General features: G+C 41.4%; 1 protein-coding gene across 3 annotated transcripts; it reads right to left on the bottom strand.

Moving 5' to 3' along the window:
• Positions 1-62,270: 62,270 nt before the first annotated feature.
• On the bottom strand, positions 62,271-269,426 carry CDH20 (cadherin 20). 3 transcript variants are annotated; one of them, XM_027069091.2, is made up of 12 exons: positions 269,043-269,410; positions 112,896-113,295; positions 104,699-104,993; positions 104,063-104,182; positions 101,240-101,407; positions 96,405-96,592; positions 86,925-87,178; positions 80,434-80,570; positions 77,614-77,735; positions 72,955-73,072; positions 68,039-68,290; positions 62,271-63,785 (listed from the first exon to the last, which is right to left on the bottom strand). In XM_027069091.2, the coding sequence occupies exons 2-12, from the start codon at positions 113,139-113,141 to the stop codon at positions 63,280-63,282; spliced, it is 2,406 nt and encodes an 801-aa protein (XP_026924892.1). In that variant the 5' UTR covers positions 113,142-113,295; positions 269,043-269,410; the 3' UTR covers positions 62,271-63,279. The 3 variants fall into 3 exon arrangements, with proteins under 3 accessions (XP_026924892.1, XP_026924893.1, XP_026924896.1); XM_027069092.2 differs by lacking the exon at positions 269,043-269,410 and adding an exon at positions 130,279-132,211; XM_027069095.2 differs by lacking the exons at positions 62,271-63,785; positions 68,039-68,290 and adding an exon at positions 68,297-71,609 and having other exon boundaries at positions 269,043-269,426.
• Positions 269,427-288,358: the final 18,932 nt, after the last annotated feature.

Here is a 288,358-nt window from a genome sequence, read left to right as displayed (position 1 = left end):
TAACCATATGATCTAAAATGTCTGGGATAACCCCAAGCTGCAGTCGATTTTACTGCTTTCAATACATGGAAGTCATAACACCAAGTTAATTTTTTAAAAATAATTTTTATATGTCATCTGCCACAAATTGACAGATTGAAGACAATCCTTTGCCCTTCACATTTTCCATTTTTGGTTTGGAAAGCCATCGCTGCATTGAGGAGTCTTCAAACAGAGCATAGTTGTTGGGTTGGAAAGTGGCCACCTTGGTGATGAGCTTTCCAGTGAACAGAATGCGTTCCAGATTTGAAACAGCCACATTGGAGGTTCCTTCCGGGCAAGATCTGTTTGGAATACACCATAGTCCTGTACGCAGAACCTTCTGTGAAAATGGTGTTCAGTAAAGTTCAAATGTGGTAGGGAGCGGGGTAGGCTTTTCCAGCAATGTCTCCCCCAAATCTGAAGCCACTGAAATAAAAACAGGACAACCACTACTAGCCTTAGACATTTAGCCCTTTATGCCTGCCCCGTGTTAATCCCTCCTCTCCTTTGAACAGTGTTGCCTTAATACCATCAAATGTTTGCCCATCGGGTGGGAGTGTTAGCTCCTGAAATGCGACCGAGTCCATTGGTCCTCCTCTCTTCCTTCCGTTCCTGGCACCCCCTCCCTGCCTACATTCCCTGTACGGCAAATGGTCACAACCATCCCCCCTGGGTGTCCAAGTCGGACATTGTCAGGGTCATCCTGCTGCAAGGAAGAATTTTGCTTCCGTGGAAAAGTGTGCATTGTCCAGAGGACACAGCTCTGAGTATTCTGATGGTGCGGTGGCCGGCTAGACAGCTCTGTAAATGGTATATAGCTGATACATTGCAGAGTAATTCTTCGCTGTAGATGCACAGATCCTGTTCTGTCTTGTAGAGGGCGGCTGAATTCTCCTCACTGTGCAAGAAGCTAGTTTTGCCTCCATTTGTACATTCATTTCAATATTCCTCATCTATAAATGTGTCTATTTTTCAATTTCTCCCTGGAACCACTTATAACATCTGCCTGGTTCCTTCTTTATGAGTAAAATAAAATCTTTAACATGTGTTCATTTTATATCCTTATGAGTCATGATTTTACCTCCCCCCCCCCCCCCCGCCCCACAATTGTCTTTTAACACTGTCATTTTCTCAGTCACAGCTTCTCCTTCATTTTATTCACTCGGCGCTCTTTTCAAGTGTCTCTAATTTGTCTCTTTCCCTGCAACCAGCTGCTGGCCTCCCAGGTCGTTGGCTCACTGACATTTTTCACACGGATCTGCCATAGCCTCCTAACTGCTACCCTGTCTCCAGCCTGGTGCCACTATCCCCCCCCCACCCCCCCATTCTATTCCACACACTATCGTTCCCAAAACAGAGGTCCTAGCCTGTCCATTCCCGCTTAAAACTCCCTCAAAGATCTTGCACCACCTTAGACTCTCGGCCATGCTGTGTGGTCTAAATCCTGGGCCTTTAAGGTACATGGTGAACTGACCCCTGCCCACATCTCTCTGTCCCCCACACTGTGTCCTCCTCAGCTAATAGGCTGACCACAATTTCCTTCTTTCTTCCTTTCTTTTTAATGTTTATCTCTGTTTTTGAGAGAGAGAGAGAGACAGACAGACAGGCAGAGACAGAGTGAGTAGGGAAGGGGCAGAGAGAGAGGGAGACACAGAATTCGAAGCAGGGTCCAGGCTCTGAGCTGTCAGCACAGAGCCAGACATGGGGCTCGAACTCATGGACTGTGAAATCACGACCTGAGCGGAAGTCGGACGCTTAACCGATTACTTAACCGCACCAACAACTATAGAAGGGGGCGCCCACTTTATTGGTATTGTAGGAAAGATGAAAACAGTTAATATACACAAAGAGCTTTGAATAATGGCATTGGTTGGACCTGGACAAACGTTGGCTTTTGATAATACGACACCACACCGAAGGGTAAGGCAAGTCACTGTGATGTCAGACACCCAAATGAAGGGTCAGCCCGCCAGGTGGTGCATGCTTGGGAAGCCAAAGCTTACAAATCCAGTTTGGAGATTAATGTCAAGGGGTTTATTTTATTAATGTCCGCCCCTCCCCCTCAGGAGAGATTGGTCTATTTGCGGTCGTCTTTAAAGCGGGCTTTATGACTAGAGCGGGAGCACTTCCACGGCAAGACCAGGTCCCCCAGCCTTTCTGAGTCTTGCTCTACATGCAAATGTACAAGCTCCTGTGTTTCTTCCAGGTTGCTTTCAGTAAATTCCTCGTGCTCTCATGTCACCCGCTTCGTCTCTCTTGGTATCCACCCTCTCTGTTGCCCCCTCTTTGGCCCCCATCAACCTTACCACTTGGTCTTTCAGTTCTGGGCCCTTCCTTGTGAACTGAGTCTTCAGGCCAGTGGGGGGGCGGGGGTGGGGGGAGTGCGCCTGAGTGGTTCAGTCAGCTAAGCCTCCGATTTCGGATCAGGGCACGATCTCATGGTTCGTGGGTTTGAGCCTGGCGTCTGAATCTACGCTGACAGCTCGGAGCCTGGAGCCTGCTTCGAATTCTGTGTCCCTCCCTCTCTCTCTGCCCCTCGCCTGCTCTCTCTCTCTCTTAAAAATGAATAAACATTAAAAAAATTTTAAAAAGTCTTCAGGGACAGGCTGGTGGCCATTGCTGCAGCGGTGGTGAGGAGAAGCCGGACCAGACTTGGGTGGGAGTTTTTGCCCCTTACACTTTTGCCTTCCCTATTTTGCAGCTTGGTTCTGACAGTGAACTCAAGTTGAAGTTGCATCACGATAAAGCCATGTTAACCTCTGCAGCTGTGTGGAGTAGGGAAGTGTAAAGCCCCATTGTCTGCAGCAAAGCATTCGTCGAACACATGATGCCAGCCGCTGAGCTGGATCTGGGGAATACAGAGCTGGTGTCCCAGATCATGGCTCTGAAGGGCTTGCTCCGTTACCTGTGGGTTATGTTATGATCTGAGAGGCCTACAACAGGTTATTTTATGGAAAGTTTTATATCATAAAATGAGACGAAAAAACCTGATAATTCTACCACTTAATATCTTGGTCTGTCTCATTCCATTCTGCTGAATTCACACGTGATTATTCTATCACCCATTTGTCCATTTGCCTATCTCCATAATTTTTTTATGTAAATGGAATCCTTATGTATGTATCTCTTATTCTGCGATCTGATTCTTCCATGTAATAATATATCACAGGCATCCCGCAGGTCAGTACTTAGAATGACGCTTCATTCTTCTTGTATAGAATGTATGGTATAACGTACCGTAATTTATTTGATTATTTCCCTTGTATGAAAGTTTATGAGGCACTACAAAATTGGCTTCCAAAAAAATACTAATTTATATGTCTACTGACCGTATATAAAAGTTCCAGTGTGGGGGCACCTGGGGCTCTGTTACACCTTTGAACTCTTGATTTTGGCTCAGGTCATGATCTCATGGTTCCTGGGATCAAGCCCTGCTTGGTATCCTATCTCTCCCTCTCTCTTTGCCCATCTCCTGCGCGCATGCTCTCTCTCTTTCTCAAAATAAATAAACACTAAAAAAAAAAAAAGTTCCAGTGTGCCCTAAACCCTTAAAATTTTTTCTCTTACTATGAGGAGGAAAGTATTGTACTTTAGATTTTTATTTCTTTAGTAAGTTGCCCATCTTTTCATATATTCTTTTGCCATTTGTATTTCCTCTATCAATTCCCTGTCCCTCACTCTCACCTTCCCCCCACCCCTTTTTGGGGGGCCTTTTTTCAGGTTTGAAGAAGGTCTTTCAATAGTATGGCCATTGACCTGATGTCTCCTACATGATTCACTATCTCCTCTGGGTCTTTCTCTTGTCTCTTAATTTGCATCTGTTTGACTCATTTTTGTTGTTGCCAGGCAGAATCTTTAAAAAAAAAATTGTTATTGTACATTCACATCTGCACGTTTTCCTTTATGGCTTCTAAATTGTATGTCTCGTGGTGGAGTCCCCATCCCAAGATCATACAACCTAATACAGAACCTTAAATTTCATATAAATAGGGTGAGTTTGTTTGGTTCATCAGTAATATTTTATTAAAAAAGGCCAAGGCCACTGAGTGCCTTGAATTACAGGCAATACTCGTTTGTTAAACGGTCGCATGCCATCCTTTACAGGGAGGGCTCTTTACCAAAACACATCTACTAGATTGAGTTCTCCAGTCTTGCAAGAGCTCTCAGTATTCCCAGCTATGTCATGGGTTCTTTTTCAAGAGAGAACAGGCTAAAGAAAAAAGGAAGAAAAAAAAATTTTACATCTTAACGTACAAAGGCTATATAGATGGCATCTTGCCTTTTTCAGTGCAAAGTAAATGTTGAGCTTCTTGCATGTAAGACTTCGTTTCTGGTCATCTCCCCACGCCATATCCACAGGTGGTTTGTCTAGGGAGTGTTCTCAAACACAGGAAATCCAGGTGCTGTGTGTTTGGGGATTCGTGGAGGGCAAGAGACCTCTCAGGGAAGGTACCGTGAGAAAGCAAGGAGACAGCACAGTTTAGGGAAGTAAAAATTAATGATGGATGAAACTGGCCCATTTTAGAACCACATCTTGGGCAGAATCTAATTCTGCAGCGCCTGCTTCTGTAGCCCTGGTCCTAGCCACAGCTGCCACCTTCTTCCAAATGGCTTCGGCCTTTCTGCTCGACATCATATAGCTTTGGGAACAAAAGTGCCTTTTTGAAAAGCAAACAGCTTTTGTATATTTCATGGCCTTCCTCCTCGGATAGGAGGGTTCAAAATGAACCAGTACAGAAGAGGGAGTGCAGAAGACCTGACATGGCTTGCTGCAGAAATTGTCCCATGGGGCTCAGTACTGCTAGACCCCTGTGCATGGGCATTAGGCAAACTGCCAGCCTCATTGGAGGTGGGCACTGGGCGGCCTAAAGGACCTTTGAGTCTAGGCCCCAAGTGGCTTGGGGACGCAGCTGACACTCACTCACTGGTCTTAGCCATAGGTGGGCAGGAGAGGTTTGGAAGTAAAGAGTTCAAGGCAATGAGGGGATCACACAGGATTCTCACTGTCTCCAGGCTGATCTTCCTCCAGCCCAGGACTGCCTTCCCACGTCCGTTTTGAGGCATCATCACAAAGCCTCCTGTACATACAGACTCGCTGTACAATTTTTTAAAATTACAACTTGTGTGTCTATAATTGTTTCAAAATTAAATTGAAAGTTCTTATATATCACATAGTGATCTATCTATCCATATATTCAGGTACATCACAAACTAATACCATCTTGCAAGAACACATACAAATAAAAAGATACGCTTATCAATGGAAGTAAATAGAGTTTGGAGATAAAGAGAATAAATAAACAGGGGCAGCTGGGTGGCTCAGTCAGTTGAGCATCCAGCTCTTGATTTCAGCTCAAGTCATGATCTCACGGTTCATGAGATCGAGCCCCGCATCTGGCTTGATACTGAGAGCAGGGAGCCTGTTTGGGATTCTCTCTCTGTCCCTTCCCCCACTTGTGCACGTGCATGCTCTCTCTCCCTCTCTCTCTCAAATATTTAAAAAAAGAATAAATAAACAAAGCAACAAAGAGCCATTGAGAGGACAAAGATGATAATGTGCCATGAACTGATGTGCATAATTAACCCTAACCTTTGCACTTTGAAGTCAAAAAGAAAAATAAAAAGGGAAGGCAGAGAAAACCCATTTTAAAGCCCACAGTCGTTTCTGGTTGTGCCTGCCCTCTTCTCCCCTCCAGTGCTGGATGCTTTCTGGAAGAATGATTAGTCTTCCTTAACCATCAGGCCCCTTTCCCACTGTCCCTTCCTACCCCCCAGCAAAGAAATCCAAGCTGGGGAATTGGGGCCAGTGAGTCTCGGGGGTCTGGAAAAGAGTTGGCAAGAAGCAACCACTTTGCTCCCCTTCCCCCAGGCAGCGAGCTCTGTGGCCTTTGGGCCTCAGCTTCCTCTTCTGGAAAGTGCAGGGATTCATCTTCTCCAGGGTTCCTTCCAGCTGTCACACTCTGACATTGAAATTCACTGTGCAACCCTAACTTCATCAGCTCTCCCCAGGCCAGCAGAACACCCAGGCCCCAGAGCATTGCTGCCACCATTAGTAACTCGAGCAGCAGGGAGGAGCCACCCCCCCCCCCGCCCCGTTTGCGGGTGGTAAGAGTGGACAGGTTGTTCTTTAAAAGGTGACCTCGATCCGTCTAAAACCTGGGGAGGAAACCAAGGGAGGTTAATTTTTCTCAGCAAGCGGCCACCTAGACAGCGTCAACCTTCTCCTTGGCATTTCGGCATTTCTAGGGCCAGTTGAGACCAGTTGGTACAGAAAGAGGGAATTTATTAAAGGGTGTTGTCAAGCTTTTGAAAATCCAAACAGAACCCAGAGGAGGTTGAGCCAAAGGTTGTAGGTTGGGGCTCACAGAGTGAAAGACCTGTTTGTTTTCACTCCATTGAAATACTTGGCTTCTTTTAAATATACCACTAACAGCGCTTGCCCGAAATCAACTTTAATAGCACATATGTGTGAGTCTCAGCCCAAAGTGCTGGAAAGGCTGACAACAGTTTGAAGAGCAGTTTCCCTCACCAGGATGCGCCAGAGAAGGCTGATCTCCGTTATTTACATTACAGCAGGGGACGCTTACTGTTCTGCGTCACTTAGGAAATAAGGAGCTGGTGATGTTTGAATGAAACAACTTGGATTGTTTGGGGGGTTACTCTTGCCCCATGGAGGCTGCTCTGAGGCGAGGGGATGTCAGAGGGGGTCTCTGCGGGGCGGAATCCCGGCCAGGGGGCTCAGCCCTAGGCCTTGCCGACTTTACCTCTCTGAACCTGCAAAAATGGCCTTGGCTCCAAAGTCACCCCAAGGAAAGTCGATTTGCTCTGGAGGAAACCAATTCAGAGATTAGAGGCACAAGTTCCCATGGAAATTTACAGGTGATAAATGCCCCGCAGGAGGGCACCCTTTTTCTTTCTTAGCATCAACACTCAGATTCAGAATAACAAACAAGTGACATTAGCTGGAGGGGAAAATAAATAAATTAAGGAATTCAAACTGCGTTTCTTTCCCAACTTACTTTTAGAGAGCCTGCTTTCAGTATATAAATCAGCACTTGTTGGTGTTTTTGCCATTTAAAAAATTGCAAAAGCAAAACGTGGAAGAAAATGAAAAGAAGTATCACTGAGAAAAAAAAGGAACCTGTCATATATGTGTGGCTTTGAACTGATCTCAAGTCAACAGTCTTTAACGCTTGCTAGGAAACATAAAATGGGCGTGTGTGATAGAACGTTTAAGCAAGAATGTAACAAAATTACCATTTGTTTACAATTACCTGAGGAAAATCCTACATCTGCTGGCACACCAGGGGGTGACCCCAGAACTATATTGGCTGGAATTTGCACAAACGGGACCCCACAAATTTTTTTTTAAATTTTTTTTAACGATTATTTATTTTTGAGACAGAGACAGAGCATGAACAGGGGAGGGGCAGAGAGAGAGGGAGACACAGAATCTGAAACAGGCTCCAGGCTCTGAGCTGTCAGCCCAGAGCCCGACGCGGGGCTCGAACTCACTGACCGTGAGATCATGACCTGAGCCGAAGTCGGACGCTTAACCGACCAAGCCACCCAGGCGCCCCTCAAATTTTTTAAAAACTGTAAGAAGTCAGGCAGACACAGAGGCCCTTAGATTTTATATGGCCTTCCCCACGACAGTAGAGATGCCACACGCAACTGGGTTCAGCTGCAAAGAACTGAGTAGGGCAGACTGTCCATAAGCACACCCATACGCACACGCACACACACATCCACACACACGCACACACACCTCTGCCCCCTGCCTGGCGTGGCTGAGCTGGCACTGGGTCCACCTCAGTGAAATTCCTCTAGCATGCCATGTGATTTCCCCACGAAAAATAGTGCTTGGGTATCATTAGGAGAGAGCCCCAAACTCTTCAGGTGGAATCAAAGACTCCAGGGTGCTCTGCTCTTCAGAACACAGGTTCTGGAAGCTGTTCTCGTAACTGGCAGAAGAAAAGGGAGGAGAGTCTGTGGTTTCATGGCTTGGGAGGGGCTGCATCCTTTGCGTTCCGCTGGGAAGTGCATGGTGTTTGTTAGCGTATCGCCTCGCTGGAAGTCCTGCTGCAAATAATCCTGTTTAACTTCGAGCTGGCTTATAAGATAGACTTTCAGGAAATAGCAGTTTGCAAAATGCTGTTGGGCGGTCAGGGGGGTGGGAGGGTTTCCCGGGTTTTCGAACATAACCCCTCCCTAAAAAATGGCCAGGTGAGAGCTTGGAAAGAGCCCCGCCCTACTCCTCCCTCCCATCTAGGCGAGGAAGCAGGACAGAACAGGAGGGGTCCTGGGAGATGGTATCACATCCGGAGTGATTCCTTCGTAATCGTCTTGAGTAATATAAACTGCCCACTTGAGACAGCAGGTGCCCAGAGAGGCCCGAACACCCGCCTTGTGTTCAGCCCTTGACTCAAGGTTGAGTCTGGAATCTTTGTCAGAAGGGTGGGAGGGGCAGGGCTGAGGCTCCTGGAGGGTGCCAGCTCTTCCCTCTTTGCGCTGGACTCTTCCAGTCTTAGCGGGGAGGGTTTCCCATCTCGGGATTCCCCTCTAACCTGGACACTTGGTCACCTTAGCTCTCTCTGGAAAAAGCAAAGCATTCAATCTAGTTTTGAAAAGAAAACAATAACTAGAGGTTCTACTCCAGGGGCTATAAAAGATTGCCTTTATCTTGATAATTCCTTCTCTGCTTATTTTTGTTACCTCTTATCTGTTTCCTGGTAGTAATCTCTTAGAAAGAAAATGGACTGTGGGCTTGCTGGGGCTGGGTAGGGTGTGGTAGCTGGGACTCTGGGCTCACTCTGCAGTTGGTTCAGAGGAGAGGAAACCTCTAAGTCTGGAGTGGCTGATGGCAGCTCCCTGGCTATGTCCTGGGGCTGGTGGGAAGGAAGAACCAGGTGCCGAAGGGGCTGCTGGCGGGTGGGGGAGCCTTCCCGAGGAGCTCCGGGTGGGGCTCCAGTGTCACTGGCCTTTTACTTCTTCCTCGACATCAGACCATCTTCCCCTTTGTATGCTTGGGTGAATTAATTCCAGGCTTTGCCTCAAGTCTAGAAGGGAGCAATGACCTGGGCCAAAACACAATATGTCTTTAACTCTTCTTACACTGAGCCTCTATTCCTTCCTTCCTTTCTGTCCTTCCTTCCTTTCTTCCTCTTCTTCTCCTCTCCCTTCCTTCCTTGCCTTCCACCATTTCTATTTTCCTTTCTTTTTAGGGCTCTATTTTAAGAGCCACACCACCTTAAAGCCCGAGTGCCACTACTGCCCCCTTGTGTTTTGTTGATGAAAGAACTCAGTCCACATACCTGGGGAGAACCAAAGACCTTGGGATGCACAGAGCTGTGAACGGAGCTGCAGAGCTGTTGACCACATCGTACTGGCAAAGAACATACATGCCAGCTGGGGAGACATTTCAGCTGGGGTGGCCCGAATGGCCTCGGGAAGCCATACAACTGTAGCTAACTGAGGAATTCCTTGGGAGAACACACCTTGATCTTGTCTAGCAACAATGAGCTTGTGTGGGTCCTTGTGGTGAGCTCTGGTACACACACGAGGGCAGGGCTAGATCTGTCTTGTTCAACATTGAATTTTAATGCTTCGCACAGCACCTGACCCATATTTGTTGGGCTATATGGGAGTCAGATTCATATCACAGTTACATGCATATCATAATTACATATGCACCTATGACAATATTTATTACATTTTTACTACATGCTAGGAACTGTTCTAAGTCCTTTATATGTATTATTTTCTGTATTTGTCACAAACACCTTCTAAATTATTACCCCCATTTTATAAACGAGGAAACGAAAGCAAAGGGTGGTACCTTGCCCCGGGTAGGCAGCAGCATCATGATTTGTATCCAGGCTATCTGGTTCCAGGGCACTCTTGTGGACCCTTACGTAACACGCCTTCCTTTTATATGCATCTACGTTTCATCATGGTGCAAGAGTATCTGCCGTTAGCACAATAAAATGCACTTGTTAATCTAGAAAAACGATACATTACGGTATCCTTTTTCAGTACTGCAAACTATTCCAGGATTCCTTAATATTCTTAACTACTGAACACCCCCATCAAACGGCGTGTACATATATGGCAAAGGGGAAGGTTCTGAAAGGTATTAATGTGCATTTCTCTGTTGCCTTTCTGAGCGCCAGGCTTTGGCCTAGTTGGGTCCAAGCATCTACTCACCTTGGCTCAAGGAAGGGGGGCCGTGTATGGGACAAGGAGATTCAGCATATTCTAGTGTGATGCAGGAAAGATGAGATAACATTCAGCTCCTGACATGCAAATGAGAATGAAGAGAAGACTTTTTTCAATTCATTCCACTTCCACCCTCCCCCCCCGCCCCCCTCCTTAACATAGCCCAATCCTGGATAACCCCACTCAGAGAGTTCTGCTAGGGCGTAGACATATGATAGTGAGAAGTGGGATTTATTGCCAGGTAATGGAAGAGGAAAAAAGCCTGATTCTTCCAGCCCCAGCAGATGGTGGAGAAGAGGTCTGTAGAACGAGGTAGGAGACCAAAAATGGGTTGTGTGTGCCCAGATTTTTGCCTCATCTGGCTTTGGCTCAAGGAAGGAGAGAAAAAAGCCAAAGGCAGAGAAGGGCTCTGTCGAACCAAGATGCTCATGAGGACCCTGAAAATCTCTCCGGATCAATTCTCAGACCTGCCCAGCTCACCCTGGAAAGCAGTCCTGCCGGTAGCACCAGAGAGGGAGGCTCTGGATCGAACTACCTCAGGCTACCAGGATCCCTGTTGTGGGATGCTGAGCTGAGAGTGTGCGCACTCCCGGAGGCCACAGTGGTATGGTGAAAGAACATCAGCGCTGAGGCTGGGATTGCGGAGGTCTGTGGGAGCAGGGGACCACCGGGAGAGCACACTGATTGCAGGAAAGGCCAGAGGTCTATAGCAGAGAGGGTTGAGTGAACTGGGGGGAGGGAGGTGGTGGGGTGGGATTAAGCCTGAGCATACCGCCCAGAGCAGTGCTCACACCAGGAAAGACCAGATCACAATTTACACGAGCTGCAATCACACTGCCCCTAAACGTCCAGGTGTCTACAGGGGACAAACTGGGGGAAGCTGAAGCCATCTGAGAGCTAAACACCTTTATCTAAAAGATACTGGACCCTTCCTAAAGCATTGTTTGCATTATCAGGTTGGATTTAGTTTTAAACCAATTTGGACATTTACTTAAGATTGTTTAAATCATAGAAGTTGTGGGAGGCCAGATTACTTGTGAACAAAATGAGAATGTACATTTTCTGGGGTGCCTGGGTGGTCAGTTGAGTCTTCAACTCTTGGCTTCTGTTCAGGTCATGATCCCAGGGTGGTGGGATTGAGCCCCGCATCAGGCTCTGCATGGAGCATGGAGCCTGTTTAAAATTCTCTCTCTCTCCCTCTGCCCCTTCCCCCAGTTGCGCGCTCTCTCTCTCAAAAAAAAAAAAAAAAAAAAAAAGTTTATAAAAAGAAAATGTATATTTCCCTCTGTTCAGGTTAAAGTTTACAACCCCAATACAATACGTACACCCAGGCAAGAATATAAAGGACCAAGCCTCTATCGATTCTTCCGTTTTCACTGTGAGTCGTGTCTTTATTGTCTCAGTTATTGGCTTTGCTAGTATCTGTTGCTGAAGATACTCCACTTCCTGAAGGCAGTAGCTCCTATACTAAAGTAGGAAGCTGTAGTAAGGGGCCATTGGATTGACCGAATAGGCCAAGTCATGGCAATGCCCTTTGGCACAAAGATTATTTTGTGCTAAAGACAGTTGAAAACCAGCAAAAAAAGTTCTTTACTGCCCACTCCTAACTGCCTCAAAATATAAATTTCCCCTTTTGTGAAGGTGTTTCCAGAATAGGAAGAGAGCCGCTCTCAGAGACAACTCTTTTTTTCCCCTAAGTTTATTTATTTATTTTGAGAGAGAGAAAGAGAGAGCACCAGCAGGGGAGGGGCAGAGAGAGGGAGAGAGAGAGAATCGCAAGCAGTCTCCGCTCGTACATGCGGACAGTGAGATCATGACCTGACCCTAAATCAAGAGTTGGATGCTTAACCAACTGAGCCACCCAGGTGCCCCAGAGACAACCTTTATCATCTGAGAGACTCTAATGTGCAGAACAGGACAACCCTTATTTACCATTTATTTCCTCCCCTTCTTATAAGTTGTTCTCCCCCTACCTTTCCGGAAGCCTAAACCCCTTTTCCTTTGTGTAGCCTAAGATGGTACATAAGCCTCAGTTGTCTGGCTGCCTCTGTGTGTCTCGTTTCTTGATGAAGCTCTTGTGCCTACATACGTAATTGTTTTCCCTTTGGTTAATCCATCTTTCGTTGATATGATTTGTGGACCCAGCCAATGAAAAGGGTTTTTCCTCCATGGCACCCCCATCTCCCAGCCCCCGGCAACCACTATTCTGCTTTCTGCCTCTACAGATTTACCTATTCTAGTCTTTCCGTCTCCATGGAATCATATGATGTGTGGCCTTTTGTGACTAGCTTCTTTCACTGAGCACATTTTCAAGATTCATCCAAGTTGTAGTTGCTGCTTTATTCCTTTCTTTGGCTGAATAATATTCTGTTGTATGGACATACCATAATTTATTTATCCATCCATCCATCCATGAATGGACAGTTGTGTGGCTCTTACTTTTCGGTTATTATGAATAATGCTGCTGTGAACATTCATGTACACGTTTTTGTGTGGACATATGTGTTCAATCTTGAGTATATATCTGGCAGTGGAAACACTAGGTCATTTGAATACTTCTTGTTTAACTTTTTAGGACCCACCAAACTCTTTTCCAAGTGGCTGCACCAATCTTAACATTCTCATGGGCGGGGGTGAGGTTTTCTAACTTCTCTGTATCCTTGTCACCATTTGTTATTGTCCTTCCTTTTCATGACAAATGCCCTAGTGGATGTGAGCAATGTCTCATCGTGTCAAATGTCTTTTCCAAGGTTTCTAATAACTGACCTTTTGTGTAGTTTGCAGACATTTCTAGAAGGTTCTTATATTCTTGGCATTGCTTCATGATCCTTTTTTCTCCTAGTTGAGGGGTTTGCTGCTATATCTTTCATGACTCTAAAATAAACACCTCTATTTAGACTTTTTTTGGAAAGTGACTACTCACGTGACCCTCTATATGGAGTAATTTTAATTGCTTTATGGTAATTAAATAGAGAGCTATTTATCTTGAAAGCCCCAAATTAAAGTTACCACAGTTCCTAGTGATTCCCTCTCTAGTAACATGGGGTAATTTTTGTGTCCTGTCACACTCTGACAGATGTGTGACCAAACCTTACTCTGTTAATAACTTTACTTTTTAATTGAACTTTTACCCGTCACGGGCTGAGGGGCAGGGTATATAGCTGGTTCTGAGTTAATTACAACTGTCATTATTTTTTATTTGCAGTGCCTGAGCAAGCAGTAAAACAGCAAGTTAAGTCACATTTGCAATGGGACCATGACTCAATTAGTGTTTTTGAATAATAGGCAATAGTAATTAAGGCCACGGCAATTGCAGGGACAGCATTATGTGGTCACCTGGCTCTGGCAAAGTCTAGTTTGTAACATGTATCGAGGGAGGGGGTTTGAAGGGAGACAGAATAAACCAGGTGGAGGTTCTCTCCTTCATGATTGTTGCAAACTGGGAATGCAGACTCTTGAGAAGATCTTCAGTAAGTTTTCAACATCCAGTTTATCAACTTCCATTTCAGAAGCTCAAAATTCAACATTAAACTCATAGGTCCTGCAAGGTAACATTTTCAGTCCAGTTAACAGTGGCTATGAAAAGCCAGGTTCCTGAGACTGAAAGCCATACGCAAGCATTAACATGTACTTGGATAACAGGGTGTGCAGGAGGAAGTTAATAGCCCTTTCAAATTGGCTTTGCAAAGCCAAGACTATATTCTTTCTAGCCTAAGAGTGAATGTGCCCTTCGTAAGGGTAAGAAGATTGAGGCACGGCATGGTCATGTGACTTGGGTGTGACCCCCCCCCTCCCCCCACTTCATGAAGGGTCCTGGGTAAGGCATCTCATTCTCATTTTAGATTTTAGCTGTTTAATTCACCATCTTCCAAGCTGCAGCTACTCAGACTACATGGACCCTTGCCTCTAGCCTGATATTTTATACTAGTGGCAGAACATCTCTTTATGGAATAAGGAAAAATTTAATCCAAAGGGTGAGACATTATGAATGTTCTGATCAAGAAGAGCTATAGGAAATTGGCCCAGATTAATGCTCTGAGTGCTATTAAAATGGACATCAAACCATCCTTGAAAATGAGGTCACTAGAGGAGAGAGACTAGGTTTGGAGACAGACTACTGTGTCTGAGGGTCACCTTCTTTCTCCCACACGCCTACTTCCTTGCAGTTCTGGTCATCCAGAAGCCCAGACCTTGTCCAAACTGAGGGCAATACAGTTGTTTCGCTAAGTATGCTTCTCTGGGCCATTTGGGGATACTTCCTCCCCAGTTTGCAATGATTCTATCTGGAATCACTAGGCCAATGAAAACATTTTGCGCCTCCTCAAAATCCATATGTTGAAACCAAAACCCCAAAGATGACAGTACTAAAAGGTGGGGCTTTTGATGGTGCTTAGGTCATAAGCATGGAGCCTCACGAATGAGATTAGTGCCCTTATAAAAGAGGCTCCTGAGAGGTCACTCACCCCTTTCACTGTGGCAGAATACAGCAGGATTGTGGCTGTGAACCAGGAAGAGGGTTCTTAGACTTCTGGTTCTTAGACTTCTTAGGCTTAGAACCAGGAAGAGGAGGCCTTAGACTTCCGGCCTCCCGAACCGTGAGAGGTAAATTTTTGTCATTTGTAAGCTACCTAGTATGTGGTATTTGGTTATAGAAACCCAGATGGACTAAGCCAGCCCAATGCTTAATACAGATGCGTTATAGGAAGTAAGAGGAAGGTCAGGCAAGGCTCAGTGAAGTGAGCTTTGTGTACAGATGGTGAGCCAAAGTAGCCGGGGATGGTATCAGATGCCACTGTATGTAAAGATTTTGAGGCGTTAAAAAATTCCAGGCAAGAAAGGAACATGCAGAGAGTGACTGGGAATAGAGAAGCCATGCAGGTGACAAAGAAGTTCTGAGTAGCTGCAGGCAAGGCACAGGTAGACCCAAATGACAGATAGAAGTTGAAAAATGGTGTAGGTTTGGTCAGCTTAGTTATTATTAAAAACAACCAAAAAAAGATTTTATTTTTAAGTAATCTCTGCACCCAACACGAGGCTTGAACTCACAACCCCGAGATCAAGAACTGCACGCTCCACTGACTGAGCCAGCCAGATATCCCTCAGCTTAGATACTTTTTAAGAAATGTGAACTTGCACTTACCCTTCCTTGATATCCTCCTAGAGTTCAAAAGATGATTGCTTTTTTGACTTTCTGGACTCCTACTTTCTTTTTTCTTTTTCCTTCTTTCTTTTTTTAATGTTTAATGTTTATTTATTTTTGAGAGAGAGAGACACACACACACAGAGTGTGAGTGGGGGAGAGGCAGAGAGAGAGGGAGACACAGGATTAGAATCAGGCTCCAGGCTCCAAGCTGTCAGCACAGAGCCCAACGCGGGGCTCAAACTGATGCACCGTGAGATCATGACCTGAGCCGAAGTCAGGTTGGACGCTCAACTGACTGAGCCACCCAGGTGCCCCTGGACTCCTACCTTCTAATTTGATGTTAGAAATCATTCAGGATGGAGTGGCTTTATAATTACTAAAAGAAAGGTCACAAGTGTTTCGCACTGTGGGTTGGAAGGTGGGAGGACGAAGTGATTTTCATACATTTTTTTTGGAGATGGAAAGATCTCCCTGCGGAGGGTAGCAGAATAAGCAACCACAAAATATGCCACCTTGACATGAGGGTTGTTTTGAGCAGAAGGCAATTGAGAAGAAGGAGATATAAGAAAAGTTCTCCACCTTCCCCCTTTTTGCCTAAAAGTAGGACATAAGTTTGTAAAGGTGTCCTCCCTCCTCTCTGCCAGAAAGGACAAAAGATAATCACCGGAGACAACTTTAGACCTTTATCTGCCGGGAGAGGGCACCAGAGGAATCCGCATAGCAAACCTCGCTAACCAGCCCTATCTTCCATTTATTTCCCCATATATTTGCCTTTCCACAGTTTGCCACACTAGAAACTCAAAGCCCTTCTCCTTTGTCTTGTCACTTCTTTAAAAACTCACTATTGTTTTATTAACATGCTATATAAGCCCAAGCTCTAGCCACCCCTTGGAGTTACTCACCTCTGGGTACTTCCATGTGTAAGTGTGATGACATGTTAATAAAACCTCTGCTCAGTTTTTCTCTTGTCAATCTGTCTTTTGTGAGTCTGATTTGCAGGGTCTCTGGTCAACAAATCCAAGATGGACAGAAGGAAGGTCGGAAGGAAAAGATGGTCTTTCCCCTTTCCTCTGCGTGACTTCTCACAGGGGATTTATTTCTCTCTTATGGGAAACCATTCCTCAATATTCTCTTAGAGACCCTACCATCTTCCACTCTAACAGTTATTTTTTGACAATAGAGTTTAAATGGACAAGTAGATTAGTCTGCTCAGGCTGCCATAGCAAGATACCATAGACAGGGAGGCTTAAACAACAGCAATGTATTGTCTCACAGTTCTGGAGGCTTGAAGTTTAAGATCAAGGTGCCTTCAGGGTTGTTTTCTGGTGAAGGCGCTCCTCCTGACTTGTGGATGGCCACCTGCTGTGGCCTCACGTGGCCTTTCCCCTGTGTTTGTGTATTGTAGGGGAAAAGGGGAGAGATAGCTGATATCTCTTCTTATAGGGACACCAGTCCTATAGGATTAGAGCCCCACCCTTAAGACCTCATTTAACCTTAATTACTTCTCTAAAGTCCTTATCTCCAAATACAAGCACAGTGGAGATTAGGGAGTTGATGTACGGATTTTAGGGGAAACGATTTAGTCCATAACTCAATTCTAAGGGTCAACCCGCTCTGACCATCTCAGAACCTACCTTTGCTTGTTCCAATTTTTAGAATTCTTTCTAGTTGGTCCTAACCATTATTTTAGAGCCGTTAAATCACAGAATAAGGGCAGAGGTGGCTCTTACCTTAGTGGTTCTTTGTGTTTTCTGGGAACGCAAAATGGCTGGAGAATTCCTCTATCACCCCTGCTTTCAGGGAATGCAGGGCTTAGTTAACATTCAACAGTATCACTAAAGAAAAGGCCCCCAAGTTGTTTTGGCTGGTCATCCTTATCATACATTTTTGAGCATACGCCCGGACATATCTATTCATTCATTTGATTATAAATTATATACATATACTACATTATACATTATAGTATATATTATATTGCAAAATATACACAAAATACTTAAAAATAAACACAATAAAATGGTTTTAAGTTAAAAATGAAGAAAAGTAACAGTTTGAATTATTGCTTCCTCCACGTCACTCTGGAGACCACTACCCTCGGTTTAGGGTATAGTAGGGAAACCAACAATGAATTTGGAATGACTCATTTTAGATCCCGGTTTTTTTTTTTTTTTTTTTTTTTTTTTTTTTTTTTGGTCCACTGTGTTGTCTCTTCTGAGTGGCTGAGTTTCAGCAAAAGACCCAGGAGCCTCCAGTTACCTCCAGCAGGCTGAGAATCTTGATGAGCATTGGTCTGCTTTGGTACCAAATACATTTTAGTGAAGATATAAAGAATACTTTCCCTTCCAGTAGAAAGAGGGCAGGAGAGTGGTGGGGGAGAGGTTTGGAGGGGGTGGAAAGAAGGGCTGGGAAGTTATATACTATAGGAAGAGGGCCAGTGCCTTTATTTTTATTTTTAAAGAACTTACTTCGCATTTAAAGCCAAAGCTTACACTTCAGTTATGAAAATTTTGCCATAGCTCCTTGTTGTCACTGACATTAAGGACTGTTAGAAAAGGAAAGTTAAATTTTATTTACTTGCAAATGAATCCAGGCTCCAGTGGATTGAGGATGCAGACTCAGCTGGAGTCCAGTCGCTTGGATGTGAATTAAAACACCCTCCCTGGGGCAATAGATTTCCACCTCTAAGGAACCCAGAGGGAAGAGAGGGAAAAAGCCTGAGCCTCCAGGGTGAAGCATCTATTGTTATGCTAATGTACCATGAGCAGGTGTACAACTTCTACCAAGTTTTAGATGCTTGTGGCTGAATCACAGGGAAGGACCTGGGTAGGTTCTTACTAGAGGCTCTTAAAGAATACATATATTTTTAAGTTTATTTATTTATTTTGAGAGAGAGTCGGTGGAGTGGGAGGAGGGTAACAGGCACAGAGAGAGGGAGACAGAGAATCCCAAGCAGGATCCTGATTTGGGGCTCAGTCTCATGAACCATGAAATCATGACCCGAACTGAAATCAAGAGTCAGACGCTTAACCTACTGACCCATCTGGGCGCCCCAAGAATATTTTTTTAAAAGGATAAAAATCACATCTCTCATGCATATATGAAAAAAACACATGCTGAAGATTTTATTTAACTCAAACTGGTGAGGTGTTACAACCAGTCCAATGGAAAAGTTAAAAAAAAAAACACAAAAAACAACCTCTGGAGTACAAGAATATTAAAATGAACATGTACTCCAACCTAGCTTTTACATTAGAAGGGAAGTCAATGAAACCTCTAGGGATAGGACTTATTTTGCATGTCTATGGCCAAGAATTATTTTGCATTTCTATCAGTCATATACGATTCACAGTTGTAAAATAGCTTCCACAGAATCCTATAACCCAGAAGAGTCGTCTAGAATCTAGATGATGCATAGTTTCCCATGAAAGCACAAATTTGTCCCCATTGCTTTAACTCCAGGGGCCATTGTGAATGGTGTCTACTGGGATTGTGCAGCACAGGGGCTGCTGGGACCACTTTGTGCCTGTTCTCCCCTCCTGTCCCGTTCTTTGGTGTCAGCTGCATCCCCCAAGCAGGGCATCCACACAAGAAGACACCCCCACCCCCCCATTCCTGATTTGGATAATATTTTTACTTCTTTTAGTTCCTACTACTTCTGTGATACTTGGAGAGAGATGGGAGAAGGAAGATGATGTCTGTTATTTCTTTTCTGCTTCTGTTAATGACCTCTTCCTCTTTCAGAGCTCTATGAGGGGGCTAGGGCAAAGAAAAGGAGGAGAATATGGTGCAAGTTTCTCTGTGATATTAGCAGTACTGTACTCATTGTAAACAGGCTGTAGCATATATGTTAGGAAAGTGGTTTCATTTTAGTAAATTAATTTTTATTGCAGTTTCTACCACATATTGGAAACGTGAGTGAGGGCAATTTGAATCTCTCTGAGCTTCGGTATTTAAAACTGATAAAATGAGATGGCTGCAATAAAAATTTCAAGGTCACTTCCAGTTCTGAATATTTATGAATGTATTCCTATTGATTAAGTACCATGGATCATACATGCAAATATAGCAACTGATGTTCTTACTTTCATGGCTCTTTTCTTTACTGTTCTCATTGTTGAAAAATATTTAAATTAATTTATTTTATGAAATAGTGCATATGGTTGAGCTGCACTTTGGGAGAAGCTGAGCAGAAAGCAGAAAAGGGTTCATGTGTACCATTTTTACACTGAAAAAAGTTTTCAAATAAAATAGCCTAGTATAAAATTGGAAGGATGCTAGCCCTGTTAGCAGAAGTTTGATCCTTTGAACATTGCTGTCTTCTCTGCCCTTTCTCATCTCCACCCCATGTTTTAATGCATTAATATGGGTGTATTGTTTTGGATAACGTTACCACCATTTTGTGGCCAACCAGGACGACATCTTAATAGGGTGCCTGAGGGGGAGTGTGGAACTGGGGCAGCCGTCCTTGTGCATAGGCCTTGTATGATATACCATATGAAACTGTTTCAGTTACTTTGACTTCCTTAATAAAAGTTATTAGGAATTAATTAAAAACTTTTTTAATTCTGAAAACACAATAGAAGTTACCCTTTGGCAAGGAAAATTTACATGTATAAAGGGTGTCTCCCTCTCTGTATCAGGAACAGAAGAATGGCTCTAAATTACAAGAGAATTTTTTTTTTGTCAATAGAGAAAGCATCGATTTAAATTTGAACAACAAACCTTATCCTTGTTTGCCATGCTTTTCCAAATAACCTCCCCATAACTGACCTCCTCCTCGACTATACTTTTCTTCTTTTGTCTTTAGCTGACCATGGTATTTAGCCTGGAGTTCTAAGCCACTTCTTAGAGTTACTCATTTTTCTCTGGGTATCTCCTATGTATACACGAATTATACGTGTTATAAAACTTCTGCTTTTTTCTTATATAATCTGTCTTTTGTTATAGGTACCCCAGCCAAGAACTAAGAAAGATAGAATTATATGTGTCATGAAACTTCTGCTTTTTTCTTATTAATCTGTCTTTTGTTATAGGGGCCCCAGCCAAGAACTAAGAAAGATAGAAGGGAGATTGTTTCCCTATCCTACACATCAACAACCCTGCTAGATTTATGTAGCCTTTAAGCAAGTCCAAACTCAGACTAGAGCATTTTCTCATGACAGTGCATTAAACTGATCCATTGGCTGGGCCAGGCAAAGGACTTCAGGATTTCAGAGAAAAGGTTGCTGCTTGTTCAAACCCCAGCCCTCCTGACATGGGCAGCATATTTCACATTTCTGATTCAAAATTAAACACTAGATCTCCTTAGGGCTCATTAGAATTGGTTGTCTCTGGGCATTACCTATTCAGCATTTTGTCTGTGTTCAAAATTTCAGCTTAAGGAGAATTCTCCAAATTTCACAAGACATGATGGGGTTCATTCTTTCAGCAGCCATTTCTCACTGGTTTAGTGTTTTCCTGAGAAGGAAGCTAGCTTCCCTTTCTGTCATGTAATAAAGCATAAGATTTTCCCTATGGGTCTTAAAGCAAACCAGAAGCAAAATTACAATGAGAAAAAATATTTGAGAACTCATCTAAGAATTTTTTAGGGAACAAAGGGCTCTGAGAAAAGAGATTCTAAACAACATAAATTGATTAAATGGAAAAAAATTGTTAATATTGTCCTCCTCCTTTATTTTGACATTAGATTCAACTCATGCCACAAGGGGCAGGACATGCTTTGATTTGGCCTAATTCAAGTCATGTTGGGAACAGAAAATAAGATTGGGCACTGAAAAAGTGTCAATATCTTAATGGGTGAGAAATAAATAAGTTCTTATGTAGGTACCATGTCTTATCCATCTTTATGCCTGCTGAAATGACAAGCCCAGTCACTTGTACATGGTAAATGATTGATAAAGTTTTGCTGACATGAATTATTAAAGATTGGAGAGTTTTGGGATTAGATGAGTGCTCTTAATGTTTTGAGACAATTGTCAAGGACATCCATGAGGCATTTGGGGGAAAGTGTATTGATTCTTATTTTTAACTCTATTCCGGAAGGTTTGCACATGGTTATTTACTCATCATGGCATAACATCCAAGGACACAGTTCATTTATCTTCTGCTTTATTTAAATTAGACTTAAGGAAAGCTTATTCAGCTTACTCCATTATTAATAGATAAGTAATATATATTCAGGAAAGAGACTTAGGTACTTGGGCAGAGGAGAGCTAGTTCAAACAGGTAGACCTCTAACATTTTAATGAGTATCGAGTACTGCAAATAGTTTGCATTAGCAAGTTATAGAGTAAGTTTTTGAAACAGCCCTGTCTTAAAGTAGTTGAATGGCCAGATCAGTGATTGCTTGTTTCTATGTCTCCTATCCAGAATCATTTTTCCCCTCATTAAAGTTATGGCCAGTAAATAGCCATGCTTCCTACAAAACTGGAAACAGCAGCGTGGGAGTCATGTTTGAGTGAAGTACATAGCGATATAAGGTGGGTGGCACATACTGAAATATAGTGGTCACTCCTCCATTCAGAATTTATTTTAATTGTTTTTAGGTGAGAAAACAGATGTGAAGATTTCTCAGACAAATACAGTTTCTTGGAAATACAAATAATTGCTCCCTCTGTTGTGCTCTGGATGTGCAGCGATACTTGCTGTGATAGATCCTGAGCTGACATTACGTTTCCGGGCTGGAGTGCTGGCCTTTTTCACAGCCTCAGAGGAAAAGGAGGCTGAGATTGAATGACTCTTTGAAAGAGCTGACCTTTGAGAATACCACCTTTGGATATAAATTTCAGGTTCTTTAATAACATGGAATGGTCTGTGTACATTAAAATTTGACATTATACATTTGCTGGGTATTAGATACCCAAGCAAGGAAGAATGAAGGGATGAATGAAGGGAATAATTTACTTCCATATAGTTTGTAAGTTGCTTTGAGCCATACGAGATGCTCCAATTTACTTTGAAGATCATTCTTTGTGACTCTATTCCCTGCCTTGATTTAATATGTACAAAAGTATGCGCAGTTTCAAAAAATGAATCCCAAGTTTGTAGCACGATTTACTTTTCCTTTTTCCAAGACTCTTCATTCTGAAGAAAATGGGTAAGGCACAGAGAAGCCTACTGTGGAGTTGGAGGTGGGGAAGGCAGGGAAGTGGAAGGGAGTGTGTAGAGAGAGGAAAGAGCCTGAAATAAAGAGGGCAAGGAAAATGTGGGGATGCACTGTCCAGAGATGAGAAAGCATGTTCAGGCATGAGGTCAAATTCAAAGTGTGGGGCCAGGGCACTTGGATTTTCACATATCCCAGTGATTCTTGATCTTGGATGCAGCCAAGAGCAGAGCATTGTTCCTTAAGCTTTCCCTCTAGGATTGTTTGGCAAATCCAGATTTCCATCATATTCATCTCTGCACTTGGAATCAGTCCTATAGATTTTCCTGGGGGCAAGGCAGATCACTTGGAAGTCTGGAGTGGAGTGACCCATGGCTGAGATCAATTTAAGTATTTTTGACAGGACAACAGATTTGTTCTCACATAGACAAGAGAAGGAAAGAAAATACCATTTTAATGCAAGATGCATATGTAAAAAGTTGTTCTTGAAGCAGGAGGCAATTCTCAAGAGAAGCAAGTCCCAGTTGGATCTTTGTATAGGTCCTTATAATAATATAGGACCTTATGATGATGATGAGGATGATAATAATAATAATAATAATAATAATAATAATAATAATAATATCATCTACATTGAATCAGTGCTAATGTGGGCCAGGGACTGATCTAAGATGTTAACTCCTGACTCCTCTCCACAAATCTATAAAATCAAAAGGTATAAATAGAGAAGAAAAGTCAGGTAGTTGGGAAGCTCTGTTTTCTTCTTTAATTTGTTTTGCCTGGAAATTTGGAAGAATCCTTTTCCAAAAATCTGAGAACTCACAGCTTTCTCAGAAGAGGTCCTGGCAAGGTCTAAATGGCACTCCTCTTTATGAACATTATAAAACATGGTATTTAATATATTAACTGACGTAGTGAACCTGCCAAAGATTTACTAATGTGCCAGAACATTTACCAGCAAGCCCTTAATTACTACTAACACCCCCTCTGGGTTCATGGTATCCTGAAGGCAACCCATTCTGTCTCTTTCCTGTCCCTATTTGCTATCTCCATTCTCAACTAAGTGGGACACAGATTTTCTTTCCTTTTGCATTGGAAGGGATGGAGGGCTAGAAGATTTTCCAGGGGAGAATCCGTTCCTTGCCTCTTCTACCTTCTAGAGGCTGCAAGCATTTCTTGGCTTGTGGCTACATCACTCCAGGCTCTGTTGCTAACCTCACCTCCCCTTCTTCCTTTTATGTAGTCAAATATCCCTCTGTCTTCCTCTTATAAGGAAACTTACTATATTCAGGGCCCATGTAAAATTGTAGATAATGCAGGACAATCTCCTTAAGATGCTCAATTTAATCGCATCTGCAGAAATGTGGTAATGTCCATATATGGTAACATATATGTAACATTTTGCCATATATGGTAACATTTATAGGCTCCAGGGAATAAGATCTGGATATCATTGAGGGTCATTATTCAGGCTACCATTTTTTGGTCAACCAAGACAGTTGAATCATCATGTACAGATAGCTACTTTACGACTGGGAGGGTCTAGAGGTCTTGGAGAAGAGTGGTAGTAATATGTCCTTTCTTTTTAGAGGAAATCTGGCCAACCCTGAGGATCAGCTCCTGAGCTTTTCCCTAAGTGGACTGGATTCTATCTTTGGAGTCACCTGAGCCAAAAGCAACCCTCTTTTATTATGGTCTTGAATGTGAATAGGTTTCCATTACTATCTGGGGAAGATAAACTTTTCTTCTACTCTCTTAAGTTCAGTGCTTGAGGGACTGCAAATTAATCTGACAAAGAGATTAGCAAGAGGAATAAACATATTTAATTACATATGCATGTATGGGAGTTCACAGAGAAATGTGACTCAAGGAGTCAGGCAGAATTTGGGGATTATATACCATCTTTTTCTTAAATGTTTATTTATTTATTTTGAAAGAGAGAGAGAGAAAAAGTGGGGGAGAGATGGAGAGAGGGAGACAGAAAATCCCAAGCAGGCTCTGCACCGTCAGCTCAGAGCCCCACTCGGGGCTTGATCTCGCAAACTGTGAGATCTTGACCTGAGCTGAAATCAAGAGTTGGCTGCTTAACCAACTGAGCCACCCAGGCATCCCAAAGGCTTATATACCATCTTAACAGGGAATGGGGAGAGACAGAGGCACATGTCTTAGTGGGGAATGGAAACAGGGTACTTACAGAAAAACAAAGGAAGTTTTTAAAAGATAAATAGGCACTAAGGAAAATATTTGGAAGATATGATAGTTTCGTGGCAATGCCTCTTTCGGTGTGATGCCAACTTCTATTCTCTAAGGAGAGAAAATTAGAGTCGCTCTGTGGAGGGGATTTATGACAATTCTTGGGGAGGCTCTGCTTTTAAGCAGATAAGGGATTTCAGGAACCCAGATGCCTTTGGCTCAAAATAATTTTTCTGCCATGGTGGCTTATTCTGGACCCCTTCAGAGCCTATAATCATGCAAGATTTGATCCAACTCAACGTTCTGCACTTTTGAGTCTTCTGCATGTACCAGATGTGTGTTCCTCATTAGCACACATTTACGTTATGTGGAGAGAATGAGCACAGTTTTGGGGCTAGTGTATCAGTAGGGCTATTTTTTTTTTTTTTTTTTTAGAATAAGGAAGATGTATAACAAATCAGATCCCAGAGGAGGAAAACCAGGGCAGAGCACAGATTATCCTGGGACTGAATCTGTAATCCATCCTCCAATGTTAGAGAGAGGCCCTTTGTGGGGAGAATCTGTACCAACCTGGTGGGCATTGGTCTTCGTTTGGAGCCTGGTTCCTGTTGCTATGTCCTTAGGCTGTGGTGAACCCTCCGTCATGTCCTACTTTACATCCCTGGTCTGGGTCCTGAGTTGCTTCCCAAACTTCTCTGCTTGGGCTTGCACATCTGATCAGCTCTCCTTGTACACTCTAGCAATTTGGGGGTTGGATTATTCTCATCTAAAAGTGGACAGCCTTAGTTACATAGTTCTCCCTTTTAAACCTTGAAAACATAATTTAGTCATCTTAGGAAAATCATCCATCTTCCTCTGGGAATACCCAACCAGTGAGTCACCAAAAAGCCTTCCAGGAAAGGGGTGGTGGCTGGGTCCCAGGGCTCATCATCCACTGGCACATCAGTTATCCATGCTCTACAAATGAACCAGGGTGGTCTTCAGACAGGAAATAGGATGTCTGCGGGTGGCCCTCAGGAGGGCACAAACTTTGAAGCAGGAAATGACAGAGCAGTGTGGAAGGGATCCAGGTGAGAGTGTTTCTGTGGTTGGGGCCACTGAACAGTCAAGTCTGGCTTCTTCAAGCTGCCAGCCCTCCCCCACTGCTCCCCCCCACCGCGGTCTAAATTGCAGGCTGTGCCTGTTGCCTCTTTTACTTCATTTTCGGCTCTTGGTAGCTGGCTTCCATTACCACCACTTTATTGTAATGTTCACTCGTCAGCTCTCAAAATGACCCTCTCTCAGTCCCAGCTTCCTTAAAAGCATAGAATGCCAATCATTTTCTCCTTCTTTGAGGTTGCTAATTGTTACAGGTTGAATCGTGTCCCCCCCACAAAAGATATGTGAAATCCTAACCCCTACTACCTGTGAATGGGACCATATTTTGAAACAGGGTGTTTGCAGAGGTAATCAAGTTAAAATGAGATTATGTTGGCCCCTAATCCAATATGGCCGGTGTGGTGTCCTTATGAGAAAAGAGACAGAGACTCACAGGGAGAAAGCCACATGGTTTTATTCCCTGATGATGGAGGCAGAGATGGGAGGGCTGCAGATGTGAGCCCGGGAGCAGCACAGCTCACTGGCCACCACCAGAAGCAAGACGAGGAACAGGGCCTCATTCGGATGGCTCAGTTGGTTGATCATCCAAGTCCAGCTCAAGTCATGATCTTGAGGTTCATGAGTTTATGGGCTCGCTGCTGTCAGTGCATAGCCGCTTCAGATCTTCTGTCCCCTTCTCTCTGCCCCTCCCTGGCTTGCACTCTCTCAAAAATAAATTTAAAAAAATAAAAAATAAATTAAAAAAGAGGCAAGGAAGGATTCTCTCCTATAGGCTTCAGAGAGGGCATGGCCCTGCTGAGCCCTTGGGTTTGGACTTCTAGACCTTGGAACTGTGAAATGATAAACTTCTGTTGTTTGAAGCCATTCAGTTCATGACATTTTGTTACTGGGAAATAAACACACTCAGATTTACAATATTATAATCCCACGGGGTCCTGGTTCTCTGTCCTCTCTTTCTGGCAAATTCTAACTCTTCCTCTTCCTCTTCCAGGTCCCTAAAGCTAAGTGTTGACCAGGATTTCATATTTGAGTTTCAATTCTCTATTTCGCATATCTGGCCCTCTCACTCATTTCTAACCTTCAGCCTTTATTTCAACACAAGTGAAATGAATTTCAAAATTTACCTTCTGGTCACGTCTGACATTTTTACTTTCTATAGAACATATTCATTCAGCCTAGATGTCCTACTGCCTTCTTGAATCCATTACATCTAAAATTACGCTAATTTTCAGTGACCTCCTCCCCAGTCCCAGCCCCTTCTTATCCACCTGACTTCCTCATCTGCCCATAGCGCAATGACCCCCCCCCCCCCGCCCCGTCTAGTCATCCATATCTGAAATCGTGTATAGGATTGCTTTGAGTCTTTTCCTCATCCTTTTTTTTTTTTTTAAGTTTAGTTATTTATTTTGAGAGAGAGAGAGAGAGAGAGAGAGAGAGACAGTGCAAGTTGGGGGAGGGGCAGAGAGAAAGGGAGAGAGAATCCTAAGCAGGCTCCGTGCTGCTGGCGCAGAGCCCAGCGTGGGGCTCGAACCCATGAAATTGCGAGATCATGACTTAAGGTCAGACACTTAACCGACTGAGGCCACCGGGGCCTCCCCCCACCTCCCTTCTTCTTCTCATCCTTAACCAATGGCCAGGCGGAGGAGAACTTCCAACAACTTTCATCAGTGGAGGAAGCACCCACTAAATTCTGCATGACAGACCATACCAAACAACCCTTGTTTACCATACTTTTACTTGTCCCTCTGCATAACTTGCCTCCCCGATCCAGAAGCCCCAAACCCCTTTTCCTTTGTTTAGCCTAAGATGGTATATAAACCTCCGTGATGGAGGCTGTCTCCTTACATCTCGTTTCTTTGTGAAATCCCAGTGCATCCAAGTGTAATTAAACATGGGTTCCCACCCCCCTCTTGTTAATCTGTCTTTTATCAGTATGATTCAGGGGCTTCAGCCAACCTAAGATGGGTAGAGGGAAAAATAATTTTTCCCTCCCCCCTGCAAAGCCTCTGAAAGTGGATTGCTTTTTCATCCTCATCTCTGTCTTGCACCTCAAGCTGTCAGCAGGTGAATGGGGAGTGGGAGAGCGGCCTTGATTGGCTGTGAGTAGGTGCTCAGCATGAGGAGGGGTAAGAAGAGGCAGGCCTAGAGCCCATCGGGAGGTGAGAGCTCTCGCACTCAGACTTCCTGAGGTTTGAAGGAGAAATCACAGGCGGCTCATCTCCGCAGCCAGCCAGCCTGGGTGACATCTTGAAGAGCAGCACTCATAAATTCCTGCTGGGGCTGGAGCCGGTTTGACAAACTGGAGGTTTGGGGTGGCCTGTCTGTTCTTTGGGGGCAAGCTTGGGGAGCCGAAGAAATCAAATCAAGGCCTCAGGCCCTTTGCACAGTTTTTTCTCCACAACTCCGGAAATAGGTACTCAGCTGCTGATTTAAAAATCTGATGATGTCACATTAAAAATATCGTAATTCTCTTCCTTTGATAGTGGCTTCAGTTAGCCTGTGACAGCATTGATCAAAAGGTTCTTTGTCCCAATTTTGAAATAAAAATGAGTATAATCTAAATGTATCACCTACTTATTTCTTAGGGGATTCTAATGGATTATTATTTTTAATGTAAACTGGATGTGTTTGTAGTAAGAACCACCCATGTACCTCTGTTCTCCGCTAAGGCAAATAAATGCAATGTTGCCATTGCTTTCTTTTTGTCCGTACCTTTCAGGTTGAGCTTTCTCACCCCAGGGGATGAGGGGTGTGGGCAGAGGTACATTTGGCAAAATTGTTTTGTAAATGTAGATGGGCGCGCTTTGGGACACGGGGATGTTTCCCAAGTTTTCTTTTTGTTACGGATTGGGAAGACTATGTTTCTGAGCCTGGGCATCATTCCCACTTGCCAAATGAAAACACAAACAGGCAAACGGATAAACACAATTTTTTTTTTAAAGTTTAAAGGGAAACAATTGGAAAGTCAGAAGCAATCAAATTTCGGTAATATTTTCAATAAATTAACGGGCTGTGTTTGAGGCAGCAGACACTTGGAAAAGATTGAGCTGACAGATGGGCACAAATAAAGCCACAGGAAAACTGGGAAAGATGATAAATATCATCTGCAGGCCAGTTTTAAGCCCCTTGTTAATTAGCCATGCTGCTCCCCTTACAATAGGTAAGCTTATTTTTCTTTTTGCTTTGAAGTTCTTTCATTTCATATTGTTTTCTTTGAAATTTTCTCACGTTTCCCTCCTGTGTTTTTTTTCCTACTCCAAATCTGCTTCAAATTTCAATCCTGTGTTCTGTCCCACATTTCCTTCAGTGAGGTTTTTGCAGGGGAGAAAGCAAGGACATTTCCTTTACCTCCTGTCCTCTCCCTAACAATTTTCTTGCTATTAATGTCTAACAACTTCCCAGCCCCGGGGAATACAAATTCCTTTCCTTTTCTATAAATTGTCGTGTGCTGTTCTCACTGCCCATCACTAAAAATACAACACAGCATTATTGATCTTACTCTCCCTCCCTTTTGCCCCCTTAGAAGAATTTTACAAATGAATTGCTTCTGCCCTGTATCTTTTAATGGTTTATATTTTCTGATGTCCAGCCTGGCAGCCTGGCAGGGTCATTTAGCTGAAAGAGCATGGTCTTTGGAAACAGCCAGCCCTTGGTTCATAGTCTCGTTGCTCATATTCTGGGTTTGTCTCTTATTATCTGGATGACCTTGGGTAAGTTCTTTAGGTCCTCTGAACCAGTGTCTTCATTCCAGTGATTCCTACTATCTCACTTGCTGATGAGTCTCAAGGAAATGTGGTGCATATATAACCCAGCACCTCCCTTCACCTCTCCGATAGCAGGATGGCCAGTCACGTGATATCCCTGCTGTCCCTTTTACTTACAGCTCCCAGGTGGCTGTGGAGAGGACCATGGGATGATGCTGGACTCCTCATTCTGTGCAGCAGCTCAAGGGTGGTGGAAGGTCAAAGAGCTGAAATGAAACTCACTGAGGATTTGTCTAATTGGAATAATTTAGATCTCAGCCAATTGCCATCTTTTCAGAGAAGCCTTCCCTGACCATGTGGTCAAAAGTACTTCCCCTGGTCAACTCTCTAATCATCATTCTGCTTTATCATCATTACAACACTCTCCACTATCTGCAATTGCTTGCTAATTTGTATGTTTCCTCATTTATATTTTGTCTGTTTCCTCCACTGAAATGTAAACCCTATGACAGCTGGAAACCTACTTATCTTATCTTCTGTTATAGCCTCATTGCTTCGAGCAGTGTTTGACCAAACAAGGTCCCCAATAAATGCTTGTTACATGAAAATCTCTTGAATGTTGGAAATTGCCCACCCCCCCTCCTGGATCTATCAATACATGAATATAGCAAAAGATTTAGTTTTGGCTGGGCTAAAGTAATCTTAGCTGGTTCATTTATGTGTCTGCATATATGGTGAGCATGGTGAGACAGGTTTCTTTATTAAATTCTAACTGGATCCTAGATTAGCACAGTGATATACCCAGTGGTTTCATGGCTCCTCAAGAAGAAATAGGTAGCAGTTAAAAAGTTCTGTTTAATTCATGGAGCAATCATTGCTCCACAACTGATCATTCCTCTCTTAAAACACTTTTGGGGCACCTGGTTGGCTCAGTCAGTTAAGCGTCTGACTCTTGATATCAGCTCAGGTCATGATCACACGGTTCATGGGATTGAGCCCTGCACTGGGCTCAGTGCTGACAGTGCAGAGCCTGCTTGGGATTCTCTCTCTTCCTCTCCCTCTGCCCCTCTTCTGCTCATACATGCTCTCTCTCTCAAAATAAATAAATACACTTAAAAAAAAATAAAATCTTAGAAAAAAACCCAAAACCTAAAAAACAAGACAAAACAAAACGCTTTCTTAGCTTGTCTTCTAGAATACTCTTGTCTCTTGACTATTCACCTTCCTTACGAGCTCCTCATTTCAGGACTCGCTGTCCTGAATTGGGGGAATTTCATCTCCCAACCTTGAACTCTTCATATCTATCAACATCACCCTTTTGGTGATTCATCTAGTCACATGACATCAAATACCTTCCTATTTTGACAACCCTCACACTTATTTCTTCAGCACAGACCTTCAAATTCCACACACCATTTCCAACTGCCCTGTGATATCTCTAGTTGTATGTTGAAGTTGATTGCATTAATATCCACAGCCTTTGCCCGTGAGACTTTACCTTTTCTCTCACTAAAGAGGTAAGGTTTACCTTTCCTGCCACCCCTGCTCAATCTGGGCTGAGCCATGTCGCTTGCTTTGCCAAAAAGATGAGGTAGAATTCCTGGTATGTAAGTTCCATGCTGACTCCTCAAGAGGATGTGTGTTTCTACTTACTGTCTCTTGTGCTTCTGCTATTGCTATGAGAAGTACAAGACCAGGCGAGCCAATGTGGTCGCAGAGGATGTAGGGGAGGAAAAATTTTTTTCTCTACCTTTCTGTGTTCTTTTCGCTGGTCTATTGAGCATACTGACATAAAATAGATTAAAAGGAGGGGCACCTGGGTGACTCAGTTGAGCATTGGACTTTGGCTCAGGTCATGACCTTGTGGCTCATGAGTTCAAGCCCCACATCCGGCTTGCTATTGTCAGCACAGAACCTGCTTCAGATCCTCTGTCCCCTTCTCTCTGCCCTTCCCCACTTAACACTCTCTCAAAAATAAATAAACATTAAGAAATAGATTAAAAGGAGAAAAGCAAACGTAAATACTTATGTGTGGAAGCCTCACGTGAAATATGAAACCGAAGGACAAGTTAGGCAATTGAAGTTTCTACGCCACCCTGAGCTAAGGAACAGGATAGGAGTTTGGGGCTTCAAAGGGGAGAAGGATGATTCATGGGACAAGAAGAAAAGCAGAGTTTTGGTAATTAGATATTTGCCCTGCCGTACAGATTGGTCTTACAGATGAAAACACTATCTCTGGTAATAGCTCTTTTTCTGGGCCAGGCCCCTATCTAAATTCTTTCAGTAGCTAATGGAGAGGTAAAAGTTTTTCTTGGATCTGCTGGATCTTGATTGCCTTCAGTTCAAATTAACCCACATGCTAAAGTGGCATATATTGGAGTCACGTATTTTGCTCCCCCTCAAGGAGGGACTTAGAGAAGAGATTCTCAGCTAAGGAGTCTACACTAAGCAAGACTAGAGCAGATCCCAGCTTACTGGTTATTTGTTTATCTGTTTTTGTGAGTGTCTATTTGAATTTTTTGCCCTTTATAAAATTGTGTGATTTGGTCTCATATTTTTGATTTATAAGAGTTCTTTATATATTCTAGATACAAGTTCTTTGTTAGACATATGTGTTGTGAACATTTTCTCCTACCCTGCAGCTTGCCATTGTGATTTCTGAGCAGCAAAAAGTTTTAATTTGGATGAAGTCCAATTTTAGCAATTGTTTTCTTTTCTGGATTTGTGTCCTGTGAGCTATTGAGCTATGAGGTGGTTTGGGATTCACACTATCTAGCTGAGGCAGAACCCTAACAGGTATCTCAAAATGAATGTGTCCAAAACTGGAGTCCTGATTCTCACCCTGTCAACCCTCTGTCAGTCCTGTTCCTTGGACAATTGTCCTCATCTCAGAAAATGCAATCCAGTCTTCAGTTGTCAGGTGAAGAAAGCCTTTATTCTTCTCTTCCTGTTCCACTCCATGTGCCACCATTAGCAAATCCTATCAGAATCCCTTTCAAAATATACCCAGAATCTGACCATATTTCACCATCTCTAACCACTGTCTTCCTGGTCCAAGTGGCCATGATTTGTGCTGTAGGTTTTTGCAATAGTCTCCTAACTGGCATCCCTTCTCTGCCCTTGTCTTGTCATAATTTATTCTCAACACAGTAACCAGAGTGATATTTAAAAAAATTTTAAGACTGATCATGTCTATCAACTGCCCCAAATCTTTACAAGGCTTCATTGTCATTCAGAGTAAAACTCAAAATCCTACAACTCAAAAGACCCTACGCAATCTTTCCCACTTCTGCTCTCTCTATGATAACATCCATGACCACTCTCTCCAGCTGTCATACTGTTGCTGCTGTTCCTGGCCTTCTTGTGGTTCCCTTAACACTCTAAGCAAACACCTGCCTCTGGGCCTTTGCATCTGCTCTCCTCTATGCCTGTGGCAATTTCTTCTCACATATTTGTGCCTACAAATTCCTTCATTTTCCTCAGCTCTGTATTCAAATGTCTTTTGGGCACCTGGCATTGTATACCTACTCCCCCCCCCCCCATAATTCTTCCCACTACCTGATTTTTATACATTTGTTTGATATTTGTTTTTCTGTACCTCTTTTCCCTTTACCTTGGCAAACCTTTAGAATATAAATTTCATAAAGGCAGGGATGTTATTTTGTTACTATTGGATCATCAGGGCCTGAAAATCATAGGCAATTCAAGAACTTAGTATAGCATATTTTTTTAATGTTTACTTATTTATTTTGAGAGACAGCGCAAGTGGGGGAGGGGCAGAGAGAGAGGGAAAGAGAGAATCCCAAGCTGGGTTTGATCTCATGACTGTGAGATCATGACCTGAGCTGAAATCAAGAGTTGGATGCTTAACCAACTGAGCCACCCAGGTGTCCCTTACTGATAGAGTATTAATCAGTATATAGCAAACTCTTTAATTTAAGAATTCAAAAATCATATTGTAAAATTTGAAAAATAAAAAAATTCTGAATGTTCTCTACACTTGGAGAATAATATGTTTACAATGTTGGTTTTCTGGAACAGTCTAAATGCTCAGCAATAGAAGTCGCGAGGCCAATGTTGGGTTAGAAATCAGGCATTCCAACTGCATTTTAGAAGGATTTGGTATAATGACATGAAAAATGGTTCAAAATAAGATTTTTTTAAAGTAGAATTAAAAAATGGTATATGTCATAGTAATAAGGGAAGAAATAAGGCATAAAAAAAGGAGGGGAAAAAGTACACTATGGTTTTAGAATGTGTATTTCTTAGTAGTGGAATAATAGATTATTTGTCTTCATGCTTTTTAGAATTTTTCACATTTCCTAGAAGTTTATTTTAAAATAAGCAAGTCTAGGGGTGCCTGGGTGGCTCAGTCGGTTAAGCATCTGACTTTGGCTCAGGTCATGATCTCACGGTTTGTGAGTTCGAGCCCCGCGTGGGGTTCTGTGCTGACAGCTCAGAGCCTGGAGCCTGCTTCAGATTCTGTGTCTCCCTCTCTCTCTGCCCCTCCCCTGTGCGTGCTCTCTCTCTCTCTCAAAATAAATATTAAAAAAATTAAAATAAGTTAGTCTATTTCCAGTTCTAGTGGCAACTCTATCTTTGCTTTTCCACTTAAGAAAGAATAATGTATTTTTTTCCAAACCACAGAAGCCCCGTGATACCTAGGTTGGTGGTTCTGCTGCCCTCCATTGAGAATGACTATGATTTGTTCACCTGCTGTTCACAGCCACCTGAGCGGAGGAGGAGCGGGGTGGAGGTGACGGGTGTTCCCTGCAAACACAGACGCCCACAGAGGGGGCACAGAGGGAGGGACTTCACCCTCTCGGTGGGACAACAGTGACCGAAACAGACACAGATCTCTTTTTCCACCCCAAATCCACAGGCCCTCTCAGATCTGTAGGAGGAGGAAGGTGCTGGGGTAGACATGGGTTCTGAGTGATCTTTATTCTCTGGGGAGTGTGGGTCCTGCAATTTCTGCTTTGTAGACATGATACGAGATGAAATCTTCCTTCCATCTTCTGACTCTGCTCATTGGCCACCCTGGTCTTCAATGCAATATACCTTTCCCATTTTCCTTTGCTACCCCCAGGGGAAGCAGCCCCGGGGAGTATATAAACTTGAAAACATGAATATAAAAGTACCAATGAAATCTTGGTGGCTCAGTCGGTTAAGCATCTGACTTTTGATTTCGGCTCAGGTCATGATCTCACAGTTGGGGAGTTCAGGCCCCATATCGGGCTTTGTGCTGACAGCCAGAGCCTGCTTGGAATTCTCTCTCTCTCTGCCTCCCCCCACCCCTGCCAATAAATAAATAAACTTAAAAATTTTAAAAATACAAATGCCAATAAAATCTTAATTCATGTACTAAGATAAAAATGTGTCAATCCCATCAAATTAAAAAAAATTGTCAATAATCATGTAATTTCAAAGCAAATGGGCAGAATGATTATTGCAAACCTTGTTTACGCTTTTATAACACGGCTTGCCGCTTTGGGTTGCAAACAGAAATTCTAGCCTGGCTTTGCAGTGTCCTCTAAAGCATGCTGTTTTTTATGTGCAATGGAACTTCTACAAGTGAGTTTTCTGTGTGTGTGTGTGTGTGTGTGTGTGTTTTAACTATGATGCTATTATTTTAGCATTCACTGTTATTATCATGTAAAATATTTTTATGACCCATAACAATGTCACTTAAGTATTCATAAAATAGCAATGCAAGTGCTCACGCTGAAAAATGTGCCCCCAAATCAATAGCTTTGGAAGGGAAGTTATATGTGATAAGATGCCAAGAAGAAGGACAAGCAACCACAATGAAACATAGTGCCGTTAACACCGGAGACGACATTCTGAAATATTAGATACAATGTCAATATTAGATACAATGTCAGGAGCAGGAAAAGCGGGTTTAAAGCAAAAATATGTTACAAGTTGTAAATGTGCTCTGAGAATACATCTGTCTTATTTTATATTTATTCCTTTGAGAAAATTGTTCTTGAATTATGCAGGTTCAAATTACACAAGGCCTTCTGAGATGCACCCTTTGTATGAAATAAGACCTCCCTGCATTTTTATAACCAGAAATAATCCAACTTAAAAAAAAAAACAACTCAGCAAGGTTTGCCACTTAAATAAACAATTTCCAAGTTGTCTTTTTAATAGGAAAACTACATTTTTAGATTATATAATCTATCAGTTTGAATTGCTTAGAAAATCCCCATGTGCAAATAGGTGTAAAGGAAATGTGTTTTCGGTGGCAAGAATCAGGTAGTTAATATTTCCAAAGCATTTCGTTCAGACATATGAAGAGCTAAATTAATTTCCTTGAAACGTTGAGGAGAATGCACAGTTATTAATCTAATTCAGCCTCTTGTTAGTGCAAAACTCACTGGAATATTGCAGCGTAATGGTCAGCTGTCGAGATGATTTATGCCATTTATTATTTTTTAAAGGAGGGATGTTTTGCATTTTTTTTTTATTTCCATGTGATAACCTCAGCAGAATGAAATCCCATTTCTAGTTTCCACAGTGCAATAAAAACAGGTTTGGCTTTTCAAGTTCAGCCCTGTGATTTGTGTGTGTAGTTTCAATTTGCGATGTGTCAGCCAATGAGCAGCTGATTTAATAACAGTTAAGAACCTCTACTACACAGGAATGACTGAAGGGATGTTTCTTGAGATCAATAGTCTTGCCTGCTTTTACCATGGAAATAAATCATTTTGCCACATGGTTGCCAAAAGGTGAGGGTTTTTTGGATCAATGACACAAACCTACGCTGTCTTTGGAGAGGCTGTGGGGTCTTGGCGCATCAATCAAATCAACTTTAATTAAATCTCATTTAATGGACTATTGCCTAATGAAAAGAACATTTCAAAGGAAGTCAGAGTTGAAGCACACAGGGCCTTTCCCTTCCCACAAACAGATAACCCTCTAAAAACAAGGCAGCATCTCGCTAGAGCTGGTCTGCAGAGGAATTTCTGAGGCTCCTTTTCTGTTCCTGCTCAATCCTCCCCCTTTTAATTTAGAAAAAAGAAGCTGCAGGCTGTAACCAGGAACCAAATTGATCTTTAATTAAATTTTCAATGTTTAAAAATAGAGATCATCAAGAAACTTCTTCCCTTTCCCTATGCTCTTTCATGCAAACATATCTTTTTTTTTAATGTGGTAAAATATATAACTAGTACAAACTTGCCATTTTATTTTATTTAAAAAAATTTTTTTTTAATTTTTTTTTAACGTTTATTTATTTTTGAGACAGAGACAGAGCATGAATGGGAGAGGGTCAGAGAGAGAGGGAGACACAGAATCCGAAACAAGCTCCAGGCTCTGAGCCATCAGCACAGAGCCTGACGCGGGGCTAGAACTCACGAACCGCGAGATCATGACCTGAGCCGAAGTCGGCCGCTTAACCGACTGAGCCACCCAGACGCACCCCCCAAAATTTTTTTTAACGTTTATTTACTTTTGAGACAGCATGAATGGGGGGAGGGTCAGAGAGAGAGGGAGACACAGAATCGGAAGCAGGCTCCAGGCTCCGAGCTGTCAGCACAGAGCCCGGCGCGGGGCTTGAACTCGTGAACCACGAGATCATGACCTGAGCCAAAGTTGGACACTTAACCGACTGAGCCACCCAGGCGCCCCAAAACTTGCCACTTTAAAGTATCTAAGTTAGCAGCATTAATTACATTCACAGTGTTGTGCAACCATGGCCACTCCCTATTTTCATCATCCCCGACAGAACCTCTGTGCCCATTAAACAACAAATCCCCATTCTCTCTTTCCTAGACCCTAGTAACCTCGAATCCACTTTCTGTCTCTGAGCTTGCCTATTCTAGATCTTCTACGTAAGTGAAATCATACAATACTCGTCCTCTTGTGACTGGCTTATTTTACTGGGCACAATATCTCCGAGGTTCATCCATGTTACAGCGTGTGTCTAGATTTCCTTCCCTTTTAGGCTGAGTAATGTCCCTTCATATGTCTATACCACATTTTGTTTATTCATTCATCTGTTGATGGACACCTGGATTCTTTGTAGCTTTTTTTTTAAAGTTTATTTATTGAGAAAGAGAGAGACAGAGACAGAGAGAGAGGGGAGAGAGAGAGAATCCCTAGCAGGCTCTGCATCGTCAGCGGAGAGCCCCAGGTGGGGCTCAAACTCAGGAACTGCGAGGTCATGATCTGAGCTGAAAACCAAGAGCTGGTTGCTTCACGGACTGAGCCACCCAGGTGTCCCAATTCTTTGCAGCTTTTTGATTCTTCACACAATTGTATCTTGACGGACATTTCACCCTCGATCTGGAATGCGCATCCTTCCCCTTTTATCTGTTCGACTTGAGCTTGAACGTTGCCTCCTAGGAGAATCCTTGTGCTACTCTGGGCAAAGGCAGACTCTGCTTCACCCATATGCCTGCAGGCCCTTATAAGCCTCCGTTGTGGTGGGTTTCGTGCTGCCTTGTGGTTATATTGTAAAGTCCATCTCCCCCAGTGGATGGAGAGCTCATCAAAGCACTGGCACAAAAGCACTGCTGTGCTTTGGTTTCACCACTTAGCCCTTTGGGGGGTAGATGTTAATCAGGGTGTGTTCCTCCTGCAGAAAGCACCCTCCTCAGAAATGGCAAATATAGACCAGTGGCCCACTGAGCTCCTGTCCAAACTGGGCCTGGGCAGGGCTGGGCAGGTGCACTGGTGACTGGGTGGGAAAGAAGAGGCCAGGTTGCTGGTGACAGTCTGGGCGGGCACAAAGGGAACATGGCAGAGGCAGTCAGCCCAGCTGTCCTGCTCCCTCCCCTCGGCCAGTGGGAGGTGGGAGGTGGCTGCCCAGCGGGGGTCTGCATTACCCAGCTCTCCCCGCTTCCAAGTGGGACCCCGGGACTAGTTGTTACCGGTGGGATAGGAGTGGAAGCGACGTGTGTCACTCCCATACTGACATGGGTGTCTTTAGCACCCTCTCTCTCTCTCTCTGTTATACTTGCTCCAAACAAAAATCTTGATGTCTAGAGGATGACAGATGGGTGCCACAGAGAGAGCCCGAGTCTCATTGTATGCAGATGGCTGCCTTCCAGATCCCCAGGCCAACTTCAGAGCAGCGAGAAGTAAACCTTTATTGCCTTAAGCCGAGGTTTCAGGGTTTACATGTTACAGGAGCTAGTATTACCATAACTACAGAGAAACTGTGAAAAACAAGTCCAAGCAAGCTGCTGGCAGCAGGTGGTCCGAAAAGTACAGTATTCCCCCAGAGAGGTAGCACACGATGAGTCACACTGGGATGAGTTTCGGATCCCCCTGCAGTAGGGGACTTGGTGCCCAGCCTTCAGCTGTCAGCCGCTTTGGACACTCGTGGCTGCAGAGAGCCATCCAGACCCTCACAGGAGGCAGAGCTCCGAAGGGGACCTCACGGATGCCCACTTCCCTGGCATGGGCAGGCCTGTGAATGGATAGGATCGTCTTTCTGTTGATTAGGTCATGTTATACCGCAGTGTGACAGGATATCTTGCTATAGCTGACTGGAGGGGAACTGGAAGTCATATACATGTGTCTTGGCTGGTCTGGAAAAAAACAAAGGTCCACAATGTGAGCTGCACGTGGGGCCACACGGCAAGAAAACCGGTCTAGACCGCATTGTCTAGTAAAGCCATGAGACCCTTCAGAGGTGTATCGGGGGGCTATATGCTTGGAGGATGATTGCTAATGTATATCTGGGGGGGTGGGAAGAGATAAAGGAAGCTTCCAAAGGGATTTTCATATGTTAAAGAAGACTTACAGGATCCTGGAGGTAGGGCTCATGGCAAACTAAGGTTGCCTTTTGCCTTTAGCAAAGTATTCGCACGAAGGCGGTTGAGATCCTCGAGGAAGGTCACCCTGCTGGTCCCAAGTACTAGGCATGGGCTGCAAGTTGTAAGGAGTTTGAATTTTTTTCTCCATTTCTTTTGCCTTTGTTCTCCACATCTATTAGTATCAATGTATTTAAGTTTACCCAAAGATAGTAGTTGCTAGGGCTGATGCAACGCCGTCGCTAGGCTGATGTGTGGTTTGAACAACTGAACTCGTTATCTCACAGTTCTGGGTCCATAATTCTAAGATCAACGTGTTGACAGGGTTGACGTCTTCTGAGGCCTCTCCCAGTGGCTTGTGGTGATCTTCTCCCTGAGACTTCTTGGTCTTCTCTCTGTGTTTGAGTCCTAATTTTTCTTCCCTTCAGGGCACCAGTCATAGCGGATTAGGTTCCATCCTGCTGACCTTATTTTTACCTAATTACCACTTTAAAGACTTCATCTCCAGTCAACAGCTGAGGTGCCAGGGGTTAGGACTTCGACATACGAATTTTGGAAGGACACAATTCAGCCCAACCTAGAAGTTTACCAGGAGTGTAAACTTTTAGATTGTTGAAATCATGAAAATGCAAACCATGTGGGGTTTGGGGGATGGATTTGATATATATATATATATATATATATATATATAGAGATAGATATAGATATAGATACATAGATATATATATATATATATTTATTTCAGAATTATTTCTGTCCTCAACGCACATCTTTCATCAACTCCTGCAAAGGCACAGCATGGGCTGAGCAGAGCATCACACTCATAGGGCGCTGTCGGGAGGCAGGCATCAGGGGACAGTGTAATGAGTGAGCGTTGATGGGAAAAGTCTTGAGTCAATCAACTTTGGTATAAGCTCCAGACCCAGGTGAGCAGTGGAGATGTTCTCCACACGCCTTCCTTTCCTGTAAACTTTCGTTATAGTCTCTTCCGGTCTTGGACTGTAGAAATGTCCATCACAGCCCCGAGACATTAATGGGACATTTGGAACATTAACAGAATAGAACATTAGAACATTTACATTTTGGAAAATGTAAACTTTGGAAAGCATCCATAATGTATAATTTTGTAAAGTTCAAGTTTTGTAGGTTCAAAGAGAATGCAGCCAAAAAACCTCAACCATTTTATTATAATAATAAGTCAAAAGTTATGTGCAGTAAATGGTCAGGCCTCAGTTTTTGCTCTGTGACCCTGGAAACAATGCTATAAAGCAGATTATTGCAGAAGGAAGGGTAAGTCTTAAATGATTTGGAGGTTACATCCTTATTCCAAAGAAATTATGGACCAGACTAATACATGTAAAGCCACAACATCCATAAACCTTTAGTATAATCATATAAGTAGTAAAATTATACTTGATGTCATAAAATAGACATAACTGTACTCTGTATATTGATTATAAAATAGGCACAAATGTGTTATAGAATATATGTATGTTTTATTAAAAATATAACTTTAGAGGCACCTGGGTGGCTCAGTCAGTGGGTGACTGACTTTGGCTCTGATCATGATCTCACAATTCATGAGTTCGAGCCCTGTATCAGGCTTTGTGCTGACAGCTCACAGCCCTCTTCGGGTCCTCTGTCCTCTTCTCTCTCTGCCTCTCTCCTGCTCGTGTGCTCTCTCTCAAAAAAAAAAAAAATTAAAAAAAAATATATAACTTTACCATATCATAAATTTGACTCATTTCTGATGTGCTAACTGTACTAAACATAAGTAACATTAAATTTTTATCTTATAATTCTGGGGTGACTTTGATTTGTGCTTTGGATAACTCATTTCTCAATATCTCTCAGTAACACTGTTCAAGGCAGGTGGGACTGTCATTTCCCCTCCCCCCCAAGAGATATCTCTTTGCAGTAATATGGACGTCTTATTCCCAGCATTGCTCTCAAACTCGACTCTTTTCACTTGGAGCATCTTTCTGCATGTAGAGATAGACTCTGTGAATTTTGATTTTGAGACCAGCTGTCTGTGGAGTCCGTTCCTGTTGTCCCTCTGTTGCCTCTCAGTCTGACTTCCAACATCAATTCAGTGACACTTCTATTTATGAGGTTGTTTCAGAGTTGGGTCTTTGGCTCTATCACACTTGCAAAATTCATCAGAGTTGGAATTATACAGAACAAGATACATTTATTAATTTACAACATGCCTTTAGTACAGCTGTCTGGGAATGGCATTCCCTTCTCGGGCTTTTCCCGGGTAGCTAAATTCAGATCAGAGCACCGCTGGCTGAATATATAATTAGACTCCAAAGGGAGCTGTGGGTCCCTGAGGGATATTTGTAATGAGCTACGGTAGCTTAACAGAAATACCTTTATTCTCTCTGGGGAGAGAGAATATTTCTGCAGTGTGAGAGAAGATAGTGCACAGCTGAAGCTTGATTTGGGGGCTTACAGTTTTTGTGTTTTAAGTGTTTAATTTTGATGATGTCCTGCCCTCCCTGATTTCAGAAAGCCTATACTGCTCTATCAGATAATGGTTATTTTTACCCTGGCATGAATTCAAATCTACACATTATCTTTCTATGGGATGTCACATTTTGAAGCTCACCTAAAAATATGGACCCCGAAGTGTTGCTTTCTGTGGAAGGAAACCCAAGGGTCGATGACTATGGGGGGGGGGGCAGTGTTTCTTGGTCAGAGGGCAATTCATAAGTGTCACCGACACCATTTCATGTGAGCACATTCCTACCCTGTGTCTAAATGAGATTCTGTTTCTGCTTTAAAGATCCAGGACTGTCTGTGTGGAGTTATGTAACTGTTGGGTGCGGTTTCCAGAAGAAACACTGACATTTTTCCCAGCTATGTTTTTCTAAACTCAATGAGGACAGTCACTCATATTTGTCTCTTGATTCTTCAACTTCCTAAATATGTCTCCACACTAGGGGTCTTTCCTCTCCCTGGAAAACTCTTCCCCCAGGTACCCTTATGGGTCTCTCACTTCCTTCAAATCTGTGCTCAGTGTCCCCTCAGAGAGACTTTCTCTTGGCATCAATTTAAAATGGCAGCCTATCATTCTACTTACCCTGTTTTCCTTTATTTATAACACTTATTATGACCTGCCAGTACATTATACATTTAGCCATTTATTATCTATCTCTCTTGTGTATTAGCTTCTCAAGGGCAGGGGCTTTTGGTTTACCTCTGACTCTTAGCCTGGCACCTAGTAAGCTCTTCCTAAACATTTGTTAAACAAGTGGATGAATTAATGAATGTATTAACCCCAGGTTTGGAGGTTACTTCTCCAGCATTATTTTGGCAGCTGGGCCCATTCTTTTCTTTGTTTTTCACTTCCTCCTTCCTTCTTCCTTCTTAATTTTTTTTCCCCTAATATAAGCTTTTCCTGGGTCATGGCAACCATTGGGTGGAAAAGGTTCTTTCTAGAATGATTTTCTATGGAACAATGGTATTCTTCATGAATTCTCAATGTCTTCCTTCCCAGATTGTGATCATTTCTTCTAGTGGGTTCTCTGTGTTTTTAGGGTCTGCAGCTCTCTTGGAGAGCTCTCTCTCTCCAGAGAGCAGCTCTCTCTATGGAGAGTTACACCATCACTCTTCCTATCTGCCTTGAAGGATGACAATAGTGAAGGGACTGAATTCGTGGAGATGGCAGTTACCGGCCCTTATTCTTTTGTAGCCCCGGTGTCTGGCACAATGAAGGCATTTAGTTAAGTATCTCTCGGACTAGTGGATGTGAGTGACTGAAAGGACCCTGGATTAGAAGACATCTAGACCCGGCACTTTAGGGGTAGAATGCATGGAAAAGCCAAATGCCTAGCAAACTAGTTTTTAAAATGTTATAGATAAGAGTCATTTTCTTTCCTTAATTCAAGATCCTTTTTCTACTGCCCTTATTTAGACAGAAAGGGAAATGAGAACAAATGTACCAAATCATTGTTTTATATCTGATCATTAATTATCATTTATCCAACATATAAGCGTGGTAGTTTACTTTCAGAATTACTGTCATTATAGCAAATCAGGAAATGTATATATAATAATTTCACTTTCTCCCCAAGTTTATTAATTTTAGAATAACTGATGTACATTTATATGTTAAGTTTTTTTTTTTTCAAGATTCCAGTGGAACATTAACTCTCTCTCACCCTGTGTTCTAGTTCCTGGGTTATAATCCCTAGATAGAGCCACAATTTCCAGTTTCTTAGGTAGGCTCCTACTTGATCTCTACACAAACATATATTTAGCTTTTAATAAAAGAAAACATAAGGGGCACTTGGGTGGCTCAGTCAGTTGAGCATCTGATTCTTGATTTCAGCTCAAGTCATGATCCCAGAGTCGTGGGATCAAGCCCCATGTCCAGCTCGGAGCTGAGTGTGGAGCCTGCTTGGGGTTTTCTCTCTCCCTCTACCCCTCTCCCTCCCCCCCACCCCATCTCTAAAATAAAAGAAGAAAATATAAATGGTAGCATACAATACTCATTGTCATTCATCTTTATATTTTTACTTAACATACAATTTAGAGATTATTCCATTTTACGGCAGAGAGCTACCTCCTTTCTTTATCCTATTGTCTACATCTATGATGATTTAATCCTTGCTCCACTGATACGACTTTGCTTCCAATTATCGCAATTACAAATAACATCATTTTATACATGAGCAAATATAACTGTTGGATAAAGTTCTGGATGGGAATGGCTGGGGTGTAGAGTGAATGTATCTGTAGTTTCTTAAATGTTTTTTTTTAACTTATTTATAACATTTTATGTTTATTTGTTTGGTTTTGAGAGAGAGAGAGAGAGAGCACAAGCAGGGGAGGGGCAGAGAGAGGCACACAGAATGTGAAACAGGCTCCAGGCTCTGAGCTGTCAGTGTGGAGCCAACGCAGGGCTTATCAGGAACCATAAGATCCTGAGCTGAAATCGGATGCCCAACAGACTGAGCCACCCAGGTGCCCCAATATTTATTTATTTTTGAGAGAGAGAGAGAGAGAGAGAGAGCGCGCCTGTGAGTGGGGGAGGGGCAAAGAGAGAAAGAATCCCAAGTAGAGCCCAACACAGGGCTCAACCCCATGGACCGTGAGATCATGACCTGAGCTAAAAATTAAGAGCCAGATGCTTAACTGACTGAGCCACACAGGAGCCTGTCTTTAAAATTTGTTGTTTAATGTTTATTTATTTTTGAGAGAGAGATAGATGGTGAGTGGGGGAGGGGCAGAGAGAGAGGGAGACACAGAATCCGAAGCAGGCTCCAGGCTCTGAGCTGACAGCACAGAGCCCAAGGCAGGACTCAAACTCACAAACTGCGAGATCATCACCTGAGCCGAAGTCGGAGGCTTAACCGACTGAGCCACCCAGGTGCCCCCAGGAGCCCCTCTTTAAAAAAATGTTTATTGGGGTGCCTGGGTGCTGTGTGTAAGATCATGTAAAATAGCATTACTAAAGGTCTTCACTGTTTTAATTTAGATAGCAGAAAAATGAAAATAGATTCACTTGAAATCTGTATCAACCAGGATTCTTCAGAGAAACAGTACCAATGGTATATACCAACATACACCCCCCCCCACACACACAATTACTTTAAAAACTGGCTCCGTTGTGGGACCTAGCAAGTTTGAAATCTGTAGGGCAGCCCAACATGCTGGAGACACAGTTTAAGTCTGGAGAGCTAACTGGCTTTACTAAACAATTCAAGGACTGGGCAGCATCCCAGGTAGCAAGAAGAGAGGCGCTCCCGAGATGGTGGAGTCTCGAGGCAGAATTCCTTCTACAGCAAACCTCGTGTTTGTTCGTAAGGCCTTCCACTGACTGGAGGACGCATGCTCCCTTCATCAGGAGTCATCCGCTTTACTCAAAGTCAACTGGTTGTACATCGTAATTACACCTACAAAATACCTTCACAGCAGCATCTAGACTAGTGTTGGCCCCAACAACTGGGTACCATAACGTAGCCAAGTTGACACATGAAGTTAACCGTCACATAATCTTTATTCTCTAGACTTACTTTCCTTAATGTTTCCAGTTTCAAATCTCCTTGAAGTGGGTGGTGATGGTGTGATTTCAGAAGCATAAACCTATGGCGAGAGTGCGGCCACTATAGAAAGCACATGAATCATTGTTTTTCCTGCCAGCCTATAACATCCATAGACATGTCTCCAGAAATAGATGCGCTCAGCCCAATTTTGCTCTGTTCCTCTTATGCTGTAATTCACATGTACTCCATAGTGCTCTGCTCTGGGGAAGGAACTGGAGAGAGGCTTTCTTTAGTGTCCACAGTAACATGGAGGCAATCCATGACCCAGCAAGCGTGCCAACATAGGGACTCAGGCTCAGCAAATAAAGGGGGAAAAGTTAGGGTTTAATGATGGCTTCTACCTGAGCCAGCCTCTGGCTGATAAACCACTTATTCAATGATGATGACCCCCTCGTCTGACAGCACCTTTCTGTATATACAGTATGTTTTAGGCATGTGTCTTGACAAATATTCTGGAGCGAGTAACGGGGTTTTAGCTCAAGCATTCCTCAGATTATTTAAGATCTATTTTGGGTGTTAGTGTGCAGTTATTAGATTGTTTTAGAACTTTTTTATAAGCTGAGATTTTTTTTTTTCTTTTATGAGAAGGGGTAATTTTAGTGTGCTGGACATTTTTGTTTTTACCCGCTGTGATGGTTTTGTTCATCTCAAAGTTTAGGAACATTTAGGCTGTTTCTTTCTAATCCAGCGGTGACCCCCAAATCATGGAATTACTTACTCTTAGGCAAAACCAAACAAACAAAACAGTCCTCCATTAATTCTGAGGGGGAGTTTTGCGTGAAAGGCTCCTAATTGGCTGTCAGTGTTTCATCCGGCCTTATCTTAAAACCTTCTTTCTAATTCTTTGAGGACAAATAACACAGGGTGGTGGTAAGGGGTGTGTTTACATGAGGGTGTGGAGAGAACAAAGGAACTTTGGGAACAGCCGCGTTAGTGCAATTTAGGAATTCTTGCTTGGTACAGAGCCAGCCCAAAGAGCCTCTTTTCTTCAGATATCTTAACGATTAATTGCCCAAACACAAATAAATGAAAGGTGGCTGCTTTCCCTTTCTGATCATGTCAGCCCCCTTCACATCGCACTGGATGTCCCTGGGAAGGGACAGCGTCCTGCTACGTCAATTGGTTACCGCCTTATTTTAAGCCTAGAACAGGGGAGACCTCTCTGCCAGGGCTGCAGAAACTATTTCCACCTCCTGATGAATCAGTTTCTTTCTTTCCTACAGACAGCGTTCCAACAGTGCTTCCTGAGAATTTTCTAGGGATTATTGTCTACATAATGTACATTGTTGATGGGAGAGTAATTGTTTTTTGAACATCTATCTCGGCTCGTTTAAAACAGATAACACGTTGGAAGTTGGGCATGCCTGTGACCCCGTCTTCCAGGCTCCCCAGCTGTTGGTGCACTGCTTCTAGGCTGCAGGTGTTGGAGACACAACCCCTGCCAGCCAGATGTAGCTGGGAAGCTGGGTGGCGCCGGCTGCAGAGAAGAAACCAGTAGAGGAGGAGAAGCGCCCTCCTGTGGCTGAAAGTAAGACTGTCCACAGAGAGGCCAGCCAAGGTGCACAGAGGAAATGTTCTCTCTGTAAATATCCTTGCCCACAGGTATAAACCAAGCGAATCCAACCTTCCACTCTTCTGCTTTACCACCTTGACTTCACCTTTCTCAGAGGGAAGAATGACAGATGGTGGGGAAGAAAAAGAAGGGCCAAGGATATATATTTTTTCCTGTTTTAGCTTTGGTATGCTGGCCTCCTCCCCACTTCACCGTCTTCCAGCTCACTGGCTCATCCAAAGCATCACTGCCTCTCCTCCCCACCTCCGCCTTTTGACCTTCTTGTCCATTATAATTCTTACTCCATGTTTTGCCTCCCAGTGAAATAAGTGGTTCATTTGTCTGCCTTCTCCACCAGACTTTTATTTCCTAAAGAAAAGTGGGTCATATCCTGGCTATGCCTGCATCCCACCTCCCATATTCCATACAGTACGTGCTGAAAACAGGTTCTTAGCGCACTGAATGGCAAAAGGAAATTTCTTGGTCAAGCGGGAAGAGTTTTGTATGATCTGTCTGATTGCAATTTAGGATTGTCATTGTGAGCCAAAAGCAGCAGGCTGATTTTAAATGTTGGTTCTATCAACTCCTTCAGTTGACTTAGATTTAGGCTAAATGTCCTCGCCCACATGGTTTCATTTGAAACACGCATTTTGTCTTTAAGACAGCTGAGTGAATTAGATGGGGTAGATGTTACTCTCCTCATTGTTTAAATAAGGAAAGTGTTCAGAAAGTGCGGGTGACATGCCCAAGGTTGCCCGGACAGTAATTCACAGCTCGCACTTTGTTCTTCTTCCTGCCTTTTGGCCCAGAGCTCTGACCTTCTCAAGTCATATTTCAGGACTCATGCTATCTGGGTAAGTCAATGACCTCCAGGGTCTTCAGTGAGTTGGGGTAGTTGGGGACCCATCGATTTTGGTCCTGTCCCCAGCCGGCTGGTGACTCACTGAGCACATGACATCAGGCAAGTCATTAACCTATGCCTACATTTCAGTTCCTTCATCCTGAAAATAAAGATGACAATAGATGCCGGTGGCCTTGAATAGTGTGAAGATTAATGAGATGATGCAGGGAAGTGCCCTGAGCTCCTGGGATGAAAGGCTGAGCAGAAGCACAAAGTCTAATTATAACTTCTTACCAGTTTCAAAGGAGCCCCTGGGAGGCTAGTTCTTGCTAGTTCTTGCTTCTAAATCTGGACAGGATGCCTGTCTGGGATGCATGCTTCTCTCTCCATGGCAGTCCGGGCAGCCTTCTGCTTCCGCTTGTTTTGACAACTCTCTGCCAAGAGTAGTGCTCAGTCTACCCTCAGATCTCATCAACAATAGAAGTTAGAACCTCTAAAGCCATTGCCCCCGTCTTCCATGCTCACAGGAAGGAGCAGGGGCAAGCGATTTTGGACAGGCTTCGGATAGGGAACTTTTAATTTTCAGGAATGTGGGCGCAGTCCCTAATCTAAGGGCAAGCATGTCATATTGAGCAACAAGAATATAAGGAATCTGCTGGGACCTTCCAGGAAAGATTTTTCCTACCTGGTAAGAGGAAGATACAGAAGAGAACCCGACCTAGCCCTGTCCTAGGCTTCCTGCCTTCGAACGCAGTGTGCAGTGTGAGATTTGCTCTCTGTTGCTGTCTTGCGGCCTTCGGATTGCGGCAATGTTTGCCCTGACACCACTGAGTCACCGAAGCAACATGGAGTTCTTGTTTGTGAGAAAAATAAATCTTGGCTTAGGCCACCGTTAATATGCTTTTCCGTTACTTGGAGACGCTCTTAACTGATCCGTGGCCACGTCCACCATAGCATGGGTAAGGTCCAAGGTAGAGTTGTGGATGTTAGTGTAGAGATTTTCAAACAATGGATTTTACACAGAAAAGCTTTGGATTTACTCATTTCTGCGTTACTTTGACTTTTTTCTGGTCACTCCCTGCCCCCCCCCCCCCGCTCCGCCACTACTTGTCAATCTATCCTAAATGCAAGAAAAAAATCAGGGCTAGTGCTGGCTTCCGAGCAATAAAAAAGCAAGCTTTGTCTTTGCTCTCCCCATTTCCCAGCTTTCTCAGCCAGATATTCAGAGCCCTCAAGGTCCCTGACTCTCTATTCTCCTTCTTACCCCCACCACCATGTCTCCTGGGCCCGGCACCCCTTCCCTCACATAAACACCCCTCTCTCATGTCCTACCTCTTCAGAGCCATAATTGGTGTTGACTTAATGTGTCGCCTTCACAGGTGACACTAGCATTTGCACGTAGTGTAGGAAATTCTGGGCACAGTTATGAAGGAGCCAGCTAGGATTTGGCACCTTCCCACTGCCCTTTTTCATTCTCTTCTAGGGTCTTCCTGTTCGACAGGGTGCCATTCTTAATTCTAAAGGACTCAGTTGCCTTATTTCTAAATTTCTAAATTTCTTATTTCTAAATTTCAGATCACAGATATTATCATCTACTCTTTGGATCCCCTGTCTAGCTCTGTGCCTACCCAGGCACTGTCAGACCCCTTTTCTCTCTAGCTCTACAAAAATCATCATCACCTCAGTGCCCTGATCAATGCTGCCATGGGAAAAAGATGTCTTCATAAAGAGGGTTTATCTCCCTCAGGTTTCTTGCATTGTTAGAGAGGATCTGGGGGTGGAGGGGAATGCTAAGAAGTTTGAGACCCTTTTGGGAACTCAAAGAGGATAGTTAGCTATTCTACCTTTGTGACCAGTCTGGTCCTAATATGGGTACAGGAACATCCACGATATAGCTTTCAGTTCATTTTCCCTTGTTTCAGATTTACTGTGGATTAGGGCACGAAGAATTAGCTAAGGTCTTGAACATTTTTTTAAAAAGCTCATTTATTTATTTTGGGAGAGAGAGAGAACACGAGCAGGGGAGAGGGAGAGAGAGGGAGGGAGGGAGGGAAGGAGGGAGAGAGAAAGAGAGGGAATCCCAAGCAGGCTCTGCACTGTCAGCACAGAGCCCAATACAGGGCTCGAATTCACGAACCGCAAGATCATGACCTGAGTCAAAACCAGGAGTCGGACGGGCACTTAACTGACTAAGCCACCCAGGTGCCCCAGGTTTGGAATATTTAGTAACTAGCAGTGGAAAGGAAATAAGAAGATGAGCTGCTTGTCATAGAACTTTGAAAGCAAATATAGATTTCCTAACCACCTCTAGGGAGGAGGGCCATTTTCCTGAGACCCGTAGGAAGCCAGCAGTTACCTGGAGAGACTTAAGGGAATGATAAAGCAGCTGAGCTAATTAAATGCCACAAATTGGAAAGATTAATGGTGAAAGGGGTGCTTCAAGGATCATTTGTTTGCCTGTAAGGGATATGGTTTTGAATGATAAAGTTGACTGGAGATTCTCCCAGGCATTAAATGGTTTGGGGGGAGACCTTCGATTCGTTTTCTCTGTGTGTGAGACAGAACTCTGTGTGTTGGTGGCATTTTCACACAGTGAAACTCAGTCCTCTCAAGATTGAAATGTGCTGGTTCTTAAGGTAATTAGGACTCCTTGCCAGCCAGAATGAGAAAACTGGCTTTACCTTATGCCTGGAAAGCAAGTCAAGTATATACGGAAGCCAGAATATATCTTACCTGTGAGCCAGCTCGTTAAGACGAATAACAAATGAATAAACAGAAATTCTGTTGAGAGATGAGGTATGTGTACGCAGTCTTTGATGACTGGCTTTATGCGCATGGAATCCCATTTTTTTTTTTTTCAGATTAACTTTTCCTTTTGCTTCTTAAATCTTAGGTTTCTTGTTCTGCCCTCAGTGATTAATGATGTTCTGTTACTTCAAACACCCCAAGCCTGGCTCTGGTGATTGGCTGCTCCTTTGCTTGACTTGATATAATCATTGATGAAAATGGCATTAACGGACCATGGAATAGTTGGCACTGTATATACATGGACAGATTTAGATTGGCTACCAAAGTGACCCAGTTTATTGTTTGGTCATTGGCCATGAAGTGAGCCAACACTAACAGACAGGAATTCAGTCATATTAAATCACTGTTTCGTATGGGATGAGGGGTGCCGTAAGGGGTAATGCCCAATACTTGTTCTGTGATTTTCTAAACAAATACTTTGGAGGGCCAGGTGTTATGCTAGGTTCTGAGAAGGTCTTGGAAGAAGGAGTAAAGGATGAGCAAGACATTGCTTGATGGGGTTTATTTGGTGAAAGAAGGGTTTAGGCCTCATGCTCTATTTTACTCCACTCGGGAAGAGGCCTGGAAAGCATCAGGGTTTAAAATACAGGTTTGTGCAGGACTACTGTGTAAAGACTCATCATAAAAATGGCAAACAGGGGTGTCTGGGTGACGCGGACTTCAGCTCCAACTTCAGCTCAGGTCATGATCTCACGGTTTGTGGGTTCGAGACCCGTGTTGGGCTCCGTGCTGACAGCTCAGAGCCTGGAGCCAGCTTCAGGTTCTGTGTCTCCCTCTCTCTCTGCCTCTCCTCCTGCTTGTGCTCTCTCTCTAAAAAACAAACAAACATTAAAAAAAATTTTCTTTAAATGCCAAACAGACTGAGGAATGGTAGGAAGTACAGTCAAGGTCACTGTATTATTTTCTTGTGCTGCTGTGACCAATTGCCTATTACTGGATGACAGAAGACATCAGGAATTTATTCTTTGATAGCTCTTGATGCCAAGAAGTCCAAAAATCAAGGTATCGGCAGGATTGGTAACTTATTGGGGGTTCAGAGGGAGTATCTGTCCATGCTTCTCTCCCAGTATCCGGTGGTTGCCTGCAAACTTTGGCTTATATCTGCGTGACTCTAATCTGTGTCCACTGTCACATGGCCACACTGCCTCTGTGCCTGTCCATCTCAGGATGCAGTGCTACTCTATGTCTTTAAACATTTATTTATTTATTTTGAGAGAGAGAGAACACACACACACACACACACACACACACACACACACGTGCGCATGCAAGCAGGGGAGGGGCAGAGAGAGAGAGAGGGAGAGAGAGAATCCCAAGCAGGCTCCATGCTGTCAGCACAAAGCCCAATGTGGGGCTTGAAGTCATGAACTTTGAGATCATGACCTGAGCTGAAATCAGGAGTTGGACACTCAGCTGACCGAGCCACCCAGGCACACCTAGTTTCTCTCTCTCTCTTTTTTAATGTTTATTTTTTGAGAGAGAGAGAGAGAATATGAGTGGGAGACGGGCAGAGGAAGAGGGAGACGCAGTATCTGAAGCAGGCTTCAGGCTCTGAGCTGTCCGCACAGAGCCCGAGGTGGGGCTCAAACTCAGGAATTGTGAGATCACGACCTGAGCCAAAGTCAGAGGCTTAACCGAGTGAGCCACCCAGGCATCCTGCCCTTGTTTCTCTTCTTAGAGAAGTTAACAATTTTTGTCGTTGTATTAGTCAGGATAGGCTAAGTTATACTGCGCTGATAAGTAACTCCCAAATCTCAGTTGCTTAATACTACAAAAGTTGATGTCTCTGTCATAGGACAGCTCTCGTTTCTATCTCAGGCTACAAGCCAGCAGGGGGACCCTACTTAACACAGCCACTCAGAGACCTAAGCAGACAGAGTCTCCACCTTAGAGTAGACTTTAAACATCACTGTAGCTGGGTCAGGGAATGTGGCAATTCCTACATTGACTGGTAAGGCTCTTGCCCATGTTTCATTAACTCAGTGCAGTCACATGGCCAGGTCTAACCATAGAAGGTAGGGAAGCGCAGACCTACTGTGTGCTTGTGAGGAGGAGAAGTGGAATATTTGTGAACAGCCCTAACGTCCACCACATTGAGATGCAGCTTTCTTTCAGCAGTGACTACACATTGACGTCACCATGCTTATTACTTTGGAGAGGCAGAATATACTCCCCTGTGGTGTGGCACTTGGATGAAACCACTAATATGATGCTGAGCAAACTCTTAGAACACGGCCATGGGTAATAATGCCATTTGTAAGCAAAGACTTAAAAACAGAAGGACAAAGGATATAGGGTCATCCCATGAATAGTCTTATGATTAGTATTCAATAATTTAGGCTCCCAAGTGTGCTAGTTAATATAGGAGATATAAAAATAACCTACTGACGTAAGCTTGCTATTTATCTCATCCATCCATTTGGGCCTTATTAGAAAACTTGGCCAAGGACAGTCAAGTAATACAATTAATGTGACCCTCATTTAGATGGTCACATTTCTCCTGTGTTGGTGTTTTTGAGCCTAGTCTATGTTTGGTGAGCGGGAGCCCATTGAGACTTCTCCTGTGCTGTGAGTTCCTATTTCTGCAAACTGAAATTTCTTTTTGTATGTGTTTTTTTCTCTTTGAGATAAAATGGGAGAGTCTCATCATTTTCTTTTCCTTCACAAGAAAGTGTTTAGACAGGAGGGCAACAGACCAATTAAAGGGACGCTAAAGGGTGATCCCTTATTTAAAAATGTTTTTATTTAGTTTTTGAGAGAGAGAGAAAGAGAGTACGTGGGGGGGGGGCGGGGGGGGGGACAGAGGATCCAAAGTGGGCTCTGCACTGATAGGCTGACTGACAGCAGTGAGCCTAACATGGGGCTTGAGCTCATGAACCACAAGATCATGACCTGAGCCGAAGTCGGACGCTCAACCGACTGAGCCACCCAGGCACGGCGGAAGGGTGCTCCCTAATCAAGGTCTGTTTTAATTGAGCCTCAAGTTTACCAGTGAACTCTAACAGTGAGGATGACCTGGAAATGAAATGAGGAGAAATAAGCACTCAACTTCCATTTCGAGAAAAAAACTCTTTTTTCCCCCCAAATAAAGGGATTGTACTAGAGCAATTTCTGCTTGTGCTGGTGTATGTCTGCAACAAATAACAGCTTTGAATAATGAACGGTCTCCACGGTGGGAAACTGCCACAGAGAGGCCCTCGATAATGGTGTACTTAATAATTAGAAATATGAGCAGGAATTGACCTTCCAAGTTGGATGTATTATTATTCACTTTACCTGTTCGCTGTCACAGTGGGTGCCGTCACTGAGACTATGACTAAAAACCCTGCTAATGACTTCTCTGCCAAGTCCCATAAATAATCTGTTTCCCCAATGTGCCTGAGGTGTACATGGCATATGCTTAGATCCATGTGGAGTCTGGATGGGGTAAGTGGCTTTAAGTTTATAGAGGATTTGTACCCAGTTTGTAGGTACGGGACACGCTATAGATATGGCAGCATGCCAGCGTCCTCCGGAAATAGCCTCCCACTCCTTTGAGAGGAGATTAACCTGGGTCCTTGATAATGAAGTCCTAGCCAATGACATCTATTTTTAAAAAACTCTTACATCGGTAGTGAAATCACGCTTTCAGGAAAGAACCCAAGACTGGAACTTCGAAAGCAGCATTGCTCAGTATTTCTCAGATGACTCACGTCAGGTGTCCTCACCTGGCTTCACCGTCCACTGTGAAGGCCAGCCTCCAACCCTCCAGGGCTCAAGGTGTACAAGGGGTGTCCATAACCAATGGTAAAGAATGCGCGCAGAGCCTATTACGCGTTACAATTCCCAGAGGGGCCAATGACCTCAGCGTCCAAGGTAAACGTGCCATACACGGCTCCATCTCCTTTTCTGATTCTGGGTCTGTCCTTTGCTTATATTTCAAGATGTGTGAAATACTTGGCGTGAAAACACCTGGCACGGTACCTGCATTCAGTAGCTGCTCGATCGCCGGCTGTTTCCTGCTCCCTTCTCTTTTCCTAAAGTCTGCAGCTCATCAGCAGTGATGTCGGGCAGCCCGGAGCATGCCGATGAGGGCCTCTGTCCCCTCTTGTGCCATGAATATTCATCCTCAGGTAGCGGCCCTCATTTGAGAATCTCATCTTGCACTGGCCATTATGTAGTCCAACAGTCAGAGTCCCAAGACGTCATCGGCAAACAATGAGGTTTGAGGTTGACGCGGCTAATCGTGGAGGTAAACACCAGGCTGGACAGCCAGTGTCCCTCAGGAGACTAGTGAAGAATAGCAATTAGGGTGGCTGTCACTACATATGGGCCTGGCAGGGGAACACAGACGACCGCAGCAGGGGCCTGGGGCGGCCAGGGTGCGGCGTGAGGCACAGACGGAAACCACGCGGCCCGCTCTCTGAAGGTGAATTTTTCCGCTTCGCGGTACAGCTCTTCCCCTACGTGGCACATATGCTCTGTGTGACAGCGGAGTGGGGGACGCCACTCAGACCATCGTCCTTTTACTGTGGTGCCTGAGGACCGGCGGGCACTTAGCGCTGTTTTCGGCCAGCAGCATGCCTCTCTCCGTTGTGTGCAACCTCGCTGCACCGCCCACGTCGGTGGGGTCACACGAATGCAAGTGTCTCTTCCGAGCCATCTGGTGATTCATTCTTCCCTACCCCCCGCCTGGAACCGTGAGAGCTGCTCACGCACTGCCAAGTCAGCTGACGAGGGCCTCTGCTGCCCGCGGCCTGCCAGACAACGGGGCACCCTCACAGACCTTCGCCATACACTCGAAACACGTGCAATGGCTGGGTGGAAATCACAAACATCCCACAAAGCAAACACGCAAATTAGTTAATTAATACAGAAGCTGGCGTGTGTGTGTGTGTGTGTGTGTGTGTGTGTGTGTGTGTTGTAGATCCAGCCAAAATGACAGGATCCCGTAAAGGATGCATGCTTAGTTATTTTTTTTTTTACGTTACAATAGATCTTTTATTTATTTATTATGTTTTGTTAATGTTTATTTTTGAGAGGGAGAGAGAGCACAAGCGGGGGAGGAGCAGAGAGAGAGGGAGACGCAGAATCCGAAGCGGGCTCCAGGCTCTGAGCTGTCGGCACGGATCCCGATACGGGGCTTGAACCCACAAACCATGAGATGGTGACCTGAGCCAAAGCCGGACGCTCAACTGACTGAACCACCCAGGCACCCCCAAAATAGATCTTTTAAAATGTACTACATGAGGCTAGTATTGGTTTTCTAGGGAAGCCATAGCTAATTCCTACAAGCTGGGTTGTTTAAAATGGTGGGCATTTATTCTCTCACAGTTCTGGAAGCCAAGAGTGTGAAATCAAGGTGTGGGCAGTGTTGGTTCCTTCTGAAAGTTCGGAGGGAGAATTTGTCCCAAGCTTCCCTCTTAGCTTTTGGTGGTTGAAAGCAATCCTCAATGCTTCTTGGTTTATGGACACATCACTCCAACTATGCCTGTTGTCATATGGTGCTACCCTCTCTGTGTCTCTGTTTCTTTGTCCAACTTTCTCTTCCATAGAGACAGCAGTCATTGGATAAGGGCCCACTCTAATCCAGTATGACCTCATCTCAACTTGATTACATCTGTAATCAAAGACCCTCTTTCCAAATAAGGTCATATTCACAGGTACTGAGGGTTAGGGCTTGAACATATCTTGAACATTGGCAGACACAATTCAACTCACAACAAGGCTCAAACACAGTGTAGTTAAAAAAAATAGCCCTTAGATAGTCCTTTAAAAATGGAGCTGGGGGTGCCTGGGTATCTCTGTTGGTTAAAGGTCTGACTTTGGCTCAGGTCATGATCTCATGGGTTCGTGAGTTCGAGCCCCACACTGGCTCTCTGCTGTCAGCACAGAGCCTGCTTTGGATCCTCTGTCCCCCTCTCTGCCCTTCCCTGGCTCGCACTCTCTCTCTCTCAAAAATAAATAAACATTTAAAAAATTGGAGCTATAATAATGGGACAAATGAGCTAGAACAATTGGATATTGATATGTGAAAAAAAGAAAAAAGAGAGTTTCAATTCAAACCTGCTAAACTATAAAAATAAACTCAAAATGGATCATAGATATTAAAACCAGAAACCATAAAAGTTCTAGAATAAAGCATGAAAGAAAATCTTTGTGACCTTGGGTAGGCAAAGATTTCTTAGAAATGACACCAAAGCACAATCTATAAGAGAATAATTGATGAGTTGGGTTTCATTAAAATAAAAAACTCCTGTCCTTCAAAAGACATTGTTAAAGGAATGAACAGACAAGCCACAGACTGGGAGAAAATCTTTGCAAAGCATATACCCGATAAAGGACTTGTATGCAGAAAATATAAGGAAATCTCAAAACTCAACAATAATGAAACAAACAACTCAATTAAAAATGGGCAAATACATCTGGATGCGCCACTAGAGAAGATAAGTGGAAAGCAAAAAAATGCAGAGAAATGTTCAACATTATGAATCACTAAGCTGTCAGACACAAGAACCACAGTGAGATACTATAATACTTCTATTGTAATGACCAAAATGAAAAGAACTGACCATGCCAAGGGGTGATGAGGGTGTTGAGGAAATAGAGCTCTCATACACTGCTGGTGGGGATGTAAAATGATAAAAAGACTTTGGAAAACAGGTTGGCAGTTAAACAAAACAAAACATATATTCACCCTATGATTCCAGCCATTCCATTCCTATGTTTTTATCCAAGAGGAAAAAAAATATGTCTGTACAAAGACTCCTATGCAAATACTCATAGCAGCTTAACTTGTATTGGCCGAAAGCTGCAAACAACATGGATGTCCATCAACATGTGAATTGCTATGGACTGTGTTTCTCCAAAATTCATATGCTGAAGCCCCAATGCTTAATGTGACTATGCCTGGAGTAAAGAGGTAACTAAAATTGAATGAGGTCATGAGGATGGGACACTAATCTAAGAGCATTAGTGTCTTTATGGGAAAAAAACACCAGAGAGCTCACTTGCTCTCTCTACTATGTGAGAAAGCAGCCATTTGCAAACTAGAGAGACAGTCATCCTCAGCACCTAACCATGCTGGCACCCATGATTTTGTAATTCCAGATTCCAGAACTGTGAGAATAATTTCTGTTGTGTAAGCCACCCAGTTTACGGTATTTTGTTATGGCAGCCCAAGCAGACTGATGGATGAATGGACCAACAAGTTGTAGTCTATCTATAATACAATACTGCTTGGCAATACAAAGCAATGGACTACTGACACACACAGTGATCTGGATGAATCTCAAACCAATGCTGAGTGAAAGAATCCAGATCTCCACCTCCACACATGAAAAAGCACACACTATATAATTTCATTTATATAAAACTCTAGAAAATGCAAGCTAGTCTATAGAAAGCACAACAGTGGTTGCTTGGAGTTGGGGGTGATAGGCAGGTGTGGAAAGGGTGTATCATAAAGGGGTGTGAGAAAACCTTTAGGGGTGATAGATATAGTTGATTGTGATTTGGCTTCATGGGTCTACATATTCGTCAAAACTTACTACATTGGGGGCATCTGTGTGGTTCAGTTGGTTAAGTGTCTGATCCTTGATTTTTGGCTCAGGTCATGATCTCATGGTCATGCTCTCAAGATTGAGACCTGTTTTGGACTCCATACTGGGTGAGGAGCCTGCTTAAGATTCTCTCTCTCTTCTCTCTCTGCCCCTTCTCCAGTTGTGTGTGTGCATGCATTTGCACACCCTGCCCCTCTCTCTCAAAAAACCCTTATTGTCTACCTTAAATATGTGTAGTTTATTGTATGTTAATTACACCTCAATAAAAATATATGCTTGTCATACATACATATATATGTGTGTGTGTGTATATATATGTGTGTATATATATACACACATATATATATATACACACACACACATGCTTGCTGGGTATTTTCCTGTTTTCTGGAAATATTAATTTACTTCTGAAAGTACTGTGTGGTAAGGATACACCTGAATTTCAGAGAATAATAATATACCCATAGGACAAGAATGTAGTCTTTGGAGAGAAGGAGGACTGGAAGAGAGAAAGGAAATGGTGAATGGAACCAAGAATGATTCCTGGAATAGAGGGAGGAGGTAGGCAGAAAAGGGGAGAGATAATGTGGTTGATCATATTGTCCAACAATGGGCACATTGGTTCTTCTTACACTGTAGCTCTAACACTCTTCCCGTTGAGAGGTGGAATCTAGGTTTCCTCATTTTCAATATGGGGAGGCTTGTGACTACTTTGGAAGTAATGTTATGTGACTTCCGAAGTCATAAAAGATGATTCAGCTTCCGCCTTTTCTTGTGACGTTCACTCCCGGAATCTAGTTCTTGTGATGTGGGGGAAGTCCAAGCAGCCACGAGGAGGCAACAAGTTGCCAGTTCTGTCAGGTCTAGATGGCCAGCACCAAGCCCAAGACATATGGAGGAGAGGGATGAGTCACCCCCAGACCTTGATCACCCCAGCTAAGGTCCTGACATTGTGGAGCAGAGAGGAGGTGTCCTTGATGGATTCTTCCCGAATTCCCAACCCTCAGAATCTGTAAGCATGCTAAAGTCATTGTCCTTTTACACCACTAAGTTTGGAATGTCCTTTTATGCAGCAATGGTCACAAAATAAGTTATTAGGGCGGAAGGGGAAGACATAGAAATAGTACAAGAGAGCTAGGATCCAGCTCTTCTGAAAAATTAGAAAAGTAGTTTTACTGGCTTTTGAGAGTTGCTGCTCTTTTTAATTTTTTTTTGTTTATTCATTTTTTTTTGAGAGACAGGGAGAGACAGAGTGTGAGAAGTGGAGGGGGAGACACACACACACACACACACACACACACACAGAGAGAGAGAGAGAGAGAGAGAGAGAGAGAGAGAGAGAGAGAATCTGAAATCAGCTCCAGGATCTGAGCTATCAGTGCAGAGCCTGATGTGGCGCTCAAACTCATTAACTGTGAGATGATGACCTGAGCCAAGGTCAGCTGCTTAACCAAATGAGTCACCCAGGCACCCCAAGAGTTGATACTCTTGAGAAGTGGTCTAAGGCTTTCTGGGATGGGAAGTAGCCCTTATTATCATGGGTACCAGAAAAGTGGCCACAGTAGCACAAGTATTGGAGTGGAAGAAACTCCTTCATCATCAGCCCCCCGACAATCCTTTCAAAACCAAAAATGTGGCCAAACACATGGGGTAGGATTTGTAAGTCTCTTGTCTCTGAAATAAAGATTTAAGAAAAATTTTGTTTGGGGTTAATGTTGTAGTTAATTGCACATACTATAATTAGTACTCATGATTTTTGCACAACATGATTCACAAGAGACAGATATGTCTCATTAGTAGATCACTTTGAAATTTTTTTCTTTTTTGCATTTATTTATTTTTGAGACTCAGAGAGAGGCAGAGCACAAGGCAGGCGGGCAGAGAGAGAGGGAGACACAGAATCCGAAGCAGGCTCCAGGCTCCAAGTTGTCAGCACAGAGCCCGATGAGGGGTTCGAAATCACCACTGCAAGATCATGACCTGAGCCGAAGTTGAATGCCCAAGCAACTGAGCCACCCAGGCGCCCCATTATTGGATAATTTTAAAAAGGATTCCTTGATGTACTTTTGTCCACTCCCTAGATCAGAACCTTGACCCTTAGAATCAAGCAAAGGCCTCCCAAATCCAGGCGCTTATGCATAAAAATATTTAGAGTTCTTTAGCTCCATTACAAAGATGACAAATGGACTTGAGAATAAGTCCATCTGCAACAAGAGCTACTTGTAAAGTGTATCCTATGTTAATGTAGTCTCATGACTATAAATAATATATTATGAATTCTGACATCAAGGTCTAGTTCTGCATCACTAGTGAACTAGTAACAACCTGTAATCAGTGTGCCTGCACTGATTTTGTCTTGTCTGAATTTTGTGTTCAGGATTTACAGATTCTTCCTTGTGTGAACCACTCCATCTTTGTCTTTGCCATCTGTTATGTTGGGATTTTCTACTGTTTTTGATTCAGAAAATTCATTGATAATTTTTATCTGCTTGGGCTCTGGATCCAGAATAATTTCAGACAGTCTTATCAATGGATTTCTATGGACGTTCCTGTTTTCCCCCAACGTGTAAATTATAGGCTAGCCCCTTTACGTTTTAACAAAGAAATGGCTGGATATTTTTACAGCTCTTTTGCCTAACCTGATCACATCCTGCATTCTGTCTGGTGGTGATAATGTTTTCTTTTCAGAGGGGCCAGCATTTGTGGCAAACTGTGGCAGTGGAGAGGGAATTTTAAAACCCATTTGGAGGGAAAATCTTTTTCAGCTTAGAGTGTGAGCTGAAATGGATCTCTCATTCTGTGCTTCTCTCCCACTTCCTGTATCACACCATTAAACATCCTCCCAGGGACCAGAAGCTCCAGGAGATTGTTTAATCACTTCATGCCCAGTATCATGGGTACCACATTTGCAGGATGTGGGGCATGATAACCTCCTGTGGTTAGGAGAACAGCTGTTCTCAGTTTTTAACACACGCAATACAAAGTGAAATAGTCACACAATTATCCTCATGGCTAGTGACAGAAAGGAAAAATGATATAGGGGTTAATTTGGCCACATTCAAATAGCTGGTATGTTGTAGAGCCTACTTTGAACACAAGTTCATGTTTTCTTTCTTTGCTAACTTTGTTTATTTTTATACCATTGACCCCGATAGAGGATTATGAGAGCTTTCATGGGAAGAAGGGGTTAGTATGCTGAAGGCTGATGATGCGAATTTACTTGGTTATTAGTGTACCATATAATAGACCATAAAGCACAGCCTTCTGGCTCCTGGGCCCTCATCAGCCCTCTCACACATTTCTGCCAAACTGTTCTTTATACCGGAAAAAAAATTCACACCATTTTATGGATGGGTTGGCTTCCAGAGCAAGTGGGCTGATAATCTAATCTTCTTATGTTTGAGAGAGAGAGAGGCCATCCACCATAGGTTCTGAAAGTGTGATCTCTGGACCAGCAGCATTGGCACCACCTAGAAACTTGTGAGAAACGCAAATTTCCCCAGATCAACTAAATTCCAATCTGGGGCGGGGGTGGGGGGTGCAGGGAGGAGGTAAGGCCCAACAAGCTATTGTTTAACAAGTGTTCCAGGATTCTGATACCCATTAAAATTTGATATCCGTTTCTATAAACAAGATCCACAGAAAACACTTTTGTTCACAATCAACTGCAGGGCAAAGAAAGAAGAATAAAAATATGGTCCCAGCCTTCTGTGAACTCATCCAGTGTTGGTGAGCTGTACCTATCTGCACACATGAATTTGTATATGTTTGATCTACCAACAGAACAGCGGTAAAAGTAGCATAGTGACGTGCCTCCTTGGTGGCTATGTGTAAAACCCTCTCACAAAACGAAAAATACGGGCAAAATTCACCATTGTACCATTGATGTTACCAAATCATCCTTTACTCTTTCCAGAGATGGGGGAATGAAGAGTGTTCACGAAAAGCTTAACGGTAGGAACCACAACGTTCATATGATCAGTGACTGAAAAGGGATGCATAGCCTCATACTTCTTTGCTGCTGCCTTTGCCTTATGCATCAGCTCCAGCCCCGGGAACCTGAGGCTAGGTCAAGATCACAAAGCCTCCTTTGGGCTCAGCAGTTAAACAAATGTGCCATAGATTTTCCTTTCTACTTAGCTTTTATTAAAAGAAGCACTAGGGTACTGAGATGCAGTACATCATATTTATTACCAAAATTATTAACAAATATACAAAACGTATACATGTAATTTTCTTACATCCATTTATTCTCTATAATACTGATTTTTGTTCAAGTAGGTTATCTACAGTATGTAAACATCCCTTGGATTGACCTCACACAGATTAGGAAAGCCCTCTAACCCATGCTTTTATCAGATACTTCTTTTTATTTGGCTTTCATTTGTAGCATCTAATCTTCACATTTGGCACATGGAAGAGACATCTACAGTGCAAAAGAGGCAGATTTTCTGGTTTCGTTCTGAACAATTTTGCAAGGGCACCGTTAAAGAGCCGAGAGAACAGGGCACTCTAACTTGATGGAGTTGGAGCCATCCTAATGCCAACAACTCTTGGTTCAGCCGTTAAACTTGAGCACAAAGTCAATGCCTCTTCCTTCTCCCATCCCCCACCCACCCATCATGCAAGGCCGATTCGCCTTAACCTTGTCTCAAAAGGGTTAAAAGAAATGCCATCCATCCCAGGACAAGTAGGTTAATTTCACCGAATAACAAGCTTTCAGTGTTCTTTTGTGTGGGTTGGTTTGTGCAGTTTGATGAGCCAGCAAAATTCTTAAATGGAGAATAAAAGAAGATTTTTTTTTTTTTTAAAGGGAGGAAGAAAGACAAAAGGATACGAGGAGTCAGACTTTCTTTCACTCGCCACCTGTGTATGTAAGACCAGAAACTCTTAGCGGTGGCCAAGGGACCAAGGCCTTGGCGAGTGGCAGAGAAAAGCCAAGCTCGCCAGAACTTAACCCTGGGCTCCAAGCCCTGGCAGACACTGTCACAAAAAATTGAAATGAAAAAAGGAAAAAGAAAAGAAAGGTAATTGGAGTTACTGCCCCCCTCTTCCTGTGTTTCCTTTTGATTACTTAACTTAAGGTAACCAAGTAAAGCTGATCCAGAGAGAGCTCTCTTCGCCGCTCACCCCCTTCTCGCTCTCCAGCACAGTATTGCTCGTGCGGTTGGCGGCGCCCATGGTGAGCGTCCGCCGAGAACGTCTGGGTTTGGACGCGCGCCTGCCTCCCGGCTTCCGTCACCACAGGGGCGCGGGCCCCTCCGACGCCCCGTAGAGCTCCGCCAGCTTCCGGAAGCGGGGCCCCCAGTCCGTCAGGAAGTCGAAGCTCTGCTCCGAGTCCGACGTGGCCGACTGCAGGGAGCTCAGCGACCCGGCCACGGAGCCGTCCCCCTCGAACATGTACGTCTGGAGGGAGTCGAAGGGCGGGGCCCACAGGTCCATGTCGGCCTCGTAGAGCTTGGCCAGCACGTAGCTGTGGACCGTGCTGCTCACGGCGCACGTCTGAGGCACGTAGCGGGAGAGGCTCTCGATCTCGGGCAGCATGTCCTGCCGCGTCTTGGGGGCGCCTCCCCCCTGCGCCTCCCGCGGGTTCCACATGGCCGCGATGTCGAAGGCCTCGGTGTCTTCCTCGCCGCCGCCCTCGTCGTCGTAGCGGACGATGTTCTCGTGGATGTTCTCCTCGTCGTCGATGATGTACGGCTGTTTCCGGTGCCTCCTCATGGACAAAATGAGCAGCACCAGCACTGCCGGAAACAAAGACGACAGGATATTTACCCGAGAGACCTGGCTGTGTGTGCCGTGACTTGAAATATTCATGATTGACCACAGGTACCGGGAGAGTTCTTTGGGCTGTGAGCTCAGGGACCGCGTTTGGATACGTTAAACCACAGGGTCGGCCTCGTTCTCACCCGTTCTGTAGGGCAGGTGGTGTAGGCACACGAAGCCTTCTATTCTTTTCCAAGCGGTCCACTAGGAGAAGTTGTATGTAAAGTCTCGTTGCATTAGCTTATTGCTTCGAAATTGTGTGGGGGTATGTGTCCAGCCAGCCACCCAAAATACAATCCCGTTAACTAAGCACAGAGCCTTGTGGCCCGCCATAGAACCTATGCCAGGGATCAGGACAGTATACATTTCTCATATTATAACGTGGAAATCTTATTATGTAGGTGCAATACGGCTTTTTTTTTTTACCATTAGTATGTAAATAGGATCCTGCTGTGTAAATATCATACACTAATATGTATGCATGTAGACATAGGCTAAGTATGAATCCAAGTCTTAGTCTTTTTATACCTCTTTCAAAAAACAAGTATAAGTGACGGCTGTTTTCCAATAAACTGTGATTCTTAGGACAGCCTTCCATTAAGGCGGTGGTGGGGACTCTGGCTCCAGTGATGTTCGTGGAAGGGAGGGAATGAGGAGTGACATTTTATATAATTCATCATGTTCTCACAGAAGCACCATGCTGTTAGATGTGCCCTTGCAGATTTGGATAAAATTTTATCGCAACAAACGTATTTTTTTCCAGGATGTGTTCCCTGGGGTTTAAAGGGGAGAGAGAGATAATCCCATTGAACTGTTTATCTCTGTGACTGAAAATGTTTTCCAGGAAGTGTGTTGAGGTTTTAGCCGTAGAACTGCTATTGATTTTTTTTTCCCCCTGATACGCTTTGTTGCAGCTCGTGAACAGTAACAGCTTGACAACATTGCAAAATAAAACTGCAGTTTACCAAGGGGGACAAAAGTGGAATTTGGTTGTATGCCCAGTAAGATTATGAACTGACAAAAAAATTCACAGTAACGATTTAAAAAATTTGAGTGTAGAAGGTGCTTTCCATAAATTGCATTTAATAATGTTCGTATCTAATATTTTCCCAAATAGCTTGGGTGACAGAATGCACACCCAGGAAACAATGATATATTCTCGTGTGTTTTCTGTGTGTGCGAGAATACAGCTCATGGACTACCGGATTGTGTGATTTCAGAGAAGTGGACTAACAAGGCCCTAAACAAGTAGGGGCTTAAACTGGGTGTGGGAGGCTGGGGCGTGATCTGGATGGATGCAGGCTGGATAAATGGGATTCTGTGTGAACGTGCTCTGTTTGTGGGGTTCAGTAAATGGTTACTAAACTCAAATATTGTTTTAGGCACTGTGCAAAGCAAAAGAGAAACAACACTGATGATTTTTGCTCTTATAACTTGTAATCTAAGGAGGTTGTGGGCACTGATGGTTAATGCAAGTCAGGCAGTGATAAGGCCTATCAGAGGGTTCTAAGTGTTGCAAAGAGAATACGGAAGCAGGGCCAGGTAATTCTTCCTAGGGGCCTGGAAAACCTTCACATAGATTACATTGGGATGCTAGTGTGGTAGTTTAGAAAATGCTAGGAAGCAAAATTAGAAAAGTCTTTGAATATCTTCTGGAAAGAATTCTGAAGATAGAGAATTAGGCAGCTTATAGACCTGGTCCATCTTGTATTTGTTGTACAGAAATCTTACATATATCTTACAAAATAAGGTAAAATATCTTATTTTTTAGGTAATCTGATTTAAATAACAAGTATTGGATAATGCCCTGAAAATCAGATTCTGGGAAACATGGTCCTATTCAACTGAAAGGCTTCCCGGACAGAAGAGAGTCCAATCTAGGGGTGTTTTTTTCTTTAAGTATTATAGGCACAGTCCAAAGGGCCTATGAGATTTTCTAGGAAGTAGATACATACTGGAGACATGAAAAAAAATCCTGTAAAGTCAAAATTGTATTTATTTAATTTTCCACAAAGTGTATTTTGTTGACAGATCCACTGCAATTGAATCTTACTCAGTTTTATGAATTATATTTAATTTAGGATGTGCATTCTTAGAAATAAGAGTGCCTAAAACTGTGAGGATTGTAAATAAAGTTGCATAGCGCTGCTCAGTTTAGCTCCTGAAAGCTGTCTATTTATTCCGTACAATTCAAAAGGTAAGGCGTAATGGGCTTGGGAAGCACAATATAAATTGCTCCTTGCACACCATTTCTAGCTTGAGAGCCTCTCTGTGCCAGTCTTTTGAAATCAGTCTTTCCGTAATGATGGCTTTTTCTACTCTTTGTGGGCAAGGGTAAACTTATAATGCAGACATTTTCCAAACATAGAAGTAGGGACGGCCAGTTTGGAAATTTCTCCTAGGAGCAAGTTCCTTCAAAGGCCTCTTGTAGTTTATCCTGTTCTGCACTCAAGGACTCCCAATGCCATCTTACGGACAATCAAGGAATTGCAGGAAGGTGTTATTTGTCAGTGCAGACAGGGAGCAGAAACCAAACACTTCTCTCTGATCCAGGGAAATGAGGACTTAGAAAAGTTAGTTATTTATATTACTTCTTCCTTCATATAGCACTGAACTAAAACGACACAATCAAACCACATGTTGTATTTGTAAATGTTTTGTGAGAAGCATATTCCATAGACTGACCTAGAAATTCAAACAGGTGCTGATATTTTGCTGTAGAACCTTCTTTCTCTGGTGTGACTCAGTCTCGTGGTGTATAGGTGAACCTGGGATCAAGGGGTTATGGGGATTTCTGAATGTCTATTCTCACTTAAATCCGCAGGGCTGTACTCTTTTTCCTCATAGAACGCTAGGAGTTCTTTCACGTTGAATAATATTACTCTCTTCTGTGTCTTTTTTTCTAAGCAAAACGTGTGCAATGAAGTAATTCAATCAGAAGAGTTGGGATATATGTACAGATGCTTTTGTGGTTTCCAGAGTTAGTTTAGGTGTTTTGTTGTTTGTTTTTGAGTGTTGAGTTGGAAAAGAATTGCTCCAGTCGCCTGATACGCAAGGGAGGTGGGTAGCAGCCTCATTGTATGATTTGAGAGGAGGAATAAAGGGTTCTGTCTCGCTGGTGCTCTCCCACTAGCCTGTCATTGCATCTTTGTGTTTCAGCAGCAGTGGCACACCGGCCCCGTGGGCCCTGTGTAGTCTCTGCTCCCCCTTAGATGGCCGTGGTGCCTCGGAGGGGTGCTAATGCCCCCAGAGAGCTTGTTCTCCCAGACGCCCATGGGGTTCACTCTGTCACTTCTTTCAGGTCTCCACTCAAAGGTCTCCTTTACAGTGAGGCCCGCCCTGACCACCTTGTTTGAAGTTTATTTATTTTGAGAAGGAGAGAGAGAGAGAGCGAAAGCATGTGTGTGGGGGGGAGGAGCAGAGAGAGGGAGAGAGAGAATCCCCAGCAGGCCCTGTGCTGTCAGCGCAGAATGCCATGTGGAACTCGAACCCATGAACCGTGAGATCCTGACCTGAGCTGAAATCAAGAGTCTGACGCTTAACAGACTGAGCCATCCAGGGGCCCCTGACCACCTTGTTTAAAATGACACCTACCCTTGTCTCCTGTCCCCTCAGGATACCCTGTCCCTCTTCTCTGTAACACCGCCTCCAGAAGTTGAGAATGAACATTTAGGAGAAGAGCCTTTTCGGCCCAGATACAGAGATACACAGTGTAGGGTTGGGCTGCATTTCGCTTCTGGCTCTGCCTCTGACAATTGGCCTTGGGCCCGTCACTATCCTTTTGTGATTTATCTCCTATTTATTTGAAATGAAGGGGTTAGAAGAGGGGTTTCTTGTATCCCGCCCCAAATTGTCATGTTGATTTTGTGGTGTCAAAATGAGCTTGCTTTGTTCTGAAGTAAGCTTTGTGAAGACAGACATGTGTGTTTTATCAATCCCAGCACATGGAAAGGTATCCTGGCCCAGAGTAGATGCCAGAGAAACAGATGTGCTTTGATCCGGCCAAAGAGGCCACGCGTTCCTTGAAGGAAGGGACTATCTTTGGTTTCTTTTTTTTTTCCCGTCCTTGAAGGAAGGGACTATCTTTGGTTTCTTTTTTTTTTCCCGGCCTCCCTCTGTCACCTTTTCACCAAGCCTGGTGTAGAAGACCGGGTCTGAACAGCTGTGTTAGAGTGATGGCGAAGTAGGCACTTGCGGGACCCCACAGAATAGAAGGGAGCCGCTTGCTCACCTAGGAGGACGAAGATGCAGGCCAGGATGGCGATGAGGGCGCCCCGGCTCAAACTGACCGGGAGCATGTAGGCCTCGGGGCTGCAGGACAGGACATGGCCGTCGTCGTCACAGCCGCACACCTGGATGGTCAGCGTGCCCGTGCTGCTCAGTACCGGCTGCCCGCTGTCTGCTATCAGGATGGGCAGGTAAAACACACTCTGCTCCTGCTGCCGGAAGCCAGACCTCCTGGTGAGAATCCGGGCAGTGTTATCTGAAGAAGACAGGGATTCCAGGTTTGAAAAATGGGGAGAGGGATAATGGGAGGAAAGAAGAAAATGCAAGAACCGACGAGTGAATTAACTTCTTGGTTTGAGGAAAGCAAGAGCCCAGGGAGTGGATGTGGGATGGGCAGAGAGGGCCGGTCGCACATTTCCTGGAGGCATTTAGCTGCAGCCACTCCTGGTTTGTGTGGATCAGCATTTGAATTCAGACACATTGGATTTTTGCTTGCTTCTAGGCAAAACCCTGAGGCCTAGGAGAGAAACCCTTTCTGAGAGTGTGTTTTACCCTTTGTGACATAAAGTGCCCAGGGCGAACTGTTAGACTTCAGATCTAACTGAAATGTTCCTGTGAAAGCTTGATATAAATGAACAATCATTGGCCACTTGTGGTCCCTGTTTGTTCCCGCTCAGCAGGTTTCCAAGGCCACAGGGCTGCTTCGTGCCTCCAGGAAAAGAACGCTGACGAGCCTTCTTGGCTGTGGCAGATTGCTTGTTTTTGCCATTTTGGCTGGAATTCACGTCTTCTGCTATTTTCTTTTATGTCTCTGAAACGCAGTCACCACCTCCTCCTGTGCTTTCTGAAGAACCTGCTCATTTAGCAGAAGCTTACTTGAAATCCCCTAATCACATGATTGATTCACCCTGTTATCTCCCCCCTTCTTGGTGGTCTGAGTTTACACAATATGAATGTGGTGAAAATTCGTACCTGGTCAGCAGTATTAGTTTTTCTCCTCCAGTTTTAAAGGGGATTAGAAAATTATTTGATGTGTTTCCACAAAGGTGGTGTGTGTGAGTGTGTGTATTTATATTTATATTTGCCTAATGTAGTGTTTGGGGATCTTTTATTTTTTTAATCTGTGTTTTCACGTTTCCTCGAGTGGGTTTGCATCGTAAGTCATGTCTTTTTTTGCAAAGTTCAGATCATTTTCAGTAGAAGAAAAGTTTGAGAGATGTGGTAGGACATGTAGGCAGTGACTCTCAAAGCTAATATCGACGTGGATGGTCCTCTGGATGTGTTTTACATTTCACCGGGAAGAGTCTAGAACTACACAAAAACTTCTGAGAGCCTGACCAAAGTGAACATTATTAATACCAATATTTCTGGTTCTCTTTCCCTTCTTGGACATAATGAAGGATTATATTTTTCTACCCTCTTAAATTTTGGCACGTCTACAGGATTTGCTTTTGATAACGATAAATGGGCGAAAGTGATTGCTGTCACTTCCAGGCAGAAGCACCTAGCAGGTGGTATGTGTGTCTCTGTGTTCTCTTGCCTTGGCGTGGCGTTATGCAAGAACGTTTAAGGTGGAGATCCAGGCAGCCTGGGACACCGAGCTACGTGGACAGCTGTCCTCGTTGCTCACACCCACGATCAGCCTCATGTGAGCAAGAAATTAACTTTAGTTGTGTTAAGCCACTGAAAGTTTGGTGTCATTTGTTGCTGCGGCATAGGCCAGCCTGTTCTGATGAACACATTATCCTTCGTTAGCTCTTTCACTTCCTCCTTGCCTTGCCTTTTCATGGTAGCAGTTATGGTTTACTGAGTGCTCATGTGCAAATACTTAGTCTTTATACGCAGTATCTCATTTAATTTTCACATTTGATGAGATAGTGATAGTCTGACCCTTTTACAGTGGATGGGTTAAGGCCTAGAGAGATTATATAATTTGCTCAAAGTTACTTAGTAGCAGAGCTGAGATTTGAACTCTGGTCTCTCTGACTCCACATAAACATTTCTTCTATTGTGCTGTGTAACTACTAATTTAGTTTAGTGATACTAACTCTAGAAAATTATCCAGCCAGTGGAAATCCCTTCCTGCTTTGGTACAGGCCCCTTTCCTCTTTTATTTCCTTCTCAGTGGAGGAATATAGCAACTCGTTGCCAACCTGAGGATTAATTAGTATCTCTGTCTACTCTACAGCCCCCCTACTTTTCTGTTTGTCCAGATTTTGTAGCTAAGTATTACTAATTCTTTTTCACAGTGTTAATTTTGTGTTTCCAGAAACCAAGTTTTTTTTCACACAGAATTGTTTTGTTTTTTATTTTTCAGTTTAATCAAGGCTAGGTTGTAAGACTTGTAGAAAGCTTGACCAGAGATGAATTTCATAAAAGTATTATATCATGCCTACTTACACAACATGTTTCTTGGTCTTAGAATTATTTACAGTTAAATAAAAAAGATCAGAGCATTGTGTTGCTAAGTCTAGTCTTAGAAGGGGTCTGGCATATAGTAGCCACTTGTGAAGATTTTGTTGAACATGATAATTAGGGCTTTAGTAACCCATTTGGAAGCAATATTTGTTTCCAAGGTGACACAAAACTTTTTTTTTTTCCTGAAACCGTTCCCAAATTCTAGTTCTACTCTAAATGCTTACTTTATTATTTTGTTTGTAACATAATTTATTGTCAAGTTGGCTGACATATAGTGTATACAGTGTGGTCTTGGTTTTGGGGTAGATTCCCATGATTCATCGCTTACATACAACACTCGGTGCTCATCCCAAAAGGGCCCTCCTCAATGTGCATCATCGATTTTTCCCTCTTCCCCCATCCCCCCATCAACTCTTAGTTTGTTCTCTGTATTTAAGAGTCTCTCATGGTTTACCTCCCTCTCCCTCTGTCTGTAACTATTTTTTCCCCTTCCCTTCCTCCATGGTCTTCTGTTAAGTTTCTCAAGTTACACATATGAGTAAAAACATACGATTTCTGTCTTTCTCTGACTCCAGGAAAATACACTTCACACCAGTGAAATACACTTAGCCTACTCGGTTTCTGATCTTGGGCCATTTGCTTTCTTATCTATCAAATGAGACAATGAGAATCGGAGGGATTAATAACTTCCTTGAAACCTTAGAAGATTATTAAAAATATCAAATAAAGCAAAGTATGGGAAAATACGTTTGAAACTGCAAATTGTTATACACACACAGTCCTCTTAATAATGCTTTGGGGATTAAAAAGGCGCTACTTGAGGTAGTGCCTGTTGTGTTTATAAAAGGATATCATGTGTAGGGCACGAGAGTTGGAGTCCTGACAGAGGATCCACCAAATCAGATGTTCAATTTTTCATGAGCCTTAGTAAAAGGTACTCATGGGATAATTGTTATGAGGAAATTAAGAGTTTGTTCTTTCTATTGAAGATGTGCTGACTTTCATTTTGGAAAACCTTCCAAGTAATGAGTCATTTCTTTTATAGTCATCATGTTCTAGTGGCTTTTCTTTTTAAAGTATTGGCTCCATGAATTGGTGTCCAAAGTCATCTTTAAGAAAGTTGCAGCATTTTGCTGCATATTGTTTCCGTACTGAATCTGACAAATAGCGTGAAAGAACAGAGTGACATTTCACTGAAAATTTGTAGAAACAGTGTAATGTATCATCTTCCCAACCCCAGGGTTTCCGCTGTAAAACCAGTCCTAAGGGGGCTAAAATCACTTTTTGTAGGAAGGATTTCCCTGTGAAGCAGATAAATGAATACTTCAAACTTTGATCCAATAAAAATGTTGGGATGTTTAATTGTAGTACTTCTGTTGTTATGATTTATATTACCCTTCCTTCCAGAATTCTTAGAGTGATTTTATGATAACATGTAGAAGGTTAAAGGAAAGACTTGGAGGAACATTTTCCACGTAAAAGAAAACAGGTTTAATAGTCTTAAGTTTTAATGGCAGAATATGATGGGGGGTGGAATTAATACTTTAAGTCTCAAATAATTGGTGTTTGAGACTAAGACCAGGCAGGCCTAGTCATGACTTTTTGTTACCCTTTGTTTAGATTGTTATACAGTGACAATTACTATTTTATAATTGGAATAAAAATGAGGCTAGTAGAGCCCAGAGAAGTGACAATCTCTCTCTGCAAGGTCAGACAGAAAGTAGCAGAGTTAGTAACAGAAGGAGTTCACTTGACAGTTTAAAAATTTTTTTTCTGATCTCCTTTGAAAATCATCTGGCTGGAGAGCAGAAGCCCCTCCTTTTCCCACCTGTGCCCGATGAAGAATGTGCTAGGTTTACAAATTTCCTAGCTGATCAGAGTGCTTACTGGAAAAGAAGGGTCTAGAATTCCATTCCAGCTAAGTTGTAGTGGGGAATGGTTTCTAGAATAGGAAACCCCACCTGACTCTTTCTTTTTAAACCATTCTAAAGTAATAAAGTTGTTTCAGTGGTCAGACTACTCTTTGTGATCCTATATTTGTCCTTTGTTATCTTAGGCTTTGTCTCCCTTTTGTTCTGGGAGCTCTTTACTGTCATCCCCTTTGATGCTTGCCCAGACATGTTCCCTCAGGTTTCTCTCTTTGTCTAGTTCAATTTCTATCTTTCTCAGATTTCCCCCATAGTTATAGAACATACACACATGGCTGTTATCTGTGGGAAAGAAGGAAGGCTTTTGCCTGTGTGCCTGGCACAGTGTCTCACACAGAGGCAGCTCTCAAACATTTGTCAACTAACTGAAAGTTTCAGAATCAGCAGAGGACATTCTTTTTTTCTTTGATGTTTTGAAACAAAACTTTAAAAGACACTGCAAATGAGCATTAATGTCTTTGCTGCTGCTAAAGAGCAGGTGACCTTTGGCGTGACACTGTTTGCATGGTAGAGTAAACAGAAGTCTCCAGCCCAAGCTAGAAGAGCATTGGTGGCCACCTATCCACCTGGTTACCTTGGTTGTCCCGAATGGTGAAGTTGGGGTTGTTAGCAGCCTCGGGAGCCAAGCTGTAGTAGAAGTGCTGACCACTGTGTGGGTCGTCTAGGTCCACGGCACTCACTGTCTGGATCAGCTGAGGGGGTGACATGGAATCATGTGAGTCAGAGTCAGAAGAAAAATCGTCAGGACCCCGTGAGATCCCAAGCCCTAAAATCCGATAGTGGATTGTTTTACCTAATGAGAAAGGCATCCTGAAACTTACCTGGAAACTCTCCATGGCATCACACCACTCAAGATTGAATTTTGGTCTTTATTATTGGGCCTGAGTACATATTTGGCACATGGTGAATGTTACCTGAATACTTCAGGGGTTAGGCGTCAGCATAACAAATTCTGACACCAACACCAGTGTTTTTAAGCAGTCTAAAGAGAAGACTGGATAAGAACACCATGGGATGCCACAAGGCCCTGCTTGTTTCTGTTTTCCATTCTTCTACTTCACCTACTTAACCTCACCATTTGGGTTAATATTTCGGGGTCAAATTGCTATCTTTGAGAAGCCTCTATTGAAAAATGACCAATACCTAGAAGAGAAATAGACACAACATCTACTGTGTCAGGTTAATGGAACACAGCTGGGAGGGGATGGGTCACAGGGCAGTTGCTTTTGGTTGGCTGGAAGGGGAGCTAGGAAACGTGGAGAGCCCAAGATCTCGGGTGGGATATGTGGAACAGACTGGCGTCAGAAGCAGGGTTTGGGGGTGAGGAGAACAAAAGAAGGGATGGCTTTCTTTTGAGCTCTTTGGCCTAAACTTTGCCTTTTCCATAGTGCTTTTCAAAGTAGTAGGTTGCTAGGAGGGTTATAAAGGCCATGGTAAAAAAGCTACTAAGAAAGCAGTGCAGAATATGCGATTGAAAAAGCAGCAGGCCAACTGGGAGGGATATAGAAAAAGTGTTGAATGGATGGTCACCTTCCTATGTGTTTCCTCTACCAACCAATGCCACAGATACCTCCCACCCGTCTTGGGCCTGAACCTGTAGACTTGACCTTCCAGCTGTTTAAAATGGCTTATGCTTCTCTGCCAGGGTAGAAACCAGAGCATCAAGGGTCAGTTGGCGGGCCCAGGTCGGATTGCTTATTAGTCTATATTTCTTCCTCTGTAAATTAAGGGAGGTAATGCTACCCCTCAGTATACCGAAGTTTAAATAACAAGAGAGGGAGGCTCCCAGCTGGGGGCCTTCTGGTGGACACTGCGTTGTTCAGATCCCCCTTCAATGAAGGATTTGATGCCCCAGATTTGTCAGTCTCTTTGAGGATTGTCTCATTTGCTGAGAGTCACCTACCCACACTCACCACATCCTTCCAGGGAAGCCCAAGGCGAATGACTGATGTAGTAGTGTAAAAGCCTGACCATCCCGTCTAAACTTGGGCAAACTAGTTCTAGAGCTCTTTCAAGTCATGCAAGCCTTGTTAGTGGGTCTGCATCCCAGCTGGACTTCTCATTTTGCCTAGTCCTGCAAAGTCGTCCTCTTCTACAGGCATTGGTCCCAAGGGCATTCCTTAATAAACATCTTATACCAGAACTCCACTTTTGGATACGCCTCCTGCAAACCCAACTGGCAGCTGGCCTCTTTTGAACCTGAAGGTTGAAGGAATGGAGTTGCATAAAGGAGAGAGGTTGATTGAGCACTGAGAGATGAACTTGCCCCATGGCATAGCCTAGTGTCAGTTCTCACATATGAGGGCCACCCTACCACCCTATCCCTACGGAGATAAACCCTGTATTTTCCATCTTTCCCACAGTGCCAAACACATAAAGACAGAATCTCTCTCTCTCTCTTTTTTTTAAGAAAACATACCTCTTACTGAATGTTATAAATGGTTGATTATATATAACTTGGCAAACATAGTTGGGTAAATCATTTCAGAATATCTGACCTGTGAAATCATAAATATATTGGTGAGATGAGGGCCCTGAGGTATAGGACTGGTCCATGATTGGGCTTTTAAAGAATGAGTGAGCAAAGACACTGCCTTGCTGGGTTAGTTTCTGGAGGCTAAATTTCTTTGGTGGCAAATTTGGTTACCTGTAGCAATTGGGAACATAGTGGCCTGCTCTCCTGCCCTCCGCTATCCTGACGGGTCAGATTTCCTTCTCAGGCCCACTTGCCATGCAATATTCTGCTTAGCTGGTTTCATTCTGCCTTTAGCCAGCATCAGGCATGTTGTCTGATTTTTTTGTGGGCCTCCTTCCTGGCTGCTTGCGAGGAGGAAAGCACATATCCCGCCTCGGCGGACACACAGCTGACGACTACCCGACGCCTCTAACACAAGAAGGCCTGGTTCTTTATACGCCAGACATGCCTACCGAGCTGTGTGCTTTTGAAAAATCTTCAAAACATGTCCCAGAGCCAAAATCAAGGGGTAGGACTTTCAGTATCTTGGGCTAAAGATGATAACTATGACAGACTTGTGGCTCATGACCTGAACTTGAAGTCACAAATAAATTGGGTTTCAAAGGACTAACAGGCCATTAAAAGATGTATTTAGAAATGTAGAAATGGGAGATATACGTGTGTGCTCCAAAAATAAGAGAGGTAGTTGAAGTGCTATTGAGCTGTCAGAATACAACTTGTATTCTGAAGACCTTTAAGAAAGTCAGTACATCGTTTCCGGGGGGAGAAGAGGTTAATTTGCTGTGCTGCTAGTCACGTTCTTTATAATAGAGATTAGTAATTAGCTTTGTCGTGTATTATACATTTGTCATGGTAAAATTTTATACAATACAATTTTATATATTATACTTCATAGGCTATATATGAAATTTTTATATTATAACATAAAAGAAATTATTAAAATCAAGGTCCAGACCTTCTCACTCAAAACTCAATTACCACAGCACAGTAACTTGCTGTTTTTGTATCCTGCCTCCACCAGTCTTTGTTCACATGTAGTCATAACTTTATATAACTGCGAATGAGCGAGCATATACAGGTAGTTTTGATACTTTCTCTCTTTACTTATAATAACACAGATCATTTGTTACACTGTAGAGTCAGCATTGTAACTTTTATTAGCTGTGTAATGTTTCAAGTCTTCCTAGAAATTCAATATATGTGGAAGTAAAATTATCCTAGACTTGTTGAAAAAATTTTTTAGGAGTGCTATAGACCATTACACTGAGTTTTAAGAAACAGTGGATGAGATGATTTAGGTCAGAATCATTATAGGACATTTTTTTTCCCTGTGGAGAATGTGAATCACTTTTGAGTGAGAATGGTGGAGACGTGTGGACTCAATCTTTGGTGAGTACGGACACCGATAGCAGTTTTGGTTGTACACACTCGTCAGTTTGTGCAGCAAGGTGCCACTTTCCAGGTGTAGAAGTGAAAGCAAAATCTGCATTTCAGCCAGAAGACCTGAAGTACCAAAGCATGAGTCCTTGCCTTGTAGATGTGTGCTTCATAGACTCCTAAGTTTCATATTAAAACTATACTGACCCATTTGCCTCACCACCAGAACCCACAGGACCATAGAATATACTTTGGAAGAAGAAATTAGGACTATTAGGGGGTCTGTTGGGTTCTAGGTAGACAAGAAAGCATCTTATGGAAGCAGGGACATGGCCTGTGCTCTGAGGTACAGAAGGGTGGGCACAGGGTGGGCAGTAGCCCATTGCACGCATGACTACATGGCTACTCCAAGCAGAGTTCTGGATGTTTCTCAGTTACACCACTTGGAATTTGATCAACCAAAGTATTCATTTACCTTTAAAAGCATATTTTAAAAGAAGGTACAAATATGTCTCTACAGATTATAGAACTATGGCTGTCTCAAATTGGTAGAAACTTGTTCCTTCACATTCCTTTCCTTTCAAAAGTTACATGACGTGAACAACATTAAGAAAATGGTGTTTTAATTGAGGGAGGAGAGAGAGTGTAGGTATTCTAGGTAACAAAGCATTCTGAGAATAGGGCAGGCAGTCCCCCAACAAGGTGCCCGTTGTCAGAAGTTAAGAAAGGGAGATGGAAAGATATAAAAATAAACCTTCCCTACTGCAGATATTTTCAGCTGTTAGTGCTCAACTGAGGAAAAGAGGACTCTTCTGGTCTTCATGGTCCCTCGCTCCCTGGACGCAGAGCACATATTCCTGTAGTCGGTACTATACTGTTGAGTCACAAGATGGGTAGATAAGTTCAGGCCAGCCTGTGAATCAGGCTACCATCAAAGCATTGTTTAGGTCATAAAATGCATTGGGGGCTCCACATGCTTTTCCTAACAAACTGTTGCGGCATGATGCACAGAAGTTGAGGACTCTCGTAAACTGCTAGTTTCTGGAGACTCAATTTCTTTGAGGGCACATTTGGTTATCTGTAATGGTTCTTTTTTTTTTTTTTTAATTTTTTTTAACATTTATTTATTTTTGAGACAGAGAAAGACAGAGCATGAACAGGGGAGGGGCAGAGAGAGAGGGAGACACAGAATCTGAAACAGGCTCCAGGCTCTGAGCAGTCAGCACAGAGCCCGACGCGGGGCTCGAACTCACGGACTGTGAGATCATGACCTGAGCCGAAGTCAGACGCTTAACCGACCGAGCCACCCAGGCGCCCCAGTAATGGTTCTTTTTATTTGTTGGAGGTTAACCAACATACACACCACACAGACTGCCTTACCTGCCCTGCTTTGGCATTTTCACATACAAAAGCTTCATAGAATCTGGGGAATTCTGGAGCATTGTCATTCACATCTAAGACTTTGATTGTGACGGAAACACTTCCAACCTGGGAAGGGTTGTCTAAAGAGAACACAAAGAAGACCAAAGGTGAGGGGTCAGCAGTCCAAGAAGGTGGCTCTTTGCTGGAATAGGTTTTCACCTTGTCAGTCCGTCTTTTTAAAGGAATGAGTAAAGAACGTGAAGATGGCAAGATAAATGCAGGGTGTGTGTGCTGCCTAGTAAGAGTGCGGTCAGAACGTAGGCGCCTGGGCAAACGAGGGGTGTGTCAGAGAGCGTGTGACGTCAGGAGTTTGAGGAGAAGAGTCTGACTCCAAGGGGGTGGCGGTATCGTAAAACGCATCTTAAAAAGAGGCTCACGCTTCAGGTTCTGGAATTAAAGACAGGTGAGTTCTGTATTCTGGGCTTGAAAACAGCCCATTTCTAATTGGATGTATACTCTGTGGCATTCTTGGCTTGATTCCTGTGGAGTAATCAGTTCCTATGGAATAATCATCGAATTATATTTCAGAAGGTTTCAAGCTATTCGCGGGAGTCCAGATAACACTGCACATTTATTTCTGCTTAGGGACTAATGAGATATTTCAGGATCAAACACACACCAAATCTGTATCTTTAGCCGGGGCAGGAGAAGTTACTCACAATCACTCACGGGGGAGAGTGTGTCTTTTTGGTCTGTCTTTTGCTTGGCAATGGCACACAAGGACAATTTCACAGCCCCAGGAATGTCCCTGCTGTCCTTTTTTGTTTTGGCCACATCCCAGGAAGACAAAATAGAAATTATAAGACACATAAATTATTCTTCCTAAATAGTTTTATGAAATCTCAGAATGCTTTATTCTTTTTTTTTCCCTTTCTTTCCCCCAAATACCTATGCTCTGCTATATTTTCCCCTTAAGTATTTCTGTTGCCTATTTACCAAAAGTGCTGACATACTTAAATTTTTTCCCATTATAACCATGGTACTTGTTTATAGAAGGAATCATGAAAATACAAAAAAAAAATCAGGGTAGATATGATCTACAACCCCACCACCGGCTGTATCCATTATATATGTAATGTTACATATGTGTCCGAAAGTATGGAAACATACACACACATGCATAGACTGCAATTAAGCAAAATTAAAAAGTTGAATTTAGAACTTTTAGGGAAGTATTATCCTGTGTCATTGAAATATGCTTTGAAGACATGTATATTAATATCTGCTGATAATCTCATTTTACTGTGTGGTTATACCAGTTTACTTAGACTCGTATTATTAGACTTCTAGGTATTTCCCACTTCCCCCCTATGTTAAAATAACACTGCGGTAGACATTTGGTGCATGGGTTTTTGTTGGTATCTATGATTATTTCTTTAAGAGGGTTATTATAAGTAGAATTCTTGAGGAAAAAGACTGAATATTTTTGATAATCTTAATTCAAAGCGTAATTGCCCATTTGCCTCTCTGAATGGCTGTACATAATTCTGCCAGTACCTCAGGGTCTGCATTTCCCTGAACTTTTACCATCACCAAGATGTTAATCTAGTTTTTAGTAGTTTTCCATTTTTACACTTATGTTCATAAATCTGCCTTTTATTAGTTTCTTTAATGTTTATTTTTGAGAGTGAGCGAGCATGAGTGGGGGAAGGGGAGAGAGAGCATGAGAGAGAGAATCCCAAGCGGGCTCCGTGCTGTCAGCGCAGAGCCTGATGCAGGAATCGAACTCATGAACTGTGAGATCATGACCTGAGCCAAGATCAAGAGTCAGATGCCTAACTGACTGAGCCACTCAGGCGCCCCATAAATCTGCCTTTTAGTGCAAGATGTCTCAAATCTTTGTATCCATGTTTGTGTGTATGTATGTGCATAGTAAGGGTGATATGTTATAAATGCTGCCTTTCATCCAGTGATAATATTTTATACTTAAGGACAGCAACCCCCTTCCCCCCCACCCATGTGCCACTCTTGCATGTGGATTATTTTGAGCTGAAGGACTTGAAGCCCTGTGGGTTCAAAACAGACTTTTGTCCCTCCCTTAACCCACAGAGAAGAATCTAAATTGGGAACTTTTCCCAGAATAAGGGTTATCAACAGATTTTATTTGAGTGACCCATCTGTATGGTCGGGCTAGCCTCTGATTACTAAACATTTGCTCTTCTTATAGTCCTGTAAAGTGCATTCCTTTCCTTTGAAATTCCAAACTCCTACCCCCTTCTCCGTAGTTCAGAATGACAGGTATAGTTCATTGTGCCTGTCTTTGGAATTTTTATGTCTGTGTGGATTCCCTGTATATACACCTGTTAAATTAGATTTTGTCTTGTTAATCTGTCTCATGTCAATTTGATTCTTAGTCCAGCTGTAAGGACCCTTGAAGGGGACAGGAATTCTTGCCCCCGACCATACTATTTGTGTGCATTCCAGTCTTATTAAGGATTCAAAGCCTTTTAGGTTTCTCAGGAATTGTCCCTTTCTTCATATAGAAGTCTAGCTCCTTGATTTAAGGATGCTATTTTTGGTATTGCTTTTGTGTAGTGTCTTGCTTTTTATTTTTTATTTTTTATTTATTTAGTTTTTAATCTCTAGCACAGGACTAGGTATATCGGAGATACTCAGTAAGTATTTGAACTAAATGCATTCACTTACTTGTATAAACCATAATTTCCGTCTCTTCCCATAAAGAATGTAATGCTCGTTCCAACAAGCTCTAGAAATGTCTACATTCTACAATGCTTATATTTTGTCACATTATGGAGATCAGTTTATTGTGTTACTTACTCATTTCCATAGCAAGGACAGTGATATTATGCCAAGAAAACTCCTCCCGATCAAGGGGTCTTGCAGTCATTAGGGCACCTGTTGTAATGTCAACATAGAAGAATCTTCCAGGGTCACTGCTTCTGTCAATGGAATATCTGCAAAAACAGATCAAATACGTTGCTTTATTTGGATAAATATACTACAGCATATTTGATGAGAGAACTGAGTGCATACTATGTGAAACATGGTGCAACGAGTTCTGAGTTATGGACCCTTGGAAGACTGCATTTGCTGTTTTTATCATGTCCAGATACAATCCCCCACCAACACCCCCCCCCCAAAAAAAAACCCATAAAAAACCAACAACAGAGTATTACTGCTTGAATTTTCTCATTCATAAGTTGAAATAAAACAGGGTACCAAGGCTTAGGGCAGTTTTAAGCCAATTAAAGATCCATTTCAGCTTTTTAAATCTTAATACTGCCCTAAGGCTTTTGGGACATTCTGAGTATCAATCTCTGCATGTCTTTGTTCAAAATGAATTTTATTTATTTAAGTTTTTGAAATGCTAGATTGGGACTGGAAAAGTTATAGTTAGTGTTTCCAGTCCCTATAATTAGTATCACCTATCGAGAAGGAAGGATTTTGCATTAGGTCCTTTGTAAACATGCTAATGACTGATCTGCTGACATACACAGTAATAGTATTTAATAGCTAGAGAGCCCTTATTCATGCAGTATTTTTAGTAGGGCGAACGAGGTTTGACTAGGTTGCATCATGTAAATAAACTTGGAATTTATGAATTTATGGGGCATAACTTGTTAGAAGATATCATGTGAGTTATATAATTAATGGTATATACAAAGCAGATGTTCCATAACCCAAATGGCTCCATTCTTGTTCAGGCAGTGCACTTCATTGCTTTTATCTTTCATGTTGAGTGTGGACCAAAATTCATCCTTACACAGGAAAAGAAGGATATTTACCTGACGGTTTCAGACCTCTCTAAGGACAGAATGCTTGCCTCATAGTTTGCTGTTGTCTGTATCCTTTGAATTATTATTTACCTGGGTACTCCATAATTCCTGTTGAACCTGATTTGGCAGTCTGACCCTTTGTGTTCTTTCATGTGGTCTCCATTTTGGGAGATTCAGTTAGTGTGGAGGGAGATTCAGACATCTGTACGTTTAAAACCCTCCATAATATGTCGCCATGATTGAGAACCATTCTTGAGAATCTGTGTAGTCCTTGGTAATGGTGAGTAATTATAATAGCTGCCATTTATGGAATACCAGATATTTTATAGCTTCTTTTAAAATTCTTATAAAATCTCTAGGAGGTGGGTATTCTCTCAATTAGCAGAAAAGAAAACTAAGAGAAGTTAAGTCACTTTCATACAGTTAAACAGCTAATAATTTGCAAAGGTAGCACATATATGTTTATATATGTACATATAAAACTACTGTAATATATTGGGTCCAGAATTCTATTTAGAGTTCTCAGCGATTACAGTGTATATCTTAAAGTTGTGGAAACTGGGGAACTGCCATTTTGATGGGAGTGATAAGTTTCTCTAGTGCATTGTTTTTCAGACTAGCGTTGAAAGAAAATGAAATAGAACATATGCATGCCAGACTGGTATGAGGGTAAATATTGATGGTAAAACTGTTTCAAATATGTACAAGGGTGTAGATATGTATATATGCACACACACGTACACATGTATGTATGTATTATGTCATGTATATGCATTATTTGGTAAAATGTTTTCTTCCAAAGACGTATTTTTTTTCTGTAGGAATTCAGAATGGCTGTTCAGAGATTATGAATTAAAGGGAAAGGTGACCACTAAGGGCTGGAGAAGTTGGAATCCTTTCAGTTATAATTCTCCAAGAGTTGGGAAATTTAAGGAAGTACATTGATGCCTTTCTCTGCTTCTGACCCTATTTAATGAACACTTACTGTAGCCAGGCACTGCTTTATACACCTTACATATATTGGCTCATTTAATACTTACAGTATCCCTAAGAGGTAGGTACAGTGTCTTGATTTGATAGGTAGGGAAACTGAGGCTTGGATTGGTTAAGTCACTTGCTCAAGATTGAAATCAAGCCTGGGCAGTTTGGTTTCCGGTTCCTGCTAACCACCACACCATTCCGCCTTAGTGCACATGGAACGTAGGGAAATTCTTCAAGGGAACACGGCCTTCTCTCTTCTTGAAGATAGATTAAGCCATGATAGCAAACTATTGGCTTCTTAATAAAGAACAACAATGCCTAAAAATTTCACTTAAAATTAATTTGGAGCGTTTCTTTTCTAGGTGTAATTAGTGATGTAGTTTTAAAGTTCACTATTTTAAGAGTTGAATTTGTCTTTGGAAAAAAGTACTGGTTGGCTCATGACAGTCTTTTCTTCAGTCAGCCATTCAGCCCACAGAGCCATAACCCTGGTGGCGGCTCTCCAAGCGGTAGGCACAGTGCCGAGACAGCCCCCGGCCTCTAGGATGCGCCAGCTTTCTACACTCAGACCTACAGCGCCACAGCAAATGGCACAGACAGTGTAGGAGATGGAGCGATAGAAGTAACTGACCGAACCCTGACGGTACTACTGCCTGGTGACACACTGAGCAGAAACACCGCAAGCTCGCCTCAGAGAAGCCTCCCTCAGCAGGTGGAACCCCCCTCCGATTTCCCAAAGCAGAAGCTACTGAATTGCGGCAGCAGTAGCATTCCCTGCTCTGGATGGGACGCCGGGCCAGTTTTCAGGAGGCAGGAGAACAAATTAAAGGTGTAGGTACAGATGGAAAATGGGGACATTGGGACACACTAGTGAATTATGTAGGTGGTTTTCCTTTCTCTAACCATAATATTCTCACCTATTATGGGCAGAATAGGCATAATATACACAGACAAAACAGCCTTCAGTGAACAATAACTAGTGTTTGTTGGGCTCCCTGCTTAATGGCTTGGCTGAGGGCACACTCGGAATTTGGGAGCGATTTGAAGGTAGGGCGTCAATGGGCAGGCTTGCTAAATCCACACACACACACACACACACACACACACACACACACAGAGCCCGCGCCCCCCCCCTCCCCCCCGCCCCCACCGTAGGAGAGGACAGGAGGGCAGGCTGTTTCCATACCAGCAGAAGTCTATTTCAGTTGCCAAATGGTTCAGTTTCCTGTTTGCCAGAAGTGCCTGTAGCATTTATTAAAAAATTTAGGAGATCCTAAATTGTTTAGGAGATACTAAACATTATATTTTTCATGTATACGTAACTAAATATTGAGATTTAGTTTTGGGATTTACTAGTAAATCACGACCAGTTTATATGCCTGAACGTGCCATAGACTTTCTAGAAAGGAGATTATGAAAGTCCTAACAATCTTTTTAAAAAATTAAATGGCCTTTTATCTATAACATTTTAACTTCAGGTGATATATTGATTTTAGGGCAATTTAATATGTGTTTTCTTTTTAGGAATATAAATCTCATTAATTTTAATAAAAATGTAGAAGATGAATTAGCCAAGGTGCATATAACATGCAAATTATTTTAAAAGAAAATAACTTCTATAGGAAAAAATAAGGATAAAATGAACAATTTGGGGAAAGATAACAGGACAGTAATTTCCAAGTGGGTTTATTAAATTATCTCCAGAGATTTGATTTTAAGTGTTTTTCCTTCTGAGAATCCAGGACCCCTGATGTTCTACTTGGGTTTAGGGACCATTCTTTACTGCTGTGAGGCTGTACAAAGAGTCAGGGACCCTAAAGCTAGCAATATGAATTCTCCTTTGCACTCAAAATGCAGAGGGAGAATTACCCCCAGTTCTGATAAGTGGAATCCCTTGCCCCCTCTGCCTGAATGCTTATCTGTTGTCTCCAGGCCTGTGGCCGTCAGGCTGTTCTTGCCAGTTTCTCTCTCAGGACCTACAGTGCTGCCCCAGAATACGCCCAGGGGACCCTGCTCTCTGCCTCTGGCCTATTCATTCACTTGGGGATTCCTCCTGACTGGGATCTATTGGAATAGAAAGCCTCTCCATTATCTACCTTCCTGATGCTGACCCACTGATGGTTTTCTTTTTCTTTTTCTTTTCTTTTTTTTTTTTTTAACGTTTATTTATTATTGAGAGACAGAGAGAGACAGAGCATGAGCAGAGGAGGGGCAGAGAGCGAAGGAGACACAGAATTTGAAACAGGCTCCAGGCTCTGAGCTGTTAGCACAGAGCCTGACGCGGGGCTTGAACCCACAAACCGCGAGATCATGACCTGAGCCGAAGTCGGATGCTTAACCGACTGAGCCACACAGGCACCCCTACTGATGGTTTTCAAAGGCCAGTCATCTGAAGCAGCATTTTCTGTTAGCCAGACAGTGTTTCTTAATTGTGTATGCCTCACTGCTCCATGGCAGTAGTGGATGTAGCCCTGTTGGTATCTTGCTTTCATTCTACATATGTCTTAAGATCATGACTTCAGTCTTGAATACTGCACATACACTCTAGGGTGTGTGTTTTCTGACTCCATTCAGTCCCTTTTGCTTGTCATTTAGCAGTGTGACTTGTCTAACAGTCATATTTCCAGTGCTAACCATGTGGAAGTCCAGAGTTAGAATCCAAAAAGAAGATGCAGAAGTATCCACTGGGTCTTCTGATTGACTATTTTAGAAATGGGCTCTGATATTTTCAAGCTTGTGTTTGTTTTACTTCTCTCTTCCCCCCCCGTAAAGTTTTATTCTCTGAAGCTTTCCTCACAGTATCTTCCCTAACATGAGTAGGTTAACTAATTGATTAGAAGATACATATATTATATCTATGATATACTATTTTATCTCTAATATATGATAGATATAATATATATGTATGTGTGTTTTCTTGCCTTCTGAAAATATGAATTTACAGAATTTGTTTCATTTATGTTATGGTTATTATGTATCATTTCTGTTGGGGATAATATAGTTTCACTAACTTTTTCCTTCCTATCATACATTTAAAAAGTTTAAGGTTGGAATATCACTTCTATAAAGTTGGTATAATTTATACTAGAAAGATTAGTTGGCTTCTAACAATCAGAGATCAGAATTCAAGCAAAATCATTTTAGCCATTTCTGTAATGCCTGAAAATGTGAAATGTTTACTAATTGGTTAGACGAAGCAGATTTCCCCCACTATAGTTATTCTCAGGAGAGAACTGTCCTCGTTGAACTGAAAAAGCACATTTTAAATACAAAATAGCACTAGGTGAAGGAAGTACCCATGATAGAAAAGGCATTTGATAAATTGGGTGCATTTAAAATGTGTTGTCTGCATGCACCAAAGCCCCAGATCCGTTTTACCATGTGGCTTCCACAATGAATGTGACAGATGGCCTCAAACAGCCTTGGAATCCTGATCTTTTGTGTTGAGCTTCAGAGGCTTGGCAGTTGCTCTGGAAGGTTGAGGTGTCAACCTGTCCACCAGCTGTTTGCACTTTGGTTCCAGAATTGATGGGAGGAAATGGCCATGGCTATAGGAGCCATTCTCCTCTGCCCCTTGATGGGGAAGCATCTTGATTGGAATCTTTAAGTTCAGAACACACTTTGGAGAGACTGATCGGAAGGCTTGAAATAGAAAGCCCTGTCTGGCCATTCTACATGGGATTGAAGCCTTGGACAGGAGTAGTTTCTATGTTTTTTCTATAGTGTGTGGAAATATATATAGTATACTTTTTTTCTAATCTTTTTAAAGTAGAAAAATGTTCCTAAAAATTGAAAGAGTGTGCGATGATCACTTTTGTATTCCTCACTAAGATTTGACAATTAAAGAACTGTTTTTTAATGTTTATTTTTGAGAGAGAGAGAGAGAGAGAGAGAAAGAGAGAGAGAGAGAATGAGCAGGGAGGGCAAAGAGAGAGCGAGACACAGAATCTGAAACAGGCCCTAGGCTCTGAGTTGTCTGCATAGAGCCTGATGTGGGGCTCAAACTCACGAGCTGTGGGATTATGACCTGAGCTGAAGTCAGATCTTCACCAACTGAGCCACTCAGGTGCCCTAAGATTTGACAGGTTTTTTTTTTTTTTTTTTAATGTTTTGGTAATCTCTGTGTCTGTCTGTGCTTTATGTGATTTGGTAGTTCTCACTGAGGATGCTTTTGACCTCCCCACCCCTTCCTCCTGGGACATTGGTAAACGTGGGGGCATTTTAGGTTGTTGCAACTCAGGGGTGCTACTGGCATTTAGTGGGTAGAGGCCAGAGATGTTGCTAAACATTGTACCATACACAGAACAGGCCATGACAACAAAGAATCCATCTCAAAATGTCACTGGGGCCATGATTGAAAACTAAGGTGTGTGTGTGTGTGCACACGTGTGCTTTTTGCTAAACCAGTTGACAGTGAGTTGCCAACATAATACTTCTAAATAACGTGAAAAGGCCGTGTTATTTAAACAGGAAGAACTAAGGAGAGTCTTCAGAAGAAGCAAAGGGAAAAAGTGCTAGAAAATGTAGGAAAGGTGAAATCTGTGGAAAAACCTGATTGAGTTGTTGGTCACATCTGGGTCCTTGGCAGAAATGATCTGTATGGTTGTTCCAATTGCCACATCCTCAGGAACCTCCACAAAATAAAAGCCAGGTTCAAATATGGGGGGCTCATCCACATCTTCCACACTGATGTGCACTGTTGTTGTGTCCTGAAATGGGCCTAGGTTCAGAAAACGCATCTCTAGGTGAGGATTGGCTCCTTCCACTTTCAAGGTGTAACTTTTCTTGCTTTCAAAACTCAGGGGCTGAAAAGTAACAGTAACAGGAAAATTGATTAGCCGTGAGCATGTATGTCAAGGTTCTAAAGGATGGCCAAGATTGACGGCTAGGGGTGGGTTTCCATCTTCATTAAAATGGTGGGAAAGAGGCAAAGGGAAAAACAAGGGAATTTTTCCTTTGTTCTGTATTTCTTGTTCTTAAGGTCCTTTTCCACAAATCGGGTAAAGAAGGTAAGGAAGATGCTAGACACCTCAGAGAATGAAGGCAGCCAGTGTCCTGATCAGGACATCTACTGTACTCTGGGCAGGCTCAACTTTAATGTGCCTCCTCTTTAATCAGCCTAGTTACCTTATCTTTAGAGATACTCCTTTGTCTGAAAAGATGTGATAATTAAGAGAGATTTTGAGGCCAGTTTCAGAATATACATATAACTGAGGCCTAAGTCTTTTCCATTGTCTTCTTAAAAAAATTCTTAAGTACAGAGGCAATTTTACTCCCAAGGAACTACCATAAGCACCTTACAAGGGTTCTCAGAGCACTGCGTTAGATCAGTGTTTGTGTATTAAGTTTACCATAGCTGTTCTCCTGTAAAAATCTCTTTTAAGAACCTAATCCGTGGCCTCATTTTACAGTTGGAGAGACTGAGACACAGGAAGCTCAGAATACTGGGCTAAGCAGACATGGTTACGTAGTGTCAGAGTAGAAATGCTGGTCTAGATTTTTTTTGAATGTTTATTTATTTTCGAGAGAGAGAGACAGAGCACAAGTGGGGTGGGGCAGAGAGGGTGAGGGAGACACATAATCCGAAGCAGGTTCCAGGCTTTGAGCTGTCAGCACAGAGCCTGATGCGAGGCTCGAACTCATGAACCGTGAGATCATGACCTGAGATAAAGTTGGATACTTAACACACTGAGCCACCCAGGTGCCCTGCTGGTCTAGATTTTTAAATTCCTCATTCAGAGGCCATCCACAAAACTTGAACTTCGTCTGGTAACATTCCATGTCATACATATAATTTTTTTGATGGTTCCTTTTTTTTAAATCTATTCATACCATAAGAATATATTCTGTCAAAAAAGATACAACATTTTAGGGTAGAAAGTGAACTTGAATGGTATCCCTTAAGAACGATCCATTTATTTTTACGTTAAAAAAAAGAATGACCCATTTATTTTTACAAAAAAAATATCAAAATGTTTTGAGCAACAATTACCTCAAAACATCACCAATAATAATAAAAAAAATCATGGCAAGTCCAACCTTTAAAATAATTACAGTGGGTAGCGAAGCAGTAACTAGAGCTTAAAAGTCACCTGTCCACTTGGCAGTGACTTAAATTTTTCTAACTAAATATTCACTGGCACTTTTTTTCATAAAATATGCTGCATGTCAGCACATTTGATGTTAGAAAGAGGCATGTGTCCATTTAATTAAGTGCTTAGCTTTTGAGAAACAGCAGAAGTGGCTTTAATTAAATTGGGTATTTTCAAATTCTAACAAAACATTGTTTTGTTGTTGTTCCCTTACTACTTGTTTTGCATTTACTTACAACCTACATTGTATTCCTTGTGTCCTGCTGTCAGCCATTCCCATTTAAACCCAGGCACCATTTCCACCAGCTTGCCTGTCTCCTTAGTTCTTAGTCAAAAGGCAAGGCTTCAGGGGTGCCTGGCTGGCTCAGTCAGTAGAGCATGCAACTCTTAATCTTGGGGTTTTGAGTTTGAGCCCCATGTTGGGTTTAGAGATAACTTAGTGAATAAGTAAATAAATAAAATGGTTTCAAAGAAGGCAAAGTTTTATTAACAGGGAAATCTACCACTCAGATTATATGATAGGAAGGAGTAGTATTACTTGAAGGAATAGTTTTACCAATTATTTATCTGTGTATTTAAAGTTTATTGATTTATCTTGAGAGGTACAGGGACAGCGTGACTGGGGCAGGGGCAGAGAGAGAGACCAAAAACCCCAAGCAGGCTGTGCACTGTCAGTGCAGAGCCCAACGAGGGGCTTGAATACAAGGAAGTGTGTGATCATGACCTAAGCCAGATGCTTAACTCACTGGGCCACCCAAGTGCCCTACGAATTCATTTTATTTATACTTACTCTCAAAATTTAGATATTCATCTATTCCTGTTAGATTACATTATGTTCTCTTAGAATTCTTGCTTATTGGCAACCCAAAGTAGGCACTGTTGTTTATGGTAGGTTTGAGCTAGGTAAAGTTTGTTTTCCGTAATTTTAAGTCATTTTGTAATTTGGTATAAATTTGTATTATTATTTTTTTAATGTTTATTTTTGACAGAGAGACAGCGTGAGCGGGAGAAGGGCAGAGAGGGAGACAAGAGAATCCAAAACAGGCTCCAGGCTCCAAGCTGGCTGCACAGAGCCCAATGCAGGGCTCGAGCTCACAAACTGTGAGATCATGACCTGAGCTGAAGTTGGATGCTCAGTTGACTGAGCCACTCAGGCACCCCATTTTGTATTTTCTTTTTAATTAAGGTCTAATTTATATACATTCAAATCCGTCTTTTTTTAGTATAAAGTTTTGTAAGTTTTAACACATAGTTATGTTTCCACTGTGATAAGATATGGAACAGTTCCATCACTGTCATTACTCCACCATTGCTCCTTGTCCAGTGGCTCCTTTGTGGTCAGTCCCTCCTACTGGCAACCACTGATCTATGTTCTGTCTCTATTATAAGAACGTAGTAGGGGCACCTGGGTGGTTGAGCATCCAACTTTGGCTCATGTCCTGACCTTGTGGTTTACGAGTTCAATCCCCGGGTTGGGCTCTGTGCTGTCAGCTCAGAGCCTGGAGCCTGCTTCAGATTGTGTCTCCCTCTCTCTCTGCCCCTCCCCCACTCACCATCTGTCTCTCTTTCTCTCTGTCTCTCACTCTCTCTCAAAAATAAAAATTAAAAAAAACATCAAAATTAAAAAAAATGTATAAATGGAGCTGTTCAGGAAATACTTTTTTGAATCTGTTCTTTCACTAGGCATGATGCGTTTGAAATTCATCCATGTTATTTTGTGAATGAATAGTCTGTCCCTTTTTATTACTATTTACTGTATGGATATGGGTGCAGCAGTTTATTTATCTCTTCTCTACTCGAGGTACATTTGGGTTGTTTCCAGTTTCTGATGGTTATGAATAAAGCTGCCATGAACATTTGCATACAGGTTTTTGTGTGAACATGGATTTTTATTTAATTTGGGTAAAAACCTAGGAGTTGGATTGTAGGATTATATGGTTAAATGTATTTTTAACTTTATAAGAAACTTCCAGACCAATTTTTATTTATATATTTTTGTAAGTTTTTTTTTTTTGGTTTTGTTTTTTTTTAGTCTTTGTGAGAGAGAGTGTGAGTGGGGGAGTGGCAGAGAGAGAGGGAGACAGAGGATCCGCAGCGCCCAGGTGGCTTTGCACTGACCACAGCAAGCCTGATGTGGGGCTTGAACCCACAAATGGTGAGATCATGACCTGAGCTGAAGTCGGATACTTAACTGACTGAGCCACCCTGGCACCCCTCCACACCAGTTTTTAAGTTTTTTTTTTTTTTTACATTTATTTATTTTTGAGAAATAGAGTGAGAGACACAGTGTGAGCAGGGAGGGGCAGAGAGGGAAGGAGACACAGAATCTGAAGCAGGCTCCAGGCTCTGAGCAAACGGTCAGCATAGAGCCTGATGCAGGGCTCGAACCCATGAACTGTGGGATCATGACCTGAGCTGAAGTCAGACGCTCAACCGACTGAGCAACCCAGGTGCCCCTCCACACCAGTTTTTAAAGTGACTGTATCATTTTGAATTCCCTCCAGGAATGCATGAAAGTTCTAGCTGCTCAACATCCTTGTCATTACTTGATTTTATCAGTTTTTCTGATTTTAGCCATCCTAGTGGATATGAAGTATCTCATTGTGGTTTTGATTTCTATTTCCCTAATGCCTAATGTTTAGCAGTTTTTTAAATCTTCTTGAAGAGTTCTTTATATATTCTCTATTCAAGTCCTTTATCTGACATGTGTTGGCAAATATTTATTCCCAACCTGTGATTAGTTGTAACAGTGCTTTTGAAGAGAAGAAACTTTTTTTTTTTTTTTTAAGAGAGAAAGAGAGACCATGTATGGGTGCTTGTGGAGGAGGGGCTGAGTGAGAGAAAAAGAGAATTTTAAACAGGCTCCATGACCAGCACAGAGCTCGATGTGGGGCTCAATCTCATGACCATGAGATCAAGACCTGAGCCGAAATCATGAGTTGGACACTTAACTGACTGAGCCACCCAGGTGCCCTGAAGAAAAGAAACTCTTAATTTTAATAAAGTCTTGTTTATCACTTTCTTATTGGGATTTTGGTGTCATATCTAAGAAATCTTTGCCTAATAAGGGTCAGAAAGATTTTCTTCCATGTTTCCTTTTAGAAATTTTATAGTTTTAGTTTATTACGTTTAGGTAAGTATATGATCCATTTTGAATTTGTTTTTGTGAGGTAGTAAAGTGGTTTCTCTTGCATGTGGATATCCAGTTGTTCCAATACTATCTGTTGAAAGGACTAAAGTGAGTTTTTAGTTATTGCTAAAATTTTTTTGGAAATAAATTACCCAGTGATGATTACATTAAGATTGTCTCCTCACTTAAATAATTTTATGATTTAAAATTGAAAGAAAGCATTGCCCGAAATACCCTAAGCTTTAAGTTGCTCACAATTGATATAGGAGTTTGACTTTTGTCTTGAAAAGTTTTTGTACTTATTTTTTAACATCAAAGAATTGTTTATTTCCATAGTCATAATAGTAAATCAAAGAAGAATAATCTTAGAACCCAAGTTCCAAATTCAAGAAATTTCCTAGACTTAGAGCACATAAGAAGAGCCATTATATTCTTGAAAATTGAACCACAAAAATTGGGCACAAAATAGTAATGTACTTTCCTTCAGCAGAATTAATTATTCCTTCCTCTGTTCCTATAGTACTTTGTCATGTTTTGTGGTTCTTTTATTACGGTTCTTCTTTCTTTGTTTTACAAATGTGACCGTGTTGGTTCTTTTCACCAAACTCAAGGGCAAAGGCTAAGAATTAGATTTTTATTCCCCAGTGCCTAGCAAGGGCCTAAAACCTGAAAGGCAGCAAAAAATGTTACATTGAATAGTGCAAAAAAGTTTTTCAGTTCAAGTATTGACGAGTATTGACAAGTACCAGTTGGGTGATAATATACACAGATTTTATGTTACAATATTTCAGTGATTTTAAGGTGTGCATCTTTTCATATTTTGACATTTTGGAAATAGAGTTGTTTCTCCAATTGATGGCATCTTACAGTTGCTTTAGGCCCAGCAGGAGATAGCATGCATGTATTTCAGCTGAGTTCTGCACATTGTTGGGACTACATGTGTTGAACTTTATTACCTTCTAAAATGTCTCCAGAAAGATTATACTATGATTTGACAATGAAACAAAAATTGTTGTGTGGGCAGAATGGCCTGGAAACAACAGCGGGGAGTAACTCTGATATTAGTGAAGCACATGTATCTGTGTCAATAAGAGCTTTTTACCAAAAAAAACCATAAGGAAGAAGAAAGCATTGTATCATTTGAATTGCAAGAGTTTTTTTTTTCTTTTTTAAAGTGCAAGAGTTTTTTTTTCTTTTATAAAACAATGATGTGATTTACATTTCATGAGCACCTTAGATTTGATGAAATATGGAAGTTTTGCTTTTTGTGGCCTGCTTAAGAGGAAAATGGGCTCCAAACAATTGCTTGTTGTGTGCTGGCAGATAGAAGACATGCTGAAGACCGGAGTAGGGCATAACGGCACGCTCGTCTAGAATAAAGAGCAATCTGAAAAATACGTGTTTCAAGTTATCTTTCAAGCATTTGAGTTAAGAGACTGGAAATCAATTGATTGATTACTTAAAAGCCAAAAAGACCCAAGATACTGGGTAGTAATCAGTGTGGTGTTATGAAGACCCAATTCTATCAATTCAACTTAATTTTTCTTTTTGAAAAAGTATGTGCTTTTTAGACAAATAATAGGGCTTATGGAAATAAATCAAAAGCAGAACTTCTGTTTCACTTTTATATGACATTATTAATGACAAAGTAGGAAGATGGGTGTGGGTCAGGCATTGGAGTGAATGTTGTTCCAAAAGTACAGACTGAGCAGTCAATAGCCTCTAAAGTATTTATTATATTTGACTTGTCCATCTACCCAACTTATTGACCTCTTTTTTAATTCTATTTCCTATCACCTCCTAAGTTCAGAAGAGAAATCCAAATGACCTTGGCAAAACTGATGCCTATTTTGATTGAATATGGATATAGTTTTAGTAATGACAATGAAAGATAGTGGTCTATCTTATAAGGTTTAATCTTTTGTCCACATAAGGGAGCTGGAGAAACAATATTGTGGGGTTCCCTTCAGATACAAAATTGTAATAGTTAGTATTTTTTTAAATAAATGGCCTATAATAAGGTCTAAGCCATATTCTAATAATTTAAAAAACACTGATATATTATTATTTAGAATTATCATATATATTAAGATACAAAATGAAATTTAAAATATATGGGGAATGCCAAAAGCTCTTTTTCTGATTGTTTAATTTTTTTAAAGAAAATTTTTGCATTAAAGAAACAATAATTCTCCAAATCTTTGAGCATTTACCTTGTGTACAGTTACCAGTCATGGTAGGCAGTGTATTATTAACTCTTTACTTGAGGCATACCACATCATAGGGGAGTGTTCTTAATCTTATGTCATATACCAAATTGGTATTACCATTTTTAGTCGTCTTTTATAATTCTAATGTGTTATTAACTCAAAGGATGAGAATAAAATAAAAAAATTGTAATATTTAAATTACATCCAGGTTTATTTGATTATTCTGAAGTTAATACCAGCACTTTACTGTTTTGAGGTCATCGTGTGCTGATTTATAAAGATTTCTGGTTGGTGGAATGCTGTTCTTTTGCTGTATTTGTATATTGCTTATGTAAATACAGGACAAACGTGAACTTTTCCCTTCTAAATCAGTGTTAATTCAACTCTGGAATAGCGTGTAGTAAAGTTGTCGTTAAAGACATTATTAACTTGTGCTCCATTCTAAGTTACGACTTTGTTGCTTTTGTCAAGGTCATCGATGATCTCCCTGTGGTTGGCTTTCAATGTTCTTACATGATCTTCAACAGCATTTGTCTTTCCCTTCTCCTGGAAACAGTTTTTAATACCTTCCAGGGTACCACACTCCCTCGATTTTCCTCCTGTTTCCCTGATCTCTCCTTCTAAGTCTCCTTGCTTATCCTTGCCCTTCTCTCTGACCTCTTCATGCTGGGGTGCTATAGGGCTCATTTCATTGTCTTCTCCGTATGTGCCCAGTCCCTTGGAATGTCATTCTGTTGGATTTGCTTTAAGCAGCATTGGTATGCTTGTGACTCCCAAATTTATATTTCCAGCCCAGAACTCTTCTCTAGACTCCATATTCCTATAACCAGTAGCTACGACACATCTCCATCTGGGTGAGATGTCCACACTTAATCCCAGTATTTGTCACCACCTGCCTGCCGCCTTCTCTACCTGCAGACTCTCCCATCTCAGTTAGAGGCAGCTCTGTTCTTGTTGCTCAGTTGGTTCTTCTCTTTCTTTCTTATCCTCATTCAGTCTGTTAGGAAATCCTGTTAGCTCTACTTTCAGATTATACCCAGATTCTGACCGCATCTCACCACCTCCATTCCTACTACCCTAGGCCAAGCCACCATCATCTCCTACCTGGATTATTGCTTCCCTGTTATGGTCTTTTTTCCACACAGCCTACAGAGTAATTCTCTTATAATGAAAGTCCAGTTATGTCATACATGTTTTGAAGTCCTCCAGGTGTTCCTTGCTTTACTCAGAGGAAGAAGTACTTAGAGTAGCCTGTAAGATCCTATAGGCTCCTATACTCTTTATAGGATCCTATACTCTTTATAGGATCCTATAAGTCAGACCGTATAGGTCTGACTTTTTTCGTCTACTAGTCTTCCCCTGTACTCAGCCTTATCAACCCCTTTGTTGCTTTTGAAACAGACTAGACAGAGCCCATCTCTGGGCCTTGGCACTGGTTTTGCCTGGAACAACATTTCCATGCCCATTCCCTGTCTGCAGGGCTCTGTGTATAGTTCTCACTGAAGTCATTTGTAGGGCACCTCCCAGGGGTGTGTGTTGTCAACCTGCCCAGCTCTGTGCTGTAACTCTACCCACTTTAAATCTTTGTATAAATGTCGCTTGTCTGTGAAGCCAGTCCCAAACACCCAATTTAAATTTAAAGTCATGTTGGCTTTTCTGATCTCACTTTTGTTCTGTTTTACTCCTCCCCACCGTGGCATTTGTCACTTCCTAGTACTATATTACTTTGTTGATTTATTTGGTATTTCAACTATCTTCTTCCCCTTTTTAGAATGTAAGCACCACAAAGGCAGATATTTTCAGTTATTTTACTTACTGTCTACATCATGCGTGTAGAGTGATACCTGGCACATAGGTAGATGCTCGACAAATATTTGTTGAATAAATAAGGTATCTTAGATGTATTTAAAGTTGAGGAGATGGAAGATTAAATCAATGAGTTTTTGAATTTATCACATATAGAGCTACTAGGACGATAAAATTTCAGTTTTTTAAGGTTTTATTTTCCACCCAGATATATCCATATGTGCTTTATGTCACAGAAAAAATTGGTTTTCAGAAAACTAATATTCAGAAAACTTGGTAATTTGTGAAGCAAAGGAATTTCAAGTGATAATACCACTCAGTAGCTATGTTTGATAAAACTTTTCCAAGCCTAATTAGCATCTGTGGATCTTCGAGTAGCAATTAAAAAATCTCTGCATGTTATTTATTGACTCATAAATAATATTATAGCTTGCTTTATTATTTATGGTGTAAAATAGTGAAATCTGAGTGTTATTCAACTGTAAATATTGATCAAGTCATTAACATCATTAGTGAATTAAGCTACCACAGTTTTTTTAAGTGATTAAGTAATGACTTAGGAGAAATGACATAATTATATTTTTATCATCACATGGTACCCTCTCTGTAAAATGATGACACAGCCAGTGTTTACATGTAAGCGAAAGGAGGTTTTTTTTTTTTTTTTAACAAGTGGAAAGAACATTTGTCTGAGGATTTAAAACATTACATACCTCTAGTGTAACAGCCCTTACTGATCTCATATATATTCTCAGCCTCCATTAACATGATTTGAAAAGAGGGGTTGCCTTACCTTCTTCACAGTTATGATGCCAACTTGGAAATTGGGATCTGTGTTAATGTCAAAGGCATCTGCACCGTCTCCATCCACGATGGTGTATTTCATCTCTGCATTGATTCCCTCATCCAAGTCCTTGGCAAATACTCTACCCACAGTGGAGCTAACTGGAGCTGATTCCAACACACTCATCTGATAATGTTCTGTGAAGAAAGGTCAGAACATGCATTCGTGTAATCTGTTGCTATAAAAAATGCCTCAATAGTGTCAAATCATATCAGACATGCTGGGCAAAATGCCTTCCTCCTGGTTTAAGAATTAAAACTTGAGTTTTACAGAGGAAAAACTGAAATCCAGACAGGCTGAGCAAACATTATGAGGTCATAGTCTATACTGGATGTTTGATAAGGAGGGACCAAAATAGCTTGACCTAATCCTAAGAATAGGACAGGATGAAGGGTGCCTGGGCAGCTCAGTTGGTTGAGAGTCCAACTTCAGCTCAGGTCATGATCTCATGGTTCATGAGTTCAAGCCCCACATCAGGCTTGCTGCTGTCTGAGCAGAGCCTGCTTCAGATCCTCTGTCCCCCCCCCCCCCCCCCCCGTGTCCCTACCCCACTCATGCTGTCTCTTAAAAATAAATGAACATTAAAAAAAAAGAATAGGACAAGATGAAAACAAAAATATTTCTTCTCCACCCCCCTTGTTAACGTTTCTATATTTTTGAGAGTGGGGGAAGGGTAGAGAGAGGGACAGAGAATCCCCTGCAGGCATCACACTGTCAGTGTAGAGTCCAACACGGGGCCTGAACCCATGAACTGTGGGATTATGATCTGAGCCAAAATCACGAGTCAGACGCTTAACTGACTGAGCCACCCAGGTGTCCCCAAAATATTTCTTCTCTCAGTGACTCTACCTTCAGAGTGGAAGGAATTATCTTGCTTTCCAATCTTTCGGTCCCTCCTAATGAACTATTTCCCCAAATGTTAATTCCTTCTGACAAAGGAAAAAATATGATTGCAAAGTATGTATTTATTCTGTTCACACTTGAAATGCCCACGTTTTCCTTCGTGGCCTGGCCAGCATATGGAGTTTCTAGCTCTGTCCACTTGCCCATATTTAGTGGGGATCAGTGAGCTCTAAATGAGGAACAGCCACAAAGAGCAGCTCCAGCTACTCTACGACCAGCTTCCAGCTCCGTGTGTTGTCCATCAGTGCGTCCTTGCCCTCAGCCCTGCCCACTGCAGACCTCTGTTGTGTCTTGTTCTCTTGTTCCAGGTTAGAATATCCCAAAAGTCGTCACATCTGTGAGAATCTCAGAGTTGGAAATGTTCTCCTTTTCAACTTGATATTTTGAATTCACAATTAAATTTAGTTCATTTTCATTTTCAAAGAGTTGTGTCTTCACTAACTTACCTTCTCTGGGGCTCAACTTTTTGACGTTCTTCATTATTTTGTCAATCAAAATGTGACTGACTAAATAACAAAGAAAATCACACAATCACATTTTCAGTATGTTCATGGTCTCTTATTCTAATATGTATTGGCAAGCTACAGGGAAGCCTGGGATGTAAGGGCTTGAGTTTCACAAAGATTTGGGGAGGTTGATAGCACCCAACCAGCTCACAGCACCCTCCCTTGTACAGGAAAAGAAATAAAGCCTGTTCTTTGCAAATATGAGCCAGGAAATTGCTAAGTTCTGTACTAAGCTGGCAGGCACTTGGATTTCATGATCTCTTTCCATTCTCTTCCAAAGTTGTTGAGGATTATTGCAGAACTTTTGGGAAAAACTAACAAGTATTTTTCCTACACCAGGAAAGCTACACGTTCTGTGTTTAAACAAGCATATACGTAAGATTTCTACACATGATGGATTGTATTAGAAATAAATAGCCTAAGATCTTGATGTTCCTTTGTATTTGGTTCAGTTAAAAGTAACTGAGCTTGCTCAATATAAAATAATAGTTGTGTCATTTGGTCAACATCCCATGATCAAATTATGGTAATATTTATAAGAAAGAAGGAAAATTGAATTTTTAAAATGAGCAGTCAAGGGGTGCCTGGGTGGCTCAGTTGGGTGAGCATCCAGCTCTTGATTTCATTCCAGGTCATGATCTTGGGGTTGTGGGATCAAGCCCTATATCAGACTCCATGCTCAGTGTGGAGGGAGAGAGGGAGAGAAAATCCCAAGCAGGCCCTGTGCTGACGGTGCAGAGCCTGACACGGGGCTCAAACCCGGGAACTGTGAGATCATGACTTGAGCTGAGATCAGGAGTTGGATGCTTAACTGACTAGGCCGCCCAGGCGCCCTAATGACGATTACTTTTATGTATTTACATTTCATCTTCTGTGCAACATAGTCCATGCTTTTACTGTACGCTGGCTTCTCCATTATTTTGAAAAAGTGACAACTCAAAATGTTTGCTTTAGAATGGGTGTTAAGATGTTGGCTTGCGGGGCAGGACTAAAACCCTGGTTCTCGTTGTGTTGTGTGATGCCGTTGTGAAGTTGGCAGGTTTGGGGTGATAGGAGTTTCCTGCGGTTTGTCCAAATTCACACACTTAGGAGCTACATAATAATGTGGTTTTTTGCCCTGTTTTCATTGGAGATACCCTCTAGTGTTAAATTTAAAAAGCCAAATAGGGTAGTTTAAGGATGTTCAAGAATCTATAATATATACATAGTATATATATAGTATATATATAGTATAAATAGTATCTATAGTGTACATATATATACAGTGTATATAATCTATAGTGTGCAATATGAGCCATTCGTGAAGTAATAAAGATAGAACCCACAGAATCAGCAAAGCAGTAAGAAACCAATCCATATGGCATTTCACAAACTGTTCCACGATGCACTGCTCTTCAGTATGGTAGAGCCAGGCAGCTTCTCAGCCTACTTGCTTGTGCCATTCGTGAAATTCTTACCTAGTGTTCTGCCTTTCTGTTTCATAAAATCTCATGGGGGTCTTTGTGCACACCAGTTGTATGTGAGTATTTGAACTTCTATCTTTCAGAGATAAAGGAGATGGCTCACTTGGTCTGTCTGATTCAGAATATAGCTACTCAGCTACTAGTCTGGCTTGACTCTGGTTTTAGTTTAGTTTAGTTTTTTTTTTTTAAACCTGATTTCCCTGGTCAAGTCTTTCACCTGGAATTGTGGGTGCTTTCACCTGGAATTCTCATTTCTCCAACGGCTCCCTTTAGGCATCTGATTCTCAAATTCCCTTCTCCATTGCTGGGCTCCATTCCACAGTTACAGCTCTGTATTTCCACCTTCCTTAAGGACATTCAATCAGATTGTCCTGCTGTCACTTCATATTCAAATCCGTATTTGTCTTCCTCCTTCCCTGCCACTGGTTCCATTATGCATCCTCTATTTCCATCAGTACTACGATTCTTCTCCCTGGCACCCAGACTTAAAACATCGTAGTCATCTTTGACTCCACCCTCTGCCATGTTTCCTTCAGCCAGGAAATCAGGAGACAGAAATCCATGTTTTCTTGTTAGTCCCACTCCAGTCCTTCTGCTGTTTCTTTAAGTCCCTATTAGGTCAAATCTCGACCATTGTAAAAGCCCCCTGACAGGTTCCCCAGCTTCTAGCCTCCACTTTTGCCTCCTGTACCTGGCTGTCAGATTAGCCTTCTTTTATGTCTCTGTCTTGCTCAAAAACTTTTCAGTGACTTCCTTTAGAAATATAACACATTTGAAACACTGAAGAGCACGTCTCCACTTTTAGGCGGTCTTTGAACATAAAATTCCATTCCCTACTTTATTTCCAGGTCTTTCTGTTGTAGATATATATATATGTATACATACATACATATATATATGTATACATACATACATACATATATATGTATGTATACATATATATATGTATGTATACATATATATGTATGTATGTATACATATATGTATATATATTTTCCCTTACATTTCGATTCTACTCGAATGAGCTGTAGGAAAGCAGAGATTTTGTTTGTTTTGTAAACCGCTCTATGTCCCATACCTAGATGGTGCCCAAAACATATATTTTTTTGAATGACTGAATGGCTTCCCCCTTCTGGAATGTCCTCCTTTCTTTCTATTTAAATCTTTTATATGTTGCAGTCCCCTGTTGAGGTATCATCCTTCTGTGAAGGCTTCTTAGTTCATTGTGAAAGTTTCATTCTGCACTACTCAACTGGCATGGCAAATCTACTTGTTGGTTAACTTCCAATGAGTTTAGAATATGTACTCCCCAGCTGAATTTTAAGCTTCAAGGGGGAAGCAACTGGATCTCAGGTATCTTGTATCCCTCATGGCCGGTGCCATTGCAAAGCAGGTACTTGGTACTCTTGTGAGTTGACTGGTTAAGTAGTTAGGCTGCTATGTGTTCACCTACAGTTTTGGCTTAGTTTCTCTGTGTGCATTCTCAACAGGGCAGTATTGTCTCCTAGGGGACAAACATTGGTTTGGGGAAGGGGGAGATCTGAAAAAAAAAATCTTAGATGCTACAGTGGTTTGTAGCTTTCTAAAGTTCACCCCTATCCAACAAAATCTTATTCCTTACTACTTAATTTTATGGGGCAGCGTGCAGGGCATGACGATCAAGGAAAAAAAAAGTTTAGAAGAGCTCCAGAGAGAGGTGATAATGAAAAAAGTGAGAAACACTGGTATAGTGCCATGGGATGTTGGGACCCAGAAGGGAAATGTTTATGTGAGAATTGCACAATAAATGTATGAAGGGAACCCATGGATAATTGAACTTAAGGAGGAACTCAGACTGCCCTTTTTCTTTCATTTCTGTAATAGGTGCATCCCTCTGGCCTGAGATCTATACTCTCATTGGTTAGGTACTCACTCTGGGGAAAGCGGGGTGGGTTATCATTGACATCTGAGAGGGTGATGTTGACCGTTGTGGTCCCAGCTAACCCTCCAAGCTGCCCTCCCATGTCCTTGGCTTGGATAATCACTTCATAGTATTCTTTGGCTTCTCGGTCCATGTTCATGAGAGCTGTCCTAATGACACCTGCAGGGCAGAAAAGATTTTGTTTTCATTTTTATTTTTTTTTTAAAGTTTTGTTTATTTATTTTTTGAGAGAGAGAGCTCTTGTGCGCGTGCACACATGAGTGGGGGTGGGGGCAGAGAGAGAGAGGGAGAGAGAGAATCCCAAGCAGGCTCTGCACTGTCAACGGGAGCAGGCTCAGTCCCACGAACCGAACTGTGAGATCTTGACCTGAGGTGAAACCAAGTCAGATACTTAACCGACTGAGCCACCCAGTTGCCCTAAGATTTTGTTTTTAAAAATAAAACCACAAATGCAGTGTTTAAGATGGGCTTCTAGGTTTCTCCCTTGTGCATTGTTAATATCTAGAGTCGAGATGCAAATCATCTGTGTTTTATTAAACTTGAGGTCAGGAGTCTAGCTTCAAAAAAATGCTGTGCTTAATTAAACAATTGGTGAGTAGGCCCTGTTCCCTCAGGAAGAGCTCAGAGCCCATTTCCTTTGGCAGCATTACCGGGAGAGAACAGGAGGTGGCAGCAGTGTTCTCCAACAGAGTTAGGGACTTGCAGTCTGGGCCGATTTCAGGGGTCTCTGTCTTACCAGAGAAAACTGGGGCTTTGCGTCTGGAAAACAAAGCCTCATATGTCTGCAAATCTGTGATTTTAGATTTCCCTCTTTCAGCTTGCTCTTTCTTCAGCCCCTAGAGCCTTTGTAGTGTGAATGACTTTTCTTTAGGTAGCTCACTCCTAGTCTGCTTTTCCCTGCCTCCCCTATACCTGTAAGCAGGTTTGGAATTCTGATACGCTTTCTTTTCTTATATATCCATTCGGTTTTGTTACATTCTGCTTACCTCTGTGCTTCACTGATTTCCGTGAGCTGGGACATGAAAGATGCTCTGTTGGGTTGTTCATTTTTAACATGCGTAAGGGACGAACTTCCCCAGACAGTGAGGAGCAGCATCACGTTGTGATGATACAGTGCCATTTAAGAAGAGGGGTCTAAATCAAAATCCAGTGAAATGTGTTGTTTTGATCCTGCGGAGGATGTGCTGTAATGTTTTATCTCCCTTTTAGCCCTGCTACTTAGAAAAGTTGACTTCTCTAGCACTCTAGGCAAAGATTAAAGGCTTGTTTACTGCAAGTTTACAGCATGACCCTGGGCTAAATAGACCTTTTGCATGCAAACAGAAGACATTGGGAACCACAAACCTGTCTCCAGTTTACTCCTGTAGTGTATATATTGCATTATAGTAACAACATTCTTAAGTGAAATATGCAGCATTTTCCTTTTTTAAAATGCCCAATGGGTACAGCAGTAACTATCTTTTCATGTATTTTTGACCTTAACACTAAAGATAGCCCCTGGGAGCTGTCAAAATAATGTAAGGTTCCTCTTAGGATATAAAGGACACATTACCCTCTTCTTCTGTATTTTTCTTCCCTGTGGGCATCTCCTCACTACCCCCCCCCCCCATTTGTAGAATTGTTAAAGTTACTGTTTTATAGAAGTCCCTCACTGCAACCTTTTTTCTTTCCTCCTACTAATTTATACTCCTTCACTTTCTACTTTTATGATATAATTTTCTGAATGCCTGGTTCCCCTTAGGACTTCTGGAAAAAAAAATTCTATCAGGTTGCTAATGGAAATGTATTTTTTTTTCAAATGGAGAGGTGACTTTGAGTGTTCACCATTGACTCTACCTCTGTGACTGTAAGTTTCTTCACTCAAGTTCCTTGTTAATTACTCTTAGGTCTTCAATTTTCTGGTATGTAAAATGGGAATAATGGCGCACTCATGTGTTTCATGAGTTCACAAGAATAATGGGAGGCTCAAATATGGTAATGTCTGTGAAAGTGTTTTAAAAGGAAGAAAGATTGGCACAAGTGCAAGATAATGATAAAACAAATTCTGTAGTCAAAACTCTCAGGTAGAACTGAAACAAAACAGAAAAACAAAACCAAACTTCTGTCTTTTCTGCCACATTCCTCCTTACCCATCCAGTTCTTTATGCTGTCCCCCCTGCTAGAGCTTCCCACTCAGTACCTGCCTTTTGGGGGGCCACATCTCATGCTCTGTGCTCTTTCCCCCGCCTCAACAAAACCTGTGCGTCCCAGCATCCATTTATTCTGGCCGTGTTTTCTGCTTAGTGCAGGGTGGCTCAGTGGGAAGAACATCAAACCACATGTCAGGGGACATAATCTCTAAATAGAAGTACTTTGTTAGGTCTCAGTTCTCAATTTCCTTATCTGTTAAGTGACCAGTGATGGACTGGATGATTCCCCTAAGGCTCTTCATAGTTTCAAAATCAATGATCCTAGTTCTCTAGCAAGCCCAGGTTAATGTGTCAATCCTCTCAGGTCTTTCTGGAGAGATAAAAGATATTCCCTGGGGATAAATTCAGCTGTAGGAGTTATTGAAGGCTAGTGAGGCTATACCTTTGTGTAGGCAGGCTTTCTGGCCTCTCCAGTCACATTTGGTACACTGTCTATACGTAGCCCTGCTCTTACCCACCGGGGCAGTGCTGGTTTCCTGTCTTAATCCTAAAGCTTGTAAACAATCTCCTTTGTTTTATACGGTCCCTAGAGAGTCCTTGAAAAGGAGAGTTGAGTTTGCCGTAAGTAGCAGTTATAAATTAATAGGGAATAAAGCAACCACCTCCCACAACTTGCATCAGATACCTGTTTTGGAGTCCACAGAAAAATATGGCTGGCCCTGGAGAATGCTGTATACTACCCGGGCACTGTTGCCGTAGGTTGGATCATCAGCATCTGTGGCTGTCACCTGGATGACAGAGGTCCCTGAGGAAGAGAGATGATGGAAACCTGTTCAAGTTGAATTGCTAAAGGCCAGATGCAGTCCGGAACGGGCATTTGGAATTGTTACGTTTGTTTCCTTGGGAGCATCCCTTTTGAGGTCAGGTTTCCATAACTCCTATCTGGTGCCTCTCTAGTGGGACAAGAGTTATTTGTGTTTTAAATTCTTAGTAACCAGCAAGAGGAACACAGCCTTTGGGTTCTTCATTGCTCTTTTGATAATACCAAAATGCTTCTTCCTCATGAACCAAACATGTATCCGTCTATCATCTGTCTTTTAAGAATCAGAACCAAATAACCATGCTAGGCTTATTATTACTATTATTTTTTAATATGACTGATTTCAGTGTCTGTGTAGTTTCCTGCCTAAGGACTTGGTTATCATTTTTGGTCCAGTTTTATACTTTGTGAGCTATTCTGCACATTCTCTCTTTCTGGGTATAAAGAGGGCGATCTTCTGTAGAACTGCTTTTTGTGAGAATCAGTGACTCTCCACCTTACCCACTGGTGACATTTCTGGCACAGTGGCGACATAAGGTCCATCCAGGAACTTGGGCTCATTGTCATTGATGTCTTGGATTTTGATGATGAACTCAGACTCCGGCTCCATAGGCCTGCCTGTTCTCCTGTCTAGGGCTTGAGCCCTTAAAGTGTACTGGGCCCTTTCCTCTCGATCAAGCCTCTGAATGGCGTGGATGTCTCCAGTGGTATCGTCGATGGTAAACACGATGCCTGCACCTTCTCCTGAGAGGATGTATTTGATGGATCCATCCCCTCTGTCCATGTCTGAATGGAGCTGGGGAAACAAACAGAGAAACTTGAAATCTCATTATGGATATGAACAGGTGTTGGAAATAAATGGATTGTCAGTTTGGTCCAAACTTATGACCTCTTTTCAAACAGTAGTAATTTTTTTTTTTTCACTCAAGTGTTTAAAATGTTGATCTACAGAGAATTACCATACGTTGAACATGATTGTATCAAGGAGCAAATACAGACTGATGAGTAAGTAAAGTTTTTCCATATCACATTCAGTATCCTAGACTTACCACTATATCTTTAGGTTCTTTTCCCTGAGAAGTCTAGAAAACAGGAGTTCTGGAAGTATAGGCGCCCAGCATGAGAATAGAAGCAAGTATCATAAGGAGGAACCTAGCTTTTCCACTTAAGAAAAAAATGAACAAGCCTAATATTTAAAAGTAAAGTTTTTGACATAAATTAAGTTTTTGAGTTTCAAAAACCTGCTGATGATTCAAGTTCCCTGAAAAACTGATGAACTGATTTAAAAATAGGCTGTGGCCACTGTACTGGAAATTGTAAGTGACTTCCAGGGACTCTTGAAACTCTCTGATGCTGTGGTCCTAATCCAGTAATTGCATTCGGTAGGACTATGAGTGCTTGTGTTTCAGGTGTCAACATGGGTTTACCGAAGGTTGTTATTATTTGCATGAATGTATCTCTCTTTGGTGGGACCGTTTCCTGGGCTTGTCCTTGAACCACTCAAATCTGTATGTGGATGGGGACATGCTTTTTTCTGCCCATCCAACTGTGTTTTCTACTGGATTACTCTGTCTGTAATGACTGATGCACTCTCAAAAGGAGTCAGGGGCCCTGTATTCATAGTAGGCCTAGAAAGACGTTTCTTCTGCATCTGTAATTACAGATATAGTTCTATGGCAAGAATCCTGGAATTTTGTGTTATCATATAATAAGAGTTTCTCTCTAAAGGAGGCTGCCACTAGGTCTGTGGTTGCCTGGGTTTTAGCACTTTGCACAGTTCAGAGATTTAGTTTATAAATCAGGCAACCCGGTGTTACGCTTAAGCTAGTGGGGCAGATAAATGGGGTCTAAAACACGAAGGCGGTTATAAATTGAGGGCCCTTGACAAAGTACTGGATGTTTGTTAGTCTCAAATTTCTGATATTATAAATGTGGAGAACATCATTAATACTTACTTTGAAGGGTTGTTGGGATCATTAGAAATTAATGGATGTAAAGCACCTGGCACACTGTCTTTCCCATAATAGGAGAGCTACAAATGGGGCCGATTATGATGATGATAGTAATGGTGATGTGCATAGAGAAAAGGGTCTTAACAGCCCCAAATCTTCTCTGCTTCCTTCAAATCTTCAAGAGTTTAGCAGAGACGGCTGAAACCACCTGATGGCTTTTTTATTATGCACAGTCTAACAGTAGAAGCTGCAGAAGGCTGCCTGAAGCATTGCTGGGACAGTGTTACTCTGAGGATTAGGTGGCACAGATACCAGGAGAACACCTGAAAAATGTATTCATGGCATCCTAAGACAAGGGTGGGTTTGGAGGTTGTGGCTGGCTCTGAGGTGATCTCAGATTGACTCACGGCCAAATCATGCAGGCAACTGTTTTGCCACCTACAGGAATTCAGCTGTGTCTTATCTAGAGAAGAGAAATAAGAGAATAAAATTGACTGAAAAAATAGCTGTGGATTTTTTTTCTACTTCAAGAATTCGATTTAGAATATGCAATTCTCACGTTTCATCATACCGTATACAGTATTATTTTTTGCAATCCGAATCTTCTAATAATGCAGTTAAAAAAAAAAAAAAGAGGTGGCCAGCTCTTATTGTGTAGAATAGTAAGCCATTTTGTTGGGACCTGGCCACAAAGAAATGAAAATCCATTCCTTCGGGAGCTATGTTTCCAGGCAAAGGGATGGAATTGGGCGAAGGAGGACAAGGACCTCAGGATGTTTTTTAACTTAAAAAAAGTTGCTGAGTATATATGTTTTAAGACATGTAATCTTAAGGCATGTGACATAGAACATTTACTTAGAATGAGATAGGTTCATTTAGGGCATGGCAGATTATTTAGGGGGAAAAGAAAAGAATATCTGACATGAAGTACACAGGACTGTTTTGAGGTGTTCTGCGTATTATCTAAAAAGTTTTATCTTATGGTCCTTAAAAAAAACTAAGCATGCTCTCTATCATTATAGGCCAAACATAAGTGTTCTGCCTGTGGGGAGAGCTTAATAAATAACAGAAGACTAACATCATTGCTGCTGCAGGGGGTTCTAGTTCCTTAGGAGCCATCCGGCTGGCTGAGGTCAGTATAATCTGGGCTGAACCTCAGATCTGTTCTCTGTTTTTGTCAGTGCTGGGAGAAGAATTTGAGGAACTCTGTATGGTAGGTTCCTTGAAGGCGGGAACCATGTGGCTTTCATCGCAGTGTGGGTTCTCACATGCAGCAAATGCTCAGTACAAGTGTATCGAATGGGGCATGTAGCGTACAGGGTTAGGTTTAAAGCATTTTGTGGGATCTTGTTCCCTTTGTCTCAGAAGAGCTAGCAAGCATCTTGCAGGTAGCTTCTGTGTGTGTGTGTGAGCCCGTGTGCAAGAGGGAGAGGAGAGAGGGAGGGAGGAAGGAACAAGCGGCATGATGAGCCTCTCGTGAACAGGAAGAGATGGGGACCAGCTATGAAAGGGACCAGAATCTGCTTACACAGAACTGTTTTCTGAGGAACATCATTGTATCAGTTCAGGATCCAGTCAGGGAACAAAACCTAAACGAGTTATGTTCGCAGAGTGAATTTAATATGGAGGATTGAAAAGGCAAAAAGGGAACATGGAAGTATTGGAGAGAGAGAGAGAGAAATTCCAGGAAACAGCTAGCGTCCCTCTGGCTGGGGGAACAGAGGGCAGCAGTTGGTGCTTCTGGAATCTAGATGTTTGGAGGAGGCTGGGCCTGAGGCATCCGAGGAGGGAGCGCGGCCGCCTGGGGCTGGGGCTTCAGGAGCTCAGTGGACGTGCCCCTATCACGCACTTCTCTCAGACTTCAGACTCTGATTTCTGAGAAGGGTGTGCCATCCAGTCGTGCTGCTATTGTTGAGGGGGTGTGGCGAGGCTGGTGCTGTGCTGGGGGTGGGGGAAGCATCCAGGAACTGGAGCCATTTGCTGGCTTCCAGGAACAAGTCCCTTCTCCCTCTTCCTGCCTCTGGTTCTCCCTCTAGTACATTGTACAGTCAGAACCCAAGGGGGAGCTGGTCGGGAAAAGTCTGCGTCCTGACATCACCGTGTGGAGTATGGTAAGGTGAACGCAGAGCCGAGAGACCCCAGCTTCCGGAGCAGCTTGGTAGTGCGCATTTAATATTAGGGTTTACCAGCCGTAGAAGACACGTTTGGTTGCGACCGTGGCAAACATGAGACGTTGACGGCTTTCCCCGAAGTCACTCAGCAGATTGGCAGTGTACTAAAAATGTGTTTTCCGTTTCACCGTATCTAATTCAACTAACACTGTCTGAGTGCCAGCTCTTCTGAAGAAGGTAAGGAGCTTCTGGAATGGAGTTGGCAGCACATGCTCATGCACATCTTGGGAGAACATTCTTCTCCCCCAAATCCAGGCAGAATAAGACAGGTGGATATCCTACTTACCCTCGTAATGCTTCAGTTCAGCTAAAGGAGTAGTGAATGATGGGCAGTCCATGTAGATTGTGACAAATCTTGGTTGATTTAGGATTTTAAAATCAAGGGTGATTTTCACTCTTTTTTGGTCGTCTTTCATAGTGCCTCGTACAATTCCAGGAATGCAGTAGTGCTTCCACTTTGTGGTCAGACAGCTGCCGTGGAGCTGTGGACCTCAGCATGCCTTGGAACCGCAGCGTCGTGCCCAGGCACAGGCTCTCTGCATCCCCGTCTTTGCATATGTCAATATAATCTAGCTTTAACTTGACACTGCCTTGTCCCTGGAAAGCCCAGTGTGGGTTTCATAAGGCCATACCAATTACAGCCAGTAATTGTTGCCATACTCCTTCTGAAATAGGCAAATACTCAGGCAGGCTCTCTAAACAGACATCTTCCAGAGCTCAAGGTGACAAACTGAATGCCCCTGGGGGGAGAGGGAGTGAAAGTGGATGAATTCTCTTTGATAACAAAGTGAGGGCGGAGGGAAGTGCCTGGGTAAGTGAATATAAAATGTGGAGGTCACACCCCACTTCAGTGGCTGCGCAGTGTTGGTTGAACAAGGTGGCTGAAGAGATGCACGCAGGGTGTCCTGTGTCCTGGGTTGGGGTAGTTAGGAAAGGGTGGGCACTAATCATGAGTACTCGAGGGTGCTACACAGCCAAGCATTCCCAACGTCAGGAAGCAGTCAGGCTTGCTTGGATTCCTGATGTCACCCTAACGCCATCGACTCTTGTGTGTATTTCTTAGGGCCAAATCTCAGGGCAGTGAAAAGGAAAACCCGTGGCTTCAGTGTCAGATTTCCTGTTACCTTCTTTGTAACTGGGGGCAGTAAGCATAACCTCTCTGAGCCGTGTTCGGTCGGCTGAGTATCGGAAAGTGGTGAATCATGCTCGCCTCACAGCATTGTTCTGATGGTTAAGTGACCTGCTCTGTGTGACTGTGCCTGGCACGTGGTCCTGTGGAAGCCCGGTAAAACGTTAGGTGCCCTCGTCTTTCTGTAGTTTTATATGTCCAGCTCTGTGCTGGGTGCTCAGGGTTGGAGAAGCGTAGGGAAGGCTACAGATGGCATCTCCGTTTCCACCCACGGGAGAAGGGAAGGGGGCTCTAGACTGTACATGCACACAAAGCAACTACTGAATACAAATGTATTTTCCGAAACTTACTTTAGCAGTAGCCATGTATGTCTAGTTGGAAGAAATATTTTACGAATAATGAGTAGCTAGAAGCCTTTGGAATTCTGAATAGATAGAAGATGTGTTCATGATGGCAGTGGCTTTTAAGCTAGGGCCCTGAGAAATCTGAACGTGATTCAGCAGAGAGCTGGTGATTGTGTGTCCTGGGCGGGGAAGTAGCCTGAGTACACGTCTGAGGTAGGGACAGATGCCCTAGGTGTGTGTGTCAGGGTCAGTAAGGAGACCGGCGTGACTGGGATCGGGACTAGATTTGAGAAATCATGGGGGAGGGCCGGGTAAGGGAGAAGGACTCATTTTCTGCAAGCCCTTGAACTATATGCTAAGAGCTCTGATAAGCACTGGAGCCACAACGCTTTCTTAATCAGAGGAGTGACATGATGGAAAGGGTGCTTCAAGGAGATGAATGTCCTGAGTCCTGGGGGGAGGAATGGGAAGATCCTCTCTACAGGGAGATGGGCAGTGGCTGCTTAGTTAATCTAATCATGAGGAGCAGAGGGACCACAGTAATGACAGAGCCTGGAGAGGATGAGGTGACTCTGAGAGAAACTGGCAAGGAGATGCTGACAGGATGTGGTGACTGGTTGTGCATGAGGGATGGAGAGAAAGAAAGTCAAAGCCACAAATTTTGAGGCTAAGAGATTTGCAGCTGCACTAGGTGTATGCATCCTGAGCTACTGAGTTCCTGTGACGAAATCCCTGCCTACCGCTGTTACCACCACTATCCTTACCACTACTGCTATAGAGTCATGGTTGTGAAGATCTTACTCTGGACCAAGTACTGTGCTAAGCACTTTACATGTATTAGCTTGTTTAACCCTTACTGTGCCATGAGGTATTCACTTATTAAATGTCTTTTTGAGTACCTCCTATGTGACAGGTGCTGCGTTAGGCCTTGGGGATAAAATGGGAGCAGTGTCCTTGCCCTTTAGTCCAAAGGTTTCAGACAATGCTCCTGTCAATAAACACATGAATGAGATATTGTGGGTTGTGATTAGAGGTCTGAAAAAAATAATGGTAGTGAGAGAGCCTGACCAAGGGGCCTACCTTAGAGAATGGTCAAGAAAGACCTAGATTCAAAATGAGCCCTGAAGAGCGAGGAGAAGCCAACCACCAAAGAAGCCAGAGGAAGAATTTTTATTATGGAACAATAAGGCAAAGCTTGGCAAGTTGTAGGAAGTACCAGGAAGCTATGTCTCTGGAACATGAGACCAAGGGAAAGAAAGAGTGGCCTGCAGTGTGGCAGGAGGCCAGGAGGCAGGCTGGGTCAGAGAGGAATAGCCATGGCAGCCATGGGGAGGAGTCTGGATGATTCAGAGTACAATGGGAGGACATTGAAGGATGGAAGAAGAGGGACATGGTCTGACTCTCATGTGTGGAGATTGGATTGGAAGAAAGTGTGGGTGGAGGTGCGGAAACTGGTTGGGAGTCTAGGCGTTTGCAAAGGTGAGAGGCGACAGGGGAAGTGGAGGGAGGAGGAATGAAGGATTTGGGGATATGTTTTGGCAAGGGACTGACAGTTTGCCGGTGGAGAGCATGTGGGGGGCAAGAGAAAGGTTTTACAAACTGAGTGATGGCAGTGCGAACATAGGGAAGATGCCAGGGGTGGGCAGACTCGATTTGGGAAGAAAACCAAGAATTCCTTAGCGGATATGCCACGTTTGGGAGGGCTTTGAGCCATAAATGGAGAGCTATCACGTGTGCAGTGGGGTTTATGAGTCTGAAGCCCAGACGAGTGGTCTGAGCCAGAGATAGAGGTTTTGGATTCATTGGTTTAGAGGTGGTGTTGAAAATCATAGGGCGTGGCAGATCCATCCAGAGCATGAATGTGGGTAGAGAAGAGAGCCCAGGCAAAGCTGACGAGATGGACCACTAATGGAGGGTGTCAGATGAAGGGAGAAGACCAGCAAAGAGGCTGAGGAGGAAGGAAGGAAAATGGGATTGTGACGATCATGAGGCAGAGAGAGACAAGTGAGTCAAGAAGGAAGGACTAGTGGGCAGCGTCTGAGGCTGTGTCGGGCAGTTCCATAATATGAAACCACAGGATTTGGTAGTAGGGAGGTCCTTGGGGGCACTGAAGACACAACTTGAATGCAGCAGACAGAAGTCAGATCTGAATCCACAAGTGGGTGGGAGTTGAGGAAAGAGACAACTCTTGGGAAGTAGTAGTTCTTTTATTATCCCCATTTGATGTTTGAGGAAACAGAGGCTAATTGGGCTTTGTGTCCTGTCCAGAGTCACTCCGGAAGCAGTTGGTAAAGCTGGGTTTTGAACCCACATGTGTTTGACTCTGAAGCCCACCCACATTCTTAGCCTCTGTGCTAAACAAGTGTTTAAGTTATCATTTGAATGAATTATTTATTTTTTAATTACGTCCTTGTTTCCCCTTTTCTCTCACTTGGTTGCTTTCACAAAATGGTCTCTGATTAGCATCCAAATAAAGTAAACACAGGAGAAAGCCTGGATTAAAAATGAAATGATGATAGATAAATCAAGGGAATTCGAGTGTAAAGTTTATAAATATATTCATTGATTGTCTCCAAGTATTCTAAAGCGCATGCTAGGATCTTCTGAAATGAAGAATGTTTTATTCTTTTTTTTTTTTTCCATTAAATTTAGGCCCCAGGCAATACCTGTGGAAATGCTTTGAAAAAAAAAAAAAAAAAAAAAAAACCAAAACAAAGCAAAGTAAAAAAAAAACCCTCCCTCCACTCCTCCCTTTGCATTTCCCAGTTTCTTCCCCATCCTGTTATTCCCCAGGCTGCTGCTGCCTCTTTTGGGACTCGAATGTTTCTCGCAGGGTCCCAGGCTTTTCCTCCAAAATCCAATTCTTTGTTTTTTCCCACTTAGAACAGACATATATGAACAAGGCGAGAAATCTTTCCTTTCCTGACTGGTATCTGACAAAGCAAAAATTAGATTTCAATTAGCTGTCAAGTAACATACTGCTAGGTAAAATTGTTCTCAGGACCCAAACATGGGCTCGGTGACCTTTTCATATTCAGTTCATATTCATACTCTCTTTCAATATTCAGAACCCTGATAATGTGTCTGTGTGGCCATTCTTACCTTGCCGACATACAAAGGGTCAGTTCCAGTGTACTCTTCCAGAACAAAAAACTGATTCCAAACCCAGCTCCTCTTTGTCCGCGAGTGTGACTGTGGCTTATCTGACAGGAGCGCTTCTAATTTGCCTGGTGGTGTTGGCGTGCCGGAGAGAACGGTGGTTGTAAGGTCCATCAGTCCCCAGAAGTACAAGGACATGCCAAGTCCCAGCCAGCTCTTTGCATTGCTCATTCTACCAGAAGTCCACATGGGATTGCCAGGTTTTCAGAAAGTAAAGTACAGGATGATAAAGCCACTGGAACTTGAGGGTTTTCCAAATAAAAAATAACTACTACAGTTTACTGGACACTTAGGCTTCTCAAATGAGATCCCGATTCAAGTCAATCTGCTTGAAGTTGACTTCCTGTCAAGTGAAGGAGAACACACTGTGATGATGTCAGTTCTTTCCTGTGGGCTTAGAGTAAGTTTTCAAGAAATGTCAGTAAATATTCCGTTCTCTACTCCATGAATTAAAGAGTCATAACATGTTATTGCTTTAGAAATGTTTGAGTAACAAATAATATTTTAATAAAAAGAAGACAACCTATCTAGCTATAATCAATCGCAAGCCTTTGGATATGGATTTCAGCGGGAATAAAACTGGTGAATAAATTTCTTCTCATTGATATCATAGTTGGAGGGTTATGCTGTATTATTGATTGGCTTGAATTAACAGTGTGCTCTTTGAAAGATTTATGATCAGGCAGCCTCCTAAACTCTTAAAAATAGCGTTCGCTTCCAAAATTTACAGCTAATAACTAATATTTTCATTAGCCCAACTGCTTTTCTTGGCTCATTAAAAAACCAAAAGCAAATCTAACTATCTTTTTTTGCCACCCACAATTATCTTGTGTCTACCCCATGTTATCGATAATGTTAGGAATCTTGGACTTCATTTACAGGCAGCTACAGATCCCTTTCTGACTCTAATCATTCTCTGACCTCCTGGTGGAATCTGAGTTTCACACTCTACTGCTTTGGCTCTGAAGCACTGAGAGGGGCTGCTAATGTGACCTTTCTAGGATTTGAACGGCCAGTTAATCATTATATCACTCACACCAGACTTTAAAAGTGCCATTAGTCACATGCGTCTGTGGGCATGTGAAGAGAGGCTAGCCAACACATTTTTTTCCTGATCTGAAAGAGTCATTTAGACAAAGGGATGTTGACTTCTGCCCTGGGGACGCCTTTTCATCAGTCAAACTTCTTCTGTTGCTGTGAAGTCAGATTAGCTGGTGACCTCACTCCTGGGCTATGACCTCATCAAGCTTTTCTTCCTTGACTTTGGCTGGGTGTCATGAAATGGCATAGCCCTTCCACCACTCTGTCAGCACCACCAGAGTGACTTCTGAGGGCTTAATATCTTCACTGTTGATGTGGAGAACGGCTGTCATCATCTCAGAACAAATGTGTGTATTTGGGCATTTCCGACCCATGTAGCTAAACAGTGCTCCATTTCTGCAAGTGGTTTAAAAGGAACGCATTGATGCCATCTCAATTACCACCTTCTGCCTGTCATCAGAACTCATCTTAGTGACCTCTCAAATACTCACTGTTGAAATGAACAAAAGAATTAAAAAGGTATCTTATAATCATTTCACACAATATGCCATTTCATTTCTGTGTAAGAAATCACTTCAGAGAGAACTGGTAAAGAGGACAAGCTGGGGGAGACCAGGGAATTTCTGTAATAGAATGGGAGGCTATGCCTCAAGTTCTAGCTTGAAAGGCAGATTGACTGTTGAGTAAAAAAAACCAAGCTAGGTGCACCTTATTTAAGGCGATGTGTTTGTTAATAAAGAACAATGGTGTGTTAGAAGGTTTCTCACCAAGTATTAGCGGTTTCCTCTTTGGACAGATAGGCAGAAACCCAGTTCCAGGGAAGAAGGAGTCTTGTTCTGGAAGAAGGAGTCTTAACCCGAGGAGATGGGTTAATGAACAAAGATTGGTGAGAAACAGCTATGCTGTTTTAGGGACTTAAAAGATGGACTGAAGGGCATGACCCCAAAAAGCTATCGCCAGAATACTGTGATGCGTCATCACGAGGGGATTATTCCATGTGTTGTGAGGCACAAACCCATGTGTAACTTCCCCAGAGAGCATTAGATTAAGCGTCCGATACTTCAGCCCCTGGTGGTATTTTCATTACCTCTGACTTATTCACTCTGTAAACCTCCGTTCCTCCTATTAAGTAGGGAGGCATAATTGTACCTACTCCATAGGACTACCCTGAGGATCTGTCAGCTGAGAGAATGTAGGTGAACGTACTCTGTAAATGGCTGGGGAGCCAGCTGACGTTTGAACGACCATGTGTGTAAAAACGACGAAACTGAGCCTGAACCATATTTCATGGGCACTTTTTGGACCATAATTTTGAAAGGACTTAATGTATATATATTATTTCAGATTTCTGTATCTGGGATAAGTACTATGGGGTAGTAGATTCTGACCCAGCCTAATTCTCTAATAAACAACATTATTTTTTTTTCCACATAAGGGAGCTTAATGAAGGACCAGCTAGCTATTTGAAAATTCTGTAGAACAGAGAAAAATTCTTTTCTGGGATTGCATTTATCAAAGTTAGACTAAACTCAGTACACACACACACACGTACGCACACACACATATACACACACATACACACACACACTTTATTTATTTCCTTTAATATCTGTGTTTCACATGTATACATTTTGCCTAAGCATTATTTTTGATGATTTTGTATTTTCTCTGGCTAGTTTTAACATCTTGCTTTTGAATTCTAAGTGCCCAAGTGCATACGCGTTTGTGTGTGGGGTTTGTAGATGCCCCCTTGCCTGCTTGGTCTGGCTGAATTTTCTGGACAGAATGAGATTTGAGGAAATTTTGAGGGATTTTAAATACTATCCCTTATATTTTCTCATCTCTTACAGACTACGCATGCATACATTCTTGCCAGTTACCCCCCCCCACCCCCCCCCTCTTTCCCTCCGTGTGCTCTGAAGAGCTCAAGGAGAAAAAAAAAAAAGGTGTTCTTTTGAATCTTTGTGATGAATATTTTGTAGGCGGTTCAGCTGCCTCAGCTTTCATCTGTCTCTCCTGCCCACTTTGGCCTCCTACACACGAGTGCAAAGGCCTCACGTTCTTCCCTTTTGCCGAACACGGCCGAGGGTGGATGTTGAGGACCTGTGGAGCCCCTCGGTGGTCCTGTGAAAGCTCCGGTGGTCCAGGTGCCCCTCTCACGCTCCCTGTCACAGACATGAAATATCAAAGCCCGCTGTGCCTGTAAACTCTTTTGTGTTAAACAACTCGATAGCTGCAGTTGATGGAAAGCACTTTATTCCTGCTTCCTCGGGGGCAGAATACGTGAAAAATACTCCCTGCCTAACTTTTCAGAAAGTACAGTCTGGGTTATACAAAAGTTCCATTATCTTTTCATAATTAGGGCTGTTTATACACGTGAAGGGAAATCGGTTCTATCAGAAATACTAACCCATTTTCACTTTGTATAAAAAATACGGTTCTCCTGTTCATGTTTTTCCTACGGGATAATAATAGCAATGACATGTTTGAAGGTGGGCTGATTTCTGTTGTTCGTATAAAGGAAGAGACTAATATATGTATATTTGTATGTATGGATTTGCTTTGGAAGACCACATATGCCACACCGAGAATACATTAGTGGAAATTGACTTCTGTGTTAAATGAGTCTTTTAAAAGTTTTTCCCCCATCCTGCCTGAAGAAAGCAAACAGCTTGGTAATGAACACAGTAGGAAGAAATTAAAGTTGTAGATAAAGTGTGCTCTTGGTGAATTGTTTATTTCATTACTTAAATTCGTTGTGATATTTAAGATGGAGGGGGAAGGGATGGTTACTGCTTTCTCCTTGAAGTGAACTGGGCTTTTATGGTCTCCCTCTGATTTCTTTCTTCATTATTCCAGTTTTCCTGAGCCTTTCATGGTTAATGGAAGTACTACTCAGTAAAGCTCAAATGACATCTCTGTAGAAGCAGAAAGTCACTTGCCTCTGCCACAGACTCTTTCTATAAAGGGAAGGTGTTTTAATTTTCTAACATAGCCTCATGCCTTCAAGAGGTAAACATAGATGATGATATTGTGGTTTTGGGGAACTAAACTTCTTAAGCTATCGCTTTTAAGGAAAGAGCCTTAAAAATGTACTTAAAAAGAAAAAAGAGAAACCTGTGAAGATCCTAAATATTACAGTGAGCTGTGACAGTGTACCATGATGTGCATCGACATTGAATCGAAACGCATCTCAGTGTCACAATGCCATCCTGCCTCAATCAAGTGTCTCGCTTGAGAAATATGAGCAAAAATACTGTACTTTATAGGAGTCACAATTCTTCAGAATAGGATATAGAACCCAGAGAGAACAGAGCAGGTGGTTGTGAGTATAAATTGGAGTGAAAAATTCATATGATGATGATATCTTTGAATATGTACAGTTCACAAACAGCAAGATTCCCATTGTGGAATTCTGTAAAGAAATTACTTCTGTTGCTTGTGTCAATGAACTTGTAGCATTCCTGAATCTGGGTGTGTGTGTGTGTGTGTGCTACAGACCAAAGTCTACCACTGGGGACGTGTTTTGGAGAAGGTGTGTACTGTGGTTTTGTGTGCTGAAAGATGAGACACTTCTGTGACCAGAAGTCTTTTTTATTTGCTACAGACGTGCCATCTTGTTTCTTCCTGGGCAGTCATGAACGATAGAAGCTTCATTCCTCTCTTGTGGCCATCAGCATACCAGCTTCCACAAAGCTACCCATCTCCGGAGGCGATCGACCCTCAGCAGAGCCAGAAGAGGTTGTCCAGGTACTAGATTTCCTGGATTTGGTTGTGTTCTCACTTCTATTCTGCTACTCCATGCCTGACTTTCCTGTCCCCATCCCCAAAGTTAGCATTTCTGAAACAGATACGGCTTAGTGTCAGTGTGTACATTTAATGTGGTCATATTTCCTTCCTTTACCGCTCCAAGAGGCTGTTAATAGATTGATGGTGTGTCTAGAATTGAGGAATTTTGGTAGACCTTTGTTTTTTTTAATAGACCAGAAGTAGAAAAACAAAGAATACTTTAATTTCCATGGATACTTCTTAGAGAAGGTGGTTGTCACTCTTGCTTGTTCTAACTTTGCTGACATGTATCTCGATGAATTCCCATTTCTCCAAGTTCCTCAGAAACTGGAAATCCTGAACCTAACGGTTCAGCATTTACAGTGTTCACTCAAGCTGTTATCGCCTCTGACATCTTCCTTTTCTCACCGCTGCTTCTTTCTACTCTCATTTTCTTCCCCACAACCAGACTGGTTTATGAGAGGGAGTGCTTTTAAGAAGTTCAAAAATGGAAGCATGGGGCTGACGTGGCTGAGGGGGAGGCACAGGGTAGCTGAACCGAAGAGTTTAGGAACAGTATCTGGTTTTATATGAGGGTGTGTGTGTGTGTGTGTGTGTGTGTGTGTCCATGTGTGGGTGAGAAGAGTAGAACAAAAAAATGGGAGAAAGCATGAATTATGTAATTAGAAACTGGCTTTGAAAAACCTGATGAGGCCCATAATAAATCCCGCTGTGTGCATCCCAGGTATCTGCTGATGCCCCTAGCTGTAAACTCCCTAGCTCGGGTCACAAAAAAGGCATATACACTTTAGAAGTCCTTTCACAAGAGTTCCTGCCCAATTCCTCCTTGCTTTCGTTCCCATTAGAATCAGTTTTCCACGTGAGGTTGCCCTGTCTTTTCTTTCTGTATCTTCCAAGAATGGCAAATGGATTCTTGCGAGTTCCTTTCACGCATACTTAGTATCTAGTCCATGTTTTAATCCTAAAGGAGTCAGGAAGTTTTTGACCTACTTTACGCTTCCTCCAGTTTTCACTTTTAATCAAGCTAATGAAAGTACAGTTCAGTCCACGGGCAATTTTTTTGACTACTGTTAGACAAGAATGATCAATTTTGATTTTTCAGAGTTGTCTCACATGCTCACTAATTTGTAGCCTTATGTGGCCTTTATAATTGCTTTAATTTGTGCTTGTTCATTTTAAAGAAAGCATGTGTTTGAAATGTAATTCTTTGGCTAAAGTTCTTTGAAAGAACTTTAAAGTTGCAGATAATTGCTGCTTAGTATTTTCTCTTATAACTTCGCCTTTGTACAGAACTTTAGGAAAACAGGACAGTTCTTTCCTGGGCCACAGTCTTTCCTGAACTATAAAGATTAATCCATAGGAAGAAGAGTTTTTGGCTGAAGTCGGTGTGCCAAAGTTAAGACTTAATTTCTCAGTTTGGTAAATATTGGAGCCTCAAATATGCTTAGTCGATAGTGGTTTGTGAAGCCAGACAGAACGGAGTTTCAGTTTTAGCCCTACTACTTCTGATCTGTGTGGTCTTGAGCAAGTGGCTTAAACTTTTTCAGTCTGTCTGTCGTCTACAAACTGGAGATCATTGTAGACTCTTACAGGGTGATTGGCAGCATTAAGCGAGAAAATACATGCAAAGCTCTTAGCACAGTATTTGGCAGATGGTCACAGCCTTGTGTTTGAAAAACAGTAGGTGCTTAATAAATGTTCTTTTTCCCTCCTGCAAGGAGTTTACAGTTTAGTAGGGGAGATACTGCCGTTCATGCTGGTAGTAGAAATAGTGGTAGGAGTGGGCGTAGGCGTAGGCGTGACAGCATCGCTAGTGACAGGGATGACAGTGTTGTAGCAGCAGGAATAACAGAAGCAGGAACAGCAGAAGTATTAGCGTGGAGTGTTCACTTTATGCCAGCCTGTGTTAAGTCCTTTACCTTTACCATTTGGTCTTTGCAAGAATTCCACGAAAAGGTATTCTTTTCCTGTTTTACACAGAGACAGAGCATTGTGCTGGGATGGCTCGGAGGCTCCCACCTGCTCTCACAAGAGCTGGTTTGCATATCCCTTTGCAGCTCCTTAAACTGGTCATGGCAAGAGTGTTGACACCGCAGCTCTTGGCAAGTGCAACGGAGAGTGTGAGCGGATGCACCTGGGTTCTTCTCAGGAGCGGCTGTCGCACGCGCTTTGTGCATGACTGACTGTGACACACATCTGTTTGTGAGAAGGCCCGCCAGAGCCCTGGAAACCGCGCTAGGCCAGGTCAGGGGAGGGGGAAGTGATGTGCGTCAGTGAGGAAAAGTTTAAGGTAGCACGTGAACTAGACCTTGAAGGAAAGAGAGGAGGGCATTCCAAGTGAAAGAAAATGCAAGTGGCAAGGTGCAGACGCAGGGTGCGGGGCCCGGCAGGAGAAGAACACTTGAATTTGCGTGGAGAATGGGGCCCATTCAAGAGCTGATGAGAGATGAGCAGGAGAGACAGGCAGAAACCAGTAGCTAGGAGCTGTGGACATTGCTGGGCCGAAGCGTTTTGAGTGTCTGTAGTTGTTCACAGTGAGCGATGAAAGGTTTCCGAGTGTGCAGGTGGGCCACTCCGGTCACTGTTTAGTGGGGTCACTGGAGCGTGGGGGGGGGGCCCGTGGGCCAGGCGGTTGAGAGCCCAGGGAAACCTGCGAGGAGAACTTCAACCAGGAATCCCGGGTCAGAAGAGGATTGGTGAGGAGTCCAAACCATTGAGGAGGCAGAGTCTCCATCTCTTGTACACTGAATGGATGTGAAGGAATGTGGGTATGGGGGTGGGGAACGGGGCGGGGAGGGGGTCTGAACCAATGGCAGGAAACTTCTGTGCTTCGGCTACAGCTGGAAGTTGGGAGGAGGCATTCGTTAGAGGCAAGGTAATAAAATCGGTTTTAGATTTAGGGATAAAAAATCCATCCTTCTATGTCTGGTTATTTAAAGAGGAAGAACTTTCCTTCTCTTTTTAGTCCAAAAGTTCAAAGCAGCTTTGGGCATAAAGAACGTGAGCTCCTTCCTCTCCTTTAGAGCACTTCTCGCTGCTTCCAGAGCTCACCCTGCATCCAGGCCCCCTGCTCATGACCCGGGTTGAGGCCTGCTCCAAGTGGCTTCCTGTGGCCGACTTGGTGAAACTGATCTGAAGCTTCATCTCAGCTAGGGACTTTTTGACCTGTCAGCTCCCAGACATTGTTCCCTTTATGTAATATCCACTGTCACATTGGAGTCGTGTGTATTGTATCTTTCATTTCTCCAGTGTGGAAGGAATGTATGCAAAAAGGCCAACTGGCTACTCTGCTCAAGGGAAGGAGAAACTTACAGAACAAAAGAAGACAAAATCTCACTGATGTTTATTATTTATTCTGTTAAAGGAAAAGAGAAACTTCTCTTCTTTAAAAAAAATTTTTTTTTTAATGTTTATTTATTATTGAAAGTCAGAGACAGAGCGTGAGCAGGGGAGGGGCAGAGGGAGAAGGAGACACAGAACCTGAAGCAGGCTCCAGGCGCTGAGCTGTCAGCACAGAGCCTGACATGGGGCTTGAACTCACAAATTGCGAGATCATGACCTGAACCGAAGTCGGACACCTAACCTACTGAGCCACCCAGGTGCCCCGAGAAACTTCTCTTCTAATACAAAACCTCCCTCTCTTTTGGAAAATGATGCATAATTTGGACTCTCTGGACATCTTGGCTAAAGACTCTTTCTAGCTCAGCCTCTCAATGGGTGATGCTGGGTGTTTGCTTAACCTTTTTGAGGCTCAAATATCTTTTTTAAGGGGTTTAAAGTGTTGTCAAAGATTATCACGATCTAATACTATAGATTAAGTTCTATTTTTATTTTATTTTTTAAAATTTCCTGTGTTTCCCATCTCCTCTCTTCTCAGAGTGCCTCATGCATCTCCTGTTGGCTCTTCATTATTCAGTCTGGTAATTATTTACTTGCCTCTCCCTTCCCCATGTTGAAAGCTCCTTGAAGATACAGGTAGTGTCTTTTATCCCTAGATACTTGATGCCTAGTGCAGTATTTGACACATCCCAGGTGTTGAGTAAATATTAACTGATGCTGGTGTGGTTTTTTAAAAGCTGTAAACAAGTATTTAACAGTTTGGTATTATTATTCTTTCTGCTTTCAGTCTTTTGATTAATAGTTCTTCATACTTATCTTAATATCTATTCTTACCACCAATGTATTAAGAGGCATGCATAACCAGACAGTATAAAGGCAGAAAAGTCCAGAAATATCATGAGTTTTTACACATGATATTTTTGTTCTTGGAGAGCAAATACAGTAAGCCCTGACAAGTCAGAAGTGCTCTAGACCTTGGCATCATTTGTTGTAATGAAAAGTTAAGGAATTCTTTGTAGAGATGCTCAGAAACCTTATGAGGGAATTGGGGTTTGAAAAATTATGGTGACCTAAAATTCTGGGATGTTTTTTAGTTAGCTGGTTAAAGGGATATGACCACGAAGTTATCTCTGGTGGTTTGGCCTTTTAACTTCTTTATTTTGGGGGAAAGGGGCTGATATGAGAAGATCTTTATTCTCTAATTCTTTTCAAGGTCATCCCCTACCTGTTGGTTTGACAGTCGCCTCTTTCTTGAACCTAGAGTCTCTAGTAGTCCAGTCTTTGCTGTATTTACATTTCCTTTCAGAATGTTTTTACTGTATGTAGTTTGGCTGTGCATAGAGGTCTATGATGAAAATTTCTTCACTGTCTTTTAGAACTGAGTCTTACCATTGAGAAATTTAATGCATTTTAGCAAAATGATAGAGGAAATTAAGAAAAAGATACAGGATTCCAGAGAAAAGAGATCCAGCATAGGGGACTAGCAAGGAGAAGCCCTAATTAACAGGTGTATCCTAGGTCTAGACACGGAAGCCAGGCCAGGAGAGGGAGGGTACCAGGGGAAAAAATGAAACTGGTATTAGAGGGTTTGAGAAATTCTTGAAGTATTTGGAAAAATTGTTGATGGGCAGGAGACAGATCTTAGGAACATTTGAAAAAAGTGACATGCACATAAAGAAGAAGGGAAAAGAAGATGTTAGGCAGTTATTAATCCAGAAAAACAAAACTGTTCTGGAAAGAAGGAATTAGAATCTTAATGTACAACTTGATAGGAAACAACATTCATTCATAATAAGGTAAATATTGACTATTCTTTTAATGAAAATTGAAATAGAACTGTGTTAAGAAGGTGAGGGAGAGGAGAATGGGTGGGAATATACTTACTTTTATTTATTTTTATTGTATTTAAATGCTTTTTCTTTAAAGTTTATATATTTATTTCAAGAGCGAGAGAAAGAGAGAGCAGGAGCAGGGGAGAGGCAGAGAGAGAGAGAGAAAGGATCCCAAGCAAGCCTCTGCACTGGCAGTGTGGAGCCTGACATGGGGCTCGAACCTACAAACCGTGAGATCATGACTTGAGCCGAAATCAAGAGTTGGACCCTCAACTGAGCCACCCAGGTGACCCAGGAATACGTTTAAAGAGAACTAAATTCTCACCTATTCTACTGGGAAGTCAGGTGCTGATATGTAAAATAGATCTTTCAGGAAATATCTGTGTAAGCATATTACTTAGAAATACATGGGCAAGTATTTGAAGAAACAGCTTCTGGGGTTGCGTTTGGGGATTGGGTTTTGGGATTGGGGCAAGGAACTGCTTTTTCTTTTATCATTAGCCTTCCAGTGCCATCTTGTTTTGTTTTTGACCAATGCAAATATTTTACTTTTAATAAAATAAAAATTGATTAAAAATTTAAAAGCATTAATAAGCAAAATAGATATTGAATAGAAAAGAAAGCATCCAAACAGATCTTATGGATATATTTTGTATTTTTTAGGACTTAAAAAAAACTTTTAAGTATTTCTGAGATCAGAATGCATCTTATAACTATGAAGGTTATTAGTACTTACATTATTAGCACTTAGGTGTAAGTGCCTTTCTCCCTCAATCAAAACTTGCAACTATTATATTTCTGGTACCTTTTAATTGTGGTTTCATAGGATCACAGAAGTGGAAATCCTTTAGTACAGGATTTTTCAGAGCTCTGCTCTTCTGGGCACTAGGAGTTCTGGAGCTTTTTCAGGGTGAAATTGCTAGACTCTGCCTCCCTCATCTTTTTCCTTGTCTTTACTACTATATCCTCTTTTCTAGGCTCCATATTAATCTATATTATATGTCTGGCAAGGCAGACTTCTTAAGTAAGTTGGTTAATTGTGGTTGGAAAAGCTATGTCCTGTCCTTCACCATCCACCATCCACCATCCACTCTTCATTCACTGGACAGTCAAATGGGAAAAATTAAACCACGCAGGTTCATAGAACACATTAAAAAAACAAAAAATACTAAGAGAAGATATAGGTGAATATTGCTTTTAGAATACTGGGTTGAAGAAGCCTTCCAAAGGATTAGCTAAGGTCGTGAAGGAAAATGTTAATAGAGTGAACTAAATTATTAGAAATTGTTATATATTTAATATAAAAATTAGGCAACATGCATGAGAAAACACAGACTTATTATCCTTAACATATTAAAGAGTCTTTATGTTCATTGTTAAAAATGATGATCATTCCAGTAGAAAATGATCAAATGACAACAAGAGAAATTCATAAAACAGCAAATAAAATGACCTGTAATATATAAGAAACATTTTACTTTTACAGTTAGCTGAGGAAAATGAGTTATTTTCAGCCTGTTAACTTGGAAAACATTAAAAAACAAGCTAACCAATGTTGCTGGGGATGTGAGAAACTAGACATATTGAAAATATACTTCAGATGGAAGTGTAAGTTGACAAAAGTTTTTTTGAAAGCAGTTTTGCAATATGTGTCATGTCTTTAAAATGAATACGTAATTGATCCTAAGGAAATAATTATGATACACATTTTATTTGAATTTAAATATATTTGTATTTATTATGGTATTTCTACTGTAGCAGAAAGTGAGATTCATCCAGATTTCTAACAATAGATGATTTTGAAAACTATGATATATCCACGCAAAGGGATATCATGCAACTCTGTCTTTGAAGGACAATCGAGAATCGGTATTAAAGCTGTTCTCAAGGGGCGCGTGGGTGACTTAGTCAGTTAAGCATCTGACTTCGGCTCAGGTCTTGATCTTATGGTTTGTGAGTTCGAGCCCCACATTGGGGTATGTGCTGCCAGTGCTTGGGATTCTCTCTCCCTCGCTCTCTACCCCTCTCCAACTTGTGTTCTCTCTCTCAAAATAATAAATCAAAAAAATAAAAAGCAGTTCTCAGAAACAGCATTTATTGTCACCTGCTTAACACAGTGTTGCCATGTGTGCTTCAATTGGAGAAACAGAATTTAGACATTTCATAATTTTATCAGAAAGTGGGAAATCTACTCCAGAAATACCTCAAAATGAATTAATACCGTGAGTCAATGTTAGAATTAGCTGAGCCAAGACTGGTATTGTCCATTATGTATAGATCTCAGTTACCTTCATAGAAGGTAGTTACAGAAGGCATTGTCTTTAAGCCTGAGATTCAGTATTCTGTACTCCTCCTCGATACTGCTGTACCTTGGCTATCCTCAACAGACCATGCCCAGCCTCGCACACATAGCCACGTGCATGTGACAGGAGTGGTTATTTGATCTGCAGGCTGCAGCAGCAACCTCCTTCTAATTACATGATAGTGATATGATCATGGGGTGGAGATTGATTCAGTATCCTCATTTTTCTGGGCTAGTTTATCCCCTGATGGTTCTTTGGTAGTGTTCTCTGCTCAGTAATGGAACTACCTTCCAAGCAAATGTGTGAGATGGTCTTAATTTGAACTCTTGAATGAACTCCTTCTGCTCCCCCCAAATCTGGTCCAATTAGCCTCTGATAGAATCATTGAATATATACTTAAGTTTGTGTTCTTAGGGACATTTTACCGTGTTAACAGGGGATATATAAAAAAGGAGATTCGCAAATGGCCCAAGCAAAACAAACTGGTCCAAAGAGCCATCCATCATGGGTTCCAGAAGTCACCAGTGGAGTCATGAGGAATGAGAACTGTTCTCAGTCTAGGATCTTTTGGTCATTTCAGGCTCATCAGAGTCCAGTCTGGTTTTGGCATCAGGGTCACCGACTGGCCTTAGGCCTAGATCAAAAGGCACAAGTATAGCCTCATATAATGAGGTAAGGGAGATCTTATCCCCTGACCCATCATCGTTTGACCCTGCACTGGATCATTTTGGCACTAATTCCTGTTCTGGCTAGCTATTGCTATGAAACAAATCAGCCCAAAATGTAGTAGCTTACAACCAGTTGTTTTTGTTAATTTTTGTGGTTTCTGTGAGTCAGGGATTTGGATGTATCTTGGCTGGATGGCTCTGGCATGGGGTTTCTCAGGCATCTGCAGTCACATGGTGGCTATACTGGGACACAGGGGTCTGGTGCAGCTGGAGGCTGTTGGTGCATCTCTGTCTCTTCACACGTGTCTTCCACATGGACTAGTTTGGGTTTCCTCATGGCATGGTGGCTTCCATGAGAGCATTTGGACTATGTAATGTGGTCAGGGCTCCCATGTGAGGATGTCTGTTCTCAAAGCAGAAGAGGCATTATCTTTTATGGCCCAACCTCAGAATCTTCTCAACTTTACTTCTGCTGCATTCTGTTGGTTATCAGCCACTTCCAGGTTCGTACTCTGGAGGGAAGGGAATTGGACTCCAACTCCTGAAGAGGAGTGGCAAGGCTCCAGAAGAGCCTGTGGGATGAGACATGTTATTGTGACCACCTTTAGAAAATATACTTTGCCATGCCTGGAACATGAGACAAGCCATCCGGGGTCACTGAGGTCAGTGTGGAAGAACTTTTGTGATCTCAGATAAGCAAAAGCAGGGTTTTGTATTTGGAAGAGGATTTGGAGGGGGTGGGGGAAAGTCATTCTTTGTCTAACTAAACATATCCATATCCATATTCATATCTAATACACAGGCGTCTGGGTGGCTCAGTCGGTTAAATATCTGACTCTTGATCTTGGCTTAAGTCATGATCTCATGGTCGTGAGATTGAGCCCCTCGTCAGGCTCCTCTCTGGAGATGGAACCTGCTTAAGATTCTCTTTCTCCCTCTCCTTTTTTCCCTCCCTGGCTTGCGCACACATACTTGTGTGTGTATGCTCGATCTCTCTCTCTCTGTCTCTCTCTCTCTCTCAAAAAACAACCACAAAACAAAACAAAACAGAAAGCCAAAAACCAAAACCAAAACCAAAAAACATGTATATAGAGAGCAGGTCTTGTTCGAATGGCCTAGTTACCATGTATGTTGTGATAGAGATGGGTGTATCTAAAGGATGGGCGTATCTATATGAGCTATACATACACAACTTTGATTATGCCTGCTCAGGCATAACAAATAAGGAAATACAGTTCTGACTCCTTAGTACTGAGTGGCTGGAGAATTGTTATCAGTTGATTATTCTCAACTTTAGTACAATGACAAGTAGTATTTTAAAGGAGTAAGTTCTGTATAGAGTGTTTAATATTCATTTGTATCGTAAGGATATCTAAAGTCATGATCACTAAGCACTGAGATTTTACCAAAGTGGAACAAATTAAAGAGATGGTGGAAAAGGACGTGTCTTGGCTTTAGGCATGTAGCTCTTTGAAGAAGTATTAGAATATAAACAGAACAATAATGAATAAAATAAAATCTGGTAATATCTGGAAGTAAGAGCTCAAAGAACAAACATAAGATTGATAGGTCATAGTGGATATCATTTCCTCCCAGTTTGACTCCTAATTGTTTCCTCTCTTGGGTCTCTTGCTCTGCTTACTCCAGTCTGTGGAACAAATGGCACTTCCAGCCATCCAAGTAGGAATCCAGAAGCTATGGTAAGATTCCTTCTGTCTCCTCTCCAACTGCCCCAGTAAACTCTCAAGCTTTCACCACTATAGCAGCCTCCTAACTGGTGTCCCTGTTCTAATCTGTTCTCTTACTAGCCAGAGGGATCTTACCAGGTCACTCACCTGCTAAAAGGTCTCTAATGGCTCCTCATTTCTTAACTGATAAAATCTGAACTTCTTGAGGAGGTACTCAAGGACGTAAATGATCTAACTCCTTCTACCATTCTAGCCTCTTTTCCTGTCCCTTCTCCCCTCACATTCGTCCATTAAAATAAACTACAGACCCTATAGTTTAACACCTTTATGATTTTGTTCAAACAAAAGTGCTTTTTCCAGGCCCTTTGTTTGGCAACCTCTCTTCCAGGAAGTATTTGTTCATTATGAGGCCTGTCTTTTGTGCCCCCATACCACTCTACTCTGTCCATTTCACTGGCACAGCCCACATCAGTCTGCTTTCCCCACTAGCCCATGAATCTCTGAGGGCAGCGGCTGTCACCCTTGTGTCTTCAGAATTAGCATGTGTCAGCACCAAGCAGGAATTTAATAAAACTTGGAACTGAATAAAATTAAACAAAAAGTGAAAGATTCAGCAATGTAGCATTCTCATTTCAGTGAGAATTGTGGCACTTGTATGGCAATATTAACAGGGAAGGGTTCTGAGGATCCACCAGGTGGGACTGGGATCCTCACCAGAACTTTCTCAGTTTCTGACAGGGGCAACCCGAAGGAGACTGTGGAGTGAGGCTGGAAGCTTGGATCAGATTCACCAGAGTCCACAAGGCTCTGAAGATGAAGCCTACAGTGTCCAAGGAAAGGACAGCTTTAAGGCTAGAGGAGAGAAAGTCAAGGTGCTGCTTAATTAACCACATCCACATTTTAGAAACTCATTTCCACTGAAGATGGGATCTCCTAGGAATCAGGAGCAGGGAACATGGCCTTAATCAGTAGAGGAAGAGATTGAAACAAAGATTTCCAGACAGTGAAGCTTATGAACTGGGACAGATTGCTTATGGAAATTGAGAAGTCTGCCCTTTTCCAGGCGAGGGGAGAAGGCAGGGGCAGGACACTGCAGGCACAGAGGCTTTCACAGACTCAAGTAGGTCTACCAGAGGTGGGGATGGAACCAAAGGGCCTTAAGGCCTTTTACAAATCCCACAAATCAGGGATGTTTTCAAATGCTGACTTTACATCATAGTAAGCATTTATAACATTTCACTCATGTTCGCCTAGAAGAAATGGTGAATTTGTGAGCATGCAGTGAAAAGAATTAGTAGTCTTTCTCTAAAGTGTAGTCGGTTGGTGATGATGCTTGATATTTCTACTTTTACTTGCTTTAAAGTAACTGTTATAAAAAAAGGAAAAAAAAACTTTTTTTTTTTTAAATAACTCGCTGATTGATCTCTGGTAACACTTGTTGCAGGATAGGATTGTTAGCCCTGCTGCCTGGAAAAATTGAGTGTCTCCTTTGCTTTTATGCTGGCACTTTTCTGCCTTTCTGGTATTTAAATACCATATAGCAGTGCCACAAAGATGTTCAGATGTTACCAGTGGAAACTGCATTAGCAGTTGAAATTCCTGTCTATTTCTTCTCTGTGTCGGTAAAGGAATTGGGTTTCTTTGGAATGGAAAATGCTCTTATATATCTCTTGCAGAATTTAATTTATTCTTTCTTTCTCTTATAATCCCTTTCATTTTTTTCTTCTATGTAGTAAAGAAACATTCAAAGAAACCCATATAAACTCTACAAGGTTTTGTTCTCCTACCGTAAGGCTAAGAATAGCTTAACAAGAACCAATCCACATGCTTTAATCCACATGAGGGAAAAAGATTTTGTAAATGTTTCTCTTCAAAGCACCAAAACTAAATGAAGGTTAAGGGAGGAGGCTCAAAAGAAAGCCTTATTAATGGAAAATACATTCTGATAAGTCAAACTGATTTCAATCTTAATAGTCCATTTAAATAATGGAATTGGTTAATAGTATCAAATTAGGATTAAAGAAAGGGATAAAAATCTCTTTCCACAAGTTGTTTCAAAACAAGGCATTCACTGGCTGATGCCATATGATATCAATCTGATTATACTGTACACAATAAAGCATCATGCCCTGTGCTAAAATCCTGCTGGGAGATGTATTTAATCAGATGCCTTTGATATGACTTGAGGAATAGTTACTGTGGACTCAAAAGAATCAGAACAAAATCTTTAGCTCCTGCAGTCAATCTTAATCCAGTGTGGATGCTAGGTGTCTATACATACCCTGTCGTAATGCACTCTCAAACATAAGCACGAGCTAACTGGTTGGACTTTCAGATTTGTCTTTTCAGAAGCCACACGCAGAAGTTTGTTTTGCTTAATAACATGTTCTACAACTGACTGTTCATTCCCAAGCTTATCACAAATCAAGTCAAGATAAAGATTTTCTGTTGGCAGGAATTTTAGTGGACCCTGGTGAGTACAATTAACAGCCACCCGATAATAATTTAAAATTACTATCTTAGCTCGCTTTGTTTGGCTCCCACAGGAACTAAATCAACACTTTCACTTCCCAAGACAATCTTTCTGTGTCACTGGCCAAATTTAAACCGGATTTTGTGAAGCTATGTCATGGAAATCACAGACGGCATGAAGTTTTACAACTTACTTTTCTCCTTCTTCCTCGGAGCGCACTATTTTTGCATTTTCCTGAGCTCGTCACTTTAGTTGTGGAGTTCGCGTCACGCTGCCAGCTCCCACTCTGTGTCAGAACAACTTAAAGTGGTCCTCCTTCTGCCGTTTGAAATTGGTCTTTAAATTATAATCAGCTCTGAAGGAGGCTGTTGGAGGTAGGGAATTCAGTCCAGCAACTTGGAGGGCAGAAGGCAGCTCCCGGCTAGAGCTTTCTTTCCCCCTCTGCCAGTGCCATGGGGTCGGAAGGCGTCTCTGGGGGAGGAAGGCCCAGCCAGCCACAAGTTGCTAACGCACCCCACAGCTCCTTGGGACGGGAAGGAGAACAAAAGGCATCACTTATGTTAGGTGATCAGCGGCAAATGATGTGTGGGGTGGGAGGGAGCCTGGTGTACACAGGGGAGGGGGGCGGCAGTTGCCCTTGTCTAGATGGGGGAAGGACAAAGAATGCTGTCCCTGAACATTTGAGGCCCTGGGGGATTTCTTCACGGAATCAAACTGCAGAGGACGATTAGCAGCCTTGTACAGTAAGAGCTAAAGTTCTTTGGACATGTTGGCCTCAGCTGAAAATACCTAGTGACTACTTACGTATAATACCTATCAGCGACTCATGTATTTCAGAAAGATAATGGGAAGGCTAACACATTGCACGTCTTTTCCACGACCGTTGCTCAGTGTTTCCAGTAAGTACATGCAGTGTGTCTCAGCCGAGCTGCTCTTTCACATTATTGTTAATTAAATAATACTCCCTAAGAAATCTGTCATTACCGGCAGCCAGGACCGGGTTTGTTTAGTTTGCCTGGGGCTATTAATGCTCTAACAAACGGTCTCTTAATTGCCAGAAGAGGTAATTTCGTTGGGGGTTGTAGATCACTTTTCCCAACAATTTTATGGTATATTTTCTATCTGAAACTTTTTCCTTTTTGTTTCTCTGTCTGGAGTTCCACAAGGCCAGAGGGATCTTTCTCTAATGATTCATCCATTGAATTAGCCATTCTCCGTAATGGAAAAAAATGCATGTTATTGAATCTGTAATTCCTACCCCCCCCATTTCCATTATGACTAAAGAGAAGCAACTAATAACGGATTTTAAAATTGACTTAATTTTCCCTTGCTCATTTCATTACTTATTCTTTGAAATAAGTGACTTTTGCTGGGAGAAATGATTTCTGGTGTGTCGCAGGCGCAACTCTGACATTATTTCTTGTCAACTGTTTTTCTAGTAGACAGGAGTGGTGGATGGGTAGAACAGTTATCATTAGTTGAAAGGGGGAACGATGAGGGCATTCGGCCCCAGAGAGGAACATGTGCCGTGGCCTAGAATTTAAAGTGACCTTATCTTCAAACATTTTCTTTCTGTTCATAAGCAGAGAATAAGGACAGATATTAAGAAAAAGTCACCTTTTTTTAGCGTTATAAAAGCCTCCATATGCCATTTCAAAAAGAAGTGCTGTTTCAGCCTTTTCTTAAATGACCTCTTTTTCATCATAATATAATACATTTTTTTCACCTTTTGACCGGTACTTTGGTTTTCTAATAAAGCTACATACTTATTTCAGAGGAATTACACTTTAGAATGCATCTTGGTGGTACTTCATCCAACAGTTTCATTTGGCTGAATTAATGTGTGAGCGAGAGAGGGAGAGGGAGAGAGAGAGAGAGAGAGAGAGAGAGAAAGAGGAGAGAGAAAATAGTAGAAGCAAGAGGCTCATGTAATCCAACCTCTAAGCATAACTTTCTTCAATTTCACATTGCAGTATCATTATAGTAACCTTTATGTGTGATAAAAGCATAATTTGGCTGGATAGTACTAAAACATATATATCCACATTTTATCAGTGATTTATTGTCCTGTGATCAAAATAGTTTCCTTTCTTCCTCTTCGCCAAGTTCACATTTTGTTGTCTGGTGTCACTTGATAATCTTTCATTCGCCTTCCCCCCCCAACCCCCCCGGCTCTTGTCTCTCTCTTTTTCCCATTAAGATGTGAATGGGTAGGCATCTCAGCCAATATGTCTATACATGGCTGAATACACTTGGAGAAAAGCAGGGTCTCCCTTTGTCTGGACCCTGGATGGCTGCGTGTCATTCCGCACCAATGGGCAAGGCCTCCCTCACAGTAGGAACTTTGCAATAATTGCCAGAACAAATTGAGCTCAAGCTTATCGGTTCCTTTCCTTTTTCATTTGGAAAATGGAGGGACTGGGAGAACAAGGCCATTTTTGACCAGTGACAATACAGCGTTGAAGTAGATTGGATACAGCCAGTGCCCAGTCGTATTGCAGACAACTGTCATGGGATATATTGTATACAGGGACGATAAGATGTGACCTCACAGTTATCAAGCTGAGCTGTGTTTTCCCACACACCCTGGGCATTCCACTCTGTACGATCGGCATATACAGCAGTTGGCAGGGGAGTGAGTGGAACTTCTATATGGACAGTTGGCAGAGGCGAGCAAACACAGATGCGACTGGTTGGTGCTCGCGTTCTTTCTGCACGTTGTGTAGACCAGCAGGGGCGATACTCAGCTTGCTCTGCACTAGGGAGCAATGAGAAAAACGGTCTTTGGTAAGAAAGTTGAATACAGGGGAAAGAAATTCATTTAAAAGTCGATTACTTATTTTTTTCCTATGCAGATTTTTAAACCAGAATCTCTGTGAACTATAAATGATACATGATTTTCATTGTATTTAGATACATTGATATCTGATATCATATATCATATATGATGTCTGTAGTGTATCTAGATCCTGCTCTGTGTTTGGTATATATTTGTGTGTCTGTGTGTTTGTGACTACATGTTTTTATGCATTCATTAAGTCCACAATACATGGATGTGGTTGGAAACTATAATGTGCCTATGTAAGTGCAAATGCAAACATACAATAGCCGAGTTGATTTTCATATATATATATATATATATATATAATATGTACATGTAATGTATACATACATATATATGTAAATATGTATATGTGTATACACACACACACACACACACACACATACATATATATGTATATTCATACTCCAAGGCTTGATTCTAAATCTATAAAGTACCACATGTTCCCTTCCAGAAATCTTTCCACCTTAACGACAGACTATGGTTGGGCTTGTACAACCAGGACTGTGTACTGTGTTGTTATTACAGGTCGCAGGGCATTTGGCAAACTGGGTGGCCAGCCTGGTGTATCAGAACTGCCAAAGCAGTCAGGCCACCTGTCTATGTGACAGCCCAGCCTATATTTTTAAAAATATTGTTACTTAAATATGTTGGAAGTGTGTGTGTGTGTGTGTGTGTGTGTGTGTGTGTGTGTGTGTGAGTGAGAGAGGGAGAGAGAGAATTCCCATTCAATGGGGTTAAGCTTTGCTCAGCTGCTTTCAGAGCAACTGGAGGAAGACAAGACAAGGCGCTACGGCCAACTGGATGGCTTTCCATCTGCCCTCTGCTTTGCTTGGAAGTAACCAGCCAGACCAACGGTTTTCTCTTTGTTCAGCTTTTTTTCTGATCTGAAGCAGAGGCTGACATGAAACAAACATGGCATTTCTTTTTGAAAACTGGATTCTGAAATTGGCCTCATCTTTCCAGAAGCACAGCGCTATTGCAGTTTCTTCCCGGTTTTGTAAATGTCATAAACAGTTTGCATATAAAACTCCAGATTTGGAGGCAGTTACCACACTAGGTTTTTGCAAGTTTTTTTCGGGGAGGTGTTTGGTTTTTGGTCATGAAGGGATGTGCTGTAGTGTAATGAATGGAAGCAGTTTCCCTGTACAGAGATGAAGAAGATGGGGCAACAGATTAATAATAAAGAACACGTTTGCCAGCTTTTTATTATCACTTTTAAAGGAGACACAGTAAAATGTGAAGTCATGCAAATGTGGTTTCTTGAAGAACTTCATTAGCATCACCCAGAAGCTATAGTTTACAATAAATGGCCACCAGGGCCCCCATAGGTCATGGCTCGTGGCCAGCTCAGTGCAAATGAAGTGATGCTTACTGTAAGGCGCGTCCCCTGGACACGATGTATGAGGTACAGATGACAGTACATTATCTAAGCCAGTTGCACTGTAGTGATTTGAATTCGGAAGATTTTTAATGGAGCAAGCAGGGGGAAAAAACCTACTAGAGGAATGCAGTCCATTAAGGTCACCTGGCAGAGAGACCAGATATGCTTATGTTTAAAAGGAGAGGTAAGAAAAGAACATTTTTAGAAGAGAGCTCCCACTATTCTTTATACTGTGCTCTCCTCCCCCAAACACACACACACACACACGCACACACACACACGTGTGTGCACACACCTGTGCACACACCCCTACACACAGGAGTGAAGAGAGTCCCCTCACTCATAACACCTTTAACATGTCTTGGTGTCTTGAATCTTTAGGAGATACAAGGAAAAAGAGCTGTGTTTGGGTGAAATAAACATTGGAGAATCCTGGCAACTGAGATCGCCCTTTCTGTTCTCCACGCATGCAGTGAAAAGGCGAGCCATGTGATTTTAACTCTGGTTTACTTTGAACTTGGGATGGAATTGTGGCTATTCTCACAGACACCGTTAGGGCATATTGACTTAATAATGAGAGTGATCACTGAGAAGAGCCACGTGCTGTGGACAGGCTCAGATTCTCCAGAGGAGGCAACCTGACGTGACGTGCAGCAGGATCACTTGGATGCTAATTTACAGAAGTAAATCTAAACCCAGTTCTGCCTGATCCCACAGCCCATAGTGTTTCTCCCGCTAGTACTAATAGCTAGTATTTGTTTAGGCCTTACAGTGAGCCGAAGCCATTCCCAGTGTTTCACTTACCATGACTTCGTATTTGTATTTATTTCAAAAAGTAATTCATTACTCTTCAAATGGTGAAAAGAACTGCTTGTTTGCTCAAGGGGACATGGCTTTATTCAGCTTTGTATTGTCTAGGTGATGATGATGCCTGCTTTTTAGGTCAGATCATCATGTATCTGGGTGGGTTACTGAGCTTTTCTGTAGAATTAGAAAGAGGATAGTTTTTATTGATTTCACACTCACAAACATCCCCTTCCATCTGTTTTTTGGATGCTTTGATCTCCTATGCCATTCAAACTTTGTTTCATTTCAATGTTAATTTTTAAAATGAGCTCTTAAAATTCACCTGATTTGATAACAAAATTCAAGGCCATTAATTCTTTAATTCTTTCTGAACATTAAGAATCATTTTACTTCCCAAATACGAAAATTTAAAATTTTGTTTTAAATAAATGTCATTATTTAAGACATAAATGTCTTAAATTTATAAATTGTCATTTCTGTTCTGCAAATCTGGTAAATCTAAACAAATCTAGGATTCTTATTGCCATTTCTGTTTTGTTTTCTTCATCGTGAGAGGAAGTAATGTGTGTTACTGGTGAAAGGTCCACACAGAAGATGGGGGTGGTGCCCATCTTTGTAATAAAATGGTGGTTCTAAGTATCAGATGCCAAGTTATGGTTGAGGGAAGCCAGCAGGCTAGAGGATGGCTCCAGTCAGTAGATTTGATGCTTTTCGGTAATGTTTATGCTTGTTTTCAGTAGCCATAGGAGGACACGTGGGGGGAGTAATGAGTGCCAGTGCCTGTTGACAGTGACCCTATTTTCAATTTCAGGTTTTTTTTTCAAATTCTCTTTTATTTTCGTGTTTAAAAAAATTTTTTTTGAGAGGGAGGGCGGAGAAGGGGTAGAGGGAGGGAGGGAGGGAGAGAGAGGATGGCGGAGGGGTGGAGGGAAGGAAGGAGGGGGAGAGAGAGACAGAGAATCTTAAGCAGGCTCTGCGCCCAGCAGAGAGCTTGATGCAGGGTTCAGTCCCACGACTGTGGGATCATGACCTCAACCCAAACCAAGAGTTGGATGCTTAACTGACTGAACAACCCAGGCACCCCTCAGTTTCAATTTTAAAAAATATCCGGTGATGTTTTTGGGTAACCAGGCCAGTGAGCATGATCGTGAAATATTCTGTAGGATTTACTTTGGAATTGAAGTTGTTTGCTATTAGAAGGCTTATTTTGAAATGATTGATTCCATCTGTGGCTGTGATCATTTCCTAAGTTAATTACAAATGGGACTTATTACTATACAGTGATAAATACTGTTGAGGATTTCCTAAATAGGTTCAGTGGTTCCACAGACTTTTTAGGAAGAATAATTCACATCCAGACCCTGATGCAGATTCCAAGTGGCTTCTCCACAGGCTCAGCTTTGACTTCCTTCAGCTCTGTGCTTGGGTTATTAGTGTCTGCTTTCAAGTTGGAGGGGTCTGGCTCTTCTTCACTCTGATGCTAACGTTTCCTCCTCGTCTCAGATAATTGATAAATGGGTGTGGTTGTTTCCAGCTCCCAGGTGGCATCAAGCCACCGCTCATGTTCACTCTCCACCAGTGTTTTGATCAGGGATCCTAGTGAGGGTGGGTGCCTGTCAGCTCCCGTGGCGTGCTGTGCCCTGGCTGGTGTTCCCAAACTGCTAGGGTTACACAGCGTATGAGTCAAAGCATCTAGAACATGGATAGAAGGGCATATTCCTGGAGGTTGCCTGGTCTTTGGTGCAGTGTAACGAGGACAGAGGGAGGGGGTGTTGTGTGGAGGTTGGTGGGGCATATCAGGGTTGAGGGGTGTGCCTGGTGTTAGCACAGGACGAACAGTGAGGAAAGTGGTATTCTGCACTGCAGGAAGGCATTAAACTTTTTTTTTTTTTTTTTACCTTGTGAAACCACTAAACTGTTCTTCTCTCAGATGTTCCTTTGCATGTTTTTGGAAAGTTAGGAAAAAGAGTTGCCCATGCTGCATAAGCAGAAAAACTCTGAGCTTATATAAAGCATATAATGATGTTATCAATAAAATAAAAAAAAAACCCCGAAATTACCGTAGTGGTACATATTTAATTACGCACGCTTCTCACTGTGCTATATGGTAATAACGGCAAGCAAATCACATAAACAGTGTAGCTGGTGTTACTTTTAATAGGGAAGGGAACTAATATTTATTGAATTCCTAATATCTGCTGGGCTCCATGCTGGGTGCTTTACATATGTTATCTCATTTAATGTGTAGCTAAACAAGGCATTTCCAGGGTCCGGCGTGGTTGGAGGAGGGAGAGGTTACACTTCTCGGCCCTTGGGAAGACTCGGGGTTCTCTTTTCTTTGGAAAGGCACATGCTGTCCCAGTGGTTCAGGGTCCTTTGCCCTCTCCCCAGTTTGGGAGTTTGGACTTTCTGGGCCCTAGAATCTTAGCCACAGTTGGATGCAATGAGGACACAACTCCTTCTCCCTATGCCCTGTCTTACCTTTGAGTGTCACTAAGGGCCAGGAGTTGACCTGGCAGCCTGTGCTCCAGCCTCCAGGTGCAAGGAAGCAGAACCTAAAGCGACTCTTTCTCTGAGTTTGAGGCAATGTGAATAGGAAACCTGCTGCCCATCCCCAACTCTTGCCATCTCCTTCTCCCCCATCAACAGCCTGATGGAGGGAAAGGAAGAAAGCCAAGCGGTGTGCTTTAAGAGGAGACCCTTCCACCTTTACCTCTCTACGCCCTTTGACATATGTTTACTGGCAGTACCTGATATGTTACTACTTAAAGTATGCTTTTTTATTTTTTAATCTTTTGGGGTTAGGGAATTCTTCGAAAGTCTGATAACTATTCTTGACTCTACTCCCTAGAAAAATGTACCAATGTTTATACTTCAAGTGAAAAGTATTTGATTCAGAGAGTCACACAAGCTGCCAAGGAAAACGTCTGCGAGGATGGGAAGGAGAGGGGTGGTAGGAAGCATGGATCAACCACTTATTCTTCAGCAGGGCTGTTTTGTTCCTTTGCCTACCTGAGATGTGCTTAAGGTGACAGGAGCTGACGAGAGGAGGCAGCTAGCAGTGGTAAGAGATCATTTTTAAGTATGAGCTCCTGTGGGAGAAGGGAGGCCCAACTAGGGAAGGTAGCGGGGCTTATAGTGAAGGCCTCAGAGGGCCGACCATCAGCATGTGCAGCCTTGCTGTGCGAAGTGTGGCCCATGGGCCAGTGGCATGGTCATCACGCAAGGGTATGGTCATCAGCCAGACGCTTGTCAGAAACACAGACCCCTCCCCGACATACTGAATCAGAATCTGCATTTTGACAAGATTCCGTGTTCAAGTTTGAGAAGCATGAGTGCGTATTGAAGGCACGAGGATAGGGCTAGGGAGCGGAGGTTGAGATTAGAGGAAGCTGGCAGGCAGGGCAGGTGCCCATAAGTACACCTTCTCAGGAATAGAAAAAGAGCTCACACAGGGGAAGAGACAATGGAAAGGGCCCCTAAGTGGTACTCCAAGGGGGAATGTGGGAATATTCAAAGTCTGGGGAGGAAAGTGATGTATTTAAATACAGGGACAGAACTGTAACAACAAAAAGTTGTTTACTACAATATGTTCTATCACAATTTAGTGTGAATTATGTTTTCTAAGCATCCAACAGGTATCGAAGATTTGTCATGCTAAATGATTTATGGTATTCATGGAGTAAATGACGTTAGGCAGACTGCTATCTCTTCCCCTCGATGAATCTTTTGAACTTATCATTACCTTGTTTTCTTAAAACCTATGCCACCCAGGCAGATGAGCTTCTGGAAAATCTCAAGGGTCTTAAGTCGTTAGTTCCTATCATTGGCACAACCATCTCTGACATGCTCTGGATGCCCTTTTCTCTTTTCTCAGAGAACCTTTACCAAATACTTGTTGGACACATTACATTAGCATCTGTTGCTTGATTTCTAACTGTTCCTTTGTTTTGTGAAGGCAAGTGTAAAGCAGTTATAATTTTTGGAGCAAGGAGAGAGAATAAGGCTATGATTTTGGTAAAGTTAGAGGGTATATTCCCTGAGAAAATGGTAGCCACATATTCTGGGTTGAATTGTGTCCTCTCCGAAAGATAGGTTGAAGTCCTAGCCCCTGACACCTATAAAGTGGCTTTATTTGGGAATAGGGTCTTTACAGATAGAATCAAGTTAAGATGGGGCCATTAGGGTGGGCCCTTAATCCAGCAAGACTGATGTCTCTATAGGAAGAGGGAAGGTGGTCCTGAGAATGTGGGGGCTGTTGCCAAGAACTCCTAGGACTGCCAGAAGCTGGAAAAGGCAAGGAAGGATCCTCCTGTAGTGGTGTGCAAGGAGCACAGCCCTGCCAGAACCTTGATTCTGGACTTCTAGCTTCCAGAACTGCCAGACAGAACATTTCTGTTGTTGTAAGCCAGCCAGTCTGTGGTTCTTTGTTATGGCAGCCTAGGAAGCTAATACTCCATGCTTAACTATTTTTCTATAATGAATTATCATTTTTATCTAATTTTGAATGAGGTCATTTAGTTTTGTCTACTACTACTTGAGATGGAATAATCATTACAGTCATTAAAGAAACTAAAACATGTTCTCAGTTAATACTAAATTCAAATCCCCCACTTGTATAGGCACCTGTATAGTTTTTATATAATCTGTGTGTGCTGTGGTTGAATTTACCTTTTCATGAAATGCCAAAATGGCTATTTTACTTTTTTTAAGTAATTTTTTTAATGTTTATTTATTTCTGAGCTAGAGACAGAGCGCAAGCAGGGGAGGGGCAGAGAGAGAGGGAGACACAGAATTGGAAGCAGGCTCCAGGCTCTGAGCTGTCAGCACAGAGCCCGACGCGGAGCTCGAACTCACAGACCATGAGACCACAACCGGAAAGTCGGAAGTTAACTGACTGAGTCACCCAGGCTCCCTGGCTATTTTTCTTTTAGATTTAAAAAAACTTAATTGTGTTATCTTAGTGGAAAAAATGTAAGTAACAGTGTCTTACAACTTGTCAGCACTTACTATCTGAGATATTCTAAATAATTTTGATTAAAAAATACTGAAAATATATTTACTTCTAAATCAGTAAATTGTTTGAAAAAATGAAAAACAAGTACTTAAATATTGTCTGATGTCAGCAGCTGATGGTATCTAAGATGTCTACTCATTTAAAGAAGTGGCAAAAACATGAGAAAAACACAAATGGCTAAGGAAACTCAGCAAAGCAGCTAATGCAGTAATAGACTGTATGGCCAGGGGGGTGTCAAAAATCTCAAATTTATTTTGAGACCAGAGGCAGGTAATCTGACCCTGCAGATTACCTTCAGGGAAGGATGGTGTGGCTGCCCATGTCACTCCCATGGATGACTGTCAAGTGTAAAGGCCAGGACTGTGTCAGACCCAAAGAGGGCAGCCGATCCTAAGACCCCTTTAGCTGGGTAAGCACAGCCCTTTTGGTGGTGGCTGCGTTTGTGTTACAACTTCCTGAACTGCAGGAGGTTTCTGTGACTGGCTCGTCCACTGAAATTAGATGTGTTTGAGATCCTGCGACACCTCCCACTTTTTGTCACTTGTCTGAGGGAAATTTAGCATATGTCTGTTGTTTTGAACTCAGCGCCAAGAAGACTAGTTATAAAAGTGCTCAGGGGGTTTCTTGCAAGACGGCTCTGCGATGTGAGTATCGTTGCAGAATTATATCAAGGTCACTTGTATTTATTGTTTTTCTAAACAGTTTCTTGACTTTAAAATGCCTTTGGAATTTCCAACTCAAAATTCTAATCCCTTTCAGTGAGTTCAGTCTCTATGCAAAACTTGCTTCCCGCCTGCCAAATTGAAAGCATCTGGATGGAATACTGAATTTAGGTCATTTTTTTTTCTTTCCAATTTGTTCTTCTCTAGAAGAAAGGAAATCAAATCCAATAACATCACGTAGAGGGGAGGGTAAAATAGTTCCAACAAGAGCTTTTTCTTTCAACAGTTGGTTGGACTTAAGTGTGTGACACTTTCCCGCCTCCCCATCTCTACCTCTTCTGCCACTGGATCTCAGTGGCTCATTTGATTTTTAAAGACTTGCAGCTTTTTACTTTCCATTATCTCTATAGCACCATTCTCCACTGAGGGGAATGACTAGAGTGTTCCTAGTTAGTTCCTGAGGGCAAGTCAACAAGGACTTGCCCATCTTCCCAGTGGAGGCTCTGGTCCAGGTACAGACGAGGCTTCTCAGACTTGAAAGTACATTGGATGCACAGGAGTCCTTTAGGGTCTGGCTAAGGTGCAGATGTTGTTAGGTCGGCCTGGGATGGGGCCTGGGCTTTTGCATTGCTGAAAAGCCTGGAGGTGCTGTGAACAGATGCTAGTTGGTGGATTGCATCTAGAGTAGTTAGGGGTGGCTCCCTCTGGGGGTATCTAGCTTTACTTGGCCCTGTCTCTCTCCCAACACTTAGAAATTTCTGGGCTTGATACGTTGAGTGCGTTAGGATTTAGCACATGGATGTAATTCCACCATTTCCCCTTTCTGCTTCATTTCATTTCTCTCTCTCACTAAAAGCACAAATTGTGTTCAAAAAATTAGTGCACACAGAAACTTGCCATTATAGAGAAAACATTTTTGACTGTGTAGAGAGAGGAGAAACAAGGAAAGATGTCTATTTCAGTGAACCTATATTCTATCATGAAAGAATTTAGAAAATAGTTGTATCAGAGATGATAGAGTTTCATTAGTACTTACTTAGCACTAAGGTAAGTAATAGAATGATAGCAGATTGAGGCATATTTAATTTTCAGCTTTCCAAGTGCTCTAAATAAAAGAGATTATAATAATATGACCAAAGCTATTATATCCACAGCAGCACTTAAGACTGATAGATATAATGTTCCGCTTAGGAGCTATCATGGTACAATTAACTGAATGGTATTAAAAAGAAGTTTCTTAAAACACTTAAAGTTGTGAAGCAATTCTGAAATAGATCTGTGCTTCTCAAGTAAATACAAACAAGGACTGAGTCATTTTAGTGGATAATAAAAGAAATCAACAAGCCCAATTCTAGCTCCCTGTGGATGAGATTTAAAGCAACAAATCTATGCTACTTTATGCAATTAACATAAAATATACTTAAATTTGGAAGATTTACCCTGCCATCACCTTCCCACACAGCAAACACAAATCCCAGGCTAATTTGCCTTCATTAATTCACATACCATTGCAGGGCTGACTTCTGCTCTCAGATGCTTATGCACAATCTACCTTCAAGTTAAGTTACTGCATATGGGCCCTTTAGCTTCTGTTCAGATCCTGAAGGAATCACAGGTTACAGACATCATGAGCCTTTCAGCCCGATTCTGCAACCCTGAGGGAGTCTCTACTGATGGAAGCAGAATCAAAGAGGTTTGTGGAGGACAGTTTTTTTGCCTTTCGTCTGGCAGAGCTCAGACTCAGATGCTTTGCTCTGAAAGGGAGGGGGCTGTGGCAGGCCTCGTGTGGGGGGAGATACTTTCCAAGATGTCTCTTTGACAGACACTTTCCTGGCCCTCTCTTCCCCAAATATTGCAGGAATGGGCCTAATAAATTAGGATCGAGGGCCAAATAAATCATGAACAACCTAAGGTATTTCAGAATTCTTTTTGAAAATGGGTATTTAGAATATTTTGCCATTCTCCTTAACTAAGGAAAACCCTACTCCGAAATAGAGTAAATAATAGGTGATATATTGGTTCAGTGTTTTACCACAGTAAACTAAGAGGGTGGCATGGGGCAGAGGGAGGAGATGGTAGAGAATGAGAAGGCAACCAGACGGAGAGGGTCTCATACCAACAAGGCAGACAGAAGAAGAAAGAAACAAACATGGAGAAGGATGCAGAGGCAGAGGAAACACCACAGAGCAGAAAGACATTCTATTGTTTATTGAAACACTTATGCTCTTTGTGTGTTTTCTTTAAAGTGTTCAAAGCAAGTCTCCTTCCTTTGTTCACAAAAAGAGTAGACTGAGAACCAAGGTGGTTCATTGGAGAATCTGCATTTTAAAACTCCATGTATCCTACAGAAGAGAGGCAGCAGTGGGAGGCCAACCAGGAAATGGCAGTGGATGGCTATGCATTGGGGGCTCTGGGCCTGACTGGATGGAGAGGGGGAAGGGCATGAAAGGACTGAAGAATCCTCAACTTACTGTTTTCAGTGTGGTTTGGCTCTAGAAAGAACTCAATTTTCACCCAAATACTTAAGATCTTGCCACACATGCTACATATTCTGTATTCAGTATTTTTAATAATAGCCCCAAAGGAAAAAAAAAACACCAAACACAATACTTTGTCATCATATTTGATCCTTCCAACAAGTCTGTGAAGTTGATGATACAGGTATTAATTCTGAGACCATCTAGTCAAAAGGCAGGTAAGGAAACTGAGACGGGGGATTTATTATTTTTTTTTTTTAATTTTTTTTTTCAACGTTTATTTATTTTTGGGACAGAGAGAGACAAGAGCATGAACGGGGGAGGGGCAGAGAGAGAGGGAGACACAGAATTGGAAACAGGCTCCAGGCTCTGAGCCATCAGCCCAGAGCCTGATGCGGGGCTCGAACTCACGGACCGCGAGATCGTGACCTGGCTGAAGTCAGACGCTTAACGGATTGCACCACCCAGGCACCCCAAGAGACTGGGGATTTAATTGCTTGGGAAAAGTGACCTAGCTAGGAAGGAAATGAGTAATAATATTTATACTGGCTGAACATGGGGTAGCTGTGCCATTATGATATTTTGGGTAAGTAATTTAACCTTTCTGTGTCTAAATTTCCTCATCTGTAAAATAGGGAAGATAATAAGAGTACCCGACTTTCAAGATTCTTGTCAAGAGGAAATGAAATAGTACAACAAGCACTCAGAACAGTGTCTGACAAACTCTTTAAGTTCTAGATAAATGCTAACTGTTATTAATATAATTATTATAATTTTCCAGTAGTTACTAATAGCATTAATAATTATTAATAATCAACAAGCTATTCCAACCAGGCTTTGTGGATGTACAGCTGCCACTCATTTCAGTAAGCTATGGTTAGGCAACTGCTAGAGCATCAGTTGATAATCAGAGGTCACCATCTCTTTTCAGATTCTGGGAATGCTTCAGAGACAAGATTGCTGTTGTTTACAGGGGAAGAAAGAACAATTTCAGGCAGACCAAGGGTCTGTTTTGGAATACGTTCTACCAGAAATAGCTTTATTAATCAAGGTTTTTTTGTTTTTGTTTTTAATGAGAATGTACATGATAGCTTTTTTGTTGTTGTTGTTTGTGTTTGTTTTTTAAAAAATTTTTTATAATGTACTTATTTTTGAGAGAGAGAGAGAGAGAGAGACAAAGCATGAGCGGGGGATGCACAGAGAGAGAGAGGGAGACACAGAATCTGAAGCAGGCTCCAGGCTCTGAGCTGTCAGCACAGAGCCCGATGTGGGGCTCAAACCCACGAGCAGTGAGATAAATAGTTGAGCCGAAGTCTGACGTTTAACCAACTGAGCCACCCAAGCGTCCCTGTTTGTTTGTTTTTTTGATGATTACTTGATGCTTTAATGTCACGTTAAGAGCATTTTCTGACAGGCCTGAAGGTCACCTAACTCTCTAAGTCTAGAAAATTATAATTTAGCACAAAATTAGTCATTTTACAAATCTGTGAAACCAATAAAATGAAATAATATATATCCACCTAAACAAGACAGCATGATTTTGGTTTGTACTGCCTTGTAGGATCTTTTTTAAAAAAATTAATTAACTAATTTTTAAATTCACATCCAAGTTAGCATATAGTGCAACAGTGATTTCAGGAGTAGATTCCTTAATGCCCTCAAGTGGTCTTTTTTGTAAAGACAGACTGTTTTTATTGCAAAATGTCTCCCACCCAAACCTTGTGGCTAAAATTGTGTTGCTCTCAAGACATGTCCTCCCAAACCTTGGTTTTTGTTTTTTAAATAGTTATGTTATTACACATCTCTGTTTAGCCATGAATAGTTTTCATATTAAAAAAAATTTTTTTAAATATTTACTCATTTTTGAGAGAGAGAGGGAGAGACAGCACGTGAACAGGGAAGAGGCAAAGAGAGGGAGACACAAAATCCGAAGCAGGCTCTAGGCTCTGAGCTGTCTGCACAGAACCGGACGTGGGGCTCAAACCCAACAACCGTGAGACCATGACCTGAGCTGAAGTTGGACGCTCAACTGACTGAGCCACCCAGGTGCCCCTAGTTTTTATATTTTAAACATATAAACAGCTCTGTTAAAATAGATTAGAAGTTTTTCAAGCATTGAAAGAGATTTGGTTTGTAGATGCATGAGAAGTGCATCTAGTGGTATTACCCATGAATAACAAATAAAGACACGAATAGGTCTGGAAAAAACTCAGAGAGGTATCCAGCAAATCCCATGGAGAACACAGAATACCTGGGCCAAGTCATGCTTTGCATCTGATGACCTGAAAGAAGGGAAGAAAAAGTTTGTGCTTACTACCATCAAATGCACGGAAATCTATTATCTTGCAACTATGTGGATTCCACACCCACCAGGGACCAAATATGAGGGATGGGGCTGCCCAAACTATAGGTTAGAGGGTTGAGGTTAGCAACTTCCTGTGGGATGAGGCCAGTCCAAGCTTATTAAATAATAGGGTCACAGGAATTCATTTTTGAGAACTCTGTGGGGGTAAATTCTGTAGTGAAAAAGGGTCTAGAATTTAAACCTATGTCTTCCTGTTTAAACATTTTCCAGTAATTTATGAAAAACTTTCTAAAAGGGATGCTCATCATTGAGATGATGTTAACTGTGCGAATTATATAACAAATAGTAATTTGAGATAAAATGAAAATTAAAAATAAAATTCAGTGGCATCTTTTTGATGCCATTTAGCATGGAACTATGATTGTTGTTCTTATGGGTAAAATTGTGGGGTTGGTTGGTTTGTTTGCTTGTTTAGCTCAAGTTCTCATTACTACATTCCCACATTTGACACATAATTGTATACTTGTAGAATCTCTTAGAAGATGACTATGTGGCCAAAAAATATTAAGGGGATAATAGAACCTTCCATTGATTTTATAATTAACCATATTGAAGGAACCCCAAACATGGAATAAATTACTCAAAAGCTGTGCCATTTTAAGATGATTTAAATATATATATTCACATTTAAAAAGAAGAGTTGACCTCTTTTCCGAAAAATAATTTCATTAATGGCTACAGAACCTTTATCGTGCAAACTGTCCTATTAAAAGTTTTACCCATCAATCATACTTTTTAATTAACTACAGACTTTATTTAGGTTTCCCCAATTTTTCCACTAATGTCCATTTTCTATTCCAGGATTTAATCCTGGATCCTACACTGTGTTTAATTATCATGTCTCTTTAGTATCCTTCAATCTGTGACAGTTTCCTGAGCTTTCTTTGGCTTTCATGATACACTTTTAAAGAGTACTGCTTAAATATTTTGCAGAAGGCCCATCAGTTTGGGTTTGCATGATACTTTCTCAAATCATACCTTTTAGTGTAACTCTCTTACTTTCCTAATGGAAATAGAATTAGGAGCTAGAGGCGACCTTAGAAACCATGTTATTGATTAGTCTGAATTCTTGATTTCATTGGCCGAAAGCAAGTCCTCTGCCTCCAGTTTAAATGGCTTCCCCCAGATCAGTTACAGGAATGGAGTACTCCATTCTCTTACCACACACCTGATCCTTTTTCAAGGCACCATGAAAATGGTGTCTCTAACTTCGTCCAGTGAACACCTTAACACATGGGGACCCGCAAACCCTGGTGATGTTGTTTATGCTCTTGGGACAGCGTTCACATAGAATGTAGCCCTGGGGGTACTGACGAGTCCACCTGGACTGTTTATAAGTTGATTTGAGGTGGCTTATAATAAAAGAACAGATAAAATATGAGATCCTACAGGATGGTTGTTTGGATATAACGTGATTGGCACATGGTCCTGATGCTCTACCCAGATCTTGTTTTTAGAAGTGGGTGGCTGAAGGGCAGACATTTTTATCTTGAAAGGATGAGGTAGGAAGTGACTCCTCTCGCTTGAAACTTTCTCATTTCATTGTATACAGTGCATGTTGTCTTTACATGTCTAATACATGAAAACACAGTTTTCTTCCCCCACCTCCAGCACCTCCCTGCCCTCCAGTACTGGGAGGCTGACATGAAATTTACTGATTTGCACTAATCTTGCAATTCACAACTCTGCATTTTATGTAGAACTTTTTGGATTTCTACTTACTGTGGGGTTTTGCTATAGTTACCAAAACAAAAGACAAGCCAACAGAGTGGGAGAAATGATTTTGCAAACTACATATCTGACACAAGACTGGTGTCTAGAGTACATAAAGAATTCTCAAAACAAGGTAGTAAGAAAAGCAAACAAATTAGAACATGGGTAAAAGACAGGAAGAAACATTTCACCAAAGAAAATATACAGATGGCAGCAGATAAAAGGTGTTCAAAATCATTATCCATCAGAGAATGCAAATTAAAACCATAATGCAACAGTACTGTTGGCCATTCAGAATGGCTGAAATAAAAAAAAAAATGTGGCAACACCGAATGCCGTTGAGGATGTGGAGAAATTGGATTACTCATGCATTGCTGGTGGGATTGTAAAATGGTACAACCATTCTGGTAAATAAATAGTTTGGCAGTTTCTTAAAAATCACTAAGCATGCAATTACCATACTATCCAGCACTTGCACTCCAGGGCATTTCTCCCTGAGAAATGAAGACTTATGTTCACACAAAAACTTGCACATGAATGTTTATAGCAGCTTTATTCATAATAGCCCCCAAACAGACACAATGCTGACGTCTTTCAGTGGGTAAATGGTTACACAGACTGCCATGTCTACACCATGGAATATGCCTCAGCAATAAGAGAACCATTCATCTATGTGATAACCTTGGTGAATCTCTAGAGAATTATGCTGGGTGAAAAAAGCCAATCCGAAAGGTTATACACTGTAGGAGTCAATTAATAGAGCTTTCTTGAAATGCCAGAATTACAGACCTGGAGGTTGGACCCATGGTTGTCAGGGGCTAAGGAATGGGTGGAGGCAGGGGGGAAGTGGGTGTGCTATAAGAGGGCAACATGAGGAATCCTTGCTGTGATGGAAATAGTCTAGACCTTGACCATATCGATTTCAGGTCCCTGCTTGTGATCTTCTACTTCACTCACCAAGTTACCATGGGGGATGGTGGGAGGAGGTGCTGAGTGATACACAAGATCTCTCTGAACTATTTGTTACAACTTTAGGTGAAGCTATAATTATCTCAAAATAAAAAAGTTTAATTTAAAATAGGATATAGCCAGACATTAAAGAAGGGAAGGGTGGCTACTTTGTCCTGAAAATATTTTTGTTTGCATTTTTTTTAAATCCATGGATACTTATGCATTATTAGTGCATTAAAAATTACCAACGGCACGGGGGGGGGGGGAGGGGAGGGAAGAAGAATGTAAAGCAGTGTGTGCATCTTAACTAAGAAAGTGTTAGGGGCGCTTGGGTGGCTCAGTTGCTTAAGCAATCCGACTTCAGCTCAGGTCATGATCTCGCGGTTTGTGGATTTAAGCCCCGCATCAGGCTCTGTACTGACAGCTAAGAGCCTGGAACCCGCTTCAGATTCTGTGTCTCCCTCTCTCTCTGCCCCTCCCCTGCTCACTCTCTGTCTCTCTCTCAAAATAAGAAGTAAACATTAACAAAAATCAACTAAGAAAGTGTTAAGACATAAAACTTGGCTTTGTGCTGCCTTTCAGTCACAGCCAAGAGGCAAACATGAATCAGTTATATAGCTGTTAAGTAGAAGGACAAATACAGGTAATTCAAGGGCTAGTGCATATGTAGGGCTCATATTATTTTCATATTCTACAGAATAGAAAGGGTAAATACTAGAGGTGGCATATTTGTACCTGTTTATATATGGTACAAATGAAGCATCTGCGCTTTAACTGATATTATGAACTTTGGTTGGCTTTCTAGTACTCCCTTCCTAACAATTCATACTTTTCTTTCTATAAGAAAGGAAATTTAAAGAAAATAACCATAATCAGTTTCTAGGTGGAAAAAATTGAGAATTACTAGAAGGATGGTAAAAATGAGCAATGATCCAGCCATCATCCTTGTCAGAATTGGCTTGCAACTGTTCTTTTAAACTTGGTTTTTCGTGGAAGAGTTTTGCAATACTTGTAACTAGTGGTATATAGCTTGTGTGATAAATAATTTTTTATTTCCATGCATATTTTTTAAAATTTCCATGTATGTATAATTAACACACAGTGTTATATTAATTTCAGGTGTACAATACGGTGATTCACCATTTGTATACATTATTCAGTGCTCATGTGATAAATAATTTCAAAAAAAAATATAAAATCCCACATATGAAGTACATAAAAACCAAAAACATAAAATATATAGAGTTATGAAGACTAGAAATGTATAGGGAATATATAAAGCAAATGCTAGGATTCCAACAATATAAAATAAGAGCTGAATGAAAGGAGATGTACTGGTGTACTCTTGGATGGGAGGTTGAAAGAGATTTTTAAAGTTCATCTGGTATAGACGGGTGGAGAAAGTGGTGTGTGGGTTTGCCCTTCCAGATACTTAATGCATTTTATTTGTTTTTATTATGTTTGTATTGAAGTATAGGAAATACACAGTATGGTATTAGTTTCAGGTATACAGCATAGTCTAAATGCATTTTAAAGCTATGATTTACTCATTGAAGTACTAAGACCGTAAATACAGAAACATCAGTGAAACCATGTAAATTTCAGAAATAGCCAACTACGTGTAGGAACTGAGAATAAAATACATGTGGTATTTCAGTTTTTATAAAGGGAAGGCTCCCCAGTACATGAGTCTAAACAGTAATGTGCCATTAAATGTTTAACAACCAGCTGTTTGAAAAAAGGTATGCAGATATACATGCGCACATGTATTTATTATGGGTTTTCCAGTGTAAAGGATGCATAGCACACAGCTGACAAATAAAAATTCACAATTCTCTTTATCGGCAGTAAGTGTAATTCCATGTAGTCCGTTGTTTTCCTCATAATGCTTTCCTGGATTTTTTTCTAACTTTAAATCTGTAGGCATGTTCAGTCATGATTTGACAAAGGGAGCCACATCTCAGTCTGCTCTTTTCCTAATAGATTTATTGCCATTAAATCTGATATGTGGCTTATTGTTAAACCTCTTCTCACCCTCGTATAAATTTTTAATTAAACTAAAAACTCTTTCAGCTTCAACACTAAATCAAACCCTGATTGATTGCACTTGCTGGTTTCCAAGGTAAATACTCCTACCACGACCAGTTTCAAAGCTACCAACATAAAGTCACTGAGCATGGAGTTGGGAAGAGATCGGAGAAGCACACCACAATATGTTATTTCCCGCCTCCAGATTCTGTGAACGGTGAAATAAAATGGAGTCACTGAGGTCACGGGGTTTTAAAATGGAGCCAAGAGACCATTAGGGACGTGGGCTTTATGCAGGTCCTCGCCGGGTGGAACTGTGAACTTCTGAACTGGGCCAGACATTCCAAGGACTCTGCAGGGACATCTGCCACTTGCTACAGTAACAGGCTTTTGCTTAGTGATAGTTTTAGCAACCAATTATTTAGCCAAGATTAGTTTTCTGCCACCAACACCAATCACAATTCCTTGTAAACAACGTGTACAAGCATTCCCTTTTGTTTAAAAAAAAACCCTGACTTTTGTTGCCTAGTGGGACACAGTTTAGGCTGTTACCTGAATCTGTGCTCCCTCAATTGTAGTTCTGAGACCCTAAACGAATGCTTTTGTTTTATTTTAGTTCTGCCTCTTTTCTCGGTTGACAGTATGATAGTCATAACTGACTTTGAGAGCATAGAGAATAGTAAAATTTAGAAAAATACTTGGGAAGTAGTGCAGTTGGAGTATTTATTACCTTTGTTTTAAATAAAATTTATTGAATTGTAAGTTTACATAATTTTTAAATAATGTCTACCTTTTACAACTGGTTCTCACAATTTCTGAAAATTCACCAGTTGGCTTTCACAAGATGTTGGGCTCTTTCTCCTACGCATCACTGTCCCTAAGACAGAACCACAAAGTAGAAGATTTGAAACTTCCAGAAATATTTTATTTTTATTTTTATTTTTTAAACGTTTATTTATTTTTGAGATAGAGAGAGACAGAGCATGAACGGGGGAGGGTCAGAGAGAGAGGGAGACACAGAATCTGAAACAGGCTCTAGGCTCTGAGCTGTCAACACAGAGCCCGATGCGGGGCTCAAACTCATGGACTGCGAGATCATGACCTGAGCTGAAGTCGGATGCTTAACCGACTGAGCGACCCAGGTGTACCACCAGAAATATTTAAGTCATAGAGTTGAAAAAAAATGAGATGTAAATAACAGAAGATGGATTAATTGCCTTCCTAAAAGGCAGTTTAGCCATACGTATCAAAATAAAAGATTTACCAATTCTCTGACCAAACCATTTCACCATTTATTCATCCATTAATTCAGCAAATTTATTGAGAACCTCTTATGTGCCAGGAACTAAGAATTCTGTAAGCATAGAAAGATGCATAAGATAGGAAATTTGCCACAATGTTTTTATTTTTATTTATTTTTCTTATTTTTATTTATTATTTTTAATATGAAATTTATTGTCAAATTGGTTTCCATGCAACACCCAATGCTCATCCTAACTGGTGCCCTCCTCAATGCCCATCACCCACCCCCCATCAACTCTCAGTTTATTCTCAGTTTTTAAGAGTTAGGGAGAGAGCCAAACCACAATATTTTTATAGTAACAAAACATTGAAAAAACATAAATGTTTGTCAACAAAGGATGGGTTAAGTAAATGATGGTTCATTGACACAATGGAATACAATGTAAACATTAAGAATGAAGGGGTGCCTGGGTGGCTCAGTCAGTTAAGTGTCTGACTCTTGATTTTGGCCTAGGTCATGATCTTGTGATTTGTGGGATGGGGCCCCGTGTTGGGCTCTGCACTGGCAGTGCAGAGCCTGCTTGGGATTCTCTCTTTCTCGCTCTCTGCCCTTCTCTTGCTCTTTTTCTCTCTCTCAAAGTAAATAAATAAACATTAAAAAAATAAAGGAATGAATCTGTAGATAAATGTTTATTGAAATGGAAATATGTCTGTTGTACATTTTAAGAGCAAAATTAGTAGGTTTTAAGAGTGTACATAGTATTATTCCATCTTGTAAAAAGTAATTATGTCTCTGTACATGTGTATATATACGAGGAGAGAAAGTCTAGAAAGATTTGCACAAGTTACTAATAGAGGCAAATATTTCGATTCTGAATGCATTGTTTTGTTTTTTTAATCTTTGATTATTTGTTTTATTTAATTTTATTATTGATATATAATTAACATACAGTTTTATATTTGTTTCAGGTGTGCAATATAATGATTCAACAATTCTGTACATTACTCCATGCTCATCACGATAAGTGTACTTTTGATCCCCTTTATCTGTTTCATCCATTTCCCCATATACCTCCCCTCTGGCAACCACTAATCTGTTCTCTGTAGTTAAGAGTTCCATCTTTTCTTTGTTCGTCTCTTTTGTTGTTGTTGTTTGATTTGTTTCTTAAATTCCACATGTGGGTGAAATCATATGATATTTGTCTTTCTCTGTCTGACTCATTTCACTTATCATTATACCTGCTGGGTACACTCATGTTATGGCAGATGGCAAGATTTCGTTCTTTTTCCATGGCTGAGTAATTTCCCTTTGTATATATACCATGTCTTTTTTATCCATTCATCTACTGATGGACACTTAGGTTGTGTCCATATTTTGGTTGTTGTACATAATGCTGTACTAAACGCAGGGGTGCATATATCTTTGTGAAGTAGTGTTTTCATATTCTTTGGGTAAATACTCAGTAATGGATTTACTGGATCATATGGTAATTCTATTTTTAATTTTTTCTGGAACTTTACTATACTGTTTTCTGCAGTGACTGCACCAGTTTGCCTTCCTACCAACCCATGAGGGTTCCTTTTTCTCCACATCTTCACCAACACTTGTTGTTTCTTGTCTTTTTGAATGAGTGGTTTTATAGCGAGCATGTATTACCTTTAAAATTAAAAGTAACAGTGAAATTCCTTCCATTAAAAATTATTGTGATACATACGTCTGTCTCATAGATGAAACTTGTTCTAGGGGAAAAAAAGGCTTTAGCCTGGGAACTGAAAGTCTTATTTGGGGTTCATAATACCTTCTCTCTAGATCTGTTTCAGTATAACCATAATAAAAAGTTAAAAACAAAAGAGGCATTTGAATTTTAGTTTCATTTCATTTCTGACTTTGATTGAGATAGTTGTCCACACTGAGCGTTATTTTCCTTATCAAGAGGCAGGATCGACTGTATTCTAATCCATACTATCCACTTAGTCACTGAGTGATTTTGAGGCAGTTACTCAGATGATCTGTTGTTTGGTTTCCCAATCTGAAAAATAGGGATGATGATGATGATAATGATAATGATAAAATAAATTTTGAAGGTTGTTGTGGGGACTAAGTGAAATAAAATGCTTGACACCCAGTAAGTATTCATCAAATGCTAGTTGCATCTACACTGGAATAATACAACAGAAATGCAGCCTGAGCTAAGTTTTCTTTGAGAGAATAGCTAATATAATTTATTTGTCTCATTTCACATCTAGAAAAGAGATAATGGAGGATTGAATGCAAGACTCTTGGTTTTGACTCATTGAAGAAAATACCTCTTCTGTGTTCAATTATCTAATATATTTTCCTATTTTAAAATCTGGGCTGTCATATTAAACAACATAAATATTTCTATATAATTTTATTTCCAGAAATCTCTATTCTGTCATTGTAATTCTTTATTATTCCATTAACTCAAAACAGTTTATCGTTGCCTTGCTTGATATTCTCTGTAAATGGAGGTGATACAATTATGCTATTTTAGGTAATTTAAAGACCATGTTCCCTACCACCTATTCATTTGTACAGTATATTATTTTGTATGCGTGGCTATCGGATGCCAACACACTGCCCGGTCTTTTAATAGAGAGCCATTAGCCATGTGAGGATCAGACGCGATGTATGTATTAATGATATATTTTAATTTAACACATGACAGCAGGGAAGGCTGAGCGACAGATCATATTTAGTTACAAATAAGGGAAGAACTCATTGCTTAGGAGTGTTCAAGTCACAGGTGAATAGCAAAAGGTTTTTATTCCTTCCCTGACAGAATAAATTTATCTCCTTAAAAGTCACCTTTATGCTTTCTACTTATCATCAGGAAGGCTGCATTCTGTATTTCAATTTTATGTGGACAAGACATTAATTTTAAGTGAAAGACATTGTTCTGTGCTGGAATTAAATGAGGTCGTTATTGGTTTGAGTGGTAAAGGTGGGGGGTTCAGGCTCATGTTTGGCTTTAATGAGAAAAGTGCTATGTGAATATGGTCCTCTTGACTTTCTTGGCACTGAAAGCAAAGTAGAAGTGGGGCAGCGGAATTGAAAGCCATCCGTCGCCTCTCTGTGTACCTGGTGTCAGGGTGCATACCCACTACCATCAGAAAGGGGAGTGCAGTCTAAGAATATATCCGTTCTTTCTTGGTGAAGAGATTGGTAGGACTCCGTAGGATTGATTTTTAGATAGAGCAACTCCAAGAGCAGGAACGTCTGCTATTGAAAACGGGACTTCAGAGGTCGCCTAGTTTAATCCAAAGTCTAATCCTTTTGGCAATAGCGTCTATCCATTTCTTTCTTTCTTTTTTTTTAATTTAAAAAAAATGTTTATTTTTGAGAGAGAGACAGAGAGTGAGCAGGGGAGAGGCAGAGAGAGAGGGAGACACAGAATCCAAAGCAGGCTCCAGGCTCTGAGCTGTCAGCAGGGCTCAAACTCACAAACTGCGAGATCATGACCTGAGCTGAAATCAGATGCTTAACCGACTGAGCCACCTAGGCGCCCTGCATCTATCCATTTCCTAAACACCCCTAGAAAGAGAGAGATTTAGCCACTTCTCCTGATACAGAAATGGTACCCCATTGGCAGGAGAGAGAAAGCTGGCGATTAGATAATGGTGAATATTTAAAACCACCTTCACTCATTCCGTATCTGAGAGAAAATAAATGAGATTTTGTTCAAATAAAGCCAAGAAGGCCAGTTCCACCCAATTCAGGGAAGGCTCTGGATGATTTTAGAGGAGCACAAGCTAATTAAAATTAAATAGCGCCTAGTCCTCTGGTGGCCTTGGCCACGCTTCCTGAAAGGGAAGTTCATATAACTTTCATTTTCTCACTTCCCATTCTCTTTGCAACCTAGTGATATTTGGCTTTGCCTTTTCTAATCAATTGAAATGACTTTTGAAACTCACCCAATGTGTTTTTGCCCACTTGGTGGACACTTTATAGGCTTATATTATTTAACCTCTCTCTTGTATTCGAGAGAGGAGGAAGGTTCTCAGAAGTATTCCAGAATACATGGTCTCCTGTTATTCCCTTAAATGTTGTGACGGGGAAGGGCTGGGCTTTCTGTAGCTTCCCCTCTAAAATCAAGGGAGGTGGAGTTGTGCTCAACACATCTCTAGTCTTCTTTTCTCTTTTGGTTTTGATATTTAATGAGCGTTAGGCCAAGCACTGTGTTCTGTGCTTTACTTATGTTATCTGATTTAATGCCCTGTGATATCAGCAGGAGGCAGATAGCATCACCTTCCATTTACAGATGAGAAGACAAGTTCAGAGAGGTTAAGTATTTGCTTGGGGTTATGTAGCTAGTAAGACATGGAGCGTTGATTTAAACCAGCCTGGAGCCCTCATCAGGTCCAGAGTAACAGAGGACTCCGAGAAGGTGCTCTCGCGGGCAGGAGTCCTCTGCTCAGGACATAGGCTGCAGAGGCAGGTATAAGCTGAGGGTAGAGTGTTATTGGGACGAACAGGCAGGCTTATGTGTGTGTGAGAGCTGGTGAGGAGGCTTCAGCCTTGCTGTGTGGAGAAATAGAACAGGAACTAAAGTCGTGATGTGAACTTAGATTTAAATCTCTCTTCCCAAAAGAGAATTGTTGGTTTTGTTCATCACACTTAATAACGACTAAATGTCTTTTCACCCCAAAGGTCATGGACCTTGCTCACCTTTTTTTTATTGCTGAATCTTTGACCCATAATACAAAGGCAGTTAATGATCATTATTGAATGTTACAAACCCCTTTCCTCTTGAAATTCTCTGACATCTATGAAACCACTGTCTCCAGGTTTTTCTCTCAGCTTATTGGCTGTTCCTCACCAGTTTCTTTATGTGTTCTACTTTCTCTTGACCTTCTGGTGTTTCCCAAGAATCTACCCTTAACATACATGCCAGTCTACTGTATTTATGTTTTAGGGGTTATAAACTCCACCCAGTGGCATTAGCCAGCCTGTAATTATTGCTTCCAAAATCTCTAGTTTAGTTTGAATTTCTTTCCTGAACACGTAGCTCTGTGTCCAACTGTTTCTTAGTCTACTCCACTTTGGAGTCCCGAGGGCACCTCAGATTCAGTAAATCTAATATGCCCCAAATGAACACACTAAGCCTCTATATTCCAAAATTTGTGTCTCTCTGTCTGTAGATATTTTTATTCTAAAGGGAAGGTCTAGAGCTTTCATTAGACAATTTGAAAGTTCCATGGCTCAAGAAAAGGTTAGACCTATTGTGCATTCCTCCTTAAGATAAAACTCTTTCCCGTGGATCATGATCCCAGTGTTTGGGACAGGTACTTCTGTGCAGACTTACCAATCCCAGCCGTTGTAATATTTCTCATCTCAGTCTCATGCCCTTTGTGTGGGGATAACACAATCACGTGGTTTACATGTGCCAGGTTGCGCTGCTGTGCTATCATTCATCACATGCTTACCCTCAGTTCTGCTTTTATGACTGGCCTTCCTGTTAGCTTTGGGCTCCTCTGTTAAACTGAAAAGAATTGAGGCAAGGACAGACATATCCCAGGATATGAAAAAGGGAAGAGCTTAAAGACAGACTAGATAACCATATCAAGTGATGCAGAAACAGGAAGGAAAGTGAGAGAAGGGAGAAGGGAATTAGGGGGACTAGGATGTCATTGGTAACTTCTGAGTAAATGATTTGAGAGGAATTGAGAGAGAGGAAGACTGATGTCAAGGTGATGAAAAGGGTGTAGATAATGAAGGGGATGTGAAGAATTAGAAGATACTAGAAGGGGCAGCAGTGAAATTCCTGACTATGGAGCTCAGACTGAGAGAGGAGGACTTGAAGAATGTGGAGAAGGGGATTAGAGTTCTTGATGGAGAAGGTCAAGTTCAGGAGCAGTAAGGTAGGGATAGAGAGACAGAGAGAGAGAGAGAGAGATATGAGATCAGAAAACAGCTTAAGAAGGTGAGCCCCAGAGTCAAAGTCTTATGGTTGATGCTGTCTTTAGCGATGCTGAGCTGGTTGAAGTGCATTATTTTCATGGCTAGTTTAGAAGGGAGATGAAATGGGTGAGAGAGTGTGGGGCGGCGTGTGTTGGTATTCTTCTCAGAAGAGGCGAAGTTGAAACACTTCCCCTTAAGTATGGGCTTGTCTCAGTGACTGGCTTCTAATGATGCACTGGGAGTGACGCTGTGTGGCTTGTGAGACTAGGTCATAAAAGGCAGTGTAAGTTCCTGCTGGCTCTCGCGTGGGGTGCTTGCCTTTGGAGCCCAGCTGCTATGCTCTGAGGAATCCTGGGTCACGTGGAGAGATCTGTGTGAAGAGGCATTTACAGTGTGACCCAACCCTTGCCTGGGCTGAGATCCAGCCCAAATCCAGCAGCAGTCTGGCAATTCTGGAAGGGAAACTCTGGAAGGCAGGTCCTCAAGCCTTTGATTGAGTTGATCATGCCAGGCTGATGCCACACGGAGAGGAGCCTTTCCTGCTGCACCCTGTCCAGACTGTGGATTTGTGAGGAAAATGTATGATGATTATTGTTTTAAGCCACTAAATCTGGGTGGTTTGTATGCAGCAACAGAAAACTAGAGTAGGGTTTCAGCAGGGTACTCAACAGAGATGTTTCTGTATGTCAGTGTGGTCTGTCCAGAGAGCAAAAATGTTGGACACTGGGTGATCTGAGTTCAAATCTTTGACCACCTCTGTGATGTGGAACATTTCTGAGCTCCATTTGTCCTGTCTTTAAAGTGGGGAAGATATGGACCTCAGGGATTACTGTGGGATTTGGAAATAATTGGTATAAAGTCCATAGCTGTTATATGATAGTTATTAACAAATGGTAGCTATTCATTTTATTGTTAGGGAAGTCTGGGAGGAGCTGGGCTTGGACATCAGTTTTATATGTCTTATCATCTGGTTCCATTGCTAACTAAATGTGTGGCTTGGGCAAGTTATGTAACCTCTCTGAATCATGTATTCTTCTTGTGTAAATGGAGGATGAAACCTCTTTCAGGGTTGTTGGGGATTAGGATCAGTGTATGACAGATTAGCAATAGCGTAGGGAGTGACTGACACATGGTAGGTACTCAACAAGTAATATACTAATTGTAAGTATGATAATTCGTATGATATCCCTGAATTACTTATGGCTACTGGCAGGAGTAGGGCAGACTAGAAAATTCTGAGACAAGCACTGAAGCCTTGGAGGCAGTTGGAAGAAGGTTCTAGTAAAGATAATGATGACGTTTCGGGAATGATAATAATTAATGTAAGTTTCAATAGAAGAAACTTTTGAATGATGGGAGTAGGATAAAGACTTTTAAAAAGTATTTAGAGCAACCCCTTTGTTCTACTAGTACTAAGAATTAGAAGAAATAGGCTTAGAAGATTAGAAAAATAATGAGTTTCTAAATATTAGAAAAGGCCACAAAACTTCACCATAATGGGTCTGCAATTATGAGAGAACAGGAAGGCCAAGAGGCTGAAAGGAAAGTAATGTGATTGATGAGCAGGATTAGTTTAGGCATTGCAGAAAAGAAGAGGAAGATTTAAATCCCTCCATCATTCAACAGACATCTCATGGCCACAGCTGTGTTCTCTCTCAACATTAGCCACACACTTGGGCTGGCACAGGACTTGAGGTCCTCTACTGGCCCTCTACCTGTGGCTGAATCTCTCCCAAACTTCCTTAGACAGGAAACTGTTCTTTGCTCAAAAGGTTATCAATCAGTAATTTACTGGCTCAGTGTCTGGGAACCGGCTTCTTGAATTCTTCCCATATCTACCAACTTCAGTCTTTTTTTTTCGAGGATCTTGTCCTTTGAATATTCCCCATTCCTTAATTAATGGCTATTGAGCATCTCTTTTGGCCTGGACATAATAACAAGGTATACTTAACAGCTCCTGAGAGGGGTATATGTCAGCCTCTGGAAACATTAAAATTTTTTTTAATGTTTACTTTTGAGAGAGAGAGAGAGACAGAGACACAAGAGTGCAAGTGGGGGAGGAGCACAGAGAGAGAGGGAGACACAGAATCTGAAGCAGGCTCCAGGCTCTGAGCTGTCAGCACAGAGCCCAACGTGGGGCTCCAACCCAAAAACCGTGAGATCATGACCTGAGTCAAAGTCGGATGCTTAAGTGACTGAGCCACCCAGGTGCCCCATGCCTCTGGAAACATTAAAAAAATTTTGTTTTTCGTATCTAATTAGCATGATCTGTTCACCTGTCTTCTGTACCTTTGCTATAACATCATTCATTCATCTGATATTTACTGAGTATCTACTATGTACTAGCCATTGGTCTAGACCCCTTATCTTCTTGGAGCTTGTAGTCTATGGTGGGGGTTTGGGAAAGGGTGGCATTGATGAGGAGATAGACCACAGAAGCTAGACAATAAACAAATAGACAAATGCCACTAGAAAGAATATCCATGACATACAATATATCTTGACCAGCTACAAGCCCAAAACGCTTATGTGCTTGAGAGAGCGCAGGTGTTGGGTGTGTTAAGAGAGGGGAAGCTTAAGTGGCCTGGAAGGCTGCCTGCCATTCTGCCCACATCGTACACTCAGAGCCACTGGAGTACAGGCAGGTCCTGCTTCCCTGGCTTTGTCTTGGACCATCCACAAGCGACTTTCCAGACTCTTCTGGAGTTATCCTGTCTCCTTTCCATCCCTCATAGGGTTCTGGCCTTCAGGGAGCCAAGGTATGGGTCCATTCAAGTCTCTGAGATAGGCCCATGGAGAAGGTCCCTGAAAGTTTCTCCAGAGAGTAATTGCTACCCAAAATGTCACCTACAATGTGATAAGGAGCCTGCGCCAGAGGAGAAATCAGTGCCCTGTGTCTTCTATAAAGAAAATCTCACTATGGGAAAGATGTCAGCTGAACTACATGGTTTTCTTAGTGGTTGACGTGATTTACATTCTAGTGTTGGCTCCCTGTTTTGTCACAGATTGAGAACAAAAAGCTCGTGGACAGGTCTGTGGGCCACACTTTAAGTAGCATTGCTCTACAGTGTAAAATGCAAATTAGGGAACTGTTGTACTGTATCTGGCCTGCAGATATGTTCGCTTTGGCCTGCACACAGGTGTCGACATTTTAAAATGGAAAGATTTTGCATAAACTTCCACATTTCCAACCCCTCTTAGTCATGCCCTTGTCTTGTGTTCCTTCAACATTTGATGTCTTGGGGTCCCATATTCCTACATGATAATACTCAGATGAAACTGAAAGTGACCATCCCTTTTATATTGAGGATGTACCTTGAGGGAAACCAAGGGACCCATTTGGCCCACTTTGTTTATTTTTGTTGCTTGATGGCCCCTAGAGGCATTTGATTTGATATCCCCTAAGAATCACGGGGGTCACCGAACGAGCATGATTGTAGCTCAGCCCCAGGAAGGAGAAGGAGTGGATTGGGGTGTGATTTAAGATTGCCTCTCCTTTTCCTTCCTTTATTGTTGGATCCATTGATGGAATCTTCTCTTGGATCCTCCCCATCGTAAAATCACTCAAAACTTGTTGTGTTGAACCTGCTGAGTGATGAGATTGGGAGAGGAGGGTGGAGGAAAGGTGAGTATGCATATGTTCTTTCATGCACAGCAAGGCCACAGTGCCAATCTGTCAGGCACTATTTTTCCAGGAACCTGGGGAGCCATTAAATCTATAGACCTGAGAGCAGACCAGGAAGGGGTAAGAGGGTGTCTCAGAGGCCCAGCCCTGTGCACCTCTCCTAACTGCTCAGAGATGAATTACCATTAGCCTTCCCAAGAGAGGAGGTTATATCAAAATCTGCTTTAGAAACTGCCTTTTGGTTTTCTGATGGTTCAGTGATCTTCTTGTTACAAAGATTCTCATTTCACTGCTCCCTCTAATCCTTACAAATTTTACACAATGGTTTTTGATCTGACTTCTCTGAAAGCACACACTAGTCTTCAGTTTTGGTCAGCTTTCTTGTTGCCAGCTTTTCATTGGTTTAAAGCCTTGACTGTATTTTCTTGTGCCACATAAAGTACGCTGATTGAAATTGGGAATTACAAGAGAGTACTTGTGATGGAGAAGACTTGATTTTGAGTAAGCCTTCAGTTAACCAGCCTTGGGTAAAGTTCTGGAAACCACTGAGGTGTTCTAAAACAGAAACCTTGCCTGGCAAATTCCCAGGACCACATTAGCAGCCCTTTGCTTGGTGCTTTCTGAGTTCTGTTTGCATTTTGTTGTTTTTTAATTTATTTATGTGGTATACAATAGCATGAGATGTTATGGCTCCTGAGCTGAGAGAGTTGGATGCTGGGGTCATCACTTCTTCAGTCTAAAGACAGTTGAATTTAGAATTTTAAGCAAGGAATGGTGGGTGAGAGAATATAAAAAGAACAGAAGTATGTAAGTATATAAATGTAAAATATTCTACAATGTAAACAGAATAGGAATGTTGAGGAGGCACAAAATAAAGGAGGAATTAAAGTTGGGTGCTGTTAAATAAATACTTAAAGGAAGTTGGCTTTACAGACAGTACTGGGTCCTTTTGCTATCAGCATATTTTATGGGCACAAAAATCATTCAGTGTTTCTTTGTCTCACAAACTTCACTGTAATTTATTGGACACCTTCGTGTGCAGAGCTTATATTTATTGCTTATTTGGTTCACCTCATAAAAAGAACAGATGGTACCTGATGAGCCCCAGCCCTTCATTTGGTTCTTTCTGAAGTTCTGCCCTGCCCTGCATCTATATCTCCTGTAATGTGGCTGTAGCTCCACCCATTAAGGGGTACAGTTGGCTTCCTCTACTCAGAATCTGGGTGACCTCATGATCTACTTTGGTCAGAAAGCAGCAGAAATGGCAGTGGCCTCAAGCAGAAGTTCAAAGGATACATTGTATGCTTTCTCTTTCTCTCCAAACTCAATTATACGATGAGAACAAGCCTGGTGTGGTGGTGGGTGAGAGACCTTGTGGGGCAGAGCTGACTAAGCCTAAGCCCATCTGTGCAGCCAAGCTCCCAGACATGCTGAAGGGTCTAGCCAAGATCAGAAAATGTTCCTAGCTGGCTTGAAGCTGACTACAGATGCATGAGTAAGTTTCATTGAATTGAGCTGAAACTGGAACCATCCAGCTGATGATAGTCTTATGAAAAATAATAAGTGGTTCTTGTTTTATGTGTTTTGTGTTGCTTTGTTATATAGAATGGTTGTGGCAATAGAAAAGTGATATAGAGGGTGGCTTTGTGGCTCGGTTGAGCATCCGCCTTCGACTCAGGTCATGATCTTGCAGTTGATGAGTTCAAGCCCCGCGTTGGGCTCTGTGCTGACATCTCAGCGCCTGGAGCCTGCTTCAGATTCTGTGTCTTTCTCTGTCTCTATCACTCCCCCACTCACACTCTGTCTCTCTCTCTTTCTCACATTAAAACATTCAAAAAATAAAATGAATTTTTAAACGTCTTAAAGACATCTACCGTCAAAGAATAGGATGGGAACTTGGAAGGCACTAGGAAACTAGAATCTTTAAAATGAGGACATCCATCCATAAATATTTGATATATTAAATTCATTTAATTAATGAATCTAATAGGTTCCCAAGATGTAAATGCTCAGCAAGGGGCATCTGGGTGGCTCAGGCGTTTAAGCGTTTCACTTCTGCTCAGGTCATGACCTTGCAGTTTGTGGGTTTGAGCCATGTGTTGGGCTCTGTGCTGACACCTTGGAGCCTGGAGCCTGCTTCAGATTCTGTGTCTCCCTCTCTTTCTGCCCCTCTCCCATTCATGCTCTGTCTGTCTCTGTCTCAAAAATAAATACAAACATTAAAAAAAAAAAAGAAAAGTGATACAGAGAGTATGTATTAGTCAGCTTTGGCTGCACTAAAGCTGTATAACAAACAATTCCCAACACTTACTGGTTTACAATATTTCTTTTTCCATTTTATTTTCCTCCCAGGTTTGAGGTTGGCTGCTTCAGGTTGAGGGTAGGATTCAGGACTGTTTCATGTGTCCCTCATTCTAGGATAAGGGCTACTGTGGATGTGGTTTTCTCATGACAGATGGCAGAACACAAGAATCAAGCTAAAACATGCAAGCAAATTTAAAGTCCTTGTTTGACCATGCCCACTCACATTCCATTGTGTAAAGGAAGTCACACAGCCAAGCCACAAGTCAGTGTGGCAGTGTGTAGCTTACCTGTATTGCTGGAGGCCCAGCAGAGTCATATGGCAAAAGAAGGGCGTGTAATCCTATTACAGGAAAATGATGAAGAACTAGGAACAGTATTTGAGCACAGGGAGAACTATTTAGAAGGCAAAATGGGGCAACTGTTTTCTGAAGTACTTGATGAAACTCATTTACGCAACAGAGAGTTTGCGGATGAAAAAGCCAAAACAGCCTATTAAAAATTTGTGGCAGGGGCGCCTGGGTGGCGCAGTCGGTTAAGCGTCCGACTTCAGCCAGGTCACGATCTCACGGTCCAGGAGTTCGAGCCCCGCGTCAGGCTCTGGGCTGATGGCTCAGAGCCTGGAGCCTGTTTCCGATTCTGTGTCTCCCTCTCTCTCTCTGCCCCTCCCCCGTTCATGCTTTGTCTCTCTCTGTCTCAAAAATAAATAAACGTTGAAAAAAAAATTAAAAAAAAAATTTGTGGCAATTAATATGCTAGGAAGAATATGGAATTATTATTATTTTTTTGAGATATACATTATTTGGAGCAGGAGTGTGCCAAAAATGTTTTCATTGTTCTGTTCAGCCACCCTGTCAGTTCCTCTGTATGTTCACTGCATTTTGGGGGGTTATGTGGTGTTTCTCCTCCTTTCCGTTTTATAACTTTATCTGCTTCCCTTTTAGTGAGGTTCCCTTGGGTTTTACTGTGTTGTAGAAACAGGAAAAAAGAGTATAAAACTTTTTTTTTAGTTTGAACTGTAAAATGAGTTGCAACAACTAAACAAGAGAATAAATTCATTTTATTATAGAACTGCAGGACTCTACGTCGCACATAATAGGCTACACAGAAAAGTGCTTGAAACACCCTATTATATATGGTATGTCACCTGTGTCTTAAGAGGTATGTCACATTCTTCCCTGAGAGTTTTAGAATCTTGACATTGTTTTTTGTGGTTCATTGTTAACATGGTTTCTTCCACTGATTGGTCTTCCTTTGAATGCTGCCACTTTATTATTTAGGAAGTAGGGCAGTCACAAAATACTTTTTCTTTGTTAAAAATGAATATTTACCAGTATCTCAGTATCTACAAGCATGTATGAGAAAAAAATTTATTTGAAATAGCATTTTGAAAAAAAATTGAAGTACCGTACATATTTTCAGTTGGTTTGCCCTCTGGATTTGTCTTTTAAAGGTGCCCTCTGCCTGCCTGTCTGTCTGCCTGTCTTCCTGTGTCAAATGTGTCGAAGTCCCTCTAGCGGGAGCACCGGAGCTTGGGGGTGGGCCAGGGACCTCTCCAGAGTTATCCTCCCCCTCCCCTCTCTTCTCTGATTCAACCCCCATCTTTTCCTTGTTTCCCTCCTCACTCCTGAACACATAACGGTGCCAGGGAAGAAAGGTATTGTGTCCTCAGGAGCAGTGAGCGTCAGAGGAGTCCAGGGGAAAGAGAGGGAGAGATACAGGCAGAAGAGCCCTCCAGGGTGGATCAGTGGTGCTGAGACCGGAGCACCAGGAAGAGGTGGAAACAGGCACCTGCAGGTGTGAATGTGGAAGAGGTGGAGACCTGTCAGCTGAGCCGAATGCTCCTGTTGGGGTTCCACTGATGTGACTCTCTAGCTTCAAGATACTCATTCTCGGTCCTCCCCAGGACCCAGGTCTCCTGTGCTTGGTTGGGGCACCTGTGCCAAGTGAAGACGATTCATGACATTCTACCTGGAGATGCTTTGTGTTCAAGGTCTCATTGACCCTGCCCCGAAACACAGTGTGGATAATAAAACGAACGGAGGGTTCACTGAAGGGAGAAAAGAAGTAGTAGCGGTAGATTCTGCACCGAATATTTCCACGGAGTTAAAGAATGCTGGAGCTGAAAGGAACCTAGAAACCGTACCGTCCAACCTCTCAGTTTATAGATGAGACTGAGGTCTGGAGTCCCAAAAAGACTGACTTGCTCTAGGTGGTGTGAATACCAGGGCCAGTAGCAAACCCAGGCTCCTGGCTCCCAGGCCAGTGCCCCTGGCCTAGAACTTGCCTTCTGCGTGGCCCCTTTGAACCAGTTAACGATTTCTGTGCAAGGAGCAATCAGGGAAATGTCGCAGTTACAGTCTGTGGCATCAGCGGGGTTAACGAATCCTTTCAACATGCAGTCGTTTTAGTGTGCCTATTCAGCTCTTCATTTAACAATATTTAATAATGTCTATTGTAAGTTCCGTATATTATACAGTAAGCACACAGGGCCAATAATATTTTATGCATTCTCATCAAGAGTGAAATTGTAAGGACCATAAATGGCCTGATGGAAGAGGATGATGAGCACGGCGTCTCACAAATCACGTCTCCTCGGCTGAAAGAGCTGAGTGACTGTGGACATGAATTCTTCCTGTCTGACAGGCCCACAGGGAGCCACCTGCCAGCTGGGCAGAACATATAAAGACATCTACCATTCATGTTTCGTTCTGGCCAAAGGATGATGGTAGCCAAGGAATGTTTGCCCTTGCTGCACATTAATCTTTATTGCTTGCACGTAGTGAGTATAAATAGTAACTGTGGAACACTTACTAAGTGCAGGACTCCATGCCGAGTACTTTTAATTAACTCATTCATTCATTCATTCAGCTTTATTCGCTGATTCATTCACTCATTCATGCATTCAACTGTTATTTTTTGAGTGCCTACTCTGTGCCAGGTCTAGTTCTATTTTTTTTCTTTTATTCCTCACAGTAACCTTAGGATGTAGGTACAGATGCTTATTCCTCACTTACAGCAAAGGAAACCATTTAGGTTAAGTAAAAATGTCCCCAAGTCACGCAGCTATGTAGTGTGTAAGACAGGATTTAAACCCACAGGCTGAGCTTACTTAACCCTCAGCTATACAGCCTCTCCCACCATCAGAAAGTCTCTACACATAACACAAAATGGGAAAAGCCTGATGATAATTTGTTTAGCCAAGGCTAATCTTGAGTGTGAACAGAGTTAGAGTTGGTAGTTACCTATTGTGGTACCATTTGTTATTCCTGGGAGAATCCCACGTCCCAAATATTTCCCCCTTAATTCCATAGTGCCTGAATCCCACAAATAAAAGTGTTTTCTTTTACATTATTACACAGATGTCTTCAAAGAGTAAATACGACATCTACCCTCAGTTCAGACTTTCTATTAAACTTAAAGCTGCATTTCTAGAAGTTTTCTAGATGTTTCATAGGCATCTCACATTCAAGTTGTCTAAAACTAAACTTTGTCACTCACTTGTAAATGCAGATCAAAACAACAAAGAGAAAGATAGTACTTCAGACCTAGTAGGATGTCTAGAATAAAAAAGACAGACAATAACAAGTGTTCATGAGGATATGGAGAAATTAGAACCCCCCCATACATTGCTGGTGGGAATGGAAAATGTTATAGCTGCTTTGGAAATGAACATGGCATTTCCTCAAAAGGTTAAATGTAGAGTTGTCATATATATACCCCAACAATTCCACTCCTAGGCATATTCTCAAGAGAATTTAAAACATGTGTCCACACAAAAACTTAGACATGAATGTTTATAATGGCCAAAAGGTGGAAACAACTCAATTGTTGGTCAACGGATGACTGGAAAAACAAAATGTGATATAGCCACACAATGGAATGTTCTTTAGCAGTAAGGCAGTATGAAGTACTCATGTGTGCTGCAACAGGGATGAACCTTGAAAACATCATGCTAAGTCCAATAAGCCAGTTACAAAAGACGACATATGATATGATTCCATTGATCTAAAGTAGCCAGAATAGGCAAGTCTATACCTACAGAAGGTAGATGAGCAGTTGATTAGCGCTCGTGTAGGACGTATGTGGGAATGGGGAGTGTTCGTTGGCTAATGTGTACAGGTTTTCTTTTGGGGGGTGTTTAGAATGCCCTAACATTCATTGTGGTGTTGGTTGCACAACTTTGCGAATATGCTAGAAACCATTGAACTGTATACTTTGGATGAATTATATGGTATGCAAACGTATAAAGCTGTTATATCTATTGGAGAAAACTGAGCTCATTCCACCTGTTCCTCATTCTAGGATAATAGCATCCTTACTGTGTTCCATGACTGTTCTGTGTATTTGTTGCAAGGGTTAGCTTCCTATTCATATTTGTCCACCTGCATCCAGCAACATGCCTGGACCATATTTGACCCACTTCATGAGGTAAATTATCCTGAGGAGGATAGTAGCATTTTCCTTGATGCCAAGGAGAACCAGGATGGGAGGAGATCCCGGGAACCTGGGAGAGAAAAGAGCAGGGTGTGTACTAATAGGAGGTACTGAAGGCATCCTGCCTACGTCATGGGTTTGTCTATAGTTGGCCTGCGTGTGCTGGTTGAGCTTTGCTCAAGGTCATTGTGTTTTTTCCCTCAGTCCTTATTGTGGACACCTAGGTATTAGTGTAAGAGCTGTGGAATGGTACAAACATTGGGATGAATTCAGTAACTGTTTACTTGATGGGTCAGAATGTCCCCACACATCATGATTTTCACTTGTGTTTTATCCATTTTCATCAGTCTCAGCTCAGTAATCAGTGAGCTGCGGGAGGAAACCGCATGACACGCGAAGACTTAGAAGGCAGGGGCTGATGCTGGTGAGCGCACCAGGCCAAGTCCTGCAGCAGGCACAAGTGGCTGAGGATGGGACTTCCGTGCCAGTCTGCCACCTGCTAGCTGTGTGGGCCCTTGGTCCGTGATGTAACTTCTCCAGGTCTCAGTTTCTCTGTGTGTGAGACTCAGGTCATCATAATGCCTCCGTCACAGGCGTCGGAGGGGATAAAGTGAGGATGGCCCGTGAAACACTTCGAACAGTGTGTGGTGCTTAGTAAGCCCTTGATAAATGTGCTTTATGTTGAGGGATCCTTTGAAGACCCTTTCTCCACATAACTTGTACACCAAAAACGGAGTTCCATGCCACATTTTATAGTAATTAACCTTCACATCAGTTCAGCAGGCCTTTATCATTGCCTGGAACATTAGGGACTATGTTAGCTGTCCCTGTTGGGGACCTTTAATAGATGAAATGGACCAGTTAACTGACAGGAAGATTTATATCATCAAGGCTCCATTAATTGATTCATACACATCCTGGTTTTTTTTTTTTTTTAATATACAGAGTGTGATATGGAAATATATTCAGAAATGTACAGACAACTTATGAAATGTATGTCCTAGTACAAAGGGCTATTACTGTTATGTTGGAACCCTAAGAGTATAAATACATATGTGTGTCCTCAGATAATTAGGCTGCCCAGACTACTCTCTAGGGAAAATCTAGTCACATACTGAGGAACTCCATACCTTCTCTTTGTGTTGTATTGATTCTACTCCTGGATTTGTTTCCAGGGTTCTGTTCTCTAGGAGTAAACAGAAATTACATTTCTCTACTGTTTTCTGGTTTCTTATTTCTCAATTATGAAAGCCAACACAGGCCGAGCCCCTGCTCTTGAACAACACAAACAGCAATAGCAACAAGCAAACCACACTCCACCACGTAGAACAGCAAATGGCAGAAGAGGCAGTTGCTCAAATAAAATTACAAAAAGACCACCTTAAGTTCAGACTTCAGTGATCAGTACTAGCTTAGGTTGTTCCTTGGAGCTCATTAGGCCTCGGGCTCAGTCCTGGCCCTGAAGGTGTATGTGGTTTGAGGAGCTGCTGCTCAGGAGAGCAAAGGGCCACCAAGGACACCTTTGGCCCAGCCTTTTTACCACTTTGGCCTATTTTCCTGTGAGACTGAAATAAAAGAACAGCGATAATTCACAGGGAGTTTCTAAAGTAGTGGTGACGTATCATGTCCAATAATGATCTTTTAACATATACTTTCCCTCCTTATAGTACAAAATAAAAATGCAGCAGAAAGTAAATACCAACAATGAGAATGCAGATCTATATTTAATGCCAGAGTTCTGTATTTTGTTGATCAAAGCGCCAGGGTACCCAATTTGGAATGTTGATATGATCTCATGTTTGACAAAACACATAAGTAATACCTACCATTTATTTAGCACCTGCTCTATATTTGGCACTGTGCTAAGTGATTTACACATATTATCTTGTTTTATCCCAACATAAATAATAATATATATTTTAATAATAAATAATATACCATTTATCCCCATTTTACAGATGTGAAAACTGAGGCTTAGGTTAAGTGAGTTATTCAAGATCACATGGCCAGTATGTGTGAGAGCCAGAAAACTCTGGACTCCAAACAGTGGTTTTTGCACATTGGTATACTGCCCCTAACAGATATAGGTTAGTAATTGTTATCTATGAATGTGGAATTTTTTTCTTTTAGCTTATTTGTATTTTCTAATTTTCTTCCATGAGCTTATTTACATAATAAATAAAGGGGGGGGGGAAGTAAGTTGAACCATAAACAACTTCCTCTTTGCTAAAACAGAAGGAGATAGAGGGAGAAAGGGAAGAAGGGAAAGTGATAAGAAAGTAAGGTAAGAAAAGAGAGGAAGAAAAAGGGAAGGGAGAGGAGGGGGAGTGGGGATAAAGGAAGGAGGGGAGGAAAGAGGGAAGAAAGGGATTAGAGGGAAGTGTGTCTTCCTAAGGTGGCTTTAGGAGATGTGTGTACATGGCTCTGTCCCATTGTGTCCCTTTGAATGCAGTCCAGCCCAGAGGACAGGAGCAGAGGAAATGGTCCTTCAAAGCACAAGAGCGTGGGGAAGGGACCTCCATGCACGTCGAACACTTTTCATTCCAGATGTGGAAAGTTGGGTATTACAGTACGAACTGAGTTGTAATGTATATTGAGACCATATTTTCTATAAAGTGTAGTTGTGGCAAAATAGCTTGAGTCTTTTGGCAGAAGACTATTGACTACCCCCAAAACTTGCCCCGTTTAATTTTCAAGGTATATTTTGGGCACCAGCAGTGGGAAGGACCCAGTAAGGACTAGCAGCTGGAGTGGTAGTGCAGTTATGTGGGAAAACACAGAAAACATGAGGGCAGCAGTGGGACACAGTAGGGTGACCACACAATTTATCTTTCTAAGTTAAAGGGGTTCCCATTAATCGTTAGTTGGGACAGCAGACATAAATTAGAACTGTCCCTGACAGCCTGGGAAGTTTGATCACCCTAGAGAAGCCAGATAAATCAGAAGAGTCAAGAAGCCACAAAAATCAGATAAAAGACATGAATATAAAACACAAAGACAAACGTTTTTACAAGTCCAGCCTCGTTAGAAATCAAAGAAATTAAAATGACAACAACAAAGATGTTTCCTTTCACTTTTCAAAATGGCAAAAATCATTTTAAAAAGAATAGATGTACCATTATATTGAACTCCTGTATATGTCAGGTACTTTCTACACCTTTTTCTTAATTTAATAATTTTTTTTTAATGTTTATTTGTTTATTTTTGAGAGAGCGTGAGCAGGGGAGGGGCAGAAAGAGAGGGAGACACAGAATCCGAAGGACCCAGGCATCCCTAAGTTTTATGTTTTAAAATAGGTTAATATTTATAGAAAAGCTGCAAGAATATTACAGAGAGTTCTCATCTACTCTGTACTCAGTTTCCTCTTACATTACTATGGGACGTTTGTCACAACCAATGAACCAGTATTGATAAATTATTTTTAACTGAAGTCCATACTTTATTTGGGTTCCTTTAGTTTTTACCCAATACCCCTTTCACATTCATGCTGTCATGTTGCATTTAGTCATCACGTCTCTTTAGTTTCTCAGACTTCATTGATTTTGATGACCTTGATAGTTTTGAGGAGTACTGGTCAGGTATTCTGTAGACTGTTCTTCAGTTGGGTTTGCCTGATGTTTTCCTTGTGGTTAGACAAGGGTTACGTGGGTTTTCAGGAAGAAGACCACAGAGGTAGAGTACCATTCTCATCACATCATATCCAGGATGCATACTGTCAACATGGCTCATCACTGTTGATGTTAACCTTGGTCAGTTGATAGTATTGTCAGGCTTCTCCACTGTAAATAACTCTTTTCCTCCTCTTTGCACACTGTACTGTTTGGAAGAAAGTTACTATGCAGCCCCTGTTGAAGGAATGGGGAGTTATGTCCCACCTCCTCGAAGGTGGGGTATCTACATAATGATTTGGAATTCTTCTGCATAGAGAGCTGTCTCTTCTCCCTCATTTAATTACTTTTTTGATCATTGATTTATGTTAGTAATGGACTTATGGATGTTTATGTTGTACTTTGGGTTATAATCCAATACTGTGTTACTTATTTTATTGGTCAAATTGTTCCAGCTTTGGCCGTCAAGAGCTCTCTCAGGTTAGTCCCTGTGACTCTCTGGCAAGCCCCCACCATTTGTTTTTTCAGTACTTTGTTACTTTCTGGACTGTTAAGATGCTCTAGGCTCATCTTGTCTATTTAATGCCCCAGCCCCAGAATCAGCCATTTTTTTCAAGAGGCCCTGGTTCCTTTTCCTGGAAAATGGTATTAGAAACCAAGATCTGGGCCCTCAGTGTGCTTGTTGGTACTGGGGTGTTGTTACTTCTAGGCCTGCTTGCTAGGGAATATGTGTATGTACTGCCACACATGTACCTGTGTATCTCTAATTACTTCTCTGTCTATATCCATCTGTGTATTAAGCTAAACATGAACTCACACTTATGACTGATTCTCATCTAGTACTGCATGGTTCATTCTAGCTTCTCACTTTGCTTATCTGTAACCTGTCATTCCAACAGTGAGTGATTTCTGTCACCCAGAATCCACTTCCTTATACTCGGTTTTGGTGAGAGTGCTGGAAAGTTGTCACTGTCACTCGGTTTTGGTGAGAGTGCTGTTGTGGGAGTGTTGGTATAACCTTTGTGCAAGGTGATTAGGTAGAATATGTCAAAAGCATTAAAAATGTCAGCTGGTCAAAGGTCAGAGTATCAGTCAGTCTCCAGTCAGGAGGGAGGAAGACAAGGAAAGTAGGAGCAGATTCTCCAGGTGGGAGGAAGGTGGCAGGAGTGGGAGGCAGAGCACAGACTCAGGTCAGCAGCCTCCATTCTCCTTGTGCTCAGGTGAGAGCCAACGCTTCCCATCAGCCTTTGCCCGCAGACCTGTTGCCGACGGTAATGGGGAAACAAAACATTTGATGGGTGAATGCAGCAAATTCAGTTCTTGATCAGACGTTTTCTGGAAATTTAAAAAAGAGGTTGTTCATGGTTTACCTCTGAAAGCGGCTGACTGGTGGTTGTCGAGAACTCATTTTATATACCTTTCGCTATTTGAAATAAAAAACCAAAAAGATATACTATTCACAGAGAGTTTACAATCTAGCTACTGTGAGATTTATTCAGGTTATTTATTCAACCTGAAAAACAACTCAGGCATTTTTGTTAGAAAGAGAGAGAGAGAGAGAGAGAGAGAGAGAGAGAGAGGGAAAGAGAAAGAAAGAAAAGAAAGAAAGAAAGAGAAAGAAAGAGAGAAAGAAAGAAAAGGATACCTAAGGGTGAGGGGTGAACTGAGAGCCACACATTCTGCGATCCTTAGCCCTTCTGGTGCCCTGTGGTCACAGCGTCTGTGCGGGTCACCTCTGTCGTTGTAGGTTCCTCACAGTTTACACGAATGTTATGTGGCACGAACATAGGTGCCGAAGTAGAAGGCATCTATGGGCTGTTTTTCACAGTCTCAGCTACAAAGGAACAGAAGTCTGTTGCAGTAAGAGAGAGAAGGGTGACTGATTCCAAACAAGAAATAACAATTGTAAACTATCACTTTTTATCTGAGAAGGGATTAGTGAGGAATTACTTCTCAAAATGAACTCCCCCAAGCTTCTCTCTGCTCTTAATTTGATAGGCGTGTTGCTAAGACTTTGAAGGAATTGCTGAGATGATGGTGCCAGTGAGAATCTGGGGAGGAGAGGCTGTCTAGTGCACCGGAGAGAAGAGGAGGGGAGCGTGCTTTGCACTTCTTCCAGGTGGTTTGGGGAAGATGAGTCAAATTTGGAAAGTGCAAAAATAATTTAAGTTGTGGCTGAGTCTGAAGAACAGGCTTTCCCTTCAAAGCAGAAGTCGTGGGAGATGTTAAGTTGGCTGGCTATTTATTTGAGCAACAAACACACTAATTGTAATTATTTGGAGGTTCTAAACAACTGAAAGGGTATCTGAAAGCCAACTTTTAGGTAAATGAGAGCAACTGAGAGAGGAGATACAACTCTCTCAATGCAATGAATTAGCATTGAAAAAATGCAGTGCATTGTGACTTTCCAAAAAGTCCCCTTGTTTGCCTGTGTGGTGCAGAGAAGTCACTCACTTGTGATTCTCTGGACACCTCCATACCTCCCAGAGGTTCAGATAAACCAGCATCACCACCTGGATTCCCATATAACACCAACGCCTGCACTGAGATCTGTTACCAAGTGCCATGTTGTGCAGACTTACTGAAGTTGGGAATCCCTGTGGCACAGACAAGTGGTGATCATTACAAAAAGAAAAGGGGAGGGGCTTATTGTTTAGCCACAGGCATATTCTTTTTTTTTTTTTTTTAATTTTTTTTTTTCAACGTTTATTTATTTTTGGGACAGAGAGAGACAGAGCATGAACAGGGGAGGGGCAGAGAGAGAGGGAGACACAGAATCGGAAACAGGCTCCAGGCTCTGAGCCATCAGCCCAGAGCCCGACGTGGGGCTCGAACTCACGGACCACGAGATCGTGACCTGGCTGAAGTCGGACACTTAACCGACTGCGCCACCCAGGCGCCCCAGCCACAGGCATATTCTTGAATAGGTGTTCTACTGTATCAGCCATGTCTGGAGGACAGGCGGGTGGGCCCTTTATGGGTCCATGTTAGTAGAAAGAACTAAGGGAATTGTAGTAATTCCATCTTGCAGGGAAAGGTGGAACGCACATCTCAGAGGGCCTTGGCTTGTGCCCGGGAGGTGTGGTGATTCTGTGTAGAGTTCATCAGTGTCCTCCCCACCATAGCCTTTTCAACTAAGACTTGAGCTCTCTACAGGGGAAATGAGACCAGCATGATGGAAGAATGGTAGAAGCTAGGAGATTTGACATAGTGAGATGGAAAGATCAGCCTTGATGGTGCCCCTGTTCAGTGATGGGAAATGAGACTCTTGACCCGGTAGCAGGACCCTCAGCATTGAACACAGGAGACTCTAGTGGCCTCAGTTACTGAGCTATGGCTTACTTATATGCGATGCACAAGAGATCATCACAGCGAACCAGATCAAAGAGGGAGGAAAAGGCCAATGATATGCCATGGGGTCAAGAGGATTAGTGACAGGATACACATAGACACCTTCTGGGGCCACCCAGACCTCGTTGGTAGTAATGTTAAGGACAGAGAGCCAGAGTTGTTGTAGCATGGGTAATGCGAGGGCCCAGTTAATGCTCTTACTTGATTGGAAAGTCCATGTTTATACCACCCTGACACCTTCCTGTCCTACTCAGCTGGTAAAAAGGAAGACTTGAGAAACAGATATCATTCCTTTTATTCCTTGAAAGGTGTAGAAGAGAGAGAGTAAAACTCTTACAGCTTTAAATGTCTTCAGCACTTGTGATAATCTTGTATCATCCGAGATGTATTTTTTTGTCCTCCCATCGAGAATCCAAGCTCACGGAGCAGGTGTATCTTTATCTTTATATCCTCTGCATGCGCTCCAACACCAGAAACAAAGCACATGCTCAGCAACTTCTTGTAAATGGATGGAGGATATCTAACCTAAAACAGGCACTTATGGTGCTTTATTTGGGTTGAATTTTAACCTCTACTGAAACTGAATTTTTGTGGAGAAGGGGGATACCTGGACATCTTTTCAAAATTGGCCCTTCACACCCATGGAGCTGGAGTTTAGAGACCATCAGTCTAGTGCCGCAAGAAGCGTGGCTGATGGACTGATCCTGGGCCTTGGACTGTTCATCGGTTTGCGATAAGTACATTTGGAAACTTGGGGTAGTTTGACATTGCAGAAACATCTAGTCCTGGGGACATTCTTCTAGTACTTCATACTTGTAGTAGTTTTACAGTAGTATTGGTTTCTGAAGGGTTAAAAATAAAAGAAACAAAAAGGTCTTTTTTTTCCCATCTCAAATTATACATTTGTAGTTTGGTGCTCTGCCTCAGAGAGGCACCTTGGTATAAACATGTGTCCTGGAGGAAGGCTCCCCAGCTGGAAGTCTGGTTCCTCTGCTCTCTAGACGAGTGACCTTGGGCAAATTACTTAATCTCTGTTCCTCAGTTTCCTCTTCTGTAAAATGGGTTATGATGATGAGAGAATTTTTAGTACCTGTCTCCTGAGGTGGTTGTGATGATAGAGTCCACACACCTAAAGGACGGGGCCTGCCACGTAGTGGACGTTGCACAGTTATTGGCCACTATTACTTCTGTAGATGAAAAGCAGACTCAGAGAAAGTGTGAGAGTTGCTTGTGGTTACAAGGCTACTCAGAGAGACCCCTGGGTCCCCAGACATCTCCACAGATTGTGCCTTCTCACTATTCCCTCTCTTTATCCCAAATCTCTCCCTACCAACCACGATAATGTTCTCTGAATTCTTACCTGCTCTTCTCCCATTCTGCTCTGGCCCCTCAGCTCTCTGTGCCCTCTTCACACTGTTTATTGTAAAACACATCTCAAGTCATGGTGGTCTCAGTAGCATCCCTGCCTCCCTGACCTCGCCAGAATCGCTGCACTCCTGTGTCCGGGGGCCTCACCTTCTCTGCCGGAGTCGTCACAGAGATTACCTGGGGTGGCTGATGTCTTGACAGAGTGCCCACTCTGCCACTTAACGAAACCACGAGGATGTGTCACAGGAACACTGCAGCAAAGATGAGCAGTGACTACAAATGTTTATGAAAATGATGACTGATTTTCCTGCAAAGAAAATGAATCACGCAATATGCTGCTGATGCAGGCCATTAAGTCAGTCCTTGCGGGACAAGCAATATTGACCTGTCATGGAAAGAACAGTGGGCGACAATGGACAAGATGTTTTAATTCTCATCAGACTCTGCCCGTATGAAAGAACTGATTTATTCTAAGACTGGTGCTGGAGAGTCTTCCTTAGGTTTTGTCAAAAACACAACAAGCAAATTAAAAAAATCTGCTCCTTTGCCCGTTTGCTAGGCCTATTTAAAAATTCTATACTTTGAGAAGATAAAGAACACCGTTCTCCTCCCATAATTCCTCTCCTCCTGCAAGGCTTTAAACAACCATTTTCAAGCCCTTTCTAAATCTTATGTCCTTGGGCCTCTTGTACGTCACACTGTATTTCTTCAAAAATGATTTAGTGAGGATTTATTGTGTGCTGGGCCCTTTTCTAGGAGCTTTATATATGTTAACTCATTTGATCCTCTCAGCCGCCCTGGGAACTATGTTCTCTTTTTATCCCCATTTTAAGTTGGGGCACAGGGCGTTGTGGGGCTGGCGGAGAGAATGTGCTCCTGTCGTGTCTGCAGGGGGGACATGAGAGAGATGGCTGGGGTGCTGCTCATGTCTCTGTCCCTCAGCCGCCCCTGAGGCCCCTACGCCCTCATTCTCTGTCTCCTTCCAACCTTCCCCCTTACCTGAGAGCATAGCACTCTACTTTCTGTTCTGTGGGGGCGGCGGCAGGGTCATCACTAGAAGTCCTCACCACTTTCTGTCCGTCTGCCTGTGCCTGAGAACAAATCTGAACAGTGACGTTGGGGAAATTGTAAATACAGACCCTATAGTCTGATGTAGGCGTCCCTAGGACTTTGGCTTTCTCCTCAGAAATACAATCCTGCATTTTCAGTAAGATGTTTTAGGTGGGAGGAGGAAAGGGAGGGAAAGAGAAAAGGACTGTTGAGCAATAAGAGATATTTTAGAAGCTCTGGAATCTAATTATTAACCCTATCTTTGATTAGCTTTTCACTGCTTGAACAGAAATTGGGGCGAGACTGTTGAGGAATTCCCCAAAATGTCTTGTGGCCAACGGCCAGATTCTTACACCATTTCTTTTATGGTTAGAAAGCAAAAATACTGAAGCAAGAAGAAGCAGTCTGTGATTTAAAATTATATAAGCACCAGGTAGGTTCTTACATCATATCAGGTTGGATTCCAATATTATTCCAGTGATCCTAAGAAGGCTACCTCAAAGCAGATGTCAAAAAAATACATTCAAAAACTATATTGACTAATTTGAAACTAGTGCTATTTGACATTAAATAAAGTTAGTATATACAAAAGTCTAGATGGGTGAGATCTCAGTAATCTGTATATTTCATAAGCTTCCATAGTGTGACAGATATTGTATTAAAAACATTTAAAAAAATTTTTTTTAACGTTTATTTATTTTTGAGACAGAGAGAGACAGAGCATGAATGGGGGAGGGGCAGAGAGAGAGGGAGACACAGAATCGGAAGCAGGCTCCAGGCTCTGAGCTGTCAGCCCAGAGCCCGACGCGGGGCTCAAGCTCACGGACCGCGAGATCGTGACCTGAGCTGAAGTCGGACGCTTAATCGACTGAGCCACCCAGGTGCCCCTTAAAAACATTTTTTAATGTTTATTTATTTTTGAGAGAGAGAGAGAGAGAGAGAGAGAGACAGGGTGTGAACAGTGGAGGGGCAGAGAGAGAGGGAGACACTCCAGGATCTGAGCTGTCAGTACAGAGCCTAATGCGGGGCTCGAACTCACGGACCACAAGATCATGACCTGAGCCAAAGTCGGATGCTCAACCAGCTGAGCCACCCACGTTCCCCAATATTGTATTTATTGGGAAGGGCATCTTCTGTATCCTAGAGCAAGTGAGGTCTAATCCAGACACAAATAATAGTGCTAGTACTACCATGCTGCCCAACGCCCAGAGAAGTAAGATTTTTACGGTTCCAGTTGGCCTCCCATTTAGTAAACGTTGTGTAAGATGGCAGGCAAGACTTCAGTGTCTCTAGCACACTGCTTGCAAACAAGAGTTGAAAGACTCTGGCACGTACTTGAGTTTGCATTGGAGACAGTTCTGGAGATTGTCTTGCCCGCCATTTGTTGATGAGCATAGGAAGACTGGGCTAAAAAGGGCATACTTGCCAGAAAATAGGAGAAAGATAAATTGGAAAAAAATTACAAACTTGTAGAAATGATTAAAATCTTTGAAAGTGAGATCGTTATCTCTGTACATATGTTACATTCTTTAATTAATTTTGGTACTTGAGGAAACAATAAAGCACTGTCAGCTTGAAAGAATTTAATGTAGCATTTAGAGATGAAATACAGACAACCCATTTTCTAGCTTTTGGAAGTGAAATATAGACAATTTATGTTAAGTAACAGAATTTTACAGCATTTGAGATTTATACAACTGATCACAGAGCCTTGAATTTAAGGATTTTTACGGGGAGAAAAGGAAGCCAGAGCCTGGGGAGTCTAGAACACATCATGATTAAGCAGTGGCTCTTGCTAGATGTTACAGTGTAGCACAGATGTTTTAAGTTAGAAAGAACAAGACACTTCCAGAGAGAATCAGTGTGGACTTCAGAGATCCTCACACATGTGATACATCATGCTCAGGGGAGTTGGTGTAGAGGGAAAATCGACCTTGGCCCTGGTGGGTAAAGCAGAGGTCGTTGACATACGGATTAATGGGATTGTACTGTCCAAGTATTCACAGAGTAGTGGATTTTCCACACCAACGAGTGAGTCCTCAGACATACTCAGAGAAGCTCAAGATGGAAGGTCTGGTGTTGTGTCACACAACACTGAGTGCTCTGATGGAAACTGTCCTAGTAGAACTGACCAGAGGGACATTGGGAGTCAAGGCCCTCTCAAAACCATTTTCCCTGTGCTCCCAATACCTCCTTCCTTTGTTGCTCTGATGCTGACTGGAGCCTGCTGACCTCATCTTTCATGGTCCACTCTTCATGCGATGCTTGGCCTGCTCAGCATTTGCTCCTGGGCCTACTTCTCCCACTGGACAAAGCCATTGCATGTCCTCTGGGTTTGCTGGTTTAGTTTGAACAGCTGCCTGACTTACGTTGGCTCACATGTTTTTCAAAGTAAAAACTTGATTGTCTGTTTTATAATTTTGCTTAAGATGGATGCTGTGGGTGATCATTGTGTATAGTAGGCAATGCTAATTGTGATGTTGGATACAAGGAAAGAACACGAAGCAATAGAACCAAATGATAATTCTACAGTTGTGTTTTTAGTTAGTAAGCAAGCCAGTCACCTATCCATAAGACTTATCCTAAGCTACAAAATTAACAATTGTATTTTTCCCTCTCTTTTCTCCTGCTACTTCAGGAAAGTTAACTTGCCTAGAAGAAGGTAAAATAGGGTTGTGAAAGTTTAAAATTCACAGAAAACATTTCCTCCTGTGCTGTGTGTTAGTGTTTAAAGACTCGGGGCGATAAATAAGCAAAAGTAATAGAAAAACACATTGCTCTCTGCAAAAGAATTTGCATCTGAATATAGTGAAAAGCAAAATATTATAATTATTGCAACCTATTTTCCCTGCTGTTTCATAGAGTAAATTTATGTTAAGTAGATGAGTCTTGGGCAGTTTTATTTATGACTTTTATGCTCCTTCACATTTACTAGTTATATCTATAAAATATGGACATTTATATAGCTTTAGGAATATATTCATGTATTTGGTATATATTTATAAATATTTCAAGTATGTATATATTTATTATATATTTATATAAATATAACTAAATGCATTTTTGTTCTCATTTATGATATATGCTATGAATAATTTCTGTTAAATCTCATGTAATCAAAAACTCACAGTGTGATGATCTTTTTTTCAGAATCTTGGCTCCCATGCTGGGTCATATTATTTCTCTGAGATACAGAAATAGTTTGAGTTTTTTAAAAATGTAATTTGCAGCTATGTAGTTTTCTTCTAATAACAGCTTCTCTCAGAAACACAGAGCAAGGGTCAACAGAAATTCCTGGCTGACTAGAAAGCAATTAGAAAAATTCCCTTTAATTTGGCTATTTAATTTTTGCTTTTATTTGTAGCAACAGTATTTTTTTTCCAGTAAAACACTAATTTCTAATACAACAAATAATACCAAGACAGAGGAGGATGAGGTGGAGAGGCAAAAAGAGAATTTGAAAAGCCATAAAGTAGCTTATAAAAAAACCCAACCCAGTAGATTTTCTTTTGACTAGCAGCTGTTTTTCCCTTAGCTGTATCAGACATGCTCAATAGAATATTCTTGAACGAGAAATAAAATATATGTTTAATTATATCTTTAAGCTTATGTAGGAAATCACTTTTCTGTCCCACAGAACTAAAGACCTACTCATGTTAATTTAACATTGTACTTCATGAATTATTTTTATATTACCATACTGATTAAGGTCATGAATGCCTGGACCTAAAACCATGTTAATCCCAAATCAATATGCTTCTTTTGTTATTTTAGATATTAACCACAGTAAGCGTGGTAGTGTATAGATTTTTGAAAAGTGCCTTGGAAAATGAGCTCATTTTATGATATGGACTATTAAAAATTGAATTTGTGACTATTCAGATGAAAACTCCTCCTTTTTTTTTTTTTTTTTTTTTAAAAAACACACTGACACCAAAGAAGCCAAACTTGATTTTTTCCCAGTGGAATTGTCAGTTTTATGTTATTACCATGTGCCCTCTTGATGGTCTACATGATTGAACAGTGACAGACATTTTGGCCTGATTGACCGAGACTCAGATCTAGACCCTGGGCTTACCTTTTGGAATGTGCAAATGGGATTTTTGCATCTGGTGATAATAGTGAATTTGCAAAGATAATAGAAGAGAGTAATATGAATTTCATTAAGTGAAATTTATCTTCATGTTCATTGGATTAGATTACACTTTTATAACTTTCTAACGTTCTGAGTTTAGTCTTCTGGATGGCCTCTGTTTTTCTGCTCTGCTGCATTCTCTAACAAAAAAATTCTTGAACGTTTTCTTAGACACCATTTTGGTTATCTCACCACTGTTACTGATGATCAGATAATGCCAGACTTAATCACTAGTTAGCCATTTAAGTTTGGAAAGATCAAGTAATACCCCTCACCCTTTGTTTTTTATAGTTGGCATAATACAAGAATGGATTATCTAATAGAAGTGTTGGAATGCTCAGCAAAGGGTGTGGTGATGACGTGGACCTAGCAGGAGCCTTCAGTCCCTCACCAGACTGCAGGCTCTGTGAGGGAGGCATTGTTTTGTTTTGTGCACTGTGGGGATTCTAGCCCTGGGACAGCACATCTCACCTAGATTTCAATAAATCAATAAATTTATTTCAATAAATCATTTGAAAGAGTGAATAAAACAAATCAGGGCAATGCAAACTAATATCAGTTCCTGTTTTGATGTTTATGTTACAACTTTGGTAGACTGTGGGATACTATACATGAAGTATACCTAGAATTCAGCAAGATATGGATCAATTTGTACGTTATGTCTTTCAGGGGAAGAGACAAGTATATGTTAGGTCACAGGTTAGTTATGTCAGAGCCTGGCCAGTGGTCACTCAAAAAAACACCAATTGAAAAAAGAAAATAGTAGCCTCTGGAGGAAAGCTGTATGGCATGTTGTGGTGCTTCTACTTAAATCTTTTCCCTAGAGATGAGTGAGACATTCATAAATTAGGTGACGGCAGACTTACAGTTCATAAAGAACACAATTGACCTTTAGATTAGGTAGAAGGTAAAAAGATGAAACATTAGAAGAATAATGCAAATACTTAGTAGCACCTAGGTTCAAAAAGTATAAAAATATATAGGCTGACAAAGATGTAATTTTCCTGTAGTTAAATACCTGGTGTAGATTAGACTTGAGACGTAGTTGATTGCAAACCGAATGCAAACCAACAATAATCTGATACGGTCACTAAAATGTAAATGTGACTTGGGGCTGCATTAATACATGATTAATCTTGCATCTGTAGTTCATGAAACCTCTGACATTGTATGCATATTGTACCTATGTGTTCCTTCCTTCCTTCCTTCCTTCCCTTTCCTTTCCTTTCCTTTCCTTTCCTTTCCTTTCCTTTCCTTTCCTTTCCTTTCCTTTCCTTTCCTTCCTTCTTTCCCTTCCTTCCTTCCTTCCTTCCTTCCTTCCTTCCTTCCTTCCTTCCTCCTTTTCTTTCTTTCTTTCTTTCTTTCTTTCTTTCTTTCTTTCTTTCTTTCCTTCCTTCCTTCCTTCCTTCCTTCCTTCCTTCCTTCCTTCCTTCCTTCCTTCCTTCCTTCCTTCTTTCCTGCCTTCCTGCCTTCTGAGAAAGGGTTCATACCTTTATTAAGTTCTTAATGAGAACAGTGACTCAGAAAGTATTAAGATCTACTAGTTCAGAGGAAGATAGGTAACAGTCTTATTTGTATGTAAGTCAGGTCAAAGTATAGTTGTACCATTATAATCAGTTCTTGGAAATACATTTTAAGAGTAACCATGATAAAGCATCTCTGGGAGGAAGCTGGGATAGTGAAAGATCTGAAAATCATGACCTATGAAAGTAGGATTGGGGTACCTGGGTGGCTCAGTCGGTTAAGCGTCTGACTTCGGCTCAGGTCATGATCTCACAGCTCATGAGTTTGAGTCCCACGTCAGGTTCTGTGCTGACAGTTGAGTCTGGAGCCTGCTTCAGATTCTGTCTCCCTCTCTCTCTGTCCCTCCCCCACTAGTGCACTGTCTCTCTCTCTCTCTCAAATATATATAAACATTAAAAAAGTAGAAAAAAAATAAAGGATTGAAGGAACTGGAAGGCTAGGCTTGGAAAGAAAAGATTGTAGAGATATTACATGACTTCAAAAAAAGAAATGGTTGTTTCAGATTGGGAAAGGAGATATATACTGACAGTATCTAGTACTGGAAATGGAGATTCTCGTAGTTGGGTCGTGGGTGTGAAATAATGCTCTGGTTGTGTTGTACGGCAGTTTGGCATGATTGCTTTTTTTAAGATGCACGTTTATTTCTAGGTAATTTGGGGGAAGTTCTGTGCACAAGTGCATTTGTGCAAAAGTACATAGACAAAGAAATTTATAAGGGTATATACTCTAGCAGTTTTATTAATTTTCCCAAGTTGGAAATATCCTCAGGGTTTATCATAGGTTATATCCTTGATACAACTATGGAATACCATGCAGCAGTTAAAATGAAAGAGACAGATGGATCTACAGGTTCCAATATGTAAAATATTATTAAGATTTATTAAGTGAAAAAATAGCATACTGAATATAATATGTATGTATTATAATGTATGGAAAAGTCCCACAAAAGTGATATCTTTCCCTATGTGCGTAAAGAGAGAAAGATCTGGAATAATTCATAATAAGCTGACAATAATGGTTCCCTCTTTGGGATTCAGGGAGGGTCAAGGGGCTTCTTATTTGCATAAATTGTAATTTTTACATAAAAATGTATTCAAGTGGTTTAAAAAATAAGAATGAATAATAAGTGGAAGTTGTAAATGAATAAAAGTGAGTAAATAAAATTTTAGAGGATTTATACATGGAGAAATGGTTAAATTCCTTTCTCTATAGAGTTTCAGAGAGGAAACAGGCTCAGTTGTATTAGGCTTATTTTAATTCTGTGTAAGGAAGCATTTTCTAGGATTAGAAATGTTTTAAAATGGAATTGGTTGTCAATTATTGGCTCCATTCTCATTGGAAGGGTTGAAACAGAGCTCAGATAACTATTATTAACTATTCCAAAGATGTTCTAAAAAGAATCATCCTATTCAATGGGAAAGATTAGTAAAATAATTTTCAATTTTGTGAGTTTATGATTCTGCAGCTAGCTAATGTCTAAGTGCCCTTTTGGTTATATATTCTACCATTCTAATTTAGTTCTTGACTTAGCAACCAGTCTTTTATCTCTCCATATCCTCAGTTTACCTCTATAATCTTATGTCCTTTCATGATTTCTTCCATGCCCAATCTTACCCAAAGTATGGGAGGCACCCTACTGGTTCAGGAGGTGATTTTGATTTTGAGTGCTGCATAATGTGGCATTAAAGCCCAACCTTTCCCAAAGTGTGGGAGGCATACCACTGGTTCAAGAGGTGATTTTGAGTGCTTATGTAAATACAGTGTTAAAGAATATTGAATCACTGAATTATCAAATCAGTGGGGGGAAAACAGTTTTTTGCCCTTTTCAGTGCTTTTGATTGGAGTCAAGGAGAAAATTGTTAACATTTTTCTTGTACTTGGTATTTTCCCTTTTTAACCAAGTGAGAGAAGCTTTTGAGCTTTGAACTTCAGTTATCAGCAAATACAGATCTATAGCAAAGTAATATTATTTTTGTTCTTCTTGAATGTGTTGTGATTACTCTCTGCTTTTGGTGGCTATAGCATAAACTACTGGTTACGTACCCAATATCTATCACTCCCTTGTCTCAAAAAAAAAAAAAAAAGCCAAAAAACCCCCACCAAAAAAAGAAGTAAATTTTGAATCACTGACATAATTAGAAGAATCAGTTATATTTGCTGTTTTGGTTTGTATTGGTTCTTTTCTTTTCTTTTTTTTTTTTTTTTAATGTTTATTTTTTTGAGAGAGAGAAAGAGACAGAGTGTGAGTGGGGGAGAGGCAGAGAGAAAGGGAGACAGAATCACAAACCGGCTTCACGTTCTGAGCTGTCACCACAGAGCCCGATGCGGGGCTCGAACCCATGGACGGTGAGATCATGACCTGAGCCGAAGTCAGATGCCCAAACCGACTGAGCCACCCAGGCGCTCCGATATTGGCTTTTTTACATACCCACCTAACATAACAACAGCTGAAACAGGTAAGTGTCTCATGCAGTAGCCAAGAGATAGGAAGTCTAATCTTAGCTATGGCAGCATTATAGTAATTAGGGACCAGTATCCTATTTTTCTGCTTTGCCTCTCTTTGCATGAGTCCTCTGTTTTCATGACTGCTTACTGGTCCCTTCAGCTGTTGCCCTTCCATCCATCTGTAGGAGAAGCAGAAGGAAGAAGGGGGCTAGGGCAGAAAGTGTGCAGCCCTCAGATGAATAAGCACTCTTTACACATCCTTCCTGGATATCACACCTGGCACTTCTGCTTTTCTCACTGGCCAGAATGCAGACTCATGACCACACCTAGCGGCAAGAAAGGCTAGAGGTTACAGTCCTTGAGCTGGCACGAGACTCTCAAAAAGGATGTATTATGGTACTGTTTCACCTTTTCTGATGCGTGTGCACCAAAATTTACTTGATTCAGATTTGCTGTGTTAAATAAAAATTTTCATTATATCTTTATTATTATGTAAATTATTTGTAAAATGATTTAAGGGGCACCTGGATGGCTCAGTTGGTTGAGTATCCGACTTCGGCTCAGGTTATGATCTCTCGGTCCATGGGTTTGAGCCCCACATCCGGCTCTCTGCTGACAGGCTGGAGCCTGCCCTCGGATTCTGTCTCTCTCTCTCTCTCTCTCTCTCTCTCTCTCTCTGCCCCTCCCCTGCTTGTGCGCGTGCGTGCGTGCCTGCGCTCTCTCTCAAAAATAAATAAACTTTAAAAAATATATAGAATTAGAAGACCCATTAGACTCAGATGATAAATGATGATAACTGTTTTTCCTGATGTACTGAGGGTTAAGTAGAAATAGCTAGTTAGATGATAAATATTAATAAAAATACTAGATAATAAAAGTGCTTGAATATAGTAAGAAAAAAATCACAAGTTACTATTACACATATGGTTTGGGAAACATCATATCAAAAACCTGTTTTCTTTATTCTGACTTTGACTTCTTAAATGATGTTTTTGTACTCTTACTGATATTTTTACTCTATCAAATTTTTTTTACTGTGAGGAGTTACTGGTTAATGAGTATGGACTTTCAGTCTGGGAGGATGAAAAAATTCTGGAGATGGATAGTGGCGATGTTTGCCCAACAACGTGAATATACTTAATGCTCCTGAAGTGTATACGTATACATAAATAGATGGTTAAAATGGTAAATTTTATGTTATTTATATGTTACCACAAATTCAAAAAACTAAAAATTAATTTTAAAAAATGTAATTAAATTCAAACACAAATTGCCTTCCACAGAATGCTTTCCTTAGTGACTGCTTTCATTCTTACTCATGCCTTTAGTTTGGGTGTTCTACATATTTTTGGGCAGGATTGCTATTATGTGGATATTGTAGTATATGGATATGCTCATAGAAGAAAGCAGAGCGTATAGAATCTGAAGTCACTCATTTTGACACTTTTATACAATGGAGCCCGTATCAGTTTGAGCACACTATATTATATTATTTTCAATTAATTCCAATCTATAATTAATATCTAACTAGGCTAGCAAATGATTAAGTACTCTGATTCCCATTGTTCTTTTGGAGCTACTGTTTTGCATAATGTGAGGCTCATAGGCCTACAATGTGAGGGTCATATATAGGGCTGAGATGAATGGATTTTGCTGAGACCTTCCTTTGTGTTTCTCCAGTTTCTGAGTCAAGCTGCATGTAACAAGATTCTGAATTCTTACACTTGAATGTGCAGTCTCCCAAGACCCACTGGGATCCAAGCTTTGCATCTGTTCCTTACTTGTCTGGTTTCCCACTGCTTTAATTGCATCCCACACTAGTCTATTATCATTCACACCTGCATCTGATGATGTTTTATTTTTTAGTTTCCAGAATTTGATGGAGGGAGGGATCATGAAGTCCGCAAGAATTCTCATTGATAAGAATTCAAATAAACACAATTTTTAGTAAGACCAGTAGGCATAAGACCACAGAGTGCATGGAGAGAGATGCATCCATGTCTACATCAAAATTAAGTTTCTCTTGATCTGCTGAGGTTTATTATGAGCAAGTTTCCTAATAAGCTGATTTTTCTTAAATATATTGCATTATACCAGGATGCATAGAGTTTGCATAATAAACTGTGACACAGGAAAGTGTTTTATATGTTCTCTTTGAAATTTCTATTTGTATGCCTAATGTTACTGTCACATTTCTAAGTAGACTCTAGTTTTTCCTAGGAAATTGAGATGCCTTTGTGTTCTATTCATTGCAGGGATTTTCCTGCAATTAAAAAAAAAAAAAAAAACATTTCCACCAATGGAGTCCTTTCAGAACACCTACAGAGGATATAAAAAATATATTGTAGTGCATTGTATTGATGTCAACAGGACTGTGTGTTTTCACCCTGGTGTGATGTCAGAACAATGCAGGGCATCTTTCACGGCGCCAGCTCAGTGGAATAAAAGACCCATTCAGAGAGAAACCCTGGGATGGTCACAGTTTTTAGGAGTTTCTATGCATGGCCACACAAGCTTATAACTTTAAATTTTTCTTACAGTGCATTCTAGTCTTTTCCCATTGCAGCTGAACTTTCCTACTGAAAAGCGAATATTTTTATATATAGCACCTGAAAACATGTATTCATTCTTTGGTTACAAAAATAAAAAATAAACATTTTTCTGTGGAATGATTCTATCCCAAGGCCAGCATTATTAGCACATTTTATTCATGCTGCTTTCTAAAACCCCTGGAGTTAAGACTGACAGCAGAATGTGGACTCCACAGATCCCACCATACAAATTCCCAAACCCCCCGTCTAAGGGATTGACAGATGTGAGTATGGATGGTACTACGGATGCTTTGGAGGTGAAATTAAAACATCCTGTATTTCGACGTATAAAGTAAACGTAAAGCATTTCATTTTAGGTAGAGGTTGGAGAGAAAGAAAATGAAGCACTGCCTTAAAGTTCAGGAATTCTTTTCCTGACTCTTCATTTTGTTGTTCTTGGTAAACTTTTATTCCTCCAATTACAGAATTCAGTTGTGAATCGTGAGGAAATGGGAAAGTACAAACAAAAGAATAAATTAAGCTGCTTTGCAATGCCTTTTCCTACCCCACCCAGAAATGTCTATTGTTGATATGCTGCTGTGTGACCTTCCTTTCGAGTGTACATGTGGCAAAATGGGTCATACAGAACAGGTGGTATTTGTAACCTCATTCTGATCTGTGTATAACGAACCCTTTCCTGTTGTTTCTTAAGTAAATATTGTAAAGCATCGTTTTTAATGACTATAACGTATTTCATCATAAATGAACCATTTGTTTTAAAGTGATAGTTCATGACACTTGTTATTTTCAGTTTTTTGTTTATTGTAATTAAAAAAATTTTTTTTGATTCTACATCCTTTTCAGCTGAGTCACTATGTGCCCTTATTCCCCAGCTGATGAACTCTTGTTTGTTTTCCTGTTATAAACAAAACTACTATAATCATCTTGGACACATATCTGGCTGCGCGTGTTGAGAATGTTACATAGTATAGATTTATGTTAGAGAAATGTCTGAGTACTAGGACGTGTGGCTTTTAAAATTTTAATATATATTGCCAAATAAAAGTTTTGAATATATATCTTAATGCAGTTTAAAAAGTTGTACCAATTACACCCCAACAACAGTGTCAGTTTCCAGTTTCCCACATCCTTTTGAGCATTGCAAATAACAAAATATTGCCAGTCTGACAGGCAAAATTTTATGTAACTTGATTTTTATTGCCTTGCTAATTCAAAAGTTTTTTTACAATGTGTGTCTACTATTTCCGTTTCAGTGAATTATTTTCTGTTTGAGTCACTTCTGTATATTTCTATTAAATTAGGTCTCTTTTCATTGATTTAAAGAAACTTTAGACCCCTTTTTAAATATGTCTGGCATATGTGTTCTTTCAGTCTTTATCTTTAAAAAATTTTTTTGTTTATTTATTTTTGAGAGAGAGAGAGAGACAGAGCATGAGTGGGGTGGGTCAGGGAGAGGGGGAGACACAGAATCCGAAACAGGCTCCAGGCTCTGAGCTGTCAGCACAGAGCCTGGGGCCGGGCTCAAACTCACAAACTGTGAGATCACTAGCTGAGCCAAAGTTGTACCCTTAACTGACTGAGCCACCCAGGCACCCCTAGTCTTCATTTATCTTTTAATTTTACTTGTGGTAATTTTTTTGCCATACAAAAATGTTTAATTGTCCAAATTTTAACCATTTCCTGTATGACTTCTAGGTTTTATGCCTTTGCTGGGAAAATTTATAAAATAGTTTCCTGTGTTTTCTTCTAGGGCTTTTGTGTTTAGCTATTTAATCCATTGAAATCTATTGAAATTTGTTTTTGCTTAATGGTATGAGGAAGAAAACCTTTTTTTCTTTTCCTAAAGAATATCCAGTTGTTTCCAAACTATTTCTTTTCCGTACTATCTTTTGCCACTCATTTCAAATGCCAGCTTAATATAAATGGCCATATCTCTTTGAATCTCTTTCTCTGTACCTTGTTCAGATAACATATTATTTTAATTATTCTAATTAAATAGAATGATATATTTATATTATTATAATATATTTTGCATCTGGAAGGAAGGAAAAAATATGACTTACTTAAATGAAATTGTTGGGTATGATTTTAACTCATGGTTTGAGAGAGTCCAGAAAAGTTGTACCAGCTTATATACTCACTAGCAGTATATGCAAATACTTATTTCACTAATACCGTACATATGTATTACATATGGTTTACATATATTTAAAAAAAATTTTTTTTTTCAACATTTATTTATTTTTGGGACAGAGAGAGACAGAGCATGAACGGGGGAGGGGCAGAGAGAGAGGGAGACACAGAATCGGAAACAGGCTCCAGGCTCTGAGCCATCAGCCCAGAGCCTGACGCGGGGCTCGAACTCACGGACCGCGAGATCGTGACCTGGCTGAAGTCGGACGCTTAACCGACTGCGCCACCCAGGCGCCCCTGGTTTACATATATTTTTTAAGTTGCCAATGTGATCGATGAAAAATAGTATCTGAAAACTTTATTGTACATATCCTTGATTACTAGGAGCGCTGAATGCTTTTTATTCAGTTATGCAGTTTTACAACTGTTTTTCAATATTTTCAGTCAGTTAAATGTGCTCATGTTTCAATAACAGCTTGCCTTAACTATAGAGAGCATAGTGGTTGATCCAGGAGCAGGACAATTCTGAAACCAAGAACTGAAGAAACCCCCTTCCTACCACTAGGGCATCAGAGACAGTAGTAGCCAACCTTTATTGAGCTCTGTTCTGAAAGCTTTATATTCCATGGCTTATGAAATCCCCCTTGCACCACTGTGAGGGAGGCATTATGTCAAACCCCACTTTCTAATGAAAAACAGGGGCTCAGGTTGATACACAATTTGTCAAGGCCACATAGCTAGTAAGTGGCTGGGCCAGGGTGTGAACACAGGTAGTGTGACTTTGGAGTCCCAGTGCTTCCGCCAGAGGGTCTCCTGAATTTGCTGTAATTTCTCCAGGACAGCCATGGGCACTTGCTGAAGGAGTCTGTCCCAGAGTCAGGACAGCAAAGACAGAAACAGTTGCCCATCCCTTTAAAAAGGTAGGGCATTATGGGGTGCCTGTGTGGCTCAGTCAGCTGAGCAGGTAAGCAGCTGACTTTGGCTCAGGTCATGATCTCACAGTTCATGAGTTCAAGCCCGCGCTGGGCTCTCTGCTCTCTGCGCAGAGCCTGTGTTTTAAAATGCCCAAAATGCCGTGGAGGCATAGCGTAAGTTTCCTGTGAAAAGTAGTAACATTCTTGGTCTCTGTGAGAAGGCATCCTCATCTGGAAGGGGCAGGTGGTAATCACTGTACTTATTTATTTTTTTAAAAGTGCAGAGTAGAGTGTTAACTGCTTTATCTGATTTCATTCGTTGATTTTTAAGCTGTAATGTGGTGGATGAAGAGCTGATCCTAGAATTAGAAGTGTTAGTTCTGTCATTTTCTTAACTAGTTTTATCTTTTATCCACATATACTGATTTTGTGAAGTTAAAACTAGTTAAATTTTAACTATGCCGTGTAACTATCTGAATAAAAAATAGGCAGGTGGAAGTTTCCTTTTGGCTTCCATAGTTGGCTAAATGAAGAGGAAGAAAGGGTTCAGTTGGGTTCTGGTTATCCCTCTTTTCTTCCTAGTTTGCTGTCTAAAGTTTAGAGGTAGTTGGGGGAAGTGGAGGGAAAGAAAACGAATCTAAAACTAAGTAATTGATAAGAAGCAAGTCTTATGTGTGCAGGTGGTGCCTTGTGCATGGGTCTAGAGTAGGGCTGGAAGTATCTGCTTCTGTATCCACCTGTATGAGTAATAATATAGGAATCATATATTATATGATTATAATTATATGATCATTATAACATTGATCAGTGCCCTCTCCTAATTCACAGGCAGCTGGATTTATGAGATGACATCTTAGAGGAGAGTTTGGAACCACAGATCTTCTTGCCAAAATCCTGGGTCGCCCTTAGTTCTCTTACCTGAACAGATGGCCTACTACAACAGTTACTTACACCAAGCTCCTAGAAATAATCCCCGTTATTGTGACACTCAGGAGATCTCCAGATACTGTTGATTCTGTCTCAAAAATGCACCTTGATTCCTCATTTTCTCCTTCTGTTCTGACATCATCTTCAAACTAGAATCTCTTGCCTGGGCTTGTTTTCATTAGCTTCCTAACTGGGCTCACCAGTTCTGTCCCCACCCCGCTCCCCCATCAGTGTATTCATTCAGTAGCCTAAATGATCTATTAAATTAAAAAAATAATTTTGGAGTAATTTAAGACCTATAGAAAAGGACAGAAATACTGCAAAGTGTTCCTGTGTATTCTTTACCCTTCTTCCCCTAATGTTAATATCTTACATGGCCAATGATAGAAGCCAGGAAATTAACACTGATGTAGTACTATTAACTAAGCTAACAAACCTTACTCAGTTTTCACCGGTTTTCCCAAATAATGTTTCTGGTCCAGGAACCAGTACAGGACCTCTCATTACATTTTGTTGTCCTATCTCTTTAGCCTCCTGCAATTTATGATGGGTCCTCAGTCTCTCTTTGACTTTCTTGACATTTTTGAAAAGTACTTGTCAGTTCTTTGGTAGAATGTTCCCCAGTTTAGGTTTGTTTGTTGTTTTCTATGATTAGATTGAGGTTATGCATTTTTGGCAAGAATGGTCACCAAAATCATGTTGTGTTCTTCACAGTACATCTGTGAAGGGGGGCTAAATGTCTTGTTACACATATTAGGTCTTGTCACAAACCTTCAGTGGTTTTCCATTTCTCTGAGAGTAACATACAAACTCTTCAAAGACCCTGCCCAATCTAGTCCTTACTTTAATTCATGCCTCATGGAAGAGCTAAAACAAATGAAAAATTGGGGCTTGATTCTCAGTGTTGAAAATAAGGGAAGAGACGTCTTTCCCCTTCCTAATCTTAGAACATTTACTTTAGAAACCTTGTAAGGTCTTTTGCTCTCTGCTTGAAATGTATGTAAATCTTTGTAAAAGCTAAAATAGACTCTTGCCATCTTGAGGACCCAGGACTGTGTTTCTCAGGGACCTGGGAACCATCTCTTTGAAATGTCACCATTAAGGAAGATAGAGCCTCTAACTACCTCCCAGTGTCTGTGGGAGGATAGAACCTCGCTGTAGCGGGTGCCTTATTCCAAGCTACAAAGCTACCTCTTGTTATAAAGAGAAGTTTATTTTTCCTTTGAATAAAACCAATTAGTGAACACAGATGGTCACCCCAACTACTGAGTAAATTTAGGAACAACTGTGTGACAAATGGTGCTGTCAAGTCCTCTTACATGACTAGTTGTTTCTCCTGAGAACGTGTATGTAGTGGGTTGTGTCTACTTGGCTACGTAAAGGGATGAGACGTCTTTCAGTCTTTGGAATCTCTTGATGGATCGCTTGTGATGGGTGTCACATTTTGGCTTAATGCTTCTTCAGTAATAAAACTGTTTCTTTCTCATCTACATTTGTGGAGAGGTTTCCTGGTTGGAGAGATTCTGTTTTTATTTCTATTTCCCCAACACTCCTCTCCATTAACTCACTCTGGCTTTCTTTCCTGTCTTGAAAAATGCCAAGCTGTTACCTGCTTGAATTTCTGCTTGAAACCCTCCACCTTCCTGTACCTCTTTATAAAAGTGGTTCTTTCCATTCTTGACTGAGCTCCTATATAATATCCCTAAAGAGGCCCTTCTGACTACCCTACGGAAGCCACTCCTTCCATGGACTATCACATGATCCTGTGTATATCTTACAGAGTACTGAACACAATCAGTACTTACTGTGTTTATTGATTGGTTGACTTTTTCATAGTGTTTCCCTCTACTAGGGTATAAAGCAACAGGAGGGAGAGATTCTCCTCACCCCTAATCAGTCTGTCTGGTTCATAGCTGAGTCCCCTATACCTAGAACAGTGTCTGGCACCTAATAGGTACTCAATGAATATTTGTGGAACAGAATTAATAAGATGGGCATGATCAACAGATTAGGGTGGTTATATAATGAAGATGTACATCTGCTTTTCTCGCATTTCTTTTCAACTTGTAGAGAAATCTTAACAGACTGATTTTAGCAGTGTTTGTATTTGTTGAGCATCTAAAATGATTATATGGAGGAAGGAATACATGAATACACCTTCATACTTGAATAAAAATAGGCATAAATCCTTGTTTTTCAAATAGGAAAATCTACAATGTTTAAAAAAAACACAACAACCACTCAAATATTTTAGGAAAGCTTTCATGTTAATTTTGGCTACAGCTGGGGCTATTTGAATTGTAGCGCTAACTAATTGGCCGGTGTGAACATCAATTAGTCCTGAATAAAGAGCAGGAGAGGAATGCCAAGAGGGAGGAAGTGAGATTCAGATCTGTAGCAAGTCTTCTGGGAATCTTCACATCCTCATAGAGGAAGCCTTAGGGGTTATGCTGACATTTGAAGGAAGGCTTAACATAGTGTTTCTCAAACTTGGTCTAATGCCTCCATGCATTGGAGGGCTTTTTTAGCCCTGGTTGCTAGGCCCCACCCTCAAAGTTTCTGATTTGGTAGGCCTGGAAAGGGGCCCACGAATTTGCATTTCTAACAATTTTTCAAGGGATGCTGCTGCTGCTGGTCCAGGCCCTGTGTTTTGAGAATCATTGCTTTAAAGTGTTGCTTGACTAGAAGAATTGATGGAGTTTGTTTGTAACAATCTTTCGGGAGTTGATAATGCCTTAAAAAAAGTGAACAAATGTTACATTCTTTTTAGTTGCCAAGAAAAAGGGTCTCTTTTTGCATGTTCGTCTTTTTAGGCCCCCATGTCTATATTTGGGTTCCTACTTATTGAGTATGTACTAGTTATATGCATCTTTTCAATTAATTGTTATAATTATGTACAGAGTTAAATATTATTATCTCTGTTTTACGCAGGAAGAATTTAGGCTTCAGGATGGTTTGATTGCTGCCCGGTTGTTCAAACCTAGTTAGAGATAAAGCTGGAATTTCAACAGGGCCATCTGACTTCAGGATTAAGCCTCTTTTCACTATGCTGCTTCTCAGCCAGAAAAATTCAGACTAATTTTAATTTAAGACTAAGTGATAACACCTTGAGGTGTTACACGGCTGAGGAGGAAATTACTCATTAGCTTGAGGTGAGCCTGATCTGATATAGAAGGTTGGTTAAGATAAAAAAAAAAAAAAGAAAAAAGAAGAGTTCCAATGTGAAGTACAGCATCTAGGTGTATTAGTCAGGAAAAGTGGCAGACTTGCTTACCAAGAGGGTTGGAGTATTTTAAATGTTTATTTATTTTGAGAGAGAGAGAGAGAGAGAGAGAGAACCCCAAGCAGGCTCCACACTCCGTGCAGAGCCGATGGGGGCTCAGTCTCACAACTGCGAGATCGCGACCTGAGCTGATACCAAGAAGCAGACACACTGAACTGATTGAGCCACCGAGGTGCCCCGAGAGTTGGAGTATTTTAAAGTTAACTCTAGCAAAACACTCATTTTCTATGAGTCTGAGTAGTATTTCTAAGTTGCGAAAACAAGTTGACCTTTTTTTGGTCTAATTGCCTACATGATTCAACGTATTTTTTGTCAAGAGACTTTGAAACCAAAGAGATCTTCCATAATATCCTAGGAATGCATGGAACACCTTTGAAAATCTCTGACAAACTAATAACATAAGAAGCAAATGACTGAGTTCATAATTGTTTCCCCTTCTCTAAGCCAAAATTGATGGCCAGTAGGAAGGCATTGAAAGGCAGTACACACTGATGCTATTTATAAGGTCTCTATATTTTAGACTTGTAGAGCACCATTCATCCTGGGATCATAAAAGTGGTTGTTAAAATTTATACCATATTAGTCTGATTAACACTCAGATGGGTAAAAATAAAGGATTGAGGAGAAATATTTATTTCACAAGGGTAGGGACTTTAATATACAGAAAGCTGCATAAATCTGCAGATGTTCTAATTAGATTCAGCTGAACTGCTTCAGAATGCAGGATAACATGGATTTACTCTGCCAACAACTAAGAATAACTTTTCTGATGCAAAAAAATGTTCAAGTTTCAATATTGAAACATAAAATACCCCAGCCCAGGGGATAGATTCTTTTCACATCAATTTCTTGATTGGCTCAGATTCCTCCAGCACTTAAGTTACTTCTTTATTAGAAGTCTTAAACGGAATTCACTAAATGGTACCCTAATGATACTCTTCCCAGGCCATAGTACCTGTAATCCTATTTTCTGTTAATAGTTGAACATTAACCTTAGATCACTAGAATACTGTCAAGCAAGTTATCCACACGGTGCCCAATTTACAATCAGGGAGTAGTTTAGGCAATGAGAAAATCTGGCTCTCAAAGAGGATGGCATTAAGGAATCAAGGGATGTATTTCACAGGATATTTTTGTCAGTCGATTTCCATTTTTTTCTTGAATATATGTCATTTTTTAATCTCAGGAAGTTATTTCTGTGTGCTGGCAGGGTAAATCTATGTCGTTCTGAATTTAGAAGTAGTTCAGCAAATCTAATCAGAGAATTTGTTAGGGCCCAAGTTATAGGCAGGGTGGGGCACGAACCCTTCTCCAGCCTGGGCATCCTGTTGGACCCCTAAAGGCCTGGAGATCCCTTTGGTGTCAAACTTCAAAACATTCCTTCAGTATCAGAAGGCTTTATACTTCCAGAGAACCTGGCTGTCAGATCCAGTCAGGCATTTTGATTTAACTGTTTCAGCTCTTGGAAGGCCAAGTAAAGGAGAATGTTCCTTTTCAAAGGATGTCAAGGGGGAACAGGAGAGAGGCGGTATCCAGAACCTCCTGTTCCATCGACAGCCCTTTACACAAGCCAACCTTTGGTCAATATTCTCTCAGTTTTATTTGATAAGCCAACCTATTCTCCTTAATTAAAATGTTGGCAGGCAGTCTTCATGTGAATTTATGCCAAGGATTTGTTATAATCTCCTTGTTTTGTGATTTCTCATTTTTAATAGTGGAAGAATAATTTCATAGACCCTTCTGAAGGAGAGTCTCTGTAAACAACAATTTTATCTCCTTCATAATCATTTTGGATCTCCGCATATTTGTGTGGAACAAGAAAGATAACATTGCCCAAATATGCTATTTTAATTTATTAATATAAACAATATAGTTGTGAAAGGCATTTGCGGGAAATTGGTTTGAAATAGATGTTACCATGGCATAAGCATTAGTTTGCAACATTCAAAACAATGAACATAGAAAATCAACATTATTTATAGACTTACCAACTACCTATTACCTTAGAATCCGAGTCAGGAATGTTATAAAATCTGTAGACCCATGTCTCTCATTTACATTTAACCCTTGGCTGTCCAGTATCATTTGTTTCCCTGTTAATCCTATACATAAACTGATAGAAAAAAAAAACAAAAAATCTTACCAGTGATGTAAAAAAACAAACAAAAAAACCAAAAACCAAAACTCGTCGCTGATGTAGAAAAACCAAACAGTGCCTATGACATGAAAGGAACTTGATACATTTGAGATCCCACAGCCTTGTCTGTACTCCCTTCTCATTTCTTAGGCATTTCCTTTCTCTCCTTTCTTCTATCGAAGGGTAAGTTGGACATAAAATGGATGGGATTAGAGTAAGCTTATTAGAATGCTTAGCAGCGTATCATGCAGGGAAATATTGGCAGATGAATTTCAACATGGGTAAAATGAGTACAAGAATGATTAGTGCCTCTTCTCATTCCAAGACAGCTTTGTCTATTACCATGCGCTCTGGAGATGGCAGCTGCAGGGGTGGCAGAGTCTGATATGCCAGAGCTAGGAGATGTTCCAGGGAGGGCCCGCTCCTCACCGCCAACCAGATGTTCTCAGCCCAAGAAGGCCAGTCCCGCAACTCTCAGGATATGTCCTGACGGCAACTGCTTCCTCTTCCCATGAGTCAGGCCCTGGTCATCTGCTTACAAGCTGTGATCTTAATTGTTCAGTCTTTTATTTACTCAGTTCCTATGCAGTGTCCTTGGGGCATCAGAGACTGACCTTAGGTCATCCCTGGATTGTCAGTTTTCAGATTTGTTCACCAAACTAGGTTTCTGTTGGGTAGCTGTCCTAGCTGAAAATACACAGTTTTGCCTTTAGCGTGTGCTCTAGGATAAATAGCTTGCTTGTTTGGTATTTCTAGACCAAGGACCTCTGGCTCCAGTGAACTGAATCTGAGAAATAAAATAGTTGATATTAGAGTGATTTGTGTACTTGAGTCTGTACAAGCACTTAGAAACAGCCAACATGCTTACAGGAAGACAGAAGAACAGAGGTTGTCTTTGCCTCTTCCAAATTAAGGCATGACACCCCAGTAGTGGGATGTCCTTCCAGTCTAGGTTCTACACTGTCTTTCTTTGTTCATCTTTACTTGCATATAATCTCAGGTATATGGTACATATCAGAGAAGAGAGTCCAGCTTTTGCCTTGAAATCTTTCACAGGTTCACCAAACAATGAGTTTTTAGATTACTATCTCACTGACAGTATCTACCCTCATGTTAAACAGTATCTATTTCACTTTGTACTGTCTAGCCCTGACAGTCTAGATAGGGTTAATGCTCATTAGGAGAGGCTAGAGAGGCCTTGGACCTTCTTTGCTGGGCAGTGTGATGCCACAGTTTTCCAATTGCGATGGAATTTGGAAAGAGGTTGAGACCACGGGTCGGAGAGAGGGACATGCAATAGGAAACAGCCCTATTGTCCCCTCACTTGGTGACAGTCTCACAGTACAGCAACACATTCAGCTCCCGGGATAAAAGCAGGTGTTTTGCTTTAATTAAGACCAACAAAGACTTCTCTGTTCTCAATAGGCTTATATTTTTAGACACTAAGGTAAGGAGGAAGAGAACATTATCCCATTCTGTGCACAAAACTAAAGATTCAGCATGAACTGCATAATTAAGAACTGAAAGGGGGAAATGCAATTCAATTAAAACTGACAGAATAATACACGGAATCAATGGCTTTATTTGGTGTTTAATGGTGATACTGTTTTCATTTCATTATACATGAGTCATAACCAGCTTTGCCTTAGTTTAATTGTATTCCTTACAGAGGAAACTGAAGTATGCAATTTGCAATAGACTCATCAATTAAAAAGAGGCTTATTTAAGATGATCATAAATTGATCCCCAAGACTGAAACCAGTATTTTTCCATTCCAATATATCACTTTACTGGAATCATGAACAATTTTGGACAGGAATGGAGAGAACCATTGGTAGGGGAGATGAGGAACAGTGTGCAAAGGATAAAAAGCCTGATTTCCATGACAAAAAATAATCATAGTAAGTGTGTTTTCCAGCGGAGAAAATGATATGGCAATATATTTTTGATCCAGTGAGCTGAACAAAACACGATGAGATTTTAGGTTGGAGAGGAAATGCTAGATTGAGCTGCCTGTATAAAATGAATCATGGTATTGGCACAAAATCAGGTGTAACAGGGATATAGCATTTCTATGTGTGGCCTTATAGCCAAAGGGATTTTAAAATTGGGGTGTGAGACCCAAGAAAAGCAGAAAGGAGAGAGAAGTGTTACAAGTTAGGCTACTTGAGTACGTCATGGAATTAGTGGTGGGATAGAGAAGGTTTTGCTCTTAGGCACACTAATCACAGAAAACATCTCAGATGTTCCACTCAGTAGAGTTTCATCCCACTGCCAGTGCTCTGTGAATACAGCCTAGGACTCAGCATGAATTAGCAGTGAATGCTGAATGATTATAGGGTCAGAATCCGACAGGTTAGTCATAATGAAATGTGTCTGTCTTATGTCTTTATTCCATTAGTTGCGTGGATCAAAGTTGCATTTTCCCCATGCTTGACTAAATTTCAAATGTGCTGTATAAACATACAGACTCTCTTTTATGACAGCTGTGCTCTCAAGCACTGATAATGGATTAGGGCTGGGGAAATAGTAATTTTTCCCCTAGTCAGAGAGTCAAGGGGTCTACCTTGTTCTCCTTGGGTGGTGAGTGCTAGCTAACCAGGACTTACTTATGTGGGCTGGAAGCACAGCCTCCTAACTCATCTACTTTCTATTATGAGAATGATCTTTCTGACTGGCCAGTGCTAGACCAACTCTTATGCCAAAGATTCCTTTATAATGACCTGGAGTGGATAGTGGGAAAGCAAAGGAAAGAGCCCTAAAGCCCACAAAGCAAACAAAACAGGAACACTTGCACTTTTCTTGATGTGGTAGATAATCTTTGTTTGTTTGTTTGTTTGTTTATTTATTTTGAGAGAACAAGTGCACATGCATGCACCAGCAGGGGAGGGACAGAAAGAGAGGGGGAGAGAGAGAGAGACAGTGAGTCAGTCAGTCCCAAGCAGGCTCCACATTGTCAGTGCAGAGCCTGATGTGGGGCTCAAACTCACGAACGGTGAGATCATGACGTGAGTGGAAATCAAGAGTCGGATGTTTAACCTCCTGAGTCACCCAGGCGCCCCTGGCTATGGTAGATAATCTTAAATTGATACTAGAGCCTCATCTTTAAGATCATTTTTGTGTCTTCTTACATACTTTTGGTTTTCCTTTTATTTTTTTGGACGTTGAAAAATGTCAGCATGTGGAGCAGCAGAAAGGTTTTCAGGTACTTGCATGGATTATTCTTTGAGTCAAATACTTGACTCAAATTTTGATTACATAGCCATATATAGAAGTAAATATGTATCTATAAATATATTAATTTCATATGAATGTAAGTAATATGGAAGATCTATTAATTTCATACATATGTAAGTAATTCTAATTCTAAGACTGGAATTAAATTGCTCTTACTCTTTTTAGGTTCTAGAATTATTGTTGGCAAAATTACAGTTTTTGTAGGATGATTAGAAAACAAGAGCTATCATTTGTAAAGCAGGTAAAGCTGTGAGGCTGTGGTTAAATAGGACATGTCCTGTGTATGATTTGTATGCTAACTGTGACAAGCAAACACTGACCCATTCAGACTTTCTTCTCCATTCTAGCTGAAAACAGCACTATTCAGTTGCTAGACAACTACACAGGTTTAAGATGGCCTTTGTTGCTATGGAACAATGAACTTTTCTGCCCTTTTTAGGATTCAAGCAAATGACCTTGATCTTGTTCACTGTGGTTCAGCTAGAAGAGCAAGTAAGTTCAGATGACATGTTTGGACCTGTAGCCCTCATTCATTCATTCATTCTTTCTTTCATTGATCTCTACATTCAGTAAACATGTTTTGAGCATCCCGTATGATTTAGGTATTATACCAATTGTGAGGTAGTTTGTCTAATAAACACTTGATAGCACTTACTGTGTGCCAGATATTAACTCATTCAGTTGTCATGACAACTGTAGGAGATATGTCTCCCTCATTTTACAGATGAGGAAACAAAGTCACAGGGAGGTTGAGTACATGCCCTAGGTCACACAGCTAGTAAGCACAGAGCTGAGATTAGGACCCAGGCAGGCTGGCTCCAAAGCCCAAGCTCCTCTAACTCCAAGATACAGTTTCTTCTCACCTGGAACTTACAGTGATAGGTCTATGGGAAACAAATGGTAATGGAGAATAACAGGTAGCTGCTTAGGGAGATCAGGGGAAATTGCACTGAAGGGGAGAGGATTTAGACTGAGGCAGGAAGGATAAGAAGGAGGCAGCCAAGGTTGAGAGAGTATTCAGGCCAAGGGAAGGTCAGATGCTCAAGGAACTCAACAAGGGCCAGGGGGATAGAGCAGCCAGGTAGGTGGGTGCTAGTTGCCTCTGGAGGGGAGTGAGCCAGAACAGGATTTGAGACAAAATGTCTGGAAGAAATTTTATGAGACAGAGAAAACTATTCACGTAGATGAGAAAAATATTTCTTGGAATATGGGGTGTTTGAATGGGGATGGAAAGTATGTGGAGAGGCAGTTAGGAGGACAGAGATGTAGGTGGGTCCTGGAGAAAGTCTTAGGGGTGTGGCCAGTCACTGAGAAACTCCCAAGATGCTGAGATCCGGGGCCATCTGTTCCTATGCCCTGTGTTGATGCCCAGGGAAGGCACAGTCCCTTTCTCAACCAGAGTAACTGGCAGTATCTTAGAGCCAGACAAATGGGGTCATGGATAGCATCAGAGAGACTCTGGTGTCCCAGCGTGGCACCAAAGCTAGAACAGTTCCCGAGTCCCCAGGAACACAAATAGTGGAGAGAACAGCCGGGATTGAAGGAATCACGCAGATAGTCATTAGGAATGTCTCAGGAGATTTTCTGTAGCTGAATGGCAAATGCAGTCAATAATGTCTTGCTACTTGAGAAAGTTTTCCCTTCTCCCCAGAAAGTTAGGCTGATCTCAGGAAAAGGCAGGTTGCTGAATGCTACGGATTACCTTCTGGCTCCCTTCACAGAATGGAGACTCAAACAGAAGTGGAATAATGGAAAAATAACGTTGATCTCTTGCACACCCGAGTTGGCGGAGTGAGGCTCTTACTCGCTTCACATGGAGGCATCTTCCAGGTTTGGTAAAAATTCACCTGCAGCAAATATTCACACTGTGGGTTGATTACAAACACTGGAATTAAAGCCAAATCACTTGGAGGCAACATGTTTAACTGTGGGAGAACCATCAGAGAGGAGGTCGACTCTCAGAAGTCACTGAGGATTTTGAAAATAAAGGTAGTCTGTGATGAGGCAAAGCTTGAAAAAGCACAAGTGAATGTTTTAAACCCTCTGGGCAGATAAAAGGTAGTCTTCAGAAGAGAGGATAGGTGAAGCCAGTCAGAGGTTTAAAAACATTAAAAAAATTTTTTTAGTAAATTGAATTACTGGTGTTAGGGAGAATACCTAGAAAAGACGAGTTATGAAAAGGACTTTTATGGCTTCTAACTTGGACTGTGGTCTTTCTAAAATAAACTAATAGTTATTCTTTTAGCAGCACCAGCTAAAGCGAGAGTACTGTTCTTTAGACAGAAATGACTATCAAAATAAAAGTGAATTGAATACCTCCTCAGTGGGGTTTGCTTCTGATTTGCCAGTGATCCTGCACCTGTGCATATGTGTGTGCACGCACATGCGCGCGCGCGCACACACACACACACGTGCAGGCATAGTTGGAGAGAGGTGGAAACCAGATTTCACCATAAGACTGGTGCACAGTCTCAGAGGGGGATAGTTTCCAAGACTATTGGAAAAGTACACGTTCTTTCAAAAAAAAAAGTTTTCATTTGCTTTTATAAAAAGAAATGAACACTTTTTCATAGACTGTCCCTATAACTAGATCCCACAGCTAGCAATAGACACAAATAGGTTGTTTGGGGGAGGGGGAGTTTCAGGAAAGAACCTGGGAGTGAAGGTCAGGCTTGGAGGGTTCCCATTTGCCTCTTGAAACAGACATCCATTATCGAGATTAATGACTATGACTTGGGTTGAACTGGGAACCAGCAGCCAGAGACAGCTGCTCATGCATCCAGTTGTGTGAGAGTCAGCAGAGTCATGCCTATCAGCATATTTAAAAGGAACAACCTTACTGTTGTATGGATAAACTATGGGAGAGAGGGAAGTATTTTAACATTTATTTATTTTTGAGACAGAGAGAAACAGAGCATGAACAGGGGAGGGGCAGAGAGAGAGAGAGACACAGAATCTGAAGCAGGCTCCAGACTTTGAGCTGTCAGCACAGAGCCCGATGCGGGGCTCGAACTCACGGACCGCGAGATCGTGACCTGAGCCGAAGTCGGCCGCTTAACCGACTGAGCCACCCAGGTGCCCCGAGAGGGAAGTATTTTAAAATGCTACACCCACTATACCAGTTTAAATGGTTTTATAATTTTCTTTAGTAGTATTCACCTGGTTGAAGACCAGCATGGAGGGGAATATGCTAGTGGCAAGGGAAGACGGGGGAGACCGATGCATACTGAGAATGGCATCCATGGGTTGTCATGGGAGGTGGTAGATGTGTTATAGTGAGAACACTTGCACAAGTCAGCAGACAGGTTGGAGGTTGTGGTCAGAGAACTTTTTAATTTCAGAAGTTGGAAATGGTACACATTTTGGAGTTGATGAGGTTGGGATGTGATTAGGAGCACTGGTGGGTCAGATAATGTTGAGGAGGGAAGGTCATTAGAAGTAAGGAGATCAAGGAATCGAATGCCAAAGTTGGGGTGGGTCATCCACATGAATGTGGAAGGCACCAGGAAAGAGGACCACCAGTAAGGTAGGGATGAGGACAACTCAGACCTAGAAACTGATACAACAGAGGCTAATACTTATTCAGTGTGTACCGTTTTATAGATGAGGAAAAGGAGCCTCACAAAGGTTGACAGACTTGACCAAGTGACACTGCTAGGGTCAGAACTGGTTCTCAGACCTGGGCAGTCTGGCTCCATTGCCTACATACTTAACCACCTTGCTTTGCTGCATCAGTGAATGGTAAGGTGACATGGCAGGTAACAAACAGGGAGCCAGTGGGTATGGTGGGAAACTTCAAGAAGCAGGAGGGTTTACAAGGGGAAGAGAAAGTAGTAGTCTTGGGCAGCTCGAACTCTTGGCTTGGAGACAGGACAGGCACAAATGACAAACCATCCCCCACTTAAGAAAGTTGCAGGTTGAAGGGGTGCCTGGGTGGCTTAGTTGGATAAGTGTCCGACTTTTGATTTTGGCTCAGGTCATGATCTCATGGTTCATGCATTGGAGCCCCGCATTGGGCTTTGCAGTGACAGTGTGGAGCCTCCTTGGGATTCTCTCTCTCTCTCTCTCTCTCTCTCTCTCTCTCTCTCTCTCTCTCTCTTCCCCCCCTCCCCCTCTCTCCCTCTCTCTCCCTCTCTCTCCTTCCTCTCCCTCCCTCCCCTCTCTCTCTCCCATTCTTCTGCACATGCTCCCTATCTCAAAATAAATAAACTTAAAAAAAAAGTTGCATGTTCTAGACAGCAGTTCCTCCTGGGGGCACACTGATTTCCATTAAGGGAGGGAAGTAGAAGGAGCATTTTATGGAAAGGTAAAGCATATTGGAAGCATGTGAGAAGGTGAACAGATAGGCAGGGTAAGGGGGTGGTCAGATGACCAGACTGTAGAGATGAGGATTTGGTGAGAATGGCCAAGTGGGCTTCGTTTCTAGCAGCCGTTGTGGCAAACACTTCTGGAGTCCCCAGGGGTTCATTTTTCTAACTGCCGGTGAGGCAGCTATTGGTAATGCAGTGAGTGGGTAATTCTTTGCTGGGGCTGACAGAACAAGGAACCCCAAACTGGGTGGCTTAAGCAACAGATATTTATTGTCTCATAGTTCTTGATGCTGAAAGTTCAAGATCGCGGTACTTGCAAAGTTGGTTCCTCCTGAGGACTATGAGGAAGAATCTGTTTCAGGCCTCTTTCCTAACTTCTGGTAGTTTGCTAACAATCTTTGGTGTTTCTTGATAAGTAAAAGCATCATTGAGATCTCTGCCTTCATCTTTGCATGCTGTTCTCTGTGTTTGTGTCTGTGTCCAAATTTCCCCTTTTTATAAAGGTACCAGTCACAACGGATTGTGACCCACCCTATTCATCTTAACTGATTCTGTCTGCTGCAACCCTAGTTCCAAATATTGTCGTATTATGATTAGGACTTCAACATGTGAATTTTGGGGGGACAATTCAACCCATAACAGTGGGTGTCAGGGGCATTGCTCCCTTTTGGCCACTCCCATTCATTCAGTATCTGTTCTGAGCACCTGAGCATTCAGGACACTTTACTAGGTATAGAAGGGAATATACTGATAGAATGAAACAAAATCCCTTGCTTCAGGGACCTGGAGTTGGTGGTGATAGAGGGAGTGGGCAGAGTATGAAAAACTCAGATAACTAAAAACAAAAGTAGAACCTGGTAAATGCTATATGTGAGATACAAGCAGACTGTTACATAAATTAAAAGATTGTTTGAGGGGCGCCTGGGAGGCTTAGTCAGTTAAGCATCCAGCTCTTGATTTCGGCTTAGGTCATGATCTCACAGTTCAAGGATCTCACAGTTCATGGATCTCACAGTTCAAGTTGGGGTCTGTGCTGACAGTGCGGAGCCTGATTGGGATTCTCTCTCTCTCTCTCTCTCTCTCTCTGCCCTTCCCCTGCTCTCACTCTATCTCTGTCAAAATAAACTTAAAAAAAAAAATGTTTGAGAAGACAAGTGAAGTCTTGCAGCTAATTTGGCTTCTTTTTTTATTATATACGTATAGAATCTCATTTCGAGAAGTGACAGATGACCTGCTGTGAAGGTCTACCTACCGTGATTCCACTCTTTCAGTTACACTGTGTATATAAACAGATTTATAGATCTATTTTTTAGTATGTCAGATGTCTTTGAAATGCATTATTTAAATATTTTTATATAACTGGTCAGGAAAAAGATTACCTGAGATTGTAAACACTGCGGAAAATAATGTCTAAAAGAAGTCATAGACATTTTTATCCAGAAAAAAGTGATGGAACTGTTGACTAAATATTGACTATAAATCTTCAGCCACCCACTATCCACAGGTGCCAATCTGCCTACAGTTATACACAATTTATATAATATGTTTTTGATGCCAGAATACACAGGAAGTTTCTTGAATCCTTTAAAAATAAAATCATTAACCATCTTGAGCCACTTGGGTCTTCTTCTCCCTTAATACCTTTCATCTTCCTAAGTGAGATCAGAATGACCTAACTGGGACAAATGTGCTGAGCTCTATGCTTAGGCCTGGATTCTTTATTGAACTAATAGATAAACATTGATTATTGCCAGTGCAATTCCAAAATTTAAAATTGAGCTGGGATCTATGGACTGGAGTGTGATAGCCATGGGAGCAAAATGTCTGCCCTGAGTTTCATAGGTGGTTAGGGGTGGGTGGATTTGATGGGCATTTGGTGGTGTATGGGGTGGAAAGCTAAGAAAAGGAGAAGATGAAGAGGAAATTAGTCTTCTCCTTTTGGGTTGATAATGAAATTTTCCCAAGAAAGTGAAACTATCTTGGGAACGGTCTCAGGGCAAGAATGAGTGAGAATTAGAAATCTGGAATCATCGATTCAACATTTATTGTATGCAAATGGAAAATAGAATTGGCTTTGTTATTGACAACATTTAGGACATCAGGGCTCTGAGTTAAAGATGGGCCTGGTTCTTGGCATCAGAATTCCTCAAGTCCTGTAAACTTGACCCAGACGGTGATCTTGTCACTGGAGATGAATTTGCCATCTCGTTTGTGGCAGTGAGGAGCAATAACCAGATAGTGCATCATTGAGCCTCTTATTTGGGAAGGATAAATAGTAGGAAAAAAACCCTTTATGACTTTTTTTTTAAAGAGACTATTTTTAGAGTAGTTTTAGGTTGATAGCAAAATTGAGTGCAAAGTAGAGAGTTCCTCTATCACTCCTGACCCCACACAGCTTCCCCCTTTTATCAGCAGGAGTGACAAGTGATGAACCTACATTGACACATCATTATTATCCAAAGTCCATAATTTACTTACTGTTCACTTTTGGCGCTGTATAGACAAATGTATAATGACATGTATCCATAATTATAGTATCATGCAGAGTATTTTCATCGCTTCAGAAATCTCTCTGTTCTGCCTCTTCATCCATTTCTCCCCCCAGCTCTTGACAATCAGATATTTTTAGTGTCTCCATAGTTGTAGCCTTTTCTAGAATGTCATCTAGTTGGAATCACGCAGTGTGTAGCCTTTTCAGATTGGCCTCTTTCACTTAGTAATATGCATTTAAGTCTCCACATCTTTTCAGGGTTTTATCACTCATTTCTTTTTAGCCCTGAATAATATTCCATTGTCTAGAAATACAACAGTTTATTTACCTACTGACGGGCATTGTGGTTACTTCTGAGTTCTGACAATGAATGAAACTGATGTCATCATCTGTTTGCAGGTTTTTGCGCAGACCCAAGTTTTCAACTCCTTTGGATAAATACCAAGGAGTGTAATTGCTAGATTGTATCTTAGGAGCATACTTAGTTTTGTATAAAACCACCAAACTGTCCTTCAAAGTAGCTGTACCATTTTTGTATTTTTACCAGCAGTGAATGAGAGTTCCTGTTGCTTCACATCCTGGCCAGCATTTAGTGTGGTCAGTATTGTGCATTTTGGCCATTCTAATAGGTGTGTGAGTGGGAGTACCTCATTGTTTCTGTTTGTATTTCCCTGATGACATATGATGTGGGGAATCTTTTCATAAACTTATTTGCCATCTGTATATCTTCTTTGGGTGAGGGGTCTGTTTACTACTTTCATGGTTCAAAAATTTGTGATGGATGTACACATTTTTTTTTAATTTTGTAAATATTTATTTTTGACAGAGAGAGACAGAGCATGAGCGGGGGAGGGGCAGAGAGAGAGGGAGACACAGAATCCGAAGCAGGCTCCAGGCTCTGAGCTGTCAGCACAGAGCCCAGCGTGGGGCTTGAACTCACAGACCCAGAGATCATGACCTGAGCCGAAGTCGGATGCTCAACCGACTGAGCCACCCAGGCGCCCCTGGATGTACACATATTTAATTATAATAATCAAGAGGTGGTTTTAGCTCTTGATTTTAGCTCTAATGTTTTTTGTTTTTTTTTTTTTTTTTACTGATTTTCAAGTAACAGTACTGAATCCTCACTCTCTCCTTTCTTTTTCCCTCCTTTTCTTCTTTCTTTCATAAGATAGTTCAGTGCCTAATACATGGCAGTCTCTAAATTGTATCTAACATGTGTCAGTGATATATAATGATGAAGAAAATAGACATGGCCTTTGTCTTCAGCCCTTGGAGGGAGATGGATAAAAGTGATACAGTCTACAAATAATTATAAACTGGGATAAGGTGATCAAGGAAAAGGAAAGAGAACTATGAGAGTATATTATTTATTTAGCAAGTACTAGCTATGAGAGTGTAGGGTGGGTGAGAAGGTTCCAGAACAAGTGCAAGGGACCAAGATTGGAGTGGGCCAGGGGTAACAAGAACTGAAAGAAGGCCACTGTGCCTGGGGTACCTAGAGCAAGTGGGAGAGAGGCAAGAGAGCTGGAGGAGTAAGCAGGAACGAAATGGGGCAAGGGGTACACTTTTTCAGTGAGCAGTAAGAGAACCAGATGTTAGCATTGTGGAACTGTCCCATAGCTGCCTGTAGAAATTCCATAGGATGCAGGCTGGGGCAGGAAAGAGAAGAGCATGTTAGCTTGCACCAGAGTAGTGATGGAGATGAAAGAAGAGGATTGATTCGAGAAATGTTTAGGAGGTAGAACAGTTTTGTAATCTACTTTCTCCACTGGACAGATCGTGGATATCTTTCTACATTTCAAAAATGTAGATCCACATAATTAGATTTCCATTGTAGTTCTTTGTATGGATCAATAATGACATATTCAATAATCTCTTATTGATGGACTTTTTTTTCAATTATAAATGACTCTGCAAAGAATATCCTTTATGTATTAATTGTCTGGTTATTCCCTTAATGGATATTTTACATTTGATGCCAAAGTAACTCCCAGAAACTCTATGCCCATTTATTCTCTCATAATAAGTATGTAAGAATTCTGCTTTCCATTCCCTTGCGAACCCAGTGTATTGTCAACATTAAAAAAAATTTTTTTTTAATGTTTATATTTGAGAGAGAGAGAGAGAGAGAGAGAGAGACGGGTAGGGGCAGAGAGAGAGAGAGAGAGAGAGAGAGAGAGAGGGAGACATAGCATCTGAAGCAGGCTCCAAGCTTTGAGCTGTCAGCACACAGCCCGACGTAGGGCACGAACCCACGAACTGCGAGATCATGACCTGAGCTGAAGCCAGACGCTTAACTGACTGAGTCACCCAGGTCCCCCTGTATTGTCAATATTTTTAATGTTAGCTGGCTATGATCACAGTTAAAGAAAATTAAGTATCTTAACTTGTATCCTCTTGATCACTGATGACACCGGACATGTTTTCATGTGTTTACTGACCATTTATATTTATTCTTTTGTGAGTTATTTATTTCCTTTGCCCACTTATCCATCAGGCTGTTCTTCCTGTTGATTTGGTGTCATTCTTCTGTAACCCCTTTCGTATGTATATGATGTTTGCTCATGTTTTGTTTGTATTTTAATCTTGCTGACGGGATTTCCTTGTTTATTTTCTGTTTTTACTATATTTTTTCACTTTTGAGTACTTGAATCTGTCATCAGTCAGTGCTTTACTTTATGGGTGCTAGCTTTACTGATATACTCAAAAGGGAGTCCTCCCTCCAAGGCTGTAAAATTATTTTCCAGTCCTTACTTTCTACTATGAATTTGGTTGGAATTTGATATGAGGAATAGGGAAGCGTTGACTTATTTATTTAGCAAGTACTAGCTAGCCAGTTGTCCCAAAACATTTTAATTGAATAACCACTATTCCCCTCCCTGATTTGAAGTGCAGTCTTTTTTATTCACAAATCCTCAGATATATTTGAGCTCAATTCTGAACTCTGTATTCTTCTTCTGATCCCTCATCCTGTGCCAGATTCACGCTGTTTTAATTACTGTTATTTTGGAACACAATTTTCATATTTGGTAGTGCAGTTTTGCCTATGTTATTCTTCTTTGTGAGATTTTCCTAGTTATTTAAAAATATTTATTCTTGAAAATGAATTTTAGAATTATTTTGCCAAATTACTAAAATATCCTTTTGCAGTTTTGGTGGGGATTGAATTACATTTGTAGATCACTTTTACTGTAGCATTAGGGGTCATTACAAATTTTTTCAAATAGTGATGGTAGTGTTTTGATTTTGGAGCAAATAATACTTAGCATATATTGTGACCCATCCTTCAGAAATATATGAGAAATTGGCAAGCTATATGTTATGTAATTCAGTAAGTCACTCTATGGCTCTACATGATTTATTCATTCAATAAATATTTACTGATTTTGGTATATGGTAGCTGCCATTCTGGGTGCTGGGGATGCAATAGCGAACAGATAAGATCTCCTTTCTCACAGTCTTGAGAAGAGAAACGTTGGAGTTTGCCTTCTCCGGTAGATGTGGGTGGGGGGTAAGGGTGGGAAGGCTATGATAGCTACAGATAACTCTTTCCAAAAATACTTGGCTTTCTTTCCTAAAAAACTGAGTTGGAGTTGATCATGAGGGCAAACAAGAAAGGAAGTACCTGCAGGTTCCAGTTCCCTGAAGGTGAGAGTACAGGAAATGCACTTCCCAAATGGAGTGTTAGCTTTGAAAGAAGGAAAGAAATTAATAAGAGGAAATTCAGGGAGGATGGGTCCAGAAACAAGGAGATTAGTGTTTATTTCACTACTGGACTTAGAAGTGCTTTTGGATAGGCAATAATTAAATTTATAATATTTTGCCTGTTTATTCATCACTTCCAGCAAACAATGAAACGTCTTGTTCCAGTGTTAAGCTGAGGCATCATAACTTCTTTGTTTGAAATGGAATTATATTCAGTCTTTAAACCAGGGCTTTGAACAATTTCCAGCACGTATCTGGCACTTAATATTTATTGAGTAAATATGCAGATTAGTGAATGAACTAATTTATATGGTTTTATTGCCAAATAGAATTTTCATACTGAACAGGTAATGTCCTATCTCCCATATACACTTGCACTTCTGTGTCCCTACATAATGCGTATTTAACTCTTTCATGTGGATAGCAGAGAAGGCACTGGGCTTGGGGACAGCTCATTTGGGTTTTCTAATTTGCACAGCTGCTTTCTAGCTAGTTACTTAACATTGGAGAAGTTATTTAGCTTCTCTGGGTTTTTACTTTTGTCATTCTAATATGAAGCAATTGGGATAAATCAGTGGTTTTTCAATCTTTTTAAACCATTGGGCATTTTCCTCAAATGCAAGCTTTTCTGGAGCCCAAAATGTAAAGCAGATAATCTGGGACTCATCAGCTGAAAATGGAGATGTGAGAGAGTGAACCCTAATCCGTTCACAACAGTATCCTTCATCCTGTTTTCAGTATTTCTGAGTCTTGTTAGGGGTCCCCAAAGGGAGCAAAATCTAGAAACCTAATAAGATTATTTCTAAGGTCTTTAACAATTGCATAAGTGATGAATGTACATTCTCATGTGATTTTTAATAATCCTGTGAAGTAAGGAATACAGTAAAACCTTGGATTGCGAGGAACTTGTTCTGCAAATGTCCTGCAAGACAAGCAAACATTTCTAATAAATTTTAACTTGGTAAATGAGCACGTAATACGAGTAGTATGTGACACCGAATGTCACTTGATATGACAGCCAGTGGTTCTTCTTTCTCTCTCTCTCTCTCTCTGCAGGATTATGGTGATTGTCTCCCATGCTCAGGCTGCGGCATTTGGCAGAAATCAGTGATTTTTCAGAACTTTGGGAGGTGCCCACAACTGGCACTAGTGTATTTTTTGTCACTTCAAAGCACCTGTGGTGCTTTTCAATTACAAGAGGAAGCTTAGGAATGTTTTGCTTCATTCTAGGTCATTGGATAGGTACCTTGTTAACGTTGCAGGAAAAAAAAAAAGATTCCATTGAGTCAATAGACAGCAGTGATTCTGTTAGTGATAGTGAAAGTTGTCCTGCACAATAACCCTTCTTGTCTCTCTCACACCAACCATGAAGGTTTTCAAAGGTAAATGGAGGTTAATTTGTTTATTTTTCTTTATATTTTGTATTTTCTTCATTATTTTGTATTATATTACAGTACTGTAATCATTTTTACATGAATATTTTTGGGTTGTGGAATGAATCATCTGAGTTTCCATGATTTCTTATGGGGAAATTCACTTTGATATATGAGTGCTTTGGATTACACACGTTTCCGGGAAGAATTATGCTCGCGAACCAGGGTTATACTTTACATAGTATTATTATATCTTTTATGGGTTTGGAAACTGATGTTCAGAGTTTATCATTTGCTGTAATCTCTTTATTGGTAAATGGAGGAACTGGGATCAGAGCCCCAGTCCTCTGTTCCTTGTTCTGGCCGTCCTTTTGTTACTGTCAAATGATTTCCCCCACTGGCTTTATGTTGATTCAGTGGAGTCTCTGGTTAAACTATCTTAAAGGATTTCTGCCAGAAACCATTACTGTTTACTTATATTACAGTTCACATGCTCACATATGTCATAAAGCCACTTAAATGTTTTCCTAAATATTGTTCTACACCTGCATTAGCCAAGTTACAGAACCTTTAATCAAATAGCTAAGAAATAATGAGCTGTGAGGAATCATTATAATTTCTCAACAAAAATCTTTAAAATGCAAATTAAATGAATTGACTGAACACTTAAATCTGTTTAATTTTGAAATCAGTTTCACTTTTTAAAATAATTTCCACTTTGAGACAGACGAAGCACATAGTTTTAATTTGAAACATACAAAACTGAGACATCCATTTAAACCCAAATGCATATTAAAGACTTCAGAGCTAATTGAGATTAAATACTGGGTTGGACTAGGGTGACAATTTGGGTGGCCACATCAAGTAAGGACTGTCTCCCCAGATTAACTGCCCTGGCATGTTCTGGATTTTCATGTCTTAGCTTTCTCATGCTGACCTCTCCCTTGGAATGCACTTCTCAGTCAGGTAAAAATATTACTCATCCTTCAAGGCCCATTTCAGAAGCTCCTTTCTCTCTGAAGCTCATGCAGTGTCATGGCTCCTCTTCCTTCTTGGACAGAATTAATCTTCTTCTTTCCCTCAGGGCTCCCCTAGGAGCTTTGCAGAGTGTGGGTAATACCCTTTATACGGTCATATAGCCAGTTGTAAAACTCCGTCCTCCTTGCTAGGTTTTAATTTCTGCAAGAGCAGATGACATTAAGCATTTTTAAGTGTGTTTTTTCCCTACTATAACGGTACTATATACTCAATGAGAGAAAATTTGGAAAAATTATAAAACGTTTAAATTAAAAGGAATTAATTTCATTGATCCATTGCCTTAATACAACCAGTGCTTAGAATCTGAAATAATTCTAATGTTTTCCCCATTATGGACAAATAAATGTTGACTTTAGTCATGTAGGCATTGTTGATGCTAGAAGGTAGTGGACGACTATAAATCTATCTTGTCTGACTCTCGATGTCCAATGTAGTCACCTGGCAGGCATATATTTATGTCTATTCTATGTCTCTCTATATATTATTTTATGTATATTTAGACTAGAGAGGGGAATTTGCTCAGAGTATGGACAAGCTTGTCTGGAAAGCACTCTAGAAAGTCAAGAAAGCATTATGTGAAGGCACTTGACTCTGAAAATCCCATCAAGAGATTTAGCAGAGGTGAATGAATTCCAGCCTTTGGCCAAGTGAGAACTGAGGAAATGGACATGTATCCCAAAGGAGGAATGCATGCTCCCGTAGGTTCTCACAGTTAAGGGTCTGAGGGCGACTGGGACAAGAACCATGACTCAGTGGCAGTTTTATCATCATGCTTAGGAGCACGTTGCTTACACTTTGAGCACAGACCCTGGCAGTTGTTTACCTCAAGCTCTACTCCATTTCCTGCTTCTTTTGGCACAACTGATAGTCTGCCAAGGTTATGAAAGCCGGGCCCCAGAACAGCGAGAGAGGTGTGCTTGCCATAGGAACCACACTGATGGTCACTGGTATTCCTTTAACGAACATCGACAATGTGATGGGGGCTGTCTTATTCGCAAAAGCTGAGTGCACGTGTCCACGCAGATGGATCACGACTACTAGAGCTCCTGGGTGACAAAACTTGAGATAGTCTCAAGTTTTCCACCTGTAGGATACCGTTAGTTGAGACCCTCTTGTTTTTTTATAACATTTTTAAAGAGTATAACATCTACGCAAGCTCCTTGTAGAGATTTTATAAAATGCAGAAATGTATGAAGATATAAATCAAAGTCAACCATACATCTACCACGCATAAATAACTGCTGTCAATGCTGTCATGTATTGACCTTCAGTCTTTTTCTGTTAATGTGTAGGTACACAATGAGTGTAGTATTATATATAAATATGCTGTCCTATTTTTCATTTAACTTAAACTAGCTATGTTTTGATACAGATTATTTTTTTTTATTTTTTAAAAAAAAATTTTTTTTCAACGTTTATTTATTTTATTTTTGGGACAGAGAGAGACAGAGCATGAACGGGGGAGGGGCAGAGAGAGAGGGAGACACAGAATCGGAAACAGGCTCCAGGCTCTGAGCCATCAGCCCAGAGCCCGACACGGGGCTCGAACTCCCGGACCGCGAGATCGTGACCTGGCTGAAGTCGGACGCTTAACCAACTGCGCCACCCAGGCGCCCCGATACAGATTATTTTTAAGTTAAGGGAATATTCAAACAGCATTTAGAAGTTAGCTTAATATTCTGTCACACAGATGAACTAACATTAAGTTAACCATTCTTCTATTGTTCCATAGTCCGGCTGCTTCTAGTTTTTTTCAGTGTTAGATAGAACATTTCAAAGATTATCTTTTTGTAGAAGTTGTACAAATTTCCAAATATTTCCCTAGAGTAAATATGTACTATAGGGATTATTTGAATAAGAGGTATGAATTGCCTAAGAAGAGTCTTTATTGATAAATGTCTGTCCAGAGAAGTTTAGACATTTGCTATTCTACCAATAATTGTTCCAGTACATCCTTAAAAAAGTTATATTAAAAATGTTTGCTATTTTTGATAAATATAAACAGTAACTCACTTTTAAAAATTATACCCTTTAGGGGCGCCTGGGTGGCTCGGTTGGTTAAGCGTCGACTTCGGCTCAGGTCATGATCTCACGGTTTGTGACTTAAAGCCCCGCGCAGGGCTCTGTGCTGACAGCTCAGAACCTGGAGCCTTTTTCAGATTCTGTGTCTCCCTCTCTCTCTGCCCCTCCCCTGTTCACGCTCTGTCTCTCTCTGTCTCAAAAATAAATGTTAAAAAAAATTAAAAAAAGAAAAAATAAAAATTATACCCTTTAGATTACTAGTAGTTGATAAATTTTTTTTTTTGTATATTTTTCTACTTGTGTCTTCTGCATAAATTCTTAATGTATTTTATGTGGGGTCTTAATGTTCTTAGTCATTGATTTCTTGTTTGTCATAAATATGATATTTTGTTGGTTTAAGGTAGATATAGTTTATAAGGTTAAGACTGTTGCCTTATAGTTTTTTTCCTTTCCTTTCTTTTTTTTTTTTTTTTTTTTTTTTTTTACTAAGAATATATGTAGTATATCATGATGAGGTAAAGCCTAGTTTTGGAAATAAAGTGTTAGACAAATTCTTTAATGTCTTCTGTTAGATGTTAATTAAAAATTTTTTTAAAAATGTTTATTTATTTTTGAGAGAGAGGGAGAGAGACAGAGTGTGAGCAGTGGAGGGGCAGAGAAAGAGGGAGACGCAGAATCTGAAGCAGGCCCCAGGGTTTGAGCTGTCAACACAGAGCCCTATGCGGGGCTCGAACTCACAGACGGCGAGATCGTGACCTGAGCTGAAGTTGGGCACTCAACCGACTGAGCCACCCAGGCACCACTAAGCCTTAATTTTTAAATGGAGTTCTGTGATGCCATCTTCTGGATATAGTAATGAGATGGTTAAAGAAGATAATATACCTAAACCATAACAGAGGGTCTGGCACACAGGAGGTGTTCGATCAATATTAGCTATTATTTTTACTTATGTTAGGAAAATGTGGGCATTTTCCGAAACTTCTTTTTAGTATATCTATTGAGCAAATGCTATCAGATTTATCTCTTGTCTACTAATAGATTCTTACATTGATGCAGTAAAGTACTCGGCTGCAGTGGAATGTTATTTTTATATGTTCTCAAATTTGATTTGCTCCTAATTATTTTTTTAAAGAGTAAATATTAATGTTGGGCTTTTAATAATCCTTCAGCTGGAAGTTACCAACTTAGTCAATTGATTATTTGGACTTAATCCCTAAATGCTAAGAGAATCTGAAGATTCTGTAAGAAAATAAAAATCACTATTTTAATTATTTATGTATCAGATATTTATTTAGTGCCCACAACTGAAATTGAAAAATGTTGTCAGGTAATTTTGTTGGCCACAATGGCCCAACCACACTTTTGTTTAGCTTTTCTAAGTTATTGGGAGTAATTAAGTGAGAAAAGATGGCACACTTTGCAGGGCTCCCAGGTCCTATTTTATGTTTCTGTGGCTCAGGGCTGGCATTTTTTTCCACCTTCAGAAGATTTGTTACAAAGATTGAAATACTGAAGACTATATGAACTTATTGTTAAAATTAGACTGAATCAGGACTTCTGTTTTCTTTCTCCTGATGAGATACAATGAAAAAAATTATGAATGATGATGATATATGACTTTAATTTGCTTTTGGACCAAAAATGGAGTGCAGCATTATCCGAGTGATTTATTCTTTTAAAAAAATCTCTAAAGTGAACATACCTAGTAGTCTGACATAATATACTGATAAAAATTTAGTAAGTGGTTTTCACCCATTTTTTATAAAAATGCAGAAGGACTCCTCCCTGCTTCTCTCAATTGAGAAAGTAGGAATAAGTAAATTTGTTTTGTGGTTTCTTTTCAGAAAAGAGAAGAAGTGCCTCTGTGACAGATTTGTGTGCGAGGTAGGGAAGCCTTGTTCCACGATCTGGCAGTCTCACAAACCGCAAGGCTGGGGTCTTTATATCACTTAGAAACTTTTGAATCGAGTCCAGCTCTTTCCCACTGGGGAATGTCCACTTAGGCTGGGCCCTCCCATGGCCATGCTCAGAAACTGCTTTCAAAAGAGCCTGTCTTTCTCCCTGTCTCTCTTTTCAGTTCCACAGGCGTGGGGGAAAGAAAAGACTTCTTTTAATGTACTGAAAATAACATCCACTTAAGAATTCTGAACCTCAGTGTAGTATCTCATTTTTCTGGTACTCTTGGTGGAGTTCCAGACACATAAATATTTCAGATACCTAAACTTTCCTACCATAAGCACCACACCATTTTAAGAATATGACTTTTTTTTTTTAAGTTTATTTATTTGAGAGAAACAGAGACAGTGCAAGTCGGGGAGGGGCAGAGAGAGAATCCTAAGCAGGTTCCATGCTGCCAGCGCAGAGCCTGAGGTGGGGCTCAAACCCTCAAAGCCGTGAGCTGAAACCAAGAGTCAGAGGCTTAACCGACTGAGCCACCCAGGCACCCCAAGTATGTGACATTTTTGATTGAACTGATTATCAGAGGTATTGCCACTTCTCTTTAAAAGCGGAGGGTACAGGGCATGATATTTAATGCTTCAGTCTTTCAGATAAGCCTATTGGTAACACCGTGTTGTAATAATAAAAGCGAGTGCTTCTGTGGTCACTCCCTGTGGGTCAGGCACTGTTCTAAGTCTCCTACAGCTTCAAGTTATTTACTTCCACTTTCATTTCCATACAGCCCTATGACATAGGAACAGTGATGGTGTTCATTTCGCAGAGGGGAAACTGAGGCGCAGAAAGGTTGAGAAACTTGTCTGAGACTGAAAGGTCACCAGCAGAAGCACTGGGGTTCAGACGCATGCAGCGGGGTTCAGAATCTGTGTCCTTAACAGCCACATGGTGCTCCCTCTGCACCCCTTGTGGTGCTCCCTCTGGGCCAGTGAAGGCTGTTTGCTCTGGTCTTGTGCATTTGGAGTTCTTCCATCTGTATGCGAAGGGGTCTCCTTAAGCTTCCCCGCTGTCATCTGCTATTTCTCTCCCTTTTCATCCTTTCTGCCTTTCAATTTGCTGCTATTCGTTGGATTTGGATTTGGGAAATCAGAATAAAAAAGCTTATTAGAATTGCATATTGTCACCACTTATAAACTTAGCGTGCTGCTCTCTTAGGAGAAAATTGTGTGAGCAATAGTACATGAATCTGTCTGTGGATTTTGTTTGTTAATCTCTGCAAGTCTTGGTTCTGAATAAGGAAGAAAATCCAGCATTTGTAAGTGCCCTGGTAACAAGGACAATACTGATAGTTATTTGTTGAGTATCTACCATCATTCTGCACTAGATGCTTAACCTCTGTTTCCTCATTGCAAACCCTTGTCGGCTCCTAGAGTGGGGCATGAGCTCCCTGTATTCACAGAAGAAGGAAGTAGGTCTCTGAGAGGTTAAGAGACTTAACCAGTTTGCACCCAGCTAGTAAGCTAACACTCAGGTGTAGGGCTTGCTGACTTCAACATCCTTGCTTTGTCGTTCTGCCCTTTTGCCTTAGGTATTACTCTGTTTTCTTTAGCGTACATTATTGCAATTTAAATAATCTTACTTGTTGGTGGCTTAATTATGATGGTGTGTTCAGACACGTGCTTTGAAGTGTGGACTTAGGGAACAAAGTGGTCTGAGGCTTTCTGTTAGAAACACTGTAAGAAATTTTTGAAGAGTTGTTTTAAACATCATTCAATCGTGTTTGTAACCCCAACATATATGAGACGATGGATTTAGATGTGTCGAAACTCTGGAAGCCCAACTTGGCATTGTTGCTGTGGGACATGGGGCATGGATTAGGGTGAGGAAAGGGGAATGGCCAGCAAGACACGAAGCCAAGAGACATTTTGGATGTGGAATGAACAGAAGTTTTGACCTATTGGGAAGTGGTATTGACGGATGGGTCAAGAATGACTTTCGGGGCCCCTGGGTGGCTCAGCTGGTTAAGCATCCAACTCTTGATTTCAGCTCAGGTCAGGATCTCATGGTTTGTGGGATCAAGCCCTGCATCGGGTTTGCACTGACAGCTTGGAGCCTGCTTGGGATTCTCTCTCTCTCTCTCTGTCTGTGTGTGTGTGTGTGTGTGTGTGTGTGACAAAATAAATAAACTTAAATAAAAAGACTTTCAAGTTTCTAGTTAATTTGAATTTGAAAGAGATCTTATGGCCTGAGATGTGGAATATAACAGATGGAATGACTTTTGAGGGAGAATGTGAGTTTTATTTTAAACATTTAAGGGTGATGAACTTGAGGGACACACAGGAAGAAGTGCCTAGCAGAAATCTGATAAAAAGGCAGAAATCTGATTATCCTCATAGTTAACAGGGATACCACAGGTTCCTTATGAGCAACTTGGTGTTTTTGATGAAAGTGGATTGTCATATATGTCAAACATTTATGGATTGTCTTCTGGCATTCATTCTTCCTTTTGCCTTTCTTGAAAATACTCAGATCCACTCTAGAAAACTCGTCTTTTTTATTCTCAGCCAAGCTCTTTGAATGGGGCTAACCTACCCTCTACTTAGTAGATAGGCTTTCAGAACTTAAGCTTGCCACCACGTGCATCTCCTGACTCCTCAGGATTAGTTTTATCAATTAGAATGCTTTGAGCTGCAAGTAACAGGACATCCGAGTAAAAGCGTCATAAGGACCGGGAGGTTATCCCCCGCAGCAAGATTTCTGGAAGAAGGTGGCTCTAAATGTTTTCCCGTGACTCAACAGAGTCACTCTCTAGATCCACCTAAGATTCTCAGAGTCACAAGATGGCTGCCACAGTTCCAAATACCACTTCCTTATATAAAAACATGCAAAGAAGGGTAGAGGGACTTACATTTCTTTGTACTATTAAAGGGAGAAATCTTTTCCAGAGGCCTCAAGTAGACTTATCTAAAGGTTCTCTTGATCAGAATTGCCTGGACCCTAAACCAGTCACCGGAAAAAGTAATGGTGTTATGATTGACTTAGTCCAATTATGGTTTATCCCTTAAGACCGAAGGTGTGCCCCCACTTCCCCGAGCCCATTGCTGCTTCATACTTGAACAAAATCAACGTTCTGTTATCAAGGAGGAAGGGGGTAACAGCTATCGAATAGGCAACATATAGTCTGTTGCCTGGGGCCTGTGATTCAGTAGACACAAGTAGATCTTTGCAGGGCATCCTTCTGGCTCTTCCAAGAGACCTAGAAACGTCCTCTTTCTATGGACTCTGTGATAGGTGGCTCTGATATCTAAAACTGCTGCCACCACTACTGTTGCTCTGGAGAGAGTTCACCTGAAGACAAAGACAATACACAGAGTAGGACACAGCTGTGAGAATCACAGCACAACATAGTGGGAGCCTTGATTATATGGTGGACGTTTGGATCAAGCTATAACTAAAGCTGATTATACCTCAAGGTGTCCATTTGTAGGAGAAAAGCCATTCTCTGTTTTTACTTAAGCCCTGTTAGGCTAGATCTTTTGTTACATGCAGTGTGAATAATTTTTATAGTAAAAGGGGTGGGCATTTGAGCAATGAGGCCTCCTGTTTCTTTTTGTCCTAATGAGGAGGGAGTCCTGATATCATTTTCAGTTTAATAGTGTTGAACATGATTGGTAAAATTCTAATATGCCTTTTATCTTTGTAGCAAGGAAATTTTATTTACTCCAGGCAACTAGAGGGACACCTTTCTATTTGAAGAAGGCAGTGAGGACAAGATAGCAGTATTGCCCCAGAGACAAATAACTTTGAAGTTCTGGGAGAAATATAAATAAATAGACCCCTCCAAAATCTCCTGTATTTTGTGAATAGAGCAACACCATTTTTCATTTTCCCTGCCCAAATGATTCTTCCAGATAGTACTCAAAGTAAGCTGCCCTATCCGAGATTAAATGAGGCATTCATGACACATACTCTTAAGTTGACGATCTGCTCTTACTAGGCCTAGAAAGTGGTGCCTTACTTACGGACACAAATGTCAGTGTCTCATAACCTCCTATTTCACTCTAAGCATCTCTGTCCTCTTCAAACAGCTGGAAACTTGGTAATATTTTATTTTTGTCTTTTAAGAGTGATTTGGTTTAAAATAAGCAAATAGGTAAGCAAAAAGTGCTTTAAGCCTGCTTCTTCAAAATGAGCAATGCCTCTGTCCTCAGGGGCTGTCAGATTTATGCCCTTAGATGAACAATAATTACATTAATAACTTTAAGGGCTAATTAGCATTTTACAGTAAACACATTGTTCATCAGACTAAGGGGAGGGACGGCTGTATCCTTTCTGCAGAATAATTGCTTTTCAAAATCAGAGCCCATTTATCTTACTTCAGCGATATATGCCACCAGCTGACCAAGACGTACCTCTGTGCTGATTCTTCCTGAGCCCCAGTCTGGTTAATTCTTACAACAGAAAATGTAGAGATGCAAAGAGGAAAATATGAATTAACTTTAGTTTCCACTGGATGAACCAAAAAAAACCAAAAAACAAAACAACCAAACAACAACCAGAACCTTGTCATCTCTTCTTCACATACTTCACCTTTATCAGTGCTTTTCTCACTTCCTTTTGCTGAGGTCTTTATATGACACGTTCAGTCTGAGACCACACTCCCTCTCTGCTCTCCCCAGTCTCCGTGCAATGCTGGAAATTGCCATGGGGGCTTCTTTATTGCAAGTCCTGGAAATACACTTTGATTTCACTTTAGATTTTGCAAGCTCAGAGCTAACTGTAGATAGATTTAAGAAGACTTTTCATCAGGATATCGACGCTCCTCCCCAGAAGCCCCCTTTTGGAGGTTTTCTCTGCCTGCAGCCACTCTCAGTACTTCCCTAAACCCACGGTTACAGCAACTCCAAATCGACAGTCTTGTCAGAACGAATGATCTAAAATAAACATCCTCTTGTCTGCCTGCATTACTAATCCTGACAAGGATGCTTCGCCTGTATCAACCCTGAGCCGACAGTCTTTCGAAGCACCCTGCTCATTGCTGTGGTCCAGCAGCAGATGGAGGGCAGACAGAAGGCCTGCTGACGGCTCATGACCTTACAACCCAAATGAAATCATCAAAGGACACCCACCTGCTTTCTCCCTCCTGGCAGTCTTCTCGGTGGTAATAGTTATCTCATTTAAGCAAAACCCTTGGAGTCAGTCAACAAATCACATTAGAACAACCCCAGCAATAACCATTTTATGGACAAAGACACTAGATAAGGGAGAAGAAGTAAATTTCAAGTCCACGGTTTTACAGTCTAAGCTCCCCTCTGATGTTTTCTTTGCTACTCAGAGCGCTCTAAAACTTTGATATCTTTGGGATTCATACTGGGCACTATCTAACGGTACCGACAACTATCAGTTAATAATAGACATTCTGTCTCTTTGGTCTTCGAGAATATTTTATAGGTTTTTTTCCTCACTCTTATTAAGCTTTATACTGTGAGCCTGAAGAATACAAAGAGAGGAGTTGCTAAGTTTGTGTATTCTATATCTTAGAACCAGGGAAACCAATGCAATACTATGAAGGGATTTTTCTATTCGTGTTTTAAGGTTTGGTGTCTTCTATAAAGCTATTAAAATTTGACATTACCGTTTTCCAAAGAGCCTTAACAAAAATTTTGAGGGAGCATAGCGATGCTTCAAAGCTGCTCAAATTGTATGTGCCTAGCACAAATTAAGTAGAAATTGCTTGATTATTAGGCTTATCTGATCAATTAAAATAGCCGATTGGAATAAAAGAAATCCACTTTTGTGCCGTAATTATCTGAACTGATTGTCTGTGTTACACTGTGAGTCATTATCATTTTTATACATCATTTCAAGAGACACAGACTAAAAGCTTTCAAATTAGGTTTTTTATAAAGGAAAAAAACCTAACTGTGGATGTTATTCTTAAATTTTCATTTTATATCATATTTATCTAGGCATCTCAGAAAGTCTTTAATACCATGGGAAAACTGAGAGGGAGAAAAAGAAAAGGCCACCATCCAAATTTTTCACAAGACCTTCTTAAATTGCTACATGTCCTCTCTTAGACTATTTGCAGTACATTCTATTCCTGGTAAGTAGCCCTGAGTGTCTCCTATTAATTCTGCTTGGAGTGTGGTTGTTTTCCTTAAAATATATCCCAAGTCACACCTAAGCTCAGGTGCCGAATGCCAGGCCTTTAGAAATTAAAACAACAGCAACACAGAACTGTTTGCTTCATTATCAACCTGCTTATTTTTGTCATACTTGATATAATTCGGAACTTTTACTAAACACAATAAGGACAGTCATCAGCCTTGAGAGCTAACTTCCTGTGTAACTTGACTGGGCTACAAGGTGCCCAGATATTTGGTTAAACAACATTCTGAGTGTGTCTGTTGAGGGTGGTTCTGGGTGAGATTAATATTTGAATCAGTAGACTGAGTAAAGCAAATTACTCCTCCCATTGTGGGTTGGCAAGTAATTCACTGAGGGCCTGAGCAGAACAAAAAAGCTGAGTAAAGAAGAATTCACTGTCTGTCTCTGAGCTGGGCCATTGGTCTTCTCCTGCCTTTCCGAACTTGGACTAGGAAACCCATTGGTTTTCCTGGGTCTCCAGTTAAGTGTAGAGCTTGCCTGGGACTTATATAGCCTCCATAATCACAGGAGCCAGTTTCTTATAATATATACATATACCCTATTGGTTCATTTTCTTTGGAGAACCCTGCCTACTACATCAGCTTGCCAAAATCAACATAATTTTGAGAATGAAGCTATTTCCTAATCTTACTGTGTTAAGATTTATTTTTTAATACTCAGAGAAATATTTAATCTGATCTTGATAGAATGTACCAATAGTGAACAATCTGCTGTTTAGCATTTTAGTCTTTTCTGATGTAATAGAGCCCTATTGACCCTTGGGAATCTGCAAGGAAGGCAGGGACATTAAAGTGTGTGCTTACATTCCCCCATAAACATGTTCAATTTGGCAGAAAGTACAAATTTCTCCTGTTTCAGCAGACCCTTCCTGAAAGGAACACCTCATATTTCAAAAAAATGTAAACTAAATGACCTACTATTTGTTGGGACATAGATTAAATCTAATCCAAAAGACAGTAAATGACCTACTAAGTGCAGGTTTCTGAAGTGAAGAATAACATAGATGCAGGATGTAATTTCACCTCCCACCCCAAACTGAGAGCCACAGTCTAAAAACAGATAAATGGCAATGCTTGGGAACCCATAGGAAAGGGCTCCAGTAAGTACCTGCTCATTATCTCTCAGTCTCTCAGTGTTGTTCTTCCCTTGCTCCATTGTAATAGAGTTTACCTGGGTACCTGATTGCCCTGTTAGAGACTTCATTTCCCAGACTCCCTTGCAGGTGGATGTGGCTATGAGACTCTCTTCTCTCCAGTGAAATGTAAATAGGTGTTACCAAGTGCATCTTATACAAGCGATTGTTTAGAAGGAAATTATTTGTTCTAGACTTCCTTTTCCCACTTTTCCCATGAGAACCACAGGCTGGAAAAGGGATATGGGGCAAACTCAACTTTGACTATGTAAATTCTGTGGGTTCCAAGTTGGAAGGAATGTATGTCTCTGAATGACCTCATGGAGCAGTGCTGCCTCACTTTCTATATAAAAGAGAAATAAATTTCTATTCTGTATTTTTGTTGTTGTTGCTATATCAGCTTAGTCTTTATTCAGCCTTGCTAATACAACTTACTGGCTTTTTAAAATGTTCACTTATTTATTTATTTTGAGAGAGACAGTGCGTGTGTTGCATGTGTGGGGGAAGAGAGAGAAGAGAGAGAAGAGAGAGAGGAGAGAGAGACAGAATCCCAAGCAGGCGCTGTGCTTTCAGTGTGGAGCCTGATATGGGACTCAAACTCGCCAACTGTGAGATCATGACCTGAGCCGAAATCAAGAGTCAGATGCTTAACTGACTGAGCCATCCAGGCGCCCCAGTTTTTCTTACTGAAACCTTAGCAGAATCCCTAGGTTTACCCAGTTGTTCCCTCTGATAATTCTCCTCCATAAATAACCAACTCCGTGCCTGCATACACACCTATTCCTCACCATTGTTGCTCTGATTGCTGATCTTTTGGGGGGCTGTTATACCCTGAAATAGCTCATATGTTATACGGAAAACCTTGTAAGTTAAAGCTACACTCCAAAGAGACATTTGAGACATGGACATATACTAAAGTTATTTTACTCATAAAGAAACTGTCTGCAAAGTATGAAGTTGAAGGCTTAAGGTTTTTAGCATATTTATTTTTTCATTCTCCTGTCTCTGTCTCTCTGTCTCTGTCTCTGTCTCTCTCACGAGCGGGCGCGCGCGCACACACACACACACACACACACATGCTCAATCTGTGTATTTTAATAATAATGAGTTAGAACGGCTAATCACAGGGGCGCCTGGGTGGCCCAGTCGGTTAAGTGCCCAACTTCGGCTCAGGTCATGATATCACAGTTCATGGGTTCAAACCCCGTGCTGGGCTCTGTGCTGACAGCTCAGTACCTGGAGCCTGCTTCGGATTCTGTGTCTCCTGTATCTCTGTCTCTCTCTGACCCTCCCCCACTCACACTCTGTCTCTCTCTCTTTCTCAAAAATAAATAAACATTAGGAAAAAAAACCCCAGCAAATCACAAATTCAATAAGAGGCAACTTTTTTTTTTTTGAGGAAAGATCAGATTGGAAAACTTAGTTTTCAAGAAAATCAACACCTAAAAAGCTACGCATTTAATGGTAGAAACCTATCTCTTAGATAATGCCCAAAATACTACTGGTAGTTTCAGGGGAAGTGACTTTCTCATGGGAAAATAATAGATGAGTGAGGATATTTTATATCCAAATGTAAACCAAAACCTGTAAAAGTGTATATGTAAAAATTCAGCATAGCTATACAGCCTTGATTCTTTTTCTTTAGAAAGGAATTGGTTGGTTTTTGTAAAAATGCCACCTTTAAGGAGTTGAGTACCGCTGCCTTTGTCTTTTACACATTTGATAGGAAAATCAGAATAGGGAGCCAACTGTGCTGTGTATAATAGATCTATGCATTCCTTTGACCTGTGAACAGGATCCGCTGGAATTGACTTGGAGGTGAGCTGATTTCACACCTCACCCCTGGCACCTCACCCTTTCACACCACACCTCACAGAGAATCTGGATGGCCCTACTCTGTTTTAGGAATGGAGAGCACATGTCAGTGTGCCTCTATGAAACTTCTTTTTAAAAATATTTGCAAGCCAGAACCATATTTGAAAACTTTATTATATTAAAAAAATATATTCTATCAACAGGGTGATATTTGGCATCAGGTCAGAAATATGTTTATGTGCATTTTATGATCAAATGAATCATATTTTCTGTAGATGCTTCTCATAAGTCAATAGGTAACTCTTTCCTACTCCCTCCAGATCTGATGTGAGGCCAGACTACTTATCTGTTGAAAAAAGAGAGGTTACAGGGTTACAGAAAGTATTTATTGGTTTATGATGAATTTATATATTACTTGATTTATATATATTTATAGATATTTGCTAATAAATTATGCAATATTTATTCTACACTATGGGTTCAGTCATTCTTAACTAATCTCATGTTTTTGTTGTCTTTATAAAGGCTTACATTAAAATAGCCTCTGTATTATTGCTAACGACACCTAAATTGAGTGGACAAAACTGATGAATGATAGAATAGGATGCATTATTAATAATAACAATAAGACCAGAGTGGATAGACCAGGAAAGTAGAGCCTTCTAGAAAATGCATAAGACATGTCTTTTCACTTGTGCTTGCTTTGTGTAGACAGATCCCTACTGACCTAAATCTGAAACTGTGAGGGCATAGTTAAACCTTTAATAGATAACTGGAAGCCAAAATGTTCAAGTGCAGGAGAATCTAAAAACTCAAAGTATTTAGAATGGTTTAAACAGAAAATTTCGCATGGGTTTAAAAGAGGGTGGGCAGATAATTTTGTGTAACATGCTAATTGATCTCTTCTTAGTGTTTTGAAAACCAGTTGCAAGCAGAATATAAAAATATACCTCTCCAATGAGGAGTTCAACTTTTTGGAATTCTAATATACACTAGTGTACTTCTCTGTACCTTTTTGAAAATAGTAATATTTTTGGTTACAGTTTCTGTTCAAAATAAAACCTAAAGTTTTATGGTTTTGCTTTTTAGGTTGAAAAGTTACCTTTTAAAGAGTTATGGGAATTTCCCTCCATTTGGAACAGACCATCTTTTTATTCTCAGAGAAATATAAAATATACAATTGTGGAATATTCCATTATGGTGGATATTGTTAGTTATGCAGATATAAAGCAAATACCAGCCCTTTACTCTCAGGATGTGTTGGCAGTGAGGCAATTCAGTAAAGGTGCTTTACGCTGAAGTGTTAAGAGTTGTGTTAAATAATGGAGATTTGCTGTATTACTTATGCTTTTATGGAGTAAAGTTGGTGAACTTCCCCCCAACCCCTGACACACACACACTCTAAATTTAAATACAGATACTGTATGCTTGAAAATTATGATTTGAGCTAGATAGGATTATGAGGTAAGACAGGGCTCAGAGAGAAAGACACATCTGATTTTCTTGTCGCTTCATCTTAGGGAAAAGATTGTAGCAGAGACTGGAAGACAATCAATTCGGATTGTTTGGGAAAACTGTACTCACGGACAAGGGCTTTTGTTGTCTGGGCCCTGGTGCCAACTCAGTCCCTAGTCTTTGAGGACATGGTTTCCCTTGAGAAGAATAGCTGTCTGGGAGAAAGGTTAATGTCCTCAGACACGGAGTAGAACACAAAATAGGCCTTGGTTTGAGAAGGGCAACTTCCTCCATGTCTGACGGGGTCTCTGTTGGTCCCGGGTACCAAGGCAAGGAGGTGGCTTGTGACTTCCTGGAAATGGGTCGTTCTGGTCCTAGCAGGCCTGGGCTCCAGGCTTTACAAACAGCCATTTTAGTAACAGTTGTCAGTTATGTTTTGTGTTACATTTTCTTCCATCGTCCCTGCACTTGGTTTCATAAGTACTGCAGCGAATCAGAGTCTGTCCCATGCTTTGGAAAGAGCAGCCAAGGGAAGAGCAGTCAACAACTCAGCCATGGTGGCAGCAGTTGCTGCCACGGTATGTCTGATCAACAGAATGGCATTCCTTGTGGTGAGACAGAAGTCCCCACGGAATCTGCCAAGGAACTCTTAAAGGCCTGAGAAATGGTAGGAGAATCTGATGGGGGCAAATTTCTGGCAGTGAGGTAAAGGACTCTCACGTAATAGTAATTAGATATAAAATAAATATCATCTGCTAGGGTGAGGAATATATGGGTTTTATGTACAGGAAAAGTAATTCATACTGGAGAGAATTAAAGTAACAGAACAAAAATACTGAAACCCCAAAGCAGAAGAGTTAGACAGGCTGACTTGGGGCAGGATAGAAGAAAAGACAAAATCCTACCTTTGAATTACATTGTATCAATGAAGAGGGATGGATTGATGATGTAGATTTGGTCATGGGATCATCAGGGACAAGGCTGAGAATGTGTAATGTGATGTATTGGAGGATGTTGCAATCTAAATCAAGGGTTGGCCAACTTGTTCTGTAAAAGGTCAGATATTTAGGCTTTGCAGGCCAGTCAGTGCGCCACAGTGGCTCAGCTTTGCAGTTGGGGCACAAAAGGAGCCGTAAATGAATGAGTGTAGCTGTGTGCCAATAAAGCTCTATTTGAGGACACTGAAGTTTGAATTTCATATAATTTTTAACGTCACAGACAGTATCCTTTTGTTTTTTCCTAACCGTGTAAAAATGTAAAAATAATTCTTAAGCTGCAGGCTGTATAAAAAATAAGCAGTGGAAGTCAATCAGAGAAAGACAAATACAATATGATTTCACTCATATGTGAAATTTAAGAAACAAAACAAACGAGCAAAGGGGAAAAAAGGAGGGAAAGACGAAACAAGAAACAGATTCTTAACTATAGAGAAGAAACTCATGGTTACCAGAGGTTAGGTGGGTGGATGGGCAGGAGAAAATAGGTGACAGGGATTAAGGAGAGCACTTGTCGTGATGAGCACCGGGTGTTGTATGGAAATGTTGAATCACCATATTGTACACCTGAAACTAACATAACACTATGTTAACTGTATTGGAATTAAAAATTTAAAGATAATAAAATAAGCATAAAATTACTGTAATTTTATGTATAATTGCTAATGGACAAAATGCTTAATCTTCAAATCATAGATGAGAAGACTTAGATTAAAACTTTGATTTTAATAAAATAAAGTATTATATAGACAAGTATAGAAAAGTAAGCAGTGGGCCATAGTTTGCTAACTTTTGGTCCAAGTTAGAAGTCCTTGATGGGGCAGATATTGTCCCTTAGGGAGCATTTGGGAAACTTTGGGAGGCAGTTTTTGTTTTGTTTTCCAGTTGAAGTCTTTCTAGAGCATTTACATATTTAAATACATGGTATTTTATTTTGAAATATTTTTCTTTTACTAACGAGGTGTTATCAAATTGGAGATGAGTTGACCATTTGAATGGATCAACAGATGCAGAAAATCTTTTAGCATGAGTATTCTGTGCAACAAACAGAACAAAATCTAGGACATTGAAATTATGGGGAAAAGCAATCCTGAGCAATTTCTGGGGAGCTAGGAGAGACCAATGAAAATTCATAGTATAGTACCCATTATTTTAAATTTTAAAACAAGTGAAACATCTTTGTTATTTATCTTTATTTAGTGTGCATTATTTGTACATGCATGTTCACACATACCCAGAAATACCTAGTGAATGAAAGTATAAAACCTTCTCTAGACTCTTTCCTGACTATGATTTCCAACCTCATCTTTTCTGCAGTGATAGTTTCTCAACTTGCAATTTTACTCCCACAGGGATTTTTAAGAACATGACCTTCAAGTATGAGGAGGGAATGACTGGGATTGAAATATTGTTCTTGAAATCAGTACATTTCTGAGTAGCCACGCTGTTTACAGGTAGCACTCCTCTGCTGGAATCATCTAGAAGACATGCTGACTTCCAGTAGTGTGTGTTTCTGTACTGTAATGAAATAAGGGAGACCATTTGGAAAATGTAAGGCCAATAATCATGTTTGTCACAAATTTAGCTGTAGGATATAAAAAGTCATTCCTTTCTAGCTCCTAATGAGCTATTTTCTTTTGGTCATTTATTAGCCTTTCCTGAGACTAAGCCCTCTAGGCAGCTGTCAATCATTATTGTGTAATGACACATAGGGCATCGGTATTTTTGGAAAGAAAATACCTCATTTTTCTCTTTAGTTCTGGTGAAAAGAAGTTTTTTTCTTCTTATAGCCAAGGAAATGTATATTTTATATCCATGCATATAAATGGATTACAAAATATGTGTGACCTCATTTCCCTGAGTCTAGCCTCAATTTAGTAAATGTCATGTTCCAGTAATATGGATAGCAATCCCAAAGAAGGTTGTAGTGATTCACTATACAACACCTATAACACGACAGACACTATTTCTTTATCACCAGTTAATTTTTTTCAGTAGGAAACAAAACCCAAAAACAAGCCAACCAGCACTAATGAAGAAATATTGCCCCACTGCTCTGTCTTATCAGTTACAATGGAAAGCACTTTGATTAATGAGAAGTGCACAAATATAGCAGGTTAACTGCAGGTTACTAATTCCCGTATTTTTTCAAACTTAGGAAACATGAAACAAACATGGTCTCTCTTTTTAATGAATATTCCTTGCTCTTAAAATTCATTCTTAATTCAGAAGATCTTTTTGGAGATCATGACCCTATCAATAAAGAGTTGTATTAAAAGGACACTTTTGTCGATCCGTAGATTTTATCACCTATCAATAATTATTGCTGGAGCTACCTGCCTCATCTAATTTTTTTTCCAGTGGGAGAAAAATCCCATTGTTACTTTAAAAGAATGTCCTGATTATGGTTTTCAAGTTAAAAATTGGTCTGTTATTGTTCTTTTGTTTGAATCCAAACCCCAAAGTAGATACTTTTTGATATTAATACACTACTGGAGCAGTGAATATTTCAAAGAGAAATCTAATAGTGGAAAAGTAATACTGTGATCATATAACATCAGTTATGAAAACTATCCTGCATTCGGTAGGTATTAGACTCACCTGGACCCAAAGCATAGACGTACCCACTCTTAAACGATTTGAATTACCAAATCAACAAGACCCCAAATCTCGTTTGGAAAAGAATACGCCAGGCAGCAAGCATGCCATCAACCTTAGATCCTCCTTGTGGACAACAAACAATGCTACGTTCAGGACAGGAGACCTTGTGTCATTTTATTTCCTTAATACAAAGGGCTTACGAAGAAAACCAAATGGACAAAGCAACAGAATGAGCACCCCATAAGTTTTAACTATCCTCATGAAAACAGAAATCCTTAGTTATAAAAATTCACAATTGAGAGACAACTCTTGGAAATGAGAATTTAAACATAAGCTTTACATCCTTTTTAAAATATATTACCTAAAACCACTATGTCTGGCATATAACCATTAACATAGGGGCTGGATCCTTTTTAAAAAGAGAATACTTAATTTGAATATATATTATGTGTAGAGTTATAGGCTCCTATTAAAAGTATATCCTACAGGGGTGTGTGGGTGCCTCGGTTGGGCGTCCAACTCTTGATTTCAGCTCAGGACATGATCTTGCAGTTCATGAGATTGAGCCCCATGTCAGGCTTCGCACTGACGGCATGAAGCCAGCTTGGGATTCTCTCTCTCCCCCCCCCCCCCCACCCTTTCTCTGCCCCTCAGCCATGCTCTCAAAAGAAATAAATGAACTTAAAAATATATATATATCCTGTAACTAAAGAGATTAAAAATCCATATGGTATATTTCCTTCTGATTCAGGGAAGCAGCGTGGAGTAGAACATGAGCTTTTGCAAGTCAGACAAACTTGAGTTCAGATTCCAGTTCTGCCCTTAGAAGTAGTTTGAGCTTGGATAAATCCTGTAACTTCTCTGAGTCTGCTTGCGCATTGGGAAATACTACCTACCTGTCTTGTAGTGTTATTTGAAATGTGTGTATCTGTCTCATGCATAGCAAACCTACAAAAATAAGTAGTGCTCATGCTTTTTCCTCTTGCTCTTTTATTTGAATCCAAACCCCAGGTTAGAGTTTTGACAGAACACTGCCAGGTCCTAGGGACTATTTGTGTTTTATGACTTATTTTCAGTAAAATCATTATTTGTTAGAAATTAGGCTTTTACATTATTAGATGTCGGGCCCAGCCTTTCTGTGGGACTAGTAGATTAGCTTGGAGCTAATCTGGAACTTCTGTTTTTCTGAAAAAGAACTAGTTCCTACTTTATTTTTTCTGGGATGGCTTTATGTGAACTCCACATCTTGGTTATAAATTTTGACTCCTTCTTGACCTTTGAAAAAAATTTTTCTTTCTTCTCCACAAGACTGTTTTCAGAAGCTATGTTTAGTAAATGGTATAGTCATACTTGAAATGCAATTGGTTACTAATTTGGTTTTAAGAGATAGAGTATGTAATACTAACATAATCAAAATTTTTAGATATTATCTGGTTTTTAGGTATAATACTATCAACATAAAATGGAAAGTCATCTTCTAGAACTTTGGAAATGTCCACACATATTTAAATTTTTAAGTTAAAAAATATTATATACATTATATCTATGTTTATAATTTCTAGAATTATCTATTTAGCCCTAAAATGTGCGTTGGCTCTATATACGTTTATCAGTTGCACCACCCCTCACTGAAATAGCAGTTTTTCCTAATAGTCACCATTTATCAATCTTCTCAAATGTCTCCAGAATCAACATACAGCAAATATACCAGATTTCTTTTTTTTAATGTCCCAGGAATGTATTTTTTATTATTTTATTTTATTTTTAATTATTATTTTTAATGTACATCCAAGTTAGTTAACATATAGTGTAATAATGATTTCAAGAATAGAATTTAGTGATTCATCACTTACATATAACACCCAATGCTCATCCCAACAGGTGTCCTCCTTAATGCCTCTTGTCCATTTAGCCCCTCCCCCAGCCCACATCCCTCCAGCAACCCTCAGTTTGTTCTCTGTGCTTAAGAGTGTCTTCAAATATACCAGATTTCTTAACAAACAAAACTTGACATTAAATAAAAAGGATGAAGTGAGTGTGATCAGTAGAATAATGCACCCCCCCAAGACATCCACGTCCTTATCCCTAGAACTTGTGAAAATGTTATTTTATATGGCAAAGGGGGAATTAAGAAAGCAGGTGGAGTTAAGGTTGTTAATTAGCTGACCTTAAAATGAGGAGATTGTCCTGGATTATCCAAGTGGGCCCAATGTAATCACAAGGGTGCTTGGGTTGAACTGCCCCCCCCCCCAAGCCATTCATATGTTGAAATCCTAATCCCTGTTACCTCAGAATGTGAACCTATTTCGAAATAGGGCCTTTGCAGAGGTAATCCTAAAATGAGTTTGTTAAAGCGGGGCCTAATCGAATATGACTGTGTCCTTTTAAGGGGAGGAAATTTGGACACAGGCAGGTAGAGAGGGAAGACCATGTGAAGACACAGGGAGAACGTGTCATCTACCAGCCAAAGAGAGAGGCCGGGAGCAGATCATTCCCTCTCAGCCCTCAGAGGGAGGATGCTGCCAACACCCTTTGTCTTGGGCCTCCAGAACTGTGAGACAATACATTTCTGTTGGCCAAGCCACCAGTCTGTGGTACTTTGTTGTGGCAGCCCCAGCAAACTAAAACGGGTCCTTTACATGTGGAAAAGGGAAGCAAAAGAGTCGTAGAGTGGTTCCGGGTGAGCAAGACTTGACCTGCCACCGCCGACTCTGAAGATGGAAGGGGACATGGTCCAAGCATGCAGGCGGCACCTAGAAGCTGGAAAAGACAAGGAAGCGGTTTCTTCCTTAGAACCTGCAGCAAGGAGTGAGTGCAGCTCCACCTTGACTTTGGGCCAGTGAGATCCATCTTGGGATGTTTTGTTTTTTGTTTTTTTGTTTGTTTGTTTTTAAAGATTATATTTTTAAGTAATCGCTATACCTAGTGTGGAGCTCAAACTTACAACCCTGATATCAAGAGTTGCACACTCCACTGACTGGGCCAGCCAGGTACCCGAAACAATGATTTTCTTTTCATTTTTTTTTTAATAAGCTCTAACCCAACATGGGGCTTGAACTCACAACCCTGAGACTACATGATGAGACCCATTTTGGAGTTCTGAACTCCAGACCTATAAGATATTACATGTGCATAGTTTTAAGCACTAAGTACAGTTGACCCTTAAACAACATGGGTATGAACTATATGGGTCCACTTATATGTGGAGTTTGGGGATAAATGTAGTACAGTACTGTACATGGGTTTCGTTGCCTTATGATTTTCTTACAGCATTTTCCTTTCTCTAGCTTACCTTATTATAAGAATACAGCATATAACATACAAAGAATGTATTCATTGACAGTTTATGTTAGTTGGTAAGGCTTTTGGTCAACAGTAGGCAATTAGTAATTAAGTTTTTTGGGGGGAGGTCAAAAGTTATTTGTGGATTTTTTATTGTGCAGGGATTGGTGCCCCTCACCCCCACATTGTTGAAGGGTCAGCTGTACTAATTTGTTACAGCAGCTATAGAAACCCTATACTATGAGTTTAATTTCTCTTAGGTATGAAATCTGATTTCCTTGGGATTCTGTTTGACTTCCTTTTGTTCTGGTTTTATCTCGTGGGTTCAAAGCTTTTGGGCTCCTTTCTCCCTGTCTGCTATTTTAGAGAACATGTGAAACATTTTTAAAGGAACTTGTCATACTTCTCTTCTCCCTTTCTTAAGAATTGCAAACTCTTTTAGGATATTCCCTTGCTCCACATAACAGGAAATGTTTTAGAAATGTGCACCTTTTCTAAAAAGGCTGGAGAAGTCCTTTATAGTGAGACATACAATAGACCCATTTTTTTTTTAATGTTTCTCTTCTTCTCTGAAATTACTTCACAATCCTGGGTGTACCTCTTAAGTCACACCACAGATGGCCATTAGTATACTAAGAATTAGGAACTGATTTTACCTGTTTGAGTCCTAATATATTCATTTTGTATCCCCACAAGCCTCCTCTGTAATTCCACAGTTTTTCACAGTAATTTAGCATTATGTAAAGTAACAGTTAATAGAAAATCTTGAGGTAGACTATAACCATGCAAGAAGAGATTTTTTTTTAACACTTTCTGCTTTGTTTCACTGTTGGAAATGAAATTAGAAAAAGGAATTAGGAAAAATTGTATGTGTATGTGTGTGTAGCAACATTATAAGTCTCCAAGTAACACTCAAATTTGTCCAGAATGAGCTGTATAACAAATGCTTTAAAAATTACAATTAAGGCATACCTAAATCAGAGATGCTGGTTACTCATTATAGACTACTTTTACATTAAAAATTAAGAAATAGAAATCTCATTATTTTTGTAACTTATAGCAGCTGCTATTCTTTAAAAAATATCAAATACTTATGGACATGCCCATTTCTTCAGTGTATATTTAGAGAAATAAGGCCACATTCATTTTACAAACATTAACTTTTCTGAACGACATAAATGATATACATTATAAAGTCTAAGGAAACGTGAAATGGTCGCAAGAAGGACACGAGGGGAGTAGAAGCCCTTTACTTCTAACTTGGAAACACATCTTCAGTATTTGTAGTGCTTACCACCGATGCTGACTCCCCTAATGATGTTGGTTTAGACTCCTTGCTTCATACCAAATGGCAGAATGTGAGTTTGTTTTTCTGTGGCCTCTGACATTTACACAAGAAATGAATAATATCTAGGATAAGAGAATTCAGGAGGCTAGTTTTAGAACGAAATCAAATTTGAGAATTTAAGTATTACAGATTAACTGATGAAGATCTCACACTAGCCCATATTTATGAGTGGCCAGTATAAGGATCAAATTAGATAATGTATGTAAAATCCACAAGAGGTTTAAAATGGGTGTTGTTGCAAGTAGTGTGTGTGTGTGTGGTGTGTGTGTGTGTGTGTGTGTGTGTGTGTGTGTTTAGAGTTATAAATGTAACAAGAAAACTCCAGTACATCTACCAAAAATTTTATATCTAAGGAGTTTTAAATGCTTTAAATATTGAACACATAAATCCTCGAGTTAATTCTGTTCTGTAAGAAGACCACAAGACTTGTAATGTCTGGGGTGTAGTCAAACACTGTGTCATGTTTGAAATATGATTTTTACTATGTCAGTAGCTTATAAGGTTGTAGAATCCATGAGTTCCAAGGAAACATTTACCTGGGAAGAGACTCGATTTCCAGGAATCTGTAAACCTATTACAACTACAAGAATTTTTAGGTTTGGAAAATATAACATCTCAATTATGTAGACACTAGCCTCATCTTTCTGATACATATATGAGAACCCAATAATCAGTTTAAAATGAGGGGGTAGTTCTGAGTTGTCAGGAGAGAGTTCAGAAAATTCTTTGATTACAACTCCTATTTTCACTCACTGGGCTCTTCTTACTCCTGGGACTATCACTGGAAATCCATTACTATGCCAGGGCACCTGAAAAAAAACTGTAGTGGTCTGGTTTCCCAGCAGATTAGAAGTAGCCAAAACTCCAAGACATGTAATAGGAATCTAAGAACCCACAGGGTCTGGGACGAGTTAATACAGACGCAAACAGTTCTGCAGTCCTGAGTAGGACCTGAGGGAAACTCTTACAGTCCTGCTCAATAATGGTTATTCATGATGACGTCATTGAGAGAGTCTTTGAAAGGTGGTCATGGCAAGGGCGATGCTGACTCAAGGTTAGTGATCATCTACTCTGTGCAAAGCAAAGGTGAATGAAGCACACTTCCTGTTCCTGAGGAGTGTACCATCGATTGATTGGGGTGGCAGACAAATGTGAAAAGATGTGATTTGTAGATAGGGGGTTAAATGCCCTGAAAGCAGAGGCAAAACACCATGGAGGTACATGTATTTCCTAGATAAGAAAATGGGATTTCTATTCAAGTTAAAACAGTAAAACTAGTGTAGATAGTTTTACTAAAGATTGGAGATGTAAAATGTCAACTCTAGCTTGTGATTTAGAGTGACTTATTTCCCAGATATTCCCAAAAGCTTGATCATGTTTTTGTTTCATTGTTTTGTTTTTGCTTAATAGCGAACTAGTTACAAATATAACTTAAGGGAATTTAATTAAACTAATGATAGAGATGGCCATTGTGAGTTGTACCAGAGATTCCGTTGTTCTAAGTCATCCCTAACACCATCTCACTCTGGCGCCTGAGTGTTCTCAACTGCACTGTACTGTGTAAAGATGAGCTTTTACTACTGGTACTTTCTTTTCCCCCTCCCTCCCTCCCTCCCTCCCTTCCTTCTTTCCTTCCTTCCTTCCCCCATTCCCCCTTCCTTCTTCCTCCCTCCTTCTTTCCCTCCCTCCCTCCTTCCTTCCTCTCTCCCTCTTTCTGTCTCTCTGCCTCTGTCTCTCTCTTTTTCTCCCTTTTAATATTTCATACAGTATAAAGAATCAGCCAGGGGAGGGGACTATCTCATTTCATTTGGGTCATGAAAGTTAGACACTATTGAAGGCCAATTTTTTCCTCTCTAAGCTACCACCAGCTTTGATGTAATAAAAAGCTGTTACTACCATCCAGTGGGATGAATTCCCTGCCTCTTGTTTTAAGTAAGATAAAATAAAATTTTACAGACCTCCTTCATAAATCCACAATAAGTCATTATTCTCTCCCTGACATGTAGCACAAGCCCAGAAAATAAGCATCACATTAAGCCACATGGATACTTAAGATTTATGCTCTTTCAGCCAAAAGAACAAACATAGTGAAAATGTATTAAAGCATGGATCTTATTTATCAATTAAAATAACATTAAATGCATTGAAGGAATGCTATGGCTTTATTTTCCTGATGTCTCTTATTTATCTCGTCTTGGACTTAGTTCTTATCCTGGAGGAATACTTCCGCGTCCCCATGAATTCGCTACAATAGAAAAGATGATATTACAGCATGCTTGTTACATTATTATCTGATGGACGGGTAGAGTTCCTTGTAGGAGAATTTTCAGGTCCCATAAAAAGTACAGTGCCCAGTAAAGAGATTCCCACCCAGGCTTTTGTAAATAGCTTCCTCAGTGTGCCTGCGGCCTCACTCCATCTCATAGCCACTGTTGCTTACTTTCACCCCACATGGCTCCTGGGATGTTTTAAGTACGTTCTTTTTTTTTTTTTCTAATCACCCAAGCTGGATTTTAAACCCCCTAAAGAGAGGACCAAATATCTTTTTGTTTTCTCCACAATTCAAGCACAGATCCACGTATGTTAGGGGAGCACGATAAACACTTGTTAATTAATCATAAAAGGTGCATCTGCTCTCTTTCATTTCTGCCCCTTGGATCATGGAGATGGCAAGAATAAGACATAAAACTTCTCCAGGGCATTTAAATCTTCAAAGTCTCTTGTTTCAAAGGCTTTACCTTCTGTGAAGGTTAGCGAACTATGATTTTGCCCCTAATGCACTCCATCATTGGCCAAAAGCAATGACATTTTTGAGAAACGCTGAATAAATGTATTATATATGCATATATATAATATAAATATGTATATTTGAGCAAAGACTATTGTGTGTTACCACGATCACTTAAAATTCTTGCTTCCCTTGTTCTCAGGGCCCCCTTTCTCCTTTTTTTTTCATCAGCATTGTGCTTATTGTCGATATGTTTAATTTCCTTATTTTGATTATTTACCATCTGTCTGTCCTAACTAGAATGTAAGCTTCAAGAGGGCTGGGATTTTTGCTTGTTTGTATTTTTCACACCAGGATAGCCCTTCGTGTGCAGTAGGCACTCAATAAGTAACTGTTGAATAAATCAACGAAAGAGGCTGCGCTTATAAGTGGAAAGGATACTGGGCCAGGCGATGTATCATCTGTCATGCCTGGCTCTGTTGATAAATAGCACTGATATGTATTTTTAAATTTTTTTTAAATGTTTTTGTTTGTTTTTTTTGAGAGAGGGAGAGAGAGCATGCGTGCGAGTGGGGGAAAGGCAGAGGGAGACAGAGTCTGAAGCAGGCTCCAGGCTCTGAGCTGTCAGCACAGAGCCTAACACAGGGCTTGAACTCACAAACCGTGACATCATGACCTGAACTGAAGTCGGAAGCTTAACTGACTGAGCCACTCAGGTACCCAAATAACAGTGATATTTTTAGGTCTGTTTTTCCCATCCGTATAATATGAGGAAAGGTATATAAGTTATGGATCCTTAAAGTCTCTGCCGTCATTAAAATCATCCATAAACAGAAAATAATTTTTAAACATTGTTGAACCATGCCCTAGAAAAATTATAAAACATTTCTTCCTAATGTTGGTAGATTTTCTTAAATTTTCTGGAATCTCATTTATTTTTGATGTTTGTGTATTTATTTGGAGAGAGAGAGAGAGACAGATAGCATTAGTGAGCAGGGGAGGGGCAGAGAGAGAGGGAAGGAGCATCTCAAGCAGGCTCCACACTCTCAGTGCAGAGCCTGGCACAGGACTCGATTTCATAAACCGTGAGATCACCAACTGAGCCCAAATCAAGAGTCTGATGTGCCACACGGGTGCCCCTAAAATTTCATTTTTTAAGTGGTAGTTTTGAGTTATGGCAGGAAAAAAAAAAGTCTTTCTTAAAATAAGAGGCCACAGGTCATGGTTCTAGGTCTACCTCAGACTTGCTGTGTGACCTTTGGATTATTCACTTAACCTCTCTGGAGATGAATTTCTTCTGTAAAATGGAGATTAACAATTAGCAAGGTTGCTGTCAAGTGTTTGCTACCAAGTGAACGTTTGAAAAACAGAACGCTCTGTGCAACTGTAAACTAATATTGTAATTATTATTATTGTAGGTCTGAGGATAATCTTGGACTGGCATCTCAAACCATCTGTGCTGATAGGCTGGCTGGTTTTATTTTCTAATCTGCTATATTCTGAGGTTTTTATAGAGCACAATAAAAGTGACTTGATAGAAAAATGAAATAAAAAATACACAAGCCCAAATTTAAAATTTGGAATTTATTTTTAGATATAATAGACAAAATATTTCTCTGCCAAATTGCTATAACTGTGAACACTTACTCCCAATTTCTGGGAGTTTGCTGGTTATGGAACACTAGCTGACACCCAGGTGGCCTCACATGATTCTTCTCATTTGATTACTGTCATCAGTGAGTGACTGAGCAGAGAGGTGTATGTAAAAAAATGATTATTTTCTGTTCTTAGTTCCAAGGTTGTTAGGTTTTCTTTTATGTATCTATCTCAAGAGGTTAAGTGACCTAAAGAGATGGTAAAACTCATAAACAAATTTATAGAAAAGGAGAGCGCAGATAGAAACCAAAAAAAAAAAAAAAAAAAAAAAAAAGCACTGTACCATCTTCTAGGAAGACGATTTTCTCCTTTGTTTTAAAATTTCATTCAAGTGCACAGCACTGATCTGTTCAGTCTGGTGTGGGGGATGCCCTCAAGTGCACGCGTTTACCTTCCTCCCCTTAGCTCCTTCTCCAAGCTTCTGTTACTGCCTTGCAGCATGCTTCCAGCCGAGGAGAAAGGTAACCAGGAAGCAACGGCAACAAGTGAGTGGAACTTGCTTTTGCGAACTAATTGAAATACTTATAGTCGCCACACAGGGCTTGTTAGAAATGTCCAGAGAAACAAAGAGTCTGTCCGAATGATGAATTAATTGTCCACCTTACTGATACCAAGTGCCAGAGACACAGACTGAGATTTATCATGCACACTTGCTGGAAAATTCTGAGGCATAAATTATGGTAGCTTCGACATTGCTAACACGAGTGTGGCAAACACGATATGATTTCTACAAATTGCAACTGACACAAGAGAAAGTTTTGAGTGTAGAAAAGCATTCGCGGCTTTGGTGGCAACTTAAGGAAATGGTCTCCCACCATTTCTTTCTCTGCACCCAGCCCTGGGGCAAGTGGGATTGGATTGGAAACGTGTTGGATCCTTTTGCCTGGCTGTGCTTTGGGGCTCTGCTCCTTCCGCCTGGAATGTGTCCACCTTAGTTACCAGGTAAATTCTCATTCATTCTTCCAATGTCATCTCCCTTCTGGAGGCAGACTCAGTGCCTCCGGGCAGAGCTTGCAGGGCACCTGTCCCCACAGTGCTTGGCACAGCCTAGCTGCTCAGTAAATCTGGGCCCTCTGCCCTCCACACCCCCTGCCTAGTACGCCTTCACCACATACTTACCGCTGGGGGTGGTGGGGGCTTGTGTTCTGTTCAAGAGACTGAGCACCTCTGGGGCAAGGGTGATTTCTTTCATTTTACATAACTCCATAAATGTTAGTGAATAAGGGCATTCTTACCCACACGTCATACATATATACATACCAGGCTGGGTTGTTTTCTTTTTTCTTCTGTCCAACAATCTATTTTCATCACTTTTGGGGAACAGGTTTAGTTGTCAAGGCCTGAGCCATATCCCTCCCTTTTGCCCATTAAATGGTTTGGGGTATCTTTTCCGGAAGTGTTGCCTATGGGTCACCTGCATCAAGTTCACCTGGGGAGCTTGTTGAATGCAGGTTCCGAGTTCCCCCTCCCACCTATCAAATGTGGAGTCTTGGTTCAGCACTCCTTTTACTTCCAGTTAGTTCCATGCTCCCATCCTTATCCAGTAAAGGTAAGGTGAAAGAAGAAATGATTGCATTTTCAATAAGCTCTCCAGTGACTCCGGCAACCCCTAAAATTTGAACAGCTGCTCTTTCTCTGGGAGGTTGCTAGCAATTATTCTGTAATCTCCTGAAAGACTTTATCTCCTTCAAGGGATAGCTGCCTTGTCTGTTGTCACTCTGTACACAGGGATGGACCCAGGCCCCATGCTAATCCAGGGACATCGACCGGGCAGCCTGGCACTTACCCCAGAGTCAGGCTGCCGGCAGAATAGCTGTAATGACAGAAGGGGTGTGATCACCAGGGACTGGAACCCACTGCCAGAAGGATCCGTTTTAGTTCATCTATGGGGAATAGCCTTCGTTATCACACATTTGGCTGCTCTGCTTGGGGTATCCAAATGTTCTTGCCTCTTTAGAAAAAAAAAACCCAGGATGGGACGATTTGGTGATATATATATATATATATATATATATATATATATATTTTTTTTTTTTTTTAACGTACCATGCCTCAGGCTTCTCAAGAAGAACATAGTTTCAGCACTATTTTTACTTTTACTTCCGATAATCCGTGCTCCCCACCCTTATTCAGTGAAGCTAGAGTGAAAAAAAAATGAGTTCTTAGAAGATTGGCCTTGAAAAGGTTCTCATTTATGCCCATGAGGGAAAGGGAAAAAGATTTCTAAGCTGGGTGCATTTTTTTTTCTTTTTTCCTTCTTTCTTTTTCGTTTCTTTTTTTTTTTTCCTCCTCTCCTAGCTTTTTGTCCCTGCAGCAGGACAAATGAATGTAAAGGAAAAATCTATGTCAAAAAAAATCTTTAGAAGCTTTGAGAATAATAAATGTTAAATCTCCGGGATAAGGAAAATTGAGTCCCTCTGTAATGCTCTGCAAAAATGTATTCTAGAGGATGCAAAAGGAGATGGAATAGGAAAGTCACGTTAAAGTCATTTACTTATCTACCAAGTTTTGAAGCAGGGATAAAAATCAGACAGTCAAAAATACTTGTATTCAAAGATTAGGAGATTTCTCTGATAGCAGAGTGTGAAAATTGAATGTCTTGATTGTTTACTTTATAATGGATCTAGAGATGTTTGTGAGAAGTTGTTTAAAAAATATGCTCTTGGACTTTAAGAAAGAAAAGGGTGCAGGGTCAATTTTGAATACTGGTTCCTAGAACGCAGAAAGAGTCACTCAGAAAATGTGAAAATACTGTTCATGGCCCAAATATTTAGAATAATAAATAATTAAGAATGTTTAGAAATATTAAGAATAAAATAATTGAGGCTTCTATATGATAGGGGAACCAAAAGTCCAATGCATATACCAGACAATTGGAAATCACTTCCTCGAGCAAACGCATTTTATGACCGAGAAAATCATGCTTATAAAAGCCAACTAAGCAATATGGAAATTTAAGAAAACATGAAATATAATTAAAAAAATTCAAATAGAATCAAGCACCATTTTGCTATTCATTTCAGAGTCAAAGACAAGTGAGTGAGAACGCAGTGCAGAAAAGGGTTGAAAATTCGGGATAGGTCAGGAAGTCCATTGATCCATTCATTAAGTCAGAAGAAGACTCTTAACTCAGCACCTGCCCTGTGCCAAGTGCTGTTCAAGGCACTGAATGTAGCAGAGAGAAGAGGGGGAAAACCTCATTATTACGAGGTTATATTCTAGTGGGTGTAGACAATAAGGGCATAAAGAGAAACAATAAAATATTTCACATATCAAGACATGCTATGAAGAAAATAAACCCATTACAACAAACATGAAACAAAATAAAAAATGGGGAGGGACTGGAGATGGGGTGGATTGTGTTTTCAAGAGCGTCAGATAAAGCAGCCCACAGGAGTTAACATTTGTTCAGAGGGCTGAATGATGTGAAGGCATGACCCGTGCAGCCATTTGGAGAAAAGAAGTTCAGCAAAGGGAACCATAAGTGCTAAGATCAAGAGATGGGAAGGAAGAAGAGGTGTTGGAGGGACAGACAGGCTAGGGTGGCTGGAGCATGGCGCATGGAGGGAAAAGATTAGGAAATGAAGTAAAGAAATCACAACACTTGATTTCCTCGTGTTGCAGTCGCGTTGTGATACTGTCTTGAACAAGGAGATGATGACTACCGCGTGTGGATCCTGGGGAAATGGTTGTTTTTCTGATTAAAAGTCACAGACTCTGTTGGCATGCAGTGTTTTCATCCTTCCCTTGTTTCTCTTCCTGCCTGCCTGGAATACAGATGCAGCGCCTGGAGATAGAGCAGCCGTTTTGCAACTATATGCAAGAGCCACATATTAAGGATGGCACAGCAGGGAGCCAGGGAGAATTTGGTTCCTTAATGATTCTGTCGAGTAGCTATACCAGCCCTGCATTGCCAATCTCTAGACTTGTCGTTACACGAGGAAAAAATGAATCTCTTACTTGGGTAAGGGTAAAGTGCTTACATCTCCTGCTCGTTTAACTGTTACAGTGTTTAAGCCATGATAGCTGGGTTCCCAAGACATGCAGCTCAAAGTGTAAGTGGTCAGGGGCCAGGTCAAGCAGGGTTTATTATCACAGTAAAGAATTTCACACTTTATTCTAACTGCAATAGAAAATGTTTAGCCGCAGGTTTTAAGCAAAAGAGTGATACCATCTAGTTTGTTCTTGGAGGCTATTCTGTCTGTTGTGTGTAAATTACATAGCAGAGAGGCAAGATGGAAGCAGAGGGAACAGTTAGAAGGCTGTTGCAAGAGATGATGTTGTTCCTCCTATTTGTTTTACAAGTATTTTGGTAGAGTTATGCCTTCAAAGGTTAGATGTTGTAATCGTCTTACTAGCCAGGCTGTTTGACAAGTTCCTAGCATCTGAGAATACTGGATTAGGGGCTACTCTTCCTAGCGCAGACTTCAAGGACTGACTCGTCAGCAGTACATGGGTACTTGGGTGTCTCCTTTTAGCTTCCAGATGTTGAAACGACGAGAGTTAATTAGTGGTTATGTACTCTGTCTCCCTGCCTGATCGAGCTTCTCCTCACCGTAGTGAAGTCTCCCTCCACCTTACTTGTTTCTTTTTTTTTGCTTCCCTTGCTAGGGATCATTAAAACATTAGCCAGAGCTGTCCGCCAAACTAATAGAAGGCCACCGGCCTTAAGGATCATCCTAATGAAAAACACAGGACTTAGAAAATTGATCAAATTGGGTTTCTTAACTGCCTGTGAATTGCTGTTAGCTTGGGAATTAAAATAAGGACCAAAATAAAAGGATACAACCCAGATTATTGATTAGAACATTGTTTTCCCTACCTAGGTTTCAGAGGAAAGTAAGTATTTTCCTAAGAGATAATATGATTTTCATTTTAATATTCTATAATAGGTCAGTAGAAGTCAGATTTTGTTGAAATAATAGTTTACTTATAAACACCTAATTACAAATATCTGATTTCAAGTTTAAGGAAATATAATCTATGTGAGAGAAACATTAAAAAAAATAAGTAAAACACATAGGTGGAATAATGCTATGTAGTGCCCTAAAAATGTCTTAGAAGGAGGAAAGATGGATTGTAGACACCTGCTACACATTGTGGAGATCCAAGAAATAAGTGACAGCTCCAAAAGAATTCATTTTAATTATAAATGAGAACTATATTTTCAACGGGTTTGAGAAGCCATAAGTGTTTCCTTCGAAACTTCTTTGTAGCATTGCAGGATGTGAACGCTGGAGAATTTGAGTTCAAGGCTGTCCCTGTGGACTTTGAGAGCTGAGGCCAGTCCTCCCACACACCCCCCTTCCCGGGGCATCCCAGGGCAAAGAGCTGTTTCTGGAGTGAATGAGAAAACGCACGCAGAAGGTATGGAGGGCCAGTGGTGCCAGGGCTGGTTAGCGGGGAGCCTGGACTCGGCCCCTCTTTTCTGCTTTCAGTCTAGAACAGTAAAACCTGGAATTGTGAGCAACTTGTTCTGCTAGTGTTCTGCAAGATGAGCAAACATTCTAATAAATTTTAACTTGATAAACGAGTGATGTCTTGCAATACGAGTAGTATGTGACACAGAATGTCACTTGATCACAACTGAGCCAATGGTTCTCTCTCTCTCTCTCTGTCTCTCTCTCTCTCTTTCCCTTGATGCAGGATTGTGGGCGATCATCCCCCATGCTCAGGCTGTGGTGTTTGGCAGAAATCACTGATTTTTCGGAACGTTGGGAGGTGCCCACAACTGGCACTGGTATATTTTTTGTCACTTCAAAGCACCTATGGACTGTCCTTTGCATTTCGGTACAAGAGGAAGCTTAGGAATGCTTTGCTTCATTCTAGGTCAGGCTGCCTGCAGATACAGACCCTTTCCTCTGCTGCCTTATTGCCAGTTACGTTAAATACAGTAAATGGCAAGAGTTTATTAATACTGCACTATAGTCAACATTCACGTGGATGTATATAATGGCCCCCATGCAGAAAAAGGTTGAAAAAAAAGGCAGTAAGAAGAAGGAGTTAATTATGGTGAAGTTAAGGAAATCGAGGAATACAAAAGAGGTATGTGAGTGGCCAAAATTGCAAGATTTTATAAGAAGTGTGTGTCTGTATCTCGTCTGCAGAGGAAGAGGAGAAAAAGGCACAGGAATCCCTCACTTCAAATGAGATTAGGGAGATGTGTAAAATGTGGGAAACAGTGCGAACTTTTGTAGAAAAGCACCACCCGAATAAGGCAAGCGATGAATCTGTTTAACAATAATGACATGTCACATTTCCGCAAAATCCTCAAAAGGAAGCAAAAACAAGTGTCATTGGATAGGCTCCTTGTTAAAGTTGCATGAAAAGAAAAAGATTCCACTGACCCAACAGACAGCAGTGATTCTGATAGTGATAGTGGATAGTTAGTCCTATCCAATAACCCTCCTCTCTCTTGTCTCCCTTACACCAACCACAAAGGTTTTCAAGGGTACATGCAGGTTAATTTATTGTTCTTTATGTTTTGTATTTTATTTATTATTTTCTATTAATTACAGTATTGTAATCATTTTTGTCTGAATATTCTTGGGTTGTAGAACAAATCATCTGAGTTTCCATTATTACTTCTGGGGAAATTCGCTTTGATATACAAATGATTTGGATTACAAGCATGTTTTCAGAATGAATTATGTTTGCAAACCAAGGTTTTACTGTATCACTCTTTTCTCTCTTTCTGTCAGTCTTATGCTGTGACCTTTATCTGACTTTTAGCTACATTAATTTATGGGGCTTTTGTCCAATTTTTGGCCCAAATATATTCATATTTCTGTACATAAATTCCACTAGAACAGACTTCCACATAAATCTTTATTTTATCTTAATTTTCTGTGGGTTTGGGAGTGTGACATCATCTTCTTCATTTTTTAAGCATCCATACTTATTTTTGTCTTTACTTTTTTTTTTTTTTTTTTTTTTTACAAAATCTGGGCACCATGTTCTGTCAGGATTTTACCAGGATTTTGTTGGCCCAGTTGCCATAGATGAATGGCAAGTACTAGTTAGTGACCACCATGAGCTGGAGGCTTCCTTCAAAGTGACATTTTCAGAAGAAAAAAAAAAGTAATATAAGATTGCTATATGTGTTCTTTCCTTTTGTTTGAATTAGCTTCAAGTCACTGTTAGTTTGTCATGTATGAGGCAGATTTTTTCTGGACCTCTGGAGTCCTTATATAACAGTAAGGAAGATACTATATCCAAATTTTATAAATTCATTTATAAATGAATTCTGCTTATATTTATATAAATCCAAATTTTATAAATTCATTTATAAATGAATTCTCCTCATATTTATCTAACATATACATACATTGTATTTCTACTTATATTGTTTTTTCTTCTTTTTTTTGGAAAAGATGTGTTGGTTCATTTATTGAATGCTGAAAAGAGTAAGATGATTTGAACTTAAGATATTTTGTTTCTCATGTTAGCATCATGAATGAAATGGAGTGATATGGTCTGAAATCAGATAAAATTTAGTTAACATATTCACAGATTTTTAAATATTAGTTCATTCTTAATCTGGAGGACTTTGTCTAGTGACAATGTAGATGTGACCTTCCATGCACAGAGTTCCATCCACCCTGGTGAGCTCTGGAGAGTCCCAGTTAATGCCTGTGTGTCAGCATAATTTTTTACAGCATTCCATTTCACTCTGAAAAGTATCCTCGTTTGGATGAGAAGTTATATACCTACCCTATTTACCTGCAGCATTTTTATCATATCAACTAATGCTTAGGTGACTCAGACCTAGGGTAAGATAGCCCAAAGCATGCCAGAATGAAAAACTGAAGATCTTGATAAACTAAATAGATAAAATAGAAGAGATAAAATGTATTAGAATTTAATGGGGTGTGGTGGGGAGGAAATTACCTTTAGATCCCCAAAAGTAATTGTCTAAGTACAGTATGAAGGGAGTTGAGCTTAAAAGCTGTTCATTCAAAGAAGACCTGGGGATTTTAATTAGCCAGAGGCTTGCATGCTGTTTGGCAAGAGTGTGATGTGGCTAATCACACAGCAAGGAAGGTAGTGGTTCTATTGTCGGAATAGTGCTGGACCCACACTGTCCAATAGAACTGCCTGTGGTGATGGAAATGTTCCATATCTGTGCTGTCCAGTATGGCAGTTACTAGCCACATGTGGCTGTGGATAGCACTGGGACTGTAACTAGTGAGCCTGAGGAACGGAAGGTTTAATTTCGTTTAACTTTCACTAATGTGAGTTTAAAATTAAATGGCCACATGTGGCTGGTGGCTACAGTACTGGACAGTGTAGGTTAAGATCGAGAGAGATCTCAGTGGGGGGTGGGGTTGGCAAACTGGGGAATGGCAGTCGAAGGGTATTTGATAGGTTGCGTGCCTGCGAGGGACCATTTCGGTCAACAGTACAGAATTTTAATGAACATTAAACTGAGCGCAGAGCACTGTGGTAGACACTATAGGGTATTCAAAAGCAAGTGGGGCTGTCCGTGCAGTTATAGATCTTATAATGTCTTATTGAGACCAACGGGAACACAAGTAGATAAATCGTTAGTGTTGGTATTGCAACATGAAGTCCCTTTTGTGGGAATCTAGGGGATGGAGAAGCGAATACCAGCCAATGGATCTGAGAAGGTTTTGTGGAGGGAGTGGTGGGCTTTGAAGAGTATGTCAGGCTTGGAGAGAGAGAGATTAGCATCAAGATGAGAAAAGGCCCAGGGTCAGGAAAGAGTAAGACCGGAGAGAAGAATGTGTACCAGTGGGAGGGAAAGCTTGTGTGGAAGCAAATGGTGGAGAAGCTAGTGCCTCTCTAAAAACTTCGGGCTTTGTTCTCTGGACAATTAAATGAATATTTCTAAGTTGGAAATGGATATATCGCACCCTTCTTTTGTAGGGGCACAGACCATGGAGGTGACTGGAAGCGAGGGGCAGTTGTTAGTAGGGTCACCATGAAGTGAAAACATGAGCAGCAGATGTGGGTGACCAGATTGCAGGCCGACTGGGAGACGACACTGCCCTTTGTCCATTTGAAGCATCGTTGTAACTAGAGGGATGAGGGTTATTCCACGTAACACGAGAGGAGCAAGCAAAGGTTGCGCTATATGAAGGCAGATTTTGGATCAATCAACTGAGTAGATTTCTTCTTTTTTAAAATATTTATTTTTTGAGAGAGCACAAGTGGAGGAGGGGCAGAGAGCAGGGACAGAGGATCTGCAGCAGGCTGTGTGCTGACAGGCTGACAGCAGCAAGCGTGATGAGGGGCTCGGGCTCACGAACCTCGAGATAGTGACCGGAGCTGAAGTCAGACGCTCCACCACCTGAGTCACCCAGGTGCCCAAAGTGAGTAAATTTCTTACCACGAGAGCTTTTGAATGGAACAGATACCTTGTAAAATGGCCAGGAAGCCCTCACCCACATAAAGGTTTTGTGCTGGGATTAGAGGGAAGCATCCAGCTGCCTTCTGGATTTTGAAATTTCAAGGACTGGTCAAAATAAAGCAAGAGAGGAGTTGGAGTTGCTAACTTTTAGTTTTGCCAAGTGAGAATATTAACTCTTCCCCCAGACACGATCATCTCATATTCATACCATTTTAGGTAATAAATTTCATCACCACACTCCCTGCTCCCCAAATAGGAAGACGATAATTTAAAAATAAAGAATGGCCCATTCCCAAGGAAAGACAGTGGCCACCCTGATTTGGCTCTCTTGCTCATCTCCCCTGTGATGTGTGCTTTGCATCTCTGAAAACTTTGGCTTCCCTGTAGCCTGGCCAGTGCTTAATAAGCAATGATATTTAAGTTGAAATAACAGTTAGTGTTTGTTTAAGTCTGATAGGCAGCTAATGTGGTCCAGCAGCCAACGTAATTATTATTTCTCAAATTTAGGTTGGGAAAATCACCATTGTTGAAACAGTATTATGATAAGCCCCCAGGAATTTGACAGAACAGTTACAGAAATGAGATGGTGGTCCAGGTACAGAATGATGTAATAATTAGTACAACAAATGTCATTTTTAAAGCCTCCAGAAATAGACAAAAGAGAGAAATCCCAGCCACAAATAGTTATCACAGAGGGCAAAACTTTCCACTTCGTTGTTATTGTAAGTCGTGAAGCCTCATTGATGCATATTTTATCACAGCACTCTTGCCATATGTGATCTGAAGTTTCCGAGCACATCCCCAGGGACCACGGTTACTGATAGAGATAATCAAGAATTCCTTTTATGCTCCTCAACACCGCCACGGCTCAGATTGAAATTAGCATCTTTTACAATGAAATACCAATTGCTGTCACAAACAGACATGACAGCTGGGGAGATAGGCCTGTTTATCCAGTTATACTCGTCACGTCTTCAGTTCATTATGGTTTATTAAGATGTGTACTGTAAGCTCCTGAATGGCGAGACATGGAGTTTTTGCACAATGATTGTCATTTGAGTAGAGGCATCGAGAAGCTGTTCTTAAATAGGGCTGTGAGGGGTGATAAAGGTCAAAGATCAAAAAATCATCATACGAAGGCATCTGCTCTAACTGTAATCACTTATTCTCTCCAAACATGTCTTTCTAAGATGGTATTTTCTCACTCTTGTAGTGTGAGATATTACTTTCCAGTGCAAAACCATTTGAGAGGAACTTGGTAACCGGTACTCAGCTTGCATTAAGTACCTACTATGTTGCAGGAACTGTGTTAGATGCTTCTATGTGTTCTCTCATGATACATAGTGATGACGTCAATCTCATGACATGGGTAGTAGGAATATATTTTAAAGAAAGATGTCAAGTTACTTGTCTAAGTCACATAGCTTATACATAGATTTGAGAATTCTAAACATGCTGCTTTAAAAAATTTTTAAAAAAATATTTATTTATTTTTGAGAGAGAGAGAGAGGCAGAGAGAGATGGACACAGAATCTGAAGCGTGCTGCAGGCTCCAGGCTCTATGCTGACGGCACAGGGCTTGAACCCACAAACTGTGAGATCGTGACCTGAGCTGAAGTCAGACACTTTACTGACTGAGTCACACAGGCGTCCCACAAACCTCCTGCTTTTTAAACTATCCTGTACCACTGAAAAAACTGTTGTGTGTGTGTGTTTTGAAACGGTCATTTTTATTGGCGACAGGTAGTAAAGAGGACTGTAGTCCCTATCTTCTTCTGATAGTATTTGCAGTTACCATTTATTGTGTGTTTCCTATGTGTTAGGGAAGGTGCACAATGTTTTATCAAATATAATGTGTATATTGTAACAAATATATAAACAAATATCAAATGTTTAATCAAATATAATTCCTTTGAGGTTGGCATTATTATTCCCACTTTTCAGATGAGTGAACTTGCTCAGAGAGATGAAGTTAAATTGTCCAGGAATTTAAGTAAATATCACTGGCTCAGAAAGAGTCAGGAATAGTGATCGAAAACCAACCAGACTCCACTGTCTGTGGCTTAAACCCCCAGCCAGTGCTCCTGGAGCTCATCAGATAGGGGGAGCGACACCCACATTCCCAGAAAGTGGGGTGGGTTATATATGATCCTGGGACCAGCAGCAACCATACTCAGGCTGTCTGGTTCCGGAGATAGTGCACTTGACCATTATACAGCACTGCTGTGTTGTATCTCCTGAGGTTTGTTAAGGGGTTTGCATTTCACGTTACAGATACAGTGAAATTCCTGACAATTATTTGGTGTTCTCCCACCCCCTTTCCCCATCCCCAGTGCCACCAAACTAGGTGAGTTTATCTAAGCACCAAGATGCTTCCCAGTAGTAAAGAAAAAGTTGGGAGCTGTGTTCACGTGCTGAAGAGTCCCATTTCTTTTTCCTGGGCATGTAGGAAGAGTACATTTCTCAGTCTCCCTGCTTATAACTTGGAGTCAAATGGTAGGGTTCTGGTTGGTGAAAGGCAGTTGAAAGTGACATACACCACTTCATTACTAACTATAAAACACTCTGAAAGACCCTCCCTCTGCACTTTCTGCCTTTCCTCCTCCGTTGACTTCAAGCAAAGATTTCTGCCCTTCAGTGAAGTAGAACCAAGAGATGGAAGCAGTCTGTAAATTTTGGAGTCATTTCTTGGAGGAGAAGCACTCAGACCGACTGCCTGATAGGAAGCTGAACTGTGATGTGAAATAGACTACTGTCATGTTAAACCACTGACATTTGGTGTTTTTGTTATAGTCGGTAGAAGGTAGTGTGCCCTAAGTACTGCAGACAGTAATAGTTCTGAGCCCTCATGGTGCACCCTTTCTCTTTCCAACACATAACACGGTCAGACATCCACTTATGGTTCCTTTTCATTGAGGAAGGAATCTTGCTTGGACTTCCCCTCTCAACTGGAGACTCTGGGAGTCTAGTCCTAGAACCGAAGGGATTATTGAAGGGAATTCAGCTTTGGTAGAAAGTCAAGTGCCTTGCTGGAAGAAACTGAAGGTTTGGAGACCAGCAGTAATTTCATGCTGGGAATTGTAACAGAAATGACAATGGCTAGAACATAAAGCCAGTAGACTAGACAGAAAAACCTAGATTCTTCGGTGTTTCTTAAGACTAGACAGAAATAGACATTGGTAAATGGCATGAAATGCAGTGGTCATCTAATCAGTACAGAGGCACTGTGGGGGGTGGTGGGGGATGTGGGCGGGTGGCATGGGGCCCTAGAATCCAGTTTCAGGTTAGGCAACTATTGTGTGGCCACTGCGAGTTACTTCTACTCAGTGGGTTCAAACAGTATTCAGGGGTCCCTTAATGCTTGAGTCAATCTAAATGTGACAAATACGTTAATAAGTTGTATTGGTTGAAACATCACTGTTATGGTACAAATGTATATATCCTCCTCAGATTCACATGTGGAAGCCCTAACTCCCCCTTCTCCCAGTGTGGCTATATTTGGAATAAGGAAGTAATGAAGGTTAAATGAGGTCATAGGGTGGGGACCTGATCTGATAGGTCTAATGTTCTTAGAAGAGACACCAGAACTCGCTTGCTTGCTCTCTCTCTCCCTCCCCCCAGCCACACGTGCACAAAGAAGAGGTCACATGAGCACACAGTGAAAAGGTGGCCATCTGAATCCGAGGAAGGAGCTCTCCCTAAACACTGACTCTGCTGGCAGCTTGATCTTGTACTCCCAGCCTTCAGAACTAGGAGAAAATGCATTTCTGTTGTTTGAGCCACCCCGTCTGCGCTGTTTTGTCATGGAACCCCTATAGACTAATACTCCACCTTTGGCTCTGATTCTCTAGTCATCCATTTAAATCTTCAATTTATGTTAGTTTATAGAGATAGGTGCCAAATTACATTGTAGCAAGCTACAATGTGATATTGACCAAAACATCCAGTTTTAATATGGTTTATTCTCTCTCTTTTTTAAATTGTTAAATGTTTTATTTATTTTTGAGAGAGAGAGACAGAGCATGAGTGAGGGAGGGGCAGAGAGAGAGAGAGAGAGATGGGGGAGGGAGAGGGAGAAAGAGACAGTCTGAAACAGGCTCCGGGCTCTGAGCTATCAGCACAGAGCATGACACGGGGCTCGAACTCGGGAACAACGAGATCATGACCTTGGCTGAAGTTGGACGCTTAACCAACTGAGCCACCCAGGCGCCCCTACTCCTCTCTTTTTTTATCACATGCATGTAGCAATTTAGGAGTTCATATAGTACTTTGGCCTAATTTGGGATGTTGCTGCATTTGGCTTTTAGGCTTAGTTTGGAGAGATATGGCTTGAATGAGCATGTGCTGATTCTCACTGCAGATCCTCTAGATCCTGAATCTATAGATACCCATGGAAAAATAATTGCCATTGTACTGTGTAGGAGTGAATATCTAAAAAGTGCATGCTAACAACAGTGAAAAGGGCACACTTCTTTACATGGCAAAAAACAGAATGGAGTCATTATGGAATCTGTAGGAAACATTCATTAAGAACTTAAATTCCTTCTAAATGAACCTATTTCCTGGATAGCTCATATTCATGCATCTCAACCTGGGAAGACAGAATCAGAGACAGTGTTTTAGGTTCAACTTATAAATGAGTATTTCAAACTGCTAACAGTTAATGAATTTCTCTAGGTTTCCCTGGGAAAGTGCCAATATCTAGGACCTAATTCCCCCTGTTCATTTTGCATCTGGGCTGGATTTGCTAGGAGGCAGATGGTGAAAGTCAGAAGGTATTTTAGCAGGTAGGGCATGGAACACAGGTTTGCCAAAATACCATGTGGTGCCTGGAATTCAGAGATGGAGACATGGTTAGTTGTTCTGGTAATTGCTGAGTTTCTCAAGGCCACTTCTAAAGAGTATACCTTTCAACTCCTGCGTCTTCAACCTTTAAAGCACAGCCCACATGACATTTAAAAATAAATTTACTTTCCCCAGCACATCACAAAGCTACACCTAGATTCCAAGGAGCAATATCCCCTCTCTGCTTTGAAGAAGTTATTACTCAGGTAAGAAAATACACACCTGAGCCACCCACCATCACTGGTAGAAACACCGTCAAACGTGGTGCACAAACGTAAGTTGTACAGGGAGAACAACGGAAGCTTGGGGATGGGCAGAGAAATCTATGGCTAATTGAGTTCTCATCCAGGAAGAGATGTTTGAGTCATATTTTGGGGAAAAGGATCAGAGATAGTTCCAAAGATGTGGTTTCCTCAAGAGGTGGGAGTGACATGAGCAAGATTGTGGTAGAAACAGTTCCTAAGAGTGGAAGAGTGAGGAAACTGACTTAATTGGCAGGGAAAGTCCATACTTCCTTTTAAAAACATTTGTTGAGATCTAAAATGTCCCAAGTAGACCAAAATAGTATGAAATCAGTTGCAGCCAGAAGGGTGGTTGGCAGATGGTGCTGAAAACATGAAATAGCACATGTAAAACTAATTTGCAAAGGCAGGGCTCTATTCATTCACCCAGCAGGTAATTTTTATTTATTGCTATAGTCATCGGCTGATGAAACTATGTTGGGTTCTTTAACTGAATGGAACACTGGAGATAGGACAGTTGATGATAATTGGTCAAAAATACATCATGAATTTTCAGAAAACAAAGCAACATGTCCACCTGAAAGGGAAGAAGAGTGCTGTCTATGAATTTCTCAAAGTCTCCAGAGAGCAACATCGGGAGTCCCCCCCATCCCTCCTAAATTATATTGAGAAAATTCTATGGAGGCCATGTGAGGAGAGGGTTAGGAACAGATAAGACATAATGTGGCTGCTACAAGGAAAATCATTATTTCAAGTTTATTGACAGCATCTCATCTCCTTAATTATAGCTTTGTTGACAGCTATTCGCTTTGCATGCACAGAATCCTTTTGAAACAATTCATATTTCAATTTGCCTTGAAACCAGAGAATTGTTGAAGAGAGGTGGTATTTTGTTTTTGTGTTTCTGATGGTGGTAAACAGTCTGGGATGTCGGCCTGGAGTTGTGGGGCAGAAACTTCCTAGGTTAACCTTCTCAGTACCTCCTCCCATTCCTTGCCCTCTGACTCATACATTTATACAATCACCGGAGCTCTAAGGGAACAGAGAGCAAGAACAAGAATCTAACTGATGGACCATCGAGTTATCTGGCATACCCAGCATGAAGTAAGCCCAGCACTAAGTTGGGGAGTATGGCCCACCAGCACCCCAGGACAAGTAGGAAGTTGCTAAGCTAAGAGAGGAGGTGGGACAAGAGATGTTTTTAAGCTTGGGCTTATGGACTTCACTTATGAAACTTGTCTTTCTAAAAATTGAACTCCAAAAAAAAAAAAAAATTGAATTGCTAGATAGCAGGGCATACCTGTATTCAAGTCAAAGGCCAGAAACACTTCCCCAGTCAACTGTAAATGATTTGGATCATTTACAATTTTCACATAATCTTGACTTCTTCAGTTCTCTCAATCAGCGTAGATAATGATCATTGAATTAAACTATTCAATTAACCTCGAATCTACCTAGATTCCCCTTTTGGCCAACCCTCAAAGAAAAATGTCTGTGTCAAACTTGCATTTTATTTTAGTATTTTGGTGTTCCTTGAAAAATTCTACTTACACTCATAAATAAAGAATACTTGTCAGAAGCTACGCTTTTCAATTTTTTAAAAAACAATTTTTTTCCAGGCTCCTTCCATAAATTGTTTATTGTTCAATATGGCTGTGGCTTTTCAATGTAGTTACTTATTTTTGATGCCTTCAATTTGGTTTAAATATTTCTTTTTCCCAGCACCAAATGTATGAAAGGTTTCTTTTTATCTCAAAGATGCAAGAGTTCTCTTTGGTCTCTTCCACTGGACATTAGTAATGGTGGGGTGGAGGTAAAGGGAAGGTAACAGATCTCTTTAACTTAAAAGCTGCTTATCATAATGAAACAAATTCCTAATAGTGCCACACTTTCTCTTTACCCTTGTGATAAATAAGGCTGTGCCTTAGTGGTCCTTTTCTCCCCTCTACGTCACATACTTCTACCCCAAAAAGTCCCCTAGCCAGTGACTTCCAAAGGTGTCTGCATGGCCTTATGGGCAGCAACTTTCTTAGAACTATGATTGAAGGGAGAGATTGATGCCATATGACTTTTGACAGATACTGACTCAAGAAACTGGGAAGTCCAAGGTCAAGGGACCAGTAGCAGCACTTGCCCGGTACATTCCTCAGTGTTCTTAGGATGTTTCTCTCTCAGGTCAGTTCCTCGTTTATTCTGTAGGAAACCCCTGAATAACCAGTCAGCTCATGAGTGACTGGGGTGTGCTTTCATATGGTTTCATACACTCTGTGCTCCACACTGCTTTGAGTTGTAGAGATGTTTCCTGTGACTCATGTTCATTTAGGAGACATCTTCGTTCTTGATTTAGAATATTTCCCACCACAAAGTACATTGAGAACACTCTTTTTATAAAGGTTTCCCCCTGTGGAATAATGTAAAAACCTAGGAGGAAATCCGTGAATAAAACATGAGTGTGCTCATCTCTGTTCTACATCACTAAGTCATATGAACATTCTTAAAGCCACAGTTTGACATGGTGCAATGGTACCCTCATGAGTAAATGTTACAGTAAAAGGCTCAACAAGGCAGTTATTTTAGACATGTGCTGGGTGGGCTGTAACATATAGCGCAAGACTCTTTTTTTAGCAGCAGATGACCCCTGTCATCGACAGAGGAGGCGCTCTGTGAGCCACAGGGCCTAGCAAAGCCTTCTGCCTTTTGACGAAAGAGCCGCCTGCCGAGAGCTGCATCCGATGCCATCTTCAGTCCTGTGATAAGTGCTTGGGCCCGTTCCTACAACTGCCTTTATGCTCTGTGAGAATGAAAAACCTGCAATTATGGACTTCAGTTCACAGTGAAGTGCATAGAAGCACCAGGGCAGCAGTAAGTTTAGAAAGAGAGTGCTGAACTATGTTTGAAGTCTTTGGCTGATTATTGTCTGGAATGGTGAGCAGGAAACAGCATTCCCTGAGAATAGGAAGTTGCCAGATGGAAATTGCAAAATGGAAGTTCTCTTTAAGAAATCAGAGTCACAAGTAGGCTGAATGCAGGGCTCTCTGGCAGAAGAGGTTAGACCTTCTCAGGATCTTTTTTGGCATTGAAATAATAAAGGCATTGAAAGTAGTTTTAAAAATCAGTTTATTTTTTATGAAATAGCCAGTAAGATAATCATAAAGCAAAAGACAATCCAACAAGATAATTAGGATCAGAAGAGAACACAATCTCTAATGATAACTGTCTAAAAACCTTGGCCATGAGAATTTCCTGAATTTGAGGAAATCAAAGTTATCAGTCTTGTTTTTATATAAGTACTTATAGCCTGGAGGCCTGGGTTCTAATTCTCTAATTTACAAAATGGTATCTAAAATGCTATTGCCAACTCTTTCTTCTGTAGATGCTAAAAAAAACCCACAAAAAACAAAAAACAAAAAAACCCCTAAAAACCCTGTTTTGCTCATTTACTTAAAGTCAACCCATAGCAATATGCACTATTTTGAGGGGACAATATCATGGATAATAGAAAACAGCAAATAATTTTTTAAATGTTGTATTTGAGTCTTTGGAAAATGTTTTAGGTATTTGCATTTAAATAGCCATATGTCTCAAACTCTAGAAATTGCCAGCCTTTCAAACAAAATAGTGTATCCCTGTTAAATGGATGAATCGCTATGCTGTATATTTATAAAACAGACTTTGTAACTTTGGACTGTCAGTTTCAAGTAGTAAGACTGGAATCAGTAGCTGTGTCATCTTGGATAAGTTACTTCTTTGTGACTCCCATTTCTTCAGTTGCAAAGTGGTGATACCAATCTTTACGTTATGGGGTTCTTACCAGGAATAGTTTGACAATATGGGGAATACACTTTACAGAAGCCTTGGCACGCAGGAAGTGGTTCTTATTCTCTATGATGATACATGGTAAGGTTCCCTTGGCACACAGGAAGTGGTTCTTATTCTCTATGATGATACATGGTAAGGTTCCCTGTCCTTATTGTATTGCACTTACCCCTATAACTCTAAATATCTGGATTAGAGATAACTTAGATCTTGCTCTTACCAGAATCATACTGAGTAGTTTACAAGGTCAATAACAGCCTATAAGAAAGAGTTCATATACACTGAAGGCGTAGAAAGCACCCTGGAGAATGTCTGGTACATTCTCCCATCTATTTGGGCTCAGACTTCCATAGGCCAGTCAGCAGCATGTTTCCCTCTGATGACTGAGAGCTCACTGCTTCCCAGGGGAGCCCATTCCAATGTAGGACAATTCGTCATTAGGAAGCTTGTCATTATGCTAGGATAAAATTTGCTTCTATGTAGTTTCTATTCAGGGGTTCTGGTTCAATGGTCAGTGGCGACGCAGAATAAATTTAATTTCTATTTTACACGAAGATATTCCAGATACTTGGAGATGACTGTTCCGTCTTTTCCATGTCAGGTCTTTTCTGTGTTGGGTCTGCCATTTTGAAGACCTTCAACCATTTCTCTCCTCTCAAAGGGCATATTTTTTAGCATATTTTGGGCATATTTGGGCATATTTTGAGGGCAGTGGCTGTATTCTACAGATAGGACTCAGGTAGAGTGTGGTGAGTAGAACAGAATGAGACAACTCAGGTGCCAGGGTGCCACTCACCCTTCACATGGTTTATCTTTCTCACAGGCATTTGTTCATGTGACATTTCAACTTCTTAGCTCTGTCCCATCCTATCAACCTTTTTGATCCCATTTCTTCATCTAATGTATCACCTTTCCCTTCTGGCTTCATTAAATTTATAAATATGATCGGCATACTGTCTTCTGCACATTTGTGCCACAAATTAAAATAACTTGTAATATGGGGCGCCTTGGTGGCTCAGTCGGTGGACTGTCCCGACTTCACCTCAGGTCATGATCTCATGGTTTGTGAGTTCGAGCCCCGCATCAGGCTCTGTGCTGACAGCCTGGAGCCTGGAGCCTGCTCTCTCTCTCTCTGCACCTTCCCTGCTCGCACTTTCTCTCTCTGTTTCTCTCTCAAACTAAATATACATTAAAAAAATAAAATAAAATAACTTGTAATACATGCCAACAGAGGCTTACAGTAGAGAATTCAAAACCTATACTAGATTAACCATAGTTTCATTCATTTATTAAGGAAGTATTAAAGAACTATGTGCTCAGCATGATGTTGCATTCAGGTGGTAAAAAGATGAACAAGAGAGTTCCCATCCCTGTCCTCCTGGTACTGGAGTCTAGTGGAAAATGTATTCATTGGCGTCTGGGGGCACTGTGGCTTAAAATTTTTCAGCCATTTCTACCAGTCTTTGTTGGTACAAAGATATAATTACAGCACGGTCTTGATCACCCAGTTTGCGCCCAAAAGGAAACCGTTTAATAGGAAAAGATACTAATAAAGACCTGTTTACTTAATAATTTTTTCTCTCAAAGTTTTGTCTAGGATAATTTTAGAAATCATCTATAATGTGGCCAACATAACTATGAGAATTATGTATATTATTATTTGGAAAATGGATGACCTACCCTTAAATTGAAAACGTGTGCTTTGGTAAGCAATGCATGGAGGTTGAACTTTGCCCAAGCCGGTGGTTCTCTACCAGGGGTAATCTTGCCCAGCAGGAGACACGTGACAGTGTCTGGAGACATTTTTGGTGTTCGCAGTCGGAAGGAAGGAAGCTAACAGAGAGCAGGGATGCTGCTGGATATCTTATAGTGTACAGGTCAGCTCCTTTCTCACCCCTCCAATAAAGAATTAAGAGTTATCTACTACAAATGTCAGTAGTGTGGAGGCTGAAAAATCCCGCGCTAGGGGAGGCAATGTAACGGGAGCTGGAGAGTCCGGGGTTTGAAATCTGCCCTCAGTGACCACTTAACCTTGTGCCTCTGGTTTTGCATTTGCAAAATGAAGATGGTAACAATGCTGTCTTCACAAAGAGGACTAATGAGGTCATGCATGCGAAATACTCTGTGTAGCGTCTGGCACAGCAGCAAGGACTGAAATAAATGGTGGTTATTTTTATTGTCCTGTTTGCTTTCTCTGTGAATACTACGCATTTTAATTGACACAAGCGAACTACTGTATATATAGATGTACCCAAAGAAACGGATAGCACTTCTATATCATGAAGAAATCTGTTGTTTTCCTGTGTTTAAAGAAACAACCCTCAGCAATTTGATCTCCAAATGTTCACCAGCCCGTGAATCGGATGATAGCCTCTGTGCTTAGCTGCCTGAAGTATTCCAGGGAGATGCTGAACTGCCAAATGGATTAATTTTTTAATGACTACTTGAGGATTTTATTTCCAAATACCAGTATACCTCCCATTTTTAGACTGAAGTACATGTTCCGAGTGTTATGGAGATGAAAGCATGGCTAAGGGTAAAGGTAGATAAAACTGGAAGACCTCAAAACTACCATATTAATGAAAATGTATTTTGACTGCTAGATACTTTTCGCTTTAAATACAGTTTGTAGTGATACTAATGATAGTACAACAATTATATTTAATATTTATTTATAAGATGAACGTCCTTGCCAATTGGAGTGCTTGCCAGTTTGTATAAATTAAGGGCACAGATTTAGATACTTATTTAATATCCAAAAAAGTTTATAAGACCCATGCTCTCAAGCGTGGCTTCTTCTTTCAGTGATGTGATGATGCTGCCTTTGCAAATTCATACTCCAGATGAGGCCTTGGACATGGAGAATCAAGGGATTTGAAGAAGAGGGAGGCCAGAACTTGTATTGTTTCTTGCATTAGAAAATGGAGAGAAGGCAACATATGGGCTTGTGTGTGGGTGGGCAGAGATGGCTGTAATGTCCAGTTGGTTTTTCCTTGACCTTAAAAGGTGGCAAATCGATGGTGACTTTTGCACTCTACGTGTCTATTCAAAATATCTGCATGGAAAAAGATCTTAGACACTGAGATTGAGTGTTTATTTCCATCTGTTCTGATACTTATATCGGAGCACTAATAATTTTTCAAATTAAAAAACATGGATGTGGTTGCCTTTAGAAATTACTTCTAAATGAAGTTCCTTTAGCCAATTTTTAATTAAATGGCTAAATGAGATTACTTCTATTCATTGAAAAACAAATTATGGTAAATTCATTGATCATTCATGATATATACAAATTAACCACGATTATTCATGATATATACAAATTAACCACATATTAAGAGTTGGTTAGGGATTCAAAGACATTGGCTTTATAAAGTAAAATAAAGTGATAATGAATATGATAGTAAATGTACACTCTTCCTTCAGGAAAATATTATGTATACAATAGCTTTAGCCACAGATTTTTAGAAATATGTTTAAAATATGTGTATGCTCAGGTACACACTTAAAATGTCTATCCAACAATTTATATCAGCTACTATTTAATAAACTGTATTGTAAGTTGGGGGTGAAAAATGGAAACCAAAGTTTGGATCCATGCAAAGATATCAGCTAGAGAAGGAGAAAGCTGTACTGTGCATCTTTTCATGCTATTTTGACCACAACCTTAACTGTAATCCTAGTAAACAACTCTCTCTGGGAACAAGGGGTAATTGAATCTTCATGCTAATTCTATCCTGGTTTTCTCTTGACTACTAGCTCCCAATTATGCTAACATATTATACCACGTACTGTTCTCTAAGAAGACACCAAGACCATGGTGTTCATTCCACTAAGGTCAGACCTAAAAGGAAAACAAACAAACAAACAAACACAAGGCTGCTGATTTATCTATAATAGACATTTTAGTTCCTTACGGGCACCTGTTTTTGATTTGATATTCAGTTAACATTGCTGATTTTAGTTACAAATTAGGTGCAAGGGCAGGTAAGTGTGAGCATATTGGCCACAAGTAACTTTAATGGAAGTTTCTGTCCTTACAGATGTTGAACACGCTATTGCAGTTGCACGGTTGGGTTTGACCATATGTCAGATAAACCTCAATGACAACCAGAAGTAGCCACTGCCACTGGCAATGGAATTATTATTTTATTAGTAACCCTTTAATTAGTTGATGCAGAAGGGAACATGCAGCCATTTAGTCAGAATTGATCTGATGAATACTCAGTACTTCAAGGGTGGAATTTGTGTGACTACTTGTTGAGAATAATAATCATTTGGTGATGGGTCATCTTTATTATGAAGAGATACCATGCATTTTTAACGACTTATGTAGATATGCATACAATATTTAGGTAAAACTCAACAAAACGCCAACACAAATGGAAAGCCTTTAAAGATTTTCCCTCTTAGGGGTGCCTGGGTGGCTCAGTCGGTTAAGCGTCCGACTTCAGCTCAGGTCATGATCTCATAGTCCGTGAGTTTGAGCCCTGCGTCGGGCTCTGTGGGGAGAACTCAGAGCCTGGAGCCTGCTTCAGATTCTGTGTCTCCCTCTGTCTCTGCTCCTCCCCTGCTCATGCTCTGTTTCTCTCTGTCTCAAAAATAAATAAAAACCTTAAAAAAATTTTTTTTAAAGATTTTCCCTCTTTTCTCACCTCCCTTATATCCATACCAGAATGAACTTGCCAATGATTATTACTGTTGGTCACAGGCATGTCTTGCCCGTTTAGAGAAAAAATTTAAAGTAACAAAGTATTCAAGTACAGTATTTCATATAATATTTTATAAATTCATCTAACTTGGAAATTTTATTAATTCTATTTTTTCCTTATAAAAATGAAATCAACATATATTTATTGAGAATCTACTATATGTAGGATTCCAGCTATGAGCTATAGAACTATAAAGAAATATCTCTTCCATGCAAGAGAACTCTTTGCTCTCAACACGGTCAAGGCATTAGTTGGAATAAACTCCAAACTTTTAATTAGATTGTCAAAAATTCTTAAAATTTTTAAATGTTTATTCATTTTTTGAGAGGGAGCACGCACGTGAGCGCAAGCCAGGGAGGGGCAGAGAGTGAGGGAGACACAGAATCTGAAGCAGGCTCCAGGCTCAGAGCTGTGCTGAGCCAGATGCGGCTCGAATTCCCGAACCTTGAGATCATGATGTGAGCCAAAGTCGGACGTTTAAGCAACTGAGCCACCTAGGTGCCCCTAAACATTGTTTAAAGTAGTAAAAACACCCCCATTTCAGGTAGTGCTGTGCATGTATTTGACGTTTGTACTTTGTATGGTATTTTATTATGTAATTGGCCTTTAGCTCTGGAAGAAGAAATGAGCAGTATTGTTATAACTTTACTTTGCATATTTTAAAAAGACCTACCAGTTTATAGTTTCCCTCACTCTTTTATTGCAGTTATTAACTGATGCATTCCCATACCAAATGTTCTTTCTTTTATGATTCCTTAAACTTAAAAAAAAAATTACATATACCTTGAGGGGAATTGGGCCGTTTCTAGTTTGCATTGCACTTGAGTAATGCTTTGAGCTGGATATTTTTAGGGTTCTAAAATTAAGTGAATCCATATGTAATTAGGAATGTTCTTAACTAGACAGTCCTGGTTAGCAGGAGATTGGCAGGTTATTCTGAAAAACTATTTAGCGAACCATGAATAGCAATTAAATGAGAAAAGGCTAAATTTCTCTTTATAATGGGTTGTTGCCATAATTTAATGTGGCAATATGATTTTCTATTTTTAATTGCTGTAGACCGTGCATTTCGTAAAGTAGATATTGTCATCTGAAAGGTAGAGTTCCATAATTTTGTACCACTTACGCTCTTTAACACCCAGCAAGTGTTCTGCCTTTGCAATCCCTTTTGATTCATGATGGGTAAAAGAAACTAAAGGTTGGTAAAGATAGTTTTGTACTTTACAAATTGAGACCAAATGAATATCTTGGAGAAATGAAGGATTTCTTTTTATGAGACTTTATGGCCTCATGTAATTTAGTATGCTTATTTTATAACATAGTGCTTTTATTCGCAGAACAATTACACTTAACATTGACACTTAAAGATGTTCCTTTTTTAATTAGAATAATGAGAACTTTGCTCCATCTTCCATGTCAATATGAGGATTCAGGGAGGGCTTAAACCTAATGAATACATGGTTCTTCTTCCAGCCCCGGACACCAAGTACTTAATGCTCTCTACAGTCCCTTACTCATTTCTTTTCTGCAGAAGTCATTTTGGAAGGAATTTATGACAGGGCCATCTTTTAGCAAATACCAATAAGTCACAGTCTCCTGCCTATAATAACTGTAGATGCTCAGCTGCTTAAAATCACCTTTATCACTTAAAATGTTTTCTTTTGTCTCTAAATTAGCATGAAAACACAGAGGAGGCGATTTCTTCAGTTAAATGTGAAAGATTAATCACTAGGCATTTTGTTTCACAATAGAATATAATTAAATGTCAAAAATGGAATATTTACTTCTTAAACTTTAAATGTCTGTGCAAAGAGTGTTGGAGAAGCACAAAAATGTGGTGCTCTTTGCCTATCTTTTGATTGAGCGGCTGCTAAGGTTTGCACCTAACTAACATCTAGTAATGGACACCGGGATTACCTAATGTATTCATTACTGCTGTGGTTCCTCAGGCTGTTTTTAGAAGATGCCACATTTTATCCATAACCAGAGTAGAACCTGGAGGGGGGAAAAATGGCAGCAGTGGCTCGTAGATCCAATGTTCCCAGCGTTCTGGGCGTATGAATGTTGCTTTTTTTTTTTTTTTCTTCCCTGAAAAGGAACCAGGATTTCCAAAGTACATCACAGTGAAACAAGTGAAGATAGAAGTGATGTGTTACTTGTCTATTTCGCCCTGCTCTTATTTTCGCTGCTCTGCACTAGTGATTCCAACACCACCAGATCAGAATGAACAATTAACTGTCTAATTATTCTGGTCACACCAGCCCACAATGAAATCTTTATTCCGTGTTTACAGCAATCTTTGGCAGAGGCTGTCTTGCTGTTTCTAAACTAAGAAGAACTGCCCTTTGGCTTCTCTCGGCATCAGCTGCCTTGGTTTCAGCCTCGGATGCCAATAATCAGACTTCTTTTTCTTCCAAAGTGGACATTTTTTTTTAGGGTGAAAAGACCTATTCTCATCACCCCCCCATATATTCTGGCTGATTTATGTCCTGGCCACTGCAGCTCTTCCTTCCGTATCTCTTTACATTTTTTCCTCTCTCCATAGAACACCACCAGGCAAAACCCATTTTAAGTCCAAAATTGTAAAAAATGCTTAACCAAACAGTGCTCACTACTATGAGGGAAGGAAAAATACAACTACTGGTTTATGGGTAGAGGGAAGTCAAGGAAATCCTTCCTGCTTTTCTCAACTGCTAATTTTCTAGCTCAAAAGGCATTCAATAACTTCTCCACCAGGGGAAAACATATCCACTTTTCAGGGGCTCTCTTGATTACTTCCAACTATTTACTTAAATTTGCCAACAGCTGCACGTCTTTGAGAAGCTTCAGAACTTGGGGAATATTTACAAATATATAAGAGGCTGAGAGAGTATGTCTGAATCTCTTTGACATGGCAAGAGAAAACTATTGCACTGTACAGCCGGGGAGAGGGAGAAGTTAGGGCCGATCCAAAGACAAGAGAAAGGCCATACCTTTACCAAAGGGAGAAGGAAAAAGCACCTCGGGTAGCCCTCTTTGGACCAACTGATGGAGCGCCCTTCCAGAATCTGAGAGCAGATGACTACCAGTGCTGGGGTCCGCTGCCCTACACTGCTCAACCTTTTTTCCCCAGAGGAACATTTCCCTGCTCTGCAAGGATGATAGCATCTTTCGTCCCCATTCCAGGCTCCATACCCTATGTGATGGTTCCCCTAACAACCCTTGGATCTCGCCTCTCAGCCCCCAGCACTTACTACATTCGCACTGCCTTTCCCTGTGAGAACTGGGTCATTAAATTTTACAGGGGAGAAAGGTAGAAGGGGGCGTTTCAGTAGTATAAACACTGATTAAATTCCCGGGCAACTCTCCCCAAATGAAAGATAATTTTTCTACAAGTATGCACAAGAATGTCAAGAATGCTAAGTCATTTTTATGTTTGTACTTTCCTTTTCCATTTTAATTTTACACTGCCACATGGCACACATGCTAAAAATGTGTCTCCGTAACCTGCAGTGTAGCAAACTTTTCACAAAACGTTAAAATCCCATATTTTATAGACTGTCCTTTCCCAGGATGCTCCCAAGCATTTTCTGGATACAAAATTAGATCATCTCACGACAACTGTCCCATTAGAAAGGCATGGCTACTCCTGCATTGGCAAATAGGGAAAATCAGAAGCACTGGAAAGAAAAGGTCACACCAAAGTCAGTGGTGACAGCCACTCAGTAGACTCTGAGAGCTTGGTTTTCCAATTCATACTACTTCTCACTTGTTCTTCATTTATCTCTCGTTTTGCTCTGGCAGGAAGGGATGTGGCCAGTGAGGAGGCCTGACCTCATCTCCTGTACTTGGCTCAACTCTGACACGCTGTTCTCCCACACTCTTGCCCTGTTTTCTCCGCCATCGGCTGGCCAGCTCTCACCAGGGGCCAAGCCAAGAGGAGCCAACTGCTGGTGCCCTTGTGGCCGCCTCCAGGGTTGGGAACCGAAGCCTGCCCCTGCCAGGTAGCATGTCCAGTGGGGCTTCGAGGGGGCACACTAAGATAAAAAGTAATTTCCAGATTGTATAAAGACACCAAAGGAAAAAGCTGGGTCAGGTATGGGGTTCACAGCTGGCAATGACCCCAGAGCTCCCCAGCCAGGGAGGGCTGAGGAAGGTGAGCTGATGGAAGTACAGCGTCCCTCTATAGGATCGGTGCGATCACGGCATACAGTTGTGTCTTGTTTTTGTTGCTTTTAAGTAGATCCAGTGGCTGTGTCCCTGACCCCACCACAGCTCTGAGGGGTAACTTCCTTTGGTGGGAAGACATCAGCGACTAGAAGGGATCAGGGGAGGGCAGACCCAGTTTCCAGGAGACTTATTAACAATCAGAAGACAAAATACTTCCTGGTGGTTGTGCCAAAAACAACAGCAGCAATAGTAACAGTAATGACAATGGCAAAAAATAATGGCACAGCAAACCCTGAATCCACCGGACGACCAACATCCGTCTCCCCACCTGCCCACCCCCCCCCCCCCCCAGGTGTTCTGCTGCCAGCCCTCTCACTCATTGCCCGGTCTCCGCAGAAAAAAAGGCTCTGGCGCTGCCTCCGGGCTGCCCTCCAGGTTCCAGCCCCCACCCTCCGCCCCCATCCCCGAGGTGGATAGCCAGGCCGAGTCTCCAGCTTCAGCCTAAGTCCAGCCCACAGTCTGTCCTGTTGCTAAGGGCGGGCTGGGACTCCGCGGTCGCGTTTCTTTTACAAATCTACAACTTTCACCCTATCCGACCTCCTAGCCGCCCCCCTCACCCCAGCTCTCACCACACGGCAACCACAAGGAGCAAAACCCAAACACCCCGCGCGCAATTCAGAGCTTTCCCTGGGAGTGTCAGGGCCCGGAGACAGGAAATCCGGGGAGTTGGCGATGTCAGGCAGGTGGCGGGGACCCTAGTCACCATCACATTCTCCTCCCCCGGCTGAGCTGCAGCGGGGGCGCGACGAGAGGCGCGGGCTGCGATCGGCCCCGCAAGCGCCCTAGCCTTCCAGAAGCCTTGGTCTCCGGTCCCCCTTCTGGCGCGCATCCCCGAGTTGGGGACGCAGCCAGCCCTCCTCGTCCATCCGCAGCCAGAGGGAGGCGCCGCAGCCAGAGGGGCAAACGAGGGCGAAGCCGGGGCCAAGCTCCCCCGCGAGACTGGGGTCCCCAGTCCCCATGCCGCGGCGCGCGCAGCCCTGCCACGAGCGCGCCGTGTCCTCCGTCTGCCCCGCCGCGCCCCAGCTCCCTGCTCCCAGAAAACAGCTCCCCAGCCCGGGCAGCCCCTTTACGTCCCTTTCCCCCAAAGTCCGAGGAAGTCCAACTCCGACCGGCCCGCAGGCTTGCCGAGGCATCTGCTACCCGCGGGGAGAGCACGGCGCGGAGCCGGACCCGGCGCAGCGCCGGGGGGGGGGGGGGGGGGGGGGCGGCTGCCCGGGGCCAGCGGGCTCTGGGCGCCCTGCGCCGGCCCTGCTTCGGGAGCCTGGGGACAACGCGAGGGCCCCCACCCGAGCACCCCGCTTTACCTGGCACGGCCGACGACTCTCCGGGGACGTTCGGTCCAGACTCCTTCGGGGCAGGCATCCAGCTCACATCGCTGCCAACCTCGCCGGGCGGCCGGTGTCCCGCTGGGTCCCTTCGCCCCCGCTTGCGACGTGCCCCCGCCCCCCACCCCCCGACCCCCTCTATCAAAAGTGTCACAGCTTTTCTGCCTTCAGATCTTTCGCAAAGTCCCTGCGCGGTCGCCGGGAGTTGGGCGGCAATGCCAGGCGCGCCAACCCCGCCGATGCCCTGCCCCGCCCTCCCGTGGCCCCTTGCGCTCTGCCCGGCCGGGGAGAAGAGCCGCCTCGTCGCGGTCACCGTCCCCGGAGCGCGGCGCGCGGTCCGCCTCCCCTCCCTCGCGCCTTCCCTAGCCCGAGTGGCTGCCGCCTGCCTGTGCCGCGGGTCCTCATTCCCCTGCTCATGAATATTCTGACAGAGGCTAATGCCGTGGAAGTAAATTGAATTAGCCAATTGGTGCCAGGAATGTGCGCTCCTTCCTTCTGAGGAGCTGTCTGGAACCCCACCAGATGAAAGCAATTAGAGTCCGGTTGGCACCCTGTGGTTTAGAGCAGTGAGGGGCAAAATGGGTTAATTCTTTAAATGCAGTTTAGATACCACATTTAAATGTTTAAACTCCTCTATTGGCTGAGAGAGTAAGGAAATGTTGAGAGGAAGCAAGAAGAAAGGAGGTGGGTAGTTCTGTGGGGGGGGGGGGGGGAGGCGTGTATCTACCCCCCAAACTCCCCCTGAAGTTGAAGTGACTTATTCTGAGTAGATTATGGATTCCAGAAGAGGCAGCTAGTGAGAACAGGAAGATAGGCAAACAGGATCAGAAAGGGATGAATAGCAACCTAGGTTTAACCTTGACCTTGAGGATGCAACAGACCTAATTTTCAGGAGGAGGAGGAGGAGTGAGGAGACATGGCAGATGAAGAGGAAAGCGTCTTATCATTTACTTTTAAGAATTTCTCCAAATGCTCTCATTTTCTTCCTTTGTCCTCCTAGCAAAACCACAGAGTGTTAAGTCTTCGGGTGAAGTAGAGATGGGGCAGAGTTACCTTAAAGGTCAGTAGTTCCCAAGGAGGCTGAGGCCACCCTCAGGTGAAGAGAGCCTTCTGAATCACACAGTAGCTATGACCAGGCCGTTCCAGAAGGCAACTTCTGACTATAGTCAAGCTTCTTGGTTCTGGGGCCAAACAAACAAGGTTGACAGGAGAGACAATCTCTCTTTTGTCCTGTCTCCAGTCCTGGAATTTCAAGTTCTTCACAAGTTACTGACTACAATTTAGTTTTAACCAGCAGGTAAAGGGGGCAGTCCCTGCCCAGGTCTGCATCTACCTCTCTCTCTCTCTTTACAGTCTTCAGGTGCAGTGCTTTTAGGGTTTCTTCCCCCATCACTGATTTTCTAAATACAGAAACTTATTTTGATTGAGTTGATTGGTGAGTAACTGTTTTTCTCTTACTTGTGGCCAAATGATCTATGAGTATAAACAACTGATAGAAGTATGTGTCTAAGTAATTGATAAAATTCCCACATGTGCTCCGATGGAAGTAAATATCCTGGTTAAGGCAGTTATGCCATATTTTAAGTAGGTTTCAGCAAGGCCTAGAATTGGAACTCACAGTTATAACAGCAATTGTTATTACAGCAGCCAGTGTTTATTGAGAACGTGTTCTGTGACAGACAGGCATTGCATCAGTCATCTCATTTAATCTTTCCAACTGCTCTGTTCAGTATACACTATTGTTTTTCCATCTTAATAGACGAGGAAGGTGGCTCAGGAAGATAAGTAGTGTGTCCAGGTCACCTGACGTATAAGTGGGGAAGATGAACTTTGATTCAAAGCAGCTAGGGTCTTCAGGTCCCCAGTAGCCTGTATTGCCTTCTTATCTAAGAAGAGGGCTGGTGTGCTGGTGTTTGGTTGAAGTGATTTCTCCTTAGTGATAAATTCCTTACCAACGTTTAGAGAAAACAAACAAAAAACAGGTTTTTTGGGGGGCTTGGGGGCAGGGAGGGATGGTATGGTTAGTTTAGTGTGTTACTTTGATTGGGCCACAGGGTACCTGAATATTTGGTCAGTGTTATTCTGGGTGTTTCTGTGAGGGTGTTTTGGAGGCGATTAACATTTAAATTGGTAGACTAAATAAAACAGATTGCTCTTCCCAGGGTGGGTGGGTCCTATGTAATCAGTTGAAGTCCTGAATGGAATAAAAAAAGCTTACCCTCCTCTGAATAAGAGAATCCTCCTGCCTGATGGCCTTGGAACTGGGACATCAGCTGTGTTTTGGACTTACCAGCCTCCATAACTGCATGAGTCAGTTCCTTATTATTTATCACCTATTGGTTTTGTTTCTCTGGGGCACCCTGACTAATACAGATGGATGCATTCAGTAAATACTACTATTTGTGAATTTCCTGTAAATGCCTGAATATTTCTATCTACCAACACATACTGTCCAGTATACAATATACATTTTTTTTACTTAAGGTTTTCTGGAACGATTATTAATAAGGGAGGAACAAATTTCATATATATATGTATATATATATACACACACACATATATATGTATGTATATAAGTATTTTAAATGAAATATATGTAATTATATATATTTTACATAAAAGCTTATATAAAATTAGTAAAATATTTTAAGTAAAATATTGTCTTTGAAGAATTCAACAATGGACCATAATAGGTTGGCATAAAGCAAAGTTTATAGATATAAGAGGGGACAAATTTTAATATTATAATATTAGGAGTAAAAATAATCAAGCTAAATCTCTGAATTCAACAGTTATCGAATACCTATTAAATGCAAGGCACATTTCTATTGAAACATTTTCTATTGAAGTTCACAGTTAAATCAGTTAAAACAGTTGAGGGTCTGCCATACTTTATGCTCTGAAACTTTGGGCAGTTTAAAATGCTTTGTAAAAATATATATACATACTGTTTTATCCCTGTATTAAATATTTAAGATTGACTCCATCGCGATTTTTCCCTTACAACGCCCTGTTGGATCTTTCTTTCATGGAGAGTATCCTCTTAGGATCTAGAGGCAACATATCCCAGAAAAGTCTTCAGATGTTGGAATGTTTACTTATATGAATATGTTAACATGATTTTAGGGCCCGTAAAATATTATCAGGATGAGTGCTTTCCATATGTCCCCCAGGGTTTCAGGGGACAGTGTTGAGTGAGGACCACCACAGTCTGAGGAGGGACACTGGGTTGGGAGTGTGGCACAATCCTGGGCAAGCCATTCGCTGTTGAGTTAACCAAGTTAGCACCTCTGCAAAGTGGAAATAATAATACTGTATTAATTGGGTGCTCAGTGGTTTACAAAAGCTCTCCCATATGCTGTCTCAGTCCATCCTTCTAGTAATTCCATCCTCCTTGTGAATTCAGCGTTGTTACCCATATTTAATTGACAAGAAATATCAAGCTCACAGAGATTCAGTATCACTCTGAGCTTCTCCTAGGAACAGATAGAATGGGGACTTTGCTCCAGTGACAAAGTCACCTTCTCAGTGTAGCCATCTTTGACATCTCCCTCTGCCCAGCCTCCCTCCCCCACCATAAACACACACACACACACACACACACACACACACACACACACACACACACACATTTTTTTCCCAATAGAAATACAATCCTCTCCTTTGTGCTCCCTGAGGACGTCTAAGATGCACAAAGAAATAATTAGAACACAATGTGTTGTCTCTACCACTAACGAAAAGCAACCTGAAATCAGGAGCCTTGTCTTAATCACTTTTGTATCCCCAAATTTAGCTTAGTGGGAGGCACTCAGGCCACCAACACTAATTCTGCACCTTTCAGAAAATGTGTCCCATTGACTTTCCTGGGTTATTAGGATTAAATGGAATAGTTGGCAGGTGCTTGGGAAATTTAAAAATACCATGTAATGATATTATTATTATTGTTCAAAAGTAGATTCAGAAATAAATATAGTAACTTTAGCCTTGACCTCTGGCTGATAAATTCTATGGGTGAGAAAGCAGTTCGATCATTTTTATGTCAGCTACTGTTATTTAGGACATGGATGGATAACACTTGCTCAAATTATAATCATCTGGTTAATAGTAGTACTAAACTGGCCCATTAAGCAAGAAGGTATTAGTCTGGGAAAGGTGAGTGAGTGAGAGTGTGTGTGTGTGTGTGTGTGTGTGTGTGTGTGTGTGTGTGTTTGCCTGTGTGTAATCTTTGTGCAGTTTTAGGGTGTTTTCTGTGAATGAGCAGCTTCAACTGCTGGCATAGCCATATTTCTCTAAGGAAGGGATCTGCTTTTTTCCTATGGGATGATCTTTATGAAGAGCTCCCAAGGTCACAGAGCTAATGACGGGAGCTTGGGTGTTTGCCCCTTGTTCAGTGTTATTTTTGCTACCCCACGCCGACCCTGATTGGCAGGCACTGCCCATCCGGTGTGGTTTATGGTTTTACAATTGAGACGAGTGATAAGCAGCTCAATACCTCGTTATAATTAGTCTCCTGAGTCAGCTAATACCCTTCCAGTGCAATTCCATGATCTAGATTATCAGATTTACCCATTCAAGATATTTTTTGGATTTATAATGATAATTACTTCATAGAACTGATGACAGTGACACATTAAAAACACTTTCGTGGAGGGGCACCTGGGTGGCTCAGTCAGTTAAGTGTCTGACTCTTGGTTTTAGCTCAGGTCACAATCTTGTGGTTTGTGGGTTTGAGCCCCACGTGGGGGGCTCTGTGCTGATAGTGCAGAGCCTGCTTGGGATTCTCTCTCTTCCTCTCTCTCTGCCCATCCCCCACTCACTCACTCTCTCTGTCTCTCTCTCTCAAAAATAAATAAACTTCAAAAAAAATTTGTTTTTAATTTAAAAACACTTTCGTGGCTTCATAGCCTGTCTTAAGTATTCATTACAGAACAGTTGTTATATTAAAAACATTCACAAAATCAACAATTCCTGTTCTTTTACAGGTTCTGTATTCTTTGTAGCGTTGATATAACGGGTCAGATGATATTTCTATACTGATTCTACTGAGGCCATGTGCAATTCTGTGTTACTTTGCTTTTGTTTTTGGGTGATGTACACATATGATTTGTCTTTTGAATGTGTAGGTTAATCAGTGACTTTCAGTCATTCTTCAATGGAATTGGTTCCCTTACGCCGGATGTCTGTCAGTTCCTGTCTCTTTCACTGTGTTTGTGACGACGGTGCAGGCAAACACAGCCCACCAGCGTCACCTCCAAGGAGAATGAGCTGTAGAAACATCCGGCGCTTGTGACAACACCCTGGACGTTGACGCAGCTGTTCCATTCAGTTGAATCTGACAAACTTGAATTCAGTATCCTTGCTGTGGGCAAGGTGCTGTGCTAGTTGTTACAGGTGTTTCAAAGAGAAATAAAACCAGTGACTGCTCTCAAGGAGTTTATCGTCTGGGAGAAGGGCCTTGATATTTAGCAGAGTAGAAGATCTAAGGCAGAAATGGATAGTTTCTATGAAGGGATAAAAAATGAAGTGCTGTGGGAGGCCCAATTAGGGATTTTTTTTTTCCAGTGGAGATTGAAGAGTGCTCAACGGAAGGAGTGATGGTTGGTGGGGTTCCGAAGACTGGACCTTACTTGGAAATGGGGGAGGGGGCGAGGGGCTGTCATTGGTCAGAGGCAGAGGACTGAGAAAGCACAGGGCGAGTTTGGGGGCCTGCTGTGCCTGCAATCCGCCTGAGCACACATGCAGTAAAAGGAGATGCACCTAGAAGGGTAGGTGGAGCCCAGAGGGCCTCTGGCGCCAGGTGGAGAGACGCATATGCTGTAACTGAGGCCAGGGGGAAGGTGTGGCTTTGGAGCCTGGGTTTGACAAACTGCAGCTGCGTTTATATTCGAGTGTGGAGCCTTTGGAGGCGGGGGGCTGATGGACTGGGGACCAGCTGGGAGACTTGCAGTAGCTGAAGCAAGATGTGCTGATGGCCTGAGCCAGGAATGTGACAATAGGACCTGAGAGGGGGCGAGAGGTAGAAAAGCATCATGGCAGGCGCGTCACCATTACGTTGAAATAATGTCTTGTTTCTGCCTGTCCTAGATATTTCTTTCTTTCTTTCTTTTAAACAAGTTTATTTATTTATTTTGAGAGAGAGAGAGAGAGAGAGAGAAAGCACGCGTGCGTATGCATGAGTAGGGGAGGGGCGGAGAGACAGGGAGAGACAGAATGTCAAGCGGGCGTGGCGCTGTCAATGCGGAGCCTGACCGGGCCTCAACCTCCCAAGCCGTGAGATCGTGACCTGAGCTGAAATCAAGAGGTGGATGCTTAACTGACTGAACCGCCCAGGCATCCCTGTTCTTTCTAGATGTTTCTTACCTCAACACACACATGCACACACACACACACACACACAGGCACACTGTATGTGCACACAGGCACACACATACACAGATGAGCAGATATGCATATACACATGCACATTTCCATACCCACGCACACACATGCATACGCGTGTGCATATGCAACGCTCAGACAGTGAGCTCTTCGAGAGTGCAGTTTGCAGTTTTCCCTTTGTGTCTCAGTACCTAGCACAGTGCCAGGCATTTTGTTGGCACTAGATAATTGTTTGCTGAATGGAACAAAAAACAATTGATGTGGGGCGTCAGAGAAAATGAAGAATTGCAAAATATTGATTCTGGCTTGTTACTGGAGTTTGGTAGGCAAACTGTGAAAGTTCTCCTCTGTCCCTTATTAATTGGCTTTGGAATAAAGAGCATGTCTGGGGTTGAAGATGACTTCTGATTATAGAAATGTCTGAGAGGATGAAAAAATCTGGTGGAGCCGATCGCGGGTACAGTTGGAAAACCTCATGGTCAGAGCACATCTCCTCTCTCAGGGCCGAGCAAAACTCAGGTGAACTTCAGGGCGTTTTATCAAGGTTTCCTTTTAACTGTAGAGATGGTGTGCTGGGCATGGTCCCTCAAAGGTGTTTCCATTCTAATCCTCAGAACCCTTGACTACGTTAGGTTACGTGGCAGAGTGGGACTCACGATGCTGATTCTATGAGGGGGGTTATCCTGGATTATCCAAGGGGGTTCAGTGTAATCACAAGGGCCCTTAAAAATTTTAAAGGTAGACAAAAAAGGCAGAAGCAGAGTAACACGATGTGAGGGCTTTACTGACTATTGCTGGCTTTGAAGATGGTGGAAAGGGCCATAAGCCAAAGAATGAGAGTAGCCTCTAGAAGCTGGAAAAGGCAAGGAAACCTTCTCCCTGGGAGCCTCCAGAAGGGAACACAGCTGTGTTAACACCCTGATTTTATCCCAGTGGGACACATGCCAGACCTTTGCCCTGCAGAACTGTGAGATAATGAATTGGTGCTGTTTTAAGCCACTAAATAGGCAGTAATTTGTATTAATAGTGATGGAAAACTGATCTGGAAGGATAACCAGCCTGCTTACACTTTTGGATTTATTATCGTATTTTAGGGAACATGGTGCCCCAGAATCCACAAGCTATGTCTTGTGTGATGTCTTAGATTCAACCATAGAAATATGTTTTGTTCTAAAATTCCAAATCTTGGTCTGAATATATGTGAGTGCGTTAGTGGTGTGAGGTCAGAGTGTATGTTCTTTGATTATGTCATACTGTGTGCAGTGAGGAGGCTGGTGGTTTTAAATTAAGCTTCCTATGCAGTCCCTCAGACAGTATTCATAGATGTGACACTAGCGTCTCAGGAGTTGTGAAACACAGTGTGAGTGCTCAAAAATCACAGTGCGTGTCTGTAACCTTGTTTGAGTCACCCTGTTTGTGCTTTGTGGAAATCAGACAGTCAGGTTTGAATTTCCATGTTTATAATTCATTTTTTAAGTGGCATGTCTTTTGAAAGAATGCATTTAAATAATTTTTTTACATTCATTATTGTTATTTGTGTCACCGATGTTATGTGAGATGATTAATAATTAGAAAATGTAAGTAATATAATATTAAGTTATATTTCACATAAAACCATAAGTAACCGAGTGGGGATTTCTGTGTCCTAGCAATGTGTGGTTTTGACTTATTATTTTCATTTTGATGCTTTATCAAAGAATAAATGGCAGGAAAAAATGCTTGAAATATATTCACTGTTAAATTCGCATATACACACTAAGCATGACACATATGCATAATAATCACTTCTTATTCGTAACAAATCCTTTAAAAGCTGGGCAAGGTGCATGTTATTTAAAAATACACTAATTCCTAAAATTAGCATGGACTATAAATTAAATTTTGAGCCTCTGGTAAGTAAGTCCTCACATACAGATAGATTGCTATGAATTTTGATATTTAACTAACCAAATGTTAAGAGAACATAAAGCAGCCTAAAAATAAAGTATAAAATAGGATGACTAATTTTATGTGGCGAGGTTTTACAGACGAAGGAAACTCAGTTTGCAAGTCCCTTTGTAAGTAAAGACTATTTGTTATTCTTAACATTATTCTGAAATCCTTATACGACAAATAATTGCAAGAAACATCTCTAAATATGCCTATTGATAACTTAGCAGAGGCAAAGTTGTAGATGATTTAAATGAGAGGATTAGTGCTGTATTACACTGGAAAATTAATAGCCACTAATTACGTATTTTTCTTTCATTATAAAGCGTTAAGAGGGGCGCTTGAGTGGCTCAGTTGGCTAAGCGTCTGACTTCGGCTCAGGTCATGATCTCACAGTTCGTGGTTTCGAGCCCCGCGTTGGGCTCTGTGCTGACAGCTCAGAGCCTGGAGCCTGCCTCGGATTCTGTGTCTCCCTCTCTCTCTGCCCCTCCCCTGCTCATGCTCTGTTTCTTTCTGTCCCTCTCTCTCAAAAATAAACATTAGGGGAAAAAAAGCACTAAGAAAGCGCAAGCAGGAGAATGTGATGGCTAAGAGGGCGCCCAGGGAGTCTCACCTCCTGAATCGGAGTCTTGGCTCGGCTACAACCCAGTGACTTGGAGCAAATTATTCAATCCTGTTGTGCCTCCGTTTCCTCGTCTGTAAAGTGGGTGTAAATAGTACTACTTGCCTCTTCGGGTTCTGATGAGGATGAAATTAGAGAATCTGAGACAATTGTTTAGCACCCTATGGCACATAGTAAGCAACATTAAAGATGACCCACTGTTATTAATAAGAGTTATAAATATCCATGTGTTTTTATGCTTTTTAATGTCCTCTTTGTCCAGAAAGGAGATTGAAATATTTCCTTTATATAGCTTGTACCATTGTTAAAATGATAAAACCACAGAAGTTTTTGAATATAAGGGATCTTGGACATGGTCCGATCTAGCCCTCTCATTTTATTATTGAAAAAGCTGAGGTGGGGCGCCTGGGTGGCGCAGTCGGTTAAGCGTCCGACTTCAGCTCAGGTCACAATCTCGCGGCCCGGGAGTTTGAGCCCCGCGTCAGCCTCTGGGCTGATGGCTCAGAGCCTGGAGCCTGTTTCCGATTCTGTGTCTCCCTCTCTCTCTGTCCCTCCCCCGTTCATGCTCTCTCTCTCTCTGTCCCAAAAATAAACGTTGAAAAAAAAAAAAAAGGAAAAACTGAGGTGTAGAGCATCAAAGGAACTTGTCCAAAGTCACACCATTTTTTCTCTCCATGTTCATATAGGGTGATTCTCCTTTCTGTGTGGATTCATGAAGCAAATCAACTTTACAGAACTAGTTAGTCTGATTCACACTCTTGCCAGTGGGAGCAAACCTTGTTAGTGTGGGGCACACAGGGTGGGGAGAGACAAAATCGTGGAAATTGAAATGTTTTTCACACAAGGGTGGTGTGCATGGAACCGTCCCACTGAGAATATTTAGAGAGGGTCCCCTTGTTTCTTACAGGAAGAGTGGGGTCGTGAATTTATCCGTGTTTCTACACATCGAACAGGCCCCCGGAAAGTTCTTCGTTTCTTTGGCTTGCATTTTCTTATCTGTAAATCTGACATCTGACCAAACTTACTCCCAGGGTGGTCAGGAGGTCAAAACAGAGTCAGCTGTGAGATACAGGAGCCAGAATTTGCAGATGTGACTTCAGTTGTGAAAGTGGTCTAAGATGCAGACAAAGGCAGGGCTAGGAGTGGGTCTGATTCTTACAGCCGCTTGGGGTCAGTAATCAGCACAAGTCCCCTGTTTAGTGATGAAGGATTTTGGGTATGACTTGATACCCAAGTCCCCTGTTTAGTGATGAAGGATTTTGGGTATGCCTGATTAGAGTCAACGATAGCGTGAACTTGGTGCGGGGCAGAGACAGCAAAATGTGAAAGAGCTGGGTGAGGGTGAAAAAGGTACAGGAACAAGAGACTGAGGAGGGGAAAGGAAGTGAATGATGTCTGTTTTGCCTTTCACACAGTTTGTATGTAGTTAGGAGTGAAATAAACAGAAGTAAAGAAGGTCTAGGAAGTCTGTGAAAGAAGAAGGCAGCGCCATAACGGTGCCAATCAAAGTGTGTTTGCGGGGAGGATTCTTTTCACAGGAGACAGGAACATAACAAGAGACTATTATGTGGCTGGACACCCAGACTGTCAGTTCAGTTAGGATCTAGCGAAGGGAAATAGTTTTCAGTAAGCCAGATTTTTCCCTGTAAGAAGCTTGATGCTAAGCTTCAGATCAGTAGAGCGAATGGACTTATTTTGGAAATCTTATGGGAGAACAAGGGACAGGACTCTTCGAAGAAGTGTGTTGTGGTTTTACTTAGGACTAAAGATGTTGAAGACTAAAGATGCTCACCATTCTTTCCAGAAATAAGACACCGGGATGGAAGCAATCAGGGCTTCTTTTGGGATGGTGATATCTTTTGGAAAAGAAGAAGACATATTTGGGGATGTAGAACCATACCCCAGGGAAGATGGAGTTAAACCACATTTTAGGGGTTTTTTTGTTTGTTTTTTGTTTTTTGTTTTGTTTTTTTTTTTTTTGCCTAAAGTACAAAGGACTGTATAGTCTGTGTACGGGAGAGCTGCCACTGCTGACACCACCAATAACTAGCATTTATGGCCCATTTACTATGGGCCAGCATTTGCATTTATTATATCATCAAAACTGCATCGCCAGTGTTGAAGGTGGCTACTGTTATTATCCCCACAGATGACTCTAGTGAGGCTTTGAGAGGTTAACTGATTTTACCAGAGTCCGAAGACAAACATTACTGGTACAGTATAAGAAATTACTTCAGTAAATATGCTGTTAGAGGAAGTCTTTCAGGTGTGGAGAACAAGGGCACAGCAATGATCTCTCTATATTGATGGTGCAGCATCTTTGTGAGGAAGAAGGGAGCACCCTGCCGCTGTCTGAGAGGGCAGCTCAGAAGGAGTCCGGAGAGGACAGAGCGTGTGCTATCTGCCCTTCTTGAGGCAAGGGCGCCACCTAGAGGTGGAAGGTGGGATAGTATGAGGGGCCACAGAAAATGGGGGGAAAATGCAAGGTTGATGGATGTCCTGAGGGAAGAGAGGGTAGTGAAAGGCAGGCACAGACCAAACACAGACAAGCTGATGAGCTGCCAACAGTGTGGTCACGAGAGCTCCTGCTCAACAAAGGAGATAAGAGTTGATTGCCCCAGAAAGGACAGGTCTGCAGTGGAAGAAAGGAAAGGAGGGGCCTTCGGTGGGCATGACCTGGAGAGATCAAGACAGTAAAAGTGATTAATCTGTAGAACATGGGACCTGAATCCCAACGTGAGAATAAGAGAGAAGAGAACTATGATATTCCCTGGAGGAAACAGAAGAGGGAGCAAGTCTTGGGAACCTAAGAAAAGTCACCTATGCCTTTATACAACGTGTAAAGCATGTAACTCAGAAAGGTAGGAAGCCATGGAAGCTGACTCCTGGAGGCAGCCGTGATGGGCAACACCAGGCAAAGGTGTGGAATAAGGACAGGGTTCAATACCATCATTCCTGTAGATTAAGAAATTAGATGTGTGGTTTTGTAACACTTGTCAATAGGATGAAGTCTATGGTGAGAGATGGGTTGGTTAGGTTCAGGGTTAGGGTTAAATCAATGATTGTTCTAAAGGGGTATGAAGTGAAATCTGTGGTGGAGTTCACATGATAATGAACCTCCACCAAGGAAGAAAAAGGTCAGGTTTGTAAATATATTGAATAAGGAACTGTATCTCAGGGGGAAAAACATGATAGAATTGAAAATAAACAAAGAGTGCCCAATGGAGGTGACAGTTTAGTCAATGTGGGAATATAGATTGAAATCTCTCTCTCACTCTCTTTCTCTCTGCACATGCACACTCTCACAGCCACAATAATACTAGGTAATGTGGCCCGAGTGCCTGCAATGCTTCGGGAACTGGTTTCACAGTGTCGCATGCACTGACTCATGTCTGCATCCTGGTCACCCTACAGGGGCAGCTATTACGATTCTTTACAAGATAAGGGCACCAAAGCCAGACAGGTGAAGTCACATGTGCCCCAGGCTCCACAGGGAATAAGAGGTAAACAGGAATTTGCACTCCAGGGCTCTGATTCCAGAGCCTCTGCCCTTTACCACTACCACGTACTGCTTCTCAGTGCACACCTATGTGCTTGTTGCAGGCCAGAATGCGTTACCAAAATGATGAATGAGCCCTCGACATTGACCGATGTGTGTATCACAAAAATATAAATTGCGACTGCAAAGTGAGCAGGGGTCCTTTTCGTCCTGTCTTATTTTTGGCTGTATTTGCAGGGTGATTGCATTCGTTCTCAGTAGCTACACAGCAGATGATCCCAAACTTAGTGGCTTAAAACAACATATATTTATTTCAGGGGTTTTTAATTTTAATTTTAGTTTTTAATTTATTATTATTATTATTTATTTTTGTGTGTGTGTGAACGCTCAACAGTTGTGGGGTGGGGGGGTGTTATTTGTTTGTAAATGTACTCCCAGGGGCTACTGACAGGCTTTGCTACGTTGCGACTTGGGCCACCCTTTCTAACATGGTGGCTGGCTTCTCTTTCTCTAAGACTTTGTCCGGACATCCACCAGAGTGAGTGCTCCAGATGGAACTGGCCATCTTTTAATAAACTCACCTCCCTCACGTTTGTTGTGTTCTTTTAGTTAGAAGCAAGCTGCTGAATTGAGCACCCCCACTCAAGTGAGAGGATTACACATGGCTTGAACATGAGGAGGTGGGATCATTGGAGAACATTATGACTGCAGCCATTATCATACCCCCTTCCTTAGTAACCGCTCCTCTTTCTGTATCTGTAGCTCCACCCTCCTCTTTTTCTCTTTCTACATTGACGGTGGCCTTTAGGATCCTTTAATAACTTCCCTTTCTGCTCACCCCTTTGCTGTGTCCTTATATGTCTCCCCCCCCACCCCCCTAAACTTTGTATCCTCCCTGGTCAGTATTCTACATACTTATGGCTTCAAACATCTACTGGGTTCCTTTTATGTCTGGCTCTGACCTCAGTCTTGAGCCCCCACCTGATGTGGAAGAGGACATCAGCTACCTCCATTTCAGCCTCAGTCTGTACTTTCTAATTGATGAAGTTCGTCTTTCCAGCTTATCTCTTAACTCAGGCAAAAGACCCCCGGGGGAGCATCCCTTGATGGGAACCAAAACTAGCTCTTCAAGCAATAAGGTCTCCCTAAGCCTGCAAGACCCTGCATGACTGACCCCAATACAGTATTGGACTTGACCTTTACTGCCCACCTGCACATACTTACCGACCTTTGCCCCCTATGTTCCTTAGAGGAACCTGGAAGTATTTTCAGCACTTTGGAGATAGTCATTAAGATGCTTGTCCACTGTCTTTCTGGTGTTAGTGTCACAGAAATAAATTCCTTTCTTGTTTCACCACCCCTGGCTTCTCTGCCTTTGGATTTTGTCTTGGTGAGTAGCCAAACCTGGTCTGTTTGGGACTCCTGGAGACAGGTGCTCTTACACCCTTGTGCCCTGGCTACAGATTCATTGCCTGCTGGACAGCCTAGCCTGTCCCTTGGGCAGTTTGGCTAAAAAAAAAACAAGTCCATCACCCACATTTTCTCACCCATGACTTTTCTCTATCTCGGAGAACGGTACAGCTGTTCACCAAGTTGTACGCTCAGAAATCCAAGAGATGCTCCTGGAATGCTTTCCTCTCAGTCATCCTCCATGCCCAGCCAATCATTATGGGCTGTCCCTTTTAATTCCTAATCATTTTTTGAAGTTACAGCCTCTCCTATCCTTACAAATGCTATCTCAGTGAAGGTCCTCATCATCTCTTCCTTGGGTTATTAAAATAGTCTTCTTAAAGGGCTTCCTATCTACGATTCATCCCCTCTCAAGCCAGTTTTCTCCAAAAAGCAAATCTGATCAAGTCCTTTTTTATAGAAAACTATATACTGGCTCTCCAACACCTACAGAATGAAATCTGGAAGAGATACGGGTGTTGTAGAAATATGGACTATGGAATCAGACACAACTGGGTTCAGTTCTGACTCTACCATTTATAGCTGATTGAGGTTGGGTGCGCTAAAAAAAATCCCTGAGCCTCAGTTTCTTCATCCATAAAATGGAAATAATACCTTCTTTGCAAAGTGGTTAGGATTAAATGAGATAACATAAACTGCTAGGTTTTCCACAAATGGGGGTCGTGGTTGCTAATGGGCTGGCTGCATAATTGGCTTTTTCTGTTAAGATAATTAGCACATGCAGTTCTCTAAATAGGTTATTCTCTGCTGTTCTTGGATTTTGAACATGAATTTTCCTTTTTGCTTGGAGTGCTCTCTTCCACTTTACCACTTGCTCTGTGGCTTGCTGAATTGGCAAATGGGGTCCCCCTTCAACACTTGATTTTTCTCTTCTGTTGGGACCTCTTTGATCACTTCCCACCAATGGAGACCTCTCAGACCTCTCTTTACGGCGGTATGTGCTGCATTGGATGCAGTTGTTCTTTTGCACACCTCGCTCCACAGTCAAGGTTGAAACTGTGAGTGTGCAGAGTAGTGTCTGTACATCCCAAATGCCTAGTGCTGTACTGTAGTGTAAGCTCTGGCATTGGCTTTTCTTTTTGTGATGCAAGTGCCTGACTTAAGCTTTGATTGCCAAGGCGTCCACTTCAAAGAGGGCCATCTTGAATAAACACATTGCCAGCCACCTGGGCAGATGAAGAGCCAGGCCAACCTCATTCCCCTCCCCTTGCTTTATTTTAGAGATCTTGGTTGATTTTGATTAACTGACCATTTGGGACTCTGGTTTTTTGTTGTTGTTGTTGGGACTCTGGTTTGTTGTTGTTGTTGTTGTTGTTTGTTTGTTTTTCTTCTGGTGCTTTAAATTCCTACTCTTACATTAAAAAAAATTTTTTTTAAACATTTATTTATTTTTGAGAGAGAGAGAGAGAGAGAGTGCAAGCAGGGGAGGGGAAGAGAGAGACGGAGACATAGAATCTGAAGCAGGCTTTAGGCTCTGTGCTGTCAGCATAGAGCCTGATGTGGGGTTTGAACTCATGGACCATGAGATCATGACCTGAGCTGAAGTCGGAGGCCCAACTGATTGAGCCACCCAGGTGCCCCTCCCACTCTTATATTTTAAATTCATCAATAAAGAGTGAGCCCGAGAAACCCTAGATCCTACCCTCAACCCCAGTAAAAGCAGAATCCTAGACCCATGCACTCTCTCATTTCCTATGAGCTTACTCTGTGGCCCCAGGTGTGCTGTGTGATTTCCAGGTCCTGTAAGTAGTAAACTTTTATTTTTTCAAAGTTTCCTCATGGATATTACTGAAGGGTATCTAGCAGTCATAATAAGAACCACCAGGGCTGGTCCAACCACAACACTGGTCATTGATAGCACAAAACAAGTATTTTCTAGACAGAGATAGTAAGTAAATATTGTTTGGAAAACATGTCCTAACATCTGAGTGAATATTGCTTTTCCCTTATAATTTTAAGGGAAAAACCAAGTTAATTTGTGAAATCTGGAAAATGTAGTTTAGTTTTACCATAGGAGAGGAACAAATGCATTTTAGAATATGTTGAAATTAAAAAATATAAGCCAAAGCTCCATCTAAAAAGGTTGTGGGAGGGTGGGACGTGTAATGAAGGAGAGAGAATGCTTGCAAGATGAAGAGCTGAAACTAAAGGCATTCAGAAAGGCACTTATTTGGGGGGCGCCTGGGTGGCTCAGTTGGTTAAGTATCTGACTTCAGCTTATGTCATGATCTCATGGTTCGTGGGTTCAAACTCTGTGTCAGGCTCTGTGCTGACAGCTCAGAACCTGGAGCTGCTTCAGATTCTTTGACTCCCTCACTCTCTGCCCCTCCCCTGCTCATGCTCTGTCTCTCTCTGTCTCAAAAATAAATAAAACATAAAAAAAAAAAAAAAAGAAAGGCACTTATTTGTATAGGAAAACAGTGAAGAAATCAGAGCATGAGTAATAGGAATCAAACAACAAATAAAGGAAGAACTTCTGAATGGATGAAGTTGATAGAAAGGAAGTTAAGCAATGGCAATCCGTCTGATTTGGAAGAAAAAAAAATGGGTGCTCGACTGTAGAGTACCAGTAGATTAAATGGTGCTGAAAGAGATAGTGTGAATAATGATGTACTTTCTACGAAATGCTTCCAGAGCAGGAAGAGTAACAATCTGAGATTAGGGGACATGGAACAATGACAGAATTAAGGCCAAAGAAGCAGAGAAGTTAATGGCAAAGAAACACTCAACCTCTGAGAATTGGAAAGAGTAGCTTGTCCACGGGAGGAGGGTTGGCTGGACCTTGTCCTGACTCAGGTACCTCGTGAGGCACCTGCTCCTTGGGATTCTCCTGGTCATCTCACTCTTCTCACTGGTTACACCCAGCGCCCTTTGTAAAGTCAAGCCCAGATACTCCAGGCTTAGAAGACGGGCATTATCAGCAAGAGAGAAGAACCTAAGAGGGCCTAATTGTGTAAAGTTGTGTGTGTGTGTGTGTGTGTGTGTGTGTGTGTGTGTGTGTGTCTGTGTTAAAGGAAGCCAGTCAGTTTTTTTGTCCTTGAAACAGTTCTATAGGGACGCCTGGATGGCTCAGTTGGTTAAGCGTCCGACTTCAGCTCAGGTCATGTTCTCATGGTTCGTGGGTTTGAGCCCACGTGGCTGTGTGCTGATAGTGCGGAGCCTGGAGCCTGCTTCGGATTCTGTGTCTCCGTCTCTCTCTGTGCCTCCCCTGCCTACTCTTTATGTCTCTCACTTTCTCACAAAAATAAATAAACATTTAAAAAAATTGAAACAGTTCTACAAAGAATGTTACTGATAGTATTTTTTGAAATCTCATTTACTCACAGCTCAGAGTTAGCAATGTTATCACGTTCTCAGGGATGGCAAACAATTCCAACTTCGGTGGCTTCTCTCTGCAGTTTTGAAGCCCAGCAAAGCTGTGGACAAATGTTCACAGCTCTTCATGGCCCATGGGAGAGAAGTGAGGTGACAGGTAGAGAGGAGGAGAAGGCATATATTGCAACATGATTTCATTGATTTTTTTTTTTTTTTAATTTTAGAGAGAGAGAGTCCGAGCAGGGGAGAGGGATAGAGGGGAAAAGGGAGAATCCCAAGCAGGCTCCACACTCAGTGTGGAGCCCGACGTGGGGCTCAATTCCTGAGACCCTGGGATCATGACCTGAGCCGAAATCAAGAGTCAGACGCTCAACTGACTGAGCCACCCAGGCACCCTGATTTCAGATATTTTGAATGCTGATTAAAGAATTTATGGGAGAATTCTGCCTACGGGAAGCTTGGCAAAACCAAAGAGTGTTAAACAGGTTTCTAAACACTTCCACAGATCTCGTTTATGTGACAGAAGACTGATGACTGATGTTGGTCTTAGGGAAAAAACAAAGGAAGGTGCCAAAGGAGAGAATTTTATTAGGTTTAGACTGAGAACAACGTTTGGATCAGCAAACACAGTCTTTCTGTAAGATCATTCAAAGTGTGAGTGCCAGCCAAGTTACTGTAATGTATGAAGAGTCCATACAAAAGTGAAAGGCATCCATCTTTACTCCCAATGGTGAAGAGGAAAAAAACGCTGCAGGAATAAGAGGTTGTCATAGCCCTTGTCATATTGTGGATTTTAGATTTTTTTTCCCAAGGAAGTAACTAGTTATTTAAGGCTGGTGGAGTATAAAGCTAGAAAAGAAACAGTAGGGTAGCCTCAATCCTGTATTAACACATGCAGACAGTATCCCACTGGCAATAAGACAAAAAAAAAAAAAAAGAGTCAGCATTTGAAATATGAGAATTATGTCGGGAAAACAGACTGTGTGATCCCCAAAGGGAAATATCCTAAATAGATGCATCCAGTGAGGGCAAGTCAGTAAGAGTTTGGGTGTGTGGTTTAGACTGATTCAAAGAGGCAAAATTGAATGGAAATGAAAATAAAGATGTAGAAATAAATAACTATCGGACATTCGCAAGCCATTATTAGAGAACACGTAATTAATTTTGCTTGTTGAAAATTTTATGTTGAGCCTTATGGGAAATCTGGGCAAATTGAATGAAGCCTTTTGCTACAGGCTGTAAGTAGTGGTTGGTTGCTACCAGATTTTGTGTGATTCTCTGTGAGGAGAGTGGGATGTGGTAACTGTTTTACCTGCCTGGTGGAAAGCATTGTCTGCAGGAAAACACACGTTTTGGAAAGCAGGAATAGACAGAGGGCAGGAGGGATGTGACGAGGGAGATGATGGAACAGGGAGATAAAGGTTGGATCTCTTACAGGGAGAGCAACAAAGTTTCACTAAGAAGTGCCAAAGAAGGTTTGTGCTTAGAAGACAGAAATTGAGGGATTTAGAGGGAGAACATTCAAATCATCCTCTAACAGCTTCAGGAAATAGAAGTAGGGCAGAGTTATGGATGTCATGTGTGATGTTTTATACATCAGGTTTCTGCATACAGCCAGCGTGATGTTCCTGAGGAGACCCCATTCATCCAGGAACAGTGTTGGGGAGCATGATGAAACATCTCATCTCCCCAGATACCACACAGCAAAATATTTTTGGACTCAAGTAGGCAAGATTATCAGGGAAAGAAGAGGCAAGTGGAAGTGACTGAAAGAAGGTTCTTTTTTCAAGAGAAAGAGAAAGACCATGGAAACAAGATGTGAGGTTGATGATGTCTCTTTAGCCTGGTGTAGTTTAAATGTGGGGAAACTAGGGGTGATTTATTGGACTCCAGAAGTACTAGTAAGATGCATAGAAAAATAGAAGAATAAAGATGAAACAAGTGATGGTTTAAATACAATGAAATATGAGTAGATTGATGTTAGAAGAAATTGATATGGCTTATTTCTAGAAATGCAGTTTGGGGAAAATATAAATCTAGAAATTATTAACTATTTTGATAATGTATTCAGTGGTCGGAAAT

Source organism: Acinonyx jubatus, chromosome D3 (assembly GCF_027475565.1).
Source record: "Acinonyx jubatus isolate Ajub_Pintada_27869175 chromosome D3, VMU_Ajub_asm_v1.0, whole genome shotgun sequence".
Lineage (NCBI taxonomy): Eukaryota > Metazoa > Chordata > Mammalia > Carnivora > Felidae > Acinonyx > Acinonyx jubatus.
This window is presented reverse-complemented; position numbering and strand designations above follow the sequence as displayed.

Excerpts from the sequence above, each read along its gene's own strand:
- CDH20 (XM_027069091.2), bottom strand. The coding sequence starts at position 113,141 with ATGTGGACTTCTGGTAGAATGAGCAATGCAAAGAGCTGGCTGGGACTT. Across the intron at positions 104,994-112,895 it reads ACCCTTTGTATGTCGGCAAG|CTCCATTCAGACATGGACAG; the intron begins GTAAGAATGGCC and ends TTGTTTCCCCAG. Across the intron at positions 80,571-86,924 it reads GTGACCAACAACTCAATCAG|ATATTCCATTGACAGAAGCA; the intron begins GTTTTTCCACAG and ends CTGTTTTTGCAG.